The sequence below is a fragment of the Ctenopharyngodon idella genome, chromosome 6 (assembly GCF_019924925.1).
Source record: "Ctenopharyngodon idella isolate HZGC_01 chromosome 6, HZGC01, whole genome shotgun sequence".
Taxonomy (NCBI): Eukaryota; Metazoa; Chordata; class Actinopteri; order Cypriniformes; family Xenocyprididae; genus Ctenopharyngodon; species Ctenopharyngodon idella.
In genome coordinates, this window is record NC_067225.1 from 17,940,478 (window position 1) to 18,180,858 (window position 240,381).

Below are 240,381 nucleotides of genomic sequence, written 5' to 3' on the forward strand. Positions count from 1 at the left end.
TTCTTTTTCTACGACTAATCAAATTTTGGTCAACTAAGCCTCTTCTCGTCAACTAAAGGTTAGTCGACTATTAGGGGGCAGCCCTAATATACACTGTTGTTCAAAACACACACACACACACATACAGAATAAAGAGTCAAATGACATAAACATGGCTTTAAGTTTTCTAACAGTAGTATTCGGGTGAGAAATACTACAGAACTTAAATAAAGTAAACAAATGAAAAAAAAAAAAACATTGGATAGACTTCATTGTAAAAATTAAAGGGTTAGTTACCCAAAAATGAAAATAATGTCATTTATTACTCACCCTCATGTCATTCCACACCCGTAAGACCTACGTTAATCTTCGGAACACAAATTAAGATATTTTTGTTGAAATCCGATGGCTCAGTGTGGCCTCCATAGCCAGCAATGACATTTCCTCTCTCAAGATCCATTAATGTACTAAAAACATATTTAAATCAGTTCATGTGAGTACAGTGGTTCAATATTAATATTATAAAGTGACGAGAATATTTTTGGTGCACCAAAAAAAACCAAAATAACGACTTATATAGTGATGGCCGATTTCAAAACACTGTGTCAGGAAGCTTCGGAGCGTTATGAATCCACATGTCGAATCAGCGGTCACGTGATTTCAGCAGTTTGGCGGTTTGACACGCGATCCGAATCATGATTCGATACGCTGATTCATAACGCTCCGAAGCTTCCTGAAGCAGTGTTTTGAAATCGGACATCACTATATAAGTCGTTATTTCGTTTTTTTTGGCGCACCAAAAATATTCTGGTCGCTTTATAATATTAATATTGAGCCACTGTACTCACATGAACTGATTTAAATATGTTTTTAGTACATCAATGGATCTTGAGAGAGGAAATGTTGTTGCTGGCTATGGAGGCCTCACTGAGCCATCGGATTTCAACAAAAATATCTTAATTTGTGTTCCGAAGATTAACGAAGGTCTTACGGGTGTGAAACGGCATGAGGGTGAGTAATAAATGACATTATTTTCATTTTTGGATGAACTAACCCTTTAAATGCAGATTAATGCTTACAATTAAAGTTACAAAAGTTATTCAGTCAAAAGCAGCGAGTGATTTCATATGTCTTTTGTTCTTTGATTTACATGACAGACAGCAGCAGGAATATTAGGCTGCTGTCACTTTAAGACCTTATGCACAGATCCAGTATATTGTTTCTTTCTCACATTCCAAAATTGTGTTTACCTGAACACTTGCCCAGACGGGTATTTTTACGTAATTTTGTGTGTATTTGACCATTTAAGCCACGAAAAAGAACTCAGTTTGGTATTCGCAAGCTGTTTGAGAGGCGGCTCTGTGTCACACCACTTATATACAGTAGACAGTATACATGCTTTTGGTTTGAGTGCGAAATCTGCAGGAATGAGTAAAATTATGCGCAATACCTGCAACCATGCGCTGAAATTCATGCCCTGTAACCAGGGCCGGGGGAAGACAGTCCAACGCTCTTGGCAAAATAGGAATATGCTGCCCCTTACGTTCAAATTTTTAAGAGAAAAAAAAACGCCAATTTATCATATTGACCCCTACTGTTGACTTGAGACAGGTGTAATGAATTAATACAGTTGTTACTCATCATTTAAAAGAGGACCTTTCTTGCTTTGGCTGCTGCAAACTTTTCAGTTATCTTGGAGTAATCCAATTTGTGACAGATTTGGTGCTCAATTTGACCATTCGCAAAGACCCACCCCTTTAGTTACTGTTGCTATGTCAAATAAACATGATGTCAGTACACACCATTTTTCAAGTTCAAGTACACCGAAGTTAATCTACTAACTCCCCTGACTGTTTTTTTTTCCGGACATAACGACGGATTCTGCTTTATGATTGGTTAGATCGCCTGTCAATCAAACTCCTGGCAAAGACATTATCGACTGTGCTCATCATGGTGCGCCGCCTTCTAGTGGTTTGGCTCCCTGGGCAGTTGCCCAGTTTGCCCAGCGCTTCCGCCGGCCCTGCCTGTAACAACACTATTCAGCCGGAGCGAGTGAGTGAGAGGCGGCGGGTGTGTGAAACTGTCAATTCGCCGTCGCAGAGAAGAGAGAACAAGAACGCGCAGCTAGTATCGGTGTATCAGTACTGCAGAAAATGAGTACTGGAATTGTTTCAGATATTTCAGTATCGATACATATCGAAATATCTATATTTTTGACAACACTAGCACGCACACATATAGGCTATTATATATTACACAAACAAATGAGCTGTCTCTGCATGATAGGCCAGTCCTTGGCAAAAAAACAAAAACACAAAACCTTATATCGGCCCCAAAGTGCGCCAGTCCTCCGGGAAAATGCCCGGTATGCCAGATTACCAATCCAGCCCTGCATTCACTTCCTCATAAGTTGCACATAACACAAACATCCATGAAAATGATCAACAATATCATAATTATCACATTGTAAAAAACTTGCAAGTGAAAATGTGTGCTTTTTTTTTTTTTTATCTTAGTTTACATGACTCATGTGTCTAATAAATCAAAAATGCAATAAACTACTGAAATAGACTGGATTGTACCTGTGGTTTAAAGTCACAAAAGCCATATTTAGACACATCATCTGTTTTATCACCAGAGAACTTTGGTTTATGCAGTTTATCTGTTGTGCTAATTTGCCATCTTTCAGAATGAGCCAAACAAATAACAGCATTCTGCAACTTTCATGCCCAAAAATGGATTTGATAAAGGCCCTGACTTTCCAAAGTAAATGCAACTTTCTCTGCCATGCTTAAAAAAAGATATAATTCTCTAAGTGTCTCCAAAGCAAACACCAATTCCTTCTGTTCTGTGCTCAGAATCAAAAGCCACGGCCGCAGGCTTGTATCTGCTTCTGCTATCCTGATGAATATTTACATGCTTAAACACTCAAATTAGAATTCATTATCTTGTGTAATCTTGGGTTTAGATCTACATGTGCAGTTGTTTGATTAGTTGCTTCAGGATATGGGTTTTGTGCTTGGTTTGTGGGCCTTCTACCTTTTCTCACACTTGCCTTTTGATGCTAATGTCTGGGAAACGATAGGCCTGTTGTGTTCAAATTAGCATCTCTATTGGAACTGAAAAGCTGTTTTTGGGGTTGATGTGTGATCAAAACCTCTCACTCCTACTTAGCAGCAGTTTACTGAAGGTATGCACATCATCTTAGGGCAACATGCTTTCATACCGGACATATTACGATGAATAATTTAAGAACAACACAGGATTTAGTTGAACGAGCTCCTGCACATTAACCGGTTTAATGCAGAAGCTTTGCCGTAGCTATGGGATCATTACATTATTAAAGAGAAAATACAGCACCGGCGACCGCCTTTGTCATTCTTGACATTTCCTGAAACCATCTTTGCAATTTGACTGCATTAAAGATGCATGAGAGGCCTACGAATCCACTCTAAGAATTTTCTTTTTCCTCGAGGACTGAAATCCTGTGCGGCTTCAAGTTTGTGAGCTTTAAAAGGTGAAGTAGGTTTTATTCTGTTTCTGTCATGGTCAGCCTGCTGCGAAGCAGGTCACTGTCACGTTGACATTCTAAAACACGTTCTCTCTTTCCTCCACAGCTGCTTGAGGTTTATCTCGTGCAACAGAGGAAGTGGTGCGGGAAGAAGAATGCGTCGGCCCTAACGTTTTGTGTGTACAACAGGATATCCGACGCTGGGAGCGTTAGCCTCGTGTCGAGAGGTGATATAAAAGATAGATTGTCGCTTGTATTCTTAAGATGTATAAAAACTGTTTGTGTTTTTTTCCCCCCCCTTCGTCTTTCAGCGCATCTGCTCTCTCACACGTATCGCTGTAGTCCACACTTCGGAGCGCAAGTAGTAATATGACTCACAAAAGTAAAGCATTCCTTATCCGAAACTCGTCTCTTATCATACTTGTAGTAATTCTGTGGACTTAAAGTGTTAAATGTACTCATAGGCGAATACGTTAAATGCCAGTTGACTGACAGCTGGAAAACACTGGGATTTCATGCTGGGGCAGCGGTAATTGTTTTCAGATTTGTTTTAGAGTGTCTTTTTGATCACATTTGTGAGAGAGCGAGTGAGAGAGAAGGAAAGAAGAAGGAGAGGGAGCCAGACACTACTCATGGGGCCCATTAGGAAATTGCCAGTAAGCAAAGTTGCAAATAAGCTGTCACACAGTACAAATGAGATTACCTTTCCAATGTGCCCTGGAACCTGCACACCGGGGGATGCAGAACCAGTCACGGCAAAACAAGGCACAATCGTCTGATTTATCTCAGCGCTTGATCTTCTGGTTGTGTTCTTTCTGCCTCTGTTTTTCATGCATGGTGTGCAAAACAGTTTACAAAGTGCTTGCAGCACAAGTTAATCAGTTGTAGACAACCTCTGAAGCGAGTCGACACAGTGTTTCAAGTCAGGGATTTTACTTATAGTCATCAGCGCTGAGTTTATACACATACAGAGAGACTTAGTTGCATATTTCTGTCTAAACTGTTTACATTTGCTGCTTTTTTTTTCACCTCTAGTTCAGTTTGTTGATGAATTGATGAGTTGTTTTCATTGTTAAGGAGTCAATAACTGCAGGTGTCTCTTCAACTATGGCCACATTTATGCCTAAGGGGTTGATTTTTATTCAAATGAACAGATTTAATCTTTTTTTTTCTTTTTGAAAGGTCACATTAAAACCTTTTTACCGTGCCTTGATCGTTTTCTACTTTTCAAATGCCTTTTATCTGTATAGGTTGTATTGTTTTGCTCTTGGCCCAGACCCAAACCTTTAATCTTAAATATGAAAATCCATCATAAAAATATACGATAATTAAAAATACAATAATCTAAACTAATATAGAAATAAACATAAACCACTTCAACATTTATTGTTTGAAAATGATTCACTGTATAAATATTTTTACACAATTTTCGGCCCTCAGTTGTAGCATCATTTTCATCATGGCAATGATGATGAGATATGTAATGGGATGTGAACACAAATTAAAATAAATTATGAATCGAATATTTTTATTCTGTCATTTCTAATCGAACTACATATACTGTATATATATCAAGGTAAGATTAAAGGGTTAGCTTACCCAAAAATGAAAATAATGTCATTAATTACTCACCCTCATGTCGTTCTACACCTCTAAGACCTTTGTTCATCTTCGGAACACAAATTAAGATATTTTTGATCAAATCCGATGGCTCAGTGAGGCCTCTATTGCCAGCAAGTTAATTTACACTTTCAGATGCCCAGAAAGGTATTAAAAACATATTTAAAACAGTTCATGTGAGTACAGTGGTTCAACCTTAATATTATAAAGCGATGAGAATACTTTTTTCTGTGCCAAAAAAACAAAATAATGACTTTTCAACAATATCTAGTTCTGTCAGGACCACTATCGTCAAATATGATTGATAATTGCATAGAGTTTGTATTGGCAGTATGGTTCTGTTCTGGGCAAGAACTCCCTGTGCATTCATGCAGCCTAGCATGGATAAGAGCAGGGAGAGCAGCAATAACCCCCCTAGGGTAAACAGAACAGAACCAACATATGCAGATATAATTAATGTCAATAATTTAACATGTACACATATTTCAAGAATTAGTCTGATTGAGGGGAATCATAAGGCCAATCCTGACTGAAGAGAGGAGGAGCTGGGGATGGAGGAGGGTAATTAGCTCCTGAGAAATGCTGCTGATAATACTGAGGAGCTTATATATGAATGCCGTGATAGTCGTCGTATTCCTATAGGTAGACGTAAGTCACCTGGGAGTCAGCTGATGTGAGCTTGACTGATGTGACCTGCCAGAACTGACGCTAACGCTGGATTGATGGCTGATTTCAAAACACTGCTTCGAATCTTTTGTTTTGAATCAGTGATTCGGATTGCGTGTCAAACTGCTAAACTGCTGATATCACGTGACTTTGGCACTCCGAACCATTGATTCGAAACAAAAGATTCGAAGCAGTGTTTTGAAATCGCCCATCACTAGATATTGTTGAAAAGTCGTTATTTTGTTTTTTTGGCGCACAAAAAGTATTCTCGTCGCTTTATAATATTGAGGTTGAACCACTGTACTCACATGAACTGTTTTAAATATGTTTTTAGTAGCTTTCTGGGCACTAAAAGTTTAAATTAACTTGCTGGTAATAGAGGCCTCACTGAGACATCGGATTCGATCAAAAATATCTTAATTTGTGTTCTGAAGATAAACGAAGGTCTTGCGGGTGTAGAATGACATGAGGGTGAGTAATAAATGACAGAATTTTCATTTTTGTGTGAACTAACCCTTTAAGTCTTAAAGGATTAGTCCACTTTTAAATTAAAATTTCCTGATAATTTACTCACCCCCATGTCATCCAAGATGTCCATGTCCTTCTTTCTTCAGTCGAAAAGAAATGAAGGTTTTTGAGGAAAACATTCAAGGATTTTTCTCCATATAGTGGACTTCAATGGTCTCCAAATGGTTGAAGGTAAAAATTACAGTTTCAGTGCAGCTTCAAAGGGCTTTAAACGATACCAGACGAGGAATAAGGGTCTTATCTAGAGAAACAATCGGTCATTTAAAAAAAAAAAAAAAATTAAATGTATATACTTTATATAAACAAATGATCGCCTTCAAGTGGTTCTGCCAAAACCGCACTTTCGTATTCTTCAAAAAGCTTATGCTGTATGTCCTACACCTTCCCTATTCAACTTACGGAACGAACGTGGCACCAGTTCCGTTTTATTCCGTAAGTAGAATAGGGAAGGTGTAGGACATACAGCGTAAGCTTTTTGAAGAATACGAAAGTGCGGTTTTGGCGGAACCACTTGAAGGCGATCATTTGTTTATATAAAGCATATACATTTAAAAAAAAATTTGAATACGACCAATCGTTTCGCTAGATAAGACCATTATTCTTCGTCTGGTATCGTTTAAAGCCCTTTGAAGCTCAACTGAAACTGTAATGTTTACCTTCAACCGTTTGGAGACCATTGAAGTCCACTATATGGAGAAAACCTCAAATTTTTTCCTCAAAAACCTTCATTTCTTTTCGACTGAAGAAAGAAATACATAAACATCTTGGATGACATGGGGGTGAGTAAATTATCATGAAATTTTAATTGGAAAGTGAACTAATCCTTTAACAAAACCTTTTAATGAGCCATTTACATGTATTCATTTATTAATTTAGCCTTGAATGAGAATCAAACATGCAGAAGCAATTAAATACATAGAACTTTTCTTACATTAATTTGAGAACTTGATCACAACATGTTTGCCAACTGATGCAAGTCTTGGATGCTAGTTATATTCACTACAAAAAGTTGTCGGTGTCAAATACCGTGAACTCCATGAACTTGTGTGTGAATATTTATGAGTCACTATGATGAAGAGATAGATAAGAGCCTCAAGTGACTGCACTTCCACTTTCTATATGCAAGAGATATGAAGCCTCATTCCAGTTATGATGTGCATATTGGTAACAATGGGAAGCCAATCATTGCCAAAACACTCAAAATAGAATTTATGCCGATTTCACTGAATTTACAGTATGAGAAGTTGGGGTATATTTTGTGGTAAGACTTCTCTTTCTTGACTCAAAGTTTGTATTGTGGTGTAACACAAGTCTATTTTCATTCTACCAAAACGCCATTTTCTGTAGACAACCAGGAGACCCTCATTAAATTCACACCAAATGTATGATTCTGTCACACCCACAAAATCCCTCTAGCTGCACTTGTCCCATTCTACGGCTCCATCTTGTTTGTCTTTTGTAGGACCCAAAATTACTACATTTAAACTATTCTGGCGAAAGTCTGAATGAACCATGCTATTCAGATGACGATGAGGTTTATCTCAAACTGTTACCTTTAGCGTGTGCGGACACCACTGTCATCATCATTCAAAGCTGTTGTGGTACGTTTCCCTAGCATAGAGGAATAAAATAAAGAAGCGAAGCACCGCTATGATATTTGCATTGACAGCAGAACATGCAAACTTTCAGATTTGAATGCAAACTGCAGTATGTGGTTGAGTGTTGGCGGGTGTTGAAGGGCAGGCTGTGTCTGAGAGAGTCAAGCGTCCTGTTGAATGAACTGTGAAAGGAGATTAGACTAAACAGATCATAGACTTATCTCTGAGGTATATTATTGAATTACATTACGTGCACATGTCTGGATTACTATTATTTCTGGTTGATGAGTAAGCATGCTGCTCTCCCTTGTAGAAATGAATTAACAATTTTAAAGAAGCTAAATAAAATTTTAATACAATTGTTTGTCTTATTTATTACCCATTTCTGAAATATATGAAGTGCTTTGTGATGCTTTGTATGATTTCACCCAAACCAAATGCCATATATAGAAAAGAAGAAAAGATAGAGTTCATTAAACACACATTGGCCTATTGGGGCATGTTGTCACTGTGGGTTTCCAGCACAATTTGAAAAGTTAAATAAATATGCAAATTAATAAATACATACATAAAACAGCAAAAATGTCAATGGTAAAATAAAAAAAACATCAAATTATTGTGTGTGCCTGCAACTTACTTTAGAACATTGTGTCAAACTACAAGAAGAACACACACACATAAGTTTGTATTTAATATATATATACACAGTACATACATACACACACATACACATATATATGGATATGTACACACAACACACACACACACACACACATATATATATATATATATATATATACAGTCAAACCAAAATTTATTCAGACACCTTGAACTTTTCATTCATTAATACAGTTTATTCACTATAGTTTAAAAAAAAATGGTAATAAAATATGACAAGATCTCAGAGTTAAACTGTGTCAGAAAAAAATTATCTTAATTATGTCAGATAACAGATTAAGCAAAACATGGTCAGGTCAAAGTGTCTGAATAATTTTTGGTTCCAAATTTTTATCAATTTTACTGGTAGTCCACTGTATGAAGAATTTTTGGGTATAATATGTCACAGTTTATTTTGCTATCCTCAATTACATAAATGAACTATAGTGTCCTGCACCCACTAGTAAAAATATTTCAAAAATATAAAAAATGTCTGAATAATTTTTGGTTTGACTGTATATGTGTGTGTGTGTGTGTGTGTGTGTGTGTGTATACATATATACACACACACACACACATATATATATATATCTCTCTATATATATATATAAGTCAAATTTTATTTCTGAAGTTTTTGTCTGGCTGAATGAATTAAAACAAGCATTTAATTTTATTTATTTGTAACAAAATGTAACTTTGATCCCTTAAATGTAATGATTGCAGCAGACACAAAGAGGACAATATCCAGGCTTTAATAAATTCTGACACAATATATGATGAACAATCCTAGTTATTACACTGTTTGCACAATAAGATAAATACACCCGTTGTGAGGAAGAGATATTGCATGAGAGCTGGCTGAGACTGCCATACATGGGCAAATTTCTGTGACTCTGTGTAAGTGTGTGTGCTGCCGGCTGGAATTTCGCCCTCTGACGTCACTGCCTGTTACTCTCCCAGATTTAGGAAAAAGAAGTTTCACTTTAAGTGGGGATTTGAAACTGTGTGATTCTTAGAAAGCAAGGTAAGAGAACTATTAAAGCTTTCGAGGGGCGGCTCCACGCGCTGAAACGCCGATCGCAGGCCCGGGACAACGCAGCGTTGTTAATGCGCGCGAGCTCTACAGCTCGAACTATATTTGACAACTATATGTCCTTCTGTGAGAGATTCGAGCTGTGCCATTGAAATGGAGGGCGTGGGATTGCTAGAAGGAGGGGGGCGAACTTTGTTTCGTGTATTTACCTCGCAGCCGAAACATTTGAGCGAACATATAGAAGGTGTCGGCGAACTTTGAACACGATTAGTAGATACTTGTTGCAAATTAAGTTCTGAAACTGATCGTGTTATGAATCAGAAACATTCTTGCATTGTTGTGTTTCTTTTGAAGAATGCGGAAGTAAATAGGCTGGAGGGTTCGTGTGCAGGAGGATTGTAACTGTGCCTTAGAGACGTGGCTTCTGCTTACAAGAGCTACAGATACGAGAGATTAGTGCTGGCCATGTGCTTTGCTTGTGTTGTTTAATTCAAATAGCAGTGCGATGCTGCACAACTTATACCGGAGTTTTGTAACGCATTATGTGTACGTTTACTGGTTAATGGAGGGAATACCTGAATGTTACATTGACTTCTGCAATCTAGCGATTTAAGATCTTTTGCATTGAAGGGCATATATGGGGGTATATGAAGGGATATATGTAGTTCTGTGAGATGATCAGAGATCAATACAATATTCATGACAGAAATGTAGCAAATGTTGCTCTTTGTAAACACTATAATTTATTTATATATATATATATGTATATGTATATATTGTTTTCAAAAGGGACAAACAAATTGCAGGTTAATGTTAACTTATATTTATTTACATTTAAATATATTTCATATTGACCTATATTATGGTTTTTACACTCACATATTTACATTATTGAAGCCACAGCATGAAAAGCTCTGTTAATTTGGGTTGAAACAGAAAGACTCTTGATGGTTTGAACGTCAGTCGGAGTGATTCGAACCTGTTGCTTTTAAACTGCTTCTTAAACCACAGTGTGGAGGTAGTTAAGATGCACTCAGTGTTGACAGTAAGTTTTTAGACAGTCTTGTGGCTTTAAGTTGAATATGCAATTTGTTGTGAGTTGCGCTTTGTAGCGGCCTATTGATCTTCATCAGACTTCAGCTAACCAATTCTTCGGTGTTAATATGGGTTTGTTTTCTCAGTGTAGCCCTGCCATTCATGGGTTTAATTGCTGAAATAGAATGTGTTTCTATTTACTTTTGAAAGTAACTGTGATTTTGAATTTCATAATGGTTTATCTTTTGATAAAGCTTGAATTCAATGCTGTAATATGAGCATTTAGTTCAATATGGAGGCCTGTTCTCTATTGTGTGTGCAACTAATAGAATGAACAGAATTCTCCTGAAAGACATGAAAGAAAAGCAAATATCTCCATTTCAAGTCAACCAAAATGTCTAGAAAACAGACATTGTTCATCTTAAAAGTAGCTAAGTGCTAAAATATTTAGGTTTCCTTACAAAGACGACATTCAGAATTCTACTTTGATATGAATCTCTAATCAATAACATCAAGGCCTCCCAGCCATCAAACTGAATAATTTCTGAATCCCCTCCAACTCCAGCCTCCCCCCAAAAGTTTTAACTCCAAACTACATTTTACCCAACAGCAGGAATTAAAAAAGAGGACATGTCTGACAGGCTAGTGATGCTTAAAGTTAAAAGATGAATCCTGCCTTTGAGCCTAGTCTTCCATGCTTACTCCTTTGACTGTCGTTTTGCCATTAGTGCAGACTTTCTATGAATATTGACTCTGTGCCATATGAGTGTAGGTTACTGTAGGATCAAAAATGTCATGCCTTCTTTCTGTTGCTATGGATACTCTGTGATCAGGTGCTGTCTGGAGCAAGAGTGACAACCGAAAGTTATAAATACACAAAGAAACAAAGCAATTACAGTGAGCGTATAATATGGATTTATGCAACAGTTAATTTTTGTGTCATGAACAATTCAGTTCACCCAAGTCCTAGACCCCCAGAGCAATTCCATTGGGTAAGAGAAAATTTAATGGGTGCTCCATTAAGTGCCTTTTAGAATAATATCTTTAAATGTGCTAATAATTTTAATAGCTAATATTTTTAATAGCCCTTTAAAGAGGGTCACACACCATACGAGAAGTGCCACTCTGTGTTGTGTTACAGAAAGGACAAAAAGGTTTGGGGTCAGTAAGGTTTTTATTTGTTTATTTAAAAAAAAAAAAAAAAAGTAATACGTTTATTCAGCAGCTGTTTTCAACATTGATAATTAGAATAAGTTTTTTGAACACCAAAAACATTACCCAAACTATGAATGGTGCAGCTTCTGAAGTCAGTATTGAATATTTGATGCTCAATTGCCAAATATTTTTACATTTAGATTACCGTTGCTGTTATTTAGCGCTTACTCATATTTAATCTTTAATAACACAAATAGTTTATTAATTTTAGCAAATCTCAAAACGATTATCCAGCTGTAATACTTTAAATTATAATGTTGTAATGCCTAATTTCACTTGTAGCATTTAAAACCAGTGTTGGGGTTATGCATTACAAGTAACTTGAGTTACGTAATCGGATTACTTTTTCAAGTAACCAGTAAAGTAATGCGTTACTTCTTCAATTTACGACAAAATATCTAAGTTACTGTTTCAAATAAGTAACGTAAGTTCATTTTCACATTTATTGACTGACAGCTCTCCTGTCGCCATGTTGAGAGAAATAAAGTGCAGAGGTGTTGTGTGCGTGGTGTGAACATGATGGTTTATTGTAGTTCTAGACTAAATGTGAACATGCATTTACTCATCATGCACAAAAACATTCAATATGCCTCAAAATGAATAAAAACAGTGAAATGCTATCTCAAACTTGTAATATTTAACTATATTAAATTACACAAATTTATTTAATGACACAAATTTCCTTTATGTATTTAATCTCACTTTATTAACCAATGTCTTTGCTGCTGACCTTTAATGATCTAATTCAACCATACTAACAAGCAAAAATTACTTCAGATTAGTTTTAGAAATAAGATTGAACTTACTTTTCTTGTATCCTATTCTTCTTTAATCCAAAATGGCAGCACGGCTAAAAGGTTTGTTTGAGCTGCGCCCTCTACTGTACAGGCGTGAATATGCATTTCCTTCAGCCTGAGGCTTATTCATTTAACTTTTGGTGTGAAAGGGCCTTTACATTTGCCAAAAATGCAACTTTTTTTTGTTATTATTAAAAAACAAACAAACAAACAAGCCCAGGTGAGAAAAAGTAATGCAAAAGTAATGTAACACATTACAAAAGTAATGTAACACATTACTTTTCATGAAAAGTGACGAAGTAACTCAATTAGTTACTTTTTTTAGTGAGTAATGCATTACTTTTTAAAGTAACTTTCCCCAACACTGTTTAAAACTATTGCTTTTAGAGATATTGGCCTGGTTTCATAGACGAGGCTTAGATTAAGCCAGGGTTAGGCCTTAGTTCAATTAGGACATTTAAATAGTGTTTATAAACGTGCTATAGAAAAAAAAAAAAAAAAAAAACATTACTGGTGTGCATCTTGAGACAAAACAATGACACTGACATATTTTTAGATGTCAGTGCAAGTTGCTTTCAGTTAAAACAGCTCAAACATGCATTTCAGTCTAGGACTAGGCTTAAGCCTTGTTTGTGAAACTTATGAGTATTGGCCAAAATTTTGATATTGCCATATCACTTGTTCTTGTAGACCTGTTTTTGTTTGCGGAGCACAAACAAGCGAAATAACTAGCCACGTTTTATCTGAAATTTCAGTGACTGAATATTAACTTTTACTTAAAAGCAATATCCCAGTCCTGCATTTTAGCACGGCTGTGATTACAGTAACTATGGCCTTGTGCCTACAGCTGAATCAGATTCGATTTTGTTTAAATTAGTCTGACATTAATGGATTCCATCTGAAAGTCTCATGAAACTCATGTAAGCGGAATTTGCTCAATGAACAAAGCTCCAATTTCCTATGTGTTTCAGTCCTAGATGACAAATTCAGTAGTCTGATAGAACAGCTGCACTTCTGCTCCATTTTTCTACTGCTGGACTCCAATTTCCAAGAGCCATGGTGAGGACGGATCTGTGTAGTTTAAGTACACAGGAAACAGGAATGCAGGATGAGAGGTGGATGAATGAGTGTACAGTGACTCTGTCCTTTAGGATGTGGTGTGGAACAGGCTCCGGACCGCTAGACGGATGATGATGCAGCGGTCGCTCTCGCGGTTATGATTTACAGCAGACTTCTGCTCATTTCTCACTGCACTCATTGACATAGCAGTATAAGGAACGCTGCCCGACTTTTAAAGTTCAGTTGTACTGTGACTTTGATCTCCCTCTGAACTCTGGATAATCAAGCTTCCTCACATCCCCTTCAAGTTCTCGCAAGGAGAAAGACAGATTGCCACATTAGCATACAAGGCTAAGAAGACACCTGCAGCCGTAAAAAGGACATGCAGTGTTTTAGCCGGTGATAGAAAGAGGAAGGAGCTAGCAGATAAGAGGAAGGACAGCTGAGACGTGTTCACACACATTTAGAAACATGAGCATCGTATGCTTATTACCATGGCCGGACAGGCCTTCTCGATTTATGTGGATTAAATGCTGTTCCTCTTGTCCTGGTTATGATTGATGAAGTGTTTCATAGAACTGTCTCTCTCTTTTCTAGAACCTTCAGCTTTCCTTTGGTCCACTGTCCGTTGACTACCAAATAAGAATGTATTGCCTGTATTCTCCTATTTGTAATCTTTGTCAAATACCAGTCCTCTGATGTTTTCACATTAAATGTTTTAGAACGCTGTTTTTAGTAGTTCACATACTGCAGCTGGTGCTATATGAATCACAAGCGCCCAAAATTTGCATTTTGTTCACGTTTTTGATTTTCTTCTTTTGAGATGGAAAATTGACAGGTCTGCAACTCGGTTCTATGGATGTTTTGCCCTCCAGGTCTCCGTGGCAGTCACGTGATGGAAAACTGGCGATAGTAAATAACTTTAATAATAATAAAGCGCAGTAAATGGTAAAACTCTTTGTGCTACAAACCAGTATGGAAGCCAGACACATTCAATTTACAAATGGCTACATCCGCTCTTACGTTAAAAATAAAGTGGATACCTTATGGCTTCATCTTTATTAGTACTAGTCAGTTAGTTTCTCTAGATTTTTTTTTTTAAATTTATTGTGATATATTTTAGTGATGGTGGTTAAATTTTTGAATGCCAGAACCTATCTTATGTAATTAGCCCCTGACAAACACGTATAATCGGTGCCAGGTGACCCCAAAATAAGTCTAATTATACAGGACTTTCCAGTTAAGAACTATTAGATCAGATCAACGACTTGAATTTAAAAATATGCACATTCTTCTGCACATCCTTAATAACAGATAGATAAGTGTTTTTCTACACCTGGTTGAGCGTATGTGTTAAAGCTGTGTGCAAAGCTCTCTGACCTGCTGGGATTAGCTCTTAAGGTGTAGCAAGATAATGACACTGCTTTATAAATGGCCATATTACAGACTTATTACAGAAAATATTACAGAAATTTTTTTTTGTCTAATTTGCAATCAGTAGTTTGGTCTTGTTTTTCATTAAAAAGTTTGCTTCCCATGTAAATTTACTTTTAAGGATGTTTAGACAAAAATACTGATTAAGAAACTAGTTTTATTCTTCTGGTTATTTATTTTTGCATTAAGGGGTCGTATTCACAAAACATTTTATCTTGCCACTAAGAGTTAGTGCACTTAGCTTAGAGCACTTAGCTAAGAGTAAACTATTCACAGAGCTGCTGAGACAAACTTTTACTAAGGAATAAAAGTTATAGGAATATAATATAAGTATAACTTATAATATAAGTTAAGGAATAGAGAGCAGTCTTAAGCTAAGAGAAAGGGCGGGGTTGACCTCGTTGCTTTGGATGATGTCAACACGCTTACTAACTATGCCCACAGTGATTGGCTGATATGGGAGGGGTCTCTGTCAGTGATTTATTCAGGTAAATATTGTAGAACAAGGTATCATGTTACCATATTCAAATAAATAATTTAAAAATAAAAATGTTGTCATATTCAAATAAAGATTTTAAAATGTAGGCTAAGTGTCACTAATTAAATAAGTATGTGCTCAGCTAATTGTCAGCCTCTTCCACGTCTGCATCTCGAGAGATTGCAGAATTCAAGCGACAAATGATGTTTTATAAACAAAGTTCGGGAGGAGCACGTTCAAGTGGTCTATCTTATCAGCTTGAGATGAGGCATATATATACACAGCTAACTCAACTGTTACCTCGACAGTTTTTTGCATCCCTCCACCAGCCCAAATCCTCACTCTTGGCTGGTTACTATTCCCATGATATGGGGGAGTACGGAGCCCCGGACATGACATGCAGGAAAAAAATAGTAGGCTAAATCGTGCGCACGATTTATTAATTCATTCCCTCGATTTACTTAAACGTGTGCACGATTTACTATTTCGTTCCCTCGATTTATAAATCATGCGCATGATTTATAAATCGAGGGAACGAAATAGTAAATCGTGCGCACGTTTTAGTAAATCGTGTGCACGATTTAATTTTTTTTCTTGCATGTCATGTGCGGGGCTTCGTAGGGGAGTACTCTGGGTTTGAGCTAAATTCCGAGCTCGGAGCCTCTCCTCGGACAGCACGCCAAATTTGCTTATTTTACTATCATTTATTTTATATATATATATATATATATATATATATATATATATATATATATATATATATATATATATATATATATATATATATATATATATATATATATATATCGGGAAAGGTCCACGAGCCGGAATTCAAACTCTGGTCACCTGAGCTGCCCACAAGGCTAATGGCGCCGACGATAGGATATTCTTTTCAACTTGACCGCAATGTTTTATTCTCCATCAGAAATGAACAGTTATGTTATGTCTTCGCAGTTTAAAATCTATAAATCAAAATATTTATTGGATTTATGAAGTAAAGGCTCAGCACTCAAGGCTCTTTGTGATTTAGTTTTAGTGACTAAGGAGTCCTCTTGACTACTTTTCACAGATTTAGGAGCTGGTTTTAGTGCTAAAATGCTAAATTTAGGACTGACACGCCCATTATTTTTAAGAGATTCTCCTAAATTGGCAAGTTAGGAGCTACTTTTAGCCTTAAGATGTTTTGTGAATACGGCCCCTGGCCAGGTTCTCTTTTCTTTATCTTTGTAGTATGCTTTTCTTTGTAGTTGGAGTCTCAGACATCCCAAGCTGTTGAAAAAAAAACTATTAAAAGCCGAGTTTGTTAGCACAATCTTAGGAGTGATGATCTTCTGGCTGTTGTGATTCATCCATCTCAGATTATTTTGGATATGTGATGTTCCTTGAAAGGCAGCAACATTTGCACATTATTAGTCATCAAGTAATATAAGCCTTTCTATGGCTGATCTAGAGGACAAAATATGTAGTTTTTTTGGTAAAGGGGCCAAAAAAGTTCATATAAAAAGGAGGGGAATAAAATTTATTGGTTGGGTGGTTGATTGATTGATTGATTGATTGATTGATTTTTTTTTTTTTTTTTTTTTTTGGTTATCTTTTACATTTTGTATACCAAAAAGTCCATTTAAAAAAGGAGGGGAAATTTATTTATTTATTTATTTATTACATGGAATATTTCATTTATGTAATTTTAGATACAAAAAAAAAAAAACAACATAAAAAGGAATAAAATTATTTATTTATTTTACATTCATGGAATATTACATTTATGTAATTTTGTATACAAAAGGTCAATATGAAAAGGAATAAAAAATTTTATTTCATATTTAAGTTTTTTTTTTTTATACATATATGTAATATTACATTTATGTTTTGTATAAAAAAAATTAAATGATATATTTTTAGAAACAGGATATCTGCACTCTGAAGTTTAGGCTTCCGTTAGTTTACCAAGCAAGCATGACTAATGGACAATGCTGATAATCTCAAAAGGCCATATATTGCCTGAAGTATCTGTTCCTATATTGTATCAGCATGGAATCCCATCACATTTTAGACAGGGATACATGACAAAAATATATGCAAAAAATAATCCAAGTCCCTCAGTTGTGGGTTGGGCCGGCCAGCTCTCCTCTGAGGGAGTGCAGGGCCAGAGTTAATTAGGCATCTTTAATCACCTGAAGTCACTTTCTCTGACACTGTTTAACCCCCTGTAAATGGGTTATTATTACTTCTACAATCCCCTCTGTGGTTTCAGGCATGAAAGGGCTATTTTAGCTCTGCTAAGTGAAACCCTGTCGAAATGCACAGGTACCTTTTTTTCCCCAGTAATAATGAAATACCAGCCTTCTCTGCCTGTACTAACCATCATTTGCTTTGTGTTGAATTTCTAAAGACTTCTGTTTTGTATAAACAATGCTCTTGTCTGCAAAAAATTAGACATTCATTGCTTGAATATGTTTTAATTACATTTGCTTTATTATGATTGTGATATCACGGAGCTCTGCTCTTTACGTGAGGCAATCAGTGAGATTAATTTCGTGATTTGAGGAAAACATGCTGTGTTTATTCATCTATGAATGGAACCTAGTTTTTGTGGCTTTCAAATTAATCTCGGCAAGGCGATCGTATATGGCAGGAAACATCTGAACACGAGTGACCCCCGTGACCTGTGTATGTGTGGAGCATAAGCCAATTATCTGTTAATGTGTTGACTGCTTTATAGGGTCAGATCTGGTTTTGTCTTCTTGTACCTTATTAACCAAACTCACAGTTACAGCTTATCAGCAGATGATGTAAAAATGAGTCAACATTCTCAGAAAACGCTCTGCTCTTTTAAACAGGATGCTGTATTTCTCCCAAATAGCTGATAATGATAATAATCATCACACTACACAGAATACAGGTTTACTCACAGGTCTATTAATGATCTCTGTCAGAAAATGAACAACCGTTTTGCACAAGAAAATGGGCTTTTGATGTGAAATAGATGCATAGGTTTTTGGCTTTTGAGTGTAGCAATACCGCTTAGCTGATTTGGATGGAGCACTTGAGGCTCTCTGTCGTTATGACAGTCCTTGGTTGTACATTCAATCTAGAGATTCACTGGTCATATATTTTGTGCACTCATTCTGAACCACTATATGCACTTCAGTTTGCTTATATTTTGTGAGTCCCAATGAGCATTTAGGAGAATATTGACCTGTATGAAGGCTGATCTCTATCGTGGCACAGAAAGAATGTTCTCAAAAGGTGATGAAGGAATTTAATAAAGAATTTGTTTTTCTTGTTTTTGTTTTATGAAAACTATAGAATTAGGCTGACTAAGTGCTTCAGTTGATAGAGCGTCACCCCAGTTTCCATGTTTGGTCAGTCTCTGCAGTATGTTTTGTACATGGAAGTAGCGGAGGACAACCATTCCATCTCTTTGCTCAGTGTGATGATAAAAAAAAGGAGTGATTCCATGCTGACAAGGGATAGTTTGTCTCTTACTCAACCTCACAAACACAAAAAGAGATGTGAATCTCACACGGAGGCTCATATTTTGCCACATAATCAAAATCAGTTTTCCATACATAAAATAATAATAAAAAAAATAATAATACAATTGTTTAATTTTAATTATTTTAATTTTGATGATTTTAATAATAATAATAAAAAAAATCATTTAATTATTTTTTTTTGCAATGGGACAATATTTTCATGACAATTACATCAGAAAAAAAAATGGATGCACTTAAAGGATTAGTTCACTTTCAAATGAAAATTAGCCCAAGCTTTACTCACCCTCAAGCCATCTAGGTGTATATGACTTTCTTTTTTCTGATGAACACAATCGGAGAAATATTAATAAATATCCTGATGCATCCGAGCTTTATAATGGCAGTAAATGTTACCAAACAAGTATGAGGCCTTCTGAAGCGATGCGTTTGTGTAAAAAAAAAAAAAAAAAAAAAAAAAATCCTTATTTAACAAGTTATGAAGTAAAATACCCTATTCAACTTATGGAAAAAGTGTAACTTACACTTTCTTCATAATTTGAATACGGAAGGCTATCTGGTGGAAGCTAGATATTTTACTTCATAACTTGAAAATATGGATTTTTTTTTTTTTTTTTTTACAAAGACGCATCGCTTCACTTCAGAAGGCCTTTATTAACCCCCCGGAGCTGTGTGGAGTACGTTTATGATGGATGGATGTGGATGGAGACACTTTCTTCAGCTCATACTCATTTGGTAACACTTACTGCCATTATAAAGCTCGGATGCGTCAGGATATTTATTAATATTCCTCTGATTGTGTTCATCAGAAAAAAGAGAGTCATATACACCTAGATGGCTTGAGGGTTAAAGCTTGGGGTAATTTTCATTTGAAAGTGAACTAATCCTTTAAAAGTAGTTATCCAAAGCTTTGTGTATGGATCAGAAATTTCAGTGAAAGTCACTCTGTGTATCACTTAAAGTCAGCATGAAAATTCATTTTTGAAATGCATGTTATTGATCTTATTGTGAATAATTCATCCACGCATCAGTTCATTTAAAAAAAAGAAAACCTCGTAATTTTTAATCAATATATCCTTTACTCCGCATAACACCGCTCCTTTCTTAGAATCGACTGCAAGCTCGCATTCAGCCTATATCCAATCAGCAACCGATGGATAGAACCAAGTCACCGGCGTATATATATTTTTTCTTTTACGTTAATTTGTTTCACTCAGATGTACGTCTCTATATGGAAGAAAAGATCTGTCGCTACTTCCATTTCAGCGTGACTAGAATACAGTCAAAAAAGTGAAGACAAAGTCGTTATTATTTAAAGGCACAGTATGTGAGTTGCACCACTAGAGTTGCAAACAGTTGCTCACCTCAATATATTAAAGCGTCTTTGGTGTTTCTATGGTTTCTATGGTAAAACTTGAAATCTAAGGTAACACAAATATGTCATTTTGGATAATGTAAGTACACAAGTCAACAAAATAACATTGTTCTAGTGGTTTTTTGGATATTGTAATCAAAAAATCTTGCATATTGTGCCTTTAAATATTAATATATTCATTCGTATGCATTTTACTCTACATACATATAACTAAATATGACTTGGTGTGGTATGCATTGAATCAAATGGCTTTATTAGAGTAAAAGTTATGTTGTGTGGGTCAGCAGCATAGTGCTGTCTGATGTCTGAGGGTCTTGTGGTTTAGTTTTGTTGTCCCCACTGTAGGCATTCGAGACTAATTTTAGATACTGTGGTTTGTCTTATTCTTGGAGGCCATTGTGAGTGTGCCGCCCCCCCCTCTTAAATAACTCACAGCAATTATCATTGTTATTCTGCAAATGGTACGAACCACAAACTTGGCTTCTATGTGACTCTGGCCAGTGAAAAAGAGTGGCATTCCAGACCAAAAAAGCAAGCCGAATCAAATTTTGCCCCCAATCTTTCTCCTATTTTTATTTCCATATTTGGAAATGTTTACCTCCTCATGACTCTACAGTGCAGCAGGAAGAAGCACTATGAGTCATTTTAACAGCATAAGGGCCTGGCTGTGGGTCCTCCTCACTGAGGGCTTCTCTCTAGTCCATAGACACACGGGATGCTGTGAGTATCCTCTTCTCTTCTCTTCTCTTCTCTTCTCTTCTCTTCTCTTCTCTTCTCTTCTCTTCTCTTCTCTTCTCTTCTCTTCTCTTCTCCTCTTGCTGTGTTTGGATATGTATACATGTTAACCTTGATGCAATCCTGTGGTACATCGCTCTACCCTTGCAGTTGCACTCTACACAGCGGAAGTATATCTTAAAACATGCAGTTAAGGCTGCTGCTTATGGCCTTAATTTTCTTGGGTATATTTGTTGGTAGGAGCCACCAAACTTTGTTTTTTTTTGTGGGTCATTTTTGAATTACCTGTGTATTTGGTCATTCATACAATTGTTTAAAGTATAAAATACTTTTATATAAAGTACATTGCACAACATATATGTGCACTTACTGAGATTTATTTTGACCTGTGAATTTAAAGAGCAACCTTCAGTCAGTTTAGAAACGCTCCTGCAGTCTGTATACATATGCTTGCCCTTCCTTTTCTGTCGACCAAGGCTAGATTTTCATTGAAATGGAAAATAAGATATTTCATCGTGATTTGTGCTCTTTATTGTGTTCTGAGATGGCGTTGCATGTCATTGCATTTTATATGGTTATGTGACTCTTGTCTTTGTTTGGTAATATTTGCTGAGGAGGTGTATTTGTGGAATGTGTTACTCATGGTGTGAAGAACTGCTGACATGTTGAGCTATACTGCCTTTAAAGGGAAACTTTAAAAAGCTCAAATACATGGTTGCAGGACAGTTTATTTACATTAAGAAGGAATGAATTTGTACATGCAGGACATTATGTTTCTCTAACCACATTAGGCCACTATATAGGGGTCTCAAACTCAAACTTCCCAGGGACCATTAACCAGGTACTGTTATCCAGAACAACAGATAGGCTACAAGTGTTTTTAGAACCATGAATTTAAACTAAGTACGATTATTATGCACAGACATAGATTTTCTGAGTTGGACGTCTCATCTCCCTCATGCCTAGCATACTGCTCTGCATGTTTAGTAAGTAATGACGCATGAGATTGTAATTCCTTCCTTGAGAACTGCATTTTTCTCCTTGAACATTAAGCAGGTATCAGTCCCGGAGACCAGATCTGGCTTTAAAGTAGTGCTCTGAAGTTACAAAATGAAATGTATAATATATATAGGGCCAGATTCACTAACAGTTTGCACAAGCACAAACCCTTTTTTGGCGTTAAAAAAAACTACTGTCAGGATTTACTAAAGACACGCAGTGTTATTTTTGCAGCTGAACTTATTTGTAGGAATTTCCTTTAAATGCAAAATTTATGGGAGGAGAGTATATTAAAATATATATAAATCATGCAAGGTGATTTACTAAGGTTTGCGCTAGTCTATGTACTGGTATTTGCAGCATGTCTTTAAACCAGGCGCTAATTTGCGCTGCTCTTGGTAGATTGCGTTGGTCATTATGGAATGATCCGGCTGCGTCTGTGTTCTTTAATTTGCGCATTGTCAGTAAATCACCCAAAGAACTTTCCTTTCCCATCGGCGCTCTTATGTAATTTGCCCTGTTTAGTAAATCTGGCCCATAATATATTATATAATGTTATATAAAGTAAGTACATTTTATTTACCATCCTGGAATACTACATATCTGTGCTGTCTAATCAGTTGTCTTAAACCTTAACCCAGGGGTGTTCAAACTTGCTCCTGTAGGGCCACTTTCCTGCAGAGTTTAGCTCCAACTTATATATAATACACCTGCCTGGAAGATTCTAGTATGCCTAGTCAGACCTTAGCTATGTTCAAAATCGCTCCCTATATCCTTATTCACTATTCCATACATTACTCCACAAATATAGTGAAAGAGCCAATAAAAACGAGTGAGTGAATTTGGACACCGAGTGCACCGGAAGGGATGCCACTTTTGCATAGTTTGTGCTTTCTGTTTAATAATCATTTGAACTTAGCAAACTAGCAGCTCCAGTAGTAATGAAAAGATTTATCTTGAACTCTGTCATGGAAACCGTAATTAGACAATTTAATAATCAATTAAAAAGGAATTTATACCTGTATGATATTACGCTGTACCCACATTGGACCAGCGGTTTGGAAAATGGATGGATGGATGGATGGCGAGACGTGGGAATTAATTCGACGCGACCCTCGCAGTTCATTATGGGTATTCTCTATCACTCATTATTGTGGTGCATTATTGTGGGATTGAATGAATGCACTCGATAATGTCCACTATGGTTTCGGACACCAGTACAAATGGCTGTCCCCTTAAATAGTGCACTATTTAAGGGTATAGGAAACGATTTCAGACACAGCTCTTGATTAACCCTCTGGAATTTTACCTTCAGTTGGTAAATCTACCAGTATTTTGCTCAGTTTTATAAGAATGTTTTTAATCTGAGCACACAGCATCTCACATCCTTTATTCTTGACCACTAATACGGCAGCAGTTTAGATACTTCCTAGCTGTTTACACCTTCACATTCCTCTGGTACCACACCATAACTGTGGCAGCAAAAGGTAGACCTTAATGGGATTTTCCATAGCCGTGAGGTGCGATATACTCGACTTTAATGATAGAACGGTGTGATAATCTCATTACTTTTCGCTCAACAGTACTGAAGGGTCTTCATATCCAACGCTGGTTGGCTTCAGGCAAAGTTGTCTTGTCTTAATTCAGTTTGGAGCCAGTGCAAGAAGCAGCTGGAGCACTTAGAGTCAGTCAAAACATTTTATTATTCACGAATCATCGCTTTGTTTTATCTCAACTACCAAAGTCTTTCTTAACTTTTGTTTTATTCATTCATGCCCCGAAATGTGTGATGACTCATCTTGTTAGCTGATGGTTAACACTTGATTTTTTTTTTAATTAGTCTGAGGGCAATAACAAGTGCTTCCATTAAACGGCACATTTGATTGCTAACTTTCCTTTTAATAGGCCAGGGGATTTGTTTTTTAAAAAAGATCGGAACCTCCCTTGTAATGAATGGTCTTGTTTTGTTCTTATATTACAATAAATTTGTAATATTTATTTTATGACACAATGAAATAAGGTTGCACAAGCTGTGAAAGTCCTCCATCTCGTCTCAAGAACCTGGTTTAAGATTGTAATCTGTGCATACTTGTTTCTTTGTGATGGCCTTTGCTTCTCTAGATATTCGTATTCAGTCTTCAGTAGTATTTGTTTTCATATAGTGTTGTCAGTCCGAGAGAATCTCTTGACAACAAATAAACTTCATGACTGATTAATGAGAGCAATTAGAAGCCTGAGCAGATTGCAAGAAAGTGAAGTTAAAGTTAAAGTTAAAGTGGATGATTGTCTGTTTATAAAAAGATTCACACAGAGGGTTTGATTGCTTTCTATTTTTACATACAATTCATGTACTACATGCAGTTGCATGCAGTTTTATGATTGAAAGTTAAGACTTATTTGATGAAAGAATCTGTGTGATGCTACAAACATTTGTAGTTTTCTTTAGGGTGGTGCCAGTGTACTTCATTTTATTTGTGGTCAATGAAACATGCCTAAATATTTTGGAGTTAGAGTTTTACAGTTCATCTTTTAAGAATATATTCTGTTTACAAGAATCAAATCAATTTAGCTTTTATTTCTTTCAACCCAGACTCATTGGAAATACTTGCCTGTGGCGACATTTCTGGAAAATGATTTTACATTGGTTGTTGCACGTTTTGCGACACTTTAAAAATGAAATGCCCAGTGAGTGGCATTAAAAGCGTGTTCAGGTTCAATCGAAACAAATGAACATTAAAGGGATAGTTCACCCAAAAATGAAATTTATCCCATGATTTACTCACTTTCAAGCCATCCTAGGTGTATATGACTATCTTCTTTCAGATGAACACAATCAGAGATGTATTTAAAAATATCCTTGCTCTCCAAAGATTTATAATGGTAGTGAACAGGGGGCCTGTTTTGAAGCCAAAAATAAATGCATCCATCCATCGTAAATATAATCCATATGGCTCCAGGGGGTTAATAAAGGCCTTCTGAAAAATGTCCATATTTAAAACTTTATAATCTAAGGGTGTGTTCACACTTGTCATGTTTGGTTCGATTAAAACGAACCCTGCTGCGATTGCTCTGTTAGTGCAGTTCATTTGAACGCGTGAACGCTGCCATCCGAACCCCGGTGCGCACCAAACAAACTCCAAGCGAACTCTGGTGCGGTTCAAATGATATATGAACGCAACACGGACCAAAGACATGTAAACGAACCAAAAACAGGAAGATGAGACCCTAAAAAGACAGAATCCTCACGCATATCATTTTTTCTCGTTGCGAGTTTGCCCATCACAGGCATCAGACGCACGTCTCCACGCAGCAGATTGTTTGTGTGTGTGACGGATGGATTCCCGCCGCTGTTTTGACTCCTTTACACATTTTATAAGCTCTTCACGCGTTCCCAGCTGGCCAAAATACCATCATATGCAGGCTACGCACACACAACAAGCGCATTTATCTCAGCACACAGCATTGTTTTGGATGTTCGGTAAGTTCCGTCTTAAAATAGGCAATACGTCATAAAATCCAACCAATCAGGTTGTGAACGTATCCTTATGCCTTTAGGTTTGGTATCTTTTGGTTCGTTGATAAAATTGCCAATCTGAATGCTAATCGGACCAGGACTAAATGTTTGTTTTTCTTTTTGGGTCCAGACCAAACGCACTGTATTACAAGTGTGAACGCACCCTAAAATAACTAGGTTCCGCCAGATGACCATACGCATACTGCGCAAGTCGACTTGCGCCTAATGAGTGACCCACGTGATGTATGACGCAAGATGTAGGAGTATCGTACGCTATCGTAGACACCTCTCGCAGTTCAAACAAATAGGGCTGAGCAACAAACTGAAGCTCCTCTTCTCTTATATTAAAATCCTCATAAACATTTCTCTTTAAAATTTCTCATAATACACTTCTAATACCACCTAAACCCTACCCGATAGTGTTAACAAAAATAAATGTGAGATAAAAACACATTTGCTAAATCATTTTAGTCTTTGAGCCCTTTTATAGTGTTTTGTTCAAGTTTACTATGTTAGAAAAGCCATATATATTTATTAGTTTGCAAATCATGCACTATGGTAGAAGTGCTTTGAGGTCATAACATAGTATTGTACAAGGAACCTCGCAAAAGTAAGTCTTTATTTATCAATAATATGCCCCTGTAATCATGATTTGTGTGAAAAAGAATAAAAGTTGTTAGTGTTTTACTGCCACTATTGTTCAGCTGAAAACTGCAGTGAATTGTGTGTATAGGTATGCTTTTTTTTTTTTTTTTTTTATTGTTATTTTTTAAATCTGTCCAAATGACTTTAAAACCATCTTTTTCTTAAAAGCTGAATTCCAATGTTCCATTGTACATTTAATACACTTAAAAATTGATTGATGATGATGATTTAAAGAGATGTACGTTGTTAAAATTGTAGTAAGTGCAGCCATGTTACGGGCCCATCAGATTTGATTCGTTTAAAGGGACAGTTCACCCAAAAAGGAAAATTCTGCCATCATTTACTCACCCTCAAGTTGTTCCAAACCTGTATGAATTTCTTTTTTCTTCTGAACACAAAAGAAAATATTTTGAAGAATATGGGTAGCCAAACAGTTGATGGACCCCATTGACTTAGTATGGAAAAAAAATACTACGGAAGTCAATGGGGTCCCATCAACTGTTTGGTTACCAACATTCTCCAAATATATTCTTTTGCGTTCAGCAGAAAAAAGAAACATACATTATGTTTTTACCTACAATACATGGTTACATGATTAAATCACGATAGCATATGGCCTCTTGTGGCCCATTTACTTTTACTGTATTATGTTTAATTAAACTGCATTTGCTTCATATCATGTGCAGTTTTGACTTTTTAATATTTAATACATACTTTATGGGACTATGCAGAAAGCAAAAGTACATAATCATAGATTTTGAGCTTTGAAAGACTATGAGCCCATTAGCACTTTTTAATCTGATGTAGAGCCACGCAGTCTTTAGGTCAGATTAAAAGTGCCAATATCTAACAGTCATCATTATCACCCCTCGCTGCAAAGGCGCAGTTTTGTGATCTGCCAAAAAAGGCATTATCCTCCACCCTCGGGGGGCTCAGCCTCAGCCCTGTTCTTTTGATATCAGAGGTCATTGGCAGATTAATTTCTTCTGACGCACAGGCTGTATGTTAATGGAGCCCGGCTCAAAAGGTTGTATGTGCCAGACTAACAGATGCCATTTCACTAGTCCTGTTATTTTGTTATGAGGCTTGTTGGCTTAAAAACAGAGCAACCCAAAAGCCTAGATCATAGCCCCAGAGGAGAGGTAGATCTTGGCCTGTTAAATGATAGCTTGCTGAGAGACGCAACCAGAGTAGCTGTGATATTTGTTTCTGCATCAGCACTGTGCCAGCCATTCCTGTGCCTCATTGGCTTTAGGATGGATCAGCGAGTATGGACCCATTTCTGGAAAACATTTTCAGGCTTAAATCACGAATATGGAGCTTTTTAGAGCTAAACAAAGTGGCAAATTCACTGCTTTGGTTGTAGCTGTGGAAAGAATGTGAACCAATCATTTGTATGTGTGTGTGTGTGTGTGTGAGAATGTGTCCTATGGCTTTTCAAGAGCTAAAACTGATCAACATTAGCCCTAAACAAACTTGAAATTGATACTTGATAGATATAACCCCTGGCAATCAATCCATGAATTAATGAATTACCTATTTTTTATATTTTTACTATTATTATTTTAGTAAATTGTATTTATTTTCATATCCTTAACCAATATTCAGTCATGCACATTCTGTTATGCAGTTCTGACATAAGATATGCTCCAGTGGCCTGTTTATTTTCATCCACTCAACCGTGGACTGGTTTCATGGTCATCAAATGTTGTTTTGGGTTTCGTTATTTTCTTCTGTGTTTATCCATTAGGGTTAAGTTAGCGCTGGTTTTTTATACTGTATATAGGAGAGATATTTTCAGTTTAATGTTAAAAAAAAAAACATAAATTATGATTCACAGATTAAATTATGAATTCCAATTGCAAAGTTAACATTGGCTTCCCAAATATCTAATCTTTGGATTGATTTAAAAAAAAAAAACTCTTAAAGTGCAATGCTAATAGAAACTGTTATTATTGCAAAGTACAATGGAAAAAAAAGTGGAGCCAGAGAGGAATTAGAAAGAGCTATAATGAGTTATTAAATAGAGAAGCAAAGTGTTCTGAGGTCTATAGAGAATAAAATGACCCTTTTGAGTTGCCATTGCTGGCATTTTAAACTAATTCTCCTTCCATTATTGGCTTACCATTAAACTTGGTAGGGGTCTGTCTCAAACATAGTGAAGGAAAAACGTGGAAAGGGTGTATTGTCTTGTAAAATGGAAATACATTTGATGGAGTCGTGCTAAGTTAAAACCTTTGGTAACACTTTAGAATACTGTTCCGTCATTAAAGGGTTAGTTCACCCAAAAATGAAAATTCTGTCATTTATTACTCACGCTCATGCCGTTCCAGACCCGTAAGACCTTCGTTAATCTTCGGAACACAAATTAAGATATTTTTGTTTAAATCCGATGGCTCAGTGAGGCCTACATAGGGAGCAATGACATTTCCTCTCTCAAGATCCATAAAGGTACTAAAAACATATTTAAATCAGTTTATGTGAGTACAGTGGTTCAATATTAATATTATAAAGCGACGAGAATATTTTTGGTGCGCCAAAAAAAACTAAATAACATTATTTAGTGATGGACGATTTCAAAACACTGCTTCAGGAAGCTTCGGAGCATAATGAATCAGCGTATCGAATCTGCAGTTCGGAGCGCCAAAGTCACGTGATTTCAGCAGTTTGGCGGTTTGACACGCGATCCGAATCATGATTCGCGATCCGGATCATGATCATTATGCTCCGAAGCTTCCTGAAGCAGTGTTTTGAAATCGGCCATCACTAAATAAGTTGTTATTTTGGGGGTTTTTTTTTGGCGCACCAAAAATATTCTCGTCGCTTTATAATATTAATATTGAACCACTGTACTCACATGAACTGATTTAAATATGTTTTTAGTACCTTTATGGATCTTGAGAGAGAAAATGTCATTGCTGGCTATGGAGGCCTCACTGAGCCATCGGATTTAAACAAAAATATCTTAAACTGTGTTCCGAAGATGAACGAAGGTCTTACGGGTGTAAAACGGCACGAGGGTGTGTAATTAATGGCAGAATTTTCATTTTTGGGTGAACTAACCCTTTAATGAATAACTACACAGGAACAAATGAGTAATGCTAGTAACCACTATTAACTAACAAGAAACTCTATTTAACGAATTAGTAAGTACTGTAATAGTGCACTGCTCAGATGAAAGACATAGTTCATTATTAGCTAATCAGTAACTAGTATTTTTTTCATACCTCCCAGAGGACAGGTTCATAATTAATGTGAATAATGCATAATGCATAATTAATTCTAAGGTGAAGATCATGGTAACCCTCTAGTAATGACTCAAGTATTACCAAATCCTTCAGGATGAATTACAAATTATTTGGAACAGTTTTCTAGTGAAAAGCATGATAACTCTCTTATAATGACTGAAGTCATTGCAAGCATTTGAGGTTTTTGTAAGGTTTTGGATAGTAATTCCTTCTGACGGATTTGGTAACTTGAGTCATTACTAGTGGGTTACCATGATTTTCACTTTAGAATACTGTTCCAAATAATCAGTAATTCCTTTGAAGGAAATAGTAACACTTGAGTCATTGCTATCCAAAACCTTACAAAAACCTCAAAAATTTGCAATGACTTCAGTCAATATTAAGGAGTTATCATGCTTTTCACTTTAGAATACTGTTCCAAATAATTAGTAATTCATTCTGAAGGATTTGGTAATACTTGAGCCATTACTAGTGGGTTATCATGATCTTCACTTTAGAATTAATTATACATTATGCATTATTCACATTAATTATGAACCTGTATATAGTAGTTCTTAGTAGTCCTCTGGGAGGTATGAAAAAATACTAGTTACTGATTAGCTAATAGTGAACTACCTCATTTAACTGAGTGTTATTACTAACTAATTCGTTAATCAGAGTTTCTTGTTAGTTAATAGTAGTTACTACTATGTTATTATTGCGTTACTCATTTGTTCCTTTGTAGTTATTCCTTAATGACAGAGCAGTATTCTAAAGTGTTACCAAACTTTTTCATTTCAGGACAATGTTCTCACCTCAGAAATGGAAAACCATAATCAATGCTCTGTTTTTAAATATCCACACTAGGCAGCATATTCACAAGGAGCCTAAACAGTATCATTAATTATTTAGGGCCTATTGACTGCATTTAATAATATGTTTTGTGCTGTTACTTGTGCGTAATATTTCTCCTTGATATAAATGTGACTATGAATGACTATCAGCTTTTCATATCTGCCAGGATTTTAATAATGGTGCATATATTGCTAATTTCAGCTTGTTTCTTTCTTCTCATCAAAAAAATTATTTCAGCTCATAATAATTTGGCAAGTAGCTCCGTAATTAGCTCCGTAATCTGTTTCACTGTTTTCACAAAATATTTAGCAGGACAACTGTTTTAAACATTGATAATAATATGAAATATTACTTGAGCACCAAATCAGCTTATTAGAATGATTTCTGAAGGATCATGTGACTGAGACTGGTGTAATGATGCTGAAAATTCAGCTTTGCCATCACAGGAAATAATAACACTTTAAAATACATTCAAATAGAAAACAGCTCTTTTAAATTGTTGTAATATTTCACAATATTACTGATTTTACTGTATTTAATAATAATTAATAATAAATGCAGCCTTGGTGAGACTTCTTACAAAAACATTATAAAGTCTTACAGACCACAAACATTAAGCGTGTGTATCATAATATAGTTGTGCTAATGACATGGTGCACTTATTCATTTGTTCAAAAACACATTAACACTAGCATTTAATATATATATATTAAATATTTTATTTTATTAAATAAATTATTTTTGCTGGAATTTTTAATGAGAAATGGTTATTAAATAAGTACTTCACAAATGAAAAGTTACTTTATTCCATTTGAATTTTTTTTTTTTCCTCCGGAACTTGATGGACACAAACCAAATGTTTGTACCGCTGAATGATATTTGTCGGAAAGTTTTATTGTTGAGATGTACACACACCTGCTGTGCACTCTTACCAGAAGAGGATGCAAAGAATGTAGTTTGTGTTTGGGGACAAGAATGCGGCTCGGCTTCCTGGCTGGAGCAGACAGGCCCTCTCTCTGACCACAGTTGCCTCTGCACAGTGAACGTGTTTCCCTGCTCACGTGGCTCACAGCCGGGATTAATTGCCACCGAGCCCTCTGTGATCCAGGAATGCAATTACCTACTGACCCAAATCATCTACTTGGCAGGAAGTCCTTATCCCTCACACCGTGCTGCCAGCACCTGCCAGTAGATGCTTCTCTTTCCCCTCTCTCTTTTTATTTTTTCTCTCTTCCTCTCCCTGCATCACACAGCTGATGTCTGGCAAGGGACACTCTCATCAAAAGCAGCTGTTATTTTCAAAGCAATATAAGTGTTTTTGGAATATGTGAATGTTACAGAGTTGTACTAAAGCAGTAAGCCATGAGACTCCATGCGTTATAGTGATTTTACCACAGGATTGTACGTGGTAAATTTACTCTAAAGCACTCAAGTGACTTTAAGATGATCCTAGCTGTTTGTGTGTGTGTGTGTGTGTGTGTGTGTGTGTGTATACATACACTAACCGGCCACTTTATTAGGTACTGTACATCTTTCTAGTACCAAGTTGATTTCAGAACTGCCTTAATTCATAGTGGCATAAATTCAACAAGGTTCTGGAATCATTCCTCAGAGAGTTTGGTCCATATTATCATGATGGCATCACACAGTTGCTGCAGATTTGTCAGCTGCACATCCATTATGCAAATCTCCTGTTGCACCACATCCCAAAGGTGCTCGCTTGGATTGAGATCTGGAGACTGTGGAGGCCATTTGAGAATAGTGAACTCATTGTCTTGTTTAAAAAACCAGTTTGAGATGATTTAAGCTTTGTGGCGTTATCCTGCTGGTTTAGGGCCAAAAGTTTAGGGTTGGTAAAGTCTCACCAATGCTGCATTTATTTGATCAAAAATACAGTAAAAGCAGACATATTGTGAAATATTGCAATTTAAAACTGCAAAGCTGAATTGCCAACAGCCAAAAAAACAAAAAAAAAAACATAATACTGACCCTAAATTATTTTTTTATTATTTTATTATTATAGTTATATGTGGTCACAGGTGTGCATTCGAACATGTCCATCCGATCCAGACTTTAGAGTCGATTAATTTCTTACACAGAAGGGAATTCCAAAGAAATAGTGAATAATCAGTCATTAATAAACATTCAGAAGTTTTTGGCTGCATTGAGTAAGGTTAACCATATGATTCTGAGTTTCTCTTGTAGTCTCTGTGGAAAATGATTCACAAGTGTGAGGTTTGTTTACTGAGCTTAATAATCTGATTTGTTCTGTCTCATAGCCTCTGATCCTCGGTTACACTCAGAACATGTTGTCTCTAAACTATTTGGCTCATTTCTGAATGTACATTTGGAGTCAAATGCAAGCGCAGGCCCTGAGTTAGTGGGAATTGGCAGTCGCTATTATTTTTGAATGTGTTGTAATCGCAAGTGTTTTACTTTCCTGGACCTTTCTTTGACTGCGTCAGCGGTCCTCATCTATAACCTTTGTAATGATTTCATATGGGAGAGTGAGAGTGGGAGTTTTCATTCAATAGATGTTCTCAAGCCGTTTCTTTTGTGCCGTTGTGAAACAGAATAAAAGAGCTTTGGCTAGAATCCTAGTTGTATCATCAGCGACTGCAAACAACAGTCCTTTAGTTCCTTTAATGTTAATGAATGAACTAAAGCAAGAAATGACTACTTTATGTGCCCTACTCTCATCTTATAGAGATCAAAGGCTAGAAAATTACCAGAACACCAATGAACAAAAGCCATTCTCTCCTGTTCAGTCACTGTTGCTATTTTCAAATCATTATATTGCATTAAGAATCGTACTGTGAATTAGAGCTCATTTAGTATAATGGAGATTTATTTAGCTGAACAGTGAACACTTTTTTTTTTTTTTTTTTTATTGTCAGGGAATTACTGTTGTGTCCATGCCTTATTAATAAATAAAATAAATATTCCATTTTATTTATTTATTCATTAGAACATTTAAAGAAAAATTATGAATACATTACAATATGATTTCTACAAATCGTAATTGTACTGTGCATCACAATTCCGTGAAAAGAATAGGTTAATAGAATGTCCACACTGCTCTTTTCAAAACAATGAAAGTAAATGTAGTAGACTAAAATATGTAAAGACTTAAAAAGCATAATGAAAATTATTCATTGTATTCCAAACCCTCTGAAGTTGTATAATAACTTTGTACAATTTAAAGGGGACCTATTATGCAAAATTCACTTTTGCATGGTGTTTGGACATAAATGTGTGTTGGCAGTGTGTGTACACAACCACCCTGTAATGATAAAAATCCAACCACCCTTTTTTTTTAATCCCCATAAATCATAAGCAGTGTCTCAGAATAAGCCGTTTGCAGGGTCCTGGCAATGTGACATCACATTAGCCACAGGCCCCGCCCACGAATGTTGACAGACACTGCCGTTTTAACATAGAACCGCCCTGAGTGAGTTCACAGCGAGTTGTACACAGTCCGCCATTGCTGCACTGACAAGAACGTCTTCCAAGTGTTTTAGGTGTTCTGTAGCTGGATGGATTAATCCACATAGCTCTCTCAATTTACTCCCGAAATCTGAGCCGTTGAAGACGAGGTGGATTAATTTTGTTTTCGAAGAAAATGCTCCCTCATCTCTACTGAAATTCGTTTATGTCTGTGCAAATCATTTCACACTGGACTGCTTTGTGAACAAATGTCAATACAAAGAGACAATACAAAACAGAGGTTGTGCTAAAAATTTGTTACTCAAGGATAGATCAGTACAAACTGTTCGTGATCCAGCTTGCACTGTCCAGAGTGATACTGGATACGGCAGTAATGAAGGTGAGAGCACTTTATTACAGTTCATCGGAGTTGATTTACGGATATAAAGTTTACCAGATTATTAAGCACCACCCGAAAAGACATAAGGTCTTTATATATTTGTTTACTGTTAGTTGTAACGAGTGTTTCTGTGTACTTCGCTTTGTATGTTGATGATAATGCAAGGGAGAGAGAGAGAGTTTATGGATAATGTTTTAATGCACACTTGCACTGTGTTTTAAGCTCTTACAGTGATTTTCTAGAGTGAAAACAGACAATTCATATTTTGTGTGAAGTACAATAAACGTTATAAAACTCATCGGTAAACAAGAAGACAATATAAATTATAACCGTAATTAAACTGTTAAATCTCCATGCAGCATATATTCGCAGTTTCTGACATTATAATGTGTCCTGACTGACTCCTGACACCGGAGAATGAGGTCTTGAAACTCCGCCCTCTTAGGCTGAGCGCTGCAACTCATTTGCATTTAAAGGGCACACACTGAAACGGCGCGTTTTTGCTCACCCCCAAAAAGTGGCAATTTTAACATGCTATAAAAAATGATCTGTGGGGTATTTTGAGCTAAAACTTAACATACACACTCTGGGGACATCAGAGACTTATTTTACATCTTGTAAAAGGGGGCATAATAGGTCCCCTTTATGTGAAATTTAAATTTAAGTGTGACACATTTACGTGCACCATATTTGAATATGTGCAAGTGCAAATGAGAGGTACAGCAGAGGGGGAGATTATCAGCGAATAACAGCTTAAATTTTTGGTCTATTCGTCATTCAGCGCTCTGAATGACTTCAGAAGATTTTGCGAAAAAATGCAGTTATATGGATCCTTTTTATGTGCGGGCAGCCCCTGGTCTCCATTCCTGTCATTGTATATATGTTAATTTTTGGGTGAACTGTCCCTTTAATGTATTATGTTGAAGTTACATCATCTGTATTCAAAAACTTCATGGACTCTTAGCTTTGTTTGCATGTTTATGTAATCTGTTTCTAATTTCTGAGCTTGGTCATACTGAGGCAAATGAGTCAATGATGCGGTACCACACTGAAGTGTGGAAAAAATAAGTCAAAGATTGTGTAGCCCCACTCACCAAACATGGGCAGAAATAGAAAACTGTATTATCGGCTATATTAGGGGCCATGGCTGTTTTGTGCCATTATAAGCCTAAACCCTGACAAACAGGATTAAGCACACCAAAAATACAAATTCTCATGCATAGAGTTTTATATTTTCAAAGAACTCCTAACTGACACATCATTGGATAGATTGGGATGATCCGAGGTATTCCAGCGAGAGCTAAGAAGGATCATACTGAATCCAAAGAGCTCAGCAGTAAAAGCCTTTTTCCTGGGGTGCTTGCCTGCTCTGTTCCAAATTTTTGGCTAGAAAGCGAGGGGAGAGGGTGAGATTACAGCTGTCCTGCAGCTCTGCATGGATGCTGTTTGGGGCCAGGGCTTCCTAGATCACTGCCCTTGACGCAGCGCTGGTCAATTGCTCATTATTGTTTGAGTTATATCATCGTCCTATTCAGGATAATGGAAAAAAAGGAGAGAGAATGAAAACAAACAATGACAAAAGGTCAAACAAAGGGTTTAATGGATTGTCCTGCGGCATTAGTGCGCTAAGGGCTTAAAAAAGGGATGAAAGCACAGAGATGCCATTAAATGGAGAATTGTGTTGGGTGGGTTAGAGTGAAAATTATTTGTTGAGTATAGTAGCTAAAAGGATAAAAGCCTGGTTTATACTCCACACATGTGCATTTGTTTTGCCTGTTGCAAAAACATTGACTCATGATGGCTTTGGGTCGTGTTTTACGCAGTCATTCTTTTTAAGAGTCTAACCTGTGGGAAGTCTGACCAAAACAGTGGCAGTCCTCACTCACAGCTGTCTGGATCTGGGTCTTTTGGGGCTACTGGGCAAGTTAGAATGTTAAGGTCAAAAGATGTTAACATAATCAGCTTTAAATAATACTGTCTTTACACTTCAATTGCACCACAGAAGCTGCTACCGAATGAAAAGGTCCATTCATATGGACAGCTTAATGTCCATCAAACAATGTGCAAATAGCTTTGAAAACAAATATGGTAATTGCTTCTGCGTAGTCTACGCTATGCATTATGTGCAAAGATGGTTTAAAACACCATAAAACATTTCCTTATTATAACAATTGAAAACATATTATAACAATTGAAAACAGTTGTGCTGTTTAATATTTTTGTGGATATGGGATTGATTTCATTCAGGTTTCTTTAAATAGAAAGTTTTAATAGAAATCATTTGTAACATTATAAATGTCACTTTGCACATTTTCATCATGCAAATATAGATGACAAACTATTTAGAATTAGATGTGCCAGTGACTTGTAGTCTGTTCAGTTTCTAATTTTTTAATCTCCAATTTTAATTTAGCAGTTTTAGTTATTTTGTTATGCTTTGTTATTTTTCTGCGTCTTATATGGCCACTTGAGAGGGATGGTACTCTTTTGTTAAGTACTGAGTTGAAATAGAAGGCGGAGAGACACAGGAAGAGGGCTGGATTTTCAAATCCTTGCACCGTTGGTCCAAATATGGAAAGAAAGTTTCTGGTAGCTGAACATTTTAGCTAAAATTCCTTGCATTGTGGGCATTCCTGCATGCTCTTAACATAGGATTGGATGGGTAGGAGGGGAGAAGATGGGCTTACTGAACATCCTGGACATGCAAGCCAAAAGAATAACCTCAAAAATCAGAGTTATGACTTTGTCCAGCTGTTTTAGCATTTTATAAAAGTCCTTGTTGTGATCCACAATCCTACTTACTGGAGTGCAGTCCATCATGTTAATGGCTGAGGCTGATAGGATGTTTTATTGGATGGTGTGAAGTGAATTTGCATTGTGTCAGAGTGTCCCATGAGGATGACAGATGCTGATTTGATAAATTGCATTATACACACCAGTCGCGATCAATGGCGGACTACATAGAATGTCCTGCCCCATGGTATAGCGCTGTGGGGTATGGTTAGTCCCCAATCTCTGCAAAACACAACACACACACCCACCTACCAGAACAGACTCTGGAATAGATCTCAGCCAAGCTATTCCTTAGGGTGTTCGCATCTGTGTGGTTATTGTTAAGGCAGAGCTAAAGCAGCCTACTTTGGAGAATATAATACAAAACAAGCGTAACTCCCTGTAGGCTATAAGCTTGTACTTCTGACAGAGTGTAAATCAGGGCTTCTTCGTATTGCACTTATAATAAGCGAAATTTTAATGATTTAGACACATTAAGTGCATCAACACTAAACCAATAGTCTAAATAAAAGCATGCGTCTCCTGAAGCCCTTTTGACTTCAAAAGAAAATATTGTAAAATGTTTGTATGAATGATTTAAGCCTATGGCAAGACAAGAGACCGGCCGAGTCAGTGGCACATCAATCATTCACAACTTAACAAACGCCTGTCTAACTGAGTTTGGCAATGCAGAATATTCCCTGGAAACAATGGAATGGCTGGAAAGTAGAGAAAAGAGAGAAAAGAAAGGGAAGGCAGAAAATGTACAAAAAAATGTAGGCAAAATTATGGGGAATATGACTGAGAATTACAGAGGAGATAATGAGAGAAAAACACAGAATGAAAATTTGGAGGAAGCAAAGTGAGTAGATAAGTGCAAGAATAATTTGGGGCTTGTACGGAATGCAAGTCAGTTTTTGGATTGTTTCTCGCCTCAGTTTATAACAAATTTGGCTGCTTGCTCTCCATGTGCTTTGGGTTCAGAGTAGGCCTGCTTCTCATGGCCATCTTTCTACTAAACAGCATAAAGTCAGCATTCAATTGTGTTAATGACAAATAAGAATTTCCACAATAAAGAGCTAGAAAAGAGTGTACATAACTTAATTATATTCAAAAACGTTCTTAAAGGGGACCCATAATGCCCCTTTTACAAGATGTAATATCCCCAAAATGTGTCTGTGAAGTTTCAGGTCAAAATACCCCACAGATCATTTATTATAGCTTGTCAAATTTGCCCCTATTTGGGTGTGAGCAAAAACACACCATTTTTGTGTGTCCCATTAAATGGCCGCTTTCCAAAAGAGGGCGGAGCTTTAACAGCTCACGCTTCGGTTGCTCGACAACAACAAAGCTGGAGAATCTCACGCAGCCAAAATGACAATTGTCAGTAACGGTGTTCAGCCTTACATTGTTCAAACCGGAGTCGGACACTGTTGGAGAGACTCAGGAAGAAGTTACAACTTTTAGAATGCAACTGGATGTTTCTGAACAGTTAGTGGATAAACTTATGTAGTTGCTGTGGAGTTGATTCAACTCCTTGACTAGCATGTGCCGTCATGTTACGCAACGCAAATCCAGCGTTGAATCGACCCTCGTGTGTGAAGCAGTCCCGCGTAAAATGACGGCATGGCAACAACACTCTACTACAACAACTCTTCCTCTTCTCTAAAGCAGCCCAACATGGTGTCGTCCCCTTTGTTGCGTGTTTTCTCGGGGGCAGGGTTTATGTAAATTTTAGAGTTAGTGATGTCACTAACTCGGGAAGAAGCTCGTTGTAGTCCCTACCAGCCGTTTGTTGTAGTCCTTAAACAGAGAATTCTTTAAAAGAAAATATCTCCCTTTGCATTGAACTTTGTGTGTCGTAACTTTGTAGATGTTGTTTATGCTCTAACAGCAACATTACACACTAACTAAAGCTAAAAAAGTGAAATCATACTCAACCACACCTTTAAAGGGGACCTATTATAATTTTTTTTATATTTTTACCATTCCTTTATTGTGTAATACAGTTGTTTGTGCATGTGAACAGTCTGCAAAGTTATAAAGCACAAAGGGAGTGTGTAACGTTGTGTAGTAGTCATGCTTGCAAAGGTGGTTTGGGTCGATCAGCTTGTTCTTCTTGAATGTCATTATAGGACTTGGGCTCGAACTGATATGGAAAAACTGACGGCATAGTTAGCATAGTTACAGTTGTGTTTGTAGCGCCTTAGGAATCTTCCCGAGCTGATACTCGCTGGTTATGTTAAAGGGCGTTACATTTCTGACACCACACTCTAAAGGCCAATTCACACCGCGCAGACAAACACCAACAAACACGTTTGTTGGGTTTTGTCTGATCAGTGCGTTACCCCTGCTGGCGTCTGTTGGTGTTGGTCGGAGTTTGTTTTCACCTGGCTGACCATAGTCATTCAGTGTTTGTTGGTGTCTGTTGGGGAAGTGTGAACATGGCAGTTATTTTTCTTAAAATTCTAAATCCAATGTCAACTTGTTTGTTGGTGTTTGTTGGCATTTGTCTGTGTGGTGTGAATTGGCCTTAAGTGATAGACAAACCACAGCAGACTGGGCCAGATGACCAATCAGAGCAGACTAGTTTTCGGAAGGCAGGTTTTAAAGAAACCAGAACTAAAACGGAACATTCGGAACATCCTATAATGACATTCAAGAAGAACAAGCTGATCGACCCAAACCACCTTTGCGAGCATGACTACTACACAACGTTACACACTCCCTTTGTGCTTTATAACTTTGCAGACTGTTCACATGCACAAACAACTGTATTACACAATAAAGGAATGGTAAAAATATAAAAAAAAGCATAATAGGTCCCCTTTAAAGGTGTGGTTGAGTATGATTTCACTTTTTTTAGCTTTAGTTAGTGTGTAATGTTGCTGTTAGAGCATAAACAACATCTACAAAGTTACGACACACAAAGTTCAATGCAAAGGGAGATATTTTCTTTTAAAGAATTCTCTGTTTAAGGACTACAACAAACAGAGGGTGAAAACAGGTGCAAGAATGTAAATTCCCAGAAAAACCTATTCTACTAGACCCCCTCAATAAAATTTAACCTGTAAATGAGCATAATAGGGACCCTTTAAATATATTTTTCAAATATCACCAATTATTAATTTATGAATATCATTAAGCTTTTGGAGAGTATTTTACAGCCTGACCTTACCTGATGTTAATTTTCTGATGTCTTAAGAGATTTATTGACTTTGACGATCAGTCATTAGGTCTGCGGGGGTCCTTTCTATTTAAGTTTTGTTTGCATGTTTGCAGGTAACTGTGACTTTTTCTGAGAAATATTAATAAAATATTATGCTAAACTATATTTAAGGTTTTCTTTTCAGCAATATCATTCTTATTTCTTCATTATGATAATAGAATAGTTTTGTTCTCTTATCATACCTTTTTAAAAAATGAATTTAGAATAAATTTTTTTTTTTTTGAATAAATGTATAGATCAGGACAAAAATGAGCAACTTGTCATTAACCCAGATGCATTGCAGATACATACATTCCCTGACGTTAGATTTACATTGCTCTTGTGGTTAAAATTGGATCAGCTTATTTCTGTTCTGCACAATACAGAGTTAAAAGCCAAAGGTGAATTCACCTTAATGTATTTTTCATTGGACATTGAGTTACCTTTCTGGTTCCTCTGTAAACATGCAGTGTGCATCAGCCTGGCCTCTGTCAGCACTTAAGACACTGTGAAGGTCTACATGTTAAATGGACCCTCTGATCCTCAGCTCTTGTGTGGCTGCATTGAGCCAAGGATCGTGGTAGTGGACTTATAAGCACTGATCCACCTTAGCAAAGAGCTGCGTATGCTAAAAATGACCTTGCATGTGTGCCTTATCCTGGGATTCCACAAAAGAGACCCACTGAACCACTGGAGGCTAATGGGAAATAACAGGAAGTTAGGGTAGGGAGTGACTTAACCATTCATTTTTATTGAACATTTAAATCTTGATAGAATGTAAAACGAAATGGTGTAATTACCACTTAAAAAAAGAGTGAGAAAAAGGTATATTACTGTTAACATATAAAATGACATTAAAAGATTAGTTGGAAATTCTGTAAACATTTACAATATTTATGGAAACTTCTGATGCCATACAATAGCTTTCTGGGTAACACTTTACAATAAAGTTCATTGGATAACATTAGTTATCATGAATTAATAATGAACTGCACTTATACAGCATTTATTAATCTTTGTTAATGTTAATTTCAACATTTATAACAATATATATATACAAAAACTATAAAAAACTGTCCTTTTTGGTCAAGGTAAAGTGTTTCCATGTTTATCGCATCATTGGAGAAACACTAATTAAACATCTCTCTTTCAAACAATGGTTTCGGCACTCTAAAATTGAAAATTCCTTTTATTAAATCTAAAACCGAATATTTTCGGTTGCCAAAATGTTGGTATCACTATCAATGATTGAAAATTTTTCAATAATCCGGTCACAACAACTTAAAGGGTTAGTTCACCCAAAAATGAAAATTCTGCCATTAATTACTCACCCTCGTGCCGTTTTACACCCGTAAGACCTTCGTTGATCTTCGGAACACAAATCAAGATATTTTTGTTTAAATCCGATGGCTCCGTGAGGCCTACATAGGGAGCAATGACATTTCCTCTCTCAAGATCCATAAAGGTACTAAAAACATATTTAAATCAGTTCATGTGAGTACAGTGGTTCAATATTAATATTATAAAGCGACGAGAATATTTTTGGTGCACCAAAAAAACCAAAATAACGACTTATATAGTGATGGCTGATTTCAAAACACTGCTTCAGTGTTATGAATCAGCGTGTCGAATCATGATTCGGATCGCGTGTCAAACCGCCAAACTGCTGAAATCACGTGACTTTGGCGCTCCAAACTGCGGATTCGACACGCTGATTCATTATGCTCCGAAGCTTCCTGAAGCAGTGTTTTGAAATCAGCCATCACTTAATAATTCGTTATTTTGTTTTTTTTGGCGCACCAAAAATATTCTTGTTGCTTTATAATATTAATATTGAACCACTGTACTCACATGAACTGATTTAAATATGTTTTTAGTACCTTTATGGATCTTGAGAGAGGAAATGTCATTGCTCCCTATGTAGGCCTCATGGAGCCATCGGATTTAAACAAAAATATCTTAATTTGTGTTCCAAAGATTAACGAAGGTTTTACGGGTGTGGAACGGCATGAGCGTGAGTAATAAATGACAGAATTTTCATTTTTGGGTGAACTAACCCTTTAAGTCAGTGAGTTCGCTCGGATCAGTTCTGAAAATATATGGTTCAAAAATGGGATTTTTTTGAGAATTTTTGTTTTCATTCGGTAAGCATTTTTGTCTTTTTGTACCATGACAGTTCCAGTTTCCATTCACTTTCATTATATTAAAAGAAAAGATTGTCCAGGATATTCTTCAAACATTCACCTTTTGTGTTACATAGACAAATAAAGAAAATCATATAGGTTTGGAAACGACATGAGGGTGAGTAAATGATGCATATTTTGCAAAACAGGCTTTTATAATGTTCTTAGAAATTATTTTTACCAATTACATAAGAGAGGGTCGTTACACAGAGGTGAATGCAACAGATTTTTTTCTCAGTTTTGGATTCACTTATGGCCACTGGCCATGAAGAATTTATGAGTCTATTTCATTTATTAGTGTAGTCATTCCAGCGGCACAGAAATTAGTCATTGCCAGCTTTCAGCTAGACTTCTTTGAGTCGTATTTCACTGCTTGTTGGCTGGAGATTCTGAAAATCACATGATGCTTTTCTCCTGCGCTGCTTGAAAAATGGGGTTTTGAGGCAAAAATGTCATGGACTGATTTTGTTTTCCTCGGTTTAATTGCAAAATGTGTCATATGAGCCAAAAAACATTTTTTTTTTTCATGAGCCAATGAAAGAATCAGGGTTGTTATCATTAACTAAAACCATACAAAAACAAAACATTTTCATTACTTGAAATAAAATAAACTTTAGCTGACATTAAAACATTAAATATACAAGTTATTGAACTTATTTTATTTCAGCTAGTTGCCAAAGCAACATTTCTCATTTTTGTTTAGTTTAAGTTGAAGTACTAAAATAACTAAAGCTAAAACTTAATAAAAATAATAAAAAATTACAAAAACGCAACAAAAATACTTAAAATGTTACGAAAATGAAAATAAAATATAAACATCTAATTCAAAATATTAACAAAATAGTATATTGATGATACTAGGATAATACTGTTCAGGATACACTCATTTTTTGAGAAATGCTTTTTTAAAACTTTAGAGTAAAATGTTTTATTTTAAAAGGAAAAGAGAGTATGTCACTGTTGACTGTTGAAATGGGCCTTTTTTTGTAACCTTATGTAAATAATAAAAGTTAGGAATTGTATGACTGATGAGCGTTTAGACTGTTGGCTTATCTGGCAGGATACAACTTATTCAATGATATGGATGGCTGACTGAACACAATGATTTTTTTTTTTTTTTTTTTTTTTGTCTTAGCACCCTCAATCAGAGCTTTGAAATTAATGCCTGTGGAGACAGTGCAGATAAAAACATAAAGAGAAGCCAGTCAGAAGTAATACCAATCACATGTAGTGCCGCTGCTCCTACTTCTTTTTCCCGGCGGTCTTCCTCATGTCTTGGCAACGTGGGGAACTGGCAGTGTCAATTTATCAGAGAACAAAAGAGACACTATGTGGGTAGGGAGTGCGTCTGTAGGCCCTTGGAGAGGAAACAGACCCCCCACCTCCTACCTGCACATTCAAACAGGATGCCGGATGCATCATGTTCCTCAAACAGACAAGTGGAACCTCATAATTAGCATTTTGGAACTTTTTCTTTTGTTTGTCTTCTTTTTAAGTTTTCTATTTATGTTGTTTATATGAATTCGCTATTATTTTGGAGCTCATTGTCCTGGAAAGTTTAGAGTACAATTATAATGGTGAAATATTATATATATGGTGGCAATCACAGTGCGTAAATAGAGCCGCGGAGTGCAGGATTGATAAAAGTTTTTGACACATTAGAAATATGCATGAATTTGAAAATGAAGCGTGGTGAATGTTTGATGTTATTAAAGTTTAGCACAAACTGTCAGTTAAGTAAGTTAAGTTCTTGCACTGTCTAATGGTCAAATACACAAAATTATGTCAAAATGCCTGTCTTGGCGAGATAAAGATAAAATAAAATAACAAAACAACTATATTGTGATGGATATTGTTATCGTGAAATAAGATTTTGGTCATATCATCCACCCCTGAGTACAATTGAGTAATTGACAAATAACATGAATGTTTTTTGACAATATTTCATAATAACATTTTATGAACGTATGAAATTGTATATTTTTTTTTTTTAAATTAAAAGTCCTGTGGATGTGGCAAATGAATTAATTTGTTGTAAACAAGTACAAATAATCATTGTGGAATAATATGAGTTACAATATGCATAGTAATTATTAAAGAAAAATGTTATTTAAAATATTTTTAATGCTATATATATTTTACTGTATTTTTAATATGAACAAAATGTATCTATTTGCAATGTAAATTATTTTCCTTATGTCACCAAGTCCTCATCCATCTCTCTGTCTTTCACATTCAGGTCTGTGATCATCTGGTGATTCATTTTTGCTCCTGAAATAGAATCAGGTAAATGTAAACATTATTTTTTTGCTTTTCCTATCTTTCTTAATTTTTCTAAACACTACAATCTGAAATCTAACACTGCAGTTTTTCTAATGCTGCGTGATGTCAATAGCAACAGACAATCAAAAAACATTTAATGTTTAATATGTAGTTATGAGAAGAAAGAATTTAGACCAATGAGATTTCCCAGTAGGTGGGGCTCCCAATTATTATGATGTAGCATAGAAACCAAGTGGAAGAGTATGTATTTTTAGACTGTAGTTTTCATATGGTTTTGACCTCATACATGTGTGTTTTTTTTTTTTTTTTTGTCTTTCTGAGGCTTAATGTGGTATGAGCTGGTGGTATTACCAGTTCATTTTATTCTTTTATGTAACTTTTGGGTGCTTTACATTCTGTACACTTAAAGAGCTGCCTCAGCGCACTCCTGACGTAAAGAGAGGGAAGGAGAGATGGTTGCTTACATAAGCTGACCTAAGTGTCAGAGAGGCCAGGGGCAGGACACAATGTCATCTCTGTGATGTAAGACCTGGTTCCCATCTCACTGCCTTTCCCTTTATGAAACAAACTCACTTTTGCTCAATTAGCCCAGCAGATTAAAAAAAACAAAAAAAACTACAACAACAGAACATGATGTGTTCAGTTACGTAACAATCACATACTTGCAGATCGCCACCTGACTGCCCCTTTCAATTGACTCAAGGAAGCAGTGTATCACTGGTTTCCAGGGCAGACTTCATCTGACACCCTAAGCAGCCTCCTTCACATCTTGAGAGACTGAAATGCATGAAGTTTACTGGATGTCAAGGGGAATGTGAAGTGGAAATGTCTTTAATGCCAATATACATCAAAATTGCCTATTTATTTTCTTAAATTGATTTTCTTAATACACATTCCTTGTGTTATTGAATAATCCATGTACATTATTCAAACCTTTTTGGCTGACGTCACAAATATGTCTTAATTTTCAACCCTTCATGTCCAACTACCTAGATAGGGTTGCTCCAGCAATTCGTAAGTTCTTACTTTAATTGGAATGTACAGTCCACAGCTTAGTAATGTAACTAACTTCCATTGAAATATGATACTTAATCATGGAGTAACATAAAATTAATAATTTTAAAAATAGTTTTTGAGTGTTTTGTACAAAATAAAAACAACTACGAAGCATATAAATAAATGCTTATACAAAAATTGGGTAACACTTTACAATAAGGTTCATTAGTTAAACATTAGTTAATGTATTAACTAACATGAACTAACCATGAGCAATACATTTGTTACTGTATTTACTAATCTTTGTTAACGTTAGTTAATAAAAACACAGTTTTTCATTGTTTGTTCATGTTAGTTCACAGTGCATTAACTAATGTTAACAAGATTTTAATAATGTATTAGTAAATGTTGAAATTAACATGAACAAAGATTAATAAATGTTGTATAAGTGCAGTTCATTATTAGTTCCTGTTAACTAATGTAGTTAACTAATGTTAACTGATGAACCTTATTGTAAAGTGTTACCAAAAATTGAAATAAGCAACACAGAGTGATGCATAATAAAGCAGTTTTGATTGGCTTTGTGCTGAATAGCCACTTAGAAGTCATTTATTCACATAATGTTGTCATCATCATGTCTAAAGGATTGAATTCTGTCAGGAAACACATGAGTTTATTGATGCATTTCAATCAATCTACTGTTTTATTCCAACCATTACTCCTGATCAGAGACTTCTGTGAGTATTTATGCATGTAGTTACATTTCAAATTGTCAAATGATGCAATGCCCAAATATTTATAGCACATAAGTTGTAATTTAGTGCCCCTTTACAACACAAATAGGCTGAAAAATTGTGGAATTTTTGGGGAAAAAAGTAAAAATGGTTATGGCATTTACAGTGCAAAAGAATATCGTCAGTTTTTGGAGTACAAAAAAAAAAAAAATCAAAGTACATAGAAATGGAAAGCTTATAATTTTATAAAAGCACTTACTGTACATTAATCCTTCTGTTGAAACTTGTGTATTACTGTATTTGAGCTGTAAAGTAGTTTAAATAATTTGTAAGTTTATTTTAGGTGTTATGTTGTCATGGCAGTGAAGTTGTAAAATTGAATGTAATTACACAAAAAGGTTAGTACGTATTTTTTTTAATAAATAGTTTATGTCTTTTGGCTATTTAAACAGTGAGTATTTTAACTTTTACTAATTGGCCCCATGCACTATCATTATAAGTGCCTCACTGGAACACTGATTTTTGCTTGTTTTAGAGAAAAGAAGGGCCAAGTGCAAATTAATTTTTGTGGTAATAAACTTTATGCTACAAATTCCGACGATTCAGCTTAAAGGGTTAGTTCACCCAAAAATGAAATTTCTGTCATTAATTACTCACCCTCATGTTGTTCCAAACCCGTAAGACCTTTGTTCATCTTCGGAACACAAATTAGGATATTTTTGATGAAATCCAAGAGTTTTTTTTTTTTTTTTTTAACTTCAATAGATAGCAACGAAATTACCACATTCAAGGTCCAGAAAAGTAGTAAAAACATCGTTAAAATTGTCAGCGTGATTATAGTTGTTCAAACTTAAAGGGTTAGTTCACCCAAAAATGAAAATTCTGTCATTTATTACTCACCCTCATGCCGTTCCACACCCATAAGACCTTCGTTCATCTTCGGAATGCAAATTGAGATATTTTTGTTGAATTCCGATGGCTCCATGAGGCCTACATAGGGAGCAATGACATTTCCTCTCTCAAGATCCATAAAAGTACTAAAAACATATTTAAATCAGTTCATGTGAGTACAGTGTTAATATTATAATATATTAATATTATAAAGCGACAAGAATATTTTTGGTGCACCAAAAATGCTCCGAAGCTTCCTGAAGCAGTGTTTTGAAATCAGCCATCACTAAATAAGTCGTTATTTTGTTTTTTTTTGGCGCATCAAAAATATTCTTGTCACTTTATAATATTAATATTGAACCACTGTACTCACATGAACTGATTTAAATATGTTTTTAGTACCTTTATGGATCTTGAGAGAGGAAATGTCATTGCTCCCTATGTAGGCCTCACGGAGCCATCGGATTTCAACAAAAATATCTCAATTTGTGTTCCGAAGATTAATGAAGGTCTGACGGGTGTGGAACGACATGAGGGTGAGTAATAAATGACATTATTTTCATTTTTGGGTGAACTAACCCTTTAATGTTATGAAGCGACGAGGATACTTTTTATGCACAAAAACAAAACAAAAATAACGACTTTATTCAACAAATTCATCTCTCCCCTGTCATTCTCCTACGCTATTTACGTGTGGAATGACATGAGGCTGAGTAATTGATGACAGGAATTTCATTTTTGGGTGAACTAACCCTTTAACTTGTACTGAACCCGGAATATTCCTACTACCTTTGCATCAGGAACACACATACGTAGGCTTCCTCTCTAGGTTTTGAAGCAAGGTTTAATTTTAGATTTGCATGAAGACTTGTGTCAAATGTCTATTGTGATTCTGTCATTGTATCATCTCAATGTTATGATGTTATAAAACACATGCCAGTTATTTCAGTCGCAGTGAGATCTCTGAGGGCAGGCGCCTCCATTACACTTAATGAATTTGTTTTTGCATGTACTGATAGCACTAAACGCTTCTCACCTCCTAATTGATTTTCTCATTCATCTCCGGGGAATGTTGTTCACAGTCATGGATGCTACTGAAGGAGCCATGTTTCAAATAAGCAGCAGTGTGGACAATCCACCCCCTCCACCCTTAACTAAGATGTTGCCCTTAGAACTAATAATGGGTTTTAGTGCATGCTTCTCCGATTGATCTGCTAAAACTATAAGTGCAAGCAGAACAAATCCCTGTAATGATTGCCTCAGGAGGGGAGCCAGCACCGCGCTAAGAGTGTGTGTGTGTCGGCTCATAGCGCCACTCACACACATTATCTCCCCACTGTACATCTCCTCTCAAACCTATTCTCTGAATCATTCCATCAAACTCTCCACTTTTGTGTCCTGTGTAGCTGGAAGTCCAATATTCTTGAAATCTGATGTTGGCTTCGTCTTTTTTCAGAAACATTTTGTTAAATACACTCACATATAGATAAGCTGCATAAACTCACAGCAGAGACAGATATATAAAAACCTACATGAGACTGTGATTTGCTGTTTTGTTCAGCAGGTGACATGAAGACAAAAAAAAAACGTTTTTAATCATTTACATTTTATTTTTAACCCTTGTGGTCTGTATGATTTTTAACCTTACAGATTCTTTTAATATGTTGCTCTGACCTTATTGAAGTCACCATGAAATTAAATTTCACCTCATCTATTTTTCTAAATGCATGTTAACTCTTTCCCCGGCAGCGTTTTTTAAAAAGTTGCTTGCCACCATCAGCATTTTCGGTTATTTTCACAAATTTCATGGCCACCAGAATTTTTTGTTGCATAAATATCTGAACATGCAGTATGTCTAAAGAAAGCACAGTGCCTCTGTTTTTATAAAAAAAAAACAAAAAAAAAAAAAAACCTTTTATTCTAGCTTCATGCCTTCTTTTTTTTTTTTATCAAGACTTGAATGTGGGTAAGTTTAAAAAAAGTGGCGCAACGAGATGAGCGACAGGCACTTGACCCAGAGATTGTGGGTTCGATTCCATCCTGGTACAACTTTAAACTTGTTGGGCAGTCATAGCCTAATGGTTAGAGAGTCAGACAGGTAACCAGAAGGTTGCGGGTTCGATTGTCAATACCAGCAGGAAATGACTGAGGTGCCCTCGAGCAAGGTTTGCAGTGTGTGTGTGTGTGTTCACTACTCCTAATGTGTGTGCACTAACTTGGATAGGTTAAATGCAGAGGACAAATTCCGAGTATGGGTTACCATACTTGGCCTTCACGCCACTAAAAAGGAAAACCGCATTTTTTCGTCAAAGACTACAAACTGCATAAGCAATGCTTTTATCGCTTGTTTCTGCTTTTTTTTTGTCTGCGTTTTGATCTGGAGATTCTGTTCTCTTTCAGAAGATGCCTAATAGCACCCCCTACTGAAAATTCCATCAATTGCAAGGAAGCGTTGTCTTATAAATGACCAAAAATTCCGACTCCGTAATTTCACCCAAATTTTGACCCCGTAATTGAAATGTCATAACTCGATCTTTTAATAAAACGACAGACTTCTCTCTTTCTCCTCCAAACTTTTACTCTGATCTGCTTCTAATTTTGAGTGCAACTCCCACATCTCAACATCCAATCAACAATCGATGAATAGAACCAGTCCCTGCCCTGCATTTTAACTTTTTCCATAATCCGTTAAACTCTGGTGTACGTTACAATACAAAAGAAAAACAGTTGTCGCTACTTTAAACCCACTGACAGGTGTTGTTGAGGTACTGTAACATTTGTCATGGAGCACATTTGAATCCTGAGTGTTCAAATGTCGGTTTGGGTTCCCTAAGACACCAAACAGAAGAGTTCATTTTTAGTTTTTGGCCTTTTTGCCACTTCATTGATAGGGACACCATGAAACAATAGAGAGAAGAAGGGGGAACGGTATCGGGAAATGTCACAAATCTGTAGAATGTGTCAGCAAGCATTTATTAATCACCAGGCCACTCTCTTTTTGTTTTTAAAAACACACTTTGTTTCATTTACTCCAATTTAGAAAATTTCTAAAACACTTTCTCACTTGAATTTACATTGACTTTCAAATAAGACCCTATGTGAAGTGATATAGTAGTTCTTCTCCCCCAGCCCGCCTCGATACTGTCGAAAACATGTTCTTCTCAAACAGAACTGAGGCATCAGTTGTACATGTTCATGTGTGCGTGTGTTTGAGAGCTGACACATGCCCAGTGGTGTTTGTTTTTCAGGGCATGACTTGACCGCTGCTCGGAATTCCATTTGGCTGGCCATCTGAGAGATGAGCTTCAGGGTCCTCTGTCACGTTATGCCCGTACCACTGCTCTGAGCTCGCAGCCAGATATTTGTGTTTTTGAGTTTCTGTGGGGCTGTAGGGCTTCATGTACACAACACAGTCCAAATACTAATCATTTAAAATAGCTCAACTATAGTCATGCAGCTTTATTGAGGAGCTTGCTTGGAAAAACTATGCCTAGTTGTATTTGTCGGTAAAGCTTTAATGTAAAGCTGGTACTGAGTGAAGAACACCAGCATTTAATAGACATTCCACACATATTAAAGAAGACCTAAAATGCAGCACAGGTACTTGAATTGGTGAATGGTTTTCATTCACATAAATCCTCTGAATTAACTGATTCACTAGAATGAATAGGGCTTTTCAACATTTACTTTTCAGAAAGAAGAAAAAAAAAAAAAACATTATTTTGAAAAAGCTGAGCTATTGTCATGGTACTAAATTATTTTTTTTTTCTCCAGGTTTCCTGTGCTTTCTAGTTGCGCTGCACAATTAGGCCCAAAATGTATTACTAAATGTATATATATTTAAGAATATAATGACAGTATAATATTAATAATAATTTTGCTTTAAAGTACAATTACAATACTAATATTTATGGATGTCTTAATTTCTTCATTTTCAAACTTTAAACCAACAAGCTTATATTTTGGTAAAAAAAAAAAAAAAAAAGCATCAGGGAGCCCTTAAAGCTTCTCTTTTGTTGACAACAGCTGGATTATAAACGCTTCTCATTACAAGTTTTGGTGGATGGTTGGCGCATGTTGCGTTCCCAAATCCACATTATAAGCGACCAGAGATGAGCTCATTTGGAGCAGCATTTACAGTAAAGTAAGTCGCTCTGAGAATCTGAAATTGTTGAGCTGTCATAAGCTGTTTGTGTGTAAAAGAACACAGTGTTGTGCTTCACACGCAGCGCATATATTTATCTCATTCAATTGCAGCGTTTGCAATTTGATAACCACCATATTGCATTTCAGTTTTGCAACCAATTGTGCAACCTAATGCGGTACCATGGTGCACTGATGGTATCAAACAGTACCATGTTTTTTGGTTTACCATAGGACTAACTGATCACCTGTTCACATGCTGAGGTATTACCATGGCACGTTTGCAAAAATCGCAGTAATCCCATGGTACTTTATTTCTTAGGGGCGGTTGACACGACACCATTTTCAACTAAAAATGGAAAGCTTTTAATGCGTTTTGGCCATTTATTTACACAACAATGGCGTTTTGGGGGCCTAAATTTGTGAAAACAGTGACGTCATGTGCATACATATTGCGTTGTGTTCCGTTTATAGGCGCGTAGTGTTTCTTTACAAAGTGACATTGCCAACTACTGGTCTGGAATGCATAATACAGTGTTTTTAGTCATTTTCGTGGATCTTTGTGAACAGGGATCGCTTTGACAAAGTTGTCATCTGTATATATGAAAACGGAAAGGAAAAGCTTTTCCATTTTTTTTAGTACATTGTTGTCATGTAAATGAACAGTGCATTGACTGAATTTTTGGTTTAGAAATACTGTGTGGTCTAGGTACACATGTTGGATTAAATTTGACTGGTGAGACAGACGTTTCCCTTCCTTGTACTCCATCCTGCTGTTCCAGTGAAAATCTGAGTGGTCATTGCCATGGAAACCCTGGAGACCTATCAGGTACAGGCTTTGGGGTCATTTAGTTGACGTTGAGGCATTGATGCAGTAGTGACCATAGCGACATGAATGTATTCTGTACCCAACAAATCTTACTTACTGTATGTGAGAGAAGACGTACAGTTCAAAGTCTGATGTCAGATAATTTTATAGAATTCATCTGAAACCAAATCAAATGACCTTTTTTTTTTTTTTTTTTTTTTTTTTTTTCTTCAGTGTTTTATGATTCAGAGAGTGACTCTTTTTAAACTGACTAGTGGGGACATGTTATGTGTTCAGTATTCACCATGGTTCATTAATTTGTCAATTCTTTCAGTAAAACTCTTGGCTTTTAAGGCTTTTTCTGAGGTTAAACGAGCCATGGTGAATTAGGTACTCATGACAGAGAGATGTGAGCGGTCCCCAGACACCTATTCACTGATGGAACTCTGACTTCACTTGAAAGCAAAACATTCCTATTGCTCTCTTTCCGTAGCTGTCATCCATACTGTCAGAACATGTTTTTGCATACAAATACGATGGTATTATGTGAACACATATATCTACAGATATTTATCTCAGGTCGCTTTACAGAAGTCATAATAACCTTTGAAAGTACACCATTATAATGGGTTATTTTTTAGCACAACTGCAGTACAGAATGAATTTGATTTATTCTCTATGCAAAATATTCAATTTGTACATTTATTTTTGAAGTTACTTCTGAGGCAATCTAAATAATTTTATGTGCAGTGTTAAACATTCCTAGCAAGGCGGTCTGTGTTGCAAGTTGGTGAATGAAGATACTTGCCAGGTTACGTGTCACTACTCTACTTTATTAGTTTATCCAGTGTAAGACCCAGACACCGCCACACAAGTGTGGCTTTTTGTTAATGACTGTCCTACTACAGGATTTAACACAGAGAAACAGCTCACTACAAGTTACAAAAGACACTGTAACAGTCTGTCACAGGCAATTCTAGTTGCATTTTTCATCAATTAGCCTAATTTCTTAAATTATCCTTTGACTATGTTCTGGCCCGCCATCTAGTGGCGAAAAAATTTTTTGGGCCCGATGCCAAACTTAATTGCCGACCCCTGATGTAAACTATCTGCAAAGTTGTGAAGCCGAAAGTGCACGATAAATATAGTATTGTCTCTCAAAAGAAAGAATTGACTCTGAACAGCCTAAACGAGTCATCAGGAATTCAAATCCTACTTCCGTGATGGCTACACATCACTGGGTAACACATTTGCTTAATGCCCGCCTATGTTCTACGTTGTCCACCCACGAACAACTTGACCCACCCTCAAACACTGTAGCTAGCTGTTCGTGTTGTGTACATGTCGAGAAGACGCTGTTTTCTGCTGTGCAAATTCTCTTTGTAAACACTTCCAAAGGATGAGGATGTGAAGAGTCGGTGGTTAAAATTACCACAATGATACAACAGCAACCTTTTGATTACTGCTTCTCATATCTCAGTGAGGTCTAAATAGGATTTACAAACGCTTATCCATTAAAGTTGGGACAGTAACCACTTTATTTGGACCAACTTGCTCCTTAGAATCACAACCTGTAAGTATGATTAATTACTGATTGTATGTATTTTCTACCGGGTGTTTAAAATACGTAGTTCTGTGTTTTATAATGTGTAGGTCTAACCGGCTAACTCACATTATATCTGTGTTACTTCTGCTAATCAGCTGTGGCCCGCTATTACCTAAAATTGTGTCCATTAGTTCAGTTTGTCTGTTGTTCTTTCTACTCTGAGTAATGATAAAGGATGGAGCAAGATTTATTTTACAAACTTTAATGTTACATCAGACATTCACATTAGTGCTTGGTTAACGTATGCATTAATTATTGATACAGTGAATGATGCAGTTCCTACATGTGCAAATTAGAAATATACACATCGGTTTGTTGGACATACACTTGTTAATACTGATGTTGAGGAATTACAGTTGCAACATCTCGCATTGTACGACAGTCTGAGTAGCGTATCACTGAGAAACGTCCTGCTCAAGTCGCCCTTGCGATGGAGGTTCGGGTTGATTTAACTAGTCCTTACAATGTTTCATCATTGGACTTGCGCTCAGATTGATGTGGTAAAATCGATGCCATCGTTACTGTCTTTACAGTGTGTACAATCGCTGAGCTTTAGGAAACCTCCAGAGCTGAAGTTCACTTATGGTAATGGGCGTTTCATTTCCGCATGCGCTGTAAGTGGTAGACCAATCACAACAGACCCTGGCCAATTAAAGCAGAGTAGGCTCACGGAAAGGAGGGATTTAAAGAGACGGAATCTTTTGACAAGTCGTTTGAGAATCATTGAAAAATGTGGTGATGTGCAATGTATATTATGAGAAAATGAAAGCGTATTTTGACCTTTAATGCATGTAAACCTGTTTTAGGAGACTTCCAAAACAAAATAGCATAATAGGGGCACTTTAAATAAAGCATTATATTTATTTATTTATTTTTTGTAGTACAAAGACTTTAATTTTCTTTCAGATTGAAAATTTCAGTGTGGAAACTCCGTTCCATGTTCATACACCCCTCCTTGGTAATTTGCAGGCAAGTAAATATTTGTGTAAATCAGAAAAAAAAGTCTCCAACCATTCCTTGAAGCTATTTTAGATTAATGTGATGGCAGGCGAGTGAGCAGTATCAGCTGCAGAATGTGGTTGTGTGTAGAGGCAGCAGGAAGAAGCGAATTATAGCAAGTGTAAGCCTGGGGCCAGTGTGTCTGACAGGGCCTGTGCGGGGGGCTCAGTGCAGGGTTCCTTGTTTTGCTCTTAGACTGTTTGTTGCTTCTTTGGATTCCTGGCTCTAAGTTGTTGTTCTCGGGCCAAATTCTCATTGCGCACACAGAGCGAGTCAAAGAATGAACACTGAGTCCTGCTGCCAGCTGACTTTGAAGAACAACCCAAGCTTTCCATGACAGCCATCGCCGTTACTGGCTTCCTGGGAGAGACGCTCTGAGGGGAAGCATTCTCCATAAAATGCTAATGTTAGATACTTCACTGAGCTGGAGATTCCCATGCCATTGGTTAATCCATCACCTCCTTTCCTTCACTTTACAGAGAAGTCATTTGTCTCTTTACTCTTTTTATAAATTCACCGTAAGCTCTTTGCTCACATCAGTCGTTGGAGTCAAGAAGAGTTGTAAGTGCACTTTTTGCTTAATTGCTAGTTCCATTACAAAATAGAGTAAAAAAAAAAAAGAACAAAAAAAGCCCTATTTGAATGCCAAATTCTTACTATAAGGCTTCTTATAGTCAATTGAATGCACAAGGATACAAATACACAGTACATAACAAGGATACAAATGAACTTTTTCAATTGTCACTTAACAGTCTGCCGCTGCATCAAGAAATGCAATTTGAATCTCTGTTACGCTATAAGCTATACATCAATTCTATGCAGAGATGCTGCTGATTTCTTTGGGCCTGAGCTCATCTCAGATGGTCTAAAAGACAGTGGAAATGTGTGCTGTGGTCAGATGAGTCCACCTTTCAGCTTGTTTTTGGGAAAAACGGACAATGAATTCTCAGCAAAGGCGAAAGACACCATCCAGACTTTCATCAGCGACAGGCGCAAAAGCAAACATCTGCCATGGTATGGGGGTGTATCAGTGCAAAATGGTATGGGTGTGGAGGCGTATATTGGGATTGTACAGAGACATGCACTGCCATCAAGATGACATCTTTCCTGGGAAGCAAGACATCCAGGCCTCATTCTGCATGTGTTAAAACAGCATGTTTTTTAGACACTCTACACTGTAGAAGAGATGTGCTTGACTGCCTGCAGTCTAGATCTGTCTCTTATTGAAAATGTATGGCCCATAATGAAAAGAAGAAGCAGGCAACGATGACGACAGACTGTTGAGCAGCTGTCTTGAATCAGAGATTGGGCAAAAATTCCACTTGCAAAACTGCAACAATTAGTATTCTCAATTGATGTGAGTTGTAAACATGCTTCTGTCCAAACTTTTTTAAAGTGTGTTGCAGCCATCAAAATCAAAATTTGTGTATATTTACAAAATATAATTAAGTTGATCAGTGAAAACATTGAAAATCTTTTCTTTGTACTTTTGTCAGTTAAAGGGGACCTATAATGCCCCATTTACAAGATGTAATATAAGTCTCTGGTGTCCCCAGAATGTGTCTGTGAAGTTTCAGCTCAAAATACCCCACAGATCATTTATTATAGCTTATCAAATTTCCCCCCTATTTGGGTGTGAGCAAAAACACGCCGTTTTTGTGTGTCCCTTTAAATGCAAATGAGCTGCTGCTCCCTGCCTGCTTTCCAGAAGAGGGCGGAGCTTTAACAGCTCACGCTTCGGTTGCTCAACAACAACAAAGCTGGAGAATCTCACGCAGCCAAAATGATGATTGTCAGTAACGGTGTTCAGCCTTACATTGTTCAAACTGGAGTCAGACACTGATGGAGAGACTCAGGAAGAAGTTACAACTTATAGAATGCATCTGGACGTTTCTGAATGGTTAGTGGATAAATTTATGTAGTTGCTGTGGAGTTGATTCAACTCATTGACTAGCACAGAGGTACTCAACAGGTGGCCCGCGGGCCGCATCCGGCCCGTCAGCATTAAATTTGTGGCCCGCATCATGCTACATATAAATGTATTTTTATTATAATTTGTGTTCAAAATTAGCGTGAATATTACTTCGTTTTTTTACACGTACACTAGGGTAGGCGTACAGTGTGTGTGTCGCTGTAATCATCAGCAGAGAACGACCATAATATACGCGTGCAGCACAGTTTTTCTAACCGCAAAGAACAATATAGACTGAAGGCACTTTGCACGCGCGCATTGAATAGTTTTTGCACTAATTTAGTTTGTCCACAAGGTGTCAGCACTGAAATGGGCTGTTGTTTCAGTCTGAAAAGAAATGGAGAAGACAAGAGTAACAACACAATATCCGACCGTGTTGAAGAGCGCTCGTGAGAGGGGATTAAAAGATATCAGCAACTCTGTTTTAAACGAGTACAAAGACATTTTATTGTAACTATTTGAGCGAAAAAGACTAGACAAGCATGAATCTCTCTAGTGCGCATGTGTCGAGCACTTGTGTACGAGAATGTGCGCGCAAGTAAAAAACGAAGTAACCTTATTTTTCCATCATGTAATGCAGTTGACATTCCTCAAACTTTGCAGTGTGTAAGTTGCCGATAGTCCTCTTAGCAGCATGAAAAACAAAACTTTTATTCTTAATGTCAATGTGTTATAAACAGAAAGCAAGCAGAGAGCGCTCCCATTACAGATCTGTCGTCACATCATTGAGCTAAAGAAGAATATCTTATTTATCATGTTTACAACGTTGGTTATAATTAGAGAATTCATGAGACTGTGATTGAAAAAAAAAAAAAAAAAAAAAAAAAGACTTTTGGATTCTGACCAAATTAAAGGTAGTAATAATAATACAAATAATAAAACTTTTGAGTGACCCTGAGTATAAATAGGCGCTATAAAAAGTGTTAAAGGTGCAATGGAGTATAAAAAGACTATAAAAAGTCCAATGTTTTTGTCTTACTGATAAACTGTCTCATCAGCCAGTGAACAACAGCCAGACTTGAAATTACTTGTGAAAACAATGTAGACATTTCAATATGAATAAGGACTTCTTTTCATCAGTTCTTGTTTTTCTTTATGCATTTGTACATTAAGAATACAGCAAGACAAGCTATTAATCCTTTTTTTAAATGCCATTTATCATGTTCAGTGACACTTTAAATAGGACAACCATTAAAGTACTAGTAAGACTTAATAAATAATAATAATAATAAACTGCACTTTTAGTAAATACTCAGTAAAACTACAGATATTGTCTTAAGTAGGCCTAAATAAAAGTCTTACGATCCAAGTTATAATTTGTGGCCCTTTGCATTTCATGTGGTTAAAATGCGGCCCTCTTGGACTCCGAACTTGATTACCCCTGGACTAGCATGTGCCGTCATGTTAATCTTTTATGCAAACTGACCCTTGTTTGTAAAGAAGTTTGGCATGGCAACAACGGCATGGCAACAACACTCTACTACAACAACTCTTCCTCTTCTCTAAAGCAGCCCAACATGGCCTCGCCCCCCCTTTGTTGCGTGTTCTCAGGGGCAGGGTTTATGTAAAAGCTCGTTGTAGTCCCTACCAGCTGTTTGTTGTAGTCCTTAAACAGAAAATTCTTTAAAAGAAAATATATCCCTTTGTACAGCAACATTACACACTAACTAAAGTTAAAAAAAAGTGAAATCATAATCAACCACCCCTTTAAATAACCATTAAAGAGAATTAACAAATCACAGATTCTTGATTTTAACATTATTTTACAAAATGTCCCAACTGGTGTTATATTAAAATGTTCTTCACAATATAAAAAATGGTTCTTTTACGAACTGTTCTTGAACCAAACATGGCGTTCCTGCGAAAACCACTGTTTGGAACCTTTATTTTTAAGTGTAGTGGTAGAACAAAATATACAATCAATCATTAGTAATGCTCTGATACAGCTATCAGATGTAGCTGATCAGAGAAAACTAAAGATCTTATAGAAGGGGGAAAAAAAATAGAACTGAGAAAAGAAGACTGACAGACATACGTTTAGTGAAAGAATAATAAAATAATAAAGAGCTACTTAGTTTGATGCCATACAGTTCCTGCCCTGTTTTATATGGAGAAACACGGTCTCGACAAAAGTGTGATTCATTTGTTGTGGCATCTATTACAGTACAAAGTGGCTGCACATCATTAACTTCAAATCTGAGTTTACTGGTGGAATGAGGCCGACGGTTCATTCTTTCTTTCCTTTCTTGTACTTTCCCTTTCTCATTCGGCACCAGTGATGCGTTCTCATTGAGTCTGATTATGAAGTTTGAAAGCAAATTCACTCTTTTCTTCTTCAAACCTGCCTTCCCAGATGAAGAACTCTATTAGATGAGGGGAGATGAAACGTGGCAGTTAAGAGTCTGATGTGCTCAAACGGTCCACATCCTCTCCCATTTGCCGTTTTGCATGTGATATTTATCTTGCAGATACTATTAAAATCAGATGAAGCGTTCTTTGACTGATAGACAGAGTGGCTGCACGGCGTCAAAGCAGAGAGATGATTATCACGATCTGATATTGACACCTCATTACGTTCATACTCCTGAACAGAGGATGCAAAAAACTTTCTTTGTGCGTCAGAGAGTTTGCTGTGGTGGTGTTCTGTGCTTGTAACAGTTCAGCTTGAGGCGAGTTGCATTCTCTGCCTCTGTTCTGATAAAGTTGTTCAGAGGCAACTGTAAGGGTAATAGGGTTAACCGCTGTTTGTATTATTTTTGTTTTTGGATGTTTCTCAATTGTATAGATAGGGAAAGTGAGAGATAAGGAGAAGAGATCCGCTAGGCCACATCTCGCACAAGTCTATATGTTGAAACAACATTGCTAACATCAAAGCTGTTCTTAAAAAAATTGCCTGAGAAAAAATATTTACATATCTTGATTATGAGTTAAGTTGTGTTAGCCATAATATTTGATGTGCTATTTGTTATTTAATGTTTCTTTTAGAGTAGGCTTGGACAGTATATCAGATATGAATATGATTTGGTGATATAAAGTTAAGCAACATCATGAATTTTGCAATAATTTTATGGGCCTTTTTAATGGGCCTATGTTTCAAGTCCAAGACTAGCGATTCTCAGTAGCAAAAATGGCATTTCGATTAACTGTCCATTTTGCATCAACATTCAAAAATGTACTGTAAATGTACTTTTTTCCTTATGTTAAACATATTAAATTAACTTGCTGTTTGGTTAAAAATAACCTCTGATTTAAAAAAAAAAAAAAAAAAAAAAAGGAAATGCAGTGTTTGTTTCTTACTTATGCTATTGTTAAATAGACCTACTGTACCTGAAAAACTTAATTTTAGTTGTGTCTTTTTTTTAATATTGTATTTTTCCTATTGTATGTTATTTGCATCTTGTTCTTATGTTTAATTACAAAGATAAAATAAAATAACAAAAACTCTATATTGCGTTATATATCATTATCATGAAATAAAATTACTATATTGTGAAAGTCTTGATCAGTTTGAAATTGATTTAAGAGTTGGTATTTAAAAATAAATGTTCCAAAAGTTTTTTTTTTTTTTTTTTTGCAGCAATACCATAAATGAATTGTAAACTTTTCTGTTAACAGTTTTTAAAAGAACCACTTTTTTCTTATGGCGCTTTTCCACTGCATGGTACGGTTCGGTACGGCACGGTACGGCTCGCTTAAATAGTACCACCTCTGTGGAGGTTCCAAGCGTGCCGTACCGATACTAAATGTGACGTGTAAACACTGCAGATCACTGATTGGTCAGAGAGACACTACCAGCATCATTGGTTTTGAAACACAAGACACCAAACCCGCTAGATTTAAATAGTCAGTAACAGCCACTGCAATATAATTTGTTCGTGCAACTTTTTAAAACGACTTGCTTTAAACGACCGTTGAAAAAAGAAATAGCTGTATCGTAGTCAGTAGACGAGGTACAGACTCGTCGGTATTTGAGGAGTGGATCCACGGCAGTAGAGGCGGCGCAACTACACGATCAGTCTATAATCCCACCCACTTTGAAGTGGTACTAAACTGCAGTGGAAAAGCAAACCAAAAGTAAAGCAAGCCGAGCCGAGCTGTGCCGTACCGAGCCGAGTTAATCGTACCACACAGTGGTACGACATTAGTGTGAAGAACGTTTTAATAATGTAAAGAACCCTTTTCTACTAAAACAACCAAAAAGAACCTTTTGTTAAATGGAAAGGTACCATGGATGTTAAAGATTTTTTATGGAACCATATGCCAATAAACCCTAGTTTTTAAGAGTGTACAAAATTGTTAGCAAATATTATTTCATTTTTGTCATGTTCACATGAATAGTATCTTTGGTTGTAGTAACCGTAAAAACCAAATCAAGATTGTTAAGATGACCGCCTGCTCTGCTTTCATTAGAATCATAATTTTATCATCTAGCTAATCCAATTAAGAGTATTTGACCCGACAACAGCCAGGGTAAAGGAAACCTCATGGTGAAGTGAAGCAGAAAAGTTCAGCAAAGATTTCTGAGGTAAATCCCTCCTACCTACCACTACAGTGTGTATCATGTAGTACCAAGGTTTGATCCATGGTCACTATACAGGACAGATGCTGCTTGAGGGGTCAGATAAATGTGAGAGTCTCATTACGATCAAGCATGTAGTTGGTTAACTGAGCAAAATGAGTACAGACATGATCATTGCACCGAACTAACAAACAAGCTGTAAATATCTGCCGACAGCATGAGAAGTTTGGAATATTAGATTACTGACACATGCCTAAGAATGTTTACGGGATGTGAGTGGAATCAGAGTAGATTTATTGCATGGATTATACATCTACAAGTGGGTCTGAGTTCGTTATAAGCCATCAGTTAAGCGCAACAGCCATCGGTCAATTAAGAATTACAGGCCAGAAAAGCAACTAAAGGTTTTGAACTTCCTCAATAATCCTCTTTGGGTGTGACAGGGGTCAGTGTACTGCGGAACGAGTGGTGATGGGGTGAAGGATTAAATATGGTGTCTCCCGTTAAATGTGTCCACAAGTACCCAGCTTTTAACCTGACATCGCAGACGGCTGTCGCTGGGCAGGCTTTGGCTGCTTTTATTCTTATCTGTTGAGTTGATAGACCGATAAATCACAGATGTCCAAATGTGTCCAATTTTCTGACTTATATGATCACTCGCATTCATCTCATGATGACGGGCGCTTTCAGGCACTTTTCACCAATGTATAAAACTGGCTCAAGTGTACAAATGAGGATGTGTTTATACAAACAAACTGTAAGAAATCCGCTAACCATTTTCAAACCGCAAAGAAGTTGCAGTTCTGTTGCAGTTCTGATATGTTTTTTCTCTTATTATTTATACGTAAAGTGGTTCTGGTGAAGCATTGCACTAACAATGGCAAAGTTGTGGGTTCAATTCCCAGGAAACACACATACACACACACACACCTTTCATCTTTAGAATAAGCAGCACAACTGTTTTCAACATCGATAATAATAAGAAATTTTATTGAGTACCAAATCAGCATATTAAAATGATTTCTAGGATCATGTGACACTGAAGACTTGGGTATTGACTGCTTAAAAATTCAGCTTTGCCATCACAGGAATAAATTACTTTTTAAAATATATTCAAATAATAATAATAATAAAATTTATTTTAAATTGTAATAATATTTTACAATATTACTGTTTTACTGTAGATCATATAAATGCAGCCTTGGTGGGCATAAGAAACTTCTTTCAAAAACATAAAAAATCGTACAGATGACAAACTTCCGAACGGTAGTGTGACAAATTTATGTGCCATTAGGCTTCTCTTCTTTTTTTTTCCCCATTGGTCAGCCAAACAGTTAAACCTGCCTCAAACAGATCATTGGATAATCCACACTTCATATTTGAAATGAAAATGAACCCTATTTATCTTCTTAAAGGATTAGTTTACTTTCACATGAAAATTACCCCAAGCTTTACTCACACGCAAGCCATCCTAGGTGTATATGATTTTCTTCTTTCTGATGAACACAATCTTAGAAATATTAATAAATATCCTGATGCATCCAAGCTTTATAATGGCAGTGAACAGGGGTCACAAGTATGAAGAAAGCTGAAGAAAGTGTCTCTATCCACATCCATCCATCATAAACGTATTCCACACGGCTCCGGGGGGTTAATAAACGCCTTCTGAAGCGAAGCGATGCGTTTGTGTAAGAAAAAAAAAATCCATATTTAACAAGTTGTGAAGTAAAATATCTAGCTTCTGCCAGACCACCTTCTGTATTCTACTTACGAAGAAAGTGTAAAGCACTCACAGTTCAAAAAGCTTACGCTACGTCCTACGCCTTCCCTATTCAACTTACGGAAAAGTGTAACTGACGCGACACTAGTTCCTTTTTTTTTAATAATTTGAATATGGAAGGCGGTCTGGCGGAAGCTAGATATTTTACAGCATAACTTTTTAAATATGGATTTTTTTTTTTTTTTTACACAAACGCATCGCTTCGCTTCAGAAGGCCTTTATTAACCCCCTGAAGCCGTGTGGAATATGTTTATGATGGATGGATGTGGATGGAGACACTTTCTTCAGCTCATACTTGTTGATCCTTGCTCACTGCTATTATAAAGCTCGGATGCGTCAGTTAATATTTCTCAGATTGTGTTCCTCAGGAAGATATACATATATACACCTAGGATGGCTTGAGGGTGAGTAAAGCTTGGGGTAATTTTAATGTGAAAGTGAACTAATCCTTTAATTTTTTTAATTTAATCAAGAATTCATGAATAAAATCCAGCCAGACCCTACAATCATAACAGGGAAAGTATGTTGATTACAACTTCCATTCCCTGGCCTGTATGCAGACAACAGTAAGCAATTCCTGGGCCCGGTACAAAATGGAGGGTCCCCTTATCGATGGCCCTGCTGTATGATTTTTGGTATAGTGCATTTGTTCCTCCAAACTGTGTGCCGTGATGAAGGGATTTGTTTCTTCATTAAATATCCAAGGCCATGTAGAAGAGGCCCTTAAGAAAGCAGAGATCGAGTGGAGCTCTTCTCTCTCTCTCTTGGCCTGCAGTAGCAACCCAAAGTGCCAGGCAAGCCAGCAAAAAAGCTGCCCATAAATAATTGTGCTCCTTGAATTCACTCACACTGCACTTGAGCAGCCTGGCTGCGAGTCAGTTCTCTCTCTACTTTATGCATGCTGACTGCTGCAAATGAAGATGTTTCAAACATTTTCCTACTTCTAATACCAAGTGCAGATCAAGCTATTAAAAAAAGCTCAAATGATTCCGCTATAATCCTGATTCCCTCAAGAATACATCCCTGCATTTCATGGTGAAGTCTTTTGCATTTAGGCGGAAAGGCTTTTTTACCTCAGTGATGGGCAATAATGTTACCTTCAAGTTCACCTGGGAAGCTCCTATTAAAACAAGCCCATTTCCAACTACAACTCATCTTGTGCTTTTTCATGGAATTCAGCAGATACTTTTTTATCCCAGTGCATTTTATTGAAAAGTTTAGGCTGAATAAAATCTCTTATGTCTTAAAGACTTCACAGAACACTAAACAAACCTCATTTTCTTGGTCTACATTATGTAGGTATGAAGCTTGACTAGATGCATTCAAATGGTGGAGGTTCTCTACTTAAAATATACTTAAAATATCATCAGCCCTCCGGAGGGAGTGATTTTCCAAGCTGGTTCAAAACAAAATATATAACTGGATGATTAAGGTGGTGTAATGATGTTTAATTAAAATAATAAGGATGAAATAATGGGTTGATCACCACATGGCCGTGTTTCTGTTTTTCATGGGGAAGAGGAAGAAAATTGTATCAAAGATGAAGAGGTCCAGGGTTATAAAAGGTTATTTACGTAGAGAAGATCCGTATGTCACACATTTGAACACATAATTAAATGATTTAGTTGAAATGCTTCTTTTTGAAGAACAAAATAAAAACATTAAAAGACTTTCATATGATGAATACCAGATTTTGAACACTGTCTGAAAATGAAAATAGCGAAAACAAAGAATATTTTTATGATATTCAAAGGCATGTTTTTCTACATTTGATTTAGTAAATTCATATGATAGTCATGATCTCTTTGTACATGCCACCACTCATCCAAGCTGTTGCACATTAAACGTTTTGTACTGGTTGTAATGGTTGTATATGAGACTATGACAACTTTCGAAACAGACGGCAAGTTCTCTCGCTTTCTTTCCAATGTCAGGCTTCTCCATTGGGGAAACAACCTTTGAGTCCAACTATCATTAACTAACCATGTATGCAACAAGGAACCAAGATTGAGTCTTGTGGTGTTCTGACTCTATGGCCTTTCTGCAAATATATTTCATTTGAGTTTATGAATGCAGTATGAATGCTGTTGGTTTCCAGGTCATAAACACAATTACCAAACTGATTTATGGCATGACAGATTGTTGAAATATATTTTTTTCAATTGTAGGTTTTTTAACCCACGTTATAAATCAGGGTAGTGCTGACAACCAGTAGTAAAATGAATTTAGTGTCACGGCCTCATGACTGTGCGCTCAAGGTCTGTGCAATTTCTCTTCACAGTAAGTTCTTGTGAGTGTAAACTTCCTTTTTGCAAAATTGATCAACTTTAGAAGACCCAAAGCTATTTTTAAAAATATAATTCTGGGTGGACATAAGGATCCTCTCTTTTCACATGACCTTTCGTAGAGATTTCTGCCCCCTCACACTTCCTCTTCTCACATCTCAGCATGGGGAAGGATTGAACTGAGTCAACTGAAAGCACACCAAGCCATAGCGAGAGAAGAACTCTCTCAGTATTAATAGCAGACTTCTGCTGTGATCCTGCAGTGAGAAGAAACACGCAAATGATGTTCCCGGCCTGGGCTTTAACCTTTAATGTTTTAATCATTCCAGAAATGAGTGCAGTTGATTTAAAGATCAAGGCTGGAGTTTGCTCTGTACTCCCTTTAGTCAGAACAGGTTGCTATCTAAATCATCTTTCTTCAAGATTAGAATGTCAATCAATTAGAATGTCTACACTAAACATGCCGACTCGTGTTGAAGGGCCTATATGTGCATATATAAATTGGAAATCTTATCATGTCAATCATATTTGAAACATCTGTTATTTCTTAATCTCGCCAAACCTTTAGAGGATGTCATTTATTCTACTGGATTTTCCACTTTGGAGAGAAAAGTTCTAATGGGTTTGTATGCAGCTGTTTCATTTGTGGGTGTTTTTGGTTTTGTTCATCGCATCCCTTTAGGTTAATAAAGTCATTTGGAATTGGAGATGGCACCATTCTCTTAAGGCTGCATGATATTGGGAGGAAAAACTGCAACATTTGCGATAATATTGCGATATTTGTTTTGTTGTTCTGAGATTTATATATTTTGATATGAACAAATACAGGAATTTTCACCAGATGACTTTAATAGCTCTATTTGGAAATAATTAAAGGTTTAGTTCACCCAAAAATGAAAATTCTGTCATTAATTACTCACCCTCATGTCGCTCCACACCTGTAAGACCTTCGTTCATCTTCAGAACACAAATTAAGATATTTTTGATAAAATCCAATGGCTCAGTGAAGCCTCCATTGCCAGCAAGATAATTAACACTTTCAGATGCCCAGAAAGCTACTAAAGACATATTTAAAACAGTTCATGTGACTACAGTGGTTCAACCTTAATGTTATGAAGTGACAAGAATACTTTTTGTGTGCCAAAAAAACAAAATAACGACTTTATTCAACAATATCTAGTGATGGGCGATTTCAAAACACTGCTTCATGAAGCTTCAAATCTTTACGAATCTTTTGTTTTGAATCAGTGGTTCGGAGCGTGCATCAAACTGCCAAAGTCAGGTGATTTCAGTAAACGAGGCTTTGTTACATCATAAGTGTTTCAAAATTTCAATGGTTCACCACTGGGGGATGTGACTTTGGCAGTCTGATACACGCTTCGAACCACTGATTCGAAACAAAAGATTCGTGAAGCTATGAAGCTTCATGAAGCAGTGTTTTGAAATGGCCCATCACTAGATATTGTTGAATAAAGTCGTTATTTTGTTTTTTTTGGCGCACAAAAAGTATTCTCGTCGCTTCATAACATTAAGGTTGAACCACTGTAATCACATAAACTGTTTTAAATATGTCTTTAGTACCTTTCTGGGCATCTGAAAGTGTTAATTATTTTGCTAGAAATGGAGGCCTCACTGAGCCATCGGATTTTATAAAAAATATCTTAATTTGTGTTCCGAAGATGAACAAAGGTCTTACGGGTGTAGAACGACATGAGGGTGAGTAATTAATGACAGAATTTTAATTTTTGGGTGAACTAACCCTTTAATTGTTTTATAATGGTATGAGTGATTTTGTAAGGCTTCAAAGAAAATAACAATAAATTAATAAATTAATGTTACACTAAAATGACTTTTTATTCTAAAGACTTTTTAGTGGAATTGTTAATGTAATTAGTGGAATGATTTGGGAAAAACTGGTGTGTATACTTGTTATAAGAACCATCTGCAACTTTCAGTAAAGTGAACAGAGTTAAAATATAAATAATGAAATAGTATTTAATAAAAATAATATATTTTTGTAGTACAACTGTAGAATAAAAATACAAATATTTATGTTCTAATTTCTTCATTTTAAAATGTTAACACCTTCAAGATGTTTTGCAGGAAGCCCTTGAAGAGCAATAAAAAAACTTTTTTTCTTGACTATAAACATTTATTGAATTAAATCAAACAGTGGTTTGATAAAAAATTCATAATGCTGACACCACTCTGAAACGTGTCTGTTAGGAAATGTTACTTGATTTGGTTTAAAAGAGTGATGCTTATTTGGCTCTTAGAGACTTGCTGAAGTGAACACATAAACAAAGATCAGACACTTTAACACATGAAAACTGACGTCAAAGAACTAGGGGCGATAAAAGCTGACTGTGTTGTCGCCTGAACACACTAAATGGACTACAGGCAACTGCCAACTAGCACATGCATTCTGCACCTGCGTGTAAGGAAATAATGGTCAATCAGCAGATATCAATAGTCGATATTTGTCATTCAAAAAAAGAAACTGAAACTGCAGATATACAAACCGTAAACAAAAGAGGCACTTGCTTACCATTTTGAATATCAGTCACACTGATCACTTTATTCATTCCAGGTGGCTCATGTTGTTATGAAAATATACATGTATTAGAATGTTTAGGTAAAATTAGAACTGCCTTCTGTCCGTGCCGTCTTGACTTCTTTGCTCACTTTCATCACTTTTGCTTTTATTCTTGTTCACTGACTCATTCAGCCAATCAGAGAGATCTCTTTCTCGGCCGATGCTGCTTCAATATGCAGAATTGTGCAAACTCCTGCCAATGTGAGCTCGACTAGAGCCGACGTGTGGAACACACCGCAAAAAAACTAGGCAGACAGATGCTGATACAGATGTGTCACGCCCTTAAACATTTCCAACACCATTGAATTAGACTTATTCCACACTTGGTTTCAAGGGACATGTTTACAGGAGCGACAAATGCATTAAATATTCTAATTTAATAAAGTTTGTTTGAGAAAATTGTGCCTTATTTATGTTCTGCTTGGTTGTTTACCCCTGGTTTCTTGATTATTAATTTAGAATCAATATTAATAACATTGAATTATTTTTGCACACTGAGCTCTAAAGTCTTCTAAAAAAACAGAAGTAAAAAAAAAATCTAGTGGAAATTTTCTTGTGCCAGTCTGTGGTACTGAGTGAGCTACATCCAAATAATGGATATGCTGAAGATACTGGATATTTTTTCATCACCTTCAACCTTTTATTCACAATCACAGGACATTCTTGGATAAACAAAGTATTTATCTGTTGGTTTGATTAAACTGTAGACTTTCAGTATTCAAATAGTGCTAAATAACCTTTAAATTCCTCTTTCAAAATAACTTCCACTCTCAGTTTCTACATAGATGTGTGCCAATATTTGAACTTTATTTGATTATTGTAATTTCTCAACAAAGAGATTGAATTCTTTGTTTAATACTTTGTTTTTTTTTAAACATCTTTTGTGACAACTTAATGATTAAAATGTTAGGTTTCAGCAGGAAGGGACATCCCATAAATCAATGGAAGACTCATCAAGGCTTGAAAAAAATAATAATTGTCTAATGCCGTTTTCTGTATATTTGCTAGAATTATATTTTAATGCACTCTTAATGCTGTTGTGTCACTTATCCTACAATGACCTATGTATGCGTGTTTATATCTATCAAATGATCATTCCCTCATTTGTTTGTGTTTGTTTATGGGTCGAAGATCGCCTTGGGGTCTATCGAGGTGAATGACGCTGACATGTGTCAATCTTTAACAAGGTGGTAGACACGAATCCCTAAGATGTTCTATCACACCATTGACTGTCTCCAAAATCAAAACCCACTTATTATGCAAGCTGTCCAAATCCATTTGATTCCATCCTTTGCCAATATGGAGCTGTCACTCTCTATCAAAACGCTGATATTTATATTTACCGTTTTAAACTGTGAAACTCTGGATCCCTGTCACAGGGGAGCTGAATTGGAGAGTCCCAAAAAACCATGAATCCATAAAGGCACTTGAGAAACATTCTGACAAGCTGTGGAGACGTGAAATTTTTATGGGTTTGATAAACATGTTTTGTTATCAGGGGAATTGCATGCATATTTTTTAAGCAGACATGGAAGAGAGTCGATACTTCAGGCCTGTTTGGAGGTCTCAACCTTTAAAAATCAACATGGGGTAACGTATCTCTTGATGTCCTCACACAAAACGATCAAATGCCAACATGGCTTAAAAGTGCTCAGCAGGCAGTATGCTAAACATGGCGAGGGTCTGCCTTCATCTTGATTTGCCTGGCGAACGTGCTCGTTCCTGTGTCTGCTGCAGATGGAGGGGGAATTGAGATCTCCTCCATATTAGTGATGCATTGTTTTAATCCCATTTGTAATGCCTATCAAACGGCATGAGCTTTCTCAAACACTCGGCTAATTTGGAAAACAAATCAGTGGTGGCCTTGTCATTTGATTAGTGCTGGTTTTGTTAGGCTTCCTTATTAGCCTAATTAGCTCTTTGTGAGTATGAGATATGTGCCTAGGGGATGTGGCCAGTAGAGAGACTGACCTACAGTGCGACTGACCCTGCGCCAGCTAAATGATTTCTAGCAGATGTAGATGCCAACAGCCGACCCTTAATGATTTACTATGTTTTTTTAACAAGCAAGCGGCCATTTTTAGCTAAATTAGCATATCATCATTCTGGAGTGATGATACGACCACTTCTCTAAATGTAGACAGCCAGACAGAGCTCCTCCTCCCCCCGTGTCAGATAATATAAGAAGACAGTTTGAGATTGTTATCTGCAATAAATGCTGAATTGCCGGAAGAGCAGATCTAATAGGCAAATGTACAGTAGACTGAGGTTTCCAGTACATGAAAATCAACTGGGATAACAGTGACTACAACTGATGGATAACCGTTGTCCTTCATTAATAGTAAAAGCCTGCCCAACAGGTCCAGTCCCACTGTTTTATCTTGTTCCTAAATTGTTTCCTGTCACAGTTCCATTGACAGTGTTGGAGATTAGAAGATCAGACAGTGGTGCTGTTGGATATCTTCTATAGCGGGGCTTTAGATAACGAATAATTGAGCATAAACAAAGTCTTCTATGTGTTCGGCTTTTGATAGTACCTGCAGTAACATCAGTGACAAAACTATGGTGAAGACAAGAACAATCCCAGTTGACTGAACTTTTGGGCTCCAATGAGCAAGTTCTTATGTGTTAGTTGTGTTTTCTCTCACTTTAGTCTCTGTGGGATTAGCTAGAGGGATAAAGGTCAGGTAAACTTGATAAAATATTAATAACTCTCTCTGCAACCAGTGTTGGCTTCTGCCAGTGTTCAGGAAAATCACCGCTATACATGCAGCTGGTGAGATGCTACAAAAAATAATTAATAATAAAAAGCGATGTTTATAACTCTCTCTTATTTTTGTTCCAAATACAATTTCCTGAGTGGATATTGAGGTAATCGTATTTAAAGAGGCATTTGTTTTTGCTAATTTAAAAAAAAAAAAAATGGAGAAATTAAAGGGAGGGTATCACACGCAGTTTCTGCCAATATCATGTTATACTTGAGTACCTATAGAGTAGTAGTGCATCCTTCATATCTCCAAAAAGTCTTTAGTTTTATCATATTTATAAAAGATACATACGCTGTACCGAGTCTTTCCGAAAACAGCCGAGCACCTGGAGGTGTGCCGTGTGAGCGGAGCTAAAGATTGACGAGCATGTGCAGCTTTTGCGTAGCGATCGTCTGCAAGCTATCAATGGTCAGCTAAACAAATGTATTTAAACACACAGAATACACCATCGCATTATTCCTGGATAACTTTTGAATCACTATAATGGATATAGCGTATAGTGAATGATGAATAATGAATTTATGAATTCACTACGTTTGTGTTGTTTACATTATATGCACTTAGGCGCCTATTGCCAACAAAACAGACATGACCGGGATCATTATCGCTGTGACCGTTCCATCTTTCAGTTTCAAACGATCTGTAAATCCAGTGTAGAACTGGGCCTTGTTTATGAAACCATACGCGCCAATCCCGAGGGCTCGAGCAGCCACGGAAAAACACGAGATATTCTCCATTCATTTTAACCAATAGAAAAGTGATTGCAACTATCAGTTTCTGTGGTTATTTTAGTAACAAATATCGAGAGCGCATCAATGTAATGCGTGAGCACAAAACTCTCAGCTCCACATAATGCTGGGTTTTTTGGGAAGCAAGGTTATTTTTCCCTCACAACCAAAAACACACTTCTTTGGTGACATTGTTGATTTCGTGAAGTCCTGTGACCTGTGCAGCGCTGCCGACGACTTCCGTAAAGCCGAACGCGCGTTGATGGGTGTGCTCTTGCTCTCTCGCTCTGGTCGACGTGTGTGCGCACACTCTTTCAGGAAAAGTGCCCGTACAAGGAATTCCGACCTATCTGACGTCACACAGCCCCATACTCGAAAAAAAGACTGCGAAGTTTATGAGGATTTGAAAGAGTATTTTTGGCACAGAAATACTCCGTCATACATCCAGCTCGTGTTTTGAAACTTTGACCATGTTTAGCATGAGAATCCAACTCTTTAACAGTGTAAATACGTCAGAATACATGAAATAGCATTATACCCCCCCCCTTTAACAACTTTTGAGAATATGATTGAAATAATGTGTACGCACATGAGATGAAGAGTCCAGGTGTATCAGCCTTCTAGAAAAAATTGTTTTGATCTACATGGAGTGGGTCACCACTTCATGGGCAGCATCATGTTGAAATCACATGACCAGCTGCATCATGTAGTTGACCCAGTTTTTTATTTTACATACTGCTTTCAGCCAGTAATATGAGAAAAACAGATGAAAATGAACAAAATAATAAAAAAATAAACAGATTTAGTGTGATGTTAGTAAGTAAACTTCATCCAGGCCAGTAGGTGTTAGTAAAGTTAAAAACCATTAGTACTGTTGCACTGTAAAAAAAAAAAAAAAAAAAAAAAAAAAAATCGGCAGCTGTGGTTGCCAGAACTTTACTGTAAAAAATACGGTAGCAACTTAAAAAAAAAAATCTGTTAAATTTACGGTAAAAAATTTCATTAACTGATATAATGTTAATTTACCAACCTAATGAAGTACTAATATCTGTTTTGTACCTTTGTAATACACTGACAAACCCCAAACACAGTGGTGATGAGAGTCACATAATGAATCAAAGCTCATCACAAGCCGCTTTTTCACAAGCTGAGAAGGATAATACTAATATATAGAAGGTGCGCACAGTGTCATTCACACAAACACTAAACACCACCATGGTAACACACATGAAATTTTAAAAATGCAATAAAAATTAGATGTAACATAAAACCCTAATGTACATAACTGATTAGAAAAATCTAAGAAAAACTAAGAAGAAACAGAGTTATTTTAATGAAAACATCAAATGTGAAGTGTCACGCAGGGAATTGTGGGAATGTCAATTTACGGTTTTTCACTGTGACTTGTTATTTTTCACTTCCAAAAACTGTAAATTTAACTGTATTTTACCGAAAAATAACATTAAATGTACCATTAGATCTATTACAGTTATTCACCGTATAGTACAGAAACTTTCTGTAAACCAATGAACTGTTTTTCACTGTAGCATTTTTACAGCCTTTTACCGTTAAAATCACGGTCATTTTTTACAGTGTGGGAGTTGGGACAAATAAGAGCCAACTAAACTCAAACAAAATCTTATTAATTGTACCTTTAATGTATGTGTTTTTTAGTTAAATGAAAATGGGAGTTGAACACGTGAAAATCTTCTTCAGCTCTGGCTGAGATGATATCGTGGATTAAGAGAAAGCTGGACTTTTGCTGTGCAGACCAGTTTAAACTCTGCCATCCACTTATACTATTAAACTTTCAGCACTCGGAAGTGCTCCAAAGCGGTCGTTTGCTTTTATTAATATGTCAACACGTGGCACGGTGTCAGCCTAGTGGTACTCTCAAATATTTACCCCACACGCTCACGAAACATTTTCAGATCCGTAATGCCCACTTGAACCCTTAACAAGGCCATGTTTCCAAACAGAGCAGTGTAGGGATGAGGCGATCCCTCGTCTGTGTAATGTTGCATTAGCCCGCTCAACCATTCAACCAGCTGTGCAAAGCAGAGAGCTAAGTGTGCTCGGCCGGGGTCCTGAGCACAGATGGGGACCTTTAATTTTTAAAGCTGTTATTCGTGTAGCTGAGCTCTCTGTGTATTGTGTCACGGTGCATATGAGTGCTAATTCAACCCTGCATCTCGCTCCTACTTTCCCTTGCCGTCCCTGCTGTATTTACTCAATCTACAGAGATAAGAAACATCAGTAGCCCTTCTCTGACCTTAGATGGCTTCTGTTATGAGAATGTTTGTGGTTTCATATGATGACTGTTGGTCAGAATCCGGTTCCGAGATAGATGATCAGTGACACATAGAGCTTTATTATTGTTTTTTAATACATTCAGTCCATCAGTCCTCCATCCGTTCTAATCCAACACCCCATTCAAACACCTCATCCATCCTCCATCTCTTTCAAAATTTCCATCCATCCATCCATCCATCCATCCATCCCATCGAGGGATGAGGTGTTGGATTTCAAACAACTCACCCATCCCAATCCAACACCTCATCCCTCCATCCATCCACCCATTTGTCAATCACATTCAGAAGCCTCATCCATCCATCCATCCATCCATACATCTCATTTAAACACCTCAGTCACATCCATCCATCCATCTCATTTAAACACCTCAGTCACATCCATCCATCCATCCATCCCATCGAGGGATGAGGTGTTGGATTTCAAACAACCCATCCATCCCAATCCAACACCTCATCCCTCCATCCGTCCACACATTTGTCAATCACATTCAAAAGCCTCATCCATCCATCCATCCATCCATCCATCTCATTTAAACACCTCAGTCACATCCATCCATCCATCCATCCATCTCTTTTAAATACCTCAGTCACATCCATCCATCCATCCATCCCATTGAGGGATGAGGTGTTGGATTTCAAACAACTCATCCATCCCAATTCAACACCTCATCCCTCCATCCATCCACCCATTTGTCAATCACATTCAAGAGCCCCATCCATCCATCCATCCATCCATCATAAGAGATAAGGGGTTAATTCAAACTATATTCTAACATACATAGCCAGATCTGTATAGTCTTTAAAATCAAACTATCATAATAACTGTGCAGTATTAATTACCGTATCTGTCAACATGATGCTGTTGAATTGCAGAGCTGGTGCAAATATATCCACATCGCTATGAACAGATGCTTCCTTAACCGCTGCTTTCTTGTGTGTTTATATTAATATTTGAGGAAAACATGCAGCATATATTTACATATTCATATTCATACATTGCTCTCAGTAGCATGGACGGTGTCTGGATGTTCGTTAACAGTATATCGCTGCAAAGGTATTTCCAACTTCTTTTTACTTCAAAGCGAAGAATGAAAAAGATCTTCGCTGTGAGTATATCGGGGTCTTGAATCATGTTCAATTTCTTGTATGTGTGCACGAGTGGGAGCACAAGCAATAAGTTGCTGACTGCAGTTCACTTAATGGCCACTGGTGTCGCTAATAACAAGGGTTTCTGAATTCTACATATAGCCCTTTAAACTTTTTTTTTTTTAAATTTAGCACTTGAACCGACTCACTAACAGATAAGTTCTTGTTTAAAGAGAAAAATCAGACTATGCGCATACACTATGCTGATGACAAAATTTAGTTCATGCACACTGTACTTTGGGCTTAACACTCTTCTTGTTTTCATCTGCCACAAAAACTTTACCTAAATGGAACATTTACACATTGCACAAAACTTTTTAATATTAATTAATATTTAATTATATTATATGTTTTCCAGTAAATATATTGAAACATCCTTAAAACATGATACATTCACTGATTAACAGTTTTTTTTTTTTTTTTTCCCTGTGCAAATGTCTATGAGTCCTCATTCCATCATCTGTCCTCTTGAGATACAGAAAGTGTCTGTGTGCGACTTCTTGTCATGTCAGAGTGCAGTGTGGTATCTTGTTTATTCTCAAATGTTTGCGGCGTTGTTTACATGTCACTTGAACCTTCAGATCAGGGTCTGCACAGATCAGTGTCTGTTGCAACACATGACCTGCCATGTCATTGCTTGACAACACAGCAAAGGCTGACAAATTGTCACAGGCCATTAAGATGGCTTCCATGGAAATAATAGCACCAGGAGATGGAGAAGATAAAATGAGATCTGTGTTCTACCTGAAATGTCATCCTGTGTTGCTTCCATGTTCTGATCACCCTTAAGCCCTTGCAAATCACATTGTATTCAGATTCTTTTGACATGCACACACACACATGCACACACACACACACACACACACACACACACACACACACACACGGGTTTGTTTTGCTATCTTAGTGAGGACATTCCATAGGCATAATGGTTTTTATACTGTACAAACTGTACATTCTGTCCCCCTACACTAGCCCTACTCCTAAACCTACCCATCACAGAAAACTGTCTGCATTTTTACATTTTTAATAAAATTGTTTAGTATGTTTTTAAAGCTATTTTATATAGGAGGACTCATGAAATGTTGTAATACCAGTCGTAATATCAGCGTAATACCCATGTCATTATACAAATTTGTGTCCTCATAAATCACAAAAACACACACACACACACACACACACACACACACACACACACACACACACACACACACACACACACACATTCTCATAGGCCTGTTAAATATTTGTTACTGTGAAGACTGGCAGTGGAAAGGTGGCAGTAAGCTTATATCTATCAACACATGGACTTAGCTATTTGATTAGTCAGTGAGCGGATCCTTTAAATCTCCAGTATGTACCTCTTAGGACAAATGACCATTTTAACAGTAAATTTATCTTTTACCCAAGACCAGATGGTTACAAATACCACCCTTACAAAAAAGTACAGCGATAGTACCGGGGTGCAGTGATGGTATCAAATTATAATACCTGGGTACTTTAATATACTAAGGTGCTGAATCATTAATATATTCATGTATGATGATATTGCCAAAATAAATTCTGAAAATTTAAAAAGAAAACAACAAAAAACATGCTAATAATTTTATTTTTAATGAAAAAATATACACTTTACTATTCAAAACTTTGAGGTTTATAAAAGCCCACATGCTCAACAATTCTGCATTTATTTGATGAAAAATATTACAATTTAAAATAACTTTCCTATTTTAATATATTTTAGTAAGTGTAAATTATTCTTACAGCTGAATTTCAGCATAATTACTCCAGTTTCAGTCATATGATCCTTCAGAAATCAGTCTAATATGTTTATTTGCTGCTCAAGAAACATATTATTATCAATGTTTAAAGCATTTGCGTTGCTTAATATTTTTGTGGAAACCGTGATATATTTTTTAGGATTCTTTGATGAATAAAAAGTACAGCATTGATTTAAAATAGATGTTTTTCTGTATCAATGTAAAGGCGTTTGATCAATTTAATGCATTCTTGATGAATCTTACTAACCCCAAACTTTTGAACAGTCTATTTAATTTGAAAAACCTATGGAAAATATAAGTAGTTTTACTAGTGGTTTCCGACTTCTGGATCCCATTGTACAAATACTTTGTAAAAGCAATATGGTAGTTCCATGGTAATTTTGGTGCTTTGTACAGTTCCCCTAAGCTAAGAAATGAATATATTGAATACATCTCAAACAAATCAAAAATAAGTTTGTTTGTGTCAGGATAACAGCATGTTACCAGTTCCAGAAAAATCACATTTGCAAAACATGGTGTAAAAGAAGGTCCCTTTGTATCTGTTCTCACTGACATCCTGTGTCTTCATCAGACTATAGTCTCTTTGATCCACATTGATCCCCCCTGCTCACGGTTTTCCTTTTCACTGAAGAGGTCAGGGTTAAGGTTAAGCTGTGCTTTATTCTTCTCACACACACTCTCCAGGCATTATAATAGAGTCTGCAGCACAGGTCAGGAAGTATGACACACCTTGAGTGTTTGTGAGGAAATGTGCTGTATAGATTCCTCTGTCCCATAGTGTCTGCTGTGAATCCATCTTTTTCAACCTTTGCCAGAGAGTTCAGGTGTGTTAGAACCATTACTGTGTGATAATGTCCCCTGTCATTGCGCTGTTCCCTTTTATGGCACTTGATAGGTGTGTGTGTGTGAGCAGAATGATAGGAAATGGAGAGCTCTGATGCAGGAGGATCAATGGGGAAGCTCGGTAAAGAAGTTTGTGCCGTGTGGTGTGGCTAGACGATATTAGAACACGATTGTGCGTGGGCTCTTTTGGCTCGTCTCTTGAGGGAAAACGTAAAGTCTGCATCAGTCAGAAGCAGCCAAACAGCGTACATAGCTACAGCTACAAAAACAACAATGGCACCCACAAAAAAGACCAATAGCAGGGGAAAAAAAAGAAAGATGCTGTGTTGAAATAGTTCAAATAGTGTTTCATTCGATTTCAGAACGGTTGCGATGGTAAAACAACAGCTATTAGAGACTTCAGCAAGTGAGAGATTCTTTTTCCTCTTTTCTTTTTGTCTTTCTCTTTCTTTCTGGATTATCTACTTAAAAACAAGTACCATAGTTGTGCCATTATTTAGTGTACAATTGGATGTTGACGATATTGAGAGATTTGTATACCCTGTTTATGGGTCATTGACAAAAAAGAGTGTACACGATAAAGAAAAGGAAAATTAATCTATTTGAAAACACATGTCGTAAGTTCTTAGAAATGTGCTTTTTATATTTGTTAGTCATATTGTTTTTGCCATTTTCAAGATGACTCTAAATATGTCATGTGGTGTAACCAAGTAAAAAGTAATAAAACATTTGGTAACACTTTAGTATGGGGAACAATTCTCACTTTTAACTAGATGCTTATTAGCTTTGACGGTTTTATTGTTATATTGAATGTTTATTAGTACTTTTAAACAGTACTCGAAAAGATGTATGTCTTTAAGAAATGCTTTATTTTATTTATTGGACCCCCGGGGGCTCATTCAAGGAAATCCAGCTTGAAGATCATGAGGATTTTGATATCAAGACAGCCAGTCACAACGCATATAACGTCATAAGAACCACAGTTTACCTCAACCCGCTAGTTATCTCATTACGCTACACTCTGCAGTTGGCATTACAGGCTAAAATTGAACTATGTAATGACCAGAGCTATTTTAATCCTTGCATGGCACAGATCCAGTCATTTGCACCTCTGTCAAATCCCGCTGTATTTTCAACAATTTTATTTATTGGACGATTTATCATTGCCAGTCTCATGTGGCACATAAAAATCCATATTAAACCTATACAGTAACTTTTACTATGAAGAATCCTTTGAATCAGAATAATCTCCTACGTTTGGAAATAACACAAATAAGCCAAGTAGGGAAGTAGAAGTACGTGTTATTAAGTTGGTGCAATTTTAAGAGTCAAAATAGACAGCAGCGGCCCTGGAGCTAAATGCCCAAACAGAAGCTATGTAAATATGTCTGTCTCAGATACAAGTTGAACACAGATAAAAGTTTAAAAGTAAATAAGTTATTTTAATAAGTTGGCTAGAGCTGTGATGCAGCAGTTAGCTCACATGCCCCTGAAGTTGTCAATAAATGCATTAGAAGTCATCAATAATGTCAAGTTGTTAATGTTGCTGTTACTACAGCTTTCACCATGTCAGTGAAAGCTGAACTGCTGTCATGTTCTCTGACAGCTGTCTAAGCTTCGACACAACTAGTACATCCCCAGTTCTTCATCACATCACGCTCAGTTGACGTATTATGTTTTTATTTAAATTGAGACGAGTTAGCAACATGGCGATTATTTGCTTCTAACTATGGAAGTGTGAGTGCTGTGAGTGAAGTAAGGGATTATATCAAATTACGATCTCTTATTTGATACCTTGGCACGTCCCAGAGAACTTGAGGAATGATTAGCACTATCTTTGGTTTTGGAGGATGCCAAGTCCTAACTTAATTATATCTGAAACAATTCACTTTCTTAAAGGGAAAGTTCACCCAAAAATTAACATTCGGTAATTTTATTTATCCACGCTGATCAAAATTTTTGAGGAATGCCCTGGCCACTCTTGACAATATAGCTAATGGAAGTGAAGGATAAACCAATAAGTGTCATAAATGTGGTCCTTATGGTTCAATCATATCCTTTTGGGAAGTTGGGAGGTTAAAAAAAGGTTATACTTATGTCAAGTGCGTATAAATCACTGTTCTCGAGTTGGTTTTGTTTTAACTCTACTTCTACAAAATGATAAACAAATAAAACACATTGCTTTTTTAAAAAATCAGTTTATGAAGCCAAAGTAAACTTAAAGGGATAGTTCACCCCAAAATTAAAATTCTGTCATCATTTACTCACCCTCAAGTTGTTCCAAACCTGTATGAATTCTGTATAAATTTCTTTGTTCTGCTGTACACAAAGGAAGATATTTGGAAGAATGTTTGTAGCAGATCAGATTGAAGCAGATCAGCTAGGTTACAAACATTCTTTCAAATATTTTCCTTTGTGTACAGCAGAACAAAGAAATTTATACAGGTTGACGAAATTTTTGGGTGAACTATCCCTTTAATAGTTACATGTTGTATCTTAATTGTACAATACTATCATATTTTGTATAATCCAGTTGTTCCCACTCATAATTGTGACTTTGAGGTGGCACATGTGCGCTCAACTTGTAAATACAATCTTTCTGTCATGACTTGAACATAGTAATACAACAGCTTTGTGTGAACAGGTTTAACTGAAACTTTATTAACTCTCCTTGGCATGTTTATGAGAGTTGTTTCATCAACAAATCATTTCTCTGAGCTCAATCTTTTTATAAATCATAGGATACAGTTCACAAAACTGGTCTGAATGAAAACACACTGATCTGGTTTCAAGTTTAATTTGGAAATATGCATTTGAACATTATTTGTCCTAACATGATTAGCATCATTTTGGGTGAACTCATAGAATCATGAGGCACAATCAGATTTTCTGATGTAATAATCAGATTTGACAGCACTCTGAACTTTTTCTAGTTCTTCCATGCCTGGTGTTTGAAATGAACAGTTTCCTTTGCTAAGTCCACAGCTAAGAACTAAGAGAGGGAGAGAAACACACAGAGCTCTAGGGACGGGAATTTGGTCCCTGATGAAAATAACCACATTGGTTCATCCACCCATATCTATATTATGCATAAAAGCAACTATATTTTTAGAGAAGGAATGCAACACTGGAATTCATACACTGCAACAATTCCTCACACATTGTGGGCATTCTGGGTGCTATGGGACCTGTTCATCTCAGTGCAATATAATAATGTGGTCTTGTTTTTTTTTTTTTTTTTTTTTTTTTTTTTTTTAGATTTCTTGACTCCAGAAACATGTGGGGTGGCCATAATGATGGTGACCAGCAAGGTCATGTGAGTGCACGAATGGAGACCAGCTTACCTATGGGTACCACCAGCATTTCTGTTTCCCAGCAACAGGCTCCTAAGAAGTTTGCTCCTGTTGTGGCTCCTAAGCCCAAGTTCAACCCCTATAAACAACCTGGGGAGGGAACACACGAGGGATCTGGTAAGATTTACAGCCTTGACTTTTTAATTATTAGCATTTGAACATATTTGCATATGACCATGGTCAGAACGCATGTACGGGTTTGCAAAATGTGTTTTTCCACTGGAGGATCAGAACTGGGAAACCATAATAAAAAAGAGAAACGGTGCAGCAAATTGAATTATACAGACCAAAATGTGGCTTTTACCTGAAAACTCAAAATGCAAAACTCGCTTGAAATATCCAAGGATGTTACTGTACCCGGACTTCAGGACGCAAGGACTCTTGGTCTGTCTTGCATCATACTAAAAAGTCTTGTCTGGTTCTTTGAAGCTGTCGTCTTGCCAATGACATTTTATTTTGGAGGACAGGTGACCATCTGACCATGAAAGTCCACCACTGGTAGCCATTTATATGCGGGGTCTATCTTAGCACTTTGAAAAAGACATCTGGAAAACACACACACATATACATTAAAGTTAGACTGTTGGCTCTGTGGTATTTATATATATGTGGTATATATATATTATATATATACTATATATGTAATATATACACAGTCAAACCAAAAATTACTTTTACTAGTGGGTGCAGGACACTATAGTTCATTTATGTAAGTAAGGATAGCAAAATAGAGTAAACTGTGACACATTCAATTCCCAAAATTTTTCCATACAGTGGACTACCAGTAAAATGTATGCAAATTTGGAACCAAAAACACTTTGACCTGACCGTGTTTTGCTTAAGTGTTATCTGACATAATTAAGATTATTTTTTTCTGACAGTTTAACTGTGAGATCTTGTCATATTTTAATACCATTTTTTTTAAACTATAGTAAATAAACTGTATTAATGAAATGTTTAAGGTGTCTAAATACATTTTGGTTTGACCTATATATATATATAATATATATATATATATACAGGGTGCGATTTGTAGGGGGGGATGGGGGGGATTTCCCCCCTTCTGGTCTATGTATCCCTGCCTCTGCTGAATTATTTTTATCCCCGGTGGGGATAAATAATATTACCCCCGGGTGATGCTACTCCACAAACCACCAACAGAGCATATAAAATACCAAAAATAAAAATATTGTTTAAAACATCGGCAAATAAAACGTGTTTATATAGAACTGTCTCTTTACGACCACAACAAACGGGACACTTTTCAGACGCGCATTCCAACTTCGCCTCAGCGCCAGGCACAAGTCAAACGAGCGCGGAAAGGATAGGTGAGGACGAGGGAGCTTTACTTGAACAACAGTGAACTGCGGTCAGACGAGATGTCAGGCTATGTCAGTAGAACTCAAAAAATTGAACATGACTGTCCAAACAGCCGTTATACTGTGCTCGCGGCGCGCACTCAAGAATTGCACGTGCAAATGCGGCGGCGCACGCTGCACATTACTTTATTATAGCTTAAATAAAGCGCAAATGAAACTACAAGCATGCACTGTCGTTCTTCTGTTGTAAATTAAGTCATGAAATTACCAAACATGCGATTAAAGCTGCCTCAAAACTGTGCATGCATAGGCTATTTGTTGACATTGTTTCAAAGCAATTGTTATCCAATTTGTTGGCCTTAAAACGTCTTAAAATGCACATGTCTACACCAAGGAAATCAAAAAATTTTTGGGGAAGCATGCCTCCGTACCCCCCTAGACTAGTAAACTACATTTTGTGACCTCGGTAATTATGAAACCCTGTGTACGGCCCTGGTTCTATTTTATCTAATGAAATATGAGGTAAACGTGTATATCTCCAAATGTGCGCATTAAAAAAAATCAATAACTACTGATTGATTTTGCATGATTTTGCATTCCTATTAGAAATTAAGAAATATTAGTGTCATTGTAAATAGTGGTGCAAATATCGAAGCTATCTAATGTCTAATGCTTCAAAACTCAAGGTTAAATCAGAATATTTATTGTAAAAATGTTTCTGTAACAGGCAGCTGCCAAAAATTTGTATATAGCTCCACTGTGGTTAGTGATTTATTTAAAAAAAAAAAAAAACTTTTCAAAACATCCCCCCTCTGTTTTTTTCACAAATCGCACCCTGTATGTGTATATATATATATATATCAGAGCAACAAATTATATTGACTAATTGTTATAAATTGGCTCCCAAAATGTAATCCAAAATTCAAAATATATGAATGTCTTTGCATTTTATTTTTAACAAAATATTAAACCAAGTTTATTTTAAAGAAATATGGCACAAGCATATTGTGTGTCAAAAGGCAGTGTCCTAAAATTCAGCTGAGAGTTGATTGGCTCCTGTAGAACCGGTCGACTGACCATTGACATTTTTTTTTAAAGTTGATTGGCAAATTAAAAAAAAAGCAATTGGCAATTTAAAAGTTGAATTAAAAAATTATTATTTTATTGTTACATTTAACTAGCATTAATTAAATTCAGCTTTAAATATGTCCGTCTATTTAATTGTCCGTTTGAAATATTATTTATTAATTTATTCTTTTATTGTAATATTTCATTGCACTTTTAAACATAAACTGTTTTAAATGTTTATTCATTTGTCAATTTGAAAAGTGATTTGTCCATTTACATTTTTATTCCATACAAGAACACTTTTTTTGGTTTATTTTATGATAAGAAAATATATATATTGTTCAAAATAAGGACACAAAGTATTTTGGACATTTGGTTGTCAGCCTTTTTGTAATATGTCTTTAGCTGATGTGATGGATTACACCTGTGGTTATTCTGTTAGCACACCTATGGGAATTTAACTGATCTACTATAATAACCTTGAGACCACCTGGTGAAAAGCAATGAATTTCATACTTTTTGTAGGTGTCGAAATACTTGTGTGTGAAAAGTCCTCTGTTTGTTTGGTTCAGAATTAATGACCAATATCACCAAGCCAAGCTATGATCATTTACATTAGTACTTTATCAATGAGTCTGTTGGTGGTGAATGTGTGCGAGTTGTTCATGTGTAATCGTCTCACACGAGGTCTAATCAGGACTCTGTACTATATGTGAGAAGGTCTATGTTGGAGACGTGCATGTTTATGGGACTCATTGTTGGCTTAAGTCCAAGTGTTCGGTAGCATGTGATGTTCACATTCACTGGAGGTCTTGGGTGACACATTCCATTAGAGCAACATGGCCCCAGTGTCACTATTCAGCCCCTGATGGGTGGCAGGTGCCAAGTATGTGTCCCTCTGCTGTGCCAGCTCCCTCCCCCTGTCATCTTTCTTATGCCCTGCTGCTCAGACTGTTAATGTTCCTCTCATTGTCCCTGTCTCTGATGATGTTCCTGGAAAAGAGACTCTGATTATGATGTATGAGTTTGTTTGAATGTCATTTCTAGTTATTGTTATTGTCCCTTACATAAAAAGTTAATTAGTTATATGGTACCGAATTATTACTGTATTTGTATTACCATTAGGGATGTATCTCTAACAAGTATTTCAGGGGACCTGTTACCACAACTTGTGTGTAATTTAAACTCAAATTTCTGCGTTAATTGATGTTTCAAAAAATTAAGTTTATTAAATTTTCTTGATAATTTCGTAAATTAAGCAGTGGATTTCTAGCTCCCAACATGCTTTGCATAGGATTAGATAAGGAGAATAAATGTTGAAATTAAGTATTTTATTTGTTTGTTTATGTAGTCAAAGAAAAGACCTGTTATGCCCGTTTCACACATAATCCATCTGCAGTGCGTATGCGGAGCGTATTTTTTTCTGTGCCCATGTTAAACCTTGTTTACACTGCACACGTCTGCGGTGCGTCACGGCTCTTGCAAGTTATTATTCCGTCCTCTAGGCGGTGCCATCTCACACCAGGAGCATTTTAGGAGCGAAGCGACAGGATTCGCGAGACCACATGATTTGCCTGTCCTACATTGTCTTTCTCGAGTTTTTTTTTTTTTTTGTGTGTTTTGACATGGGTAAGTTAAATATTTGTTTTGTCCAATTTAATTCTGTTTTTTAGTTGTGTTTTTGCTATCCCACATGAGTCTTCACGGGGTGTTTATTTTGAAATTGACAGGATTTTGGACTTTTATTTTGTATTTACTGCGTGGCTTCGACGCAGCGTCCGTCAAAAATAGCCGAGGTGCCTATCTGTGCGTTCACACCGCCGCCATCGAGAGCATAAAAATTTGCCTTGGCTGCCCTGCCAACAACACTGTACTGTGCATTCAAACCGCCGCCGGCGGGAGGGTCAAAGTAAATGCAAGTTGTGGCAACCAATCGGAATCCTCTCAAGCGAGGACCTCTACATTCCGATTGGTTGACGCTGAAGTGCGTCATAGCTTATTACTATAAAGTTGACCTGACTTCAACTCTACTCGACGCTCTCACCGTCCAAGACGCGCAGCGCCGCTCTCGCCGGAGCTTGTTGTGAACGCACGGTATCTTTAGCGAAGCGGCGCGGCAAGCCGCTTCTGAAACATGTCGCGGCGCAGCTGGTGTAAACACACGCATTGACTAGAGTGGCCACGGATCAGCTCCGGTAGCCACAGCGCGTCACAGCTCTGGCAAGGTATTATACTGTCCTCTAGGCGGTCCCATCTCACACCAGGAGCATTTTAGGAGCGAAGCGACAGGATTTGCGAGACCATGTGATTTGCCTGTCCTACATTGTCTTTCTCAAGTTTTTTTTTTTTGTGTGTTTTGACATGGGTAAGTTAACTGTTTGTTTTGTCCAGTTTAATTCTGTTTTTTAGTTGTGTTTTTGCTATCCCACATGAGTCTGCACGGCGTGTTTATTTTGAAATTGACAGGATTTGGGATTTTTATTTTGTATTTACTGCGTGGCTTCAAAGTGGCGTCCGTCAAAAATAGGCGAGGCGCCTATCTTTAGCGAAATGGCACAGCGAGCCGCTTCTGGGCCGCTTCTGAACGTGCCGCGGCGCAGCTGGTGTAAACACAAGCATTGACTAGAGTGGCCATGGATCAGCTTCGGTAGCCGCGTCACAGCTGTAACATGCCGCACATGGATGCGGATGCGGTCTGGCATTGCGTTCCAGTTGCGGTGCGTCTGCAGCAGTGCAGCGATCGTATCCGCACAGAGTCTATTTTTGCTGTGCTGCACCGCTCTGAATTAAAGCAACAGTGCATTGTTCGCATTTAAATAAACATGGATTGACATGAAAATTTAATAATTTCACCATAAATGCATATAATTTAAAGTCTACTTTGTTTCAAAGTAAACACATGGCTTTTTGCCAAAGGTAACCCAAGGAAAATGACACCTTATCTCGCATATAGATAAACAAGGCGACATAATGGATAGCACTCGTCTCTTTGTGGAGGTGGAAAAACAAAGTTATTTATGACCCACAGGATTTAATGAATGAAGATTTAAAAGCAAAAGAAAAGATGAGAGTCGGCTGTTTTTGTCTATTGTAAGTTTTAATTTAAAGTGTTTGTGATTTTAACATAGCCTATGTTAAATGTTTTACCACTTGCATGAGCAATGTAATATATAAATCTAAAGTAGGCCTATTACTTTATGGATTGAAAAAAACTTTATTTAAATGTAGTGCATTTAAACGTGACATCTATGAAAGAGTACAGCCTTTGTACAAAGAGAATCGCAATGCTGACAAGTAACAACTTTTGGATTTGAAATAAAAATAAGTACATTTTGTGTTTGTGTTATACAGCCACGGATCAGTTGCGCACTGCAAACGTGGCATATGTGAAAGCACAATAGCGCGTGCTGCTCCTGCATTGCATACGTACTGCAACACGCACCGCATACGCGGTGCAAATTGAGTATGTGTGAAACAGGCGATAGTGTTTAATGCTGTTATGTTTGACATTTAAAAGAGTTTCTGTAATGTTGTTTTTGTGGTTACCATTGTACTGAAGAATATGAAGTTAAACACTACATTGACTCCATAAGCAGCGACTCTGCTAATGAGACAAATATTATTTTACTTGTTCATTAAATATACATGCTAAACAAGTTATATTTAAGCATGTGCTATGATAGCTCTGGATTTTAACTGAAATAGATAAAATTAATTGGTTCCAGGGTTACAGCTCAAGTAGTTGGAGCGCCTTAATTTTTTTGAATAATCAACTTAAATTTTTTTGCTTATGCTACAAATTATTAAGTTCCTCTAACTCACTGTAGCTTGTTGGTTGAACGTAATTTCACTCAGAGTTGTTATAGCTCAAAAAAAAAAAAAAAAAACAACAACAAAAAAACATATTACAATTGAAAAAACATATTGCAATTGCACCAGATTTCTATGTTAACACTACGTACTTTTTGTTTTTTTTTGTTTGTAGTGAGGAAGTTGTGAAAATGTGAAACCTAAATATAAAAGGTTTGTCAAAAGTATGTGAAATCCTTAGAGTACCTAGATGTTTTCTATCAATATTTTGTTATATAAAGTTTAAAAAGTTGCAGCCAGCCAGAAAAATAAACCCAACAAGCCATGAAGCTCATATTTACAAGCATACGTGCAGAGTTGCATGAGTTATTGATTACTGATTACAGACACATGGCTCTTGGGTATTACGTAAATATGAGTGAAACCACATAAATGCTCAAAAGTGTTACTTTGATTTCTTTGCAGTGTCTACCCAGACGGGCATTTTTGTATTCTATGGACATAAAGTCTTAGCTAACGGCATGCCCTTTAGCAATTTGTTAATTTTTTTAAAGGGTATTATTGGGAATTTGTTTCTGCAATAAAAGTGCTCTTTTCTTACATTAATTGGCTGATAGCAGCTCTGTCAGATAGGGTTTCCATGGTTACAGTGTGGGCTTTCTGGACCCTAAAAAGCTTTCTGATTAGAAATGTGACTTTAACTTAATCTCTATGGTGAAAATTGTATTAATTAAGTTATTCTATTTTTAAATATTTCACAGGAAAATAAGAAAGATAGAGGACCTTGAGGGCTTATTTTATGCTGTAACCCTTCTCCTCTTTGATGGTATGAGAGCGACAGAGACCTGCCTTTGTTTCAGATGAAAAGCGATGGTGAGATTATTGGAGGGAGTTCTCACACGTCTGTCCCAGTCAAACAGGCAGCTTTATGCAAGACAGTTATCTGAGCTTACTTTGTGCCATTTTAATTTTACAAAACCAGAGTGAACAAAGAGAAACATGCTCCAATACCATCAACCAATGTGCCGAATTAACACATTTTTGTCGTTTTGAAAGTTTACTTCAACAATCAATCTTCTTGATGTAGGGCTGTCAAAGTTAACACATTATAATATATATAAACATCAATTATAGACATTATAACTGGATTAAAAAAAAAAAATCAGATTGACATTGCAAATGCTCCATTATGTTCTGTATGATTCTTAAAAACTGATTGGAAACTTCTAAGCTGATTGAAACTAATCGCAGCCACAGCACAAGCATCTCTCTCTCACACACAAAAGTCCCCTAATGTACCACCTGTTTCTCTGTAAATGATGGAGAAAGTCTCTCTTTACGGGTAATTTATTTATAAACCAGACTCACAAGGGACAGTTAACAAAAATTAAAGTAATTTGCATTCTTTATGTGGTGTATTTTAAAGATTATATCTATGAGTAAAACTTAAAGGAGAGAGGACTGCAGTTAAGAAGCAAAAACATCGCTACATATGTAAGAATATGTCCATAAAGGGCTGGGGAACATTGGTATTTTTTGTATTTTGCAACTTTCAAATGTAATTTCACTATTTCTATCTTTTGCTATCCACTATCTGTGCCTTTTGATGTAGTTTAAGAATTACAGAATCAGTTCTTTTACTAATAATATGAAACAATAATTAATGAGCTAGGTTGTAGGCAATATTTCATTCCAATTACACCACATTTTAGCCCAATTTTTGCTGATGTTCCTTTAATTCTGCACTAGTTCATTGAAATAATCTTTTTTCTTAACTTTCATTAATCTTACAGTTACACAGAGCTCAGAGAGCACAAAGGAAGAGTTTGTGCACAGGTCTGTGTCACGCTAGAAGGACTCTCGTGGGCTTTGCGGTTCACACTTCTGCAAATTTTAGGGTGTCTCTATCTAAACAAGGTGCTTGAAAAACAGTATCAGACTTATATTATCCAATATTTGCCACAGGAAGTGGATGCGTTGTGTAATATCTCCTTTATGCTTCTGTGTATTACCGCCAGCTTGCAGCTGCTTATGACAATGTGAAGTCAAGGCTAAGTAACATAAAAACAAACCAATGAAATATAGCCATGGCTGATCAAGACAGACAGTGACAAACATGTTTTTATTATTATTATTATTATTATTATTATTTGTTTGTCAGGTATTACTTCAGGACATGTTTCTTATGGATTAGTTTAAACAACAGACAGTTGGTCGGTGTACCTCAGTTGTTTACCTTTTGACATTGAGTACATATTTGTTTGGGTGGATTATGATATTTTGGAATTGTTTTTATGCTATATTCTGTTCAAGGGCCTGTTCAAAGCTGATTGTGTTATTTATTCAGTCAGAAAATGGCCAATGCAGCCTTATACCTGAATAAAAGTGTTTCTCCAGACACTTGACTGTTGCCAATATAGAATTAGTATGCCTCTACAGATTTATTCATTCCGTTTTATCATTTAGTATCGGCTACATGCGATGTTAAAGAGTGGTCAGACGACACACATATTTGAAGTCTGCCTGTTATCACTGTTCGCCGCCGTCTGTTGTATTCAGTGCTATGACTTCATGTCTGACTAACCTCTTGACTTATTCTGAGCTTCTGTCTGGAACATTTCTAATTGAAGGTTGAAAGGCAGATACAGAACATAAAAGCTGTTTTAGGCCCTGTATCTGCCCATGTGCTATTGTGTGAGAAAATGTGCAGGAAGATAGGACGAGTTGAGGCCTTGATTTGAGGGCAGTTCATTAGGCCTCTATTACAGCGGATAAGCCCAATTCCTTGGCAAGCTAATTGACTTTTTATTAATGGAGATAAGTGAACGTGTCAATTATCTGAGCAAGGGTACTTTATATTAAGTAAAGAACATCATAGTAGATAAAGCAAATAGTAATAGGGAATCATTGTAAAGGTGTCTTGTCAAAGTGAGAGTTTGTACAGGGCTAATGAGGTTTTTGACGCTGATGTTCACATTAAACTAATCTGATGGGAAATGTGGAAAAACCTGTGTGTGTGTGTGTGTGTCTGTGTGCAGCTGCATAAGGTATGAAAACTCTTTGGATTTACCTGGATTTCTGCATAAATTGGTCATAAAATTTGACCAAATCCTTTAAAAAAAAAGTCATAAAAATAAGCAAATAACATTCTTGTTTAAGACAGCATATGTTCATTAAAGACACGTGAACATGTTTGTGTGTTATTTGTTTGAGCAGACTGCAGACTAATGCATTAATAAATAATAAATATAATAATAAATTAATAATTAGATGTAGGGCTGCACGATTAATCGGACGATTAGGAAAAAAAACTTTGAAATCGCGCTTAAACGATTTGGCTTAGTGCGATTTATGAAATCGCAAAGCTGCGATTATTTTTTTTTTTATGCGTGGCTTTTCAGTGAACTATGGCTCCAAATGCTAATCCATCTGAAAGCACTGCGAGTTTGAATCGCTTATAATGTGCATTTGAAAAAGCAACACGTCAAACATCTTTCCAGACATGAGAAGCATTTATTAACATCTTGTCCAACAAAAGACAACATTTAATAACATGTTTTTACTCCAATCTCACACAACATTCCCTAGTCTGCCTTCTCTTAAAAAAATACATTTTTATCAAGCTAAAATCTACATATAGTTCCCAACGAAAGTATTGTTTATTGTCATGCTTATTAATTAAATGATTAGCTATTTCCCCACAAAAGCTGTTTAATCAGCATAGTGAAGTCTTTCATCCATTGACATCCATTCAAAAAACAGCCTCTGGTCTCCTTCCCTGCGTACCGCCAGAGGCGGAGCGTTAGCATTAGCCGTTATGCTTTTTTGGCTAAAGGTTGCAGGCTTGCCTTCCAGTGGCTTTGGCGATAGTGGCCCAAATAGCACACTTCTACGCACTTTCGGTCTTGTGGACTTACAATGGCTGCCACGTGTGCGTGTCCGTTAAGTCCAGCAGACTGTAGGGTTTCCCATTTGTCAATTTTAGGCTTCAGAAGGGTGCTCGCGAGTGCCCCCTTTGCGGCCGATATGCGCCCTCGATGCGCACTTTTGCTGAGCCCGCACTGGTGCGAGCTCCGCGGCAGACTTCTTCCCGACAGTCAAAGCGACGTTGCGTCACAAAAGTGCGGACTCGTAGGAAGGCCGTGAGTGTTTAGGGTGCCATTTGGGACAGGGCCAGTATGGGATTTTCTTGGAATGATGCGCATTCTACTTCGGCATATTTGCAGTTTCTGCGCGAGAGCGCCCTCTGGCTTTCAGATGGAGAAGCATTTACTACTGATCACAGAGCCATACAGCTCTGACAAGCTGTGCATTAAATAATCACAGCCTTTGCCAAATCGCGTGCGATAAAATTGAGATAAATCGTGCAGCCCTAATTAGATGTGATTATTGCCTTATATTTAATCAAAATCGCTTTGAGCGCTGTTGAGCGGATTTGTAAACACCTCTGATTGGCCGCGCTCAACATATATGTCTGTGATTGGCTACAGTGATCAGCACTTCAAAAACATGTTGTAAATAGACATCAATGATGCTCTTCAAGCATTTACACAGATACACACGGGAGCGTTTGAAAGCAGGCGTCTATCGTGGCCAAAAATAAATAAATAAATAAATAAATAAATAAATAAATAATTGGAAATGATACTTGTTTTGTTGGAGCTGTGGCCTAACAGTCTGTGTCCCAAACACATTAATCTGTGGTGCTCGTGTAGCTTGTCCCCTCTCTATTGTCTCTATCAAAAAGTGGCAACAAGCCAGTTTATGACTTATCTTTAATGTCCTATTTTTATCAGTGGGCATCTATTAGCAGATACCCATATCTTTATCCAGTATTATGTTCTTGTTTTCTACATGACCATGGCACCCTATGAAGTGACAAACCTCAAAATTGCCTGTTATGTACATTAGTTTAAAGTTAGTCAACTCAGCGCTCAACAGTTAAACACCTGCATGTGTAATTCACAGCGGATAGTCAGTAAAAACAGGAACTTGTTCACTCAGTTGTTCAAGAAAGCAAAACCAAACAAAAGAATGAAGGGCGTGTAAACACCTGCTTTACATAGTTTCCAGACCGTGTTGCTTTTTAGTGACAAGCTTGTGTATTTTCTTCTGTATTAAAAGAACAAAGTGTTTTTTCGATTGCAGTTTTACTAGTGTGAAATCAGTGACCTCAACATCTTATTTACTTATTCTGGGGAAGCCATTAGTTGCTCAACACTTGATGCACAACCTCAAAAATACATATACTTGCACACTCAACTTCCAGCACACACACATGTACTGTATCTAATTTCTGTACAAGTGAGTTCGCTGTGCTATAAGAAAAATAACATCTGTGCAATGCAGAGAAAAGGTCTGTCAGCTTTATTTTTTCAGACTCTGTTTTTAGCAACACTTGGGACCACCTGACAGGGTGAATGGCATTGGCAAGTGTCAGTTCGCTTCTCCCCTTCCCACTACCAATAAATAGGTTACACTGGCCACAGAAATGGCAATAAAATGTGGCATATTTTTAATTGTAAAGGAAAATTGTCAAATGAAATCTTACACATTTGTCTCTCCACCTAATATGTACTATAATAAATTAATTTTTTTCCATTTGGGTTAGCCAGTCTACAACTTTTCTGTAACCCTCACAGGTTCCTCTTTAACTTTTTTGGCTGAAATGTTCTGCTGTGCAAAGTGTGTTCTAACTAAATCTATCAAAAACATATTATAAGTAAAACATAAGACTCTCAAAGTCCTAGACACCCATAATGTAGAACTTTACGGTGGCTGTGGGCTGCAGTGATCAGCACATGCCGCGGAGCCTGACATTTACCTGTGACCCGCTGTGTCTGCTGTTCTTTACATCATTACATTTCACCACATGTGTACAATTCACATGTGTACAAGTGGCACTTCACTCAAAAATGAAAATTCTGTTACATGTTTAACACAAAAGATGATATTTTGAAGAATGTTGGTAACTAAAGAGCTTTGGTGACCATTGACTTTCACCAATCAGGCATAACATTATGACCCCCTTCCTAATATTGTGTTGGTCCCACTTTTGCTACCAAAACAGCCCTGACCTGTCGAGGGTCGACTCCACTAGATCCCTGAAGGTGTGCTGTGGTTTCTGGCACCATGTATGATGCGAGGTGGGGCCTCCATGGATCAGAATTGTTTGTTCAGCACATCCCACAGATGCTCGATTGGATTGAGATCTGGGGAATTTGGAGGCCAAGTCAACACCTCAAACTCGTTGTTGTGCTCCTAAAACCATTCCTGAACCATATTTGCTTTGTGGAAGGGCGCATTATCCTGCTGAAAGAGGCCACAGTCACCAGGGAACCATTTCCATGAAAGGGTATACATGGTCTGCAACAATGCTTAAGTAGGTGGTACATGTCAAAGTAACATCCACATGGATGGCAGGACCCAGGGTTTCCCAGCAGAACATTGTCCAAAGCATCACACTGCCTCCGCCAGCTTGCCTTCTTCCCATAGTGCTTCCTGGTGCCATGCGTCCCCCAGGTAAGCGACGTACACGGACCCGGCCATCCACGTGATGTAAAAGAAAACGTGATTCATCAGACCAGGCCACCTTCTTCCATTTCTCCGTGGTCCAGTTCTGATGCTCACATGCCCACTGTTGGTGCTTTCGGCGGTGGACAGGGATCAGCATGGGCACCCTGACTGGTCTGCGGCTATGCAGCCCTATACGCAACAAACTGTGATGCACTGTGTATTCAGACACCTTTTTATCAGAACTAGCTTTAACTTCTTGAGCAATTTAAGCTACAGTAGCTCGTCTGTTGGATCGAACCACACGGGCCAGCCTTCGCTTCCCACGTGCATCAATAAGCCTTGGCTGACCATGACCCTGTTCACCACTGTTCCTTCCTTGAACCACTTTTGATAGATACTGACCACTGCAGACCGGGAACATCTTACAAGAGCTGCAGTTTTGGAGATGCTCTGATCCAGTCGCCTAGCCATCACAATTTGGCCCTTGTCAAACTCGCTCAAATCCTTTCGTTTGCCAATTTTTCCTGCTTCTAAGTAGAGTTGTCAAAAGTACCGACTCCGGTACCAATCGGTACTAAAATTTTAAAATGTGACACTTTGAGCGCTGTTGACCGGATTCGTAAACACCTCTGATTGGCCATTGTGTTCACGTGCTCATTGGATATGTCTGTGATTGGCTACGATCAACGCACGGGTAACGAAGTCGGTACTTTTGACAACTCCACTTCTAACACATCAACTTTAAGGAAATAATGTTCACTTGCTGCCTAATATATCCCACCCACTAACAGGTGCCGTGATGAAGGGATAATCAGTGTTATTCGCTTCACCTGTCAGTGGTCATAATGTTATGCCTGATTGATGTGTGTGTGTGTGTATATATATATATATATATATATATATATATATAATATACACACATCAAATTTGGAGAGGGAAAAAAACTGGCATTTCTTAAATTTTTTTTTTTTTTTTTTTTTTTAAATGTTAATGTTAATGTTGAATGAAAGGAGCTGAACTTAAGCAGTCTTTAGGAGCCCTACTCTGGTTTAGTAAGTTGTAATGCTTTGCATTATCTTTTGTACAAGACCCAATCATGATAATCTGGTCTTTGAAAAGTCAAACACACTGCAAAACAAACTTTTGTGTCAAAAATAACTGTTTATGTTTTCCGGAAAACATATGTTTATTACAAATGGAAAACATTGTTTAGTAGAGAGGGTACTTGTGAATAAGCACATAAGATGATAAAAGAATTTGGGTAATGCTCTCTGAGCTGTGTTGTGCAAGTATTATCATATCAGTGAATAATGTATGCTGTTGAAGGGTCCAAGAAAACATCTGGGTTAAAATAGTAGTTTCTTAATGAAATATGGAAGGTTTGTGTTTGTGCGTTTTCTTTTTTTTTTTTTTTTTTCGCTCAGTATTAATGTGTCAAATGTTTTCACTAAAGTTAAATATGAGTACTTCATATTAAAATCACATAGAGCTTTAGGTTAGATTGCAGTAGGCCTGTAATCCAAAAACTCATTTTGAGAAGTGTAATCCAGACACATGACTGCCATTTTATCTCTCGTAACTTCATTGTCTCTTTTGATTTAAGAGGATTAAACTACCAAATATTTGGGTGGCCACTTGGAAACTTTACATATACAATTTGCATGATAAACAATTTGGCATAAAAGCTATCAAAATTTTTAGGGTATTATCGGACTGTTTTGAATGTGCATCTTAGCTCGTTGACATTGTCCTAAATATTTGAACAACAATTACCTGAATGAAAAAAAAGTCTATTTACTTGAGAGCACATGCCATCTTACCCTAATTTGTTTTTATTGTTTTGGACTAAAGATGCACCAATATTAAAATTTCTGTCGATATGATTCTGTCACGTTACGCTGGTTAAATAGCATGACGAAGGAAAAATACTCAAATAGGTTTTATTCAAAATTCTCAAAACTAGAAAACACAAACTAGACTTCATCATATACGTTAACAAGAACCGACAAAGGATAAAAAACAGGGCTTAAATACATACAGCAATTATTAATGTAGCATGCGAACACAATCAAAAACCATGGAGACAAACTAGAGAGTAATGAGTAACCAAGGAAACTAACAATGAATGAGGCAAATGAGAACAGTGGGGAAAAAACAACTAAAACACAAAGACACTAAAGACATAGAATGAACCTTAACAATGATAAGCAGCTATGGCATGTGCATTCAGAAATGTTTTGTCTGAATATGTACTATGTATATATATATATATATATATATATATAGTCGTTCTCTGGAGTGACGAATCACGCTTCTCTGTTTGGCAATCCGATGGATGAGTCTGGGTTTGGCGGTTGCCAGGAGAGCAGTACTTGCCTGACTACATTGTGCTAAGTGTAAAGTTTGGTGGAGGGGGACTATGGTGTGGGGTTGATTTTCAGGGGTTGGGCTTGGCCCCTTAGTTCCAGTGAAAAGAACTCTTAATGCTTCGGCATGCCAAGACATTTTGGACAATTTCATGCTCCCAACTTTGTGGGAACAGTTTGGGGATAGCCCCTTCCTGTTCCAAAATGACTGCGCACCAGTGCACAAAGCAAGGTCCATAAAGACATGGATGAGCGAGTTTGGTGTGGAGGAACTTGACTGGCCTGCACAGAGTCCTGACCTCAACCCGATAGAACACCTTTGGGATGAATTAGAGCGGAGTCTGCGAGCCAGGCCTTCTCGTCCAACATCAGTGCCTGACCTCACAAATGTGCTTCTAGAAGAATAGTCAAAAATTCCCATAAACACACTCCTAAACCTTGTGGAAAGCCTTCCCAGAAGAGTTGAGGCTGTTATAGCTGCAAAGGGTGGGCCAACTCCATATTAAACCCTACAGATTAAGAATGGGATGTCATCAAAGTTCATGTGCACGTAAAGGCAGGCATCCCAAAACTTTTGGCTATATAGTGTATATACTAATATAATATTAGTGCTGTTAAAATTAGCGCGTAAACACATGCCTTTGTAAAATCGCGTTACAAAGATTTAACGCAATTAACGCAGCATCTGTTTTGATCCATTATAATTTGGCTAGCGTTACATTATATGATAATGCTCTTATTCACGCAAATGCTTTTAAACCATTCAAGCACCACAAGACAAACGAGAATGCGCAGACACACGACTCGTGCACAGAAAGACGTGCGCCAGTATCAAGTTCTCTTTCGCGCTTGAACAAACAATAACACAGAGAATTATGCCAAAATTCCCCTTTTGTCGAGTATTCTCATAAGAGCAGTCTTAAATGAGTTAAATACTGTCTTAAATGAACTTAAAGAGTTGTGAGAAAATGAGATACGTGTCAGATAAGCATCATGTTTACCAGTGGCAGGTCTTAAAGTCACAACAGCCTAATAAAGCAGTTGCTGTGATGTCTGTCTTTAATGTAAATCAAAGAACAAAGGTAACAGAGAAAATTGTAACTTTAATAAGGATTAATCTATATTTAATTTATAATTCATGCAGTGAAGACTGTAAAGTGGTTGATAACTTTATTCAATTTCTGTATATTTCCTACCTGTTAGACAGGTATAGGAAGGCCACAGGTAAATATGACATTTATTATAATAGGTTTATGTGGAGATTGTTTTAAGTTCATTTAAATTAAAAGATATAATTTTTTAAAGCCTAATAAATGTTGAAATTGATAGCTTTTAGTTATACTCTAATGTTGAATGTCTATAATTTAATGCTTAAAAAAATCATTTTCATAGAGACATCAGTACCAGTATTAGTATCAGTGATACTGGCCTCCATTCATAAAAAGATGCCATTAAACAAATATTTAAAATATACTGTCTTTATGTTGTTTCTACATTAATTTGGAGAGTAACCGTGAAATTACTATGGTAACACTTTACAATAAGGTTCATTAGTTAACATTAGTTAACTGCATTAGTTAACATGAACTAATAATGAACTGAACTTATATAGCATTTATTAATATTTGTTCATGCTAATTTCAACATTTACTAATACATTATTAAAATATAGTTAACATTATTTAATGCACTGTGAACTAACATGAACAAGCAATGAACAACTGTATTTTCATTAATGTTAACGAAGATTAGTAAATACAGTAACAAATGTATTGCTCATGGTTAGTTCATGTTAGCTAATACATTAACTAATGTTTAACTAATGAACCTTATTGTAAAGTGTTACCATTATTACAATATAAAAATATTAAAAACTCTAATGTGTTTAATCATGATTAATAATGATTACAGAAAAAATGTGCGATTAATAAGTTAATTTTTTTAATCGATTGACTGCACTAATATATATATATATATATATATAATATAGTACATCATAAATATATATATACCCCTCCCCCCCTCCAACAAATATACTCTAGGTCAGACTTCTTGCATCTATGCTTGTTATCAGAGGATAAAGGGGAGATTATAGCTGTTTACAGTAATGTTTACTTTTTATATCAATCTAAATGTGGATCTGATATAAAATTGTGGATTAGAATAAATTTAAATGAGGGACTTCACTTACTAGCAAAAGACCCCCAAGGCTCCCCCATCTCAATGGGTTGTGGGAGTCAGATATGGGCCATCAGGAGCTTTGCATTGAAGAGTTGTTTAATTTTGTCAGTTTTTCAGACATGATTTAATTAAAGTAAACAGGTGAATATCACAACATCTGAAGCTGTAAACAGATTCTAGGCAGATTTGTTCCTGCTTGGCAGGTATTTCCCTGTAAAGGGATAGTTCACCCAAAAATTTAAGTTCTGTAATTACTCAGCCTCATGCCATTTCAAACCTGTGAATCTGGTTTTCAACATTCTTAAAATATCTTCAAGATATTTAAAGAACTATCACATTAGGAATGATACCAGAAAGACTCGAAAACAAGCTGATTAAGAATAACCAAAACATTTTTATTTAGTTATACATGATAAAAGAAAGTCCTTTTGGAGCAGGTCCCTGTCCGAGCAGTCAGAAGGAGGAAGATGGAAAGCCACCAGAGCCTGCCGGTAGACAGAGCCTGCTAGGGGCGAGAGCCTATCCCCTGACTTTGACCCAGCCTGGATGCAATAAGTTGAGGGTGTCGTCTGGAAGTTTCAGTCTATGACAGGGACCTAGACTGGTGGGCATTGGTGTGGTGGTTGGAAGTAAAGTACTCTGTGAACTGATAGAAAAACATGATGAAAGAGACATTGTGATTAGATGGAAAAGGGGATGAATGAGTGACGTAATTACTACTAATTACAGGTACCTATTTTGTGAATGAGTGACGTATCTGAATGAGTCTTCCTGGCAAAACTAACACGAAGCTAGTATTTTTATAATAAATGGTTTTCCTGCTGTTGGAGCAGTTTTAACTTTAGTCATTCTTACAGGACGTGTTTGTGTGTTCAAAAACAACTAAATAGAGCACAACAAAAAATATATTAATTTCTGAAGCCTTGGCCTATTAAATGATGTACTCATTTGCCACAAATTATCTTCTTTTAGTGACTTTTCTCAGCAAATATTGATTTGCGAATAATTATGATTAATGTATAAATAATTGGATTCATTTGATTTATTAAACAGCATGTCATGTAATTAAGTAAAAAAAAAAAAAAAAAACATGCCCTAAAAAATAATACAGGCAGAAAAAGCAACAGAAATCCTCACTCCTCGCTGTAACTGTGACTTTCTTGGAAAGTTCAAGTAAACACTTGAGCGTTCTCCAAGAATCCTAATGCGACTGGTGTTGATCTCTGCTGTTTCATGCAGCTGCCTTCATCAATCACTTCATATCCCATTATACCTTTTTTGCCCTTCTCTCATCTCTCCATTGAGTGCAGAGAATTCTGAACACCACACAGGTCAAAGGTCGTTCTCCTCATGCGGGCCGCTGGGAGAAAGATTTGTGGTTGGACTTATTATAGCTCCAACAATGCTGTGAGTTCTGTCATCACATGGCCAACAACCATGGCTTGCACATAGCAGAGACCGAATAAGCTGTTATGTTTAGCTGACAAAAGAAAGTGGCAGCCGTACACATATGTCTTTTATTGTGCCACATGTATTAGAGCAGTAAATTCTGAATGATTTACTCAAGCCTTTGATGTTCGCAGGATATTGTTTACTATATATATACACCGATCAGGCATAACATTATGACCACCTTCCTAATATTGTGTTGGTGCCCCTTTTGCTGCCAAAACAACCCTGACCCATCGAGGCATGGACTCCACTAGAGCCCTGAAGGTGTGATGTGGTATCTGGCACCAAGATGTTAGCAGCAGATCCTTTAAGTCCTGTAAGATGCGAGGTGGGGCCTCCATGGATCGGACTTGTTTGTTCAGCACATCCCACAGATGCTCGATTGGATTGAGATCTGGGGGAATTGGGAGGCCAAGTCAACACTTAGGTTGTTGCTGCTTAGGTAGGTGGTACGTGTTAAAGTAACATCCACATGGATAGCAGGACCCGAGGTTTCCCAGCAGAACATTGCCCAAAGCATCACACTGCCTCCGCCGGCTTGCCTTCTTCCCATAGTGCATTCTGGTGCCATGTGTTCACCAGGTAAGCGACGCACACGCACCCAACCATCCGCATGATGTAAAAGAAAACGTGATTCATCAGACCAGGCCACCTTCTTCCATTGCTCCGTGGTCCAGTTCTGATGCTCACGTGCCCACTGTTGGCGATTTCGGCGGTGGACAGGGATCAGCATGGGCACCCTGACTGGTCTGCGGCTATGCAGCCCCATACGCAACAAAACTGCACTGTGTATTCAGACACCTTTCTGTCAGAACCAGCATTAACTTCTTGAGCAATTTGAGCTACAGTAGCTCGTCTGTTGAATCGGACCACACGGGCCAGCCTTCGCTCCCCACGTGCATCAGTGAGCCTTGGTCGCCCATGACCCTGTTGCCGGTTCACCACTGTTCCTTCCTTGGACCCCTTTTGATAGATACTGACCACTACAGACTGGGAACACCCCACAAGAGCTGCAGTTTTGGAGATGCTCTGACCCAGTCGTCTAGCCATCACAATTTGGCCCCGTCAAAATCGCTCAAATCCTTTCGCTTGCCCATTTTTCCTGCTTCTAACACATCAACTTTGAGAACAAAATGTTCTCTTACTGCCTAATATATCCCACCCACTAACAAGTGCCGTGATGAAGCGATAATCAGAGATAATCACCTCACCTCTCAGTGGTCATAATGTTATGCCTTATCATTGTATATATGGTCAGTTCCATGAAGCTCCAGTATTTTTTGCATTCCACTGACTTTCAATGTATGAACAAAATCTGTTGAAACATTCTTTAAAATATCAGCTTTTGTGTTCCGCAGGAGGGGGAAAGTCAAACAGGTTTGGAATGACATGAGAAAATGTAAATATAAAGCATGTAAACTTCTAAATGAATAAAATGAAAGTAATCTCTGTGGTGCAGCCTCCCCCACAACATTATTAAGGTCTGGGCCCTGTGAAAATTGCTTGTTTATCTTGTGTAACATGCTACAGGATTCCTTCATTTTTCTGATTGAAAGTTATCATACAGTAATCCACCCAGTCTGAACCGTGTCCTGATTATACTGCCACTCTTTCAGATTTCAAAAAGAATGAGGTTTGTGGTTATGTAGTTTCTCTTCCTCTGTTGTAAGTTTAAATATGCTGCACACAATATAACACATTGTGATACAGTGTAATCCAGTCATTGTTTAATAAACCTTATGTGAAACAAGCGCACAGGGAAACAAGCGCATAGCTTTCTTTAGAGTTTTGTGTTTGAACTTACATTTTTGCGTTAGCTCTGTATATGTCTATGGCATCGCTGTCGAAGAGTAATTAGCTGGTGAAGTGGATTTACTTATTGTAGAGTTACTTGCTGAATAACTAGACAATACATTACATAAAGTCATGTTAAGTGGAATTTAAACTAATTATGGGACAGCTGCCCTCTCTGTTCGCATTTCTATTGAGAAAGAGTTTTGTTATAGAAGAGAACATGCTATATAATGGCCGTTTCTATTCCATTGGGGTAATGTGGGAATGGAGTTCACCTGAGGGGCACTGCGGATGTGACGGGGAGCTGTTTATGTCAGCCTTAGTTCACCTCCTCGTTAATTAGAAGGTTGAAGGAACGGTCTTTGGCAGGAGCTTGAACGATCTGAAAAGTGGGGAGGACTCATTATAAACTCTTTTTAGCCTGGCTCATGAATATTAATTAGGTGACGTACTGTTCGCCCAGCAGTCTGATGTACTTAAAGATAGGAAAACGGGGTTAGCCATAGATTACCACTTACCACTTTGTTGTTCGTACAGTCCACTGCTAAAATTTGCAGAGACTTATGCTTGGTGTTAAAGTTGTCATTTTACCTGGTCACTAAAGATTTAATTTTTCTTTGCACAACAGCAATGATTATTTCCCAAAAGTTGGGGTAAATTACTTCTGACACACATTTTTCAAATCCTTATATCTTAATTTCCTTCAGCTAATCTACACTACCATTCAAAAGTTTGGGGTCTGTAAGTCTTTGATCTCTTTTGCTCATTATGGTTGCATTTATTTGATGAAAATACAGTAAAAACAGTAATATTGTGAAATATTATTTCAATTTAAAATAACTGTTTTGTATTTTAATACATTTTAAAATTTATTTACATTTACATTTACATAATTACATTTATTTACATTATTTACATTTTAAAATTTGTTATTTATTCCTGTGATGGTAAAGCTAAATTTTCAGCATCATTACTCCATTCTTCAGTGTCACATGATCCTAAAGAAATCATTCTAATATGCTAATTTGGTGCTCAAGAAACATTTCTTCTTATTATGTTTAATGTTTAATATTTGATAGTTTTTTTGTGGCAAACATGATGCATGTTTTTTTCAAGATTCTTTGATTAAAAGAAAGTTCAAAAGAACAGTATTTATTTTATATATACACTATATTTCCAAAAGTTTTGGGATGCCTACCTTTACGTGCACATGAACTTTAATGACATCCCTTTCTTAATCCGTAGGGTTTAATATGGAGTTGGCCCACTCTTTGCAGCTATAACAGCCTCAACTCTTCTGGGAAGGCTTTCCACAAGGTTTAGGAGTGTGTTTATGGGAATTTTTGACTATTCTTCTAGAAGCGCCTTTGTGAGGTCAGGCACTGATGTTGGCGAGAAAGCCTGGCTCGCAGTCTCCGCTCTAATTCATCCTAAAGGTGTTCTATCGGGATGAGGTCAGGACTCTGTGCAGGCCAGTCAAGTTCCTCCACACCAAACTCGCTCATCCATGTCTTTATGGACCTTGCTTTGTGCACTGGTGCGCAGTCATGTTGGAACAGGAAGGGGCCATCCCCAAACTGTTCCCACAAAGTTGGGAGCATGAAATTGTCCAAAATGTCTTGGTATGCTGAAGCATTAAGAGTTCCTTTCACTGGAACTAAGGGGCCAAGCCCAACCCCTGAAAAACAACCCCACACCATAATCCCCTCTCCACCAAACTTTACACTTGGCACAATGCAGTCAGGCAAGTACCGTTCTCCTGGCAACCGCCAAACCCAGACTCGTCCGGATTGCCAAACAGAGAAGCATGATTCGTCACTCCAGAGAACACGTCTCCACTGCTCTAGAGTCCAGTGGCGGCGTGCTTTACACCACTGCATCCGACGCTTTGCGTTGCACTTGGTGATGTAAGGCTTGGATGCAGCTGCTCGGCCATGGAAACCCATTCCATGAAGCTCTCTACGCACTGTTCTTGAGCTAATCTGAAGGCCACACAAAGTTTGGAGGTCTGTAGCTATTGATGTAGCTGCATGCACTGACCCCAATTTGTGATTTTACGTGGCCTACCACTTCGTGGCTGAGTTGCTGTTGTTCCCAATTGCTTCCACTTTGTTATGATACCACTGGCAGTTGACCATGGAATATTTAGTAGTGAGGAAATTTCACGAATGAACTTATTGCACAGGTGGTAACCTATCACGGTACCACGCTTGAATTCACTGAGCTCCTGAGAGCGATCTCTTCTTTTTACAAATGTTTGTAAAAGCAGTCTGCATGCCTAGGTGCTTGATTTTATACACCTGTGGCCATGGAAGTGATTGGAACACCTGAATTCAATATATATATAATATTTGTAACAGTCTTTTCTGTCCCCCCTTTGATCAATTTAATGTGTTCTTGCTGTGATCATTTTAAAATGTGTCTTTAAATTGACCCCTGATCCCAAACTTTTGTTATGTATGTATTTATTTGTCATATATTATTGGTCACTTTTTATTAGCCATTTAGTTATTTATATATTTAACTGTCCTCTTACTTTTCTGTGTGTGCCAACTAAAACTCACATCACATCTCTTTCTGTTCCAGTTTAATGCAAACTGACACACATTTTTCAAATTCCTACATCTTAATTTCCTTCAACTAATCTGTGCTTTCATTTTTCAGAATTGATTTCTGTTATGTTGATAAGCCTCGGAAAAAACATAGCTGAATTTCATATTTGCGTTTGTAATACATGCAAGTTGAAGGTTTATGAAAAATTAGGGCAAATCAAACTTCAGTTTCATTTGTGACAATCTTTTTTGGCTTCTTATGTTCTTGCTTGGCTCGACTGAGACAAAACTCTAAGCAGTGGTCTGAATTAAGCTGAGTAAAAGCTGTCATGTCTTTAGGATGCATGTCATATGTTCATTTTCCATCTTTAAAACAGGGTCAATCATCAGCCTGTCACTGGAAATGATATGTCATATTATTGAGTTCATTTCCAATTGGCATCAGACCGGGAGATTACTGTATTAAGGCATCTGTAAAGTTCGTGACATGTCCCTTAAGTACTGCTAAGAGGATGTGCATCTAATTCTTGTACAAAATTCAACTTATGTTTCAGTTAGAGACATTTACTCAGTTTCTAGGTGGTAAGTGGCTTAAAGTGCTGTTTTTACATTGTCTACTATGCTGTCTAGCCAACGATTATCATAAGGCAGGATTATCTGTCGGTGATGAAATGAATAGAAACACTTGAAAGTGTTGGAAACACTGGCAAGTCTTTCCTTCAAAACTAGAGGACTTTGAGTAGCGGTTGAGAATCTTTCCTCCAGAAACAGAGGGCGACTTTGAGAAGCTGCTGACAAACTACTTGCGGATGAATTTTATTTTCTCTTAATGTTTTTGTTCTGTTTTCTCTATTTTTTTCAACTATTTCTGTCTCTCTCCCTCTACATTTTAGCTGGTCATCAGCTAACTGACTACTGGCTGTTATGTCAGACTCCCCACATAAGTCTCTCTGTAGAAACCTGACAGGAAAGCCACAAATGAGAATCTTAACGTTCCCGTGGAAACCACAGGCATATGCTGCTTACTTTGACAAAAGGCTGTGCAGACAGCTCACATACTTAAATGTTTTATTGTTAATCCTGTCCATTCCACCCATGCAAGGTTTTCGAATAAATTTTCTTCTGTTCTTCACTGAATGTTTTTAGATTTTTGCTCGTACTTTTAGGAAAATATGTGAACTTCTTACGAATGGCTTTTTTATATTTACATACTCTGTGTCCTACAAAGTTACATTAACTATTCCTTTTTTTTTTTATTTCATAACTATTTTCAGTTTGTCTATTTCTCTGAATCTAAACATAATTCAGTCAAAGATAATTCAGTCAGTTCTCCTCTGGCCAACGACACAGTGTGATTATGATTCAGGCTGCATTACAAGTCATAAGTCAGATTGTGGATTGGAAACATTCAAAATATTTCATCCAGTTCCTTCTGCTTGAGAAAAAAAACAAAAAAAAAACAAACAAATATGATGATCCTTATGTGAGGGACCCCTTGCTGAAATTTTAAAGCATATAAAGGTATAAATACAGGTATATTAATGTACAAATACCTATTTACTTGTATATTGAGTGTGGGGAAAAAAATAGTGCATGTAAGTGTGATATACATTTTTTATGACAACATTCTGTTTCCAAAATGACATTCCAAATTGTAATGATTAGTATAATTCTGTCATTGTACTAAAGCCAAAACAAATGAATAGAATATTATCTGGAAAATATTTTATATATGATGCACAATAAAATGCCCCCTGCCCCCCATAAACTATGTCCCCCCATGCATATTTCTTTCAGTCAAATATATTTTTGTATTTGATACAAAATACATTTTTTGTGCTCTCAAAATTGCTTTGTTTTGCCTTTGCACAGCAGATTTCTTTGTAGATATATGCCAGTGGTTTTGAAATCAACATCCAAAGTCTGAAAACTAAGAGCGTTATTACAGTACAGTACCGCTAGCATATGTACCCTCCATAAACCTTGTTGTTTCGCAAGTGCACAAACATTCAAGGCCCAATACAAATTCCAAGCAAATCAGAGACCATGTATACCCAGTATAATTTGGCACCTGTTTGGGTTGTGTGTCCTTGTGTGTCCTCACATGAACCTTTAGCCCCTCTTTAACTACCATGTGACCTGCCTGCCTTAAATTACGTAGCGAATTCCCTCCACTTGGTACAAACCCCTCATTCTCATCCAGCTTACATTCCTCTTTTATTTTCAACCAATGGACTGCACTGCTCTCTACTGATACCTTCAGCGTTTTTTGGACGGATGTTTCACTTTTCATCTCAGTCTGCATACTTTCCCTGAAACCTCCATTTTGTCTGTTGCACTTTGTACAGAAGCCCCATGGTTCTGGACTGAAACATCTTTTTGGAACATGTCCACCTGCAGATTTACAAGATCCATCCCTGCATGTGAATTAAATATACACGACTACGCTATGAGGTTCCGTTTGCCTCTAAATCAAAATTATTCTCATTTACATCCCTGATAGTTTTCATTTAAGATGTTTTTTTTTTTTTTTTTTTTTTTTCCCTTCGCTTTCATTTTTCACTTGTAGTGCAGAAATTGTTCATCATGGTGCTTTGAGGTCCTTTTTATTGAAGATCACACTGCTGGGATTGTGGATATGAGGGCATCACCTCTCCATTTTACTTGTTCCATTTTGCTCCCGCACATTATTTTAATCCCCCTTTTATTTCTCTAAATTTCAAAACTCCATTTTATGTCCCTCTTGAATTCCTCTCAGATCTCCACAAACCAGCATTGTCGGCTCCTCTATGCTTCGAGAAGGACATCTCCAAAAACCTCAAACCCAGAGTGGCGTTTTCAGCCAAATGAAGCCATAAATCAGTCTGTTGTATATTATAGCTAATTAAGAGCAGGACTAAACCTCAGAGCTGCAGCGGATGCTAGAGAGAATACGGACGGATAATTACAGATAAAATAATGCATTTAGCACGTCTCCCTGCAGTAGCACATTTTGAGAACTTCTCCGCAAAGATAAACCATTGGAAATGTCACAATTGTAATTATAACACTTTATTCTTCTAGCACTCTGAAGGATTATAGATTTATGTCTTTTTTATTATTTTATTTATTTTATATTTTATTAGTTTAGTCATTTTAGTTTCTTTTAAATGCTACTTAATTCTGTTCTAAAGCATTTTAATGATAAAAAAGACTATTAATGTCAGCAAAATAAAAGGTAAATGAGTGACTTTTTTTACAGTGTGTCTTCAACCAGCACATTTTTGTTCATTTTGTTTGTGGTTTGATTTTTATAAGTATTTTGGGATAGGTCAAAGATGTTAATATAGTGGATGGACTAGATGTATGCACACTTTTTTGACACTTCCCAGATGAGTTTTATACCAGTGATACGACTAAACTGGTGATCCTCGCTGCCAAATGCACCCAGCCATTCATTTTGTTTACTGCGGTGTGTTTAAATGCCGGTGCAAAGATGCTTCTGCTTGAACTTCTGCTGTAAATCAAATTCATTGGGGAATTTGGAGTGCAGACAAAAATGTCAATGGATCTAAATATGTACCAAATAAACATGTGACGTCCTGCACGGATTACAAAAGTGACATTCCATGGAATGCTCTTCTGGGTTTATGACTGAATCTGTCAGTGTGGAGATTTTCATCTCATAAACAGTATGAGAATAGATGTTCCTTTGAAATGGTATCGTTGTCAGTTGCTACTGTGTCGGTATCAATGCCAGATGGACAGAGGTTGCATTGAATTCAAACAAGAGATTTGTATATTTCAAAATTAAGTTCCTCTTGTTCACTTTCAGCCTCAAATAACTTCTGTGCATTTAAACGAATACAAAGACACCTGTTGAATTTGCGGAATGACATGACTATAGTCATTATTATACTGCATGGATTATAATTATTATATTACAGCATAAGTTCTAGCTCTTAAACTTTTCAGGCCAAGTAGCTTTGATCAAATAAAAACCTAGACGTATCAATGTTCCCTTTTTTAAACTGGGGAACATGCAAATATTTAGTCATCTAGCGTGAAATTTGGTCACATATGTGAGTGATTTACTTACAATCTAGAATGTTGAATATGTTCCTTTTGCAGTCCAATTCAAACACTTTAATATTACATAGATTTAGGAATTTGATTTTAAAACTTCTCTCATCTGTCTAGAAGCAATTAAAACTGCTTTGCCAGTCTGATTATGTCTATAGCAGGGCACTCTTTAAGTTAGCATTCATTAAATCGAGCATCTGGATGCTTATTTTGAGGGCGAACAGAATAATATCTTGACTTCTTTGTCAATCGCCACCCTTTTCAGTGCAGAGAATAAAATTGTGTAGCAGGCCGTGTTATAAAATGAGCATTTACTGTATGCAAACACATAATACATCTGCATAAGCACATGATTGACCACTTTTTTTGGGTCACATCTGAGAAATGCACACGTAATCGTCCCGTTACAGGAAGTGTATTTCATCTCTGCTCTTATGCTCCACTGGTTTCATCTAAAGCCTGTTTTTCTTTTTTTTTTTTAAACTCAACCCTTAACAACATTCATGTTCCTGATTACCAATTATACCTCTCATGGTCTTTTCAAATAACTTTAATTACTGATTAGAATTCGGCTCTCACAAAGCCGGTACTTGAGCGTAATTGCTCAATAAAGAGTTGAGTGGAAATGTGTGGTAATAAGTAGGTGTTCCTGCTGCTTGTCTCATTAGCGAGTAAGCACTGCCTTTGCTTCCCGGTCTGCATAAATGGAGCCTCTCTCATTCATGGCACAGGGGCCCCCTGGTTTCTCCATAGTCGAACCAGCAACCGGATAACATGTCCCAAACTCGCTGACCTCACACCACAGACGACTCACTGAAAACACATATATAATGTCTGTGCTTGTTTTCATAACACTGTGTCACAAGGCAGAGACCTATTTAGCATTAGCTGTGAGCGACGTAAACCTCAAAGTTGTCAGGGACAGTTTGCCCATTATGTGATGTTACATGTTCTGCTCATGAAGTTGACCTGATGATTCATCGGAGGCCCTGCAAGTGTTAATGTTTGTTCTCATGTGTAAGAGGAAAACGGCAGGTATTAACTCTGTTCCAATACTTGAGCTGCCTTGCTATATCTGCCTACATGAACAATTGAAGAATAAACATGAACAATAAAATAAGTTTATTTATAATTAAAGTCCCCAAGAAATCAAAATGTAAGTTTTTTTTTTTAGCTTTAGGTCTTAAGGTTATGAAGCTGGTGTGTTCCAAAATTTGCATTAAGGAGACATGTGTTCAAAACTTGTAGTCTCTCACTTCTGCTACGGTTCACGGATTTTCATGACATCACTGCGGACTTCAGCTTCTCACCAGATCTTCTGTCCAATCAAATGCTCTCTAGAATCTAAAGCGTCCCGCCCCCTACATTATAAATAGACGCTGAAGCTGCGGCTGAAATCGGTCACTTGTTCACACATTTACTATTTTTTTACATGGTGAATGGCACGTAGTCTACTATATAGGGGATAGGGAACGATTAAGACAGTGTAAATATGCTTTCCATTGAGGCGAATGAAGTCTGGTTTCACGTCATTTTCATGTGAACCGCAGCGCACACAATCTGCTCTGGTCCAGAGACATGATAGCACAGAGCGGATCATATCTGCGAGTCGGCGCAGACCACAAAACGTATCGGACCCATTTGAATTTTGCACAGAATTCTATATTTTAAAGCGATATGGAGGAGATTAGGAGGAAAAATGGTTAGAGATTAGAAGGATTAGAAGGTTTTGCTGATCTGTGATATAAACGAAACGCTATTGGCTATTTTAAATAAGGGGAGGGGCTGTTCGATATGTCCCGCCCTGTCTTCCAGTTTCAGTTGAATGTCATGCTTAGAATCTCTTATGCTCACCAAGGCTGCATTTATTTGATCAAATATACAGTAAAAAATTAATATTGTAAAATATTACAATTTAATGATTACATGTATTTATTACAATTTTTTTTTATATATATATATAAAAAAAAAAAGTGATGGCAAAGCTAAATTTTCAGCAGCCATTACCCCAGTCTTCAGTGTCACATGAACCTTTAGAAATCATTCTAATATGCTGATTTGCTGCTCAATAAACATTTCTTAATATTATCAATGTTGAAAACAGTTGAGATGCTTAATAATTTTGAAGAAAAAAACATTATACATTTGTATCATGAAAGTATTTGAAATATCTGAAATATTCTGACTAGAGTTTAAAAGAACAGCTTTATTTGAAATAGAACTGTAAAAGCCTTAACTCTGACTTTTGATTATTAATTACTATAAAATATTACTATAAAAAAAACTTGTGAACTTCAAATTTTCGAACAGTAGTGTGCATTTCTCTTATCCACCATTTTTCTTTTCACCAAGCATGTTGCAATGAATTATGGATTTGACTTCTCTGTAAAATATATTGTGGGTGTGTATATATATATATATATATATATATATATATATATATGTAATTCTGCCCTATAATAGGGCTGAAGCAATATAAAATTTATATCAACCTTCGCATTGGGAAGGATGCATCTCCTAAGTACTCTAGGCAGCTCACTAGGTATTAGAACAAAGCTATTATTAGTATTATCAGGTCTCCATCATGTTTGTGAAAATGTGAAAATGACTGTTAACTGTCGTTGAGAGGTTATAGACTGCTGGCATTAAAAGAGGTCAGTCTAACTGGTCATTATTTACTTATTAATTTACTGTACGTTTTTTTTGGACCTTCACGCTTAGAATTGAAATTGAAACTGAAATTGTACAAATTCATATGGATTTGACTCCAATTTGCCAAAATGTAAAAAAAAAAAATAGTTACATATTTTCTTAAAATCGGGCTGATAATATCTGGTCTCGATGTCTGTTCTTAGCCACATTTTTTAAAGACTAACTTCCTCTTTCAGTTTGCTCTGTAGTTCAAGGCACTGTCCCACACCTCCCTCTCTTGGTCTCTTTTTGCCCCGTTCTTCCAGGCCTCCTTAATAAATCATGCCATTTTTTAAACATTTACATCTCTCGTGTTGCCCTGAATTGAGAAATCCAAACATCATTGGATGTCGGAGAGACATAAGATATTAAGGATCTTAAGATATTAATTTTGTGTCAACTTGCAACTTACAAGTGACTTTAGGATGTAAGCTAAGGCAGAGAAAAGTACAAATAGAGATCACAGGAGGAAAAGAAAGGGGGATGTAAGATACTTTTCCTTCTTTCTTTTGGTTGCAGAACTTGAGTTTTCACAGAGGTCACAAGGTTATTACATAAACAGTTCACCTAAAGTGCTCTTGTGCCTTTGGGGAATGTTTGATGCCATGTTCACAGCAATTTTATGTTGTACAGAAATTAGGCATGTGACATTTTCTGTCTACGTTCACATTTCAGGATTTTAGTCGTTTCAAGACCATAGTTAAATTAATTTGGCCAGTAGACTTGGATAAACAAAATTTCTGACATCAATTAGATCCAAATGACAGATAAAAATACTGAAAAAATAAACAAGGCTTTAAAAAAAATACATTAAAAATCTCTTCAAAGACTCATGATACAGCAGTGAACTCCTATTGCCTCCCCTAAAACGCTGTAATTTGGAAAGCTCACTTGTGGATTGGTACTTAGACGGTCAAATGATTCAGTCCAAAACTGGATGCCAAGTGCAGCCAAATCAGAATATAATTTGGCAAGCAGATTTTGATCCTGCCTGAAACATGAAGTGGAACCCAATCCCTGGATTAGCTGTGGACTTTACAACTCTGCGATTGGCTTATTGCCACACACTTGGCTGGACAAATGTCCCATCTAACTTGTTTTGAGCACAGTACTTAGATTTTCAATCTGTACAAACACCTACTTACTACAGCTTAGACCATCTTAGTTAACCAAATAGTTGCTGTTAAATGTACAGTATTAATCTATCAGTGACAATATGGTAAGTGTGTGTAAGCCTCCCTTCCTTTCAATTTCTAGACTCTCTAACACTTTTAAGTACTTACACAGGCCGACATTTTGTAGGAGGCTGTAGATATAAAAAAAATGTAGTTAATCATCATGTTATGTGAAAGTATTATATTCCCTAAAGCTTTCATCTGGCGTCCTTTGTGACGTCTAGGTGTGTCAGATTTATATCAGCTTGATCTATCAGATTTTACAAAAGTTTTCCACCCACCCCGACCTTTTGTGGATTGATTCATCTCTGAGGAAGAGAATTTATCAGTCACTTATTTATCAGTCTTGCTATTAAACTTTGTCTTGCTGTGTCTCATTTTTAATTTTTTAATTTTTTTTTACAGGGGACTATCCTCCACCTCCTCCACCTGCCATTGACACCAGCGGGCTCCCGTCCCCTTCTAGCTTCCCACCTCCTCCGGCCATGGATGAGGCCTCCCTTGGCTTTCAGGTGAGATTTGCTAAATCGGTCATCACAATACAGTACAGTATACCCAAAATGGCAAATGTTCAAAATTTCATTTTTTTGAATCTGTTTTTATTAAAAAATGATATGAAAAAAAAAAAAAAATTGAATTTCTTTTTAACAGCATTTATTATGTACTTAATTTTTAGTATTTGGAATGTCCCCCTTTTTTTTCTTTAATTACATCATGCACTCAAGCTGGCATGAACTGCACAAGCATTTGCAAAACAAGCATGATTTGTGAGTGTTCCAAATCATGTGCTTCAGTGGAAGCAAAGAAATCTGACCTTTTGTTCGAAGTTCACACAGTGGACAAATTTGCTTATTTAATTAGTGACCTGAAATGCAGAATCTTAAATATGATTTCTTTGTCTTATTTTGTGTTTCTATTATTATTTTGTTTGTTGTTGTCAAAATCCCAGAGCTTTCCAGTTTTAAATCAAATTTTCAAATCCTTGATTTTCAATGTTCTTAGATTTTTGAACCTCGATATAAATTCAGGACACAAAAAATTAGAAATTACAAACTGTTTTTTTTTGTTTTGTTTTGTTTTGTTTAAGAAACAAAAGAATGAGAATTAAGCTACATTTTTTGTTTTTTTGGTTCATGAGTAAAAAATTTATTTTACTGCAAATATTTGATTCGGGATTTGATGTGGGGGCCCTAAAAATGCCCCTTCTCAACTCACTTTGTCTTCTGTACTGCCTTAGTCCCATCCCACAGAATAATAATTAATGTAGGTAATAGTTATACTATGCAAATTAGTCTCTATATTAAGTGCAATAACTTTTCTTTAAAATGTTTGGCTTATATTTCTTGCAAATATACATCTCTTATAGAGCAACTACACTGCATTTAAAAGGGTTAGTTCACACAAAAATGAAAATAATGTCATTTATTACTCACCCTCATGCCGTTCCACACCCGTAAGACCTTCGTTAATCTTTGGAACGCAAATTAAGATATTTTTTGTTGAAATCCGATGGCTCAGTGAGGCCTGCCAGCAATGACATTTCCTCTCTCAAGATCTATTAATGTACTAAAAACATATTTAAATCAGTTCATGTGAGTACAGTGGTTCAATATTAATATTATAAAGCGACAAGAATATTTTTGGTGCGCCAAAAAAACAAAATAACGACTTATATAGTGATGGCCGATTTCAAAACACTGCTTCATGAAGCTTCGGAGCATTATGAATCAGCATTATGAATCAGCGTGTCGAATCAGCGGTTCGGAGCGCCAAAGTCACGTGATTTCAGCAGTTTGGCAATTTGACACGCGATCCGAATCATGATTCGATACGCTGATTCATAACGCTCCGAAGCTTCATGAAGCAGTGTTTTGAAATCGGCCATCACTATATAAGTCGTTATTTTGTTTTTTTGGCGCACCAAAAATATTCTCGTCGCTTTATAATATTAATATTGAACCACTGTACTCACATGAACTGATTTAAATATGTTTATAGTACATTAATGGGTCTTGAGAGAGGAAATGTCATTGCTGGCTATGCAGGCCTCACTGAGCCATTGGATTTCAACAAAAATATCTTAATTTGTGTTCTGAAGATGAACGAAGGTCTTACGGGTTTGGAACGGCATGAGGGTGAGTAATATATGACATTATTTTCATTTTTGGGTGAACTAACCCTTTAAGCCTACAGTAACACTGTGTATCAGCCCCCATTGTCATCTTTAACACACTCTGGCAGTGAAAGCCTGTCCGAATTGGTCATATGAAATGTTTATGTGTCCACACATGAAAAAATTGCACAGTAGGTAAATAATATTTAAACTTTGGATTAGAAGCTTAGACAGTGTATCATCCCCACTGTGATATTTAGCACATCCATGTAAATGACTGAGAAACAATGCTTTAAATACTTTTGGTAACAACATGTTAAGGTGAAATGGAAATCATCAATAAGCAACTGTAATATGACTGGCAAAATAATTACAGTAAACTATAATGGAATACAGTTAGGCTATACTCACACAGGCATTTTGTCCATTCAAACTGAGGAGGAATGTGCCTTTTTTTTTTTTTTTTTTTTTTTTTTTTTTGAGGCACAAAGAGTTTGGATGTAACTTCCAAAAAACAAAAACATAACTTCTTACATTTGATAATTAAGTTCCATGATTATTGTATTTACAATTAGGGGCCCAAAGTCGTCACCTTTTGGTAAATTTTGCTGCTTTGAAGCCAAAATAATAAGTGTGATGTGTTCTTATTCATAAAATGCACTTCCAAACGTAGAGATAAGGTGCAGTTTAAACTTGAGGTGCCCAAAAGTATAGTTTAATAAATTTGACAATATAAAAAATAATTGGAAGACTGAATTGATGCAGGATTTATTTTCTGGAATAGCACCAGTAAAGACATTAAAAAATATAAGTCGGCTGTCGGGCAATGTCGGGCTGTTTTTGATCGTCGGTCGGCTTAGTTTTTTGGTGTTTTCCACACAGTTGGCTGTAGTCGGATCAGATGCTGTCGGTTTTTTGGAGCCGATTCAGCATGTTAAATCGGCGTTGGGCCGTCGGTGAGAGAGAGAACTCTGATTGGCTGTTTAGCTTGGCGAACGAGCCGGTGTACGAAAATAAAAGTGAAAGCAAAATATTTTCATAATAACATGAGCCGACTGGAATGAAGAAAGTGATCAGCGTGATTGATATTCAAAATGGTAAGCAAACACTGCTTTGTTTACAGTTTGGATATCTGCAGTCGTAGTTTCAGTTTCCCTTTTTGAATGACGGAAATAGACTATTGATACTTGCTGATATAGACGGTTATTTCCTTACACACATGCGCAGAACGCATGTGTTAGTTGACAGTCACCTTTAGTCCTTTTGGTGTGTTCAAGCGCAGCTTTTTGGCCGAAACGCAGCCAATGAGAAGCGAGTCATCTTTCGTCGCCACTAGTTCTTTGACGTCGGCTTGGTGTGTCCCAGGCTTTAAAAACAACTGTAAATTCTAAAATAGATCAATCCAAAATGAAAACATGTTGAAGATTAGCCAATAAGCTGTCGATTCATTAAATGATAAACTGTTTCCCCACAAAAGCAGTTTATTCAGCATAATGAAGCCTCACTTCCATTGACAACCATTCAAAAAAGGGTGGCTTTGGTTGCAGTATAGAAGATGGGGAGGACTAGTCAGACGAAAGGGGTCCATGTACTTTTGCATCCATTTATTTTTCCATGATGCAAATCAAATATTAAAACTGTAAACTTTTTTTTTTTTTTTTTTAAAGGAGAAAAATCTGGCTTAATTCTAGATATTCTGTTTCTTAAACGTAGAAAATCAAATGACCTGAAGGTACACGGACCTTGCTTTAATACTTACAGCAATACTTTAATACTTTCATGCATGTTAAAGACAAACAGACAAAAGGCCAGCCAAGTCTGCAACTCTTTTTGTGGCTGTTTACCAGGCGTGTGCCCTAGTTGTTTATATTTCTTTTTAGTCCATTTGGCACCCGTTTAGAAATGAGTGAGGGCACAGAGAAGGCTGACACCTATTGGTTCACCTCGGTCATTTTCTCCCTTCAGGGAGTCAGTCCCCCCTCTCATTGTCCAGCCATTAAACTACAGCCTCAAAACTGTTTCTAACTAATATTCATTGGAATTACGCATATTGAATGTTTAATTATTTAACACAAACTGTCTGAATTCCTTAGATGAATCCATGGACTGATAAAAATGTGTAGAAAAAGCTATTCACATTATTTAGTTGAATGGCCTACTGCTAGAACAGTGCAGAATGAAAGAGTTTTTATTTTCCATCATTGTTTTTGCTTCGGCCTTTTGATAATGTGTCTGTGTAGTTGCAATTTGACCAGGTTTGCTGCAGGACAGGATTTAGTCACTGATGGGTGACGCCGAGACGCCGCTGTTTATTTTAGTGAGACGCTTGTAAAGTCTTCATCAGTGGTTCAGCAGTTTTTTTTTTAAATAAGGCCACTTTATCTGCTTCTCAGAATGTGACTACAGGCATGTTCTCTGCTCTAATAAAACTCTCCACTGGATCGCTTTCCCACGAACGCTGCTCTGCAAGGGAGGAAGCCAGTCCAGGGGGAATCAGCGCGTTTGTTGATCTAGCTCTATGGAGTCAGCGTACGGCAGACGGTGTTATTGGCGGATAATTAGGCTAGTACAGAAAAGACATCAGACTGTAGAGGCGAGGATCTCGATTCCTCTGTAGAAATGAATGGCATACTGGAGTCAGTTTAACCGGCTTTACATCTCAGACGAGAGGAGATCAGTGACAACAGATGGTTTGTGACATAGAAAAGAATCCACAGCAAAGCACATTTTGTAGTATTCATCACGCTGTTCCCCTGAAGACCTTTAGCTCTTGATTCTGATAACAGTACTTGTGCGTTCATGTGAGTACTTTACCGAAAACGAGCGGCAATCCGTTCGACCCGCAGCTTTCCCTAATTCCAGTTTTCTACATCTTTCATGAATGAAAAAGGGGATGTTGAATTATTTCTGCATCTAAGCAGAACTAACAAGAGGAAGAGGCCGGAGTGCCGCGGTGAACATGAATAATCAAATGATACTTGGCCTAAATTATTTTGTTTCCCGTAACAGAACACGTAGCAACACATGCAGTCTTTATTTAACTTCACTTATCTGTCTCTGTGGTTTTTCATTAAACTCAGCACTTAAATCAGCTTCCTCTCTTCAAACGGTGCTTACCAGAATGCAAAAGGATGGCTTACATAACCGATGGAAGTGCTTCATTAGATCGCTGTGCATTTTCTTTCATAACACTACGTCCTTTTATTGAACTGACTGTCCAGTCCTCCAAATGGGATTAAGATAATTCACCTAAAACATCTCACAAAAATAGGGGCTGAAGGGAAAATACTCACATACTTGTGTAAGTGTGCATTTTCCAATGGCTCTATGTACAGGATTTTTTTTCTTTCTGCAAATTGTTGGTCTTTTTGTGGCGTGTGCATGACTCAATCTTGGTTGCTATAGGAACATGCCTAAAAAATAAAAAGTCTTGATCCTTTTATAAATTGCAGCATGCAGTATAATTAATAATGAAACAATACAGGGAATTGCACTGTGAAAATAGCCTCGGAAGTTGTTTTAGATCGCATAATCATATGGAACTCACTGTGTATTTATCTCCCTTAAACTGTTCTGAAACAGTTCTAAATCAATTCACAACACATTCACTCAACATGTGCTGAAATAGTGCTACGGCATGTGTATTTATTTATTTACATTTAACTGCTGCCATATTTTTTTGCTATTACTGTAAGCTAATTTAATAGATGTGTACATTTTCTGTCAATCATAGCAACAGTTATTCCTCATATTTACATTTGAAAGATGCTTTTATAAGCCAATTCAGGTTTTGTATGGTCCAAGTAAATTGTGTGAGATCGCTACCTAGAATTCAGAACAAACCCAGAAGATCAGGAATTGAGCCAATAGCATTCATCACTGTATCCATGTGTGTGTTACCTGCTTTGCATAATTTATTTAGTGAATCTAGCGCTAAACAATTCAAACAGCAGGTGCAATTCATTCTTAATTAATCCCCCCCGGTCTGTTTGCTTTTAGTTCAAGTTTAAGTTCATCTTAGTTCAGGACCTTGGCATTAATGATGCAAATGTCTGTTTGCCCTTTCCTCTGATTGTTTGAGCAGCTTTTTAGGGCCTGCTCAGCTCCAAGTAGAGGCATGTTATGGTTGTAATAGGTTGTGACAGGTAATCCAAACAGATAAGTTTCAATAAGAGTCAGTCACTGATCCTGGCCTATGAGCTTAGTGCCTCGAGCAATCCTGAGACTTCCTCTCCTCTCCTCTCCTCTTGATGTAAAGTATAGAGCCAATGAGCCAATCAGTACAGAGTAATATTCCTTAGCGCTCTACAGAAAGCAGCATAGCTTCCTATTATTATATATATATGTGTGTGTGTGTGTATGTATATATATATATATATATATATATATATATATATATATAAAATTTAATTATTAATTTATATAATTATTAATATTGTTTTTAAAAGTTCGCACAATTTATGTCACAGCCACAGTGTTGAATGCTCACTCACTAAAGCTATTCGCAAAATCGATGTCAATTCACATAAAGGGCCTTTGTTTATCTAGTGTCATGTAAAGATGAGGAGAAAAAAAAGAAGAAGCCACAGAGGACAAGAAGAAATATCAGTGTCCTTCAGCTGTGAGGAGAGAAGGGTGTTGTGCCCCCTTTGATGAGGAGAGAGAACACTTGTCAAAGTCTACCCCTCACACCTTTTTTTTTTTTTGTCACATGGCTGCCATTCCTCAAATGCCTTTGATAATTTTGTTCTTTGCTCCTTCTCCGACATAAAGGACAGGAGTCAGTGATTTCAGTTGTATTGCTCATCCAAGACTTAGGGCCTCTGTTTTAACGATCTAAGCGCATGGTCTAAAGCGCACGGCGCAAGTGCACTTAAGGCGTGTCTGAATCCACTTTTGCTAGTTTAACGATGGGAAAAATGGTTGGCATGGTCTAGAAGGGTTGTCCCTGTTTGGTGTGTTTTGGGCGTAACGTGCAATAAACCAATCAGAGTCTCATCTCCCATTCCCTTTAAAAGCCAGTTGCGTTCGCGCCATGGCAGATTCGCTATTTACATGGCGGAATTTGCAAGCGGAAAAAACTGAATGCTTCTCTAGCGAGGAAATGGATCTGCTTGTGCGCAAGGTTAAAGCACGTGAGCAGACCACAAGACAAGCCAGATTCCACCAAAGCATTTTTATCTTTATGCACACAATAATAATCGTTTACAATGTAATCCTTTTATTTTTAATATTTGGCTTATTTGTGTGCTGCTGAGCGTCACTGTGTGTGTAATAAACAGAATGTACGCGTGCTGTGCAACCGCCTATAGGCGCGTATCACTAATGCGCTCTTTAAATAACAGAAAAAAAAATATTGCGCCATTGACTTTAGACCAGGTTTCAGTTGGTCAATGGCGCAGTCTATTTCAGTTGCCTCAACATAGCAATGCGCCTGAACACACCTCGTTTTCAAACCAGCACGCCCATGGACACACAAATGGGCGCAAATGCATTTGCTATTTAAACAACGTGCCGCAGGTCGTGAAAATGATAACTGCGTTGGGCTGAAACTAGCAAAAAACACCTGAGTCGTGCCGCATTGTGCTGGATGTACAGTATGATATGGCCCATACACTTTAGGGTCTATTGTTATGTATACGGTTTTTGCTTAAGAACAGTTGGGAAGATCTTAGTTTGCCTTACATTACATTGTACTAGAAACCACAGTCAGAGTAATTTGCCAATTTACTAAACAGTTGTGCCACACTGCCCAAGTATAGTGCACTGAATAAATGAACCTATTCATTTATATACATAAAATAAATATTAAAAATGCAGTTTAGACATACAGTGACTTGAATGAACCTCTTCTATGATGAGCATGTTTATAATTTCTGAGTAAATATATACTTTTAAAATTGAATGAATATAAATTTTATTTTGATATTTTTATTTTGTTACTGTATGTCAAGCAAGTGTCATAAAGACCCCCTGTGGTAAAAATCAAGTTTTTAATGTTGTTTATATGTCTATGTGGTGTTTTTAATATGCTTTAAGACAAACCATGTGCAAATTCATCAGTCAGTATACTAAATAAAGCAAGGGTGCAGTTACATTCAAGCTATTTTAAGGCGGGAAGAAATTATTTTCACAGGGGGAAAAAAAACATTTAAATATGTCACTTTGGTGATCAAAGGTGAGTTTTAAGGGATAAAATTGTTGATCATAGTGGCACTTTAAAATAAATCTTAAGTTGACCTTTTTTATGACAAGGCAAGATTAATTCAGGTTTAAATTTTACATGGTGCGACTCCCCAAAAACATAATGATATTTGTGAATTAATAATTTAGGGGTCTCTAAATGAAAATTGTATTGCTGGAATACTTAAGTTCACTAGATTGTTATGATTTGCGTAATTTATAATGCAAATAATACACTGTATTCTCATACAAAAAACCTTGATGTGCTTACCTGGAGACTTGGTGAGAACACTCTGCACGACACATGAATCAAGTGAGACCCGATATTTAGATTAAGTGAGGTGGGATATTTATTTATGGATGTGCCGTGCTACCTCAGTGTAAACATCTTAAAAAGAAACCTGCAACTGGAGTGTGAATAAAACTTTGTGAGAGTGAGGCTTTGTTATTGTCAGTTTGGGAGACAGTGAAACTTTTAAGTAGAGTGAAAACAGATAAAGCGGACAGAGAGAGAAAAGGAGAGAGAGCTAAGGGGTGATTCAATTAATATGAGATGAGCTGTCTCACCAACAAAGGGTTATTTGTTGTTTGTTTTTTTCTTTCACATCATTAAGATTTTCTCCTAAAGACTTTCTTCCAGACAATCATGTCTTATTGTTACAGTTGTACACTTTCAGTCAATTGTCTGAGGCCACGATTAATTTTAATGAACATGTAAAGACAAAACACAAAGACAAAAAAAAGACCAATTGCTCTAATGCTTAAGGTATTGTGTAATAGTAGCCCACAGTGGAAGATGTGCTGTATTTGAACATTAAATTGCCTTTCTTTGTGTATAATATTTAGTTATTTTTCTTTTATTTTAGCTGGCATGTTCAACTGTGATTAAGTGGGTTAGCTGATTTAGAGCAACCCTCTTTCAAAAAGACCTAATTTCATTACAGGTTAGTGTGTCTGTGTGTTTCAGATAAAAGGACCTGCGAAAACTATAGAAGAGAGACGTTCCAGTCTGGATGCTGAAATCGACTCCCTGACCAGCATCCTTGCCGACCTAGAGAGCAGCTCACCATACAAACCGCGCACACCGCAGGTACCATCATTACAAACATTGTAATATAAAAATATGAAAATATTTCCAAATGAAACCAAAAAAAGAATCCACCGTTAAGCCTCTCTGTGTATCACACAGTAGTGAAGTTTAGTTCATGAACAAATCAGTGTATTTGAACAAATTGGTTGAGTGAATTCAACGACTCCTAGTCTCCTACTGAAACAATGTATCATGCGGGCAATCAAATTTGAGGATCAAAACTATAAGTTTAAATATCAGATTATCCTTAAAATTTAATGTGGTTCACAGCAAATTTCTCCATTATAGTGGAGAAAGAAATATTTTATGCAATGAAGATTCACTACGAATATTCATGCTTGGTGTAAATATGGTCTTTGGAGAAATACAGTATGTCATCCATCCACAGTGTCATCTATAATTCTGTGGAAGTTGCAGACTTGTGCCTGTGAAAAAGAACTTAAAATCTCTTATTTAGTTTTATCTCTATCTTATTTATTAGCCTTTATTTCACTCCCGCAGTGAATCGATTTGAATGCGGAGGCCCTTCTTAAAAAGAAAAAACAAAACACGTTTGGAAACCTGTTATCACACACACAAAAAAGATTAACCAATTTAGGTTGCACATCGAGACAGATGAAAAGCAAATCAAAACGTGTAAGTGTACCAGTCATTTCTCATTTTTGGAAAGTGTTATAGTCTAAAATTATAATGACCCATATCATTAATAGATATCAAATGAAGTTAAGAGCAGACACTCAAGTTGAGCCCTAGGGCACTTTACTAAATAGTTCAACACACAATGAATGTAGGCCAGTGCATTCGGAGTCAATGCTGTCGCATTTGGAGCAACCACAAGTCCCTCCTGTTGGCAAACAGCACCACAGATAGAGCTCGCCTTATTACATGGCCAAAGCTTAATAATGGAGAGTGCTGTCTCTGAACTAGAAACACCCTGCTTTTGGCAAGCGGTCTATATTCCTCTTTTCTTCTCTGGGGTCGGTCTATTCCATTTGCTGATCTCTAGAGTCCTCGACAGGCACTCTTTTAAAATTATTATTGAGCATAAAGTCTGCACAAACACAACTCTGCAAAAAAATGAAACTAGAAAACTCTTAAGCATGAATGGAGGTCTGTAAGTATTTGCGATACATTGATAGCTAATGTCTGTTCATATACATTTGTTGATATTTTGCATGGAGAGGAAATAGCTATTCCTAAAGTCAAATTCACATCAGTGTAACTTTTAACTAGAAAAAAAAAACTTGAAAAAACTTTAAATGTTGACTTGACAAAAACAGTTTAAAAGTTTTGAAAAGGTTTAAAGGGGTGGTTGATTATGATTTCAATTTTTTAGCTTTAGTTAGTGTGTAATGTTGCTGTTTGAGCTTAAACAATGTCTGCAAAGTTACAACACTCAAAGTTCAATGCAAAGAGAAGATTTTCTTTTACAGAAATCGCTTTTTAAGGACTACAGCAAACGGCTGGTAGGGACTACAAAGATCTTCTTCCCGGGTTGGTGACATCACTAACCCTAAAACTTACATAAACCCTGCCCCCGAGAAAACACGCAACAAAGGGGGCGAGGCCATGTTGGGCTGCTTTAGAGAAGAGGAAGAGTTGTTGTAGTAGAGTGTTGTCGTCATTTTACGCCGGACTGCTTCACAAACAAGGGTCAATTCAACGCTGGATTTGCAAAAAAGATTAACATGACAGCACATGCTAGTCAATGAGTTGAATCAACTCCACAGCAACTACATAAATTTATCCACTAACCATTCAGAAATGTCCAGTTGCATTCTAAAAGTTGAAACTTCTTCCTGAGTCTCTCCATCAGTGTCCGACTCCGGTTTGAACAATGTAAGGCTGAACACCGTTACTGACAATCGTCATTTTGGCTGCGTGAGATTCTCCAGCTTTGTTGTTGTTGAGCAATCGAAGCGTGAGCTGTTAAAGCTCTGCCCTCTTCTGGGAGGGGGTGGGGAACAGCAGCTCATTTGCATTTAAAGGGACACACAAAAACGGCGTGTTTTTGCTCACACCCAAATAGGGGTAAATTTAACAAGCTATAATAAATTATCTGTGGGGTATTTTGAGCTGAAATTTCACAGACACATTCTGAGGACCCCAGAGACTTATATTACATCTTATAAAAGGGGCATTGTAGGTCCCCTTTAAAAAGGCCTTACGGACAGTCTATTGTTTGGCTACAGTATTATGAATACTTCGATTTTGGACATCCTATTCATTTGATATACTGCCTATTACATTCTGTGTAGCAAAGAAGTACATTTATCAGAGGCAGAGAGAGTCTGTGAATCAGAGATATAGTCATGTTTCCTAAGACACATAGTTGTGATGTAGCAACGTTGCAGAAATTCCTGAGGGAAACAGAGTGATGAGGGGTCAAGAGGTCACATATCAGTGTCTGAGCCAAAAGCTCTGTTTTTATTCAGAGCGAAACAGGCTTTGACCTCAGTTCCGGCAAACGCAGAGGCCAGTGGTACAGTATGCTGAGGAAACATTAATGTTGCTCTCAGCAAAGTGAGGCTGGTTTGGTAACAAGTGCTGCAAATATGCACATACACACTGAGAGAAATATGCACACTCACATTTAATGCACACAAACCGTCTACACACACTGACAGGCGCGCATTTTTAAAAGTCATGCACCTGCACACTTTTGAAGTGGCAGGTAAGTTTTTCCTAAATAAAATATAGTCTAAGTGCAGATCTTTGTAAAAGTACTTTGTGAGAGCTACAAGTAACAGAAAGGAGTCTGAAAGCTTTTGTCAGTAGACTTGAAAAATTTATACAAGCAGAGAAAACACAGTGTTAGAGAGAAAACAGCCTGAGTAGTTTCTGGTAACGGGGTTAAATCTCAGGATCAGCCTCAGTTGCTCTGATATCTGTCCGCTCATTTGGCCGTTTATGACAGCGTTTATCCACCAGAGCATGGAGTATATGATTTTGGTGTTTCCAGTGTTTCCCAGACTCTTTCAATGGCATGTCAAGAGATGGTTATTGTAGAAATATTTCTTTTTAAATTAATATTATAATTATATGGAACACAATGTGTCTTAAATTTATGCTATGGTGAGTAATATATTTCCCATTGGAAAAGATTTAAAATTTTTCACTATGAATTACCAGTGGACAGGTTATCATACACGATATGCTTGAATTCAGTGTTTTTTAAACTTTTCAACAAGTACCATATCTGATCAAATCGTCAGACACTGCTGACGTAAAATTGGTAAATTATGATTGTATTATATGTATTATATATATATATATATATATAATGCATTTTAACGTTATACATTAAACATTATTTTTATAATGTATTTTGTATTATAATATATAATATAAATTATATATAACAATGTGGTGAAAAAATTAATATAAACAAACATGATAGTGTTAATTGTTTTGACTGAAGCAAACTCACAGTTTTATTTATTATGTTATATGTTTTATGAAAACAATGTGGTGAAATAATTAAAACACGCTAGTGCATTAATTGTTTTGACTGTAGCGAACTCACAATTTAGAGAAAAATAAATGTATTTTGATATATCTAGGGACAAATGTGCATAATTACTGTGAATTAATGATAATTATTTTTGTGTTGGTGTAAAATTTGGATTTCCAAGTTTTATGGGGACTTTCCATAGACATAATGATTTTTATACTGTACAGACTGCATATTTTATCTCCTAACCCTAAACCTAGCCTTACCCCTAAATCACAGAAAACTTTTTGCATTTTTAGATTTTCAAAGAACATCATCTAGTATGATTTATAAGCTGTTTTCTTCATCGAGACCAAAAATTGTCTCCACAACACAGGGAATACCTGAACCACACACACACACACACACACACACACACACACACACACACACACACACACACACACACATACACATACACATACATACATACATTTTGATATGCATTCCATCTAATGTTGCTTCTGGCTGATTAACTTGATTTGACCTTTTTATCCATCCAGCAGATCTGTCAGGCCTTTATTTTCCCCTCTGTTTATCTTATATGAATTATTTGTTAGAGTGACTCTGGGCTTGTTTAATGTGCCAGGTTTTATAGCTAAGGCCACTGGCACAGCTGCTCTTTCTGTAATCTTCCACTTGTACAAGCACAGAGTAACAGCGTCCTCAGTTCACAGTGCTCCCAAATCACAGAGCCTTCTCTCAGAAATCAATAGAAGTGCTCTTCCCCTCGTCCCTGCTTTGAGCTTTAAGGAAAGGGACTTTATCCCTGTGTTCATTGAAACCTGTAGTAAAGGGACCTGCTTTGTGGTCTTTATCGACTTCTGTGTGTGAAATGGCAGCTGAATTTGTTTTGCTGCTTTGACTCAACCTGATGCTTTCCAGCCTATCAAAACAGTTTCTTTGCTTTAGTTGGTGCTCGGGGGTGTAACAAGATAAAATGAAATGTGATCATTATATAAACCCCATTTGCTTCCATCATTCATTTCTTCAACCATACCCCTGTCCCTGCAAACAGACTCACACAAACACACACAGTAGGATCCATCCAAGAGCCAGTTCTGAGTTTGCTATACACTGCCTGTAGAAAATAAAGTGCAGTCTTAATAGATTATTTAACTTTTCCTCTTTTCTTTTTTTCTTCTGAAAGTAATGAAAATTCCCACCACAGTGTCATGTCTGCCACATCTCAGATTATGTGTTAAATTTAACACTTAAATGCACAAATCGGGTCTTTAGCAACCCAGGGCATCACTTACTGCCTTCCCCCTCATTTATTCATCAAGGTAGATGTCAACCTTTGTAATATTCCTCAATCTGTTCATTATAAACAATATAAAATAAAGAAAAAATATATATATAAAAGAATGACTGTTTTCTAATTACTTTTTTGCAAAAAGTGTATACGGTCGCTAGTGAGTATAAATATAAGTATATATTTTTAATGCGCAGCAATAATCTCTGATGACTAAGTGCAATTCACCTTTATTCCTCAAGGTGGCAATGTCTGAATGATGACGTGATGTTTCACTCATAATTACCGCAGTCATAAAACAAAAGAATACACAAGTATTATCAGCAAAACTTGAAAAGGCTCAGCGATTTACTGTATGAGCAAACAGTGTATGCAATTAAATATTAGTGTCAGTCACTTAATGGTGGATCTGGTGAAGAAGCTGTAAGCGATCAAAATATTGATTTTTGAAAACATCGTAAATGATAGTTTTGAGAATATGGTTGAAATTGCGAATAACGCAAAAAAGCATCTGCTCAAATTAAACCCTTCCAAGTTTCAAAAGGTAACGAAATATGCTTTATTTTATTCTTTTATAATTGTTGTTATTAAAATATCAAGGGAGTTTTATACTTTTGCGGCAGTTAGAGGGCCACCCGGTGTTAGATATAGATCCGGGTCACTAAAGACCCGAATATGTAATAATATATTGATGATTGGTGATACATTTGTGCATTTAAGGGTTAATAACATTCTGTGAAATGGTAGTTTTAACATTTTTGGAATAAAATGCTCGACTTTGTCTAATTTCCCAGCTAGCATTGTAATTATCCTAAATATACACAGATGAATAATGTTTTCACAGTTTTTGCATTCAAAATTTTGCATAGAAAAAAAATACAGATTGATTGTAAATGAAGCACCAGTTTTTCACACCTAGAACGTATCTAGGACAAGGGTAAAACAAAATAGTCTATATATAAAAAGGCAAATGTTGATGATATGGTTAAATGTTTCCAAGAGAGTTTTATGTGATTCTCATATAACAAAGATAAGAAAAGTTGAAATCTGTGTATTTTAATAACAATAAAGAAGGCTATCACCCTATTAGCTGTAAAAACTCCATTCGAGTTCATTTAAAAGGTGTAGATGCCACAGATTTATATTTTTTCCTTTCCCAAAATACTATGAAACATTACCTTCAAATATGGCCTAACCAAGCTTAAATCAGCAAGTCAGCAACTTTTTTTCCCCTATTTTACGAAGACCTTTTAAAAACCCTGACCTTGTCAGCATTTAATGCATGTATTTTTACTGTCATCCCAGAATAGGTAGGGAAATTCTCTGGTGAAATACAAACTAGTAAATGCTAAACTGTGTTTTGTAAGAACTTCTAGATTTAGCTGGTTCCTGTTTAAGATGTTTCAGGTCTGTATCGCTTCCTCACCTTACAGCTAATGAACTGTCCAAGCAAATGAGATCTATGGGAAAAAGAGAGATTAAGTGTCGAACGAAGACTGAGTTACTACTTGAGGTGCAAAGGGATGATCAATGGACTCTGTCATTATCCAGTCAAGTGTCTTCAGTAACTTCTGCGATCAGGAGGACAATGACAATATATCTGCGCCGTTGTGTGTGTGCGGCCCACATTTTAGTTTAGTTCTTTGGCCTGTTACTCTTTTTCGTTATTATACAAGTTTGTGCATGTATAAAAAATATTTTTTGTGTTTACTTGGTTTGGAAATGACATCTTGATGTTTGAGCATGGCATTGACCTCTCAGTAGTTGCTTATTAAGAAATTTCCCAAATTTGACCTTTGGTTGAGTGCACTTGCAGGATTCATTTATTCTTTTGGAATCAACAGTGAAACAGTGATGGTTGGGCTCATTTTGAAAAACCAAAACATAAAAGACTGCCCTGACCTCTCTCACAAGCATGAAAAGGTAATCAAATGAAGCCAGTAAGGCTGAAAATGAAGTTGCAACAGTTGTCCATTTAATTAAACATGAATGCATAGAGTCACATAAATGTACAGGATGCTGAACTTTATCAGAGTGTCAGCTTACGGAGACTTGTCTCATAATGTGACACCTTTTGTGACATTAAAATATCCAACGATAGCATAAGATCCACGCTTATGTGTAAAATCTCTTTACTCTTCATAAATTAAAGTAGAAAGGCCGTCCATCTTGAAATAAAGTGCTTCTTGTCATGCTCATTGATGCATGTTGCTGTCTCACTGTATTTCAGATTTATTTTTTCAAGGATTTAAAGGGATAGTTCATCTAAAAATTACATTTTTTGTCATAACTTGTATGACATTTTTTGTCTTCTGTGGAACCTAAATAATTTTTTTTTTCTGTCCATACAATGGATGTCAATGGCCACCAAAACGGTTTGGTTACCAACATTACCACAAGTATATCAAAGTATATCTACACATAATTTTTTACGATTTGTGTGTGTGTGTGTGTGTGTGTGTGTGTGTGTTAAACCACAAATATAGCATAGAAATAAACATAATGTAAAGGGTAAAAAGGCATTTAAAGAAAGCTGTACAGAACACAGTTTTAATGACTGAGGGCTAATTTTAGAGGGCTGGCAGTTTTATTTAGCACATTGAATTTCATGAAGCAGTTATGATGTCAATTTGAAATGATTCGTTAAAAAAGTGTTACATTATATTAAACATTGTTAAACATATTTGATTAACTTTTTATGTGTTAAATTGTGTTTGACAGCTTTAGTTTTTTTCTGAACAGGCTTTATCTGGGAGTCTTGGCAATTATTTCTGTTAAACAAACTGCTTTTATTCATGGTAATGTAAGAAAGTCTATCAGTCCTCATCCCTTTCAGACACTTTGGCCTCCCTTTGTCATTGTCATTTCCTTGTGCTGTGACCTCAATGCCACCCCTGAACTTCTGGCCATTTACAGTATAATTCCCTCCTGTTAACCTCATTAGGAGGCTTTAAAGTTAGCTGTAAATGTTAAATTGAAGAGCTTATATGGGCCAGTTTGTTTGATCTGCACTTGGGGAGCAACTAGGGTACAGTATTCACTATAAAATATTGATGCTTCTCCTCCCACAACCATCAAGATTTGCATTGTTTTCCAACACTGTTGTCTTTACTCTTCTTCTTTGTTTAAGAGAGAATTTGAGAGTACATGAGTACATGAAGCTGGTGTAAAGACTGTTTCCGCTGCTTGTTGTATAGGGCCTGTGGAAAGAGGAGTACTGTTTATGCGGCACAGGACCCTTGTGAGGTTGTAACAGTTTGTTTTAGCACTGGCTGCATGTGTTTGTTGACTCATGCAGTGCAGAACTCTGCTTGTTAATGTTGATAACACTAGATTAATAACTCAACAACCCTGAAAATGAGAATGACAGAGATAAAGTTTGTACACAGAGTTTCCTGGAAACTTGATTTTGTTCTAGTTTGTTTATAAATCTGCCCTGTTGGATACATGTGATTTTAGTTTTTAAATAGATGTGACACTAGGAGTGGGGGAATCATTATTTCGAAGTATTATGTTAAAATTTTAAATTAAGGTTAAATTTGTTACTATTAGTGTTGCATCAGGTATCATGAACCAACAATGTACAATACTTTTAAAATAGGTTAATGTTAATTTCTAGGTATATACATGTATACATATACACGTTTTTTTTTTTTTTTGGAAAGAAATTATACTTTTACTCAGCAAGGGCAAATTAAATTGATCAAAAGTGACAGTAAATACATTTATAATGTTACAAAAGCCTGTTTCAAATAAATTATGTTCTTCTGAACTTTAAGCCCTGTTTCCACCTGGTATTAAGATGCGTTTTGGTTGATCGGATCACAAGTAGACGAGGGAGACACATACCCGTTTTCACTTAGTATTTTAATCCGTAAATGTATGGGTTTTTCATATCTTTCGATCTAATGGACAAAATAAGCTCGCACAATTTATATATGAACATGCCCAGAGACAACGGGAAAACATATGGAGAGCAGCAGCTTTAGTTTCTGCTCTGACAGCCGCAAGACCTGAAATCAGGAATGGTGGGAGAACATTGTGCTTGGTACATTTTTTCGTCTTCAAACCAAACTTGGGTCTTCAGCCGTCAAAGTTTAAACCCTGCCTGGCTAGCGTGCTTCCCTTAATGTTTACGCTTTAGGTCAGTAGGCAGAGAGTAGGCGGTCTTTTGCGCTGTTCGAACGCATTCGACCACATGAGCATTTACATTACTAAAGCAATCCAGTCAAATGTATTTACAACTACCTCTGGAAGTGGTCAAGTAGGCAGAGAGTAGGCGGTCTTTTGCGCTGTTCGAACGCATTCGACCACATGAGCATTTACATTACTAAAGCAATCCAGTCAAATGTATTTACAACTACCTCTGGAAGTGGTCAAAAGTGGACAAGCTCAAAACGTTTTACACCCCATTTTACACCTGTATTTAGCATTGTCCACTTGTGATCCGATCAACAAAAATGCATTTTAATACCAGGTATAAAAAGGGTCTTATATTCATTAAAGAATCCTGGAAAAAAGTGTATAATTGTTTCCACAAAAATGTTAAGCAGCACAACTGCTTTCAACATTGAAAATAATAAGAAATGTTTCTTGACAATGTTTCTAGAATCATGTTACACTGAAGACTAGAGTAATGGCTGCTGAAAATTCAGCTTTGCCACCACAAAAATAAACTACATCTTAAAATACATTAAAAAAAAAAAAAATTAAACCGCTATTTTAAATCGCAATAACATTTCACAATATTACTGTATTTGCTTAGTATATTTAAATGAATAGAATAATTAAAAATTAACATTAACCTATATTAATAAATGCTATAAAATTGTAAAAATTAAAAAAAAAGTTTTTTTGTAAACAAAAATCTGTTAGTTCCTGATACTGTACATAATGCGTTAACTTATATCTACAAATTGAACCTTAGTGAAAAATGTTAACATGATATTTCACCTCACAATATTAGATAAATATTCTTACACCAGAAATCAATATTTTAGTAAAAACCTTCACAATAATATTTTTGGAAAAAACTAAAAAAGGAGATTCACTTATATATCGCTAGGTCCCTGTAGATTCCAATCCCAAGATAGCACTCAGCTAAAAGGATCTGAAGTGAAGAGTAGTCTCAGTCACAAAATCTTTCTCTGTTTCCATCTTTGACACTTTGTTTGTTTACAAATTTTTGTCGGAGAGGAAGACATTAAGCCTGAAGGAACCATCTCAAGTCATGTGAGCCCCATACCCCTGCATTATTGAATAGTCTTCCACACAGTTTAGCACAAGTTGAGTGCTTCCTCAGCTGCTGTTGTCCATGTATCATTCCACACGGTCACAGCTACAGAAGCACACTCAGAAAGAGAGAGTACATCTGACGTTAGGCTCATGGTCAAAGGGGTCAAATGTTGTTGACCTCCGTTGTATGGAAAAACAGTTCTTCAAAACGTCATCTTTTGTGTTGCGTCATATAGATTTGGATCAATTTGTCTTTAGGGTTTTCCCTTCTTGATTTGTGTTTGAATGATGTTGTGTGCACTGCTCATAATGTACAATGTGCTGAACAGGGTGAAAGGTCACACATATGAATTCACAACAGGGCTGCTAACTAGGAATGTATATTTGCAGATTCATGATTCTTGCATATGTAAGTCTTATGCTCATCAAGGCTGCAGTTATTTGATCAAAAATACAGTCAAATGTGTAATATTTTGAAATATTACAATTTAAAATTCAAAATCAGTCTTCAGTGACAGGTAATCCTTCAGAAATCAATATGCTGATTTGCTGCTCAAGTAACATTTCTTATTATTATCAATTTTAAAAAGTTGTGCTGCTTAATATTTTTGTGGAAACTGTAATACTTTTCCCCCCAAGATTCTTTGATGAATAGAAATTTCAATAGAACAGCTTTTATTTGAAATATAAATCTTTTGCAACATTATAAATGAACAATTTAATGCGTCCTTGCAGATTAATTTAAGTAATAATTTCTTTCATAAAGAATAAATCACACTGATTTATAAAAACTTATAAACACAGTGTACATCATTGTGCATTTACTGTATTTCAGGTGATTTTCAGGTGTATAAGCAAGTAAAAATTCCAAGCAAAGGTAATAATTCTGTTTGCTATTTTGTCATGTTTTGATTCAACATTCTTGAACCATAAAGAAGAATCCAAGGCTGGTTGAGCCGTTAACTTTGGCTTAATTTAAATGAAACCTGTTCAGAAAGTAAATCCATTTGGCCTTAAAATTAAAGCATCTCAGTCAGGAAGAATAACATTTTATTGGTATTTTTTAGTGGTCTCTTGTTTCTAATTGTGCTTTATTTCTGAGTTAAGGAATCAGTTCACAGGCTCGTGGGCTGCAGAGGATCGGAAATCTATGATTTCCTACAAAGAGCTTTTTTTTGTGGTTGGCACAGTCTTTTGGGATATTAACAATGTACACAGTATTGTGAATAATTACCTCACATCTACATTTGACATCATCGAGAGTGCTTACATCAAGGCTGAGCGCTATTCTTTTCAGCCGCATTAGTCTCTGGTGAGCGTCCACTCTGTTCTAGTCCCTATATTGTGTTTATAGAGCGAGTTACATCACTAGCACTCTGTAACAACAATTAAAGTGCTGACACTTCGGCCCACTCCAAGCTCTCCATTCAATTAAATCCTTTCCCATCACTGTCTCTTCTTTGTCTCTTGCTCATAAACCTCTGTCAAGACTCTTCATTTACCAGGCGGCATGAGCTGACGGACTGGATCGGAGACTGTAAAATCATGACTTGTCATTTGTCACAGCTCTGTTTCTTGCTGCCTTTCCCGCCGCCTCCGTGAGAGGAGCCTCTCGGCTGACTTCACACTGCTCATGCTGAAGTATGCTCACGGTCCAAATACAGCTTCTTTCATACATGTCTGTGTGGGTGGTACAGCCCCGCGGGGTCAGGCGGAGGACATGTTACCTGCCCAAGGCAGGATGTATTGGTTCTCTTGAACATTGTCGTAAATGTTTTAATGTTATTTGTTGTAAATGCTGGTCTCGAGAGCAATACATGTGATTGGCCCCTTTGGAAGGTGTCATATGACTTGCCGTTAAAACAACATTTGTGTAATCCATGTCACATGCTCCGCACAAATGCGGCACTTCAAAATTTAATAAATAAGTAGTCAAAGCAAAATGCTTCTGGAAGGTCCTGTGGGGTGACATCCTATACTGTTTTATGCTAAACTTTGAAAAAGTTTATTTATTTTATATTTCTATCACTCCGCAAGACCATTTAAAACTAGCACATGTAAAGTGATGTTAAAAAACAAACAAACAAACAAACAAACAAACAAACAAAAAAACATACAATTGCCACACTGGATGTTTGGGCAAGACGTATAAAAGGACTTGTACCTTTTTGTTGTAAACATACAATAGGTTTTAGTTCTGTCACAGCCCTAAACCATGATTTGTTACTTATTTGTTGGTTGCAGGTTGTATTAGGGGAGGGACATTCTTATCCTAGAGAGCATTTGATTGGACAAAAATCTGTAGTGCATGATGAGTCATTAGTATGTTTGATCTGTTTTTCCAGATAAGAAATGCTGTCAATTAAAATGTGTATATCAGCTAGAAATTGTATTTATTTATTTATTTGTTTATTTATTGTTATTTTTATGTTTATTTAAACTTTTAGAAGTACACTACCATACACGTGACCTTAAAAAAAAAAAAAAAAAAAAAATGAAATTTAATTTAAAAAAAACAAACAAAAAAAAAAACGGCTGCTGTGGTTGTCAGAACTTCATCATAAAAAGTACGCTAGAAACAATCACAGATTAAACACATGACACTAAAATAAACATTCATTTAACAAGATTATAACTGATATGAAAAAACTACAAATGTTAATCATAAACCATCAAATATGAAGTGTCACACAGGGAATTCTGGGGATGTCCATTAGGGTTTTTCACTTTGAATAATAAGACGACTTCACTTCCAGAAAATTAAAATTTGACAGTGTTTTACTATAAAATTACATGAAATGTCCCGTTAGATATATTACAGTTTTTCATGGTATGTGGTGAGAATTTACCGCCAATCAAACAACAGCTTTAAAATGCTTTAATATTAAAACTGCTTTAAATAAAGCGGTTACTAGTCACGACACCTAAGATATACACTTTCTCTTTAAATATTTAAAAATGTAAATTTCCCCTAAAAATCTTAATAAAAATAATTTATGGACGTTATGCATCGTTTGTTTAAATGTACCACCGCATTCTCTGCTCTGCAGACAGCGTGCTATTCCAAATGTGCAGAAGGTCATAGAAGAACAGTCGTCGCCTGCCTTTCATCCTTTCATTCTCCCAATTTCCTCTTATCTCTCCTGTAAATAGAAAGGAGGAGGTGTGCGGCTGCTTAAAGCTATTGTCAGCTTAGTTGCCACTCTGAGACATAATCCTGTTGTCCGTCTCCTGCTAAGGAGGACGATACCTATTTCACATTACCGCTCCGCTGCTATAAGAAATGGCAAAATGTATGATTATTTGTTGTGATAACGCTGTTTAGATAAATAACAATCAAATTCAGTAATTTGTCAACACTGCCACAGGACAGATATATTGATAGAAAGAGGAAATATGAATATTAATGAATAATACAGTTCATACGGTTGAGACACAGTAATTTGCATTCTATCCATAACCATAATATTTAGGCACTGAGTATTTCTTTTATGTATTCAAAGAGCAATATTAGTCATTTAGATTTTTAGAGAGTAAAACACATAACGTTATTGAAATCATTATTTGGTGTTATTATATGGTGTTATTTGGTACTCAGAAGTGAGCAGCATTAGTGTCTGATTACAAAGAATAGCTGTTAAGAAACATTTCCAGCTCATTATTCCAGTGTTCCTCATAAAACATCTCAAACAGAACAGACACGATCAATGCTAATCAATATCTGACAGGTGTTAAGAGGAGAAGGAGTGGCTTACATTGGTTTACCTTAGCACACATTCATGTCTGTTTAAAAGTGAGAGAGAGTATGTTTAGGACCTTTCTATTTTTCCTTTCTGACCATTGATTAAGAGCTACTAAACAATATAATCACTAATGTCAGAGATCAATCAGAAATCTTGGTAACACTTTACAATAAGGTTCATTAGTTAATGTATTAACTAACATGAACTAACCATGAGCAATACATTTGTTACTGTATTTACTTATCTTTGTTAACGTTAGTTAATGAAAAGACAGTTTTTCATTGTTTGTTCATGTTAGTTCACAGTGCATTAACTAATGTTAACAAGATTTTAATAATGTATTAGTAAATGTTGAAATTAACATTAACAAAGATTAATAAATGCTGTAGAAGTGCAGTTCATTATTAGTTCAGGTTAACTAATGTAGTTAACTAATGTTAACTAATGAACCTTATTGTAAAGTGTTACCGAAATTTTGTTAATTGGTTTGTTTAATTGCTAGTTTATTTTTAATATAATTGTTAGTAACATTATTATTATTATTATTATTATTGTTGTTGTTTAAATTGCTGTTTTATTTTTAATATAATTGATGTGGGTTTTTTTTCTATTTACTGAAGTAACTAATTGTGGCTATTTTTGTCACAATTTCCCCACTTTCATGTTGTTATATGAAAACCTTTTTTATATGAAAAAGTTTTAGAAGTTGAAGAATATCCATTCTGCTCTTTTCCAAACAATATGAGTGATTTACAGCTGTGCTCTTAAAGGGATAGTTCACCCAAAAATGAAAATGATCCCATGATTTACTCACCCTCAAGCCACCCTGGGTGTATATGACTATCTTCTTTCAGACGAACACAATCGGAGATATATTTAAAAAATATCCTTAGTCCTCCAAGGTTTATAATGGTGGTGAATGGGGGCCCGCATTTTGAACAACAACAAAAAAATGCATCCATCCATAATCAAAGTAATCCATACAGCTCCAGTGGGTTAATGAAGGCCTTTCGAAGCGAAGCGAAGTGATGCGATGCATTTTTGTAAGAAAAATATCCATATCTAAAACTTTATAAATTCAAATAACTAGCTTCCGGCAGACGACCATATGCATACTGTGCAACTCGACTTGCGCCTAATGAGCCATCCACTGACACGATGTATGACACATGATGTAGGAGTATAGTAAGCTTAGATGCCTCTCGCGGTTCAAACAAATAGGGCTAAGCAACAAACTCAAGCTCCTCTTCCATTATATCAAAATCCTCAGACATTTCTCTTTAAAATTTCTCATTTTAGACTTCTAATTTGTGACCAGTGTTTTGTTTTGCTCTCTCCTCTGCGCCTCCACGTCCGTCATTGCGTTCAGGTCAAAGGTTGCTTTTCCGCCCAAATCGACTTGTGCAGTATGCATACGGTCGTCCACCGGAAGCTAGTTATTGAATTTATAAAGTTTTAAATATAAATATTTTTTCTTACAAAAATGCATTGCTTCACTTCAAAAGGCCTTTATTAACCCCCTGGAGCCGTATGGATCACTTTGATTATGGATGGATGCATTTTTTATTTTTTTTATTTTTTTCAAAATGCGGGCCCCCGTTCACTACCATTATAAACCTTGGAGGACTAAGGATATTTTTAATTATATCTCCAATTGCCTTTGTCTGAAAGAAGATAGTCATATACACCTAGGATGGCTTGAGGGTGAGTAAATCATGGGATAATTTTCATTTTTGGGTGAACTAACCCTTTAAGCCACAAAAAAGGTAAAAAAAAAAATAAAAACATAAAAGTAGTCCATACATGTATGACAGTCTTCTTTAGTCTTCTGAAGCTTTATGATAGCTTTGTGACTAAACAAACTAAATTTGCTATTCACTGAAAATATTCCTGCCTTCTTCCTCTATCATATCAACTGCACTGTTACCACCAGTATGCAAGCCACGAAGTTCTTGTGTGTTTCTTATACAGAAATTTCAGTGAATGTGAATAACAACTTATATTTCGGTCTGCTCCTTACATAAAGCTATCGGATGGCTTCAGAAGACTTGGAACATAGTGCATGAGTCATAATGAACTATTTTTATGGTGCCTTTCTACCTTTTTTTGGAACTTGACAGCCCCTGTTCCACTTTCATTTTTATGGCAAAAAAACTTGTGTGTTTCGAAACAATATGAGGGTGAGTAGATAATGACAGAATTTTCATTTTTGCCTTTAATTAACTGGTGTCATGGAGTTCTAAACCGTTTGCATTTGTGTTGAACGTTCCCTCTAAGACTGAACAGGCTGCAGCCAGCAAGACGAAGGAGACTGAAGGAGACAAGAAAAAAAAAACGCAGTGGGAGACAGAGATACGGATAAAAGTGTAGGAGGGGGCCAGTGGGAATGCAGTGCCCAACTGCCTGTGGCAGTCATTGACCTTAAGGTCAACATGGTAGCAGGTTCAGAGTTTTGACAGGAGCAGCCAACTGTGGAGAGAGAAGCGTGCCCGCTGGCACTCCATGTAGCCAGTCACTGTGCGTTAGTCTAATAAACTGCGTACTATCGCCTGTGTGTCTGTTTTACACACATCCGACCAATCGCGTAGCCTGGCTGTTGGTCGAAGATGCTGAAGCGGTCATTGGGACCTGCCTTTTTACATTACAATGTTTGCCCTCTGAGTAACACTGCTAAACAGCTCACCCTCAAAAGCTCTGTCACCAAACATTAGCGAGAACTCAACCTCCTCCTCCCGCAGAGACATGAGAGCACTGATTGGCCACTGCGAAATCTGATGACTTAGTGAGAAACATGTTTGACCTGGACATGACCTCTCGGACTGGGTATCGAAAGTGTGCATCCATACGTCATTGATAGCTAGGAGTGTTTGAAATTCAGTCAGTATTTTTGTCTTGTTTTCCAGTAAAATTAAATTAAAAATCCATAAAACAATATACATTTCCTAGAGAAGAAAATATTTCTGCGAAAATATATTAAATTAAGTTGGTTTTTTTTTTTTAATTAAATAATCTTTAGCTATTTTTTTAGCATAAACATTGTCTTGTTTTCCAGTAAAAATATATTTTTATATATTAATATTATTATTAGCTCTTTGGCTATTTTATTAGCATTAGCTTGTTTTCCAGTAAAATTATGTATGTATGTACTAGACACGTGGCCAGTGAAAAATGAAAATGTGTCACAATTCTGTCACTTTTATGTTGTTTCAAATCTATAACATTCCATAGAACTTTAAAGAAGTTGCAGAAGTTGAAGAATATCCAGGCTGCTCTTTTCCAAATTATGAAAGTGTTAGCATAAACTTCCCTAAAACTGAACCTTTATGCTAAATAACCTTTGGCTATTTTATTAGCATACCTCATCTTGTTTTCCAGTAAAATGTTGCATATAAATGTATATACTAAACATTTTCTGGAGAATAAAATATTTTCAGAGAATTCATGTCAAATGAAGTTTATTTTTATTTATTTTCTTCTTATTTTTAGCATAAACCGTTCAGATTTTTTAGATGTTCTGTTATTATTTTAAACCGTTTTCTTTCTAAAGTAAATGTGTTTATATATATATATATATATATATATATATATATATATAAAAAAAAAAAAAAACAAGACAATAATACTGATTATGAAGATGGTTTAAGTGAATATGAATGCAATGGGCCATCCAGCTTGTTCTATGTGGACATCTGGCGGACAGGTTCTCTCTGATAATTTCTGTGGCTGTTGAAACAAGATAATCCATGGCTGTGGGTGCGCTGTGTATTTAATGGATGAATTCCCACATGAGATAGACATGATAGTCATAACATATGGGCCCTGAAAAAAGGTTGCATGAAGTAGAGAGTTGACTCAACGTGGTGACACTCATGGCTGTTATCATTAACTCTGGGGAGTTCAAAATAGTGCTCATTGAATATTACATTCTCATATATGACTGATGATCTCAAACCATAAACCAGGCAGCAGTTAGTGGTGATATTATCAGTATTATTAGTTGTAGTATTAGTAATATTTCCCTGAAATCATGCTTGGTGGGTAAATGTGTACCATATTCAAATGCAATCCTCCTCGTTGCTTTGCTTTGACATCTTTGATGTCTTCAAATCATGGTCACGCATAAACCCTCTGAAGAATACCTTTTTTTCTGTCTGTAGTTTCTGTAAAACTATTGAAGAACATGATTAGATGAGGAACGAAAGCTCATAATGAAACAGAAGAGGAGAGATGAAAGCCACCTATGTGGAATTTCAAAAAAACAAACTCCCACTCAAATCGTGTAAATAAAAGTTTTTCTGAGAACAGTGTCTTTGATGGACAGTTTTGTGATTGATATTGTGCATGTTTCAGTCACTATTACAGCTTCCTGGTAATACCTTCACTTAACTTATCTGATTTAGAGAAGGCACAATGGTTGAGAATAAAGATGACGACAGATTCAGATCTCTTTTCATATTTGAATTTACAATTTACTGTATATGGTGAAAATTGTAAATGGTTTTTATTGGTTAATTTTATAGTAAAAGAGTCAAATTTATGATTTTTACAATTAAAAATAGTAAAAGGACATTCCCAGAAGTCTCTGCATGACACATCACATATGATAATGTTTTATATAGATAATTTTGTTTCATCTGTGTTAACAGTAATGTACATTGGGGTGTTTTCCGTTACATTTTCTGTTATTAAAATGCATTATTTTACTGTCTTGGAGTATTGGCCATGTTTTATGTTTTATGTTACAATGAACTCTGATTGATTATGTGGCTTTCTATTGTACCACCTGTATTATTATGGTTGGTATCAGTACATTTTAATGTACAAATTAGATTTTGGTATTTTCAAGTAGATTTGAATACATCATGTAACTTAATGATATATAGGTTATAAGTTGTAAAGTACACAGGCACCAATATGCCATCCTGTAATAGCGGAAATATTGTGAGCATAGTTTTTACAGTAATTTCTGCCAACCACAGCTTGGGGTATTTTTTACAGTACAATTATGAAAATGAGCACTTTGAAAAAGACAACAATGTGCCACGTCTGGTAGGCCTTTACAACATTAAAGATGCAATACATTGTTCAGAAGGCGCTTTACCTATCTGTATTAGTTTATACTTGTATTTGATCCATAATCTGTCTAGTCAAGTCACCTTTATTTATATAGCGCTTTTTACAATGTAGATTGTGTCAAAGCAGCTTTACATTGATAACTGGTACATTATTTGGCTGCACAGCAGCTCTTAAAAGAATAGTGTCAATGCAGGCAGATCAAAGCACTGTTGAATATCAAATGTCAAGTCAAATGTCAAGTGTCCCCAACTAAGCAAGCCAAAGGCGACAGCGGCAAGGAACCCAAACTCCATCAGGTGACATCAGGTGGCAGACAAGTGGCAAATAGGTGTTTAAATGGAGAAAAAAAAACCTTGGGAGAAACCAGGCTTAGTCGGAGGGCCAGTTCTCCTCTGGCCAAAACTGGTACTGTAAGTATAAGATGTCTATACTTACTGTACATGTTTTCGACTTATTAAGCATAATCAGTGGAAGATGTAAGCATCTAAACACACTCCATATGTGACGAGTGGGTTCCTGCTTAAACCATTTATGACCACTCCTCGATAAAAGAACACGGTTTAAGACATTTACTTGACCTTACAGTCTGTTCTTCAGGTTGTTAGGAATAATCAGTTTAAGACTGTGTATGTGAGTGTGCCCAGTGATTATGAAACTGTTCTAGTTCTGCAGAGAGTCCATTTCCTCTCAGACTCAAAGGGAAACTAATATTACCTAAGTGGATTCTTTTGTTTCACGTGGTTTTCGGGGCTTGACATTTGATTATTAAAGGAATGTTCTCTTTTCCACCCAAATGTATTTTATATTCAAATGTATAAGAGTTCAAAACAGCAGGAGGCCTTTTGGCAGTCGAACATCTTGAATCATATTTAGTATAACTTATCAACCTATTTTCTAAAACGGGTGCCCTGAACTGCTTGAGTGTAGAGAGAAGAGATTGTTTTTTAATGTGTGTGGAAGGAGATAGTCGTATTACTCCATGCCTGATTGCCTTTCATTGTGCGAGTGCATTGGAGCCCCTAAAGAAATGACAATTACGGCGTCTCGACAACTTTGACTGCGACACAGATGAGCGAAGCTGACCAAATGTACAGTAACAAGGGTGGGCAATGCAGACCTGCTCTCGCCGACAGACTTCCTTCGTACTCTGATACTGCCTGACCCACAGTCTGGGAGGCTGAAGGGAGACGTCTCTCCCGTTTGTTCAGACACAAAGCATGTGTACAGAGCAGAAAAAGGTGGAGAGGGGGACTTCTCTTTTTGTAGCGCTAGGGTTTTCCCCTCCGAAATGTACAATTGCAAGTCCCCCCCAACCGCCCTTTTGGTTTGAAATGCAAAGTTAACAGATTTACTCAGGCCCTCGAGCCCTGCACGCTCGCTTCTAATCTATTCTAATGTGTCAAAAAGCCTTTCCTTGGAGTTACAGAGAAATTTCACACTCGAGTTGTTTGTAAAAGTCATTCTGAATCATGAGTTTTAGGGGAAAAGTAAGTTTCTTAAGTAAGAGACTGTTCAGAGAAGCTACAGTAGCTGGACTATTGGTACTCTTCTCACTCAACAGCACATTTGATTTGGTTTAATTCACTACAGAGCTGGTTTGTGTGTTTACTGTACTGTATGTGTGCGAGATCCATGGTCATACAAACAGGTTGGGTTACAGTTGTTGGTCATTTACACTGCTCTTGAAACTTTTAATATACATCTTGTAGGGTAATGCAATCTTTTACTTTTTATTTTGTGTTTTCTCATTTTTTGGTTAATGAATCACACTCAAAACAAGAATTTAGGAGGCGGGGAGAGTGTTAGTAACTGTATAAAAGCTTACAAAAAGAACATATACGGCTCTTCCTGCAGGCTGGGGTGTCAAACACCTTAGCTGCATCCGAAATCGCGTACTGAGTAGGTACTACATTTGAATTTAAATTTACTTCACGACCATTGAAAAAGTACGTTCTATATACTACGAATGTGTGTAGTATGAATGAAATCTGGACGTACTACATCCGCCACTGACCTACCAGCGTCAGTTATGTCCCTTCAGCTCCATTCACAAATCCTCTCCCATGGCCTCATGGGATAGTGAAGTGTCCATCGTATGCGCATCGTATGCACGTAGTAAGTCATCCGGGTACTTTTCGCCTACTATTTTTCGAATACTATGAATTCGGACATACTACTCTGTTCACATACTGTTTTTCGCATACTATATAGTAGAAAAGTATTCGATATCGTTTTCTTTTTTAACTTTATGATGGAAACCAGTATTATGGTGCAATATTGCCACCTACTGTGTTGGAGTGTCAACCGGATTGTGTTGGATTATTTACAATATTACCATATGTGCAGCATTAACACAAAAATATATGATATTTTTTTTTAAATTTCACAGTTATTGTCAGTGGCGACATGTTATAACACCTCTAGTTTTAAACTATGAAAATGAAAGTAAGTCACTGAGTTGAAAAGTCCAAAACACCATTGGACCCCATTGACTTTCATTGTTTGACTAAAAAATCTTGTAGTCATGTATCATTCCAATACAACTGACGACGCTACAGCCATGTCCCTTTAGAAGTTCATTTTAACACACAATTGGAAGATTCTTATCGCTCAGAAGTTGTGAACAGATGTGCCTATATTTCCATGGTTTCATGGTTACATTGACATAGTTTAAGACTTCCATAAAACAGAACTTTCTTAATTTGTTTGCATAAGGAAATCTGTGATGTGCCATTTCATAGCAATCTTCTCCTACCCATGATTTCCCCCTCAAATAAAGGAGCGATTTCCTCTCCTCTAATCTAATGGGTGTAAAATTTGCCATGACAATATAATTATTTTTAGGGTCCTATTTGCATTTCCAGCCCTCTGCTAAGTAAATGTTAGGGTTTAAGGTCTTTATAGATAAATTAATAATATCAAGTATTTAAAATAGCATGAAACATTTAAATTGAGTAATTTCACTTCCTGAAGGGCACGTTTAGGGTATTTTACATTTGCATGCAGACAGATACATCGGCCCTAATCACTGAGACGCAAAATTGTAGTTAAGAGTGTGAAATATTTCATGGGGCCCTTTTCGGGCTATCTGACTTTTGTGTCATGAAGCCTGAGGTATTATTCTTAAGATAAAATAAGAAAACAAACTTGCCATCATCTATCATTTTTCCTCATTTTAATAGCTGCAGCTCAAGCACATAAAGATACAGTTTGTCATTCATTTACACGATCATATCCATGATGTTAAACTAAGGACAGAACTCTGTAAGACTTTTTTTCCCCCTGCTGTTAAATGTAAAGTTGGATCGTGACCAAGAGCTTGAGTTGCCTCTCATCTTCATTTGCTCTGTTAGGTTAATAAACCTCTGTGATTGGTTACCTTGATTGGTCATCACGCTCGCTGTGTCACCCAGTCCCCTTCCTGACTATGCAAGAGTGTTTTGAGCCATAATAACAGGCCGTATTTATGTCTTTAAAGAACAAGCCCCTGCCTCAGGCATGTAGGTTCATTCTCCTCATCATGTGATAGAGACAGTAATTGATTTCTCATTCTCTGGCTTAAGGCAGTAACCTAAAAAGAAAAGCATAGGTTAATGACAGCTAGTTTGTAGGTCATTAGAGAATTTAACACTGGTGATCTATTTGAAACAGACTTTGCTATTAGACTTTGATTTTCTAATATGTAATTGTAACTGGCACAGTCACCTTGGAGGAGTCATTTACTTCTGCCCTCTTTAGCTTTACAGTATATGCACAGACAGTAATACAGTGTATTATCAGCCAATAATATTTGTTCATGTTTTATATATATATACTGTATGTACAAGAATACAGTGAACAAGAAATCAGGTATAAACCCTCCGATCATCTACGCCGACTAAATATGGTGTTAAGCGTTTTTTTTTTTTTTTCTTCAAAAATAAAATTACAGTCAATCTTGCAATAAACCTACAGTGTAATAATACAGTATTTTATCTTCACTCTCATTTAATTCAAGGTCACACTAAATAACAGTTGATTAATAATAATAATAACTTTTTAACTAATGGCTGCCATGCTTTGTCAATTTGCATGAATAAATTGATTTTCAAGTTCAGTACTATTATAAACATATGTGGGTCAATGACGTGACAGGTCATTTTTTTTGTCCAAAGTCCTTAATAATAATAAAAAACAAAGATATGATATCCAAAGTATGATATGATATCCAACTAGATCTCTTTTATTGAATCCAAAAGGTTTTAATTATATTTTCCTACATATAAATGTGTTTTAAAGATTTTGAAGGATCAAAAGTCATTCGGTTTAACCATCCAAAGGCCAATACAGCCATTTCATTTGTGATTAAAATATCTTAAAATGTAATAAATGTATATATTTTTCATTCTGGAATGATTTTATGACATCATATATCAATAGTGCAAAATGGTTTTAAAATTATGTGTAGAAGTCGTTGCTTTGTTATGAGAAAAAATGTCTGGAAAAAAGAATTTCATTGATGTCATTCGGAGTAATCAATATAAAGGGATCATTTTGGATCAAGTCATGCAGTCAATATCATGTGACAGGATGTGACATCGTTCAGACACCTGCAAAGGACCACATGGTCATGAAGCAAAGTAACTAACTCTCTTTAAACTATTTGAAGAATTCATGTTTTCACTTGCTCATACGCATATCCCGAAACATCAGATCATTAGATACAACCGCTAAAAAACATGGAAAATGTTGTAATATTTTAAAAACTTGTACTAAATATAAAATGTTTGATTGTCCTTTTGCTAGCTAGCTAACTAGCAAACTAACTAGCTAGCTAGCTAGATATCAGCCTGTTAGCATTGTTTGAAAATATCGTCAATCGGTATAACCAGAAGTGTCATTCGGTAAAACCGAAATTGTGGTTAAACCGAAAGACTTTTTGGTGACAAATTTTGTCCATTTTGTAAAAAATGACAAAAGCAGTGTTAACTGGTTATAAAAACCACATAATCTCATTATTAACACTTAATAAAACTTAAAAAAAAAAATTAATTATATCTCCATTGTTTTTTTTTGTTTTTTTTTTTACAGTTTTAAAAACCTTATTTGTCAATGACCCATGTACTATTCCGAATTACACTTAAAAAGGTGTTTTAAAACAAAAACACATTTTAACATTAAAAATGTTTTCTATTGGAACTGCTCACATTGTAGTTTGACTTTTTGCCATTTAAAAGTACGTGACAGCATCTGTCACCACATTTGTAGAACCGCTTGGTTTTAATCATAGATTCCTGGGTTAAAAATCGTCTTTCTGACCCACTTACTTCAGTAAGCTGCCTTAACCATGAAACCCATCTAAAGTACATGATGCAACTGTGCCTTTCCCCACACAACCAAACACTTCCTCTCTGAATTCATGAAGAGATGGGCATCACCACAAGATTAAAACATTTTTATAGGCACATTCACTTCACAGACGTGTTTAAAACGTGCAGTTCTGCTTGAGGCAATGATGTGCTATCATGAAGTGTATTACTGAATGTTTCATCATGAAATTAGAGTCTCTTTGGTCTTCATTTAACTGGTTAGTTATGACAGAACAACCTTCTATAGATGAATAAAATCAGCCAAATATTATAGAATGGAAGTATCTCTTTGGTCTTTTAATTCAATCAGACAAAGCACCAAATGCTCTACAGCTAGGATTTATTTTGATCTTTGATGGTTGTCACTGGGTTTATGCTTATTTTCATTTTCAATAATCTTTTGACATCTAGAGAAATCAAGCTTGTCCTCGGGCTCTGTGACACAGCCATTGTTGGACATTTTAGATAGACTTCTCTGTAGTGAGCTACAGAGCCAAAGCACCCAGGAATCCAAGGACACAAATCTTTCTGATTTAAACTCCATCCCATGCGGCCTGCTAGCATCAGCACAATTGTCTCTACCCTCGTCAGGCTGTCCATCACTTCTCTATCTGCAACAAAACAATTTATACCCTCATCTTGACTCTAAATCTCAAAGCTTTATTAGCCATAGTTTATGAGTGGATGTGGTCTGGCACGACCAACTGATGGTTGTTGCACTTGCCCTGTGGATCGATCTGTAGTAGACAGGCTGCATAATTACTGTACTTGCGCTGTGAGATGTGAGATGGTTAAATTGTGGTGCTATGAAGGTTCTACGCCCCCTGATGTTCACTAGGACCACCTGTCATTGTAACATGTCTGTTCCATCATTAACGACCATTAGCCAGTTGCCAAGCTGTGATGGATAGTAGTTCAGTGGTTTGTGCTGTTGTATAACTTGATGTCGATCAAGGTTTGGCAAAATGCAGAATTTAAAGAACTGGCTCTCTTTAAAGGAATGACTTGGAATTTGAATTAAATTAGCCATGCCCCACAGGAAGTTAAATTAGAAATGATTTGGGTTGACAGGAAGTGAAACTTGCTGCGTTGAGAATGAATGAATGAATGAATGAATGTATGTATGTATGTATGTATGTGTGTATTGGCATTATGGGAAATTGTTCTTCCATCTTGACCAGGCCTATAAAACCTTCAAACTTTTTAAACTATTTATTTATTTAAAAACATTCAAAAAGGTTGTCAAGTCAACATTAAACATTTGTGTTGATAAACTTTCTTTTTTATGTTATTTTATTTATTTTAAAAATATTTTTTTTAAAAATCAAAAAAGGCTATAAAGTCAACATTCAAAGTTTGTGTTGATAAACTTTCCTTTGTCTGTTAATGTATTTATTAATTTATTTAAAATATTTTAAAAAAAAAATTTAAAATGCTGTCATGTCAACATTAAATGTTTGTGTTGATAAACTGTATTTTTATGTTATTTTATTTAAATATATATATTTTTTAAAAAACTTACTGTCATGTCAACATTCAATGTTTTTGTTGATAAACTTTTCTTTTTCGGTTTGTGTGTTTATTTATTTATTTATTTATTTATTAAACATTAATTGATTAATTTTATTTCTACTTCCTTAAATTCAAAATCAATTTTGCATCCTGTTTGCTACATCATTTGAAATCAAATTTAGATTCAGGAATTAAATTAAAATTAACTGAATTTAATTTAAAAAAATAAAAAATAAATTGAAATAATGAATACCACACAACAATTGTGTCAATCATATAGCAAATAAAACATTTTCCTTTTTTTTTCCAGTGGACAATAAAAAGTTGAATGTCTAATTTATTTGTTTATTTTTTATAGAATTCTGCCAGCCCAGCTGCGACAGGCTCCAACGCCCCTGTTACTGGCTATCGCCGTATGGTCATCCCACCCCAGCCCCCTCTAACCGCCACTAAAAAATCCACTCCGAAACCACAGACCTCTCCAACTGTCCCTACTCCGGCTTCGTCTTCTCCACGCCCCCAATACCAACCCGCGCCCCAGCCTGTCCCAGCGTCCTACACCACCGCCTCTACTCCGAGCCAGCCAACCTTCAATGTTCAGGTCAGGGCCGCCCAGCCAGGCCCCCAGCAGCAGCCGGTCCGTGGTCCAGCCCAGGTACAGTACATGCCGGCTCAACCCAGAGGCCCTGACTTTGCATACGGGCCTCCGCAGCCGGGATTCTGCCCTGCTCCGTCTGGAGGCTACCATGACCAGCACTATGGTGGAGCTCCTGTTTATGGAGGTCAGAACACATGGAGAGCTGAACCGAGTCACCATGCCCCTCCTCCATCCAACCAAGGGTACCAGCCCGCTCCTCCGAAAAAAACCTACATCACTGATCCTCCTGCCAGCCTGGCACCCTTCGGCGGTGGGCCTTCTGTTCCTCATAAGGTAAGGACCACATCTAAGTTTCAAATATCAGTACAACAAACAAAAACAGATGGAAAAACAAATCCATGAAAATCTCACTTAGAAAAGCATTCAGGCCCATAATCAATTCTCTCGTTTTATTGAATTTATGAAATGTTGTCTGCGATGTGTGTGTTTTAATGCACTGAAACACAAATTTAATTATTTTAAAATGGTATGCAATTTTTGGCCTTACTATTGGCTGCTACCTGTGTATAACTTAAATAACTATCATATTTTCTGGATAAAAACACACAGATTATTATTCAAGTTGTGAATCTGTAGGCCAAATGAAAAAAACAAACAAACAAACAAACAAAAAAAAAACATTTGAAGAAGTTAGCACAAGTGAAAAAAGTACAAAACAATATTCAAGCATTTGTGTCCAACACATCAAGGGCCCTGTTTCCACCTGGTATTAAGATGCGTGTTTTGGTCGATCGGATCACAAGCGGACGAGGGAGATACATACCCGTTTCTACCTGGTATTTTAATCTGTTTTTTTTTTTTTTTTTTTTTGTCTACTTTCAACCTCTTCTGTCCTGATTTCTTCAAGGGGAGGGTCTATGGGTGGGTAAATGTATGGGTTTTTTATCTTTTTTTTTTTTTTTATCTTTCTATCTTTTTTATCTAATGGACAAAATAAGCTACCAGAGACCATGGAAAAACATATGGAGAGCAGCAGCATTCGCTTCTGCTTTGACAGCCAAAAGACTATCCGAACGCAGCGAGAACATTGTGGTACGTTTTTCATCTTTAAACCAAACTTTGGTCTTCAGCCGACAAAGTTTAAATCTCGTCTGGCTAGTGCGCTTCCCATAATGTTTACATGTTAGGTCAGTAGACGGAGAGAAGGTGGTCTTTTTTGGCTATTCTAATACATTCTACCACATGAGCGTTTCCACTACAAAAGCAATCCGCTCTAATGCGTTTTTGACTACCTCTAGAAGTGGTCAAAAGTTGGCAAGCTCAAAGCGTTTTACACCCCGTTCACACCTGTTGTAAACTTTTAATCTGATCGACCAAAACGCGTCTTAATACCAGGTGTAAACAGGGCCAAGGAAAGCGTTCAGGTCTTGCGGGGGTCACCACTTATCCTTGTGAAAAATAAGTACTCATTAGCATACTTTTCAGTACTTATTTAGTACTTAGTACTTATTACTTAAAGGATTAGTTCACTTTCACATAAAAATTTCCTGATAATTTACTCACCCACGTGTCATCCAAGATGTCCATGTCCTTCTTTCTTCAGTCGAAAAGAAATTAAGGTTTTTGATGAAAACATTCCAGGATTATTCTCCTTATAGTGGACTTCAATGGCCTCCAAACGGTTGAAGGTCAAAATTACAGTTTCAGTGCAGCTTCAAAGGGCTTTAAACAATACCAGACAAGGAATAAGGGTCTTATCTAGCGAAATGATCAATCATTTTCTAAAAAAAAAATAAAAATGTATATGCTTTATAAACACAAATGATCGCCTCGCAAGGGCTTCCAACAGACCACCTTCCGTATTCTTCAAAAAGCTTACGCTGTATGTCCTACACCTTCCCTATTCGACTTACGGAAAAAAACGGAACTGGCGCCGCGTTCGTTCGTTCATTTTTAGAAAATGACCGATCGTTTCGCTAGATAAGACCCTTATTCCTCGTCTGTTATCGTTTGGGGCCAATTGAAGTCCACTATAAGGAGAATAATCCTGGAATGTTTTCATCAAAAACCTTAATTTCTTTTCGACTGAAGAAAGAAGGACATGGACATCTTGGATGACATGGGGGTGAGTAAATTATCAGGAAATTTTTATTTGAAAGTGGACTAATCCTTTAATATACTTTAAACTAATGTACTTCAGTGTGAACTGAATGTAATGTTTTCAAACACTTAACTGCATTGCAATTAAATGAAAATGTTTATTATAGTTTAACTTAATATATGAACTGCAGTTATGGCTAAAAGTACATCTTTATGTCATTTCGGAATTACTTCTATTGTCTTTGAAATATGGTTAAAGTGTACTGCTTTATTTACTGAAAAGCATTTATGGTAAACTAAAATATACATGAATGTAATTTCTATTGAATCATCATGTAATTTAACTTTGATTTTTAATCACTTGCATTAATGAAGTTGAATTTAGTCAATTTAAGATATTAACTTTAAATATAATATTAACAAACTACAGTTAAACTTCTAATCAAGTACTTTACATGATCTTTTGTATATTAGTCAACACATCAAAATAAGTGTACTACTTTAAAACATGACAAAAGATTATTGAAACAATGACTTAAAATGTACTTTAAAGTAAAACTTTTAATTTGACATTATTTCAGTTTGCACTCTTTAAAAGTGTACTTATGTTAAGACACATATGGTGCTTTTTCACTGCATGGTACGGTTCGGTACGGCTTACTTTTTGACGCTTTTCCACTGCATGGGACGGCTCGGTACGGAACGGTACGGCTCACTAAAATAGTACCATCTCGGTTGAGGTTCCAAGCGTGCCGTACCGATACTAAATGTGACGTGTAAACACTGCAGATCACTGATTGGTCAGAGAGAAGCGTCACTACCAGCGTCATTGGATTTGAAACACGAGACACCAAACCCGCTAGATTTAAATAGTCAGTAATGCTGCATTCACACGGGGCATCGGCGTTAAAGCTTCTCATTTACTTTGAATGGGTGACGTCATGCATTGCCGAACTGAATTGTGGGTTCCGTCGCGTCGCTCCACTCGCGTTGCTCGTGTCAGAAGTTGAAGATTTCTCAACTTTTCAAGCGCCAACGCAGGCGTCAGCCAATCAGATCACCTTATGCAAATTCCCTAGCGCAGACACTAGCCAACTGTGTTCATGCAACACTGGAAAGTAATGTGATTGGCTGTTATCACTATGACAATCACATCGGCACAAGCTTCAGACATGCCCTCCAAATGATGTTGATGCTGACGCCCCGTGTAAATGCAGCGTAACAGCCTCCGCAGTATCATTTGTTTGCACAACTTTTTTTAAACGACTTGCTTTAAATGACCGTTGCACGTAACTTGAAAAAAGAAATGGCTGTATCGTTTTCAAACTGCACATTCAATACAATTAACCGCACTTCTTTTTTGTTTTTGCACCCATAGAATATAGATAACATATCAAATGTTGAAAGTGAGACATTTTGAAATGTCATGCCAAATATTGGCTCATTTTGGATTTCATGAGAGCTACACATTCCAAAAAAGTTGGGACAGGTAGCAATAAGAGGCCGGAAAAGTTAAATGTACATATAAGGAACAGCTAGAGGACCAATTTGCAACTTATTAGGTCAATTGGCAACATGATTGGGTATAAAAAGAGCCTCTCAGAGTGGCAGTGTCTCTAAGAAGTCAAGATGGGCAGAGGATCACCAATTCCCCCGATGCTGTGGCAAAAAATAGTGGCGCAATATCAGAAAGGAGTTTCTCAGAGAAAAATTGCAAAGAGTTTGAAGTTATCATCATCTACAGTGCATAATATCATCCAAAGAATCAGAGAATCTGGAACAATCTCTGTGCGTAAGGGTCAAGGCCGGAAAACCATACTGGATGCCCGTGATCTTCGGGCCCTTAGACGGCACTGCATCACATACAGTAATGCTACTGTAATGGAAATCACAACATGGGCTCAGGAATACTTCCAAAAAACATTGTCGGTGAACACAATCCACCGTCCCATTCGCCGTTGCTGGCTAAAACTCTATAGGTCAAAAAAGAAGCCATATCTAAATATAATCCAGACGCGCAGGCATTTTCTCTGGGCCAAGGCTCATTTAAAATGGACTGTGGCAAAGTGGAAAACTGTTCTGTGGTCAGACGAATCAAAATTTGAAGTTCTTTTTGGAAAACTGGGACGCCATGTCATCCGGACTAAAGAGGACAAGGACAACCCAAGTTGTTATCAGCGCTCAGTTCAGAAGCCTGCATCTCTGATGGTATGGGGTTGCATGAGTGCATGTGGCATGGGCAGCTTACACATCTGGAAAGGCACCATCAATGCTGAAAGGTATATCCAAGTTCTAGAACAACGTATGCTCCCATCCAGACGTCGTCTCTTTATAGGGAAGACCTTGCATTTTCCAACATGACAATGCCAGACCACATACTGCATCAATTACAACATCATGGCTGCGTAGAAGAAGGATCCGAGTACTGAAATGGCAAGCCTGCAGTCCAGATCTTTCACCCATAGAAAACATTTGGCGCATCATAAAGGGGAAGATGCGACAAAGAAGACCTAAGACAGTTGAGCAACTAGAAGCCTGTATTAGACAAGAATGGGACAACATTCCTATTCCTAAACTTGAGCAACTTGTCTCCTCAGTCCCCAGACGTTTGCAGACTGTTATAAAAAGAAGAGGGGATGCCACACAGTGGTAAACATGGCCTTGTCCCAACTTTTTTGAGATGTGTTGATGCCATGAAATTTAAAATCAACTTATTTTTCCCTTAAAATGATACATTTTCTCAGTTTAAACATTTGATATGTCATCTATGTTGTATTCTGAATAAAATATTGAAATTTGAAACTTCCACATCATTGCATTCCTTTTTTATTCACAATTTGTACAGTGGCCCAACTTTTTTGGAATCGGGTTTGTATTTAATTCAATTAGAGCACTGATTAAGGATCTGAATATCTTTGGGAAGACACTGCAAACCAGAAAGGTTCTGTAAATATACTGCTCATTTTTATCCAATAGCAGGAAATGATGCTGGAAAGGTACGCACAATCACACGGCTGTCCTTATTCTGTGCACAATGAAAAATTCATGAAAATACTTTGAAAGTGTGTATCTGTGTGTGTTGTTTGTGTGTGTATGTATGAATAATACATTTGTGGTAATTAATTATCTGTGTCCGTGTCCTATGATTGTGTGTTTAAACTTGTAGCTTGTGTATTTTTATGATTTATTGATTGTGTATGAGAGAGGGAGAGCATTTTCAAAGGCTGGTTACCACACAAAACATGCTCGTATTTAAAATTAAACCCTGAATCTTAACACAGTCATAACAGTTCATTTAAAGAAACAGCTTGTGTTAACGTCACAGAAACCCACCAAGAAAAAAACAACTCAATTTTACATTTCATAGTAATGTGTGTGCGTGTACAGTATGTGTGTTAAAGATCATGAGTGAGTGTAAGTGGCGCATAAGTGTGTATACCTCTTTACTTAGTGCTTGTGATTTAATTGCTTCAGATGGCAATACAGCAGGGAGTTTCTTTGCATCCTTCATCGAAATCTTCAGAATAAACAGTTATTTTAACCTTTATGAATTGTTAATGCCGCTTCTCTGTAGGGCTTTACACTTTCTGACTCTATTTGTCTGAATAAAAACAAAATGTTTATTTTATCTTACCTCACAGATTCACATTTCTCTCTCACTTTCACTCTCGTTGCTCTTACTTTCCTACTTGACATCTAGTTCTAACATATTATTTATTGAAAGAGAAAAGATGCTGCTTTGTAAAAATATATATTTATATTTGTTTTATGGATTTTTTGTCAATTTAACTGAATTCTCTTTAGTTTTAATCCCATGCTTCAAAGTAAGAAACTAGTAAATGGTTAGATCATGCGATTATTTGTGTTTAGTGATCCCCATTATGCCCATCAGTGTTTTTTCAAACTGGGGACTGCAAAAGAGCAGAAAAGGAGCATTTAACTGTTAATGTATTTGTGAAATTTGATTTGTTAATCCGCTAACTATTAGACTGGCCAGCAATCATGAAATTTAAATGATTATATAGCCTATATACAGTATTTTTACAATGGTCTGTCTGAATACTGGATTCTGACTGGCTGAAATGCATGCGTTAAAACCATTTAATGCACAAGTCCATTAAGTTTAATCGGCCTTCTAAATGAATGTGCTGCCTTCAAACACTCTCACATGAAGGCAGTGGCTGCGTCTGATACTCTCTTGAGTAGGTACTTATTTTGAATAAAAGTAATTACTTCACAACTGCTAAAAAAGTACATTCTATATAGTAAGAATGTGTGTATACTATGAATGTAATCTGGACGTACTACATTCACCATGTTGTCATTATCATGTGATACGTCAGCATCAGTTGCGTCGCTTTACTGCCATTCACAGATCCTCTCCCGTGGCCTCATGGGATAGTAAAATGTTGTATGCACACTTCAGAGTCTCTCCGGAAGTAGTAGGTCATCTGGGTACTTTTTGCCTACTCTTTTATGAGTACTGTGAATTCGGACATACTTCTTTTGCCACATACTGTTTTTCGCCTACTATATAATAGGGAAGTATGCGATTTTGGATGCAGTCGGTCACTTGTAACCACCAAAATGATTACCACATTTTTTGACACACATAGAGATTGCACTCACATATTAATGTAATGTTACCACGCTAGTTGATTTTACTTTAAATTCTAGCTCTAATGACCGAAAGATATAATAACAGAAATTAACCATTGTTTTTCATCTGTTCAGTTAAATTTTTGTGCTACAAACATCATTCTAGCAAGTAGTCATGGTATAAACAGGATTATATAGGCCAGGGGTGTCCGAAACTGCTTTTGGAGGGCCTGTCTTGCAGAGTTTAGCTTCAACCAACCCTAATTAAAATGACCTGAAGCTAATCAAGAAGTGTGTCCCAATTTGCATACTTGTGCACTATTCTATGATGTTTTGTTGTATAAATAGTGCAAGTAGTGTGTTCACACTGAAAATTCCAAATAGATAAGTTAAACTTTAATGATGCACGGGTGATGCACTTAATTAACTGAAAAAATGAAGCGTGGAATGTTGGACACTTCATGCACTCAACTGTCGCATCTTTAATTACGTAGCGGAGGGGGAGGGGCTATCAGACTCTGATGTTGAATGACAAAATAACCTTATAAAAATAAACACTACACAGTTGATTACATAGTGTAGAGGTGCATAGTGCGTCATTTGGGACACAACTAAGGTCTTCAGACTCACTAGAAACTTCCAGGCAAGTGTGTTGGTGCTGGTTGGAGCTACACTCTGCAAGACAGTAGCCCTCCAGGAGCAGGATTGGACACCCTTGATATAGGCTATATACTTTGTGTTTTATCTTTTGAGGGAGTTTCACTAGTTTCACACTTATATATTTCTTACTGGTTGTTCTAAGGTAATATTCTCTGTAAAACTGTTTATAACGTTACTGTAGTGGGGTTTACTTTAGTACAATGACACTATAAAAGCCAATTACTTTCATTAAAAACAACATGTTAACTTTATAATACCACACTTATTTCTCTCATACAGAATAAATGAGTCTTCATACACGAAAATATAGCTGCCTTTATGAAGGGGGTCCCTTGCAAAGGGATCATCGCATGTATTTGGGAGCCTGATTTACATATGTAGTACTGTATGTCATTGAATAGTCAGGTTTCTTCGGTTGAAAAGCTCCAGACTTTAAAAGCTGTGGTGCACATCTTGACTTTCTGAAATTCAACCAGGCAAGAGAACATCGGTCAGAACTAGAGAACAAACAAGGTGTTGACACTGAATGAACAATGAATGCCACATGGCAGTTTCCTGTCTTGTCGCTGGTCTTCCCCCTAGGCAAAACTTCTAGGTCACTACCTTCGAGTTCTCCGCAGAAAGACAGCCTGAGGCGCCTGAGAATCTGTTACTCTTTTTAAAATTTCCAAGAATATCTGGTAATGTCTTTCACAATCAGCCCAAGGGTGTAAAACATCCAGTCCAATTAGAGTAATACAATACACTGTTATTAATATATGTTAGTGATGGGATAATAAGTGGCAGGCGCTTGGGATGTGTCTTTTTCTTTGTGCCATTGTAGGTCCTTCTTGCTCCACACAGATTCAAATGGCCTTTTAATTAGCAATAATTTTGCAAATCATTGCTTTATTTATTGTGAAGCAGAAAAGATGCAGTGCTTTTCAAAAGAAACAACACCCTCAATAACTTAGTGCTATTCAAAAATTCAAAAGGACAAATATTATTATGGAAAAAGGACTTTTTGGAGTTGCCTCAGAGAGCCATTAAACTGATTCATTTTCTACTGGCTGCTTCATGAAGATGGCTATTGCGGTCTTTGCGTACACTCTCTCCATAGCCACAATCTGGGGAAAAGAACATACCCTTGAGCCCACACTAATTCAAGGATTTTATGCAGTAGTACAAACAACTGCAGCCCCAGCCTTTGGGAATAGCTCATCAAGGACTATGTTTAACTAAACACAAAATAAATACCACATTGTCGGGAGCAGCCTCATGTATTAAGAAAACAAATTAACATTATTCGAAACACAAGCACATTATGCTGTGAGATGGCAGCTCTATTCCCAAAATAATGCATCAGAACAACAAAAGATGATGTTGTACGGGTCTTCAAATTTCTCTTTGATTCCACATCCTCTCCACCCCCACCCAAATATTCTTATTGAATTCATTTTCTGTATGTTCTGAACATGAATACAGAATACAGTCATTTATTAATTTAAGAATGTTGGATCCTAAACACCGAGATAAAGAAGAGCATGTTTAAATGCCACATTATCCACTAGATCTCATAGTAATAATAGATATTTTTGTAAAATTACATACTTTTCGCATAGACACTGAAACATACATAGAAATATGTACACTATATGTTCGGTCTGTATGAAGGGCTGTACCAACAAAATGACTGAATAGGTATCAAAAAAGAAAAAAAAGATTTCATCCAGCTTTTGCCATTTTTGTGTGGCTGAGATTACTTGGCCTTGTCTCATGTTGCGCTGTAATTGTTTTTTTATCGATTAAGTGTGTGCTTAATGCTGTACCACAATGACCACTCTGATGGAGCCCACCATCAACATGTTTTTGAGGGACGTCCCTCACCTTAAAAAACAACAACAACAACAACAAAAAACTCTGAAATACCATCTGTTTTACACCTGCCTCAGATAAACTTTCAGTGTTTCTAAGCTATTTGTGTTGGTTTTGTGCTGTACCAGCACAGCTGTGTCTTGATGAAGAACCCATTTAAATTAGGTCTTATTAATCTAATTATAAGGGCAGCTCTGCTTTGGATTGAGAGGTGTTTGAAGCGAAGAAAATGTTGACTGAGTGATGCCATTTTCACCCCTTATTGTAATTATGATTTCTTTAAGCTTCATAATCCAAGGTCTCTTTAAAGGAGCACTATTACCAGACTCCTCTTATGTCAAGCAAGCGCAATCATCAAACATCCAGCCGAACGTGGACTCTAAAGAGCTCTAAAACAATCCTTTTCCCCTTGAAAGCAATGCACAGTTAGAAAACACAACAGCACGGTGACCTCTCTCACAGTACAATACATTTGATCCTGATGTTTTCCAACTCAACTGATTCTGTCGTACTAATGAGAAGCTTTTCCTGCCCTTTTAGCCATAATCTGTTTATTTTCCTTTCCGTCTGTATCGCCACATTTTGAACTTAAATCTCTGAACGGAACAGCAGCACAATATAAAAGCCAGATTAGAGTAAAAGCCAAAGCTGTCAACTTTGTCTTTACCGTTGTCAATCTGTCCAGATGTCATGTTGGGACATTTCCATAACCCTCCGCACAATGCAAAACCGACTTCGTGAACTAATCTGATGTATAAATAATCTCATATATCAAGCAAATAATAGATGGCTTAAGAGCAACGAGCAATGGCCATTTCCTGGCCGTGGTTCATCGAGAGGTCTGCGCTTACATATTCGCTTCCATCCACGCTATTGCTTTGTGTCCCTTGTCGCAGTGATCATTAGATTTAATTGAGAGCTGTCACGGAGGGTCAGCGTCATTATGAGCCCGTAATCACTTCCCGTCCAGTCGTCTTCATGGCTGCATGCTGATTGGCTGACCCCCTCAGGATCTCGTCTCTGATTGGTTCGCGTCTTTGATATTAGAAGTAAGGTGTAAAAGTGAAGGCTTTTCACATCAACACAGCTCAAGGACACTTAATTAAGCAAATCTGCCAGCGAACGCTTGATCTCGTTTTTCGAATGGAGGGGGAATTTCATGGCTGCTGGTTCATTTAGCGATTTCTTCAACTCTCTCCATCTTTTCTGATCTTCCTCTCCTTCTCTTTCTCTTGCCGCGTCTCTCTCTCTCTAAATTGGGGAAAGGCTAAGCTGGATGATAGCTTGTGTTATTGCTGAGCTTGAGTGACAATTGACAGGGGGAGGATTATTCTCAACTGCTCAACCCCTACAGGCGGCTAAAGCCCCCTAGAAGGTCAATGATGGTTTCAACTGTCAAATATTCAGCTTTCGTATGTTTGACGCTGCGCTCCCCCGCCCGTCTCTCCTGTTTTCTGCTTCTGGTGGAGGCCGTTTTTCTCCCTGACTCACATATCAACATTTGCATGGGACCTCGTCAACACCTGCTCAAAATAACCTCTTCTAGGACATCATTAAGAGGTTTGCTGACCTCACAAACTCTTTATTCAGTCCGCTTTTGGCATTATTCCAATTTTGGCCCATTACCAAAATTTCAGGCCCTTTTTAGTTTTATACATGGAATACATTTCACTTTTAACAAGTTTTAAACACAATTAATATTCAAAATTTATAAAAAGGAAAGTTAAAGAGTTAGTTCACCTAAAAAAGTAAATTCTGTCATTAATTACTCACCATAATGTCGTTACACACCCGTAAGACCTTCGTTCATCTTTGGAACACAAATTAAGATATTTTTGATAAAATCCGATGGCTCAGTGAGGCCTGCATTGACAGCAAGTTAATTTACACTTTTAAATGCCCAGAAAGGTACTAAAGATATATTTAAAACAGTTCATGTGACTACAGTGGTTCAACCTTAATGTTATGAAGCGACAAGAATACTTTTTGTGCGGCAAAAAAAACAAAATAACGACTTTATTCAACAATATCTAGTGATGGGTGATTTCAAAACACTGCTTCATGAAGCTTCGAAGATTTACAAATCTTTTGTTTCGAATCAGTGGTTCTGAGCGTGAAAGTCAGAATCATGATTTCAGTAAACAAGACTTTGTTACATCGTGTTTTGAAATTTAAGTGGTTCACGTGACAGTTTGATACACGTTCCATACCACTGATTCGAAACAAAAGATTCGTAAAGCTTCGAAGCTTCATGAAGCAGCGTTTTGAAATCGCCCATCACTAGATATTGTTGAATAAATTCGTTATTTTTTTTTTTTTTTTGGTGCACAAAAAGTATTCTCGTTGCTTCATAACATTAAGGTTGAACCACTGTAGTCACATGAACTGTTTTAAATATATCTTTAGTAGCTTTCTGGGCGTTTGAAAGTGTAAATTAACTTGCTGTCAATTGAGGCCTCACTGAGCCATCGGATTTTATCAAAAATATCTTAATTTGTTTTCTGAAGATGAACGAAGGTCTTACGGGTGTGGAACAACATGAGGGTGAGTAAATAATGACATAATTTTCATTTTTGGGTGAACTAAGTCCATGTAAGAGTTAATTTCACTGTCATATATAGGTACACCACCATTCAAAAGTTTGAGATCAGTATTATTATTTTTTACTTTTAAGACTTTTATATTATGACTTTTATATTGATACAAAAACTTGTATCAAAGAATCCTGAAAAAAATGTATCATGGTTTCAACAAAAAATATTAAGCAGCACAGCTGTTCAATATTGATAATAACAAGAAATGTTTCTTGAGCATCAAATCAGCATATTAGAATGATTTATAAAAGATGAAGGATAGTTGGTACTGATTTTGGTTATGCTGGAAATTTGACTGGCACATGAGTAAATATAGGGCTTTTGGCCCTACAGTGGCCTTGTCTGACCTCTGACATGTTAATCAGACTAGAAGAATAACCCCAGCACATGGTGATAGCAAGGCATGTGTCCATTAAGGTGGTTGTGTAGTAGGTTAACTTTAGTGCTGTATTCAAGGAAATAGACACATTCAAATACATACTTGCACAACACCGCAATAGAAATCATATGCTTTCACTCTTGTGCTAGTGTTGAGAAAACACTTGTGATCACATGAAAGCAATTACAAGTCTTATTGACAAAGAATCCTTTGTTTAATCAGTATTTTTGTATTTTTCTTGTAAAAAATCTAGACTTATCCTTTAAACAAGATTTAAACTAGGCTCCATGGCAAAATTATATAAGATAATAAGAGTATATATAAGACAGAATATATCTTATATTACTTTTTTTGCCCTATAAATAAAAACAAAGTATAATAAGGTTTATACTAAAAACATGAAAAACAATGTGCTAGTGGATTGAGAAAAATGCACTTTATAAAAAAATTATATTATCCAAAGATCATATTTGATCAAGATTATATTATCCAAATTTACTTAAGAAAGCTCAAGGAAATATTTTATTTATTATATACAGTAAATTCATTGTTTTATTTGTTATATAAATTTATAATAGGCCTATTTGTGTGGAAACAGTTATACATTTTTTCAAGATTCTTTGATGAATAAAAGGTTCAATAGTTTCAATACATTTCTTTACTGTCATTTTTTTGATCAATTCAATGTATGCTTGCTGAATAAAAGTATTAATTTATTTTTTTCTGACCCCCAAAAATTTGAAACAGTATATATGCCTAAATATGCCTAAATGTATATAGGCCTATAATGGTGTTAAGTGTATAATTTTTAAGAGTTATATTATAAGTTTTTTTATAATATATATTATTTATTTTTGCTTTGTTTATAAAACATTTTACTTTTACATACTCTGTATAGTGTTAATTACGATTACATTTCCTTTCTGAAAGTTATAAATAATTTTTAAGAGTTATCCATGCAATACATCTAGAGAGCTTGTGTCCTTAATAAACGCCCTCTTACCTTAATAAATTAATGTTAATGATTTTTCACCTGGCATGCTTAGTGCTTGTTTGTTTGTTTGTTTGTTTGTTTAGAGACACGTAATCGATAATTGAGGAACAAAGCCTGTTCTGATGACAGACTACATAGCAGGAAGTGAAAACAGAGCAGCCAGTGTTTCCGTTGTTTTACACAAGTGGAGTTCCTCTGCCCTCCGTGTGAACACACACACACACACGCATACACACACGCACACACGCACACACACACACGCACACACACACAAGTTTAATCTGTTCCTGGAGAGTAACTTCTCTTGTCAGTGTTAGCCGCCAGCAAACAGCCGAATCAGCTCTCAGCGTTCCAAATAGTGCTGAACTCTCATAGCTCGGCTGCCCCTCATCAGGAATCTGGGAGATTTTGTCTGGAACAAAAAGCTCTAATATAAGAAATAGAGGCAGAGTAAGTAGCTAAAGATATACAGGCCCTGTTGACAACCAGTAATATGATTTGTCACCTTCTAGAAACACAGATGTTCTTGGTCTTGTCATGGTTCACTTTGAGCCCTGGAAGCACATGGGTCTAGTTCTTGACAATGGCATCCCATACGTGTGACCTTGTTCTTTATTCGCTTGTGAATTTGAAGAGTGACAAGCCATTAAACTGATTGACAGCAGGGTCAGTAAAGAGGTACTAGCTACAGGACAACAACCTTCCCTTCCAACATTCAAGTTCAGTATTAACAGAAAAAAGGAAACATTTAAGCTTAAATATAAGCAGATGTTGGCAATTAAACAATAGATAAAGGCCTCATAAGCTGTGCAGTATTTCTGACCCTCTCATTACTTTTCTTTTGTGTCATTTTGGGGGCCTTCTCAAAAGAAGAAAACAAAAAACAAAAGCCAAATTCAGACCATCAGGATACCATGATAACATTAAAAAGTCAACTTTGTGTGAATAATCAGTTTCTCCTATAAAAAAAAAAGCTTTCACTGTAAATTCAGCGATAACTGTCTAAATTATGTTTGCCATATGAATTAGTCTGGAGGTCACACTATAAACACTATACACATTGTCATTGGTCCCACTATAAAAGAATGATCAATTTTTATTTTTTTTAGTGTATTTTAGTGTATTTGCTAGGAATATTTATATTTTTCATTAAATGTGACTTTTTTTACATTGTTCTTCTTTACACAGACTTTGTGAACTTTTTTTTTTATTAAATGTTATGTTCTTTACATTTTTTTTATTCACAAAAATAACATGAACTTTGTGACAAATCAGCAGAATTTGCATCAACAATGTAAAATACATCACAGAAAATCAAATGTTAACTAAGTTTGCAAGGCATTAAAATGGATATAAAAGCTTAATCAATGTAAAATTAAGTGGTAATACAACACAGGCCTGAAAGGCAAGCCTACTTTATTGCTGTGTCCTGTAAACAGCTGTGAAAAATTACATGTACTGTAATTTATGCATTTGGTGTACACTTTGCCAGTATGTTTTCCCTGGGAATTGAAACTATCTCATTGGCGTTGTTGGCATCATGTTCTACATGAATAGCTTGGTATTGCATAATGAAAAATACAGCATACACAGTATTTGGTTTACGTAATGTAATCATAATCAATGCTGGCCTTTTATGCTTTGGAGCATCGTTATAAATGATTTGAGTGTATTCATGCATAGCCTGCTTATGTTCTATATCTAGCGAATGTCATGAAGATAACACACTGCTAACAGTGCGAGTGTGGTCAGACAGTACATCCTGTTGTGTTGTGCTTTGAATGTATATGTGCAACGGTGCTTTTCTATTTGTGTTGTACAACCCTTCTAGACAATAAATACATTGGCCTTGTCATGTTACACTCTTGTGAAATATGGTGTGGATGGATGGATTGTTCAGTACCGGATGTATTCAAGGATTTAAGGAAACAAGAGAGGTTGTTTGGGACACACTTGGGACACTTTTGAACTTCCTGTCTGTTTAGGAACTTGAATCCTACTGGGAAAGTGGTTGAGTTTAAATGTAACTTATGCGTATGTTTCATGTAATTTGGGGAAGATTTTGTTATGTAAGTCCAACTTTCAATGAACTAGAGCTATTTGCGGACACTTTGCTGACACTTTCTCACCTTGTCAGTGTTGAGACAGAATTCCTATGCTCTAATTTAGCTGATCTCTCCGGTTAATGATACTCATACTCAAACCTTGTGACAGGTGATCAATTGCATTTTTTGGCACTGCGTTTGTGAGATCTAAAATTGGTTGGTTATTGATGTAGCTGTGGGCCTCCGCAGTTGGTCTCTGGTTGCCGAATGTTTGAAAGTGTAAAGGTTAAAGGACCAGTTGACAGGGTGCTGTCAGGATTTCAACGAATCAGGTTTCACTTCTACCCCAACTTTCTCCTCTCTCTCTCTCCCTCTCTGGGGTGCTGCTCCCCAGATCCCCAACTCCTCCAGCCCACCCAAGTCCTGTCTGATATAACGGCACCTTTTTTTTTCCTAGTAAGACTAAACCGTTCACCTTGTAAAAGTTTGTGTATCATGTCCTTGTAAATCTCAAGTATCCCTTTTTCAGTCATTGTGTAATCACCAAAAACATCGTAAAAGCCGATCACATGTGCCTATATGGTTATATATACACTATATGGACAAAAGTTTTGGGACACCTGACCATTACACCATCAGGGACTTTAATGGCATCGCATTCTAAATATATATATTATATATATTAATTATAATTATTATTATTATTATTATTATTATTATTATTATGGATTTGGCCCCCTCTTTGCAGCTATAACAGCTTCCACTCTTCTGGGAAGGCTTTCCACAAGATTTTGAAGTGTTTCTATGGAAATTTTTGCCCAATCATCCAGTAGATCATTTGTGAGGTCAGGCACTGATGTTGGACAAGAAGGCCTGGTTTACAATCTATGTTCCAATTCATCGCAAAGATGTTCATTGGGGTTGAGGTCAGGGCTCTGTGCAGGCCAGTCAAGTTCTTAACTTCTTCCACACCAAACTCATCCAACCATGTCTTTATGGACCTTGCTTTGTGCACTATGGCTTTGTGCAAAATGTCAGTAAAACTTTATTTTACGGTGTTCTTGTTTCATTTGTTACATGTACTTACTATAGAAATAACAGTAAATATATTATGCATAATTACAAGCTACTACCCCAAACCAATCCCTAACCCTAAACCTAATTAGCCTCATGCAAGTACAGTCACTCTAAGAAATGCTGGGTTGTTTCAACCCAAATATAGGTCAAAAATGGACAAACCCAACCATTGGGTTAAAATTTGAACCCAACGGCTGGGTTCGTCCATATTTGACCCAATTTTGGGTTGAAACAACCCAGCAGTTTTTAGAGTGTACATGTTGTTAATTAATATTACTCAGTATTTAAATGTACAATTACACTGTAAGAAGGGCACCTTAAAATAAAGTGTAACCAATGTTTCCCTTCACTAGAAGTAAGGGGCCTAGCCCAACCCCTAAAAAACAGCCCCATACCATTATCCCTCCTCCACCAAACATTACAGATGGCACAATGCAGTCAGACAGGTAACATTCTCCTGGTATCTGCCAAACCCAGACCCGCCCATCGGACTGCGAAGCGTGATTTGTCATTTCATAAAACACGTTTCTACTGCTCCAGAGACCAGTGTCCGTGTGCTTTACATCACTCCATTCAACGCTTGCCATTGTACTTGGTGATGTGAGGCTTGCATTCTGCATTGCTCAGCTATGTAAACCCATTTCATGAAGCTCTCGCCGCACAGTTTTTGTGCTTATATTAATGCCAGTGGAAGTTTGGAACTCTTCAGCTATGGAGTCAGCAGAGAGTTGGTGACTTGCGCACCGTGACTTAAAGTGGTCTTCCACTTTGTGGCTGAGTTGCTGTGGTTCTTAAATGCTTCCACTTTCCAGTAATGCCACTTACAGTTGACCGTGGAATATCTAGCAGGTATGAAATTTCACAAACTGACTAATTGCAAAGGTGCCATCCTATCACAGTACCATGCTTGAATTCACTGAGCTCTTCATAACAACCCATTTTTTTCCACAAATGTTTGTAAATGCATGGCTAATTTTATACAACTGCGACTGGGGGTCTGATTGAAAAACCTGAATTCAATGCTTGTTCCTGCCTCCCCAATACAACCAGGACAAGTTTTTACTATCCTGTCTGTAAGAGACAGTGTGCTTCCTGCATCGGACTAAACAGTCATCAAAGAACCCACAAACTATAGGAGAAGTCATCATAGGATGTGATGGACTACCAAAGAGAGAGAGAGAGAGAGTATAAATTAATAAATTTGTTTGTTTATTTGAAATTATTTACACTAAGAAAATAATTTAAAATATGTTTATACATATATATTATTTTTATTTAATTCCAAATGATTTTTTCCCCGAAAATTACTACTTTTATTTAGCAAGGATGCGTTAAATTGATCAAAAGTGACTGTAAAGACTCTAAAGAATTCTATTGAAATAAGTTAACTGTCTATTCATCAAAGAATCCTGAAAAAAGTATCTGTTTCCACAAAAATATTAAGCAGTACAACTGCTTTCAATATTGATAATAATAAGAAAAATTTATTGAGCGGCAAATCTGCAATTGAGATTGATTTCTGAAGGATGTGACACTGAAGACTGGAGTAATGATTTTCAAAATATCCGCTTTACTAACATGGGAATAAATTACATTTTAAAACAAATAAAACAAAACATTTATTTTAAATGGTAATAATATTTCACAATATTACTATTTTACTGTATTTTTGATAAAAAACACTTTTATAAACTTAATATTCTGTTGTGCGCTCATTCGCATATCTGCTCTGTGAGAAGGAAACTCTGCTCCATATGGGCTCCTCGGAGGGAACTTGAGGTCAGTCTCTGCACTGGCTAAGCATGGATGTTTTGTAGAGGACCCAAACTGCTGACAACAGTACTGCTTGTTTCATTTGTCAGAGTGGGCTCTCTGTATATCAGGCGGGCCGAGCCCTGCGCCGGCCGTTAATAATAAAGCACTGACACTCTGTGCTCCGCGGTCCTAGAGCGAGCACTGCCGGTACAGTAAATTACAGCTCAGATCAATACTTCACCGTCTCTTTCTGAGAGAGAGAACGTTGCTCTGCCAATCAATCTGCATCTATATTGTGTGTTTTGTTTGTCAGCAATTTCAGTATGGAACACAATGAGACTTGTAATCAGTTACATTATTACATACTGTTTGTTGTAGCCAAAGAAGTCCTCAGAGGAGCCAAGGAATTGCTATTGTTAAGTCAAGTTTATATGAGATGTTGGGAAGAGCTTGTTCATTTATTCCTGTCAATCATACCTGGCTTATGGTATACAGTGGAATTTCACAGTTTGAGGCCACACTGAAAATCTGGGAATTAAAGGGTTAGTTCACCCAAAAATGAAATTTGTCATTAAGTACTCACCCTCATGTCGTTCCGCACCCGTAAGACCTTCGTTCATCTTCGGAACACAAATTAAGATATTTTTGATGAAATCCGAGGGTATCTGATCCACACATAGGCAGCAATGTCATTGCCAACTGTTTTGCCACTTATGAAGTCTTGTCAGAAGTTAGTGTGCCAAATAGAAAACAGTGTCAGTCAGGAGCATGCGTATGATGAAATGGGATGTGTGATGTGTAAAGAAAATTAAATCTAGGAAACTATAGCTTGTGAAATTAGACAATTAAATAATATTCTTACTTCTGAAAAATAACTACACTACCATTCAAAAGTTTGAGGTCAGTAAGATGTTTCATTGTTTTTGAAAAGCATCTCCTCACTGGGGCTATATTAATTTGATCAATAATACAGTAAAACAGTAATATTGTGAAATATGATTACAATTTAAAAGAACTGTATTCTGTTTTAATATATTTTAATATGTAATTTATGATGCTGACCTTTCAGAAATCATTCTTATATGCAGATTTGGTGCTTAAGAAACATTTCTTATTACTATCAACAGTTGTGCGACTTAATATTTTTACGGAAATCATGCTACTTTTTTTGGGGAGGATTCTTAAGTGTATAGAAAGTAATAAAAAAAAAACAGCTTTCAGTCTTTACTGTCACATTTGATCGAATTAAACTAGTAAGAGTGTGAAAAGTGTGTCTCAAGAAAGTTTACTTTCCACAAGACGGAAAATACCCATACTTGGAAAAACAGTATATACTTTTGGCCTTGTGTGATGAAGATTATTGTGTTTGGGTTAAGTGTACTGTATGCTACTGTACCATCCTCCCTGCATAACAGCGACCCCTGCTGAGCGGCATCTCTTACAGCAGGCTGTCACTTTCCAGCCCTCATCATGCTCTAGTTCCCCTCTGTGCTGCTGGACCGCACTGTTTTAATCCTTAGTCTCTCATCACATTCTGTATGTGTGTGTGTGTGTGTATATAGGTGCATACATGCAGACAGGAAGCATCAAGCTCATGACTGAGTGTTTTGTCTGTGGAGCAGATAATTTGGCATGCTGGTGTTTGGACAGGAGATAACCTTCAGACCCTCATTCAAATCATCTGTCATTTGCCTAGAGTTTGTTGCCAGTTGATGGGAAGGATTCATCGCACTTTCTTCATGCCGAGCAAATGATAGGGAAGCCAGACCAGAGAATCACAAGGTTGAAGCGCACGAGAGAGTCAGGACATTGATTTTTAGGTGTGAACCTGTGTAGATGTTCATTACACTCCCCGCCAGTGTTTAAATATAAATAAATGGCACCTTTACTAAAGGCAAGAACAGCATAACGACCGGCAATTACAGCCACGCTGAAAGAACACGAGAGGATGTGTTCAAAGACAATGTTTAGTGTTTTTTGTGTGTAATTATAGGTGAAAAAAAAAAAAAAAAAAACAGCTAACTGTCACTTATGCTCCCCTCTGTGTGTTGAACCCTCGATGAACATCTCTTATAACCCGTACGCTACCTCTCCGTGTCTCTCCCTCTTACTCTAGCTGGCTTTCTTCTTCTAGGGCCGCTCTTAGCACTTCAGATTTGCTCTTATCTGTTAGCACGGAGATGTGTCAGTTCCCAAAACCTGACCTACTTTTATACACACACACGCTTACCTCCGTCATGCAGCAGGAGAAGCATCATACATTACAAGCTACATACGTCAAGGCGAAAACCGATTTTCTCTGAGTGTAGCGTTTTCATATGCTCTTCGCATCAGTGCAAACTTCCAGTAGTGGAACTTCCTTGATCTTTCTTTTTAATTATTATCAATGCCATGTTTTTGTGTTCATACAGCTCTCCATCATCACAGTTTCTTTCTTCAGACTTGCCTGTTGTGTTTTTCCCTCTTACTTTTTAATTAGAGCTGAAAACAACATGACCCATTTTATGCAGAGGCAAATGTATACTTTCTGCTTGTGTTTGTATTTGTGTGTTTGTTAGCTCCTCTCTAGGTGGCCTTGAGCTTGTTTTTGCCTCTGTTGTGTTTTCTTTGCTTTCTCCTGCTCTTCAGTAGCCAACTGTCCTTAGCAGGTGTATTTTATTTATTTATTTTTTGCACATATTCACTTAATGCCTCATACCATAGAATGTGACAGATATTTGTGGTATGTCCACATTCCACACGACTTCACAGCGCCATGTACCCACACAAATGCTGTACTATGATTCCAAGCAATGCAACGCATTGTAAACAAGGTCTAAATGGGAACTGAGATGCTGAAACAATGCAGTCAAATCTACAACATTCTTATTTTAAATTTTACTGTAATGCATTTAAATCGTTGAAGGCATTTAAATGCATTTACAAGGAGAACTGAAAATTGTATACGATAAAGAAAAGAAAAAAAAACATGCCTATATTCTTGATAGCTTCATGTGGTTTAAAAAAAAAAAAAAATCTATATACAATTTTCAAAAAAAAGTTTCAAATTTAGTAGTGAAAATTAAAGACATACAGTATTTTCTTTACACATCTTAATTTTTTTCCAAGTAAATATATATTTTATAGGTAAATTGTATTTTTTTCACAAATATAATGTAAAAAATCATGAATTATTCATTATGAATTATGCATATATCATGAATTGATAATTAATAAATATCAATATGTATATCAATATAATTTCCTTTTTTTTCTTCTTTTTTTTTGCATGTTGCTTGCACCACCTGGTTGCAATATTGGTTGCAATACATGACTTTGACTAATAATAATTAACAATAATATTAGTAAGCAGGTAATTGTGTGTGTGTGTGTGTGTGTGTGTGTGTGTGTATGTATGTATGTATATATATATATATATATATATATATATATATATATATATATATATTCTATTATTATTCTTTGTTTTTTCTATGAAATCATGATAAAAGTAAAATATCAAAATGAATTTTAATGAATTAAAAAATATGCTTGTTATATAAGAGTATATTATTTACACTGTTTGTGGTGTGAATTGCATTTTTTTTAATGTATTTTTGAATACATAACCATATTTAATTGGATAATTCCTAAAATGTAACCATTATTATGATTTACTATGTTAAACCCTTAAATTTGCTTTCATTATTTAGGTAAAAAAAATGTCCTGGGTCACTTAAATTGTCATTATACTCCATTTAACAATGTTTTATAATGGCAACCAATTGTTAAATCCTATCCTAGTCCTAGTATGTGTATCTTGCTCATTCTCTCATGCACTGTCTCCCTCTCTCCTACCATCCCTGTCAATTTCTCATTCAACATCCGTGATCATGTTAAACACCAGACATGAGCAAATAGAATGGAGGTGGCGCCTCTCATTATTGTAAAGGTCCATCTCTTTTTAATCCTCACACACGGTTTTCTGCCCTCGTGTATCATGCCGGACGGGGAAATTTTAACATTTAAGTGTAGAATTTTTTTGTTAAGATATATGCTCAGTATAAGTTTTGTGTTAAATTTAATCAATAACAGAAGCCAAGATGTTTCATTTTAGTTGTCCACAGAAGAATCTCCCCCTTTTCAATTTCTCTAGAGGGTGAATTTTAACAAAGTGCTTGGCAACCCCAAATACTAGCAGAAAGCAAAAAAAGGAAGGAGGGTAGAATGTTACAAAAAACTTTTTGTTTCATATGTTCTTTTCCTTCTGGTAAATATGCTGTTATTGAGAACTAGGGAATGAAAGATAAGAATTGGGAAATGCAGAAAGTGATGTTCAGTGGAGGGTAAAAGCAGTTTGGTGCAGTAGGTGGGGGTTTGGGGTTGGAGTTTAGCCCATGGCCCCACTGAGCATGCTCCCTGTGGGGGGCAGCAGGTGAACACACACCAGCAATGTGGTGTCTAATGGCCCCTGACAGAATGCCGATAACCCAGCGTGAGAGTCGAGGTTTATAGCCTCTGACTGAGTCTTCTCCTCATCCTTACCTCCTTTCCTTCACCTGTGCCCCCCTCTGGCACACCACCAAGTCATTATACGTCCCCTTTCTACTTCTGCTCAAATCCAAACAGCCATTATTCTATCAGACTCTATCTGTTTTGATGGATTTTCCTCACTAAAACATCAAGTAGCTGATTACATCTCACTAAAGCGCATTAAAAATAAAAAAAAATAAAATTGTTATTATTTGCTCAGTCTCGAGTTGTTCCAAATCTTATTATTTTCTTTCTTTTGCAGAACACAAAAGATGATTTTAAAGAAACTTTCAGCTGTACTAGTCCGCACAATAATAGTCAATGGGGTCCAAAAGTTTTAAGCTCCAAACTGCAAGTGGTTTATTCTAAGTCTTCTGAAATGCATCACTTTGTTTGTTGAACAGAGGAAAATGTACATTTCTGGTCAAAAGTTTGGGGTCAGTAAGATTTTTTTGAATAAAGTCTCAAAAGTACAGTAAAAGCAGCAATGTTGTAAAATATTATTATAATTTAAAATAAATGTTTTCTGTTTTAGTATACTTTAAAATACTTAAAAATATTTTTACCTGTATTCCTGTGATGGAAAAGCTTAATTTTCAGTACTCCAGTCTTCAGTGTCACATGATCCTTCAGAAATCATTCGATTTAAATAGAAAGTTCAAAAGAGTATTGTTAAATGGCTTTTTGGGAACATTATAATTGTCTTTACTGCCACTTTTGATCAATTTAATGCATCTTTGTGGGAAAAAAAAAAAAAAAATTCTGATCCCCAAACATTTTAACTGTAGTGTAATTGGTCATTCATTCTCAAATCAAATCAAAACATCAGTCAACTCATGAATACAGAGACTGAATCAAATATGGTGACACGTCAATAATGACAAGCCTCAATGGTTGTTGCATGATGATGTCATGAGATTAGGACATGTGACACACAACAAATGAGGTTTGATGTTACTGAAAGAGTGTAATGTGTGTAGCTACTGACAGAATTTTCCTTTTTTGCTCAATTCTCCTTTAACATAAACTAAAGAAGGTATACTGCAATATTGTCAGTGTACAGAATGTGTTCATAATGCATAATTTAAAAAAAAAAAAAAAAGATTAACAGTCAGCTCTTATTAATGGGTGGATTGCCAAAGGAAAATTCATTGAGTATCTCCTTTCTTTAGATAACAGTCAGTGTCCAATACAAGCCAGAGAAATCACACCTCTCAGAGGCATATGAATATCACAATCATTTGATCCATTGGGAAGAAAAGAAGGAAATTACTCTTCAGGGAATCATTTTTATTGATGAGAACAGTGACCTCATACTCAGAGAAATGCAAACTCTAACCATGTTCTTGAAAGACCAGCTCAGTGCGCTTTGAGCTTGTGAGAGATGTGCTTTTACAATCAAGTGAGTATTTCATCTCACGGCATAGAGTGGCAGTGCTGTAAGGCTTTATTCAGCAGAATTTTGTTCAGAAGTCTGTTTACACCTTTCTGGCCACTTACCACCCTCTGTCTATCTCTCTGTCTTGCACTCCTGTGTTGGTTTTGAATGGCTCAAGCAGATGAAAGACAGGTTAATTCACTAAACGTGAATTAAAGTGAGTGTCACTTTTGTGCATGGTACTTCAATGCAAAAACATGGCTTATTCACTAACCACCTGCAATACACTTTCACCAGCCACTAAATGAAATGAGATTTCAGTCACTGGGCAAAATTACATGCACATCATTTTCTGATTGAGGTCCATATTGTGGTAAGTCTTTATTCTGAAAAAGAAAAGAAAAAAAGATGTTTACACAGCTATTGAAATATTTAACATATTTCTTAAAGGGTTAGTTCACCCAAAAATAAAAATTCTGTCATTAATTACTCACCCTCATGTCGTTCTACACCCGTAAGACCTTCGTTCATTTTCAGAACACAAATTAAGATATTTTTGATGAAATCCGATGGCTCAGTGCAGTATTGCCAGCAATGTCACTGAACCTCTCAAGATCCAGAAAGGTACTAAAAACATATTTAAAACAGTTCATGTGAGTACAGTGGTTCTACCTTAATATTATAAAGCGACGAGAATACTTTTTGTGCACCAATCACACACACACAAAAAAAAATCAGTGGTTCGGATCTCGTAAAAGAAGCTTTGTTTACTGAAATCATGTGACTTTGGCGCTCCGAACCATTGATTTGAAACAAAAGATTCGTAAAGCTTTGAAGCTTCATGAAGCAGTGTTTTGAAAAGTGCCCATCACTAGATATTGTTGAAAAGTCGTTTTTTTTTTTTTTTCTTGCCGCACAAAAAGTGATCTTGTCACTTTATAATATTAAAGTAGAACCACTGTACTCACGTGAACTGATTTAAATATGTCTTTAGTACCTTTCTGGATCTTGAGAGGTTTAGTGACATTGCTGGCAGTAGAGGCCTCACTAAGCCATCGGATTTCATCAAAAATACCTTAATTTGTGTTCCGAAGATGAACGAAGGTCTTACGGGTGTAAGTAATGGGGTAAGTAATTAATGACATTATTTTCATTTTTGGGTGAACTAACCCTTTAATTTATTTTGCTGCTTTTTAGTAGCCTATATATTGGACAGTAATTGAATCGACTTGTTCATGCATGTCTTTAACAATAACTCAGAAGTGTACTGTAAAACTCGAAAAGAAATGAATACTTCCACAAAAATATTAAGCAGCACAACTGTTTTCAACTGTGATAACAATCAGAAATAACATATTAGAATGATTATGAAGGATCATGTGACACTGAAGACTGGCTGCTGCAAATTCAGCTTTGCCATCACAGGAATACATTACATTTTCAAATATATTAAAATAGAAAACAATTAGTTTAAATTCTAATAATATTTCACAGTATTACTGTTTTTCCTCTATTTATGATCGAATATATACAGCCTTGCTCATGAGCCTAAGAGACTTGTTTCAAAAACCCCAAACATTTGAACTGTATTGTACTTTTGCTTGAACATGCACAGAAAAAAGAAAAAAATCTTCAGTTCTGTTGGATAATCTTAATGAGGATGTTAACATGACCCAAAATTTTGATTCAATACTTAACGCAATCTTGCATTCAGAACTGCACAGTAGGAAGTTGGATCTATATGTTTTTCCACAGTCATGTTCAATAAACTCTCAAAATATGTCTTCTAATTTGAAATATTCTTTTTGTGTTTTTACAGCAGGGGATTCTTTGATTATAATGTCTTCATTTATTAGAGTCACACATGAAAAGGCCAGGATATCCAATGTTATGTATAAGTGTGTGCATACATTTAATTCCTCCTTCCTAAGCAATGTTTTTCTATAATGCTAAATATATTGCTAATGTTAACATGTATAAAGAACAGTTTATTATACAAGTCATACATAAGGAGAGATAATTACACACAGCACTCTTTTTAATTAGTTGTTTTTCTTTCCCACAATAATCCACTGTGCCCACTCAGACTGTTAAATTACATGTCAAATTGTCATAAACCACATGGAGTGATTGAGAGACTCAAAAGAGAATCCACACACATCATAGTTCTTGAAAACATCGAGGCCCTTCATTCTTTGAAGGGGATCAGGGTCCACCTGGAAACTCAGACACAGGTTAACAAATTGATCTGCAGAAAGTTTCCTGAGTACTCCTAAATTGTTTGCATCCATCCACAATACTCTGTATCCATATATGAGTAATTAACCCCCAACATAATAATTAGCTGTCTGCAGGAAGTGGAGATATGCTGAATTAAAAGTTTTTTTTGTGTGGGCTTTCGGCACATGAAAGTTTTCATTAGTTTCCCTCCCTCTGTGTGAGATGCAGTCATCGGCTCTGTACCGTACTGACAGAACGTGTCTCACAGGTCTGACAGCATGCAGATTGGTGCAGCAACTTGTGATAAGAAATAGAATGCCAGAAGAACTTACCATAGAGGAAGAAAATGCATGAGTGAATATCTTCAATGTTGATAAAGTTGTTATGAGGCAGAAGGAGTGTTTTGTGTCTGTCGGTCAGAGGGAGGAAACCAAAGGTTGTGATTTGTGTCTGTAATTAGTGCTTTTATCTGAACCCTTCTCATATTGGGAGATCCTGTGTTAACAACAACACCAGAATCATCCAGAACTCTGGCTCCTTTTTTTCTTTATCCCCGGTGATTTGCAGAACTGTGTTTTTGTAATTGAACAGGGTTGTTGATGTGTTTGTTGGAGTGGTTTCCTGTTTGACCTCATTTTGCACTGGTAAATGGTCATTTGTATGATCTTTAATGGTTTTGGATGGAAAACCTCTGACATTTGGTTAAAATTCTGGGTGTTTGTTTGTTAGTCTGTCTGTGGATTACCTGGTTTGATCCCTGGCTTCTCCCTTCCAGGCCAAAGAGGTGGTTTTGATCATCCTGTTATTCCGTGGTTAAATGAAACTGAAAAAAGAGGCATGATAAGTTGAGTTGTATGTATCTGAGGCCAAATTAAAACTGTAAAATGTCATTTCTTCACTACTAGTAGATCAGATCTTCATGACATCTTTAACAGATGTGATTTTTACATGGCAATTTTTTTTCACTGTTGCCATTTCTTTCAGACATGCTCAGGCACTAAGAGTAAATTATATCTCTTAAAGTCCCCCTGTAGTCAATAATTGTATCCCTTAAAACTAATCTTTGATCACCAAAATTACATATTTAAACATTTTTTTTCCTGTGAAAAAAAAAATCTTAATGCCTTAAAATAGCTTGAATGTAACTCTACACCCTTGCCCAATTTAATATACACGCATCTATGAATATGATAATTAGCCCCGCATCCACTGACTTGCACGAGCTCAGACAAGATCCACTCGGTCAACTTACTGAGTTAAACTCTGCACATTGTTATCGCTTTTTACTACGTCGGACACATAACAGTAATTACTATGATTAGCGTTTTGCTTGACTATATTATCAAACAGCTAATAATGTGTTGCTAATGTTACACATTGGTAGGGGTTGCACGACTACTGATTTCTGCTAATCGATTTCTTATCAAAACAATACTCGAGTTACTCGACTACTCGTGGTTCATGCTACTGTAAATGAAAAGACATGAAATAGTTCTTATCAATAAATGTTTATTAATAGCCTAATACAACAATTATAAGTAAACTCTCAAAACATTATAATTATGACATTACATATTTTAATTTTCATGTAACAGAGTAAAGCCAAATAAACCCACGATAACCCAGGTTGTGTATTTCCAATTGATGTAGGCCTGTTACATTCTTCTAGTGTATTATTACTATTAGATTAGGCTACTTTCATTATTAAATTGATATTAATAAATTTGCCCCGCAATAATTTCATAGCGCATCACATAGGCCTAACTGACGTGCTGTGAGGATAATAAAAGATTAGGCTATTAGCTCATCTTTGAAAATGTTTTAAAAATTGTTTAGGTCTATTATACAATGAATTATAGGCCTATAATTAAAATTATTAACAGTCTATAATATTTCCTAACACTGACCACAGTCATCAATGAAAATTAAGAGCTACTTCAAGCACCGACTTAAAAAATACAACCTGTTTAACACAAAATACTATTAGTCTTATTTGTTTCACTATATACGGGCCACAAGAGAAATAATGGAATAAATGAAGAGAGTTATATACTGTTATCAGCATATTATGTTGAAGTCCGTCTCTGAGAGAATATGGTCCGTTAATGCAGCGTCAGACAGCTCCGTCACTTTTTACTTTCACTTTAAATAGCCTACTGACCGAGGTTAAGCTTTCACCGGCATAACTCTTGCGCAAAGTTTGCACGTTGCTTCTTGTGTGATATCCATTGGCTCCCCTTCTTGGTTTAAAACGGAAAGATTTACAATATTGTGACGTATCTCTCTTTTTTTTAAAATTAATTTATGGTTAATGCACGCTCGAGTAGTCGACTGTTTCCGACAGCGCCGACTAGTGGTTGAAGTAGTCGATCTCTCGACTACTCGACTAGTCTATGCAAGCCCTACAGATTGGTCACATTCACGTAGCTGCCTTCTGACAATCCGTATCCTTAGAAACGCTTTGAACAACTCAAAACGTCAGTAGAAAAATGCATATAGTTTATCATAACATCGTAATATACATCATACACCCGCCATATTGCTAAATCTACACGATTTTTCATACTAACAGAAAAAATATACCAGGATAACCTTCTTTTGAGACTCCCTTGCGCGGTCAGTTAAACAATATGCTAAAGCCTGACAGCACCTTGACGTGAATGGTTACAAGATAGTTTGTGACGTCAGAAACACCAGTGATTTCAAACCGTGGGTTTGAGACTGTCTTTAGATCATTGCAGTTTTAAAGAGAAAATACTCAGCAATGGTGTTGACTTATGAATTTGCACATGGTTTGTCATAAAGCAGGTTAAAAACAGCAGATAGACATATAAACAACATTAAAAGCTTGATTTTCACCACAGGTGGACTTTAATATGTGATTTGTAATATGTGGTTTTATTAATCCTCATTCTAATCCATCATTGACCCCAAGTGACAGCGTGACTAAGTTTGTTGTAAGTTTTTATGATTACTTTTATAAGCAACGTTCTGCAACACTTTAATTTGTATAGTGCAGCCTACCACACTGCAAGATCTACAAATACAAACAAATACAACACACAGCACTTTGGCTTAGCTCTTTTGCAAAATAACAGTACAGGAATAACCTGTCAATTAAAAATGAGCTGTGGATGAAGTTAATGAAGTTCATCATGATACGATTCTGGGTGTTTGAGTGCATCAAGAGAGTGTAGTTGTCACAGCCTTCACTTTAACTTCAGAAACCTCAGCAACAGTCTTGAAGTCTGAGTTATTAGTTAGACTGATGATCTCGGTAGGATGGTGATCCTTCTAATTTAGAGATGTGTGTGCACATCCATGAAAATCTGTTGCATCAACTCATTTAATTAGCCTGGTGTTATCTTGTTATCGTAAATGTCAACATGTTCTGAATAATGTCTGTGAGATTTGTGCTGTTATACATTTTGCCTGCAAGCTGATAATTGTGTGATTGAGAGTGTATGTATAACCATTATGTGTATCTTTGTTGTGTTTTAGGGTCGTCCTGAGGAGGAACTGGACCGCCTGACTAAGAAGATGCTGTACGACATGGACAACCCCCCCTCTGAGGAGTATTTTGGTATGTGACCAGTGCACCAGTGCACATGGAGCTTATATTGATTTTTCTGTAAGCTAAAACTCAAATGATTCTTATTTTCTGCATTTCAAGTACAGTTGACACAAAAAATGTGGACACTTTCTGGTTGTCCAACTTTAGTAAAACATGTCCACAGCTATTGTGGTAAACTACACCTTTGGTTACACTGCTAAGGAACCTGTGCAAACTTCAGGAGAACTGACTTTCTACAGCCTTTAAAGCAGAATTACAAAATTAAAGCATATTTTCAAACAACCCTGCAAATGCCCCTTTTGTGCATTGTGCCTCCCCCAACTCAGACATTATGGGTGCTTGTGAAGGCATGTCTCAATAGATAAAAATAGGCTACTTTCAATAAAAGGTTCCAAATTAGGAATACTTTTAAGCTGTGTTGATATGTGTCGTGTAAGCAATTGAGTCATTCTGTAGAGCAAACACGAGCATCCTGCGTATCAGCCATGGTCCCACACCAGCTAAACACCCTCTGGCTCTGCCTGCTACAGTAGCCACGCCCCAAACTCTCACTATAGGTAGAGCTGGAAAGAGATTGACGGATGTGAGAGGACTACTCTCAGTGTTTAGATGGTGCCTGGAGGGCTCAGTGTTTACACTTTTGGGGGAGCAGACAATGAATAATAAACTGGGTTAAAAGAATGTATTTTAAAATAAAAATCTTACATACTTCACCTCTAAAAAATAACCAGTTGCAATTACTCCATTGCAAAAATGGCTAACTTAAATGCCCAAATACTTTTAAGGGTCACTATACACTTAGAATTTGAGTGGTAAGTTTGTGCGCAGCATACATAACATTGCATCATGTGTAAAAGGGATGTGGCCATTATGTCATCTTGGCTACACTGACCTTTGCTTTGTGTCCTTGACATGAGAACACAAGCAAACATTATTTCTTGTCTTTTTGGGAAGCAGGTGTAGACCATGGGTGCCCAATTCTGTTCCTGGAGATCTATGCTGTGTCCAAAATCGCATACTTAATAGTAGGTACGTTCGGACATACTACATCTGCCAAGTTGTCACTGTCATGTGACATAAGTCATGGACAAAAGTTTTGAGAATGACACAAATATTAATTTTTACAAAGTCTGCTGCTTCAGTGTTTTTAGATCTTTTTGTCAGATGTTACTATGGTATACTGAAGTATAATTCCAAGCATTTCATAAGCGTCAAAGGCTTTTATAGACAATTACATTAAGTGTATGCAAAAAGTTAATATTTGCAGTGTCAGCTCATTCTGCAAGAAGGATGTTGCCCAGAAGTTGATTGACAGCCAGGGCGAATTGCAGAGGTCTTGAAAAAGAAGGGTCAACACTGCAAATATTGAGTCTTTGCATAAACTTAATGTAATTGTCAAAAAAAGCCTTTGACAATTCTGAAATGCTTGGAATTATACTTCAGTATACAATAGTAACATCTGACAAAAAGATCTAAAAACAATGAAGCAGCAGACTTTGTGCAAATTAATATTTGTGTCATTCTCAAAACTTTTGGCCACGAATGTACTGTATGGTGTCAGTTGCGTCGCTTCACTTCCCTTCACAAATCCTCTCACGTGGCCTCATGGATTAGTAAAGTGTCCTTTGAATGTGCACTTCAGAATCTCGCCAGAAGTAAGTAGGTACTTTTCACCTACTGTTTTATGAATATTGTGAATTCGGACATACTTCTTGGCTCACATACTGTTTTTTGCCTTCTACTAAATAGTATAAAAGTAGGCATTTTCGGACACAGCGCTAGCCTCCTGCAGAGTTCAGTTCCAATTCTGCTCCAGCACACCTGTCTTTAATTATCAAGTATTCCTGAAGATCTTAATTAGCTGGTTCAGGTGTATTTGATTAGAGCTGGAGCTGAATGTTGCAGGAAGCCAGATCTGTGGGAACAAGACTGGGCAACCCTGGTGTAGACGATTTGTTACTTTGCAGAAGTGTGATTAACTCTAAAGTATGTGATGAAGTGTGTGTGTTTTGCTGTATTCACATTCATCTCTCCAACCCCAGCAGTCTGAGCTTCCCCTTTTTTACCGTAAGTGACAGAAGACATTCCCTGCACTTCTTACCATCAGCTCTTACTGTCAACTTCTATTTTCACTCTGTAGTGGGGAAACTGTAGAGTTTTGCCTTCCACATCATCAGTACTTCCTCCAAATTTTATAATATATAAATAAACATTTTTTAATAGGGAAGCACCAAAATGAAAATTGTTGGGCCGAAACTGAAAATTCTGGATGTACTTGGCCGAAAACTGAAACTTGGCCGAAAACTGAAACTGAAATTGTATAATTTTTAGACTAAAAATACAAGCCAATAAAATAACATAACCACACTTTTATTTAAAGTAACCCAAAAATTGGTACAATAAGCAGCACGCATGCATCGTGCTGCTCACGTGACCAGAGCCGGCCAATACCGAGTCGCCATTCGGAAACACTGAAGCTCTGCAACGAAAATAGTGTAGCAGTATGTCTTTACTTTGTTTCTTTGTTCAATTTAATGCGTCCTTTAAAAAAATAAAAAATCTTACTGACCCAAAATTTTGAACGCTATAGTGTATGTATGCATATATAAATGTATAGTATATGATTATAATATATATATATATATATATACAGGTGCTGGTCATATAATTAGAATATCGTAAAAAAGTTCATTTTTTTTATTGTAAATTATTTAAAAAAATGAAACTTTCATATATTCTAGATTCCCTACATGTAAAGTAAAACATTTCAAAAGGTTTTTTAAAAAAATTTGTTGATTAGAGCGTACAGCTAATGAAAGTCCAAAATCCAGTATCTCAAAATATTAGAATATTTACATTTGAGTTTCATTAAATGACCATCCCTACAGTATAAATTCCGGTTATCTTTTGTTCTTTGAAACCACACTAATGGGGAAGACTGCTGAATTGGCAATGGTCCAGGAGACAATCATTGACACCCTCCACAAAGAGAGTAAGTCACAGAAGGTCATTACTGAATGGGGTGGCTGTTTACAGAGTGATGTATCAAAGCATATTAAATGCAAAGTTGACTGGAAGGAAGAAATTGGGTAGGCAAAGGTGCACAAGCAACAGGGATGACTGCAAGCTTGAGAATACTGTCAAGTAAAGCCGATTCAAACACTTGGGAGAGCTTCACAATGAGTAGAATGAAGCCGGAGTCAGCGCATCAAGAGTCACCACACTCAGACATCTTCAGGAAAAGGACTACCAAGCCACTTCTGAACCAGAGACAACGTCAGAAGCATCTTACCTGGGCTAAGGAGAAAAAGAACTGGACAGTGAACAGTGGTCGAAAGTCCTCTTTTCAGATAAAAGTAAATTTTGCATTTCATGTTGAAATCATGGTCCCAGAGTCTGAAGGAAGACTGGAGAGGCACAGAATCCAAGCTGCTTGAAGTCTAGTGTGAAGTTTCTGAAGTCAATAATGATTTGGGGGGCCGTGACGTCTGCTGGTGTTGATCCATTGTGTTTTATCAAGTGCAAAGTCAATGCAGCCATCTTCCAGGAGATTTTGGACCACTTTATGCTTCCATCTGCTGACAAGCTTTATGGAGATGCTGATTTCCTTTTCCAGCAGGACTTTAGCACCTGCCCACAGTGCAAAAACCACCTCCAAGTGGTTTGCTGACCATGATATTACTGTGCTTTATTGGCCAGCCAATATGCCTGACCTGAATCTATGGGATATTTTCAAGAGAAAGATGAGAAACAGTCAATCCAACAATATACAGATGATCTGAAGGCTCAATAGTGCCTCAGCAGTGCCACAGGCTGATCACTTCCATGCCACACTTCACTGATGCAGTAATTTGTGCTAGGAGCAAGTCATTTGCTGTAATATGTCCTGCCGATCAAGTATTGAGTGCACAAAAGAACATACTTTAAAATACTTGAACTTTTCTGTTTTGCAAATCCATTTTTTGATTGATCTTAGGAAATATTCTAATATTTTGAAATACTGGATTTTGGACTTTCATGAGCTATACGCTCTAATCATCAAAATTTAAAAAAAAAACTTTTGAAATGTTTTACTTTACATGTAGGGAATCTAGAATATATGAAAGTTTCATTTTTAAAAATAATTTATAATAAAAAAATGAACTTTTTGATGATATTCTAATTATATGACCAGCACCTGTATGTATATATATATATATATATATATATAATATATAAAAAAACATAAAAAAAATATATATTTATTATACAAACCTGATTCCAAAAAAGTTGGGACACTGTACAAATTGTGAATAAAAAAGGAATGCAATGATGTGGAAGTTTCAAATTTCAATATTTTATTCAGAATACAACATAGATGACATATCAAATGTTTAAACTGAGAAAATGTATCATTTTAAGGGAAAAATAAGTTGATTTTAAATTTCATGGCATCAACACATCTCAAAAAAGTTGGGACAAGGCCATGTTTACCACTGTGTGGCATCCCCTCTTCTTTTTATAACAGTCTGCAAACGTCTGGGGACTGAGGAGACAAGTTGCTCAAGTTTAGGAATAGGAATGTTGTCCCATTCTTGTCTAATACAGGCTTCTAGTTGCTCAACTGTCTTAGGTCTTCTTTGTCGCATCTTCCTCTTTATGATGCGCCAAATGTTTTCTATGGGTGAAAGATCTGGACTGCAGGCTGGCCATTTCAGTACCCGGATCCTTCTTCTACGTAGCCATGATGTTGTAATTGATGCAGTATGTGGTCTGGCATTGTCATGTTGGAAAATGCAAGGTCTTCCCTGAAAGAGACGACGTCTGGATGGGAGCATATGTTGTTCTAGAACTTGGATATACCTTTCAGCATTGATGGTGCCTTTCCAGATGTGTAAGCTGCCCATGCCACACGCACTCATGCAACCCCATACCATCAGAGACTGAACTGAGCGCTGATAACAACTTGGGTTGTCCTTGTCCTCTTTAGTCCGGATGACATGGCGTCCCAGTTTTCCAAAAAGAACTTCAAAATTTGATTTGTCTGACCACAGAACAGTTTTCCACTTTGCCATAGTCCATTTTAAATGAGCCTTGGCCCAGAGAAAACGCCTGTACTTCTGGATCATTAGATATGGCTTCTTTTTTTACCTATAGAGTTTTAGCCGGCAACAGCGAATGGCACGGTGGATTGTGTTCACTGACAATGTTTTCTGGAAGTATTCCTGAGCCCATGTTGTGATTTCCATTACAGTAGCATTCCTGTATGTGATGCAGTGCCGTCTAAGGGCCCGAAGATCACGGGCATCCAGTATGGTTTTCCGGCCTTGACCCTTACGCACAGAGATTGTTCCAGATTCTCTGAATCTTTGGATGATATTATGCACTGTAGATGATAATAACTTCAAACTCTTTGCAATTTTTCTTTGCAATTTGTAAATTATTGCATTCCTTTTTTTTCTGATATTGCTCCACTATTTTTCGCCGCAGCATTGGGGGAATTGGTGATCCTCTGCCCATCTTTACTTCTGAGAGACACTGCCACTCTGAGAGGCTCCTTTTATACCCAATCATGTTGCCAATTGACCTAATAAGTTGCAAATTGGTCCTCCAGCTGTTCCTTATATGTACATTTAAATTTTCTGGCCTCTTATTGCTACCTGTCCCAACTTTTTTGGAATGTATAGCTCTCATGAAATCCAAAATGAGCCAATATTTGGCATGACATTTCAAAATGTCTCACTTTCAACATTTTATATGTTATCTATATTCTATTGTGAATAAAATATAAGTTTATGAGATTTGTAAATTATTGCATTCCTTTTTTATTCACAATTTGTACAGTGTCCCAACTTTTTTGGAATCGGGTTTGTATAATAAAATACCTTCCTTTTTAAATATAAATGTCCTTTAGTGTGATCTAAATGATATGATATATAAATATGATTGTATATAATTATATCTTATTTTCTTTATTGATGTGAAAGCCCCTAACCTCACAATCCTGACATGTTTTCAGGCATGGCAACAAAAGCTATATGACATACTATTTCTCTATATTGACATACTCTTTCATTCCAAAGCACTTAGTCCCCTGTATGTAAAAAGCTGGTTTGCATGAAGCAAGGTTTAAGGGTTAAAAGAAATAGGAGAGAGGGTGGGTTGGCCTGATGTGTCCTGCTTTCATCAGTGCATGTGTCAGCAGAGAGTGGCCTGGAGTAAATTCGTGCCACAAGTGCACATTGCACGGTCACACGCACACACACATATATGCACAGTGTTTGCAAACTGCCTTAATGGCTAGAGGGAGGTTGAATGCAGGCTAGTCAGCCTGTAAATGGGTCTGCAGTGAACCCAGGTCAGCCAGGCATGCCCAGTCACTGAGAATGTCACACACAGCCACAGCATCTAACCAAGAGCACAGCACTCCTGAGATTAAAGAGAGGGGCTAAAATAGGAAGAAAGACAGTGGTGTGATGAGGTTAAAGAAGGTAAAAGAGAGATAGAAAGAGGCTGCATTGAATGTGAATTTCAAAGACCCCATGAATTTGTGACTTTTAGTTCATATCTGTTAGCTTAGAGGCCATCTATATTGTAGTGTACTCCTAAAAGTTGATAAAACAGCCAGAAGGCACTTTCTCTTGTACATTACATACTTTTTGTAAGCAGTAGAAACACAACAAATGTTTTGTTGTTAGAAATATTAGATATTTTAAACAAGAGGTTTTCAAACCTGTCCTGAAGGACCCCCAACACTGCACATTTTGTATAGCCTTGTTCAGACTGTCAGTCCAAATCCAATTTTGCATATCCGAATGGAATCCGTTCATATTTCGCAATGTGAACAACAAAAAAATCACATGAAATGCGATTTTTACAAATTTTTACAAATCTGTTTTGAGCTACATTTATATGGTTTGAAATCTGAAATCCGTTTCAGTCCAACTGCTCTAATTGGTTTTCGCGTAGTTTGTCACTTTCTCATGCCACGTAAAATGTAAACATGTCAGACGTTATAGGAAACAGACTGAAAGTCGCTGTAGAAACAAGGCTGCGTTGTTGCAAAGTGCAGAAAATTACAATATAATGGAGACATGTTGAATTTTTTTTTTTTTTAATTTTTTGATACCAATGGAAACTATATTCACGGAATAAAGCTCCACCAGCCTACTATGTTTCTGCCGCTGCCTTAGGAAACGTAGTAGTCCAGCATGGTGGCTATACATTGTCATGTTGTAGATAAGTAGGGATTAGGGGTGGGAGACAAAATCGATCCATCGATGCATCGCGATTCTCTCTCCAACAATTCTGGATCGATTCTGAGAATTTCTGGATCGATTCTGAGAATTTCAGAATCGATTCTGAGAATTTCAGAATCGATTCTGAGCTTAGTTTATATTCAGATGCGCGATGGCGCTGTAGGGGGTCGAACACCGAACGAGAAGCTCAGCGCCGTGCCACGTCTCGGACAACTCACAGGTATCGCACATTGGACGTGCACATTATATATGTGCGAGATCAATTTTGAATCGACTCATGATAGAAGAGTTGCACGATGGGTGAGTTTAAAGTCGACAGGGAAACGTTACATATGCCTATGCTTTAATATTTCGCACTGAGGTTAGTGTACATGGAAAAATGGCACAACAGAGCAAAATGAAAGAAAAGGCATTTACGTTTATTATACATTTTTTTCCAATATTTTTAGACTTTATTCAAGCTGTTAAACTAATAATGTAAAACTAATGTATCTTGCAGCACAGGGTGAAGTCAGTATGTACATTAACGACGATTTGAGAGAAATATAATATAAATGAAATGTAATGTAATGTAAATGGCGCTCTGTGGCGCGGCAGGATTTTGAACAACTTCCTGAGTCATAGCTGGGCGCCGCGGCCGAATGCCGCCGCCGGTGTGCGTACACTCATAGAAAACAATGCGTTCGAATTTTAAAGACGTGGCACGGCGCTGAGCTTCGCGTCCAGTGTGCGACCCCCTTGAGTGTGCTTTAGAAACACCTGGATTCTGCTTGCTTCTGATTCCACACACACATACACCACTCGAACCTTCCGTAAAATAATCTTTCAGAAAGTTCGGAAAGGTTGAAGCCAATTACAAAGACATTCGCGGGCTTCACTGCACATGATGCGCTGTGAGAGATGCGCGCTTTGTTTGATGTTGCTGTGCGCAGTCTCGCCCGTCTGTATTTTCCTCACAAATACTCTGCGAAGGCATGTGAAGGCATTGGAATGCAGTGGACTTATATAGGCCTATTTAAAATATGAAACTCACTTACAGAAGGCTGCTTTCAATTTCAAATGCTGACGCTTTGTTTGTGAAGAGTGCTCGCGCATGCGGCTGTGCACGACTGTGTAAGTGGTTTAATGTACTTGCGTCTCAAAATGGTTTTATTATGCAAAATTAATGTAAGCACAGCCAGTTTTAATAAGGTTTAATCTATATTTAATTTATATTTTAATTTATAGTTTATGTGAAGATGCTTTAATTCACTTAAATTAAAAGTTGTTATATTTTTTAAAGCCTGTTAAATGTGGGGGTTTGCTAAGGTGCTATGCCTTGGGCGTGAATTATTTATTGTGAGGTTCGTTCCCAGAAGAAAACTCAAGACTACGATCGAGGCGTTTCAGGGAGTTCAGAAATGGTGCTTACTGATATAGAGAATACCCTCCCTTTGGAGAGGACTTTGTGCTTTGTAACTTTGCAGACCTTTTTTATGCTCAAATAGCATCACACTAAAGAAAGTTGAAAATGTAAAAAAGGCATAATAGGTCCTCTTCAAAAACATCCCTTTGATTTGTCCTAGTCCACTTCTTATTTCATTAGAAATATGTCAAAAAGAAGCAAATTGTCAACTAATTCATGGGGTCAAAAACCTATTGCAGAGATAAAGAGATCGCTTCCTTTCTTACCTCTTCCATTTCTGCCTCTCTTCCCCACACATCTCCTTCCCTTAAGATTTATCTTATGATCCTGCAGGATGTCATCCAGAGCTCCTCTGAAGATCTGGAGCTGAAAGATGAGGAACCCTTTGAGTATAAGAAACTCTGTAATTGCTACCCATCTGATTGCTTGTTCAAGGCCTCCTTCCTTTTAAAAGGGCAGGATGGGGGATAGAGCGGGTGTTGTGAGTGACTGCTGAAGTGGAACCCCAAGGCTAATAATTAACTAAATTAATCAGAGTCAATGCCATGATCTCTCCCGGCTGGACGCTTAGCGCTCCCTCAATTGGGTATATTGTAGTTTGTACTGCTGGAACAGAGGACTTGGCTTCTCCAGAGACGGACATGATTCAGTTTTCTTCTGTTTCTCATCCTGAATACAACAACCCTTAAGTCTGAGAAAAATATGAGGCTAGATACATTAGCGTAATTATTAGCAGAGATTAGTTAGATGGTAATTCAGTAGTACACTGTGCTAGAACATAATCCGTCATAAGACAAGGAACACATAATAGTTTTCACAGTTGGCTGCATTCATCACAGTTCAAGCCAACACACACAGCACTTCCTCCCTCCATTACGTGGTATTTTCATTTCTAAAGAGCACAAGCGGGACACAGAACTGAATAATGCAGACTTTGAGGCACACTGTATGTGTCATGTAAGTGAATCGCTACTAAAACTGTCTCTGAAGTTTCTGATTAATTGATATTTCTGTCTCACTGTACTCTGCAAGAGATCCTGTTCTTTTTTGTGCTCAGAGAGATTGAGTTTGTGTAACTCATTAGGGAACTCTCAGAAGAGTTTAGATGAGGAGCAATTCCTTAGCTCCACAGTTTGGCTCTCCAAAAACTTCTGGGGTGCAAAAATGCGTCAGATCAATTTTCAAAGATGCCGAAAAATCTGATTAAAGATTTCGAAAGGCGAATGACTCAACGGTCAACCAAAACTTTTTTTCTTTGTGCTGTGGTTAGGAGTCGAGAATTGCAGCGTTTTTCTAAAGTCAGCTGGAGATGCTCTCATAATTTATGAGACATCTTGCCATGAAAACTTGATGAAGAAACTTGGAAGAGTTTGAGATTTTTTTGAACACATAGTATGTGAGACCCCAGACATTGGACTGTAGTAAATGGGTCAAGTGGCATTCAGCTTTGTGTTTCAAACGCAACATTATCAACACTTCTGTAGAAGGCTACAGTGTCCCGGAGTGTATTAATAGAGCTTTCTATCAAAGAGCGTTGTGCATTGTCCTAGATACTCTGGTTGAGCATTTACATATTACACACTTGCCCTTAGCGAAGTCTCAGGAGTGTGCTTTAAAATTCACTCCCACTTGTGCGTGTGTGAAAACAAGGGATTTATGGCATGGTAAAGTGCTGTAACCCTAAAACAGGTCAAGAACTACATTGACTCTCTCATACCAGAGAAGTTTCAGTGTGCAGGCAAACATGTCGGTTTCTGCAGAAACACTACTACACGCCATGTTAAAGTTGCAACTATACAAAAGTGCATTTGATACATGCCGTAAGCTTCAGATGTTTCACATCATGCTTATTATTTTCCTTTAAGAAACGTGTATAGTGGCACTTAAAATCTTGTAATAAAGGCCCTGCAATGAAGGTGGATGCAGTTTATCGTTGTCTGTATTTTTTAGCACCCAATGCACTGAAGGAATTATACAAATCAGGTACATGCCACCAAAACCAGTGTGGAATTTGCACAGCAATATTTTAGAGAATTTAGCATCTGGTTAACCCTCTGGGGTCTGAGGAGAAGTTTTGACATGCCCTGACATTTGTGCTTTTTTCAGTTTCTTATAAATATATTAATGGCAAAAGTGTCATTACACTGTATTCAGCATGAACTAGGCTACCATAAAATGTGAGCAACATGTATGTACATGTTTGTATTTTTGAGAGAATAACATTTATGCGTGGTTATTGAAAAAACAAAAAATGAAATAAGTGAATAATGAAACACTGAAATAAGGCCACAAAACACATACTAAGGCCCAACCCCAATTCTATTTTATACCCCTTCGCCCTTCCCCTTGCCCCTTGAAACAGAGTGGCAAGGTGTAGAGGTGAAAATATTCCCCTAAGAAATGGGACACCACTACTACACCATTACACACGTCATCATACCTAGTTTCTTTTATTAGTGTCCTGTAACATTTAACCAGTATGAACAGCAATGAAGTGCGCATATCAACAGAAATCAGGCGCAAGCACGTTTAACAGATTACTTGCTCCGAACGTTGTTTTGCACTGTATTTTGGACGGTGCTCGGTTTCAGTTCGAAAACATATAAGCCTTCGAGTTTCCCAAGACTGGTGAAGCCTCTTTTCCATCGGGCCAAGCTGTTTGTTTAACCGTTCCATTCCGTGCCGAGCCGGCTGGTACGGATATGGTTTCGTTTTCTACTGTGGTGCTGCGATAACAGACCTCTTTGCAAAGTAATACAACGGAGTCAGTTGTTGCCTTGGTAATGCAAGAGTTTACATACGATACTAGATGTAAATAGCTATGGAGGATGACCAGATATTTCTTTTAACTGTATTACTCATTTGTGTTGACATCACTCAAATAGCGCGTTTAGCAAGCTACGGAGAAACTGGCAGCCAGGTAACACATAAATGATCGATCCTGAGTGGAAATATCACTACCATGATCAATTCACGCATTCTAGCAGCACGGTAGTCGTTGTATGCAGGGAAATTTCTCATACCCCTTCGTTCGAAGTGTGGTCCCGAAAAATCTTCGTTTGAAGGGCTATCTGGCCATTCCCCTTACCCCTACCACTCCTGCCAAAAGAGAATCGAGACACCCCTACTCCTTCACGTGAATGCGCAAAACGAAGGGGTAGGGGAAAGGAGGTAGAAATGGGATTGCGCCTAAATATGTGTCCACGAGACTTCTGGGTACTTAATGTTGAAGTCTAGAATTTTTGCTTAAAAATGATGTGAAAATAAACCTGCCTACTCATTCACATAAAACAATATATTAATTTAAATTTTGTAAGACACTTTTTGTTTAGAAAGACAGTATGCATTAAGGTGTGAATAATCGTGAATAATGTTGTGATTCATACCTGAGGAGACAATGACCCACATAATGAGCCGCATAATGAGCCTTTCAGTTAGGTATGTGAGAGGGGACTAAAGAATCTGAGGACAAAGTAGTTTATTTTGTAGTTTATTTAGAATATAGTTAACGATATAAGTTAGAATCAATGGCACATTTTGAGTACACAGTTTTACCTGGAAATAAATCCTGTTCAAAGATATAAGTGAACATCACTTAACTGGCATTCAAAGGTGTTTGGTGTTTCTATGCACTGGAGGAAAGAAAAAAAAAAAAACTTTCCTGCTTCCAGTCAGTGATCTCACCATCATATTCATGCAGTCAAATCTGTGAGATAAAAGAAAAAAAAAAAAACTGTGAGCATGATGATAACAGGATCATAGCAACTATTGATGTTAATATAATGTCCACTCTCAACAGAAAACATGATTTTTATGATCTCATGCATGCACGTATTATTGCACATCATGTGCAATAATAATACAGTATTAAATTACATACAGTACTGGTCAAAAGATTGGACACATTACTATTTTTAATGTTTTTGAAAGAAGTCTCATACTCATCAAGCCTGCATTTATTTGATCAAAAATTCAGAAAAAAAAAGCAATATTGTGAAATATTATTACAATTTAAAATAATGGTTTTCTATTTTAATATACTTTAAAATATAATTTATTTCTTTGATGCAAAGCTGAATTTTCATCATTCATTGCAAACAAAAGCTTCATTGATGTGGCACTAGGCTATTTCACAGTAAACACTTCATAATCTGTCCAAAACAGGTCAAAGAAATCTTGTCTGGACATTCATATTCATATATACCTCTATATAACATTTTATGTATAATATTTTTTATATTATAGAGCCTATAAATGTTAATGTGCAATTTAATACATTGATAGCACACTTTATTTCAGTATTTATTACATATTTCAGTCAATTTTACTCATCTCAGTATAGCAATATAGTTTGGGAAAAGCCAATATGGCATGTTTACTATTAGCCTATGTGTAGTAGCCTAAATGAAACCGCGTATCTGCTACCATTCATTCACACAGAGACACACAGAACATGCAGGATTCGTATTTAAACAGTCTTTTTGCGGTTTAATATTCACAGACACTATATCATGATTAGAATAAAGAACTTAAGAATAAAAAAAATTTACCATTCACAATCATCGGCTTGATCAAGTTGACTGTCTGTTGCATGGATCGCTGACATCTCTCGCAACTGACATCTCTCGCTTTTCAAACAGATACATAAAAAGAGAAAATTTGTTTTTGATTTGACTTAAATTATTTAAAACCTGACAATTCAACGTTTCTTTAGACATATGTCTAATGTTTGTGTGATAAGTATTCACTAAGTTCATTTTCTAACAACTATCAGAATGGACTTCATTGAGAAAGAGACTGCAGATCGCGCATGTTAGTTTTCTTTATTTTGCAAAAAGCACAACATTTTGTTTTTACTGTGTGTGTACACAAATAAAAAAAGACATTTCACAGTTTTGAATGATGTATAACTCTTGTTTGTATGTCCAAAATTGATGGAGTATTTAAAGTCCCTTTCGCAATAGTAAGAAAAAAACTGAGGTGGTATCGCCAACGCCGACCCCTGAGAGTTAAGATGGATTATGGGTAATTAATGAATAAAACAGGTTTTTGCACAAAAACACAGCACACAAAAGTGTTACAACTGTTATATTTTATGTTTGCAACATATTTACATATTACTGTATCATTACATCAGATCATTACTAACTACAAACACGGGACATAGCTGAAAATATTTCATGTTTTATTGCCATTTGGAAATTTGTAATATGTTTTTCCAAAATGGACAGCATGAATAGTTATGCCAAACTACAAGAAGCATCCTTTGTTTACAGGCTGCCAATGGGTTCCCATGGTGATGCTGGGGAAAGAAAGCTTGTGTAGAATCAAAAGGAAAAGATCCAGACCTTACCTGCCTTGGGCAATGTAAAGTCTCTGGTTAATAAAATAGACAAGCAACTGACCAAGAGTGAATGAGAAAACAAACACTGAAACTTGGCTGAGAACTGATACTTTAGACTCCACAGTTGCACTTTGGTTTTTTCTTGTTCATAAGAAAAATTGAAAAAAAAAAAAAAAAAAAAAGTGATTTTCATGTTGAATTTGAAGAAATAGACAAAGCTGAGAGGGCTTTGCAAATGGGATATGTTCTGTAAGTCAAATGATAAGAACATCAATTTAGACTTGGAAGACTTAGGAACAGTTAAACTCTGGTACATGTAGAATATATTTACTACATATAAATGTCTGAAATAACTAATTTTTCATTTTAAAGGCAGTGCAAATAAATTACGAAATAAATAAAAATTGGCAACAATCATGTTTTGACCAAAAAAAATTGAATGTTTACTCATAATGAGATTACTGAGTCCCGAGTTCAAATCCTGGGTGATTATACAAGTGTACATTGTGACTTTATTCAGTTTGTGATTGTGTTGATTTGGTTAACTTATCCCTAATAAACACAAACTCCATCCCCCTCTAAAAGAATCAATGTCGACTGAGAGGGACTCTGGCCTCTTACTCCCCTCTCCACTAACTCTTCACCTCCTTGAGAGGTGCAACCTGATGCTTGTTCATATACTGAGTCTGCTGAAGATAACATACATATCATGAAAATCTTTGAATGGCTGGTGCTGATAAAGTCCATGTTTTCACCTACTATGAATTTAGGGCCATATCTGCCAATATTCAGATTAGCAGTCAACTGTTTCTTAATGCATTTGTTCACTCAATTTGTTCCAAATCTATATTACTTTCTTCTGTGGAACACAAAAGGAGAATTTTTTAATAATGTACTGGTTGCTCTTTTCCATGCAGTTACAATGAATGGGGCCTAGAGAATTTTATCTTCAAAAAGGACTATAAAAAGTAACAAAAGTACCATAAAAACATCTCATACAACAGTGGTTCTCACCTACTTTGACTTAAAGGCCCCCATTGCCCAACAAAAAATTTGAAGGCACCTCCATAAAGACTAAAATATTTCCGGTATTTCTGCTGTTATTACGACAAAGCTATTTTTTTTTTTTTTTATTATTATTATTTACTGTGAGAGTTGACATATTAAATGAACTAACCATAATTTATTTTTGAAGTTTCAAGAATGGTTTGTTCTGCAATAAAAACATTTTAATTTAGATTAGAGTTAGATTATTTGAATATATTAATAATAGTTTATTAATTAAATATGTTTAAGTTACAGTACCTTGAGCCCCCCGGTTGATAACCACTGCCATACAACTAAATGGGCTATGTGTCTACATCAGTATATTATATTGTATTATTTTGGAGCATGATAAATCTTTTTGTTCCACGGAAGAAAAAGTTGGGTTTGGAACATCATGAGGGTGAGTAAATCATGACAGCATTTTCTTTTTAGGTGAACTGTTCTTTTAAATAATTAAATTGGGTCCTGAATATATAGTTATATTCCTTGTCTGGATCCTGCATTTTTTTATTCCAGACACACGAGTATCGGCTGCTGTTTCTTTCTTGCCTTTTTTATTCTTGTATGGCGTGTTTGTTTCAGCTCTTCAGGACCAAGGACACACTGCTTTCTAGTCTCACATCAGAGTGTGGCGTGCCACTTAAATCTGTCTCTCCTTTTTCACTTTCTCTCTTGCTCCTTTCCCCAGCAATAATTCTGTCTCCTCTCCCGGCTCCTACCTCAGATGGTCAGGGAGGGCCGGTTTCCACGATAGTTCATGTGAGGTGATATCATCTAACACGAACCTTCATTGTCGGAGAGTGCGGGTCGGCGATTGTGCCTTGTTGAGACAGCTCCACTGAGGCTTGCAAGATTGTCTGCGTTGCAGGCCTAGTTTAAGGAGCTGGAGGGCTTACAATGAATCATGTTGCTAGATTTCATTCGTGGGTGAGCGTTTGACCCCAAAAAAGAATGTTTTGTGCCACACGAACATGCAGTCCAACACATTTACTCGCCTCCACGCTCCAACCCTCTTCTTTATCTCGCTTTCTCATGTTTTTTTCTGTTCACTCGGCCTGTTTACACCCTGGCACCTGTCCATGTCAAAGTTCCCACCTACTTCCAGGACATGTAACCCATACGTTTACCCCACACCCTCTCTGTCATCTGCACGCTGCCCTGCAGGCCTGACACACTGAGAGGTAATGCATTGTGGCATGTAACCATCCATCCCCCCTCCCCCCTGCTCCGGAGTCACATCCCATTCTGCCTCATCATCATTTGCTGCTATGGGAATGAGATTACAGGGGGTTATGGGTAAGGGGCATTGAGAGATTGAAGCACATTGATGACACCCATTCCTTTTGTCATCTGGAGTAAAACCAGTCGTACAGCTGCGTAGAAGGCCTTTGGAATGAATGCACACAGAAAAGACAGGAGGAGTAAATAGGGAAAACATAAGAAGAAGAAATTTTAACACTCCGTTATGACAATGTAAAAGAGTATGTTTAAAAACAAATGTGTGAGAAATATTGTAATAATGTTAATATTGCTATTAGAAATATTGCATTTATGCTGGCTCATTTAGTTTTGAAAAAACTTTTATTTCATTTTCCAGAAAAGTAGCATTTGAATGACTACAAATGTCATGTTTTGAACTCTCAAGTAAAAATTAATAACATATTTGCCAAAACCTTTAATTTTTTTTTACATTTATAATACAAATATTTATATATATATATATATATATATACACTACCAGTCAAAAGTTTGGAAACATTACTATTTTTAATGTTTTTGAATGAAGTCTCTTATGCTCATTAAGGCTGCATTTATTTCATAATAAATACAGAAAAAACAATAATATTACAATTTAAAATTATGGTTTTCTATTTTAATATATTTTAAAATATATTAAATGATTTCTGAAGGATCATGTGACACTGAAGACTGGAGTAATGATGCTGACAATTCAGCTTTGCATCACAGAAATAAATTATATTTTAAAGTATATTAAAATAGAAAACCATAATTTTAAATTGTAATAATATTTCACAATATTATTGTTTTTTCTGTATTTATTATGAAATAAATGCAGCCTTAATGAGCATAAGATTTACTTATTTTATGAAATATTCATTCATAAATATTACATCTTTTAGGAGTCAAACATTTTTTTTTTTTTTTTAAGAAATTAAAAGGCAGTCAAACATTTTCTCCCCAAAATAATAATAATAAAAGATTATTTCTTTTCATGTATTTCATTCTTTTAATTTTTTCTTCAATATGATATCAGGAAAGTTGCCCCTTAAAAAAAATTAAATTAATCTTAGAATAGAGGTTATTTATGCTCATAAAAGCGGTGCATTAAACTCATTGTATGTGTGATTTTTTTTTTTTTTTTTTTTTTTTCTCTGTATTTTGAATAAATGAACGTATAGGACAAAAAAATGAGCATCACACTGACTTCATAATGTTTGTTTGAAATCTATAATATATAAACATTTTGCATGAGTTTGTATCTTTTTTTCTTTCTTTGCACACATACCCTGTCACAACAGATTTATTTTTTCCTCCCCAGCATTTGTGTGTGTGGGGGGGGGGTGTGTTTGGTAACATTGCTCTGTAATAAATTTGTGAATTAGAGCAGCATAATTTGCTGGAGCGGAATTCGCTGTTGAAACAGATGTTTTTTAAATCATTTAATTTTTTTCACTCCAGCTGCAGGAATGTGTTGTTTGCTATTGTTCCTAAAAAACAAGATGAATTCCATCTGTGGGAATCTGTGTTGCATTATTGCTACTATTTCTGTCTAATAACGCTCTGTTGTTTACACCGCAAAATATTCTTTCTGAAGAAACAAAGTTCTTGCAAGCCCAGAATATGTGTTGTGGATCTGTTGTGTTTATTTGTTTACATGCACATTGTCGCAATGCGCTTTGTCTTCCAGTACTGAGAAGGCTGCGCTTCCTCCTTAAAGAATCACACCTTCTTTTCTTAGCGAGTCAGGAAAGTTTGGCCTTCCACAAAAAAGTTCTTTGCGTTCCCTCTTTACACGCATGATCTTTGATTTCCGGCGATGTAAGATCAAAATTGCTGCTCGCGCTCGCGCCGCCTTTCATGCACCTCTCTTGCATCGCAGCGTGAAAAAACAAAGAGCGGCGAGACGGAGATGTGCAGGAAATCTTAGCAGGCCTGCCACTCAAAACATTCACCATCGCCAAACAACAGCATCTGCCTGCCACCACAAATACATTAGAAATCAATTATTTATGGAACGTAGTCAAGAACTCTTTAATCTTCTCCTTTTATCCAATTAAAATGCCTAACCGCTTTAAGCCTTTCACAAGGCTTGTGAGCAACACACTCGCCCTCTTTCTTCTTCCTTCATTCCATCCTTTTTATTTCTTCTTTTCTCCTTTTTTTTCAGAGGTTGCATATAAGAAAGAATGGAGGCTTCATAGGGATGGTGAAGACAGAAGAGAAAGTGTATAAAGTGTAAATGAACTCTTCCACTCCTACCCCTTCTGGTTACAAAAGAACTATTTGAAGTTTTAATATGAAGACTTGCCTTCCATTCCCAGAGCAGGGGACACAAGGGAAAGCGAAGGCTCTTTCATGAGCTCTCTCTGCCCAGTTTCTGGAAGTAAGGGGGGGGGGGGGGGGGTGTTCAAAAGCCGTTGAGTTGGATAGAGATGTACTTTTATTATGCAGAAATCGGGTTGTGGCCTTTTATTACAAATATGTTAAAGCTGTGCACCAGAATCACTAATGTATAACAATTTGTTTTTTCTATTTTAATCGTAGAATCCAAAATGGTTTTCCCATAAGCATTTTACATACCTTTTTTTTTTTTTAAACTTGTTCAAGTTTTGTGGCCTTTAGTTTTGAGGTCATTTACTGTATTTCAGCAGATAAACACATTTAAAATTCACAGTCTTCATCTTCCAGGAAACTTAAGAATGTCCTTCCCCTTAATACCACCTGCAACTAACAAGTATAATAAGGTCCAATGCTTTTAGGAGCCTGTTGGGGGGGAAAGGGACTGTCCCTTCGTTATGTCCAGCCCACGCAAGAAAGAAAACTGCGTTCATCTCATGATTTCACAGAGTTACATGATTCCTGCATTTGTAGGGCAGATCATGGCTTGGCGGTTGTACAGTTACAGAATAGCTGATAGTAAAAATGTGGTAATTTATAAACTGAAAAATAAACTTCTCTATGAAGTAAATAAACTTTTCTATTAAGCTCAGTCTAAAAATTACTGTGAGTCACTAGAGATGTTTGCGGCTACAAATGAGTCAAACAACAATTAGGCCCCACATTTACAGAGACAGTTGTGAACATGTGACTTGCTGATCTCCTGCCTGCGCAGATTAGGCTTCACATAATATATTTGTGTGACTGTTTCTGTGTCTGTAAAGATTTCTTTGCAGCTGCTGATGTAATTTATGTGGGTCCTCTAACTGTAATCCCTACTGACTCCAATTTTGTGACTTATAGCCTGTGGAAACAGGACTACTGCTAAATAACAATGACTAAATACACCTACAGACAAGTGTTGCTGAATGATCTGTAATCACATGTCCACCTAAGACTACTGTACTAAAGCCAAAACCTAGTAAAAATATATTTTTTTAACTCTAATCGCCAAATACTCTATGCAGCCCCATACACAAAAAACGATGCACTGTGTATTCTGACACCTTTCTATCAGAACCAGCATCTCCACCTAAGACTACTGTACTAAAGCCAAAACCTACTCTACAGTAAAGATATTTTTTTTAACTCTAATCTCCAAATATATATACACACACACAAATCAGTCATATATATTTATACTACAGGGCTGTTGAATGTTCGAATCTGATTGGTTGACCAACATTCTAAGGTGTGCAATTATTTTCAGGGAAACGCCCGGCTAAAGTAGTTCTAGGCAGGTCTTGACCGCATTACAGTTCCATATCACTTCACCAAATGATTTCAGTTATTCAATAGGTCCTATAGCCTACAACCACAAAAGAAACAAAACCCACAACGACACCGACCAAGCAAATAAATATAGTAAACAAAAGGATGAAAACGACAAATTATTGTGATGGTTTTTATATATATATATATATATATATATATATATATATATATATACACACAGTGCTCAGCGTAAATGAGTACACCCCCCTTTGAAACAAGACTAAGTTTAATATAACATCTGTTTAACTTATAACATGAAAGTAAGGTTAATAATATAACAGATTACACATTTTTCAGTTTTACTCAAATTAGGGTGATGCAATGAGTACACCCCACAACAAAAAACTACTACATCTGGTACTTTGTATGGCCTCCATGATTTGGAGGCCATCTTCCTATAGCCTACGCCATCTTTATGTAGAGCAACAATTCTTTTTTTCAGATCCTCAGAGAGTTCTTTGCCATGAGGTGACATGTTGAACTTCCAGTGACCAGTATGAGAGAGTGAGAGCGATAACACCAAATTTAACACACCTGCTCCCCATTCACACCTGAGACCTTGCAACACTAACGAGTCACATGACACCAGGAAGAGAAAATGGCTAATTGGGCCCAATTTTGACATTTTCACTTAGGGGTGTACTCACTTTTGTGGACAGCGGTTTAGACATTAATGGCTGTGTGTTGAGATATTTTGAGAGGACAGCAAATTTACACTGTTATACAAGCTGTACACTCACTACTTTACATTGTAGCAAAGTGTCATTTCTTCAGTGTTGTCACATGAAAAGATATAATAAAATATTTACAAAAATGTGAGGGGTGTACTCACTTCTGTGAGATACTGTGTGTGTGTATATATATATATATATATGTTAAAACAGTGGCTGCCAATATAATCAAATAATTGGGTTTAAATCTTTGTATTTCTAACCTTTAGAAAGCAGAAAAAAAATAGTAATATGAAATTATATATAAAAATCAGTGTATGAAGCACTGAATGGATATCTTAGGATAATACAGTAACTTTGACATTTACAGTCATTTACAGATAATACAGTAACTTTTGAATTTTTTCCTCTCAAATTTTATGCAGACTCTCTATAGAAACCCTTCCTCTGACCCCAGTTTGAAAAGCACTAACATTGAAAAAATGTGACTAAATTAATCTTGTGTTGCTGATTAATGTTAACTGTGATAATTGTAAACTCTATAATTTGTGATAAAGTGTGTCTGTTGACTATAACATAACTTACAGTTATTTGTTAATATATTTAAGCTGGAGGTCTAATGTTTTACTTAGCAAATATTCAGCTCATTTAGCTTTCTAAGTCTAGTTTTCAACTTAATTATGGCAGAGTTATGTATCTGTAAAAGTGAGGCTATTTATTTTAAGATATAGGGCATAAGGATAGTTAGTACAGTACTTAAAACTGTAGGTAATTGTTTTGAGGTTAGATAGGTAGTTGTTACCAGATTTGAGTGTTAGGTGGTCCGGATTTACTGTTGAACTGGTCCTTCATCTAACAAAAGTGACCTTATATGCTCTAAAGGCATTTGAGGATTTCCTTGTACATCCTGTGAGTCCAAGGCATTCCCACTCCACTAAGGGTAAAGAGGATTTCCGAACGGTTTCCTCCACTTAGGCTTTGAGGGTGACCTGCGCTCATTCCTTGGCTGTATTTCCCACTTTCACTTTCTCTCTTTTCTTTTTCTGTGCTTGTCTCTCTCACACACTTGTTTGGCTCAGAGGGGCCTGTGATCCAGAGCCGCTCTTGTTTCAGCCCATCTGAAGTGATTACCTTTGCCTGGGATTCCACCCACCCCCACAGGTCCCCTGGGGAGCTGCGGCAGGCAGACGGCTCCACTTTATTTCCTCCGCCTGCTCTGTGCTGTTCCTCAGCGGAACCCTGCTGCAGGTACAGCTCAGCGGGGATGGAGTGGAAATTATCTAAAGATCAGCGTCAGTGAAGTAGCTCACATTAGTTTTAGTGACAGTTCAACATGGGGCACACAACATAGAGCTAAGTGGTAATTATTAATCAACATGACATTCATTTTTTATGCTGTTGTTTCATAGACAGGTGTGACAATTCATGGAAACCTTGTGTCGGATCATTTCACAGTGCCTTTAATTGAAGTAATGGTCTGTATGGCTGTTATTCCACTACCTACAGAATCAATCATAAAGTGCTTTTGTCTTCACACACTGCAAACTATAATATAATATAAAAATAAAAAATAATCTTAAAACAAGATACGCTACCGTTCAAATGTTTGGGGTTGGTAAGAATTTTTACAAATGTAATGCTCACCAAGACATGTATTTGATCCAAAATAGTAATATTGACCCAAAATAGTAATAACATTACACTTAAAAATAACATTTTTCTATTTTAATATGTTCAGCAGCCATTACTCCAGTCTTCAGTGTCACATGATCCTACAGGAATCATTCTAATAAGGTGATTTGGTGCTCAAGAAACACTTCTCATTATTATCAATGTTGCAAACAGTTGCTTAATATTTTTGTGGAAACTGTGATACATTTTTTTCAGGATTCTTTAATGAACTAAAAAAAAGAAAATCATTTATTTGAAATAGATTTTTTTTGTAACATTTTAAAAGTACTGTCAATTTTGATAAATTTAATGCATTCTTGTGAAATAAAATTACAAAAACCCTTACCCCAAACTTTTGAATGGTAGTGTACATTTACTTGAGAAGCAAAATAGCTTAATATTAAAGTCAAGGATGTTATGACTTGTTAGAGAATACAGATTAACTTTTTTTTTTCCGATATTTACAGTGGTAAGAACTTAAAGGGTGATGAGAATACTTTTTATGCTCAAAAACAAAACAAAAATAACGACTTTATTCAACAATATCTTCTCTTCTGTGTCATTATATTCTCGTCTCGTCACGTCAACATTTTTAACGATGTCTTTAGTACCTTTCTGAACCTTGAAAGTGTTGATTATATTGATGTCTATGGACAAGTCATATACCTCTCTGATTTCATCAAAAATATGATCGAAGGTCTTACGGGTGTGGAACGACATGAGGGCGAGTAATTAATGACAGAAATTTCATTTTTGGGTGAACTAACCCTTTAAATCAAAATGTATTCTCTTAATCTCACAGTTTTGCATCATAAGTAAATTTATCTTATTTAATATTTTTTTTTTAATTTATTTATTTTCTGGAAAACAAGATAAAAGTACTGATTTTTGCAATGCATCGATCAAACTGAACAGAAATCCCCATGTTAATCCACACACATGAGGAGAATTATCTACGATTAAAACTTTGTTGAGAAGAGGTGCTCATATTCAGCTCAGCTTTGATATCTAATCTGAAGAGCGGAAAAGTTCAGTCTGTTTTGTTGATGCCGCCGACAGCTTCAGCAGTGAAAATGGGAGCGTGTCTGATATTTCTCCTGCTCACTGCTTCGCCTTTTGTCTGTGACAAGCTTGAACTCTGGCTCTCATTGCAGTCAGAGAGTGTATCATTTCTAAAAACAGGCTTAAATGAAGCACAAAAGAAAGAGAAAAGAAAAATGAGGAACTACAGAACTAAAGTTAAGTAAATTAATTCATAATATCTCACATTCTCTCTTTTTTTGAGATCGTATCTGTCCTCAGATGTGTAAAAAGAAAAACACCACAAGATATGGCTCTAAAGCGCATTATTTCCTGATACTGCTAATTAAACAGCTAGCGTCATTAATTGGTTTGAAGATATCTTTGCATTGAGTTGGAGACATCTTAAGCTCAATTAAAGATAGCTTCAACTCAATTACAGATATCCAAATGCCGTGTCACACAATATGCAATCAGGATCTTTTTTCGGTGCTATACCAGATGCCCTATAACACAAAGATTGTGCTCTTTCCACTTCCAAAGTTTCGTTTTATCATAAAAAGATTGTGTGTGTGTCAATGTGCCAATGTGTTTAATCCTATTCTCAATCCAGTGGAGATATTATATGTGGCTATTAGGAAGGTTAGACTGAAGAGGTGCGATGGAATTTAATAGTGATTGGTTTTGAAAATGAGCTATCCCTGCTCTTTACGCATGTGACTGAGTGATAAGTTGCATGTGTTTTAGCATGTTGTGACGGGTGAGTTGACAGATGGTGGGTGGTATTTGCGCAAGCGGTGATGCATTGATCTTAATTCTCTTCACAAAGACAAAAAATCAGCTCAGTCTCTATTAAGTGACTGACCTTAATAAGCGCCTTAGATTTCTACAATTGTAGGGCAACCGATCACTTTGCCCTTTTTAAAAAGGAAAAAAAATCCAAACACTTTAAAGGGGTAAATTCCCTAGAGGTGGTATCAACCTAACTTTAGAAATGTTCCTCATATTCTGTTTCTTTTGACATTGACTCTTTTAATTCCTTTTATCCACAAGATTCGCAATTACTAGATTATGTTATCATTGGTTGTACCACAAAGAAGAGTTGGCTTGAAAGAGGCGACAGACACACTGTTTATTCAAGATTATCTCTGAACCTGAAAGCTGTAGTGTTAGTCTGCTTTATAGTTGAAACATCTGATCTCCTTTTAAAAAAATAGGCACAGAAACCTTGCGGTTTGGAGGAGAGCAAAGGGTGAATAACCCATATCTCCACTTGAATAGCTATTCTTAATTAGAATTGTTTTTTATGAAAGTGGCAAATGATGCTGTTTACACTGTATATTATCCATTTAATCTTCACCTCTACAGTCTTTTTTTTAAATCTCTCTCACCATGTTATGTTTATTTTTTATCATTTTGAATATGTTTGTTATGGTTTTTATAATTTGCATTCGTACAGTAATTCCAATGCTGTATTTTGCAGGACGGTGTGCAAGCTGTGGGGAGAATGTAGTCGGCGAGGGGACGGGTTGTACCGCCATGGACCAGGTCTTCCACGTGGACTGCTTCATCTGCATGACCTGTGGCTCCAAGCTCAGAGGGAAGCCCTTTTATGCCGTGGAAAAGAAGGCTTACTGCGAACCCTGCTATATCGTGAGTGTGATCTGCTGCACGCTCTTTATGCATATACTGGGTCTCATACACTAATAGTTGAGATTAAGTTCTTAGTCACGCAAAATATCTGCTAGGTACACAACAGGTGCATATGTAATTTCTTTCTAATGTTGATGAATGTTTGTGTGAGTTTTATTATTTTAGTTTTTTTTGGCTGCAATAGATGATGCAGATTTGACAGAAGTTTTTTTTTTTATTTTTATCCGAAACATGACCCGGGCAGGACTCAAATGTTTGCGTTCTGCCGAGAAACTTTGTGTTCACTCACAAAGAGCTCAAAATATTTTGCGAGCGAACACAAAGTTTCTCGGGGGAACACAAAACATTGATTTATTATTTTTCCTTCCATCTCATTTTTTCCACCACCATGTCCTATTAGGGGCTCTGTAGGAAACCTTTGTTCCTTCAAAAATACTACTTTTCAAGAAAAGGAAAAAACACTGTATTTTTTAAATAAGTAAACACTGCGTAGTCAAAGTTGATATTGTGGCTGTATATATAGTCAGACACTTGCATGTGTCATTATATTATTAACATATTACCAAAATCAAGTTTCAAATGGAGATGGAGAGGAGAGGTTTTTGACCTGCGAATTTCTGAGAATTTTGGACATAAGTGTTTTGTCCGTAATTAGAATGGCCACATCTGAGACAGAAAGTGCATCGCATTACTTTTTTATCAACTTACAGGTTATAAAGTTTACTGTAGCTGTGCGGTCAATCAGTTTTTTTCTTTAATTTGGTTAAAACCTCATGTTATTAAAGACGAAACTGCTATGCACAGGCTATTTAAAACAGTACTAGCTATGACTCGATGACAAATGCTAGACTAAGATACTCAAGATCCTCAAATACATAAAACATTAGTCTTTATATACAGTCAAACCGAATATATATATATATATATATATATATATATATATATATATATATAGTTCAAACAAGCAGAGACGGCCCAAACTGCATGCGGCACTTCATTCATGATAGAGTGGGTGGAGTTACTGTTTGACTGATGGTTTGAGGATCATATGGAGTTATGAGGTTTAGTCACAAGCTAGGTTTTTGCAAAGCCTACAGAAAGATGTTAAGGCTGACCAATAGAAAGGCTGACAAAAGAAATAAAAATGACAAAATATGCACTGTAAACCCGAGTAAGTTGGCCAAACTCAAAAAATTTGAAGCAATCAGTTGCATCAAAATTTTTAAGTTAAGAAATTCAAAGTTTAAGTAAGCAGAACTGGCAGATTTTTATTTTTTACTCATACATTTTAATTCTTCTTAACTTGAAATTTTCATGTAACCTCAATGTGAACATTTTTATTAGTGTAAACTTAGCTAGCTATAACAAGCTAATTCAGAAAATGCTAACTTGCTAGTTTGCTAACATGTTAACAATAGCATGGTTTAGCACTTGCTGAATCAGTGCAGCAATATAAAGCATTTAACATACCAAACCAAGACGCATGCACCACTTGTCACCATGAATGGTAACTCTCCAAATACTCACATTAACAGAAATTCAAATTTAGCTTAACAAAATATTGATCACTACTAAATCTCCCACTTAACATTAATCTTGCACAAAAAACATTATATAACACTTAATTTTAGCATTCACTCTCCCGTGCCATGGGTAAAGCATGCTGGGAAATAGAAATCCCAGCCCAGTTTCAGTTAAACTTAAGTCCGTCTAAATTAAAAGAAAGTTCGTAAAACTCAAAATGAAACAGTTCAGTTTACTTAAAATATATCAGTTCTGTGAACTTTAAAGACAAATAAAGTGATAAATACAAATTAATTTGACTGAACTAATTTGTTTAATTTAAGTTTGTCCTACTCAAACGAATTAATTATTTTGAGTGTTAGGGTTTACAATGTAGAGATACAAGGTTTCTGCCCAACAGTGATTATATATAAAAAGATAAAAAATCTTACTGACCCCAAACTTTTAAAAAAGGTAGTGTACATAAAAAAATAAATGATAATTAAAAAATATATATAAATAAATATACAATGATACATTTCAACCTCATCTGTTGATCATACTGTTAGTTTACTCGTCGCTCTGCACATTTCTACACACGTATATCTAAGAGGAAATACTTCAGCGGCACTAGTTTGCATGCTCTTTGAAGCTCTAGCTTCCTTGTCTTCATATGAAGCTAGCTTCAGCTCTCATTACCTCCATGTTTTGAGGACTTGTCTAAGATCTGCCAGGAGCATCTGGCTCTGTGTAAAACCTGGATTTAGGTTCTTTCAGAAATGTTACCCAAACCGTTGCTCTTTTCATAATCATTCACCTATTCCTGTCATACTGCTCATTCTTCCCTGATGAGCTGCTTCACACTTGTTAGCTCGGTAGTCAAATCCATAAGAGGCATAAAGATTAGACAAACAGTGGCCTCGCATGCAAAGGACCAAGCGTCACGTTCAACTCCATCTCGCACATCTGATAAGCATTCACACGGGCAAATCACACTTGAGATGTAACACGAGTATTAAAATCACATTAGACTGCCAGATAGGATTACTTTCCTTTGTAGATTGGAAAGCAAATCAGGGCCTCCTTTTTCTCCCTCCACCGTCCACCTTCCCCCAATTTTTTTTTTTTTTTTTTGCTGAAAATATCTGTTGAAAATTCTCTAATTTCTTCAGGCGAACAGTAAGAGAAAAGGAAATTAGTGACAGTTACAGTAAGACAAGGAAATTAACATTTCTCATTGAACTAGAAGTTAGGAGTTTCTTCAAGTTCACAAACTTTCTGATCATGTTTTCCCACATCTGAGTGTTGTGCAACATCTACATATGCTAGTAGACATTAAAAGTTAGAGAACCATATTTTGCGTGTCATTATTACAAAACACTTTTTTTAATTCATGTTTAGAAATGCAGACTTTTGATCTACTCTGTGTGGGGAAACAAAAAGGGATTACATGAAGAATATTACATTCATTTAGTTAGCAGTTCTGAGTGGAGGTCTATAATGAATGGACTAAGCTGGCTATTAGCATCCCCATTCTAATTTTGTACACAGCTAATTTTGAAATGGCCATCAATGGAGAAAGATGCTTTTTAGAACAGATGGTGTAGTTCTAGCCAGTTGGGTCCAGAAAGATCCACAAACATATTTTAAATAAATACCATCACAAAGTGTTAAAGGCTGTGATGTCACAAACTCTTTCAGACCTTTATGACAACCACATATTTGGAAAACCTGTCAGTCAAATGAGTTCACACTCAGCCACCAATAACCTGGTCTGACCTTTCTCAACCATGGCTCTTTATATGTAAAAGAGCAGGCTTTTTAAAACAAACAAACAAAAAAATAATAATGATATATTGTTATAAAAGGATTTTTTATTTGATTGTGGTGTTTATATAGAAAGGATGGACCACATACTGACCCACTTCTAAGTTGACAAAAGCAAAAGTGCAGAAAATTCCATTTCTGTTTGATCAATCTTTACAGTAAGTATAACATTTTGAAACCCTGAGTCGGTAAGCACTAAAAATAAGTATTACACCAACTCACAAAGAAACCAGGCCATTCCTCAAACTGCCTTTTATTTTATCATTGTTTCCCGTTTGTACTTGTGTTATTTCCATTTCCAATGGCACGTGTAGCCTACTTACAATTCTGTTGTGGCCACAGTGTTTCCCTATTTCTCTTTTAAGAAACCACTGTATTACTGAGCCAGCACTTTCTTTAGTCTTCTTTTCTTTTATACAGACAATGCAAATTTCAAAGAAGCCAGAATATTGTTAATATTGGTCAGATTTGTTTAACAAATTAAATGGTCTAAATCCAACTATATATATTAAAATTCACTTTACATTTCAATAAAAAAAAACAACAACAACAACAAAAAAAAAAAAAAAACAAATTGGAAATTAAGATATATTTTAATGGCATGTTTTTTTTTTCTTTCTCTTCTTATTGTTCCCTCCTCTTGCGACATGGCATGGCGGGCCAAATTAAAGGTCATCACATGGGCATCTCTGGTCTAAACAGATGCTTGACAATGTTTCTAATGACTGATGAGTACTGAATACACTTCATGACAAATGCAATTGCCAAAGTGTCATGTATATTGATTTATTAGACAGCTCCCTGAAATACTTGATTCTGATTGGCCATTTGCGGCATTTAGCTGTCAAATATTACTTAAAAATGGCCATTGACCACGGCAACACTGTATGACTGACCGCACAATTTTTATTATTAACTTAATATTCCATATTCATGAATTAATTTCATTGGAAGTAGCCATGTAATCAGTGGGTTAATGTACAGCCAGTTGATCATTCTCTCAAAATAAACTCTGACTGGTTGATCGGGACCCCCAACACGTAGCTTCGGTCTGACTGTACGTTATCCCTTACAAATATGAAATATGCCAAACCATAAATCTATCATGTAACTTTCTACCTCACAGTGGCTTTATGTCTGCCATTTTAGGAAAAACTAATGTTATGCTTTTTCATATTTTGTGTGAAGAAGTTTATTTGGACTATATGACAGCCTATGTTGCATCATTGGTAGTTGATACTGTAGGAAATGCCAAGTTCTCCACATTATAACCACTAGTCCTAACACTGAGGTTTCACTGACTTTCTTGGTTGCCCACTGCTCAAGAATGGATTAGAGAAATCAAGAGAAATTTCCAGGACTGTCACCAAAGCCAAAACCACCTTTACCACTCCTACAGCTTTTCAGTAAACCATTACTAAATCATCTGCACTTACCGCTGCAACTGGGGCACGGTGCCAGCTTGGAGTTCAATAGAGGGCACAGTTTCACAGCATCATCACTGAATATTCAGGGGCGCATAGGCAAATTAAAAATAATAAATCTTTAATAATACATTTCAACACCATAGCAGTGCAGGTTTTCTGACTGCTGCTGTTTTTTCATATATTAAAGGGATAATTCATCAAAAAAATGCTAATCTCATCCAAATCTGTTTTATTTTATTTTTTTCCACGTGGAACACAAATTAAGATATTTTTAAGAATGCTAAAGTCCAAATGCCACTTTCATTGTGTAGACATTTTTCAAAATCTCTTTTTATTCTCCCACAGAAAAAAAGAAATGTAATTTTATAATGCCATGGAGGTGAGTTGATAGTATTTTCATTTTTGGGGTGAACTGTCTTTTTAAGGTCACTGAATGACTGACGCCTGACTGTGTTCTCTCCCTGTACTTCAAGCCACAATACACTATACTGAGAGAGAGACACTGAGTTAGTTCATATATTTGATTCAGTTGCTCTGTTTAGCTGAACTTCAAAATGATAGGAGACGGGCAGCAAAGCAATAGTTAACCTTTGTTCCAAAGTACAGCGTCAGACTATTATGTCTGTCTGTGTACTTCTTCAACGGATGAATCACTTGAACAGTTGAAGTATCGGTGACTCAGGCCATCTCTTGAATCACCCCCACCACACTGATCAGCTCTCAGAATGATTGTACTTGCCTCCTCTGGAAGTTTTCCAACTTGGATCCATGCGCTAAAGAGAGCTGGGATAATTTAAGAACTTTATTTATGCATTTCATCAGCATAAATGTTCTTCTGGCACAAGATCAAAAGGATGGAAGAAATCTGAATTTCTTAATGAAAGTAATTTCTTCTTCTTTTCTCCTCATCCTCAGGGTCATACGCCTCTGTGCGATTAGAGAATGAGCATGAGACTTTGGTCTCTATAGATACATGGCAGTCCCCTAGTGAGCTGGGGGGGAACTTCAAATGAGGCCAGCGAGTCAGTCTAGGAATCTTTTAAGATAGGAAGAATGCACATTGTACATTATTTATCAGTTTATTTATCTGCAGAGACAGGATCACAGCATTCATATTTTCATTGTTCTTATATAAACATCTCATTTACTGCTCTGTTTGCCACTAGGGAGCAGAATGGGGGGAAAAAAAACACCTGTTATGTATCTAATGCCATTTACTTTCTTCCAAAGAAAAGAGGCTAAATTTATTGAAAACATCTTTTTTAACCTTTTTCTAAACTGGTCACGTCTTACTAAACATCTGGATTTCCTTCTATAAATACCTTTGATGTAAGACTGTCTGTGTGTTCAAAGTGTTCTTAACACAATTTTCATTTTAACCTGTTGGATCCTGAGTTAAAATTATAATTGATCATAATGCTCATAGCTTCATTACAGGATTTCAACTCTTCGTTGTAGCATTTAAAATTTAGATTAATCTTGACTTCAAAAGTCATCTTGACATCAAAAGATATCTTGACAGCATTCAGCAAACTAATTTCTCTCTTTAGTTTAAGAGGAGCAAATTTCACCACTGATTCTGTATGAAATCTGTTAGATTTCATTTATAATTATAAAATTATGAGTATTTTTTATTATGTGAAGTTTCACTTATGGTTGACTCTTGGTATCTTGTCTTTAGGCAGCTACAATTTGTACAGTTATGAATCAAGCCTCAGTTGTATGGGTAACACTTTATTTTAATGTGCCCTTGTTACACGTTACATGTATTTACTATGGTAATAACCATAAATTAGGCATAATTACATGAAACTAGCCCTAAACCAAACCCTAATCCTACCCTAACCCTAAAGTAAGTACATGTACTCAGTACTTACAATTACACAGTAATAGGGACACATTAAAACAAAGTGTAACCTATGTGTAATATATACACTACCGTTCAGAAGTTTGGTGTCAGTAACTTTTTTTATTAAGTCTTTTATTCAGTAAGGATGTATTCAATTATTCAAAAGTGACAGCAAAAAATTGTATTCATTTTTGCCATCACATAAATAAATTACATTTTGAAATATATTAAAATGGAAAAGAGTCATTTTAAATTGTTATAATATTTTTACAAGATGTTTTTACTGGATTTTTCGTCAAATAAATTCAGCATAAAATACTTCTCTCAAAAATCTTACAAAATCTTACAAACCACAAACTTTTAAATGGTAGTATAATTATTTCCATATAAGCAAATTTTAAAAGGCAAGCTTAAGTGGTGAGCAGTATTTTTCAGCTCTGTTTAGTTTGGGAATAAAGGCTATCACACAGTGACATCCAGTAATCTTTCTCTATAGCATCAAACAGGAAATACAAAGCCATTTGTTCAAATCTCTTATTTTGCATATTCTTTGGAACAGCACTGATAGCGTTAGCATGTTTCCGCCTCTGGGCAATATAGACAACACAGAACTTTTGAACAGTGCAACTAGATATCATTCATTCCTTTCAGTAATAGACAGGAAGGCTGCCTGCTGGAGATTCTCTGTTATCTCTCATCTGCTTCCTGCTCTCCCGTAGTCTTATCACTCATGTGCTCTCAGCATCACAACTGACCCACAACGCACAGTGGCAATAATCAGCCTTTGTGCACTGGCTTTCCCTGGCTCCACCCATTACTGACTTATCATTGCTCGTTTGAATGTGGTCAGTGTTCATTTTGACAGCAAATTTTGATTTAGTTTTAGTCATAGTCTTTTGACTAAAATGCCATTTAGTTTTTGTCATATTTTAGTCATCGGAAATTGTTTTAGTATAGTTTTAGTCGACTAAAATCTAATTTAGTTAAATTGTAATGCATTAAGTAAGCATTTCTCTAACAATACACAGATCCAATACACTGATATACATCTGATATTTTCCAAACTGTTTATGTTCACTGAAGACAACCACTTTACTGTACTTTACTCGACAAAGCGGACGGTTTTTGACCGCTCAAGTGAAAAAAGACATGAAAGAGAGCTCAGTTCAGTACTTGTCAGGGACTGACACACTTATCATTGAAGTACTGTTATAGTTTTTGTTTAAAATTTTGATTAGATTTGATTGTTTTCTGCTTTCATTGTAAGTTTAGTTAAAAAGTTTAGTTGTCTTTCAGTTTTTGCTTTTAAATGTCTATATAGTTTTTATTTCTGTTTTAGTTATTTTATCAGGTTAAACTAAAGCTTGGAAACTAGATGAAATAAAATAAGTTTACATTTTTTATATATATTCTTTTTTTTATATTTCAGTTAACATTTATTTCAAGTAATGAAGTTTTTTTTATGGTTTTAGGTTTAGTTAACTATAATAACCCTTATACTTGTAAAATATATAGAATGTGTCAAATAATGTTCTTAGTCTTTCCTTCCTGTGACAGAAGATACAGTAGTTTACTATGAATTAAATAGAAATTAAATTAAATACAGTTTATTGTGTAAACAAAATAACAATAATGACCAGTAAAAAATAATTATAAACCATCCCAAAATACACCGTGACTCTTATTCTGAAATGTCTGCAGTCTGCACTGTAGCAGGCTGCTCATTTAAGTTCAGATGAGGGAGATAAAATATGCATTCTTACAACCGTCTAAAACATATTAACATATAAACATTGTGTAGTAAACATTGTCATAATTCATTAACATTAGCTTATGAACAATCGCTTGGCATAAATGTGCGCTATTCATTACTTGCGAAGCAGTCAGAACAGAAGTGCTGCTGGGCGAGCCTGTGGAGCGCGCAACAGTGCAGCTTTTCCCGCGGTTAGATCAGAACATTACACTTCAAATGTGCGTATCACACAGGACAGCAGTCCTGAGTGGATATCTTCCCAAATCGTCCCCCTCTATCATTTTCATCTCGTTTTTATTCGTTGATGAAAATTAGAGTAGATTTTAGTCATAATTTAGTCATTCAAAACACATTTTTATTTAGTCATCGTCTCGTTTTCATCCGTGAAAAAATTTTGTTGACGAAAATTATTCCTCAAAGAAATTAACACTGAATGTGGTGCAATACAGATAAACTTATTCACAGCTCAATTAATCCCCCTTTTTGCATGAAGTGGTCTTTATGTGACATCAGTGGCTTGTCTGTTGTTTTCACTTCTTACCCTGATGTGTTGTAAAGCAGCAGCTGTGGCATGCATCTGGTACCTGCTTTTGGACCTTTTTCGCTTTCAAACACCTAATGTAATCATAGCTGCACATGCTCGCCGAGTCTCTTACACATACTCTACAATCTCAGTGTTATCTTGCACAGTGGGAACTGTTTTTATGCGCAGTCAACAGCACATTATTCACAGTTAGAGCACTGATGTTTGCCCAGGATTTACAGTACATTCAGTCTGCTGGCAAATGTTTTCAGTTACTTCATACAAAATCAATAGCAAACTTTCACAATGGTTCTGCAATAAAATGCAGAGCCACCAAATCATTTTCCTCTTTCTTTAGTCTTTTTTTAATTTGGTCTGTTGGGTTTTGACAGGGATTTTGAGGGGTAAGTTCAGTGCTTGAGGCTTCTCTGTGGAGCTGTGTGATTAGCAGTGTTAGAGACAAATGTTCCTGAAAACTGCTATGGCGTAAAACACCGGAACGAAAAAGGCACTACTTTGGAGTGAACAGAAGTGTTTCTCTGGCAAATGGGAAAGTTAGTTTATTGGTGTGGGCTGACTGTTGCCTTTGTATGCAAATAGACATCAAATAGACCTCTCTCAGTGTAAAGCTAGTTAACTTGTGCAACACCAGCAGAATGTAGGCGGTAAATGGAATTTAATTCAAAAGAGATGTTTGTGTACATGGGTCAATGACATATAGTGTAAGAAATGTTTTATTTATTTTTTTTTTAATTTACTTTAAAATACACATATGCCAAATTCTTAAGAATGTAAATGTTGTATAAGTGATGGTTTCATGTAGTTTTGAAAAACTGAGTTTCAGTTTAATGACTCTAAAAGTGTCATGTGGTGTAACTATGAAGTAAAAACACTAAATAATGTGAAAATACACTACTGATTTTTAAATGTTTTTGAAAGAAACCTCTTAGGTGCACCAAGGCTACATTTACTTGATGAAAAATACAGTAAAAAAGAGAAATATGTTATTATTATAATACTAAAATTTTAAAATAACATGTTATTTATTCCTGCAATGGCAAAGCTGACTTTTCAGCAGCCATCGCTCCAGTCTTCAGTGTCACATGATCCTTCAGAAATCATTCTAATATACTGATTTGGTGCTTAAAGGTTTAGTTCACCCAAAAATGAAAATTAATTACTCACCCTCATGTCGTTCCACACCCGTAAGACCTTCGTTCATCTTCGGAACACAAATTAAGATATTTTTGATAAAATCTGATGGCTCAGTGAGGCCTGCATTGCCAGAAAGATAATTAACACTTTCAGATGCCCAGAAAGCTACTAAAGACATATTTAAAACAGTTCATGTGACTACAGTGGTTCAGCCTTAACCCTCAAATGCATACCTCGGGTCTTTAACGACCCAGGACGTCATTCACTACCCTCCTCCTCATTCATTTTTTAAAGTTAGACATCAACCTTCTTGGTATTCCTGAATCAATTTATTATAAAGAATATAACAAGAAAAAAATAATGCCTATTTTTGTATTCATTTTCATTTTGTATTCATTCATTTTTCATATTCGCTAACGACCCGAGGTGTGTATCAGTGTACGTATATTTTTTCTGCACAACAATAATTGAATCTTTGATGACAAAATAAGTGCAATTCACCTTTATTCCACAAGGTGGCAATGTCTGATACACAATGATGAAGTGACGATTCATTCAGACAGAAAACGAAAGAATAAGCAAAAAAAGAATTGTGCCAAAAAAAAACAAAAAAAAAAACGACTTTATTCAAAAATATCTAGTGATGGCCGATTTCAAAATGCTGCTTCATGAAGCTTTGAAGCTTTACAAATCTTTTGTTTCGAATCAGTGGTTCGGAGCATGTATCAAACTGCCAAAGTCACCTGATTTCAGTAAACAAGGCTTTGTTACGTCATAAGTGTTTCGAAACGTTTTGAAATTTCAATGGTTCACCACTGGGGGGCGTGACTTTGGCAGTTTGATACACGCTCCGAACCACTGATTCAAAACAAAAGATTTGTAAAGCTTCGAAACTTCATGAAGCAGTGTTTTGAAATCGCCCATCACTAGATATTGTTGAATAAAGTCGTTATTTAGTTTTTTTTTCCAAACAAAAAGTATTCTCATCACTTTATAATATTAAGGTTGAACCACTGTAGTCACATGAACTTTTTAAATATGTTTTTAGTAGCTTTCTGGGCATCTGAAAGTGTTAATTATCTTGCTGGCAATGGAGGCCTCACTGAGCCATCGGATTTTATCAAAATTATTTCATAAATACATTTGTTTCAGGTGCCTTGGATTGCAGTAATGGAGCAGCGATGTATTATTTAGTCAGTCATTTAGTGATTCGGGTGCTAAAGTAAGGCCTAGCGTGCATATATACACCTTTAGCAGTCGGCAGAATCCATTCTCTGAATTCGCCTTTAAGAACTATTGTAATGGTGACATAGGTCATACCTTCCCATGGTTTATGAACACACAGTACAGAAGACTGCACAGCTGAGGCTAAATTTATGTGTCCTCTCTCTGAGTGAGTTTGTAGGATGATGCACATTATCATAAATTAAGAGCTTTGTACAGAGAGCTCTAGTGGGGGAAGTGCAGCTTGTGGCTCTTTCCCCCAGTGCAAGATCAGCTTTGACATGTGTTTACTCCTCTACATAAATATTTAGGAACACAAAAATTCTCTCTGGCTCAAATCTTTTGCTCAACTCTTTGGTCAAATCCCCCATGGGCCAGTGTCTATGTCACAAACTGTTATTCATATTTTTCGGTTCAGCCCGATTACTTATTTTGGCCTTCTAGCTTCTGTTTTGGATTGATCTGCTGTTTCAGGCACTGATGGGGTGGTAAATAGTCAGGCTACAACTGAACTTATGGAGCTTTGACTATCTACAATTGAAAGTGAACCGCCATGAGAAGTCATCAAGTATAGAGTAAGTCTCAGCTTAATATGAAGGCAAAAAAAATAAAATTTAGTTTAAAACACAAATGGCAAGTTCTTAGCCTGTTGGTTTCATATGTTTTTTCATATGGTTTTGAAAAACTTTATACCACTTTTTACCAGTTTTAAAAGAACTTAATTGCCTATGTGGTAGAAAGGCGAAAAAATTAAATCAGTGCTACCTGACTAGAAGAAAAAGAAAAAAAAAAAAAAAAAAGAAAAAAAAACAGAGAAAAAGGGCTGTTTTCCCTTTTGCCAAATAGGTAGGAAAACTTCAACATCCATAATGCACTGGGCATGTTGCTGTCCAAGGCCACTCCCAGTCTGCTCCTATTGGATAGGCTTGACCAGATTCAAATACCGCCTTGCACGAGTAGGAAATACTTCTTAGCAAACATATATCCACAAAGGTGTTGACTTATTGCTCCCAGATGCAAGAATTCAAAGAGTAAACATCTGCCGGATGACACAAAATGCTTTTGCTGACAAATAAATGGGAATTTCTTGTTACAGGTAACAGAGAATGAGTAAACATTGTTCATTTGCATATACTTCCGACACTGTAATGATACAAAACAAAAATCTGTGAACTTACACTTTAAGAAAAAAGAAACAATTTTCCTTACACCCTAAATACATGTGAGTGTACTTATCTTAACCTTTATTTTTGAAAGAATGTGAAAGTTTACACGAACGTTTGATGATCGGTAAGATTTTTTAATGTTTCTGAAAGAAGTCTCATGCTCACCAAGGCTGCATTTATTTTATCAATGTGAGTAATTAATGTTAAAAACTGAACTTTTGGAGCTGTGGCTACCTGTGAAAGTGAACCGCCGTGAAAAGTTATAGAGTTTCGGCTTAATTTGAGATTTGATCAGATTTACCAAATTAAACGTTAAGAAGATCGCTTTTGACCTTATTCACTCAACTAATCCTTAACCATGATGTTAAATACACAACAACATTTTCACAGCCAATAAATTAGTTCTTAATCCAGGATCAGTGGAGGAAATGGCCACCCTGCTGAGCAAATAGAGGTAAATGCCATTTTGCTCCATGTAAGTTGCCCTCTGCTGATCAGCTCAACAAGACTAATGGCTGAGACTGCTTTCATTTGCGAGATAGCTGTTTTTTTTTAAGCAAGTGGACTGCAGGGCTGAATGGCATTGAGGTTAATTATGTTAGTAAGGTGCTATGTTTGTGGCACCCTGCAGATCTTTCCCTGTCGAAACTGCTCTCTTCCTGCCAGCTGCCTTGCGTTACTACTGTCAGAACACTTAATTGCCTGGAGCACTTAATTAATTGGAGATCATAATTTCTGGTAATCGGGCGTGTTTAACGTGGTCCCCCTTCCCCATCTTTCCTCCTGGACTTTTACTGCATGATTATTCAGATGCATACAACTTGTTGGATGGAGGCTGGTTTAGATAAATGGCCAGGTCCCTATGGCCTGCTTCATTACTGCCTGATTTACTGCACACTCTCTCATAGAAAATACGAGGAGAAATGCAATCACCGTTATGAGATTGCGCATTCTAGAGAGTTTGATTTTATTATTTGGGTCAGTGACAAATATGAGTGCCCACAAGACAGGAAAATCTTTTAAAAACTGTAAAACACTTGTGCCATGTTCTTAGAGATGCACTATTTGCATTCATGTTATTTTTATATGTTATGAATTGTGTGTGCGTGTCTGTGTGTGTGTGTATAAAACGGTTAGTTTCTGTCCTTAACTGTGATTGGTCAATAGCTGTATTTTATTCACGATAAAACACGGTTATGACCGCTTCACCCAATGGTTCTGTGTATCACTACACAACACCCTTAGCAACCACTCTTAGCAACGTAAACTGTTTGTTCTCAATTGATATTGTTCATTGAAGCTTACTGTATTATGTAGAAGAGTATTGTGAGAAAGAGATCGAGTGAGCGAGTTTATTACCTGTAGTCAGATTTAGCATTTTCCTTCAGGTCAGTCCTATATTCATAATAAAAAAATCTGTTTAAATGTCTGATGTATTACCCTGTCCTTTTAACAGTTAAGGGGTTTTCCCGTGACTGACAGCACTAGTCAAAGCATTTGTCAGTTGCGTCTTGTTCCATGTTCACAACAATTCAGTCTTTTCAATATAAAAGTCTTTGCTACTGACTGACACACTCATAAAGGCAGTCTTTGCCACCATCTAATGGCGTAATAATGTAACTTCTGTTGCTGTTCACGGTCAGGGACTATTTTTTACGGCGGAAGGAAGGCTTTTAGTGAAAGTTTACTTCATGAAAGTTGCATTGATACATATTTTTGGCTTTAATATTTGTATTGTGTGATAACCGTTTTATAAAAGCAATAAGGTACAAGAAGCTGTGCTGTATCGTGAATAAGTCGCGGCTGAAGGGGTTGCAGGCACTCCGCTTCACGTCGTGCCTAACAACGCCCTTCAGCCGTGACTTATTCATGATAAAGCACAGCCTCTCGTACCTTATTGCTTACATATATATATATATATATATAATTTATTTATTTATTTATTTTTTGTTTTTGTTTTTTCAAGAAAAGTTTACAAGTATCATGTTATCATGGAAAACATTTTACTTACACCTTGAATACATGTAAGTGTACATTTCTTTTCAAAGAAGTTTTATACATTTCAAGGTAACATGTACAGTATATCACAAATATCATGAAGTATTAATTTTTAAATATTATTTTTAAAAAAAATGCATGGGGAGGCACACTACATGACTTTTTACATCCGGAAATAAATTTTTGCACTTTGCCTTGTTACAAATTATGATATTTTATGATATTCTTATTGACCTTATTGACCTTCAGACAAACACTCTGACATAAATAAAGTATTTTTGAATAAATCCATGCATTATTTGACCATAAAACCTCAAGTTACCATAAACAATAACACTACAAATCTCACATTAGATACATGAATAATACTGTTGTGATACATTGCGTATTTATTGCAATAATTTACTTTTAGTATATTAACCTGCAATTTTCCAACAAAGAGACCTGCGTGCTAATATAATGGTGTACATACTGTATAATGGAACCACAATATCCAGGTTCCAGGCTGTGCTGAGACATTTTCCCAGGGTGGCCCAATAAGGGTACATTTTGCCGTGTGCAGCGGGAGCTTCTGGTAATGGATGTCCTCTGTTGCATGATACCCACATCCCGTCGGCCAGACTGTGCCACAGTGCAAGTTTTCACCCACTCGGCTGGGCCAACAGCCATGTCCGTCATTGCTTTTGAGGAAGGTGATGACACACTAGAGTTTGAAAACAAAGCTCCTCAGCAACAATTACACGTGCTTACAATAAAGTATAAGCGTGGTTTATTGACCACAAGCTTCAGCCAAGTCAATTTTTAGCAGAATTACAACAGCACTAAAGATCAAAAACTGAATGAATGTCTTTGAGCTTTCTTTTATACCCTGTCTGCCCGGTGTGATTGCAAGTGACATTGCTTCCCACCTTGCCTTCAGCCCAAGCTGATAGATGTAAAGTGTAGGGAACAGGCAGCAACTCACACCAACACCTTTCTGGAGCTGCCCTCACACCGGCACAGCTGCCGTACGTCTTGAAAGAGTTAGCGGTGCCCACGCTCTGCTATCACGCTGAAGTACAGAGGGTGATGAAGACAGGTGAATCCACCCTGCTTGTTTTGCTTGATGTTGGAAGTACAGCAGAAAAGCATGCGTTCGAGGCTTTCTGCTGTCTTCTTCTATGAAATATTCATATCTCTCTGCATTAGCATTAGCAAGCTACTAATTGAGTTCTGTGTATTCAGACATGATTAACTGGCTGGCATTCCTCAAAGGAGAGACCCAATTAGATAGCACTTGCATGAATTGCCTTGCAACTTCCCTCTTCGCGCTGTTATCCCTGTTTGTGTGTGTGTGCTTGTGTTGCATGTGTGTATCTACTGAGCTGGTTACAGCACTTGATTTTCATTACTTGCGTGTTGCTCTTGTAATATAGGTGTAACCAGGCAGAAAACATGACTGTTTAAAGCCTGTTTGGTAGCATTCATTTCAGTCAAACTTGTATCACTTCCTTCAAGGGAGGAAAATATGTCACCCCAAGCTGACCTGATGGAGTGTTACTTCAAGTGTTGCCTGCTGCATTTTGGCTCTGTTATAAGATGGATCTGAAGCCATGTGTCCAGAGCGGTCAAATTCTGCTTCCGAGCTGATGTTAAGGCATGCGGACAGCATGAGGAAAGTTTATGAGGACTAAGCAGGGGAGCAGGCAAGGTTCAGGGTCAATGACATCTCTTTTTTTTTTTTTTTTGTCCAGAACAATTCATTTGTTCAAAAATACATATGAAACCAACATAAATACAAGTACATTTCTAAGAACCTGTCACGTGTTTTAGACTGTGTAATAAAATAATTTTACTTTTCTTTATCAAGGACATTGACTCTTTTACTTACCTGACAAATGGATGAATAGATGTGCATGTATGGTTTTTAAATTAGATTGATTTTAAATGAATTCCACAGACACACACACAAAAAAGATCTTTAAGAAATGCTGGGATATTCTATAGTTATACTGAAACCTTCTGAGGTAACAGCCATAGTGAAGTCAGTACAGGAATGTCTCTGAAATGTAATGGCGGGGTGATGTCTTGGGAAAAGACGTTGAGAGTTCTTGGCTCAGTGCCTCTGCATTCATATCCAATCCCCTGTAGCTCTCTTTCCTTTAACTCTCTTTATTTAAGTAGCTCAAAAGATTGTTTCCCTGAACGCCTCGCAGTCCCAGGGATCCAAAGCAGCAGTTTGGTTTCAGTCTGGTTTTCAGTCCGCTCAATGCTAAGGACCTTCTGTCGACCCATAACCATTTATCAAGACCAGTTAATGCTAGAGCCTCAAAGTTGTCCTCATTCTCTTAAACCATGTATCTGTACTGTTAATTAAATTTAAATTTGCTTACTTATTTTAATAATATGATAAAAAATTGTGCAATTATTCGTGTCTCCTGACCTGTATTTAAAGGCGAAGCCATACTTACCAAGATGTCTGTGTGTTATGTATATTAATCAAGCAGTTAATTTAAATCATTATATATTTTTTAAATTACAGCCCTAGTAATTTTACATATACAGTCTGTTCATCTGAAGGAATGTGAGTTCTTTAGTCAATGATTCATCTATTCAGAGCATCCAACTGACTTTTGACCTCTCAGCTACAGTAAGAAATGTCTTGGTTTTCTTTCTTTTTTTTCTGATGCTCTTGATCTTCACAATCCTCTGAGTGATTTAGTTTGGGCGTCTGTATATTATCATATTGTAGAGTGGTGCTCTAATGTGAACTTGTCATATGTACATAAATAAATACATAATTTTGGTGCTGACAGACATCAAAAAGTTTTAAGTGAAATACTAATATTATATATTTATGATGACTCGGGGCATTGCTCAAGAATTAAGTATAAAAGTCCTTTTTGCATTTAAAACTATTTAAATTTCAGAAGCTATTTAGATGATGTTTCTAAGGTAAATGCAGTTGGGAGAATGACATTGAAGGGTATACAGGTGTTTTAATATTCTGTGCAAAACAAATCCATGCCACCAAGCTAACTGAGAATCATGTAAAATTGATAAAGCCTCCTATCAAAGAAGACAACTTCAGAGTGTTTTGCTTAAATTCACATTGAGCGCTGTGAATTGGCAGCTGATGGTTACGGTATACACAGACCTCATGTGATTTACCTTCATAAATATCGGTTTTAGTTCCTCATATTTCACCTTGTTTAATACAATCCAGACAGTTTGGTTTCTGTTTTATTTAGACCAGTCTTCAAATAATATTTGTGAAATGCAAGGCTGATTGTGTCACTTTTTAGTCATTCTTATGGACTGAAGGTCTGCTACACACTGTTGTCCAGCACTATGAGAAGGTCTCCTGCTACAGAATTGTGTGTTGTGTTTGCACCCACAAAAAGAAGAGTGCCTGGAAGAAAGAGAGAGTGTTGGAGCACTTTGTCAGGAAATTGAAAAAGCAACAAGGGAAAGAAGAGGCTACAATTGACTTCAGTGCTCTCCACTCACCCTTTCGTTCAGAAAGAGGCTGTCTGACCTAAATTCATTTTACCTCATCTGCCTAGACGTTTGTTTAGCCTTCTGGGCAAACACTTAGAGAAATGTATGAAGCTGAAAAAAGAGGAATATATGTGAATATATTACATTCTAGCAGGAGAAGAGTAAACTGAGAGCATGAGTAGACGTCTAGTGCCCTCTAGTGGCTCTCCGAGCCATTATTCTTCCACAAGTGAAGCCATTAGTGGTGCTCTGCGCAGATTTTCCTAAACCATCTTTGAAAGTTATTACCGGACAGTAAATCCACAGCATGTAAATCAAAACTGCTTTGACGTCAACATAAAAGCTGCATAAAAATGAAAAGCGAGGAAGAGAAGTCTTACTGACCCAGACTTCACTGTCACAGTGTTTCTACGATGACTCTGGCACAACGTATTCTGTGAAATCTGCTCTGAAGTGTGAAAACGGACTGTTTTTGAATGTTTCTTCAGAAAACCGTAAGCAGCAGGGATCCAGATGCTGGTTCAAGTCCTTTAGAAAAGCACAAAGACTCAGGTTAAACATTTGACTATGTTCCTAAAGGCTATATATACACAGACTGCCTGTCTTCCTATATTTTTCCCTCCCCCTCTTCCTTGCCTCAGAGTTATGAGACAAGCCTCAAGGGTTCTCAGCAGCAAGCTTATTAAAGGCTTTATCCGTTTCCAGGATTTGCAGAGGATTGTGGCACGGACATTGTTTGTACACAAGTGTTGCTCTGGGAAATGATGTTAATTTCTGTTATACTCGCAGAAGAAATGAGACAAATTAGACACTGGTGTACCTATGGCCTTTTTGAGCCTTGAGGATGCCTTAGAAGTCAGTCTTCTCTGACACTGTGATCTAAAGCCAAGTTGATCTAAGAATGATTAGCGGAACGTAGGAGCTAAGGGCCAAGTCCTTTGACCCCCTCCTCAGCTTGCTGGTGAACCAAGAGCATGGGAAATGATCCCAGTGCACAGGCAGTGCAAACAGGATTTGGCTGTGTTGATACATGGGACTCTTCCCAGTAAATTCTGTCCATGCAGCTGAAAACTCTATATTCTACAGATCTGTTCCAAAACCAAGTGAGCTGCCTTCTAAGGCGGCTTCCTAATGTCATAAGTGACAGATTTGGAACTGTATAGTACATTGGCAGGAACACCATGTGTCACATAACCGCCGTTTCTCACACAAAGCACACGGGAGACTCTCAGTTGATTTAAATAGTTTGATATTACCATGTTGCTAAGCTAACAGTGCAGTACTAACATAACCACAAAAAAAGCCTAGCCCACACCAGTATCAAATATTTTTATCTATACGTTTTAGTATTTCATCAAATATTTGAATCAAAAACATTTTTCTTACATCCGCCATCTTGGATAAATTTTGGATTGCCTTCACAGTAGCTTAGAATTTGATTAAAACTAGCATTATTACTAGCTGGAACTGACTTCATTTCATATGGTTGCTTAAAATTTTGCCTCTGTAGTTAGAGCTAGGGGTGTACGATATAATCTATAATTGTTGTTTTAATGATTTGCAAGCTGACATTAGAGTGTCACTCACTTTGCAAAAAAAAAAAAAAAAAAGCCTTGAGAGTGCCATATTATTCTAATTGATAATTAATTATTAAATGTAAAAAAAAAAATGCAAACATTTAATAAGTTTTTAAAAAATGCCTTTATAAAGGTGCCTAAAAAATGTGCCTATAAATCCATTTAAGGGGGAAATAATCGCTCTTTAATGAAAATGTTCATTTCTGTCACCGCTGTGAACTAACAACCACACAGAATGTGATGAATCTGAAGATCTTTGGTAGTCAGCTGTCCACATCAGGCCTAAACCAGCCAAAGTAACACTCACCAAAAAAAAAAAAAAAAATCCATGAAAATTGAGATATATTTTTGTCAATATTGCACTCCCTTAAGGGGGTCGCACACCGGACGCGAAGCTCAGCACCGCGCCATGTCTTTACAATTCGAATGCATTGTTTTCTATGAGTGTACGCACACCAGCGGCGACATTCGGCGCCTGTCTGTGGTGCCCAGCTACGACTCAGGAAGTTGTTCAAAATCCTGCCGCACCACAGAGTGCCATTTATAATTTACATTAAATTTATATTATATTTCTCTCAAATTGTCGTTAATGTACATACTTACTTCACCCTGTGCTGCAAGATACATTAGTTTTACATTCTCAGTTTAACAGCTTGAATAAAGTCTAAAAATATTGGAAAAAATGTATAATAAACGTAGCCTTTTCTTTCATTTTGCTCTGTTGTGCCATTTTTCCATGTACACTAATCTCAGTGCGAAATATTAAAGCATAGGCATATGTATCGTTTCCCTGTCGACTTAAAACTCACCCATCGTGCAGCTCTTCTATCAGGAGTCAATTCAAAATTGAGCTTGCACATATATAATGTGCACGTCCGGTGTGCGATACCTGTGAGTTATCCGAGACGTGGTGCGGCGCAGTGCTGAGTTTCTCGTCCAGCGTGCGACCCCCTTGTGAGCAGACATCCAAGATCATACCCACAGGACTGTCAGCCCTAATCATCAGGGCTCATTGGCGCGGAAAATATGATGGCTTACAGTGTTGCCACACATGCACATAGGCATGGAAGTCTGTGTTTGAAAACAGTACTGAGTTGCTGTGCCAAAGAAACAGGCAGCCAAAGAGGACAGCTGTAGCCTGGAGTACTCACACATACTGAGATGTGTCTGGGCCACCGAATCCCAAATGGAGAAATCCAGGAAATATTTGTGCATCATAGCCTCTCATGCGAAAACAGTCTCACACATGCTTTCAAAGAGAAAGTCATCCTATAATTGATCACACACAGATGATTTCACCATCCTTTGCTGTAATTGCTTGGCTGAAGGGGAGGGAGGGGGGATAGAAGATTCTTTTATATGAAATATCGAAATAACAAATCCAGGGCTCGGGGTGGACATTAAGAAGAGGAATGTGAGTGAAAAGTCATCAGCTGGCCCGCGGCCCGGTATCCGTGGCTGAGGAAAAGCCTGCAGTCATCAGAAAGTGGACGTATTTACTGCTGCGCCTCTCGGAGAACGAAAGCGAGAGTGAAAAATGACTTTGTTTGTGAATCAGAGAGTAGCTAATCAGATCTCACTCTCATTCCATTGCTCACTATATATACTTTATATCAGAACCTTCCCCCTTTTCCTCAGGCATTGAGGACAGAGATACACTTGTGACAACCATTTGGATGCCCACATTATCCTACATGAATCCATTACATGTTGATAGATTATGGATTTAAAAGGGTCTGTTCACCCAAAATGTAAATTCTATCATTTACTCACTCTTGTGTTGTTCCAAACCTGTTTGACTTTGTTTCTTGTGAGGAACACCAAAGTAGTTATCTATCAGAATGCCTAAGCTGCTCTTTTCCATACAATGAGAGTGTAAGGGATAGTTCACCCAAAAGTATGATGACCGAGAGAGCTCAGTGTGCTGAAACTGAAGAAAACACATGCAAATAGAAAAAACACCAGCAAATTAAGAAAACATCATGAGTTTGACGACGCATGTGCTGCAAATACCCACGACACAACCAAATGCAGAAACGCGCTGCAAATACTCACAATGCACATATGATCAGGATGTTAAAATAAACAAAAAAAAACCTCACCTTTTAGGTGTTCAACAACACTACTGACGAGTAGACATTGAACAATGAGGGGGTTCGTCACCTAGCCAGGGCCCTCATTTATCAACAGTGCGTAGAAAAGTTTCTATATTTTGTCCTACGAATGAAATTTAGAATGTGCCTAAGTACAAGAAAATCTGTATTTATCAAACGTGCGCACGCAGTTCTTACGCACATGAGTAAGCAATCATTGTTGATAAATCCCACATGTGCGTAGTACCATGCTCATTCACGTTCACGGTCATTAGCATTCGGAAACGCCTCCAATGAACCACATATGGTGACAACACTTTCCTTTAAAAACCACGTGATTGTGTTTTTTCCTCCGTAATAATGGCAAAGAGAGCTCTCGCCAAGCAGATCAGCACGATCTTGGAAAACGCGCTTGTGGAGCGCATTGTTTGCCAAGTCTTCCAATAATGCAAGATAAGCCATTGCACTGAGACAAACATTTTTCACAGCTATCTTTTATACACTGTAAAAAACAATAAGTAAAATGTACTTAATTTTTCTTTTGCAAGTTTTTGCATGCATAGACTATTAAATTAAGTAAGACTAAGTAAATTTCAAATATGGATTTAAGTTACTCTACTTAGCTAAGATAAGTAAAATTAATAAAGAAAATAAGTAATTTTAACTTGACCAGTAAAAGGTTGTGTAATTTCTATTTGGTTGGAAATTCTTTTGCAATACATTTTACACAAACAATATAACACTGAATGAAACCATGCTATTAATGTGTATGCTTTACTTAGAAACATCTAAGCAAATAATACAATAGATATTGTGTAGATACCATATCTACATATTAGAAGTAATGCTACACTTGAACACAGAGACCTCAATACTTGGTACACAACACACAATGACGATAACATTCGATGAAACATTTTTGACTGTGATTGTGGCATTTTGAGTAGAAAATGAACTCCAAATGTCACAAAATGGCAAGTTACTAAACCTAACCACAAAAGCAATAATAAAACAGTGTAAAAAGAGCGAAAAATCTACCTCATTAATTATTCAAGACCCAGTGCATGATGGGAACACCAGTATCAGAAAAGTTGAGTAGGTTATAATTTTATAATTTTGATATTTACGCTTTAATTTCTACAAGCTTAAATTGAGTACTACTAAAGTATTTACTTAGTTTTTTTAATTCTTGCCTGAACTAACTTTTTCATGTAAAAATTACATTTGTTTTTTCTGTAGTATTTACTTCACCATAAAATTTTTTTTTTTTTACAGTGTAGGGTTTGATACCAATTACACATTGTGTGTAAAACTAGACAGATGATAAATTGAGTGTTCTGTAATTAAAGGAAACACAGGACATATGTGGATTGCTTAATGCATACTGTGACACTCTTAAATGCTTTTTATGTGTAGTGTCGCTATTCAACCACTAGATTCTCTGCGTAAGCATGCTCAGAGGTGTGCTTATATTTACACACACTTCTATGTATAAGTACAAGTTGGCGAATCCCACACTTTGCGTGAAACTGTTCTTATGCACTCACTACGCACAAATCTGTCCGTACGCACCATTGATAAATGAGGGCCCTGGTTCGTCACTTGTTGGGGTCCCCTTGAAACATTTTCGTTTTGGTTTATGCTATTTGCAGTGTGTTTCTGTATTTGGTTGCGTTGTGAGTATTGCAGACATATGTGTTTTGTCCATCATTAGAATGGCCGCATCTGAGGCATTAAGTGCATCACATTATGTTTTCATGAGCTTATGTGTTATAAAGTTTTTTTTGTAGCTATGTGGTTGCTCATTTTTTTCTGTCATTTGGGCAAAATCTCATGATACAAATGATGCAGTGTTATGCACAGGCTACTTTAGACAGTTCTGGCTATTACTTGATGACAAATGCTAGACTAAAGACCTGTTTACACCAGCGGACGATAACTATAATGATAAAGATATAGTTCTGAAAATAATTTTAAATATTAAAGAATAGCAGAGTCCACACCACAACTATAATGATAGCACAGAGAAAATATATTGTTAGAATCACTTTCAGAATGATTTTTTTCCAGCTGATGAATGATAAAAACAATGCAAAATACACCAGACTTTAAAGAACTGGAGCATTGAAAGCGGCATGCCTAGTGCCGCATGCACTAGGAATAAACAGAAATATATCGTCCGCTGCTGTGGACGCTAATATAGTTATCGTTATAGTTATCTAGTTATTTTTCTTGATGTGAACAGGCCTTAAGACACTCTTCTCTGCTACTCAAATACATAAAACATTAGCCTTTATATATATAGTGTTTCTTGAGTCAAGATGAGTCTTAGTCACAAGCTCTTTTTAATACATTTCATTGTTTAAATGCTTGTGAAACCCACAGACAGATGTAGAGGGTGACGAACAGTAATAATTTTTGAAAAAACAAAATATGGAGATACAGGCTTCCAACCTGACAGCGACTATATGACTGAATAGAAATGGATTTACAATGTTTTTATGAACTTTTTGAAGCATCACAGTTTTGGGTGAATTGCTTTTCAGGGAAAGGTTTCATTAAAAAATATTGTGTTATATAATGTTTCTAGTCCTGGAAAAAACAGCTTGGGCACTTTGCTAAATATCTAATTTGTTATCAGTTAAAGAAAATAAAAGTCACATGGGTTTGGAATGACATGAGACTGAGTAAATGATGACAGAACTGTCATTTCTAGGTGAACTATCCCTCTAAGAGTTGAGTTTGTGAGATGGTTTCTGCGATGAAAAAGAATGAAAAATTTTCAGATTCTTTTCATCCGTTTCTTATTTATATTTCTTACTTATATTTCTTATCACTGTAAATCAAGCATATCTTTACTTTTAAGGTTGAAGGTTATTACAACTGCCAAGCCATGTCTCTCACTATCAGAGCTTAAATTATATGCTGATATGAATCTATCTCAGTTGATTTTTTCCCCCACAGTTTGCTTTGGCTGAGCTTGTACGTTATGTAAGATCTTTGTTTCTCTGTGTTTGATTTTAGAACACCCTGGAGACCTGCAACATATGTAGTAAGCCCATAATGGAGCGTATCCTGCGGGCGACTGGGAAGGCCTATCATCCCCAGTGCTTCACCTGTGTGGTCTGCCATCGGAGTCTGGACGGCATTCCTTTTACCGTGGATGCTTCCAACCACATCCATTGCATCGAAGACTTCCACAAGTATGACCAGACACACAAACATGCTTGATTCTTCCACATGCTAAATTCAGGACCAATGTAAAGACATGGGACCATCTGTCCTTTACATACATATACTTTTTACAAGGCTCTGTGGAATACTTGATTCTGATTGGTCAATTGCGGCATCCAGCGGTATGTTATCCCCGATAACAACCGGTAAAAACTAATAACACAGGCTCATCCGGGTAATTCATCCGGAACGTTTTTTCTTCGTGGAAGTTTTGCATTTGGTGAGCTAATAAAATATTAAAACTCAAATCAATATTTTGCGTACAATTATGTCATCCGGGTATAGCAGACTCTCTCGTTTCATACAAACGCAGCTGCTGCCAATTTGACGACTGTTTTGTACACTGTAATGGATTATAAGATAACAAAAAGGTAATATTTTAAAACAGTTTAATCTCAAATCAATATCTCTTATCCCCATAATTATTTATGTGGTGAAATGCCGTGTAATAAGTGGTATGACTGTAAATGTCCGTCTAGTTTGAACTTGTCGCTTGCTAGCAACTGCTTTCTTTGCGGAAGCTTTGCTTTTAAAAAGCTAATAAAATATTTCAACCTAAGTCAATATTTTGCATCTAATTATTATGTAGCAAGTAGCCGTGTAATAAGTGGGATAATGTACATCCAGCCAGTTATCGCGGGAAAAAATGGATGTACACTATCCCTTACTTAACATGTCATGTTTCATTATCTTACTGTGCGACTTTATAAATCTACACAGTTTCATCAGGGTTCAAATATCCCATTCAAAACCATTTATCATCTTATTTGCAGGTAATTTATGTCTTTTAAATAGACTGTTCAGTAACTGTCACCATATTGAAAGCAGCTTTTTTGTATGTATTAAGGAACTGAAAGGTTTCAGAGGCAATCCGTGATTGTGAGAATGTGATCACAACAGAAATGCTATTGTGTCGAGGAACAGTTGTGCCGTACCTGGACTGTACCCATTGTTACTATCGTGGTTTAATTAGGCCACCATCTGCTGAACTTCCTTCTTTTTGCTGTTTGTTGGTAGAACCCAATGAAGAAGTTGAATCACCTGACTGCGTTTTTCTTTGTGTACACACCCTCACTGCTTCTCTGTTATCTCTGTTCCTGTCCTATGTTCTCAAATTGCTGAACACACTAATGTATTTATTGTGGAGCTTTCTAAAACATTTGTGTCTTTGAAATCAGTTCGGCTGTGTAGTAATATTGGTTTATTGATGGCTGATGATCTGTCCATTTGGATTAGACTAATATTTTATACACCGCTTTCCAATATCTAAATGGGATAGAACTGTAACAAGTATTGATTTATTTTTAAAGAATGAGTTCACCAAAAAATGAAAATTGTCATAATTTACTCACCCTTATGTCATCCCAAACCTGTATGACTTTCTTTCTAAGTCTCTGTTCACTAATAATCTTGACATCCGACTTAGCTCTCCTACTACTACTTTTATGGTGGTTTTATGTCCTTTAAAGTTCTTTTTAGGTTTTTATTACATTATTAAATTTTTTTTTGTTCAGTGTAAGGAATTAAGTCATACAGGGGTAACACTTAACAATAAGGTTCATTAGTTAACATGAACTAATAATGAACTGCACTATACAGCATTTATTAATCTTTGTTAATGTTAATTTCAACATTTACTAATACATTATAAAAATCTTGTTAACATTAGTTAATGCACTGTGAACTAACATGGACAAACAATGAACAACTGTATTTTCATTAACTAACGTTAATGAAGATTAGTAAATACAGTAACATGTATTGCTCATGGTTAGTTCATGTTAGTTAATACATTAATGTTTAACTAATGAACCTTACTGTAAAGTGTTATCCATACAGGTTTAAGGGTAAGTAAACAATGACAAAATATTTATTTTTGGTAACTTTAGAGTCATAGTTATCGCTGGTGCTCAACGACTGTTACTGTCTTGATTCTTTTGCCTCAGATGCCACAATACAGGTATCGTCTGAGTTACTATTGTAACCCTGTTGTAACTATTGTAACGTTACGTTGATACTGGCAAGACCCCATTACATCAGTATTGATGTAACGTCGAACATGACTGACTGAATGGGAACGTCTAGGTTACTGTTGTAACCACATTCCCTGAAGGAGATTTTTGCCCCTTCGTAGCAAAAAGTTCTCTGCTCTAAAACATTTGATAATTTGAAGTTCCCATACTGACGTAATGGGGTCGCCGTTCCCTCCTTCAAGGAACAAGGGTTACAATAGTAATCTAGACGTTCCCATTCAGTCAATGACGTTCGACGTTACGTCGATACTGACGTAATGGCGAGACCCCATTACGTCAGTACTGACGTAACATTGAACATGACTGACTGAATGGGAACTTCAAATTATCAAATGTTATAGAGCAGAGAACTTTTTGTTACGAAGGGCCAAAACTCTAATTTGATTGAGGGCCGTGGGCGGAAAATAATTGCTGCATTTTATCCAACTACACTACCATTTAAAAGTTTAACTTTGGTAAGATTTTTTTTTTTCTCTTACGCTCACCAAGGCCTGCATTTATTTGATCAAAAATACAGTAAAATCTGTAATATTGTGAAATATTATGACAATTTAAAATGTTTTCTATTTGAATATTATTTTGAAAATGTAATTTATTCCTGTAATGGCAAAGCCAAATTTTCAGCAGCTGTTAATCCAGTCTTCAGTGTCACATGATCCTTCAGAAATCATTCTAAAATGCAGATTTGGTGCTTAAGAAACTTTGCTTATTATGAATGTTGAAAAAAGTTGTGCTGCTTAATATTTTTGTGGGACTGTGACAAACATTTATTCAGGATTTTTTGATTAATAGAATGTTCAAAAGAACAGTATATATTTAAAATCGTTTGTCTTTATTGTCACTTTTGATCAATTGAAAGTGTCCTTGTTGAACAAAAGTATTAATCCTACTGACCCCAAACTTTTGAACACATTTTGTCACAATCTCTCTTTCTCTATTTTCCCCCTCCCTTTTTTCAGGAAATTTGCCCCTCGTTGCTCTGTGTGTAAAGAGCCCATAATGCCATCACCTGGCCAGGAGGAGACTGTGCGTATTGTGGCCTTAGATCGTGACTTCCATGTGCAGTGTTATCGTTGTGAGGTGAGTGAAAGCACTTGGGGGTGGCAACAAATATCTTTGTAAACAATTTTTGTACTGAAAAAGTTAATATACTATTTTGTGTGTGTGCTCAACATAGGACTGTGGCTGTCTTCTCTCTGAGGGGGACAACCAGGGTTGCTACCCTCTGGATGGCCATGTTCTCTGCAAAAACTGCAACACCAGTCGCATCCAGGCCCTCACTGCCAAGGCTACAACTGACCTCTGAGTCACACACATATGTACATGCAGGTTCTTAATACCCCTGCATTCATCAAATCCTGAGAAACACCATATCCTGTCACATCACTGCACACAAATATTTATGCCCTGACAAATGCACATGTACACATAAAGCTGTCATTCCACTTAAGGGGCCACGACTTGTCTTGTCGCTCATGCACCACATACTGTGCCTTTTATTAAAATTGCACTCATTTATTCTGTCCAAACGTTTTTATTAGCAGATATGTATTCCGCTACAGCTGCTTATATGCACCTAAACAAAGTAGGCCTTAACATATAGACAAGAATGTTAGATTCTAACTCAGATGTTCACAGAGCTGTTCATTTGTCCTGTTCATTTGGGAAGTGGGTCTTTGAGAAAACCCTCACAGAACATCATAGAATCTACCTCTAAAAAGGGACCAGGCTCTCTGATCGCTAGGAATTTCAGTATGTATCCGACCTTTGGCTTTTATTTTATTTTTGATCATATTTCTACACTTTCAAATAGAGCTACTAGTTATACATAAAGTCACACAAGTACACTTTCACTGCAATGGCTTTATCAAATACAAAAAACAGATACAAAAATACTTGGAAGTTTTAATTATGCATCATTCAAACATGGCTATGTAGCTTTTAAACCTCCTTATGAAATTGGAGATTTCATGTTTGCTAAGGTACACAAGATATGCTGGTATATATAGTACGACCAGGACCTTGACTCATGCATCACACCTGCTTCATCAGCATGTACATCAGCATACAGGTGTGTGTTTGTGAATGCATAGCCTTTCCATTTACATTTCTGAATTCACCCTTTGATATGAAAGTTACCAAAGAGCTACATTTACTTTCTCTGGGACAGCGTGTATGTATATTATTGTATGCTTATGAAATCTAATGGGAAGAGTATTTTATCCTTCAAGGACTGTGAATGACCTTCAGTAGCTCAGAAGCCTTAATACATTGTGGTTCATTCAGTGCGGTTTCCTGTTTCTTCCTCAGTGTACCGCTTCAATTCAAGTGAATTTAGTAAGAAATATTTACGCTTGGAATTTTTTTTTTTTTTTTTGTGGTTTGGTGTTTTTTTTCTTCTAATTGTGCTCAGTTATCGCATTTATTTGTATATCATGAGTGAAAAAATGGTGAAAAGGTATAGGGATAAAATGTATGTATTTTCAGATATGCACAGTGAATTGTGCAATAATGTCACAGCAGAATGAGAACTATTTGGTATTAATTTAAAATTATCAGAGGAAAAACTGTCAGATTAGGTTTAAAGTGTGACAATCAGGGCTAAAAGGATGTTGTATTTTATCTAATTTGATCTAAGACTTTAAGGGCTGATGAGAGACAGCCCGATGATTTTAAATATCCTCAAATTGTGAATTTATTGTAGTATTAGTTACGTAAGGTAGAGATAGACACAAAAGTATTATTAAAAATAGGACAACCAGCTAGGAATAAGAAATTTTCTTTCGTAATTTTGTGGATGATATAATTATGCAAATTTCTTCTTTGTTTTTGCATTGCCACTTTACCAAGAAGAATATGCAGACGTTTTTTTTTTTTTTTTTAATTAGACGAGAAAGTGTTTGAGCTGTTCTTAAAGCTACAGTGCACACAGTTTTGGGAAATCTGAAATTATGTATGTATATCTACAGAGTGCCATTATAAATTTCGAGGTTTAGAGAGTTAACACCTCAGGAAATTTCCAGTCATATCTGTGTGCTGCAGTGATGCCCCAGGCAACTTCCCCTCTGGTTGAAGGGTACATTCAGATGTGAAAGTCATGATATATATGCAAACCAGATATAAATACCCGGTCACATGCCCCTCTTGATTTATTATGGCAGTTTGTGGAGTTTGCAGTGTGTAAAATAAAATGTGCTGTAGCTTTAAGCAATAAAAGCTTCATTAATGCTTCATTGCTTCGATCTATACCTCCTTTTCTTAGTACCTTCTCTATATGTGCCTTTTCCAGCCTGTGTGAAACTAAGGTGGTGTTGTTTGAGCACAAACACAGCTGTGGCTTGTGGCTGATGTTGTGTGTTGAGGGATATGATGTTTGAATGCTCTGTTTTGTTTTTGTTGTGTTTTTTTCCTGTTCACACTACCTAGAGGCTATGCATGTTTGCTACTTGAACTGATCTTTATTTCCAGTTTTTATATAGAAAGACCAAATATTTTAAGACTTAATTATACATTAAGTGTATTATGTCTTTAAAAACATTAAGATTGATATTGGAAAGAGAATTAATACTATATTACTTGGCACTATTAGGTTGTCCTTCCTTTCTTTTGCTTTACTACTTATTCCCAAAACCCATCTCAAGTTCTTTTTATATTCAGATTGATTTGTTCTGTTCAAGTATTTGATTAGGATGAAATTTAAAACACATTGTACTAAGTTTCCCATTTGTGACCATTACAGTAGCAATAACATGATGATTATATGAAACTGTTGTTGCAGCAAATGCTGAATACCAGCATTAAAGTGCCTTGAAATACATGGTATAGGATTGGTGGTAAGAATATTTGAGCTGCCAAGGGTACTTTGATGTTTTTTTTTTTTTTTCCTTTTTTCTTTCATGAAGAAATGATAACGTGAAATAACCTAATCTGTGCTCTAGTGACAATCTAAGTATATACTTGGATTCTGTTCATACACTCTGTTTTTCACATAGAACTTCCTCTATAATTAATAAACCTTTTGAAAAACTCCATAGTTTTTTTTCTGTTGTCAGTTATTTTTTTCTCCATGTATAATTATGTATGTGTGTTCGTATATGTGTGTGTGTGTGTGTGTGTGTGTAATGCTGCTTTTAATTCATATCTTAGCTCTTTGCAGAGTTTGGCAGATTTCCCTGGTAACAGAAACAGATTTCCATTGTACTCTTTGCACACTCTAAAGGAGAATTTATCAAGCTGCTTGCTGGTATCTGGTACTGTACATACGGAACATACTTGCATAGCTACTTTAGGTGGCATTTGAGAGACAATGAGCACAGAATCACAATTTAGATGAGCTCAAACTGCTACTGTCAGAGCATTTTTTCTCTTTTATTGCTTTGATATTTAATCAGTGAGATATAAAGTGGGTTGCGATGCTGGAATGAGGCTGAAGGAGTTGTTAAAATAATTTAAGAGACTAAAAAAAAAAAGACTATTTTATTGGGCCCTGTGAGTCCCTGCTTGATTTAATCCTTCAATTTGTCATCCTGCGTTCCAGGAACTGGCAATTTTTTTTTTTATTCTTTCCAGATTGCTAAATTGGAGCAGCACATCCATAATATCGGAGTTGAAAGCGATCCCGGAGGAATGCAAAAAAAAAAAAAAAAAAAAATTAATAATGGTTTTAAAAAAAACAAATAGTTCAAAACAGTACAACATTCACTTGCATGTTTGTTTCTTTTTTATTTCAGGTAGAAATTGCAGCCTTTGACAGTAATATTTGGGTCTTTAGAGACCACCTCATGCCATGACCTTCAAATAATATTATGGTATTATCTCTTTAGGATTGGGGTCACAGTGCAACAGTATTTGATTAAATCTCTCAATTCTATATATTATTTGCATTGTATATCCGTGACCTCTCATTTTCCTTCCTAAGCATGTGATTTAGAAAAGAAGATAAGGTTGTTATGGAACAACATTGTTTATTTCCTCTGTATTGGAAGTTTATCCTAATAGTAATATTGAAGAGAGAGAAACATCAAACCTGAGCTAAATCCATATATATATGTGTGTGTGTGTGTATTTGTGTACCTCTTACCTCTCTTTGTGTGTGTGTTCCCTTCAGGGACCCAGTGTTCGACTTGGTTTTACTGCGCGCTAATCTGCTGTTTACAAACAAATTGATGAGTGTGTGTCCCTCTGGCTAACATGATGTGGCTGCTAATCTGTGTGTTTGTGTAAGCATGTTTGTATGAGTGCATGTAAAGAGAAAGCCAGGAGGGTCCCTCCAGGAGCCAGCTATGGCATTTCTGAATGTCTGATTCTAAAACTCAGGAAGTGGGAAGAGCATGAGAACGCAGTAACGAGCCACGATCGTGCACGATCTGGCTCGCTAAGCTTTGCTCCTTTAAACAAAACAGTTGTTGGGTCAGATTTACATAACATTACAATGTAGGTCGACATTGTTGTCTTGGTCATTTAATGCGCTCTGAGCTTGAGTCATCGTTAGCTTTCAAACAAATCGCCCCTAGTGGTGCGCTCGCTTTGGAGGCCTGATTTTGCGGGTCCCTGGTTTAAATGAGAGATGTGATGTAATGGCTGAGTCAACTGAGGCCTAAAGAAGTATCGCTAAAGAAAGGGCAGCAGCAGAGAGGTGATTTCAGGGAGCTAAGCTTTTTAGGTATATTTAAAGGTGAAATTTGTCATCCTTTCAATTCCGATCAGGCATAACATTATGACCACTGACAAGTGAAGTGAATAACACTGATTATCTCTTCATCACGGCACCTGTTAGTGGGTGAAATATATCAGGCAGCAAGTGAACATTTTGTCCTCAAAGTTGGTGTGTTAGAAGCAGTTGCGAGGATTTGAGCGAGTTTGACAAGGGCCAAATTGTGATGGCTAGACGACTGGGTCAGAGCATCTCCAAAACTGCAACGGTCTGCAGTGGTCAGTATCTATCAAAAGTGGTCCAAGGATGGAACAGTGGTGAACCTGCGACAGAGTCATGGGCGGTCAAGGCTCATTGATGCACGTGGGCAGTGAAGGCTGGCCTGTGTGGTCCGATCCAACAGACGAGCTACTGTAGCTCAAATTGCTCAAGAAGTTAATGCTGGTTCTGATAGAAAGGCGTCACAATACACAGTGCATCGCAGTTTGTTGCGTATGGGGCTGCATAGCCGCAGACAAGTCAGGGTGCCTATGCTGACCCCTGTCCACTGCTGAAAGCACCAACAGTGGGCGTGTGAGCATCAGAACTGGACCACGGAGCAATGGAAGAAGGTGGCCTGGTCTGACGAATCACATTTTCTTTCACATCACGTGGATGGCCGGGTGTGTGTGCGTCGCTTACCTGAGGAATACATGGCACCAGGTTGCACTATGGGGAAAAGGCAAGCCGGCAGAGGCAATGTGATGCTTTGGGCAATGTTCTGCTGGGAAACCTTGGGTCCTGCCATCCATGTGGATTTTACTTTGACATGTACCACCTACCTAAGCATTGTTGCAGACCATGTACACCCTTTCATGGAAACGGTATTCCCTGGTGGCTGTGGCCTCTTTCAGCAGGATAATGCGCCCTGCCACAAAGCAAAAATGGTTCAGGAATGGTTTGAGGAACACAACAACGAATTTGAGGTGTTGACTTGGCCTCCAAATTCCAAAGATCCCAATCCTATTGAGCATCTGTGGGATGTGCTGAACAAACAAGTTCATTATATGGAGGCCCTTCCTCGCAACTTACAGGACTTAAAGGATCTGCTGCTAACATCTAGATACCAGATACTACAGAACACCTTCAGGGCTATAGTGGAGTCCAAGCCTTGACGGGTCAGGGCTGTTTTGGCAGCAAAAGGAGGATCAACACAATATTAGGAAGGTGGTCATAATGTTATGCCTGATTGGTGTATACATATATATATATATATATATAAAAAATGCAGTGACACTATAAGTAACCTATTCATAGATATGTTCTCCCATCATTATTCTAAGGATCTTGCCCAGACCAACAGCAGCATAAAGTCACCTTATGAGATATAAAGTTACACTGCACGATGAAGTTACATTGTGCAATAAAAAATCATTGTGGAATATAGTGACACTTTGGTATATAAATTATAAAAGATATAAAGACACCTTGCGTGATAAAGAAAAAATGTGAGATAAAAAGTTGCAATTATGATAAAGTTGCAGCTGCAATATAAAAAGATACATTGCGTCACAAAGTCAAAGTTGTGATATAGTTATATTATGCTTTGTGCAAAGTCACACTTTGAGATATAAAATCACAAATCGCAAGAAATAAAGTCATGATTCAAAGATACAATGCACAATAAAATGTCACACTGTCAAACATTGAGACATAACCGCAATTGTGATATAAAGTCAACTTACAAGATAAAAAGTTACAATGTGACCTATGAAGTTGGAATTATGACAAAGTTGCAGTTGCGAAAAATGAAGCATTGTGAGAAAGTCACATTGTAAGATATAAAATCATATTGTGTTATTAAAACATCACAATAAAAATTCACAAGTGAAAGATATAAAGACATTGCAGGATTAAGTCACATTGTGAGATATTTGCAACAACGTATGAGAAACAAAGTTGCAGCTACAAGATATTAAGTCACACTGGGAGATATAAAGTCACAAGTACTTTGGGGGGGAAACAGGCTTCCGTACTATTGCCCTCTAGTCTATGCTGGATGAGAGCTGAGAGAAATGCAGACTGCAGGGTATGGAAGCAAAAGGAAGAGCGAAGTAAAGGGCACAAACTGTTTTCTGTGTAAATAACGTGCAAAGACACTCAGAGAACGTCAAAACATGGAGGCCAATGTTGGGGCAGCCTGTCACCACAATTCACCATCACGCGTCGCCCAGAGGGGTCAGTCATGCTGTGATGCATTCTTAGTGTGTGTCTGTGTCTATTCAGATGAAGTATTTTTTGCTAAAGTTCCTTAACACATGACACCATCACATTCACTGGATAAATAGAAAGCTCTAGCCTTGGACTTCAAGCAATACACAACACTGACAGATTCCTGGAGTATCGTTAAGAGAAGTGATGTCTCCTGATAACATTAGAATGCATGTGTTCAGGCCAGCAAAGAGATTCACATACTTTTTCCAAAGTGTTTGGTGGAGGCGAGCTGAGGTCAGCTTGAGCATGTTCACAGTCTGCATTAAAATTCCTCGTGTTACAATGTGGAATATTTCATATATATGTTTCGTACAAAGCCGCACATCTGTAAAGCTCTCTCTATCAGTGGATATATAAAAAACACATTTGGTTGCATTTTGTTTTGTGATTTACTAGGTATGTTTCCATCCACCTATTTTTATGTGCATTTTGGGATATCGCATAAAAAACCCCTGGATGGAAACGCCAAAATGCGCCAAAAGTTCTAAAAATGTGCATAAAAAAACGTATGCGCTCAAATGAGTCGGATAAATTTTGTATGCGATACGAAAACATGCGCATAAACTACGATGAAAACACTTTTACCAAATAAATTCCTTGACGCACATCAAAAAAGACGTGACTTTGCGATGGGACGGCATAACTGGACCAAACAGTGGACCCATCTCATTGCATAGCATCTGAAATGCTGTTTTGGTCATTCTGAAATGCCTAAGCAAAGTCTGTTATCAAAGTGGTTCAGTATACTTCTCTCTCAGAAACACCTCACACGATTGATTCACAAACACCAGGCATCTGAATGCAAGATAACATGACAGACTTTGTTGCGTTTCGTCTGCACACTCTAAGGCCCTAGTAATTTATTATATACAGTGGCTTCTACTGCAGCAACTTCCATTTTTAGTGCCAGTTTATCAGGAAGTGATGATTTCGTTCTCTTCGACTCACTGGATGGAAACAGTGCTTTATTCGCAAATGTTTTATGCGATATTCCAAATTTACGCACAATTTAAATTCGCAACTTTGTATGGAAACAGCTACTGAAGCATAGCGAGATGGAGCTGTGATGCTCTAGACAAATATGTTATCTACCAGGGTCCACCAGTAACTACAGGGAAGAATAGTGCTGAATGTAATGAACTTTAAAGGTTTTTGGAGTGAATACACTCACTAAATGGAAACGGAACATGTGTACTGTCAAAAACAAAAACTTGGACATACAGAAAATGGAATGTATTGAAAAACAAAATTCTGTTTCAGACCACTTTGTCCCAATTGAAACCCTGTTTATACACACATAAACACTTCCATTAACAGATGCACCATATCTGTCTCCCATCTGTGAGCTACATAACATGTTGTTGTTTGTAGTAACAAAATGTTCTTGGACTGAAACATTTTAAACACTTATTTCAGAGAGTAGTTTTAGAGCAAATATGCTTAGATTGGTCACTCTTATTTCTTTAATAGAGTGCAGCAGTCAGGTTCCAAAAGTACAAACTCCATTCATTTTTGCCATAGGGAAATTCTAAACCTTGAATAACAGACCTACTGTTCATATATATATATATATATATATATATATATATATATATATATATGTTTGTTATAGTGTTAGTTAATTAAAATAAGTTGTTTGTGTTACTGTTATTTTATGTATTCATAAGTTCTGTATTAGCCAATCAGATGTGGCTACGTCATCACGTGGGGTTTAGTTCACTGTTTGTTTTATGTTTAGCGTCAGTATGCTCGCAGGCTTCGGTGCGGATGGTTGTATATAAACCCATCAGCGCTGGGCAAGAGCATAAACCCCCGCTATTGTAAAGTTTTGGTTTAATAAGTTAAGTAAAGTTCCTGAAATGGATTCGCTTTGTTGTGCGCTTCTCTTCACGCCTAAACGAAAGACTAAAACACAACAATATATATATATATATTATATATATATATATATATATATATATATATATATATATATATATTTTATATATATATATATATATATATATATATTAGTCATGTGAAAAAGTTAGGACACACTACTATTGAATTCCTTGGCAGGTCTTAAAATTTGGAAAATAAAACCTTAGATGAACAACAACACATGACATATCACACCTTGTCATTATTTATTTAACATAAACTAGGCCAAAATGGAAAAGCCATGTGTGACAAACTAAGGACACCCTTACTGTGAACATAGGAAGAGGGTAAGTAGCAGTCAGGCACTGCTAATCAGATGCCTTTGATTAATTGATCATCAGCAAGTGTGATCACCTCTATAAAAGCAGAACTTTTGGCAGTTTGTTGGTCTGGAGCATTCAGGTGTGTTAACACAACGCCAAAGAGGAAAGACACCAGCAATGATCTTAGAGAAGCAATTATTGCTGCCATCAATATGGAAATGGTTATACGGCCATTTCCAAACAATTTGAAGCCCATCACTCTACAGTGAGGAAGATTATTCACAAGTGGAATACATGCAAGACAGTTGCTAATCTTTCCAGGAGTGGACATCCCAGTAAATTCACCCCAAGATCAGACCATGTAATGATCAGAGAAATTGCAGACAACACAAGAACTACACCCCAGACTCTAGAGGCCTCAGTTAACATGTTAAATGATAAAGTTCATGACAGTACAATTATAAAGAGACGAGATAAGTATGGCATGTTTGGAAGGGTTGCCAGGAGAAAGCTTCTTCTCTCTAAAAAGAACATGGCAGCATGGCTTAGGTTTGCAAAGTTGCATCTGAACAAACCACAAGACTTTTGGAACAAAGTTCTTTGGACAGACAAGACCAAAGTGAAGATGTTAAGCCATAATGCACAGCGGCAAAGTTTGGTGAAAACTAAACACAGCATATCAGAAGAAACACCTCATACTAAAAGTCAAGCATGCTGGTGGAGGGGTGATGATTTTGGGCTTGCTTTGCAGCCACAGGACCTGGGCACCTCATAGTCACTGAGTTGACCATGAACTCCTCTGGTTACCGAAGTATTCTAGAGTCAAATGTGAGGTCATCCATCTGTCAACTAAAGCTTGGCCAAAATGGGTCATGCAACAGGACAATGATCTGAAAATCACCAGCAAATCTACAAAAGAGTGGCTGAAAAAGAAAACAATAAAGGTGTTGCAATGGCCAAGTGAAGTCCAGACCTCATCCTGACTGAAAAGCTGTGGCGAGAGCTGTGCATAGACAAATGCCCACAAACCTCAATAAACTGGATCAATGTTGTAAAGAAGAGTTGGCCAAAATTCCTTAAGAATGA

The 240,381-nt window shown here is 36.6% G+C and overlaps 1 protein-coding gene across 2 annotated transcripts; it reads left to right on the top strand.

Moving 5' to 3' along the window:
* Positions 1 to 9,404: 9,404 nt before the first annotated feature.
* lpp (LIM domain containing preferred translocation partner in lipoma) lies at positions 9,405 to 233,237 on the top strand. 2 transcript variants are annotated; one of them, XM_051896418.1, is made up of 11 exons: positions 9,405 to 9,583; positions 44,686 to 44,732; positions 80,895 to 81,106; positions 112,381 to 112,487; positions 121,239 to 121,361; positions 147,382 to 147,954; positions 177,290 to 177,371; positions 202,195 to 202,364; positions 226,964 to 227,142; positions 230,166 to 230,286; positions 230,384 to 233,237. In XM_051896418.1, exons 3-11 carry the CDS (start codon positions 80,914 to 80,916, stop codon positions 230,510 to 230,512), a joined length of 1,677 nt encoding a protein of 558 aa, XP_051752378.1. In that variant the 5' UTR covers positions 9,405 to 9,583; positions 44,686 to 44,732; positions 80,895 to 80,913; the 3' UTR covers positions 230,513 to 233,237. The 2 variants fall into 2 exon arrangements, with proteins under 2 accessions (XP_051752378.1, XP_051752379.1); XM_051896419.1 differs by lacking the exon at positions 9,405 to 9,583 and adding an exon at positions 20,720 to 21,202.
* Positions 233,238 to 240,381: the final 7,144 nt, after the last annotated feature.

Excerpts from the sequence above, each read along its gene's own strand:
- lpp (XM_051896418.1), top strand. The coding sequence starts at position 80,914 with ATGTGGGGTGGCCATAATGATGGTGACCAGCAAGGTCATGTGAGTGCA. Across the intron at positions 147,955-177,289 it reads GGCCTTCTGTTCCTCATAAG|GGTCGTCCTGAGGAGGAACT; the intron begins GTAAGGACCACA and ends GTTGTGTTTTAG. Across the intron at positions 177,372-202,194 it reads CCCCTCTGAGGAGTATTTTG|GACGGTGTGCAAGCTGTGGG; the intron begins GTATGTGACCAG and ends TGTATTTTGCAG.